General features: G+C 45.2%; 8 protein-coding genes, 1 non-coding gene and 1 pseudogene across 15 annotated transcripts in view; 5 read left to right on the forward strand and 5 right to left on the reverse strand.

Moving 5' to 3' along the window:
- The window catches only part of Syn3 (synapsin III), a 360,471-nt gene extending 303,653 nt beyond the window's left edge, over positions 1 to 56,818 (forward strand). For both annotated transcript variants that reach the window (XM_038314795.1, XM_038314794.1), the window contains 7 exons: positions 35,173 to 35,315; positions 41,763 to 41,837; positions 46,008 to 46,110; positions 50,404 to 50,538; positions 51,235 to 51,322; positions 55,184 to 55,457; positions 56,686 to 56,818. In XM_038314795.1, coding sequence (XP_038170723.1) covers positions 35,173 to 35,315; positions 41,763 to 41,837; positions 46,008 to 46,110; positions 50,404 to 50,538; positions 51,235 to 51,322; positions 55,184 to 55,457; positions 56,686 to 56,818 — 951 coding nt within the window. The remainder of the gene's footprint in view (positions 1 to 35,172; positions 35,316 to 41,762; positions 41,838 to 46,007; positions 46,111 to 50,403; positions 50,539 to 51,234; positions 51,323 to 55,183; positions 55,458 to 56,685) is intronic.
- A 7,681-nt stretch (positions 56,819 to 64,499) lies between these two features.
- Fbxo7 (F-box protein 7) lies at positions 64,500 to 82,679 on the reverse strand. 2 transcript variants are annotated; one of them, XM_038314824.2, is made up of 9 exons: positions 82,485 to 82,679; positions 79,902 to 80,196; positions 75,555 to 75,782; positions 73,890 to 74,031; positions 71,542 to 71,625; positions 68,988 to 69,083; positions 68,577 to 68,753; positions 65,982 to 66,019; positions 64,500 to 65,099 (listed from the first exon to the last, which is right to left on the reverse strand). In XM_038314824.2, exons 1-9 carry the CDS (start codon positions 82,604 to 82,606, stop codon positions 64,710 to 64,712), a joined length of 1,572 nt encoding a protein of 523 aa, XP_038170752.1. In that variant the 5' UTR covers positions 82,607 to 82,679; the 3' UTR covers positions 64,500 to 64,709. The 2 variants fall into 2 exon arrangements, with proteins under 2 accessions (XP_038170752.1, XP_038170753.1); XM_038314825.2 differs by lacking the exon at positions 82,485 to 82,679 and adding an exon at positions 82,281 to 82,399 and having other exon boundaries at positions 79,902 to 80,044.
- A 26,072-nt stretch (positions 82,680 to 108,751) lies between these two features.
- On the forward strand, positions 108,752 to 148,290 carry Bpifc (BPI fold containing family C). Its single transcript, XM_038315078.1, has 15 exons — positions 108,752 to 108,872; positions 113,787 to 113,907; positions 117,585 to 117,713; positions 119,429 to 119,584; positions 119,687 to 119,750; positions 121,546 to 121,606; positions 126,885 to 126,976; positions 128,918 to 129,094; positions 131,051 to 131,104; positions 132,334 to 132,504; positions 133,357 to 133,424; positions 142,948 to 142,990; positions 145,021 to 145,084; positions 146,254 to 146,330; positions 148,168 to 148,290. The coding sequence occupies exons 1-15, from the start codon at positions 108,752 to 108,754 to the stop codon at positions 148,288 to 148,290; spliced, it is 1,521 nt and encodes a 506-aa protein (XP_038171006.1).
- A 2,232-nt stretch (positions 148,291 to 150,522) lies between these two features.
- On the forward strand, positions 150,523 to 172,252 carry Rtcb (RNA 2',3'-cyclic phosphate and 5'-OH ligase). Its single transcript, XM_038315099.2, has 12 exons — positions 150,523 to 150,698; positions 151,922 to 152,000; positions 154,452 to 154,519; positions 155,435 to 155,534; positions 159,351 to 159,507; positions 161,565 to 161,721; positions 162,370 to 162,529; positions 164,454 to 164,629; positions 165,037 to 165,225; positions 165,802 to 165,912; positions 167,642 to 167,761; positions 171,801 to 172,252. Exons 1-12 carry the CDS (start codon positions 150,606 to 150,608, stop codon positions 171,906 to 171,908), a joined length of 1,518 nt encoding a protein of 505 aa, XP_038171027.1. The 5' UTR covers positions 150,523 to 150,605; the 3' UTR covers positions 171,909 to 172,252.
- LOC119803319 lies at positions 152,919 to 153,134 on the reverse strand (annotated as a pseudogene).
- Positions 157,022 to 157,132, forward strand: LOC119803749. The gene has a single exon (XR_005283709.1). It is a non-coding gene; the product is annotated as a U6 spliceosomal RNA (small nuclear RNA).
- Positions 172,253 to 176,898: 4,646 nt separating the features above from the next.
- On the reverse strand, positions 176,899 to 177,330 carry Ascl4 (achaete-scute family bHLH transcription factor 4). Its single transcript, XM_038315079.1, has one exon. The coding sequence runs from the start codon at positions 177,328 to 177,330 to the stop codon at positions 176,899 to 176,901; it is 432 nt and encodes a 143-aa protein (XP_038171007.1).
- Positions 177,331 to 187,029: 9,699 nt separating this feature from the next.
- On the forward strand, positions 187,030 to 212,446 carry Prdm4 (PR/SET domain 4). 3 transcript variants are annotated; one of them, XM_038314466.1, is made up of 12 exons: positions 187,030 to 187,151; positions 187,227 to 187,432; positions 191,453 to 191,586; positions 194,240 to 194,425; positions 197,409 to 198,203; positions 200,139 to 200,288; positions 200,934 to 201,052; positions 202,401 to 202,486; positions 203,737 to 203,864; positions 206,264 to 206,578; positions 208,258 to 208,426; positions 210,913 to 212,446. In XM_038314466.1, the coding sequence occupies exons 3-12, from the start codon at positions 191,454 to 191,456 to the stop codon at positions 211,220 to 211,222; spliced, it is 2,391 nt and encodes a 796-aa protein (XP_038170394.1). In that variant the 5' UTR covers positions 187,030 to 187,151; positions 187,227 to 187,432; position 191,453; the 3' UTR covers positions 211,223 to 212,446. The 3 variants fall into 3 exon arrangements, with proteins under 3 accessions (XP_038170394.1, XP_038170396.1, XP_038170395.1); XM_038314468.1 differs by lacking the exons at positions 187,030 to 187,151; positions 187,227 to 187,432; positions 191,453 to 191,586 and adding an exon at positions 195,790 to 195,885 and having other exon boundaries at positions 194,292 to 194,425; XM_038314467.1 differs by lacking the exons at positions 187,030 to 187,151; positions 187,227 to 187,432; positions 191,453 to 191,586 and adding an exon at positions 195,786 to 195,885 and having other exon boundaries at positions 194,295 to 194,425.
- A 2,168-nt stretch (positions 212,447 to 214,614) lies between these two features.
- Positions 214,615 to 234,828, reverse strand: Pwp1 (PWP1 homolog, endonuclein). The gene is made up of 15 exons (XM_038314469.2): positions 234,654 to 234,828; positions 232,347 to 232,405; positions 232,072 to 232,256; positions 230,395 to 230,480; positions 230,199 to 230,295; positions 226,964 to 227,074; positions 226,088 to 226,218; positions 225,579 to 225,640; positions 223,312 to 223,408; positions 222,517 to 222,578; positions 220,150 to 220,261; positions 217,118 to 217,208; positions 216,912 to 217,033; positions 215,904 to 216,009; positions 214,615 to 214,955 (listed from the first exon to the last, which is right to left on the reverse strand). Exons 1-15 carry the CDS (start codon positions 234,723 to 234,725, stop codon positions 214,846 to 214,848), a joined length of 1,503 nt encoding a protein of 500 aa, XP_038170397.1. The 5' UTR covers positions 234,726 to 234,828; the 3' UTR covers positions 214,615 to 214,845.
- Positions 234,829 to 257,690: 22,862 nt separating this feature from the next.
- Btbd11 (BTB domain containing 11) overlaps positions 257,691 to 287,414 on the reverse strand; it is a 251,838-nt gene continuing 222,114 nt past the window's right edge. For 2 of the 3 annotated variants that reach the window (XM_038314842.1, XM_038314844.1), the window contains 12 exons: positions 285,623 to 285,712; positions 283,624 to 283,725; positions 281,642 to 281,735; positions 281,386 to 281,521; positions 280,482 to 280,702; positions 278,940 to 279,118; positions 273,217 to 273,322; positions 268,402 to 268,504; positions 267,574 to 267,655; positions 264,043 to 264,111; positions 261,390 to 261,503; positions 257,691 to 258,206 (listed from right to left, as the gene is read on the reverse strand). In XM_038314842.1, the coding sequence (XP_038170770.1) occupies positions 257,997 to 258,206; positions 261,390 to 261,503; positions 264,043 to 264,111; positions 267,574 to 267,655; positions 268,402 to 268,504; positions 273,217 to 273,322; positions 278,940 to 279,118; positions 280,482 to 280,702; positions 281,386 to 281,521; positions 281,642 to 281,735; positions 283,624 to 283,725; positions 285,623 to 285,712 (1,506 nt within the window). In that variant the 3' untranslated portion in view covers positions 257,691 to 257,996. The remainder of the gene's footprint in view (positions 258,207 to 261,389; positions 261,504 to 264,042; positions 264,112 to 267,573; positions 267,656 to 268,401; positions 268,505 to 273,216; positions 273,323 to 278,939; positions 279,119 to 280,481; positions 280,703 to 281,385; positions 281,522 to 281,641; positions 281,736 to 283,623; positions 283,726 to 285,622; positions 285,713 to 287,414) is intronic. The other variant, XM_038314843.1, reaches the window with a different exon arrangement.

The raw sequence follows: 287,414 nt of genomic DNA on the forward strand, positions 1-287,414 counted from the left end.
GGTAGGTGGTCCTGGGTTGTAAAAGAAAATAAACTGAGCAAGCAGTGGAGAGAAAGACAGTAAGCCGCATTCCTTAGTGGGCTCTGCCTCCTGGTTCCAGCCCTGACTTCCCTCTGTGATGGACTGTGACTGGGACATGTATGCCAAAAATCCTTTTCCTCCCAAAGTTCCTATTGGGCATGGTGTTTATCACAGCAATAGAAAGGAAACTAGAATGGGGTGGGGGACACTGTGAGCTTTCCAGAAGTCAGGGTTAAGTAGCTTAGAGTCTGCTTCCCAAAGGACACTGGGCCACGTCTAGAAACAATGTTAGTTGTTACAGTTGGGAGAACATGGGGTCCTTCTGGATCCTACCAGGAGGAAGCCAGGGCACTGCTAAAAACCCCACAATGTACAGATAGCCTCCCACCTCAAAGAACTACACAGCCCTGAACATCAGCAGTGTCAAATAGAAGGAAAAATCGTTTCATTTGGGTAAAAATGATTTTGTTTCCCCTGTTGAAAATTTTACAAGCCTGGAAACCAGGTGGTGCCGTGGGGATTGTAGAGTTCGACATGTTTCAAAGTCTAGAGGGGATTCTGTGTCAGTGGATCCGAGGCTATGGAGTCAGCTAAGTACAGACATGAAATGAATGTAGACCAGGTCAGCCTGGTCCACAGAGCAAGTTTCAGGACAGCCAGGGCTACACAGAGAAACCCTGGGGCAGCCTGGTCTACAGAGCGAGTTTCAGGACAGCCAGGGCTACACAGAGAAACCCTAGGGCAGCCTGGTCTACAGAGTGAGTTTCAGGACAGCCAGGGCTACACAGAGAAACCCTGGGGCAGCCTGGTCTACAGAGCGAGTTTCAGGACAGCCAGGGCTACACAGAGAAACCCTGTCTTGAAAAAAAAAAAAAACCAAAAGTAAAAAAGAAAAAAATGCCTCTGTACTGAAAATGTCTATTTTTTGTCCCATTGTTTACTAAATGTGTGGCAAGTGTGTATAGGTGCTACATACACCTATGTATGTATGTAGACATACAGAAGTTGCAGATACTGTGTCATTTTATATAAAGGATGTGAGCATTCACAGATGCAGATTTTTATAGTCTTTACATTGTTACATTTTCAATGTTTTCCTCTTTGGAAGCAGCACATCATAGCAGCTAAGGATCTTTATTTGAATCTAGATTCCACTGCTTGTGAGTTGAGATGCTGCAAGTTACCTTCCCTAACCTCCCTCGCCATAGTTCCTTCCTTTGTAAAATGAAAATAATGTCTCATGCTGGGTGTAAGTATTAGGAGAAACTTTGAAGTTGTAGCTCAGTGCATGGACAAGGGGGCACTTGGTGGATAATAGCTGTCCATAGAATGAAGGATTCCTGACCTGTTCTGAGGACCCCAAACCCAACTGAAGTCAATAGGAGAGAGATGACTGAACAGCAGCAGAGACTACAAGTTCTTATCCCTTGTCTGCAAGTTCAGGATGAGTCAAACAAGTGCCAAGTTGCCAAAAACATCAGCAAATGCCAAATATGCATGGGTTCCACTCCATCATTTGCTGGGAAAATGAAATGTATAACCATCAGAGTAGCTAACAATGAAACAATTGATAACACCAAGTGTTGGCAAGGACACAGAACCTATTATGTACAAAGTTGAAGACAAAGGAGTTCTTTGGACATATCTATTTCTAAATGCATCATACACAAACCAAAGCAGTTGTTTATGGTAGCTTTGATATTAATTTTCCAAAACTCATCTCTCAGCAGTAGACAAAAATCACAATGTGTTCGTGCAAGCAGGATGTTTCGGCAATACCAGCAAGCTAAACTACATGTACAGCATGCATGAACCTCATGAACACACCACTGACAGAACTAAGTCAGAAACCAAGGGGTGCTGATTTAGATAATTTCACTCACGTGAAGGTGAAAGCCTTCAGGGAGCTGTAGGTTCCCTGGGATATTTTCAGGTGATAAAACGTCCAGGAAACCCAAGAAAGGCAGATCTGGAGATCAGTAGTTGAATCTTTACCCAACCTGCACAAGGCCCCAGTTCATCTCCAGCATTGTAAACAAAGAAGTCAGGGTAGAAGTTACCTTCAGGGTGGAAGACAAGCGCTGCCTAAACTGAGGTGGAAATCGGCACCATTCTTGACTTGGATGTTTGTTTTGTAACTACTCACAGAACTGCCCTTTGTGTTGTGTGTCCTTTTCCATTGTTATGTTACATTTTGAAATAAGGTCTTACAATGTAGCCAGCTCAGAGGATAGAGACATAAATGCATGATCTCCAGAGTAAAGGAAGAGTGCACAGCTAGAAGATTGACAGATTGGTAAGTAATGAACAACTAATGAAAGGGAGAGTTATCTTAGTCTAGGAGGACTAGGGGCACTGTAAGCAGCACTCTCGAAAGCATCGGGCATGGACAAGGACACTTAGACCTGGAGGACGCTATATTCATATAGAAGGCAAGGCAGAGAAGAGGGACGGTCAGACTTCAAGGAACAACTTTGTAGCAATCAGAAGGCTGAGGCAGAGACCAGGGATAGTCTGGCTTCAAGGAGCAACTTTGTAGCAATCAGAAGGCTGAGGCAGAGACCAGGGATAGTCTGGCTTCAAGGAGCAACTTTGTAGCAATCAGAAGGCTGAGGCAGAGACCAGGGATAGTCTGGCTTCAAGGAGCAACTTTGTAGCAATCAGAAGGCTGAGGCAGAGACCAGGGATAGTCTGGCTTCAAGGAGCAACTTTGTAGCAATCAGAAGACTGAGGCAGAGACCAGGGATAGTCTGGCTTCAAGGAGCAACTTTGTAGCAATCAGAAGGCTGAGGCAGAGACCAGGGATAGTCTGGCTTCAAGGAGCAACTTTGTAGCAATCAGAAGGCTGAGGCAGAGACCAGGGATAGTCTGGCTTCAAGGAGCAACTTTGTAGCAATCAGAAGGCTGAGGCAGAGACCAGGGATAGTCTGGCTTCAAGGAGCAACTTTGTAGCAATCAGAAGGCTGAGGCAGAGACCAGGGATAGTCTGGCTTCAAGGAGCAACTTTGTAGCAATCAGAAGACTGAGGCAGAGACCAGGGATAGTCTGGCTTCAAGGAGCAACTTTGTAGCAATCAGAAGGCTGAGGCAGAGACCAGGGATAGTCTGGCTTCAAGGAGCAACTTTGTAGCAATCAGAAGACTAGAGACTTCCCTCTTCAACAAAAGGTTCTTACTATTACCCAGGCAATGTCTTAACCTCAGACACTGGAGCCCTAAAATTGAGACAACTCTGTAGGTGCAAAGAGTTTGAAGATAGTTTCTGTCTCACAGGTAACTCCCAATGTACATACCATAATCCCAAATATGAGGGTTCAAGCCTATAATCCCCAAACCCAGGATACTGAAGCAGGAGAGTCGCTACAAGTTAGAGACTACATAGTTTAGCCTACTGCATACCTAGTTGGCCTATTTAGTGGGACATTTCTCAGAAACAAACAAAAAATGACCTTATGTTGTTGTTCATTGATGAATTTCTATACTTTTAATCAATTGAAAAGAATAGCACAATGTATCACCATCCATGATGGCTCATATTCCTTGTCAGCTTGGTGAGATTTAGAATTGTCATGGAAAATACAGCTCTGGATGTGTCTGTGAGGGGGGGTCTCCAGAAAGGTTTACCTAGAGACAGAGACTCGCCGCTGGGTGTGTGTGCACCTTCCCTTGGGCTGGGGTCCCACACTGAATAAAAAGCAGGAAGTCAATTAAACAGTCAATTAAGCAGCCATTTCTCTCTGCCTCCTGACTATGACCAGCTGTGTCAAGCTCCTGCAACCGTGACCTCCCTGCTGTGAGCCAGCATCAGCCCTTCCCTGCTGGTGTAGATTATGTCGGTCATTTTGCCACAGCAATAAGAACATTAGCTATTACACCATCAGCATAGGAAAACAAGTTCAAGGCATCAGTTGGAGAGGCTGAGGCAGATGGGTGGGTTGAGCTCAGGAATTAGAAGCTAGCCTAGGGAACATAGTGAGATCTTTTTTTTCCCCAACAAACCAAGAGTGGAGTCCCAAACGTGGCATGGGGGAATGCACGTAGTATAGGTTCTGGCCTGAATCTGGAGTTCCCATGCACTGGTTACATGTACTTCAATTACCACCTGTCTAACACAGAGACAGTAAAATCCCACCTAGGAGTGTAATGACACCAGAATAGATATATCAGTCTGTATTTATTTTATGTATTATTTATGAAGGGTGGCAGATAAAGCTGGTATACATTTACTGCAAGAGCTTCAACGTCCAGTAGCAAATATGAACTATTATTTTGATTAAGCACTTACTGAGCTGAAACAGGCAGTCGCTCATAACAAACAAAAAGGGAAGGAATTTAATTAAATTCTGGGTAAAATACAGGCAGCAGCTTCCAGCACAAGGAGCTGACCCCACCCTACAGTTGCCTTGAATTTTACTTTCCCAGTTTCTCCCTGTCTGAGCTTGAATTCTGGCACTCATCTCAGAAAATAAGAACCTGAGGCTCAGAGAGGAGCAGGACCTTGTTCAGGCCACACAGAAATAGAATTATCCTCCAAACTGAGAATAAATGAAAGTTGAGATATTTGGCCCCATTCATACTTTTGAGACAGATATGTAGTCATTGTGATAGCAATGCAATGCAGAAGTCTCCTTTATCCGGGAATGATATGTCCTACCACCCACAATGGAGACCTGAAATCACAAAAAGTGCCAACCCTATGTCTACAGTTTTTATGGCTTCCCTTTGACATATGCAAATTGATAACTCTTGTGTATTTCACAGTCATCATAAAGTAGAACAAGGTTCACTTGACCCCCAAGCATGGTAGTACCTAACCCAGTGGTTCTCAGCCTTCCTAATGCCACGACCCATGTTGTGGTGACTCCCAGCCATGAGGTTATTTTCATTGCTACTTCATCACAGTAACTTTGCGATTTTCCGGTGGTCTGAGGTAACCCCTGTGAAAGGATGGACTAACCCCAAAGGGGTCATAGTTCTCACAACTGAGAACTTCTGAGTGACTCACGGGAATGTAGCGTATACTGCGTGGAATGCCGCAGAGGGATGGCTCACACCAGGAGCGGCTGGGAGGAGGCTGGGACACCATTTCGTCATTCCGCTCGGAATGGCATGTGACAAAAACTTAGGAACTATTTATTCCTGAAATTTTCCATTTGATATTTTCAAATTTCACAAATAGCTGTGGGAAGCAAAACTATGGGTGAGGAGAGACTATCATAATCACAATAATGATAAAAAAATCTAATGTTATATTGATTTTATTCTGTCCAATAAGTGATAGATGACATTAGACAGACAGACAGATAGGTTTTGTATTCATTTATTGACTATATTCTGTAAGGAAGGTACTATTGAGACCTCCACTTTACAGATGGGGAAACTGAGGCATGGGCTATAAGTGGTGGAGTCTGGCTGAGCTCAGGAGTGGAGGGCGTGGCCACTGAGGTGGTAACAGACTATAGGGAACTAGAAGACCTAACTCTCTTCCCTTGCGTGCGCAGTGCTGCTGCTATGAAAGTAGCCCCAAGCAGTGAGTGACAGGCTATTCTGCAGCTGTTCTGTGTGTTCCGGACAGCCAGGTGTCTGTCCCCGTGTGCAGTGCCTGCAGCAACCCCAGCATCTCACATACTCCCACTTGCCCCAGTTCGCTGCCGTCATCAGCTCCAAGCAACCTGGACTCAGATCCCTTCCCTTCGGCTGACTCACGTAGCGAGCCTTCCCAGCATTGTCGCTCTAGAAGTGGGAGGAGGTGGCCTTAGAACTCCATGCTGGAGGGGGAGGAATAGGGTCCAGGGGAGCAGTTAAGGAATCCAAAGATTCTTCTCCCACTGGGAGTCTGCCAGAAAGGAGAACCATGACCTGTGGTCAGCAGAAGTCTATAAGGTGTGAGTGACGCCCCGTGCAGAAGAATGACCAGAGCCCTGCTTCCATGAATGAGGGGAATCCATGGAGGATTTTATACACATATGTATCTCATGCATGAACACGTGCACAACCTATAGACCCTTACTTTTATTTCTGCCTTTAGATACTAAAATACTACCCTTCTAAACTCTCAGACCCAGAGGGGACAGGGATGGGATTCTAAGGCTCTGTCAGCCTGGTATGTGTCATGTTGAAGACAAATTCATCCAGATCAGGAGGGAGCTCATTTTCCAAGCGAGGATTCAAGGCTTCGGTCTTCATCTGTGGCATCTTATCTTGCACTTCACACATTCTTGCGTCATCTTTGGTTCACTGGAAAGAGCTTCAACATAGTTTCAAGAAACCCTAATTGTCCTGCTGACCCCTACATCATCAGGGCCAGCACTGTTCCTGTGGACCAATTGTTTAAACATAAATGCCGTTTCCTCGTATGTGCATGAGCCTTGATTTCACTTACCCGTCACTTGGAGAGCTGATAAGGCCAAAAACATCAAAAGCAGAAAATGGCATGTGGAGAGAAAGGCTGAGGGGGAACATGGCTTCAGACTCCAGTTTTCCTGGTGGTGAGCTTGCCTCTGCCATTTGCTATATCTGGGAACTTAAGAAAATGTTTTAACTTCCCGGGACTTCAATCTCACCGAGACAGCGCGGAGCAGATTTTGGTGGTGAGTAAAAGAGGAGAGAGAGCGCGCATTAACTTATCCGTGTGCCAGGACACATTCTTTGAGCCTCCAAGCCTTCCTGGGAATTAGATCTAAGCCCTGATGTGTACAGGTTCCCAGGGTTCATCTTACCAAGGTTACACAGGTTAGCAGCAAAGAAGAGTTGGGACACTGGGGAAATAGCATGGTGGGTAAAGTGCTTGCCGTGTAAGCATGAAGAGCTGATTTCAGAACTGTAGCACCCATGGAAAATCCAGATGTGGCAGCACCTGTCTGTAATTGTGATGCTGTGAGAACAGACACAGGTGGATCCCAGGGCCTCCCTGGCCAGGCCAGTCTAGCCAAAACAGTGAGCTCCAGTTTCAGAGAGAGACCCTGTCTAAAATTTAAGAAGGAAAGTGAGATAGAGAGACATGTGACATTGGTATCTGGCCTCTGCACGTATACACACAGTTATACACACGCATACACACACATGAAAGAGGGTCAGGATCAAGTTCAACAGTCCCTACAGCTCCCTTTTCTTGCTGCCTGGTTAGGAGGTATCAGTGAGCTTGGTGTTTTGCAAAGCCCACTCAGGACCCAGTGGGTGCAACCAATGATCCACCCTCAAGCACATGTACTCATGTGGTACACCACAGACCTGTGCCTGTTCTACACTGGGAGTCAGACAACCAATAGGACCCAGTCCCTGCCCTTAAAACATTGTGGAGACCATCTCATATGTAAGTAAAGAATAAGCCAGGAGTGATAAAACCTAGTCCCAGTACTCATGAGGCTAAGGTAGTAGGGTCATGAGTTCAAGACTAACCTGAGCTGCCCAATGAGAGCCTATCTCAAAAGTAAATAAACAGAGAATATATATATATATGGGGCATGATGGAAGACTATGCAAAGAACGTGAAACTTAAAGGGGAGGAACTCAATCCCACCTAGGAGGTTGTGGAGTCTTTTATGGCAGTGAAATCTCTCAAGCAGGGGCTAGCTGAAATAATTCTATTTTATACAACATGGAAACACTTTTGAGTAGGGTACAACTTGGTCACAGCAATTCCATAAGGAACACCCTGGTGGCATCTTGTCTTCCCAAGATAAGGAAAAGAGCCAGCTACAGGGGGAAGTAGATGTATAAGGGACTTCACAGAGCCCCCTGAGGAGCATGTGGTACCTTTCAGGCAAGCACTGACCTTTCATGGAAGAATAGCCCTTGTTTTCTGGTCCACTGACCTCACACCAGGCCTGCAGCCAGGATCAATAAGATTCATCTCAAGAGAATGAAGAAAAGACTGATGGCTATCATCAAAAAAAAGTGTGTACCCTACCATCTTCAGGCCCCATTTGTCACAGAGATGGAAGTCTGTCAGCAGCCTCCTGTGGGCGTCGACATACATAGACCCTCCAGGGAGTGCATCATATCTAAAAATAACAAAATCATCTTGAAGCAGATAAGATTTCCCTCTTTCCTTTCTGTTCTCCTGACAGTGTCTGCCAGCATATCTGGACACTGTATATAATAAAAGTCAGCAGAAGCCTTTCTCTCTGGGGCCCTCAGAAAGAGGAGTTCCACATGATCGCTGGCTCCCACCTCTCCCCACCATTAGACAGTCATAGGCACTAGAGAGACTGTAGAATGCAGGGCTAGAGAGGTAGCTCGGTTGGCAAAGCATTGGCCTTACACACATGAGGATCGAGAATCTATGCTTTTGTTTTTAAATCCAGGTATGGTGGCATGCACTTGTCATTCCAGCTCAGGGAGACAAAGGCAGGCAGCTCCCTGACCTAAGTCTGGTTGAATCTTGGTTCCAGGCCATTGAGAGACCCTATCTCAGAAGACAAGGTAGAAGTTCCTGAGGTACAATACTCAAGGCTGACCTGTGGCTCCACACACATAAATGCATGTCCGTACCACACTTACACACAGAGAGACAGAGACAGAGAGACAGAAAACCTTTATTTACAGGTTTTGCTATCAAACCTATTTTTGCAGGTAAAATAAACTAAGACCAAGAAGTTACTCTCACGAGCCTGCACATGACACGCCCACACTGTTTCCTTGTGTTCTGGTGCCCATGCTCAAGGAGGCTAGCTTCCAGAAGTTCTACCAGCCATACAGAACACAGCCTGGTGTCTGTCAGGAAGAGCCTGGTTTTATGGTCAGCCCATAGGAGAAGCCACGTCCTCAGACGACAACCTGGCTTCCTGGCGTCTCAGCACAGACAGCTGCCCTGCAAGCTTCCTGGAGGGAAACCCGTCACATCTCTGGTTTCTTGGAAAGAGCTGGAGTTTGGGAACGCTGGTGGTTTTGTTTTTCCAGGAAGGCCAGGAAGATAGAATGTGGGCTTGTTATGTGTGGGAGTCCGCACGTATATGTTTGGGAGTAGGAGAAGCCTGTTCTCACTCTCAGACTCCACTAAGCCTCTGGACAATTGAGGCAGCAATGACAGAACCTATGTCTGTTGTCCTGACTTCTGGTCTCAGCCCCAAGAATTTATTCCACCAACACCCCTTCCAGGGTGAGGCCTGAAATGCTAAGGAAGATAATGCCGAGATAATGCTGCCCAGCCTTGTCCACATCGTGGTACTTGAACGTGGCAGTGTAGATACAAAGATGCCACTGGAAGCTGAAGTCTAGGATCTGGGGATTTCAGACACCTAGGAAACAAGGGTCAGCAGTGTTGGCATCTGTCAGGATGATATCATCGGCTGGGTAACAGCTCAAGTGTGTCTGATTCTGAAGTCAGGCAGGACCAAGCTCCTCCACAGCCCTGTCAATTAAGTGTGCCTCATTGGAGGACCACCAGCAGCAGCACCAACACTAGAGCTTCTCACAAATGTAGAATGCCCCCAGCCATGTTCCACCAGCATCATAGCCTAACAAGACGTCCAGGTGGCTAACGTGCATGACCACGGTTTTAGACCAGAGGATGCCATCTCAGACGACCCAGGGACCAGGAGTTCCACAGTGAATCAGGGACATTGGCAGCCTAGAGCCAAAGGCCATGCCATCAGATAGGACAGTTACAACTCAACTCTGGCCACTTAAGACTGGGAGACCAGGAAGTCTGGGGACATCAGATCCTTCTCATCCTCTTATCATGTCTGCTCCCCCCTTGTCATTAATCTTAAGCTGCCAGTTTGATGCCTCCAATTGTCTCACATTATAGACATGGAGTTTTAAATTAGTCTTCACTATGCTGAGGGCTGCAGAGCCCAAGGAGAAGCCCCAGCTCAGATACCTCTAAAGTGGATAACCTTGGGCAAGCACTGGACTTTGGGGTCTTTTGTTTCTCACTGTGAGTGACCCTAATAAGCCCCCTAACTGGATGAGGGGTTATCCCACAGGCACTCTTAGAAATATGTTGGCTTTCCTCCTCTAGATCGGAGCTGCTTCCCAAACTTTCCTGGGTAGGAAGATCACCAGGGGATCAGTTAAGATACAGAGCCTGTCAGCAGCCTGAGTGGGGTTGCAGGGTACTGCCTGGGCTTTCATGGTTCTAGCAAGCCCACAGGTGATATCAATGCTTCTAGTCCTTGATCTTGGTCAAAGGTCAGCCGCTTACATTTTCCTCTCCAGTGACCACGTATCTTCTGTTGCAGCTACTCACCCTGCCTTGTAGAATTAAGCAGCCATGGATGACACGTGGGTGAATAGTATAGCTGTCTCCCAATAGAACTTTGTGTGGACATTAACATTTCAATTTCAGGGCCAGGAGATGGTGCAATCCATATAGCGCTTGTTGCAGAAGCAAGGCCCTGGGTGTGATCCCCAGAACCCTGTAGGGTAGCACACATACTTGTAATCCCAACAACAACAAACAAACAAACAAAAATGGTGGACTGTGTCTGAGTAAGGACAACCAAGGACAACCAACACACACACATACTCACATACAGCACATGCATGCATACCCACCCAACCCCATACACACAGTGTGTGCACATATTCCACACACACACACACACACACGTACTCACATACAGCACATGCATGCATACCCACCCAACCCCATACACACAGTGTGTGCACATATTCCACACACACACACACACACACACACACACGTAAGAAATTTTATTTTATGTCAGTTTCATAAATCATGGAATATTGTTCATCTTTGTATTTATTTCAAGTATTTAAAAATGTAAATACCATCTCTGTTTTATTTTGTGGCAGAGTTATGATATATATGTATGTATCTGTGTGTGTGTGTGTGTGTGTGTGTTCATCTCAGGCCAGCATCAAACTTGTGATTCTCCTGTTCCAATCTTATACCACTGCTCTGGACTTATAAATACCATCTTTAACTCATGAATTGCATCAAAATAGGCCACAGGCCAGTCTTAGCACTCAGGTATAAGTTACCAAAACTCTGTCCAAGACCATCTTGAATTCTAAGACTGGTTGTCTTAGTCACCTGCCAGATAACAAGCCAAGGGTATATAAACTGCACCCCCTGACACACACACACACACACACACACACACACACACACACGCACACACACACACACACCCTATCCTACTACCCCTCTTCAGCTCTATCCCTGCCTACGCCAGGGCCCTGGGCAGTTGAAAACCAGTCCTTCATCCTGCACAATGGGCAGGAGCTGGGAGGAGGAGGTGTTAACCCTCGGGGCTGACACTTGTCCGGTGACTCCCTTCCCTTCCATTCAGTTTTACAGTCAGCAACTTGCAGTAAAAATGTGGCCCAAAGAATCGGTGACCCGGGCACTCATCACCAGCACACAGTTATCTGATTTATTAAGGAGAAAAGAGGAAAGGAGCCCAACCTGATAAGCAGGACAATTAGCTCCCACATGGTCCATTATCTTCCCATCATGGTGGTCTCCCACCTCTTCCCACCCCTGGTAGCATGAACACAGGCAGCAGGGTGTGACATACTCTGGCCCCTGGACTTCAGAAGGCTCAGAGTAGGGGCACAGGCTTTTGAGGATTTGAGACCAACGGCTTGTGATAGCCTGAAAGGCGGCATCCTTCCAACTGTTCTAAGTTGGGCCTTTATGCAATACCCAAAGCGATGCTGGAGAGGCAGGGCCTCTAGGAAGCGATTAGATCATGAAGGCGCCACCTTCATGAATAGAGTCATGAAAGAGGCAGGGGAAAGGCCCTTTCCTATCCTGCAGAGTGCAGACTCAGGAAAAGCCTCATCTATAAAACCCTTAGTGGACACTGAGTCTCCTCGTCTTGATCTTGGATGTTCCTGTCCCAGAATTATGAGTCATGGACTTCTGTTCATCAATTGTACAACCAAAGATATTTTGTTATAGCAATCCAAAAGGATAAGGTGTGCCTCTTGCACATATCCAATAAATATTGACAGATGTGACGTCCAACTTATTTTAAGCTGAGAAGCCAGTAAATGTTTAGTGACTATTTTTGCAAATATATTTGTTATTTTTCTTGCAGCTGTGACAAAAACCTGGCAAGCAGCTTAAGGGAAAGGTGGCTTGTGAGGGGAAATCCACCGTGTCAGAGGGTCTCAGTCCATCAAGACAGGGTGGGTCATTAGCTGTGGGAGCTGTAGGTCCTCCTAGTAACCCCATAGTATCATGCACCGTAGCAATGGATGTAGTCACGAGCTTTCATGCCCCACAGGCTACCTGCTCACTGGGGAAGCACTCCACCACCAAGATACATTTCAATGACGCCTTAGGGCTGGAGATATAGTTCCGTGTTAGAACAGGGTTTCACTATGTAGCCCTGGCTGCCCTAGATCTTGCTCTGTAGACCAGGCTAACCTTGAACTCACAAAGATCTCCACCTGCTTCTGCCTCCCAGTAGAAATTAAAGGCATATGCTACCACACTCAACAGTCATGACCAAGATCCTGTCAGTCATGGATGAGCCTCTGGGTTCCAACCTCAGCACCACTAAAACACAATACCATAGGTACTGGAGGGATTTTGTTTAGATTTTTTGAGACATGATCTCACAATGCTGTCTAGACTGATCTCAGATCATGGACTCAGGCCATCCTACCCGCTCAGCCTCCCACACAGCTGGATCTGGAGGTGTGCATCACTGTGAACAGATAGGTTATGTTTTCCAAACCAGATCCCATTTTCTAATGCACGCGGAAATGCATGCCAGGCTAATAGTCTGTCATACGTGGGTTTGTGTGGTCATCAGCACCATGCACTGAGGGCCACTGGCAGAAGAAAGCTGGTACCCAGGTCCTGAACACACGTGATGCCTGTCTTATTCTTGGCTTAAAGTGACACTGGATGGCACCTAGTCTGACCTGTGTGTCCATTGCCCCATCTACTAAAAGGGAGAGTTGTCCTGATGCCTTTGAAAGTTCCTCACACACCGGGCCTCTTCTCTACGTTGCCATTATAGGCAGCACACCCACGATTTCAGCTGCAACACTCCCCAGCTGGGAGAGAAACCTGTGCAGTTTCAACTCTAAGTTCAAACGAAGTTCTTAAATCAGAGAGGGAGGTGAAATGACTTTTTAGGCAAGTCCCTGTATTTTCACCAACTCCTCAAAAAGCAGGGAAACGTGTAGGGAAAGGTTAACTACCATGTTCAGTTGACCATAGACTCCCAATTTCCAAGCATTCTCACTACCTTAACTCTATGCAATGAATCACACACACACAGAGACTTGTATTGTTTTTCAAAAAATCTTTACATTGCTTTAATATCTCCATAGTTTCTCTCTCTCTCTCTCTCTCTCTCTCTCTCTCTCTCTCTCTCTCTCTCTCTCTCTCTCTCACACACACACACACACACACACACACACACTTGTATTGTTTTTCAAAAACATTTGCATGACTTTAATATCTCCATAGTTCAGCAGGGAATCAGTCAGGCAAGAAGAAACCCCACGCCTCTGTCTATCTTTGGCTGTAGACAAGCACTCCCATTTTTTAAAGCAAGTCAGTATCTTTTTAATAACTCCCTAAAAGGCAGGGAAACATGTAGGGAAGGCTAAAACTACCATATTCAATTGACAGTAGAAGCTTTCCTGTGAGATAGCTCTGGCTATTGCTATACCTAGCGCATCCTCAGCACAACCCACATTCAAAACAAAGGCACACAAGAGAGAAACTCATGCCAATAAAGACAGTGCAGAAAATAGCTTAGATGCTATTAGTGTGGATTGGACTTTACAAGAAATAAATAACTTCCAGAGAACCTTTATTATGGACGTGTTATATACAGCTGGCCTTTGTTGTTTTGTGGACGTATTTGGTTTTACTACATCTTCTTTGTCACTCTGGAGGCATGTTTATAATGATAAACTCCATCTACAGATGGGGAAAGTGAGGTGTGGATCAGTGAGGAAGTTCCCAGTGTCCCACACTGCACGGCGTACAGTTACCTGATGCCCAAACCAATGTTCATGTTGATGCCTCCAGTCTTGGAGAATCCATATTTTCTAAAACTTTCATACATATATAATGACCACCAATTTGGAGAAATATAGAGATTGTGTGTGTGAGGAGGGGGATGGAGAAGGAGGGAGGGGAAGCGCCTCATCCCAGGTTACAGCATTTAAATGGGAAAGCTAAGATCTGATCTAGGTCAGCATCACCTGGAGCCTGCAAATCTCACCTGATTTCTTTCTTACAACTGGATGGGAAGATGGTGTGATTTAGTAAAGCCCCGGTGTGCATTAAATGCAGTTTTCCCAATCTGGCCCGACTCATGGGTTTTGGAAGATCGCTAAGCATGCTAGCAGTGGGCAATGGAACAGCTCTCTCCTGGCCTGTCCTTTAGCAGGCTATCTGCCTGATATCTACCTACCTTACCATCTGCCGATGGTCTGGATGCTTATTTTGTGACCCCCCGCCCCCCATGTCACCTCCGAGGTACTGGGAAGTGAGAGCGTTTGAAAGGTGACTGGGTTCTCAGGGATCCTGAATGGGATTAGTGCTGCTATGGTTTGATTCTAGAATGTCCCCTACAGGCTTGTGTTTGCAATTCTCAGACTTCAGCTCCTGGGGCTCTGCTGAAAGTTGTGGAGCCCTTAGTTATAGCCTAGAGTCATTGTTTCCTGGAAATGCCATGTGAACAAAAAGAAGCCTTCGCCATGAGCCTATATGAATGTTACATTTTCTGCCAGGTATTTTGTCACAAAAAAAAATATGCTAACATAATGTCTTTATAAAATAGTTTCAAGGCCAGCCAGCCAGGTTGAATCGATGAGCACCAGGTAAATGAGGGAGCTTGTTTCAAAGGAGATAGAGGACATTACTAAGGATGACCCCAGATGGTAGCCTATAGCCTTCACACACACACACACACACACACACACACACACGCACGCACACACACACACACACACACACACACACGCACGCACGCATGCACGCACAACACAAATATGCACATGTATGAACACACATACAAATGAGCATACACACATGGGCACATGGGCAAAAATTTGTTTTAAATATCTTGTAAGATAGGAATACAGAAACAGGAACAATAGGACAGTTGCTGGTGTTTGACATCTGGTTAACTCGCATTACTTTTTTTTCTGCAAGGATTTATGCCAATTTAAATTGGCCCGTTTGGAAGAGTTGGTGGCTATCGTTGTAACCTGACTCTCCTTCCCTGCCTGGGTTTATTGGTTGCATTCTATGTACTAAATCCCGCCCTAAGGACTGCACAGGCTTGCTTCGCTAATCCCATGGCCTGCATTTCCCCTCAGGTAGACACTGGCAACCGTTCCACAAATGAAGGAGAAACCCACTCCCTCATTTCATGAAAGACAAGTGAGCTGGTTTTAGAGGCTACACTTGGCTAATTTCTTTTCTTTTTAGTGTTTGGAATTAAGTCAGGTCCTTGCAGATCTAGGTATTTGATAGTTCCCTTCTTGATTTACCTTTCTCACCTAAACTGCCATGATTAGCTTTAAGAGTCCAGGCTGTGAGAGACCCACACCTTCCAGAGGCCCTCTAGCTGTGTTTATTTTCTCATTCTGGGGGCGTTCTGTGACCTTTCCTGGAAAGCCCAAGTTGATGGCCCAGGGAAGCCACCTAGAGATGTAGCCTGAGGCAATGAAAAGTTCTAAATGAAACACAGAACAGTCTTTGCCACCTTCTGCTTGTTTCTGTTTTTACTGCAAACAAGCCGAATTCAGCCTAAGAGGTGCTGAGTCACCTTTGTTCTCCCACCCATCAGGAAAGACAGGGAGGGCTGTGAAACAGAGTGAATAAGGCTTGGAAAGGAGCAGAGTCCTTCCAGTGCCAGGCCCTCCCACGCCAGACCTGACAGACAGGCAAGGGCTAGAAAAGAACCTGGTCCATCCCAGAGGGTTTACTTTACAGGTGAATGATGCATCTCCAGTCTACACGTGATTCCTTGTCGAAGGTCAGATTCTCAGACTACAGGGGAGATTGAACCAGGATAGCTTTGAGGAAGGAACAACCCAGCCTGAGGAGTCATTCACGGAGCCCGCTGTCCTCCTGGCCTAAGAAGGCCAGTGGTCACAGGGGAGCAGTGGGAAAGGATAGGAAACAGATTCCAGTTAGGGTCAGAGAAACTGTACCAAGTCTAGGGTGTTGCCTATAAGTACACAGTCTTTTAGGAGGAGAAATGGAATTAGTAGCTAGACAGAAATGTCTTATCAATAGAAAAGGGCTATTTCTCTTTGCTAGGTAATAAGGCCAAGAGATCTCAAACTAGGAAAAGGCATTTAAAGGCAATTACATGGGCTAGCAAGATAACTCAGCTAGTATAGGCCCCAGTCACCATGCCTGAAAACCCAAGTTCAGTCCCTAGAACCCACACAGCAGAAGGAGGGATTCTTTCACGTCATCCTCTCCTTGTTGAGTTTGAATTAAATTCTGACAGTGCTGTTCCCATGACATTTTCATCTTGACTCTAACAAATATTAGGGTTAGAAAAGATTAAAAAGAACATAATATTTTAATTATAATGTTCATTTACTCACTTGTGTTGTATGTATGTACATACAAACTGCTTTTCATAGTGAATATACCAGTTTACGCTTCAAGGTTCACATCTGAATTCTACCAAACTTCCAAGAAAGGCCTAATATAAACATGCTCCAGCTGTCCCACAAAATGCAAAGAAGTAACTGGCCATCTAATCATGCCTTTTCATACTCTCTTGATCTGGAGGAAACGAAAACCTCTTACCGTCGGTGTCTTTATGAGCAGGCACTCATGGAATTTCTGTGCTAAAGTGGACAATGTTGTAATAAACAAGAGAAGGAAACAGGAAAAGGAATTTTAGGTGGCAAACGAAGATTCTGGTAAATGTTTGGAAACAAAAGGATATTCAGATAATAACAGCTACCCCCATAAACTCAAGGACCAGCAACCAAATAAAGGGAAGTACAGGACACAGAAAACAGCCACCAGCATCCATTGAGAGGGCATCATGTTCAGGAAACAAAATGAGCTTCTACTATTATCTGGCTTCGATCACAGAAACTCCTTTTATGTGCATGAATGTTATTGGGTTCTCGTGTTGGGTGCCCAATTTGTCTGACTTAAAGGGAGCATGTCATTCAAAGCAAATATAAAGGAGGATGACCCAAGAATGTGAATTCAGCTCACCCTGAGTGATGTGGTCCACTCTGGAAGGGGTTATATGAAATGTAGCCACAGAATAAAGAAAACCATAAATCAATTCATTCAACAAATGTGTCAGTAGAGATATTAAGTAGATGGGCTATATCAAGTAATAATTTGCCCTAGATGTCAAAGAGATCAGATCCTATCCATTATCCACAGGAAGGACTAGAGCACATTCCAACAAGAACGTAGTTGTGAGAATGTTAGGGTAGATACAAAGACTAAAAGTAAAAGCTACTTTTTATAGAAAAACCTAAATAGCCCATGACAGTGTTGTCTCTTTACCTGAAACTTTCCATTTTACCATAATTATGGTATTCTACCTGGCCAAAGTCAGCCTTCATCTTCCCAAGATCAATCTGAGGAAGAAAACAGATATCATGGTCTCTTTGGGAAAGACAGATACCAAAGGAAAGAGTAGAAGACTAGACTGAACTGTGCTCAGCTGTTTCTCCTTCCGCTCCTCCAATCAATAAAATAATGCTCCCCCTCTGGGTGTGTGTGGGATTAAGTAGCAGGCAAGTGAGTGTTTTCTCACAATGAATGAGGCTGCAAGAATTTGGAAATAAGATTATCTTGGCTATCTCTTCCCTCACTCAAAGGCTCCTCCCCAACCCAAAGGCACTGAGCTCCCAAAGAAAAGGACTTAGGGCACTCAAGTTCCCCCACAGTGAAACATTCTGCTGCAGACAGGAACTTCAACTAGAACGCTCTCAAGCCAGCACAGCTGGCCTGATAGCCAGTAACCAGTGAATTCACTCACCCTAGATCAATTATTTTGACTACAAGAAACAAGATACCTTGGGCTCTAAGAAATATCATCTCAGGCTGGGTATGTGGTGACTTCATGTCATTAATTCCAGCACAGTCTGAGGCAGGATGATTTCCATTAGTAGAAGCCAGCCTGGACTTACATAGTAAGTTCTAGGCCACTGTGGATAAGAAGAGATGAGAAAATAAAATAAAAAGGAAATTCCATTTGAAACTAGCTTGGAGCTCTCGGGCCTAGGGAAGGCACCTTCCCTGTGGAACACTTCCTCTATGCTGTGTTGGCTGATGTCAACATCGTAAGCTACGTGGGTTCCATTCATCCATATCTACCAGGACCAAAAAGACCTGGAAGAATATGGATTCTCCCACAGAGCTGGCCATACACACCTCAACAGTAAAAAAAAAAAAAAAAAAAAAAAAAACCAAGCACTTACTTGGCTTCTCCCCCAAACCTGTACTTCCCACGGCCTATCTATCTCACTGGAGTAGGGCCAAGGGAGGGAGAGGAAATCTGTCCTTCCGGTTGCCCCAGCTCCAAACTTAGCATCATCCTTCACACCTGCCTTTGTATCATGCCGTTCCTTCTGCCCCTCAGCAAAATCCCTTCTGGATCCCCTTCACGATAGTCCCAGGACCAGCCGTCCTTGCTCAAACCCCTGTCATCTCTCACTGCGTTATTAAGCTGGCTTTCTAACCTATCATCTCCCCCTTCTTTGGCACTTGATTTAGCCTTCTCACACCAAAGTCATCCTTTTCACCATAATGAAGAGCTTGTCAGTTTCCTGACCCAAAACCTCCATGGCTACGGATGGCCCTGTCTTTTCAAGGAAAACCTTCAATTCATGTAGGGGTTTTAAGACCCACTAGGACCTGCACCACCTATCCGATGGCCCTTCTGCCATTCTTCCCTGGATTCCCCTCCACTGACTCCACACCAGTGTCCACGCTGTCTGGCAAGTCTAGCCAACACCTTCAGCTTCAGCCCTCACCATTGTGCCGTCTGCTGGTATCTTCCAGAGAAGCGTGGGGCTCATGCTTCCTCTTCCTTTAGGTACCTTATCAATGTCCCATTCTTTTTATTTATTCTTCTCTCATACATTACATCCTGACTTCAGTTTCCCCACCCCATCCCTCCCAGTCCCTTCCCCAAATCCACTGCTCCTTTGTTTCCCTTCAGAAAAGAAGAAGCCTCCCAGGGACATCAACCAAAAATAGTAAACAAGTTACAATAAGACTGGGCACATGCCCCCACATCAAGACTGGGCAAGACAATCCAGTAGGAGGACAAGGTCCCAAGAGTAGGCAAAGAGTCAGAGACAACCCCCACTCCCACTGTTAGGAGTCCCACCAGAACACCAAACTACACAATGTTGTAAGGGAGGGATGCTTGTTGGTTCCCGGCTACTCAGACTCCCAAAATAATCACACAGAAACTATGTTATTTAAATCACTGCTTGGCCAATTACTTAAGCATATTGTTAGCTAGCTATTACATCTAGAATCAACCCATCTCCATTATTTTATATCTTACCACGAGGCTCATGGCCTACCAGCAAGGTTTCAACATGTCTGTCTCCAGCGGGACTACATGGCTTCTCCCCGACTCTGCCTTCTTCCTCCCAGAATTCAGTTGAGTTTTCTCTACCTCGCTAAGTTCTGCCCTATCAACAAGCCAAGGCAGTTTCTTTATTCACCAATGGTATTCAAAGCATACAGAGGGGAATCCCACATCAATAACATACGTGCAGAAGACCTAGCTCGGACCCATACAAGCTCCCTCATTGCCATTTCTGTGAACTCCGTGAGCCCTGCTAAGTTGATTCTGTGGGCCATGTTCTTTTAGGGTTCTCGACACCTCTGACTCATACAGTCCCTCCTTCCCCTCTTCTGCAGGGTTCCCTGAACTCTGCCTAATGTTTGGCTGTTAATCTCTGCATCTGCTCCCATCAGTTGCTGGATGAAGCCTCTCTGATAATGACTTGGCTAGGATGCAGTCTACGAGTATAGCAGAGTATCACTAAAAATTATTTCATTGACGTTTGTGGTGGAGGGCAGTTGTGTTTGGTTCAATCCTAGTCTCTGCACTATCCAATCTCTGGTTCCTGGCCATCCAGACAGTGTTAGGCCTGGGCTCCCTCTCGTGGCATGAGCCACCAGTTGGATCAGTCATTGGTTAGCCACTCCCACAGGTTCTGTGCCACCATTACCCCAGCACGTCTTGCAGGCAAGACAAATTGTAGGTTGAAGGTTTTGTGGCTGGGTTGATGTTTCAGTACTACCGCTGGAAGTCTTGCTTGGTTACACAAGTTATGAAAACACAGGAAATAAATAATCTCCCACCAGCACAACTAAAAGAAGGGAAGTACACACCACCGCCAACAGCAACAACAAAATGACAGGAATTAGCAATCATCAGCCATTAATATCTCTTATTAGCAATGGACTCAATTCCCCAATATAAAGACTCAATGTCTTTTTACTAGAGAGTGCTCTGACAAGTTCCGTATGAAATAGCCCCATTCTGACTCACCTCAACCCAATCCACACTCATCTCCACCTAACTACTATGTATTTATTTATGGATGATCATCCCATCCAGCCCCACTGCTGCACCCCCAGTTCCTATAATAATACCTGGCTCACAACTGGGGCTCCATAAATATTTGTTCAGTGAATAACTAGGCCTTTAGAGTCAGACAGACTTCAGTTGGAATGTCAGTGCTTCTGTGTGCCAACTCTGAGTCCTTTAGCTGGTAACGTCCTTGCTGGGACACAGTTTTTAATGTACGAAATGGGAATAATCGTAGTAATCGCATAGAGTTCTTAGGGAGACTAAATGAATTACTATAGGGCTTGTAGACTGTGCCTGGCACAAGAAAAGCACTCATCAAGCACATCATCCATCATTGGTGTTATTATGACCATTGTCATTATTATTATTTATACAGAGGCTGAGTCACATGCCCCAGCCCAGGGTCCCACCCCAGTTTCCCCATCCTTCCTCTCCAGCCAGAGGTGGAGTGGGTGATTTGGATGGTGGCAGCCTGCCCTATGAGTCAGCGGTGATCTCCAGCCATGCTGGGGTCCTCTGGCACAGGCTGCCTTGGCCAAGGGGCCCTTGAGTTGAGTCATCAGGGCTGCGATTCCAGCTGGAGGATGCTTTGGCAGTGGAGTTTGGCTGGCAGAGTTTGGCCTCCTAGGTTCTTCCAGGAAGAGACTGGGCACCTGCCCCATGAAGCTCTCGGATGCTAACACCGTGCTAGCATTAAACCTGTCTGCTAGTGCAGCATGCAAAAGAGCCAGAGGAGTAAATGGGGGAGAGCTATAAGGAGAAAAGTTGCCTTTGATAACCTGGCTCAAGCTAGAGTCCTACTATGGAAGACAGGTCACAGGGCTCTGAATTCAAGCTATATGACCTCAAATACGCCCTTTGCTTGTCTGGGCCTTGTCTGTGAAGTATGAAGGACAACATGACCCTTTCACAGTTCGACCAGGATTTTTTTCTGAGTGGAAATGGCCCTCGGTTACTTTTTCCCTTACTGTGACAAAATGTTTGACAGAAGCAACTTATAGGAAGAGGGCTTGTTTTAGCTCAGTTTAGTTGTCCCCAATCATTGTGGGAGGATGGGTTTGTCTTAGCTCGCTGTTAATTGCCCCACCACCCAGTCATGGTGGGTGTCTTCGTTACCATTCTATTGCTGTGAAGAGACACCATGACCAAGGCAGCTCTTATAAAAGAAAGCATTTCATCGAGAGCGGGCTGATGGTTCCAAAAGATTAATCCGTGATAATCATAGTGGGAAGCATGGTGGCAGGAATGCAAGAACAGGGCTGAGAGCTTATATCCCTTTGAGTCCTCAAATCCCATCCCCAGTGACTCCCATCCCCAGTGACACACCTCCTGCAACAAGGCCACACCTCCTACAACAAGGCCACACCTCCTAAACCTTTCAAACAGTTCTGCTCCCTGGGGACCAAGCATTCCAATAACATGAGCCTGTAGGAGCCATTCTCCTTCAAACCACACAGTGGGAAAGGCTTGGCAGCTGAGGCTCAGTCCCTAGCAGTGGAGCTTACCACACAGTTACATCTCAGTGGGTCAAGAAACAGAGAGAGTTCAGAGGAGGAGCCAGGCATTTCACATCCTCCATCTAGGCTCCATCTCCTAAAATTTCTAAGACTCCCCCCAAAACAGTGCCACCAGCTGAGGAATAAGTGTTCGAATAAACATGTGAGCTTGTGGGAGATGGTTTTCCATCACAGCATGAGAACATATACTATCTTCCAGTCCCAAGTCCTTTATGAAGCCTTCTCGGATCCACCCCACAAAGTCCCAGCCTTCAGTAACCTTTGTAGAAGGGGAGAAGAATTTCTCCTCTCTTATGTTCCTAACTCTCCCACCACCCAGAGAGGAAAGGCATCAATTTAGTCCTTCCTTCTTTCCTCCCTCCCTCCCTTCTTCCTTCTCTCCCCTCTTCCTTCCTTTCTTCCTTTACTTCAACAGTAACTATTTATTGGTGAATACTGTGTTGTGTCATGGATGTGCAGACCGTGGCCTAGTAGGAGAAAAAGTTAGTAATTGTAAGATCTTCAGTAATGAAATATAATGTTCATTGGGATTTCTTGGAATAGTTACCAAGTAGTCAAGATATAAGTAATTGTTAAACTAGTTAGCTTTAATCCCTTCATAAATGAAACTGGTATCTTTTGGTCAAAGAATGCTTTCTTAAGAATGCCTGAATTGGTTAAGACACACCCAGAAGTTTGGGGATCACTGGCTTAGGGTTTTTGTAACTCTTGAATGTCTCTCCCAGCTTTGGATCTTTGGGGTCTTCTTGGTCTCTAAGATTTGGGGTCTTCTAAGCTCAAGGACTGATTCTGGGCTAAAGTATGAGTATGCACTGACAGTAATGTTACACGGAACCCGTCCCTCTGTGCAGGAAGAAGGGAGAGTTTGTACATATTTATGTATGTGCAGGTGCACATACATGTGGAGGGCGGAGATCAACCTCTGGATCCATTTCTCAACTGCAGTACAAATATCTTTAGCTAAGTAATTTGTTTAAAATAAAAAGTCACTGCAAGTCTAAGGCTTCAAAAATCATACACTGAGCTGATGAATCCCGATGGGAGGAACTCATGGCTAGGGAGCAGGGAGCAGCCCCTGCCGATCTTTTTTTTTTTTTTTTTTTTTTCCGAGACAGGGTTTCCCTGTAGTTTCTAGAGCCTGTCCTGGAACTAGCTCTTGTAGACCAGGCTGGCCTCGAACTCACAGAGATCCGCCTGCCTCTGCCTCCCGAGTGCTGGGATTAAAGGCGTGCGCCGCCACCGCCCGGCCCTGCCAATCTTTTATAGCCACTTTCTTTCCAGAACCAAACAGAGTCACAAAGGAAGGGCATTAACTCCTGCCTACAGAATCTGAAGGAACCTCCTTCAGTGTCTCGTCTCCAGATGCTGACCGTTGGTCCACAGGTCACATAAGAACCACAGTAACACTTTCCAGGGCATCTCCTCTAGTGACCCAATCATCCCTTCCAAGGCTGCACAATCTCATATGCCTTCCTAGTAGCACAACGTGGACCAGGCTGCCCACCTATGAGCCGTGGGAGGACACCATTAGGATTCGTGAACTTTGCCTTTTGAGCCCAGATACACAGTGGTGCTGGCCACTTCCAGTGGCTCCGAAGCTCCTCTGCAGATGGCCTGGGAGGGATCCACACCAGTCCACCAAGCCCCATCCCACAGCACAGAGCTCCTTAGTTCTGCTGGGGTCCCGCTGAAGCGCTCAGCAGCCGTGGGGGTGGCCAAGCAGCACACCATAGTCTCTACTCTCCCACTTCCAGAGCCATCTTGTCTGTGTACCAGTTTGGTACACAGCCCTCTCTGTCCCAGCACACACTGGGAGATGATACCTTTGTCTCCTCTGCTCAGCTCCAAGATGGGAGGGACCCACTTTTCATCTCCTTGAGTGAGCATATTCATAGACTATTTCCAGTGAAGTGCAAAGAAGTCTTACCAGCAGGCGACCACTTAGGGCTCATAGAATGAAGACCTTTATCTTTTTCCAGATTTTCTTTTCTATTGTAGCCCTTGTTCGATCGGATATGTGTAATATATTTTCAACTACAGAAGTGCACCTTATGAAAGGTGGATCAAAGTGGTTACAAAATTGCATTCCCTTGATCATTTAAAAGCAGCTTCCCCTAAATGGTGCTTTAAGAAAAAGACAGGAAGATATGAGATGCTTTGGAACAAGCCGTGGAACAAGAAAGCTCACATTGAGCTGCAAGATAGCCCTGTCAGCAAAGGGCTTGCTTTGCAAGCTTGAGGATCTGAGTTCAATCCCCGGGACCCATATTAAAAAATAATAATAAATAAGTCAAGTATGTTAGTGCCTGTTTGTGACCTCAGCACTGGGAAGATCTAGAGACAGACAGATCCCTGGAACTCTGGCCAGCTCAACCTACTTGGTGAGTTCCAGACTAAGAGACTCCATCTCAAAATAACAAGGTTGAGGAAAGATATCTGTGACTGTCTTCTGACCTCTGAATGTGTACCTCCACATTCATGAACACATGCATGTACATACACACACGCACACACACACACACACACATGCACACATACATGCACAGACAGACTCACACTGAAACTGTAGCCTCCACATGATAATATTTTGGGGTTTTTTGTTTGTTTGTTTCTTCTTGTTGTTGCTGTTGTTTTTGTTTGTTTGTTTTTCGAAACAGGGTTTCTCTGTAGTTTTGGAGCCTGTCCTGGAACTAGCTCTTGTAGACCAGGCTGGCCTTGAACTCACAAGATCCACCTGCCTCTGTCTCCCGAGTGCTGGGATTAAAGGCGTGCGCCACCGTCGCCCGGCCACATGATAGTATTTGCAAGATGGGGCCTTTGAGAGGTTTGCTTGAGTGTGAAGGGTGGGACCCTCCTGCTGAGTTTAGTATTCCTTTAAGAGGAGCCCCTGGAGAGCCTGTTCCCACTCTCTTCACGTGAGGACCCAGCAAGAAGGCAAGGACCTGCAAGCCCTCACCAGAACCAGCCATGCCAGCCCTGTTTGGAGACCATAATATGCAACTGGAACAGAGGGGAACCAGAGGTGTCTGCAGTGTAAGACTGCAGTCACTGGAGAACACCTGGGTTGTAGGCACAGCTGCCCCTCCCCCAGGGAAAATGTGGAAGGTTGCCGTTTTGCTTGTGTTGCGGGAATGGCTGCAATTCCTCTAGATGTCCTAGATGAACTGGATCATGTTTGACCCAAGTTGCTTTTTTTACTGTTGTTTACCACACACAAAGAAGGGCCCACGCCCACTGCCAGACATGGCTATTTGCACTTTTAACCTCCTTCTGACTATAATTTTATATCCTCACCCCGTTTGTCTTTTTCTTTCCGTCCTACTTGTTTTTAAATCTTTATTATAGAAGTTCTCAAGCACACACAGAAGAGGAGAAAATGGTCAGTCTTCAGCTTCCACCAGTATTTCACGTTCAGTTTTGCCTCACAGACACACCCTCATTTCCTCTCAAACATCAGATACTTTTTCATTTTTAAAAACCAAGATCTGTTTCTCATACAACTCCTCCTTCTAAAGTATGTGATTCACTGGAGTTTCTTTGTTCTTGGCATTTGCTCAGCTGGGAGCCGTGAACACCCTGGAACTCTATCTTTGTGCTCCTTCCCCATCAGAAGTCACTACCAACCCCCCTCATCGCCTAGGTCCTGGCAGCCACCCTTCCTCTTTCTGTGTCTATGGCTCTCTGGATTGTTTCAAAGCAAATCCCAGAGAGCATGTCATTTTATCCAGAAATAGCTCAGAATGTATTTTTAACACATAAAGGCTCCTTTTTGCTGTAGCATAGCCGAATGCCACTATTACACCTAAAACCTAATAATCCACAATCTTAACATACAGTCAGTGTTCAAGATCTCCCCTTTTCATTTGGATCTTTTGTTTGGCCAATTTTGTTATTGTTGTTGTTGTTTTAAATAAGAGTCTTGCTATGTAACCCTAACTGACCTGGTACTCACTGTGCAGCTCAGTTTGACCTTAATTCTTCCTCAGCCTTCCAAGTATGGGGATGACAGGCATGCACCACCATGCTTGTAGCCCCCTTGTTCTGGCTGTAGCCAAACAAAGCCTGAATTCTCACAGCTAGTATGACTATAACAGCCCCTCTTCCTCTGTTCTTACTGGGTTTTTTTTTTTTTCTATGTCATTTAGTTATTGGATGGAAAACGGGTACTTTTTCTCTAGCATTTCCTACATTCCAAGTTTAGCTGGTAGCAACCCACGATGCTGTCACTGTCTTCCCTGGGAGCTGGGCAGGTAGATCCCGAGATGCCATGCAAGTCAGATTCTGAGATGAAAAGAGTACACTCCTTGAGTGGGTAAGGACATTATCCCGCATCTCACCTGAGACACAGCCCTGTCTGAAGAGTTCTCTCTCATGTTAAGCTGACCTGTGAGTTCAGGTTTTATCTTCATGCCCCACACCTTAGGACATTTCCAGAAATCCTTCCTGAACAGTCTGGGCGTTTACTACTGTTGCCTTGATGCACTGTTGCTAGGGTTTGCCAAAGGATGCTCTCCTTGGTCCTCAACCCTCCATGTAGTATCAGAAAAGAAGATTTCTTCGCCTTTTACTAGCCCAGTTTTCTGAATAATAATGTGCCTTAGTTAACTCCAAAGGTGACCATCACTTATTTTTAAGTCATGGATTTTTAATAATTCGATGTATTTAAATCTGTTGAGTTTGTTAAATTTTTTTTGTCACTCAAATGATCAATCTTTGGTTTCTAGAAATTGTTCAGAAAGACCCGTGATCTTGATTTGACTGTTCCTTCTGCTTGCCATGATGAGATGCCTTCCAGCTCATCACATATTTTCTACCTAAATCCTGGGGTCGGTCATGGCTCCTTTCAAGATAACAGCATTTTTCTAAGGACCATAATCAAAGTGCTAAGCATGTTTGTTGCTATTTTGCTGGCCACTTCTTCTAGGTCTTTTCGAGGGCATAGGAAAAAGTAGAACATAAATCTACACTGACATTTTCAATTCAAATTTTAGATAAGAGAGATTTAATTTAATTTCTATGATTTTCAAATTGTATTTCTTTTTCACTTAAGGCTAGGGATATAACTTGGTGGTGTAGCACTTGGCAAACATGGGAGCAGGAAAAGAAAGAGGAAGGAGGGGGGAGAGGAAAAGAGGGAGGGATAGGAGGAGATAGTGAGGGGAAGGGAGGATCTCGACTCCTAATAATTCTGACATTATTGTTATCTTGGAGCTTTTCAAATAACATTTCCATTATCATTCCCACAATGTAGTCCTTAAATAACAATCTATATACATACACAGATTCCTTATTCATTTTTTAAGAATTTTTTACATACTTTCCACCAAGGACATACAGTTTCTGCTGTGTTAAATTGCTGTTGTTCAAATTAAACAAATATTTATGAACCATGTCCTTGTGCCAATTATTGATTAGGCAGAAAGGCAGATGGCATTTTCTTCTTTAACGTCCTCCAAATGTAAACTGCCTCTAGATCCTTTTAGTGTCTTAAAATGTCTCAAACTCCATGGACCCCAGGATCACTCAGCATATTCTGGATATAGCTCTATGCCCCTCCCTCCATCAGGAATGCATCTGTACAAACAAGTGTTCAGTTCGTAGCCTGCATGGCTCACCACACACACACACATACATACACACACACACACACACACACACACACACACACACTTCACTCAGACCTCTGTTCAAACTTGACTTCATCCATCATCTGGGTGGTTCCTCTTCTCACCCAGCATCCCTCATCCGCCACACCCTGCTTTATCTTACTCCACAACATCCTCTCCCTGTTTTCTATCATGCCACTAACAGTTTATTGGCTTAAACAACTGCGTGTCAGCTTTCTGTTACTATCAAAAAAATTCCTGAGATAATCAACTTTAAAAGGTCGTTCTGCCTCACAATTGTGGATGTTTCAGCCCTTGGCTGTTTGGGCTTGTAGTGAAGCAGTGCATTGTGGTAGGAAGGTGCGAGAGAAAGCTACTCACCTGGTGGTGATCAGGAAGCTAACAAGGAAGTGAAGGAGCTGGAATTCCAATATCCTTTCCATGACATACCACAGTGACCTAAAGTCCTCCCACTAGGCTACATCATAAAGGTCCTACCACCTCCCAATAGCACTCTAGGCTGAGGAGGAAGCCTTTAATACAGGGGTCTTTGGTGGAATTTCAGAATCAATCGATGGCAATCATCTATAACAGTTCAGGGAGAACAATAGGGAATTAATTGATTGTTTAATGACTAAATGAACACACACACACACACACACACACACACACACACACATATATATATATATATATATATATATATATATATATATATATATATTTGCAAGAACCCATGAGGGATTGATTGGTTCTGTCGCGAAAGACACCAAATTCACAGTTTCTCATGTTCTTCATTGTGATGGTTAAAGCTGTCAACTTGACAGCGTCTAGGGTCGCAGGAAGATGATCTGGTCATGGCTTAGTGGGCTATCTCCATTAAGTTTATTGATGCGGGAAGCCCTATCTTAATGGTGGGTGGAGTTATTCCCTCTGCAGCGAACCCTGAACTGTAAGGAGAAAGCAAGCTAAGCACTAAGGCACCCATTGCTGTCTGGGTTTGAACATGATGTGAGCAGCTGCTTTCTCAGGACTGTGTACCTCGAACCGTGAGCCAGAGTTAATCCTTTCTCCCTTAAGTTGCCTCTGCCAGGGCATTTTATTAGTAGGAAAAAAGACCAAGATATTAGTAAAATATTTTCATGCTGGCACATAGCATACACATTTATACACCCCTGCATACTTTTAATCACTTCTACTTATCATATCTAAGATGATATATATTCTTGGTAAATTATTGTTGTTGAATAATGACAAAAAAGGTTTTATGTATTTAGTAGGAACAGAATTTTTGGCCAGATATTTTCAAGCTACAGTTGGGTAAAATTAGGACTCAAAACCCTTAGCTAAGAGGGGATAACAGTGTTTATGACAACAGGTACTGGGCTGGAGTATGGGTGTACAAGAGAGGCAGGAGCCTGGCTGTTCTTATCCATGGGACTTGGTACCTGTTAACTGCCTTGCTTCTACTAATGCAGCTTAACACAGTATTTGTCCTGCTAAGATGCATATGGAGCTACCTGCCTCTAGACAATTCTTTCAGGTCATTGTCGTACATGAAATCCTGAAAGTCCACATCTCTCCTTGAACTTGGATAACTGACTATTCCTGCTCCAGAGGGCACTTTTGCATTTTCCCATTTCCCATTGCATTTCCCATACACACATTTCAGTGTGTAGCTCCTGTGTTCTCATCCATCTTCCCAACTCATTCTGTTAACCGTTGCTCTCAGCTCTACATCACTTTTGATCTTGGTGGACCTTTCTCAGACCGGCTTTCAGCCGCTTCTTAAGTTACTTCTCTGAACTTTGCTTTCCTTAATTCTTACCTGAGATAGTAACTACGTTGTGTAGTGATGGAGCTGCGGGCAGGCCTGCTTTTCGTCCTGCCCCGCTCCCGGCCACCTGCTAGCTTATGCCCTGAAATAACAACATACAAACTATATTCATTTAAACACTGCCTGGCCCATTAGTTTCAGCCTCTTACTCACATCTTGCTTTAACCCATATCGAATAATCTGTGTAACACCACAAAGTGGTGTCTTACCAGGAAAGATTCAGCATGTCTGACCTGGTGGCTGGCTTCATGGCATCTGTCCCAGAGAGGAGAGGCAGGGCAATTGTCTGAGCCATCTACCTCACTTCCTTCTTCCTGTTCTGTCTACTCCACCCACCTATGTTCTAACCTATCAGGCCAAACAGTTTTCTTTATTAATTAACCAATGAAATCAACAGATTGATAGAAGACCCACCTCCATCAACGTTGTAAGAAGTTTATGACTTTTAATTAAATGATAATAATTGTCCAAGGACTTCCCTAGCATAATGCCTACCACATTCTAGGGGCTCAACAGAAGTTGGTTTATTTTAATCGGATAGTTGCTGAGGGGTTTTGCTGGCGTAGAACCACAGGTAAACACTCTGTTTTCTACCATCATTCCTCCAGTTGCAAGCTTACCTCCCCCACACTCATCCCATTTCACCTCTTTGCTGTGTAGGATCATGAAAGCTGAGGCTCATAGCAGAGGTCCAGGATCACAGTAAATGTTATTTAAATATGTATATGTATTTGTTGGTCTTTTCTTGTTGCTCTAGCTTCTCGGTAATGGACTAGGGAGTAGGGATCTCAGGTCACATGGGGACTGGCTATAAACTTTCTAGTCCCACCCCTACAAAAATATATTTACATATTTAAATAGCATCTACTATGTTCTCGGACCACTGTAGCCTCATGGCAGCCAGCTAAGTTGCCTATCTAGAAGGCTCTACAACCTCCTTAAGCTGGAGACCAAGGGTGCAAACACATGCGCTTGTGGGGAGGACACTTCCTATTCAAAACACTGCAGTACCCTAAGAAAATGGCCAAATGCAAACTCCTGAGGATTGGATGGCTATTAGACTTTACTCATTCATATGACCTCATAATTAAAGAGTAAATGAGTCAAATGGAGGAAGCATCTCTAAAAACTGTCAGTGAAGTGACTCAACAATATATCACATGGTGGCTTACACACAGAATTATTTCAAGTAACCATGGGAATCATTGCTTTTCTAGGGTTTTTTTTTTTTTTTTTTTTTGGTGAGTTAACTTTTTTTTTAGCCTGCAACCCTCAGCACCACAATCCGTTTCCATCATCATCCTCACGTAGATGAAGAGCAGATACAGGCAGAGGTCAAGACCACCCACGTGGACCATTCATTCATTCTTGGGTCAACATGTCATGAAACAAGGCAGAGGCTCTTGAAGAAGTAGCTGCCAGGACCCTCACAAGCCCCAAACTTGTTGGAGATATCTGAGCACATGATGAACAGTCCTTTGGGGATGGAGATCATCCTCCTGTCCCGTGTTGGAGTTTCAGGTCTTCACAGGAGACTTCCTGCTGGAAGAGTCTGACTGGAATCCTGGCCCTTCTGCAGTTCCTCTTGTTGTCTTTGGATGCTTTCCCTCCTAGTTTCTCCTCAAGAAGGAGCGTGTGTGCCCACACTCACACACGCACACACGTGTGCACATGTGTATACATATACACATGAGAGAAGAAAGGCACTTTTACAGGCAGTCAGGGTCAGGCAGGTGAAACCCTGAGCATCAATATGGTGGAGATAGTGTGCAGGAGAGACAAAGGGGTCATCGAAGACAGAGAGCAGGGGAAGCCTAGCCATGAGAGAGGGAAAGGCAAGCTGAAGATGAAAGAGAGAACAGGGTGAAAGGAGCAACCGTAAGGAACAAATTAGACAAGAAGATGGAAAGATGGAGCATGATAAAAGAGGGAGAGAAAGATGTTCAGAGGGGAGGAAAGATGGGGTGAGGAAGGAAGACATGGGAAGGCAGGGGGAGGCGGGGAGGGGAGACAAGAGCAGAGGTGCAGGCGAGAGGGGGTGGGGAGGCTGCGTCAGCACAGTTGTTCTCCGGCCCCGCACTCTGGGCAGCACATGGGTTCCCTTGCATCACAGTTCCTTTGGGCCTTCCTGTTTTTATCACACCTTTGGGAACCCTTGGAGGTGTTTCCAGCCAGTGAATCGTGCAGAGTACCAAGTTTCCCTGTTTGGGGCCCAGCTCTACCTCCCACAGCTGTGCTTCTCATGGCCCTCAACACCCTCTGTCCCTGACCCAAGGACCATCCCAGAGTCCTCTCCAGGATCCCTGATTCCATTTCATCCCCAGGAATGTCTAACAGAAGCTATAACCCTCTAACAGGGTCGATCTGGGTTAGACACCCGAAAAACTTCATTTTATAAAAAGGCATACTTGTACAGTGTGGGTCTGGAGAAATGGGTCCGTGGTTAAGCCCTCACCATGAGGACTAGAGTTCAGATCCCCAGAACCCCCGAAAGTGGTGGGTGAGCGTGGCAGCCTGCCTGTAATTCCATCAAGGAGCTCCTCCTTGAAGGCAGAGATGGGAGAGCCCTGAGAAAGTTGGCTAGCAGGACTAGCTGTGTGGGTGAGCTCTGGCTCCATTGAGAGACTTCTGTGAATAATGTGGACCATGACTGAGGATGCTTCATAGCACCAACTGTGGGCTTACACACACAGCCCTGATGGAAAAACTGTCCACCCCCAGAGCACACTTTCTTTCGTTCTCTGACTCGCTGATGTCTTCCACTGCCATGACACTCTCCCAACTCTAAGTTCTAGTCTCCCTCCAGCTTCTTACACTCATTCCAGAAAACACCTTTTAACATGTACACTGTGCCAGGCATGAATATTATGACTTTGAACAAAAATCATTGTCCATCCCCGAGAAGCTCAGCACCTAAAGGGAGACAGGCACAGAAGACCCAGGGCAGGGCCAGGATTTTTATTTTTGAAACCCAGCATTGTACAGTTTGGGGAACCCTCTGAGAAAGAAAGAAAGAAAGAAAGAAAGAAAGAAAGAAAGAAAGAAAGAAAGAAAGAAAGAAAGAAAGAAAGAAAGAAAGAAAGACAGAAAGACAGACAGAAAGAAAGAAAAAAAGAAAGAAAGAAAGAAAAAAGAAAAAGAAGAAAAAAGAAGAGAAAAGAAAGATCAGCTTGTTGCTAGGGACATTTGACTCTTTTGAAAGAACCCATGAGTTATGCCAGCTCTGAAGGGGGCAGAATGAGTGACACTCCCCCCCTCCCCAACTATTCAGACAGGAAGGTGGGCTGACACACTGGCTCACTGATTAAGCTATAATTATCGATACTTTCTCTTTTCGTTCTCTTTTGTCCCCACTATGAACAATATCCCAGGTGCACTTTAAGGTTTAGATTGTGATTGAGATAAAGTCTAATTGTCAAAACAAACTAGAAGTTTCTGTTTCCCCTAATGGAATTGGGTAAAAAGAAACCCAGGGTTGGTATGGAGCCTCCCTGGTTTCGAGGGGCCCATTTCCTTCCACCATGTGAATCATCAACTTGTTATCCATGAAGCCAATGGTGGGCCACATCCCAGCCAATAGGAAAAGACTAATGGCCAAGTGGTGTTTTAATTAATACAGTTTCTGGTTATTTCAAGTGTAAGCTAGCTGGGGGGCTGGGACAAACAAGGGGCCCTCTCCATACAACATTCAGGGACCACTAAGAGGTGACTCACACCACAGCTACTTGATTTTCATTGGCTAGAACTTAAAGAGTTCACCACATCCACTTGGAAAGGACACTAGAAGGAAAGCATCTGTATCTTGGAGACCAGATGCTCAGATTAAACTGAAGGGTCCTATTGCTAAAAGGAGTAGGGACAGCCAAACGTCAGAGCCTCTGGAGACCTAAGACAAAGGAACAAGGTACACTTCTGCCTCTGTTACAGCTATAAAGAGAAGGGGGATGCTGTGAGCTGGAAAGTGGGTTGTACATAGGGTCATCTTTCTGGCTGACCTTGTTTTCTCTGCAACATGTGCCTGAGCTTCATTCCTGGAAGGCTGTGCTCTTCAAAGGTGAAGAGGAAAGAAGGCTTGCCAAGGCTTACTTATTTAGAATCCCTCATGGAGAAAAGAAAGTCTGTACCTGCAAAGGCCTGAGCTGGTTAGTAACAGAGCTGGGCCTTGGGTCAGGATTTAATTGTAGGCACTGCGCTCAGATGCACTGACTTTGGATAAAGACAACTCAGTCTGCACATCTGTAGAAAGACCATATGTGTAGCTGGCGTGCCTTGCCCCTGCAGGTGCCTTTGTATACTTGGTACAAATGTGGATGGACGATACCATAGAAGGGATGGTGTTTTCAGAGCAGAGATGCAAAGAGCAGGGAGCATGGGAAAGAAGAATGTGCCCCTGGGGGTCAGTTCCACTCTGCCCCTGTTCCATCCAGGCTGCCATTGCGCACAGCGCTCTGGGGTTTCTGTCTGACTCTGGTCCAGTGTTAGGATGTTCCACTGACAATGTGAAGAAGCCAGGAAGAAGACCAGTCTAGACAAGAAGCATCCTTGTGGCCACCTGGAAGGGGCACTCCACACTGTTTTCCATGGACTCTAGGATTTAGCTTAGGCAGTGTCTTGAGGCCACTGCCACAGAGCCTTGACCTTGTACCCCACCCTTGGTCTGGGGAGCTCTCTTGAGACTTTTTCCTTACTGCAAGACACCACCCTGTGGTCCTGGCCTCAACCCAGTAAACAGGGCAAATGTCTCCCAAAGTTTCTGAACTACAAAGCCAACCTATCCACTGCATGCACATATCCAAACACACACTCGTACACACTACTGTATACACGCCAGGTATAAACACAGCAAGTACCAATGAGTGTACAAAAACATACCATACATGTAGCATCCACTAAATACGTGCAAACACCACACATACATGCTTGAGCATGCATGCACACAGGCACGAGTGCAAGCTCGCACACACGCACACACACACACACACACACACACACACACGCACACATACACACACCACTTTTTTCTAACTGCTTTCTCTGTTGCCCACCACACTCTCCCATTCAGCCCCTTACACAACTGAGTGCTTGTTCTGAAAACACAAATTAAAGCACTTGCTCCTTTAAATACCAATCTCTTTCTGTGGCATCTGTACCTTCTGCCTGAAACCTGAGAATCTGATCAAAGGTAGCAGGACCTGTTCCCTAGGATGCCATCCAGCCATTGTCCCCACTTTCCTATCCCCAGCTATTCTTCCCAAGAGGCCCTAATGTTCCCTATGACCCCACCCTCCACATCGCCAGCCAGCCACACATTTGGAATGTATATTCATGGTAGTGTATGCCTTTATTCCAGCATACCACTCGGGAGGCAGAGATAGGAGGATCTCCACAAATTTGAGGTCAATCTAATCAACATAGGGAACATTAGGACAACAATAAAGAGACCCTTTGTCCAAACAAAATAAAAGTATTAATCATTCTGAACCCCTTCAGAGCTCACCTGTTCTCTCAAGAGCCCCTGCCTTCCCAGCTGGAACTGGCCCCTTCCTTCTCTGTTCCTTGGGAAAGCAGGTAGTGGGATTGTTCACCTCCTGTGTCTTTGTCCCTGCAAGTCAGGTGACCTTCTCTTTAATGGAGTCCCTTGTCCTAGTCTGGGCAGCCACACTCACATGTATCCCTTACCCCACAGATCAAAGTAGAAAACCAGCATGACTACCAGGACATCACTAGTGTGGTGGCCATGGCCAAAACCTATGCCACCACTGAAGCCTTTATCGACTCCAAGTATGACATCCGCATACAGAAGATTGGATCCAACTACAAGGCATACATGTGAGTCAGTGGGCAGGGACTGGGAGGAAGGTGGAAGTGGCCTACTTCTACCATGATGCTTTGCTTGTCCTTTGCTTCTGTTGCAACTTAGCCCAATAGACCTCTCTATAAAGGTGTGTGTGTGTGTGTGTGTGTGTGTGTGTGTGTGTGTGTGTGTGTAGATTTGTGCAAATCAAGGAGTCCTTGCTGAAGGGTTGGAATTCTCTTCGGTATGAAGCTGCATGGCCTGGTGTGTGTGGAAAAGCAATCTGTTATTTTCTGGAACCAACAAGACTCATTAGGAAGTCACACCAAATTCTCTGGTTGCAAGCAACAAAAACTGCTTCTGAATACTACATGTTTTGTGTTTAAGGAAATTCACTAGAAAATCATGGGTGATTGGAAAGTTTAAGAAAACAAACCAAAATCCTGCTAAGTTACCAATTTCGGAAGCACTGGATTCAGGGCAGCCCTGTGTACATAGCAGTGTACGTGGTTGATGTTCACAGTGCCAAGGGGTGAAGAATCCACTGGAATCTTATGCACCAATCTCAGAGCGTGATCTGTCGCTTGCATTTTGGTTGGAGGCAGAAAACCACTATGGCAAATCCAAGCAGGGAGGTAGGCAAGTTGAACAAGATCAGGGCCCAGCAGAAGTGGAGGTGCTGCCTCTAAAGGAAGAGCTATGACTGCCAGGTGACAAAGGCAGCCCCCTGCATCGGTTTCAAGGTGAGTTGGCAAATGGAGAGCTAACCTGGGACTGAAGCCATCCGTTTCAGTGGGACTCTAGAGCAGGAGGAAAGGATGTCTCTTGAAGAGGTCTTACCTGTGTCTGGGTCTCTGTTCCCCTCACTTTGGAATGTTGTTCCTGGTTCTACTTCAGACGGGAAGACCTAACAGTCAGCTTTATGCAGCACTGACTGTGAGCACAGCTCCATGTTAGGAAACTGCAGTGATCACCCATGGACAGTTGGACAGTCTGTCTATCTATGTGCTTCTGTGCAGCATAGCTTTTGTCTGAGAATCCTGTGGGCAAGCCAAGCTGTCACCTGCTTCTGTTAAGATGTCAAGTCAATCAAAGCTGTGCCTATTCATGAATGCATTGTCTGCCATGACCTTTTGCCACCTGGATTGCCTAGGCCATTGGAAAAACATATCTTTGTGTAAAGGGCCAGGTAGAGACCAGGGAGATAGGTCATAAAGACCTGAGTACGATTCCCAGCATCTATCTAAAAAGATGTGATGGTGCGTGATTATAATCCCAGCCTTGGGGAGGATCCCTGGGGCTCACTACCCAGACAGTCTAACATAATTAGCAAGCCCCAGGTCACAGTGAGAGATTCTGTCTCCAAAACCAAGGTCAATGGTTCCTGATGAACAACACCAAGATTGACCTCTGGTTTCTATGCTCACTCACATACGTGTGTGTGTGTGTGTGTGTGTGTGTGTGTGTGTGTGTGTGTGTGTGTGATTTTAAATAGGTCTGGGGGAGGGGGAGGTTCAATGAGTAAAGCATTTTGTTTACAAGCACAAAACTCTGAGTTCAATCTCCAGATCCCACATAAAGTACCCGGTATGAGGCTGGGTGTGGTGGTGAACACCTTCAATTTCAGTATTTGGGAGGCAAGTGGATCTCTGTGAGTTGGAGGCCAGCCTAGTCTACATAGTAAATTCCAGGATACCAGAGTTGCATAGTGAGGCCCTTTCTCAAAACACAAAAGTAATAGGTATGGCCATAAGCTCTTGTAATCCAAACACTCTGGGGTTCCCTGACCAGCCAGTCTATTCTAATTGGTGATCTCCAGACCAATAAAAGACCTTGTTGCAAAGGAGATAGATTTCTGAGGATGACACCCAGGGTTCCCCCAGCCTCAAAAAGTACATATATATATAGTACATATATATGTGTGTGTGTATATACATATATATATGTATATATACATACACATAGAGAGAGAGAGTGCATGTGTGTGTGTGTGTGTGTGTGTGTGTGTGTGTGTGTGTATGTATAAGGGAGATTTTAGGCTTTGAGACCCATGCACTTGGTTGCAACTGTACCGTTTCCTGAGACACTGGAAAAGATACATGCAATTGACCAATAAGGACACAGTCCCAAAAAAGAGATAAAGCCAGTTTCCAAGGGATAGTTCTCTTCTATCCTATCAGTCAACCACCCAATTCTTTCCCCCAGGGCAGGCCAGCGCTGTTACAGCTTTCACATGTTCTCTCGGAGTGTCTCAGGAGATTAGATCTCACATGGAATTAGATCTTACATACAGACACACACGCACGCACGCACACATGCACGCACGCCGCCCCGAATCAGGTGCATTTCCTTCCTCCTTTCATTGTTAGCGTTTGCATATGTCATTGATGTCACCTTGCCCCAGTTTCTTTTCTGAGGATTACCTCATTGCTGCATTCTTTGAGCCCTTCTGGCCTGACAGCTCCAATTTGTCATTGGTTACAGAGATTCTTGGACCCTGGGTTGGTCCACAGCCAAGGGATGGATGGGGCTCATACCACACTTGAGCTGCGAATGTTCTCCTTGCCCATAACCGTTCACCCTCCTCTGGCCCACATCCTGCTCTGCACTTAGGCCTTTCTGCTTGCTACCATAGAGGTGTCACTGCTTGCAAATTCTCCTAATGCACAGCCAGGACATACATATGCATACTTGCCTGCTCAGATACTAGCATCCGTGATTATTTCTCTATACATCCATCTGCATGTATAATACTCTAATGAAGTCACACTGTTGTCTGGACTTTCATCCAGTACCATGTGGCTCAACTGTGCCTTCCTGATTGCTGTCTATTCTTCCTATGCCGGTTAAGAAAAAGCTGACTTCCCCCGTCCGTCACTCACTTGACCCCCATCCATGTGAACAGTTTCAGCCTGTGCCTGAAACAGTGGGAAACAACTCTACCAACCCCAGCACAGGCTTGTAGAAAGTATCATGACGTTCAGTCTTCACTCTTGTCCAGAGTTGCTCAGCCAGGAGCTTCTCCTCCACCTCCGAGGTTATACGTTTGATCTTATATACCCCCTCCCCAAATTCATGTTGAAAATCCACCCCTTCTCAAGTGATAATCTTAGGAAGATGGGTCAGAGAGGAGATTATGCCATCAGGGTAGAACCTTCCAGAAAGCAATCAGTGCTTGTTCTAGTTCCATTCTGCTACTATGTTAAAGCACTCTGAACAAAAGCAACTTTAGGGGAAAAAAAGAATTTATTTCAACTTCCCTTCCATCACTGAGGGAAGTCAGGGCAGGAACTCAAGTAGAAACTTGAAGCAGAGACCCCAGAAGAATGCTATTTTCAGACTGACTTATAGACCCCTGCTTGGTTAGCTTTCTTATACAGCCAAGGACCACCTCTCTAGGGAATAATGCCATCCACAGTGGGGTGGGCCCTCCTACATTAATTAACAATAAGGCAACCCCCACTGACATGCTCACAGGCTGGTCCGATCTGGTCAGTCTCTGAACTGAGATACCTTTTCTCAGGTGATTCTAGGCTGTATCAAGTTAACAATTAAGGCAATATTCTTAGAAAAAAAAGAACTCAGAAGGACCCCTTGCTTCATCTTGGTAAGAAGGCACAGACTAAAAAACGGGTCATCATCAAACATGAATCTTTAGGCAATTTGAACTTGGACTTCCATGCCTCCAGACTACAAGAAATGAGTCATTGTCTATAAATCACACAGCTAATGGTCCTCCCTTACATCAGCCCAAATAAATAAAGGTGATTATAGCCCAGGTAGATGCTTTAACAACAGTCTCCATTCCATCCCACATCCCGCTGGCTGCATCTCATTCAAGTCAAGGACGAGGGCCCTTCCATACATGTGTGGTGGGCTCCATGAGCTATGTAAGGAGTCAAGGGTTTATGGAGTGCAGTTTGGGGGCACCTGCCGTTAAGAGAAGGATAACTCTGGTGCCATCCCCTTCAGTGGGGCTGATACAAGCTGGTAGTTGTAAAGCCCTTGGATACACAGCTCGGATGTCCAAAGCTGTCCTTGGGTATCAGCTCTCCCAGTTATCTCCCTCTTGGAATGAGAGCAATCTGGCTTGAGTTCCTGCTGTTTCAGCCCTTGGAATGCCTTCTTCTTTATCTTTTCTTACTAAAAATAACAGCACAGCCATTTGTGCTGAGAGGTTGACGGGAATGTTTCCTCTCATTCACATAGGACCCCACTCAGGTCTACAGTTATTCCCATTTTACCAAGGAAGAAGTTAAAAGACTCGGAAATGCTGCCCGTGGCGTATTACTAGAAAATGCTAGCACCACAGTGTTCTTCAGTTCTTACCTTCACTATGCTAAATGCTGTTCACCTGCCAAGGCATAGCTCAGTGGGCAGGTTCGGGAGCCTCATCCGGTGATCTCAATGGGTAGGTTCTGGGGCCACATCCAGTGACTCTGGGGTTTCTTTTGCATCCCTGGAGCCATATCCATTGGCTAATTCACCGTGGCAGTCCTCTGGCTCAAACCCAGTAAAGGCAGGAAGTGAACAGCCTAAGCAGGGTGCAGTTTTACACTTTTCGACTGAGCCGTATCCAGGATGTAGGCTGACCCTGTGAGCATTGTTGTCGTAATTTTTGTCAGCTTGACACAAACCTAGGCATACCTAAGAAGAAGGACTCTGTTGAGAAATGGCCTCCATCAGATTGGCCATGTTAGTGTGTATGTGCAGAGTTTGTTTGATTACTAATTGATGGAGGAGGACCCTACCTACTGTAGGTGGCACCATCTCTGGGTGGATGGGCCAGGGCTGTATGAGAAAGGCAACTGAACTGAAAGAGCACACCAGTAATCAGCATCCCCAGTGATCTCTGCATCAGTTCCTCTTCCCAGCTTCCTGCTTGAGCTCCTGCCTGGGCTTTCCTCAGAGATGAGCTGTCTTGGTTACTGTTCTATTGCTGTGGAGAGACATCATGAAGACACCTATAAAACAATATTTAATTGGGGATCCTGCTTACAGGGATCCATAGGTGTCTGATGTTCTCTCCAGCATACATCATCCCTCTCCCAGTCAGTAACTATGGGGCACCTACTACATGCTGAGTCCCATTGGAACTGTGTACCCAGAGGACGGAGCAAAGCATGTACTGTTTTTAGGGCTTATCCCCCATCAGGACAGTTAGATGAGCACAGTGCCAGGGAGAGAAGAGGAGAGGGAAGCAGGGCAGGGCATGGACTGCCATATAAGGACTGGACAAGGAGGTTGTTACAAGGGAGTCACATTCAAATGAAGCCTGAATGATGAGCAAGGACTTAGGAAGGAAAGGTGGTAACAAAGGCCACCAGGGGCAAAGGGGAGAGTGAGTGTTTAGGACAGAAGCCATACATGGGCAAGCGCTAAGAAGGAAGACAGTTATGACTGAAGTAGAACAAAGTCCAAACAAGAAGTTGGGAAGAGCAGCACGGCAGGCAGAGGTCACAAAGGCTTCCCAACTCTTCACCATGGAAAAGTAATCACTTCCTCCCTAAGATCATCTTTTTCCCTACATTTAAAAACCTATATAAAGAAATCCCAGAATCGCTAGGTGGTACACTGCCCTCGTTCTCCTTAAAAGCAAGAGGTCATGCCTCTTACTCACTTTTCCATTACTGTAACAAAATATTTGAGACGATCAACTTAAAAGGAAGAAAGGTTTATTCGGACTCACAGTTTCAGAGGGTTTAGCTCATGGTTACTTGTCCCTATTGCTTTGCGCCTTTGGTAACACAGTCACGGAGTTATGGTGGTCAGAAAGCCAAGAGAGGCAAGAAGGACTTAGGTCCCTTCAAGGTTATGACCCCCACGACCTAACTTCCTGTTCCTAGGCATCACTTGCTAAAGGTTCCTACACCTCCCAATAGTACCACAAGATGCTAAAAGTCAAGCCTTAGCATGTGGGATCTGGATTGGGGACACTGAAGCACCAAAGTTTCTGCCATTTTATCTGAGCAGCCTTTTTAAAATTTTAATTTTAATCCTGGGGGCTGGAAAAATGGCTCAGTGGTTAAACACATTTTATTACTCTTACAGAGAGCCAGGATTTGCTTCCCAGCACCCACATGGCAGATAATAGACTTCTGTAACTCTAATTTCTGTGGGTCCTAATCTCTCTTCCAAGCTCTGTGGGCATTACACACACATGGAGCACAGCGTGCAAACAAAACACACACAGAAACATAAAATAAATAAACAAAAATATCAGTAAACACAAATTAATCTTTAAATTTCAAAAGCATTTGGCAAACAATACACAATATCCAGGAATAAATAAATCAGTCGGCATTAATGGAAATTACAGAAAGAAAAATCAAGTTGAGGATAGGCTACAGATCCAAAAATACATGCTGTGTATATTATGGACCAGAGGTTTGAAACATCTCCTAACCACCAAAGTGAAGAAGGGAAGCAGATTAGTGACAGAGATCCCTAATATCCTCACTGTGTGATCTGTTCTAACCCAGGAGAACCTCCATCTCTGGAAACTGGAAGGCCAACACAGGTTCTGCCATGCTGGAGCAGGTGGCCATGACAGAGAGGTAAGAGACAAAGGTTCTGTGGAGAGAGGTACCAGCATCCAACCTCTGACCAGTGTCCCACAGACAGCAGCAACAACAGGGCACCTGCCAAAATAACACTTACAGATGATAAGATTTCAGAGAAGGGAAGTGGTTTGCCCTGTGTCCCAGGAGTAAGAGAGGAACACTGAGATCCTGGCTTCAAGTCCAGAGATCTTCTGGGTCCTGCTCTGCTGCCTCGGTAAGAGACTGAAGCCTTCATCAGTCCCCAGTTGCTTGCAAATAACTGGGAGAAAACATTTGTATTAAAATGTCAAAAATGGATATGGGTCTTCCTCAGACCAACTGAAGAAGGAAAAGCCAGTTCCCCCTAAATTGTGTGTACTTTGGGGTGTACTTTAGCTGAAGGACCTACAGGTCTTCGTCCCGTTAGGCACTGCTGTGTGACCTTCTCAGCTGAGGGAGATCTGGGCATCTGCTCTCTGAACCAGTCACACTCCTTCCCTAGGAGATCACTGAACACTGCCTGCGAGCATGCAGCAGTAGTGGCCAGAACATGTGCTCTAGGGTCAGTAAACACTGAGAGCCTACTGCATGCCAGTGCGCTGAGCAGAAAAGCAGCTACGGCAAAGGGCGCTGACTCGATTCTCTCCTCTGAGAACCATGGGTCATCTGTAAGCATCAGAACATGGCACATTAGTTTGAGCTTTGGGGATGTACCAGCTTTTGTTGATGAAAACTCAAGATGCATGCTTTCAGGAGAGACTTGAGACCCCCATCTCCATTGAGATCATTTCTTTCACGGCTGTGCCGGATCAAACTTCTCCAACCATGGTTCACAGCATCACTAGGCTTAAAGTCTCGGTGTTAAGTCTGACAGAAAGAAACCATCTTTCCCCGTCATTTCAGCCAAAGCCTGAAGTGGAACCTTATTGACTGCTTAGCCAGGCTTTGGATCAAAGGATCATCCCTAAGCCAATTGCTGGCTGAGAAGGCTGTGGGATTGTGTTTGAGTAAACCTATGGCAAGTTACAACTCTAGAGGTTGGAGTGGGGCCTGCCTCTGTTTCAACAATGACTGAGTCTCAGGAAGGATGTAATGCCACAGACTGAGAAGTCTTTAGTAGGAAGGAAAGTAATTGCCCCACCTATGTTAATAATTACAGCCACCTTTCCCCACTTGTCTAAGGGATGACACAATTGCAAATGAACACAATAATGCTAGGGCAGCATGAGCCTTGAACACTTGTAGAAGAAAGAAGGAGAAGGGGCACCCAGTGAAATTTAGGGAAGGAGAGACCAGAGCGTGGTTCCTGAAGGAACAGGTACCCGCGTGAAGGAGTGGGACCCTGAAGGAGCTAGCTTTTGTTTCATCTCTACAACAATGTCACAAGCAATCACTGTGCACTAGTTTTAGAGCTCGGCCTTGGAGAAGGTGGTGGGAAAGAGAGACATTAGCCCTGCTCCTGTGGACCTTCCAGTTCAGGGTCTATAAGCTCAGGAATTAGGAGATGCTAGCAGTCATCCGGGAACCCCCTTGTACCAGCTAATCTTGTGAGGTTGTGCCAAGTACCTGGCACACCCCTCCCCCGGGCCGGGGCATTCATGGACAGCCAGTGCCTTCTTCTTCATGACTCTCGCAGTCAGTAAATCTTACCCTCTCCCTGGTCTCAGAAGTTTACGGTGGGGACCTCCAGCACATCACCATCCTGTGGCTCTGCTTTGTCTCGAGCCACAAGGATGACGCCAACAGAAACCTGGAAGACAGGGTCTGCTCAGCCTAACATTCACTGTCCCTCAGACAGTCGTGAGTTGTGCCCATGGCCTGAACAGAACTCTCTGGTCCCATTCCTACAGATCCAAAGTCTCTGGAGCCCCTTAAGCAGGCCCAGGCCCTCCGTGGTTCCTGAACAGTTCATTCCGTTTGATTAGTGCTAGTCTACCTGGTTGAAAGGAGGACCTTTCCCATATTTCCTGGCCCCTGGGGTTTCTGGCCCTGGGGTGATGCACACACGTAACTTAGATGTCCACTATTTGAAAAAAAGAACCTTTGGAAACTAGTTGCCTCCAGTCCTAAGTCTAGACTTCTATTTCTCTTGGGAAGAACCTGACTCATAAGTATGTCTCAGGCATAGTGTACCTTGAGCACGTTGTGTCCCATGAGTCAGCCACCAGCGCCAAATACAGTAACTCTAACACCTGGCTCCTGAAGCCTCTCAAAGCCCCAAGGATCAATGTTGTTGCCAAATGTGGCTGTGCATCGTCAGAGCATTGTATGCAGCACTGAAAATATGCAGGGTAGAGTCCAGAAGCTGCCCGTTTATCTGTACAGGGGTTGCATTATCTTTGGAGTCCCAGCACAAGACGCATCAAATAAAGGAAAGGAAGGAAAGGCTCATCCGAAATCACCGAGAAACTAATAAGAAACATTCAGAACACAGGCCAGGGAGACAGGTCCAGAGAGCACTTGCCACACAAGAATGAAGGCATGGGTTCCATCCCCAGATCACACATTTAAAAAACCAGGCGGGTATGGCAGAATGCAGCTGTGATCTCAGCACTGGGGAGAGAGAGAAACAAGAGGATCCTGGGACTCGCTGGCCAGCCAGCTACACTGTTCAGCGAGTTCCACATGGAGTAGGAGACCTTGTCTCAAAAATCAAGGTTGGGGGTTCCTGAGAAACAACACCCAAGGTTCACTTTGGGCCCTGCCACTCATATATGCAACTTGTGCATACATGTGCTCCTACCCAATATGTGTTCTCTCTCTCTCTCTACTCTTTGTCTGTCTCTCTCTGTCTCCCTCTCTCTCTGCCTCTCTCTCTGTCTCCCTGTCTCCCTCTCTCTGTCTTCCTCTGTCTCTCTCTCTGTCTCCCTCTCTGTCTCTCTCTCTGTCTCCCTCTCTGTCTCTCTCTGTGTCTCCCTCTCTGTCTCTCTCTCTCTCTTCTCTCTCTCTCTCTCTCTCTCTCTCTCCTCTCTCTCTCTCTCTCTCTCTCTCTCTCTCTCTCTCTCTCTCTCCAGTTCCTCCATGTCAAGTAAAAACAAACACACTGTGGCAGACTCCAAATGAAGGGAAGGAGGATTGCTTACAGCCTGGACACAGACACGATCTGGGACTGGAAGCCACACTGCTAATTATTATTCTCTCAGCCTCAGCATCTTCGCCTGAAAGCAATGAGTTCAACCCTCCCTCCTTGATCAGTTTGAGCTAGAATTAGAAAGAATGAGGAGTTAGCCTGCCAGGCATAGCAAGGGGTCTTTATCCTGCCTTTTACTCCCAGCACGCTCCTGGCTGCAGTTGGATCTCTCGAACTAGGGTTGGGTTCCAGTTGGAGGTCTAGATGACCATGTTACTGCCCTGCTGTAGAACTTCAGAAAGAGACCTTCTCTCTAGGCCTCAGTGGGCCCTGGTTGATACGATTAAAGAGTGAGTTCTTAGAAATTGTCAGCCATGCTCCCTCCTCATTCCAGGTCACGTGGCTCAAACGCACAAACAGATCTGAGAGCTGGAGTGTCCCGCATGACCTCAGAGAGTGTGGAGAGAAACAGGGACATTAACACAAAGTCCCCTGTGGCCACCAAATCTAGTACACAAGGAAAGCCAAGTGCATGCCCAGAAGATCTCCCCAGATACAACCAACCCCTTGTCATAGGGTCAAAGTTCACAGCCCAGATCTGTCCCCAGCAAAGCAAACTGGCCCTGAAGCCGTCAGTCACGGGAATAGGAACAAAAGCAATTGGTCCAGAAGGCCAGGCCCCCAGGAAAGTCAGGAGCTGTCTGAAGGAGCTCCCCTGCCCCCACATCCTCCCACCCCTAATCCAGGAGAATGAGGTCCTTTGTCTCCCACAGGCTCTTGTCTGGCTGGGGCTCTGAGCAGGGAGGGTAGCCTGGAGGGATTTTTAGAGTCCTTCAAGCCGCTTTCCCAAGGGAAAAGGACTGCAGGGGTGGCTGGGTGTCGGGATGGCCCTGGATGGGGGCAAGGCAAGCTTCCTATTGCTGCAGAGGTCGGGGACAACAGCAAAAGGGTGTCCATGGGTCTCCGAGATCTCCTGGTTCTTATTCCTTCTCTTCTTCATCCTCTGTCCCTGCTTCTTGAGTGCCCCCACTCCTTGGCCTTCCTTCTCTGTCTCCCTCTGACCTCTTGCCTTGCTTCTTACCCCATACTCACTGTCAGTCTGTCTGTCTTTGCAGGTACAGGCTATGGGTGGACAGCTGCTCAGAAATGTTCGGCGGCCTAGACATCTGTGCTGTCAAGGCTGTCCACAGCAAGGATGGGAGAGATTACATCATCGAGGTGAGGAATGGAGCTAGAGGGTCCAGCCTGGACCATCCCAGAAGGACACAGATGTAGCTCAGGGCATAGGGAGTCACCCAGAGTGCTTCATGTACTCACCTCAGCTTCAGCAACATTGGGAGCCTTCCTGCTCAGCACTCTGACCTCAGAGTCCAGAACTCGGGGCACAGTTTTCCCCAGCTTATCAGGCTAAGATTCCACACAATTCTGTGCCAGTGTCCAGTGTCCCCAGTGTTCAAGGACATGATATGAATGCAGTTCCCTTACCACCATACAAGGTTCTATCCTTAATTCTTTCAACAGACATGGGCTCCAGAGGATTCTTTAGGCCAGGCACTGGGTAATTCCGAGACACAGTCGTGAGCACAGCAGAATTAGCAAGCTGCAAGAGAAGATAACATAACAAAAATGGCAAAGCATTGTTAAGCAAAAGGTCACCCATTGTACAGAGTGTAGCTGGAGAGGCAGATGCAACTGCCGGAAATAGAACTGTAAGAGATGTTTAAAGGTGGGTACTGGGATGCAGAACGGCCCTAAGGACCCTTCTGCAGCCCGTGCATCTCTCCATCCCACAGTACCCTCTCCCCTCTACAGCCCCTTCCTACTCTCCTCAAGGGCTCCTTCTCCTCTCTCCTCCAGCTCCCAGCCTCCAGCACATCTGCAGCTTTAACCTGAAACACCCTGGTGGCCTCAAGGCTCCCCTCCAATCTCACCTACCAGCTCGACAGTCACATGCCGTCCTTTCCGCCCACTCCTTCTATGAGGCTCACTTCTCAACCCATAAGGCAAGGGAGGAATGGGCTGATACTAGGCCAAGACACGTGAGGGGAGCCCCATGGCCACCCTTCCCCTGCAGCTGTGTGGGCTGCTACTGAGAGGCACATGTCTGGGATGACCACAGTAGCCAGTCAGTCCTCCAGTCCCTCATGTCCACCCCGCTGCCCAAGGACCAACAGGCAAAGAGCATTGGGTAACTGAATGGGTAGGAGTTTGGAACCTTAGAAAGGCATACCAGCAGGGCAGGGAAGAGCTGCCTTGGCAGTGGGGGGTGGGGGAGCCGAGAGCCCAGGGCCAGCGACAGTCTCACTAGTTGGCTAGTTGGCTCACCGGAAAGGCTGGAAGCTACCACCGGTAAGTGGCATCTATATGTAGGATCCCATCCTTGCCTCAAGTCAGGGAATACCCTTCCTCTGACTATTCCCAGAACAGAAGTGAGTGGAGATCCTCTTCACCTGGGACATTAGCAACTCCTGGCAAACCACCCAGCATCACCTTTCCTCCCTAGGATGCTAGATATGACTCTGGTTCAGGCTCACACACACTCATTTCTTCCCTCTGGGCACCGGGCTTGAAGCCGAATGAACAGGGCTCAGATATGGCCGGAGAGTAGAAAAGAGCTGCTATCCCATTAGGAATGAGGGCCAAGGGCAGAAGAGATGACTTGTAGCCAAGATCTCTCATTGATCTTGCAGAGGAACCTAGGTTTGGTTCTCAGCATCCACATGGTGGCTCACAGCCATCTGGAATACGTATGTACATACATACATACATGCAAGCAAAACACTCATACAAACAAAATAAATAAATCTTTAAAAAGTGAGAAGAAAAATGTGAACTGTTTCCCTTCTCTCTCAGTTCAGCACCACACACATACCCACATACACACATACATAAATACATACACATGCACAAACATACACATATACAAATATATACACACATACACACAAACATGCACATGAACACACACACACATATACACGTATATGTATACATTCACACATGCACACACACATACACACAAACACATACACATGTACACATGCACATACACAAACATGCACACACACACACACACACGACCTCTAGCCTCTGACATCCCTCCACTTTCTCAAAAATCTATACCCAGAGGCCCCAGTTCCAGACACTTGGGGTCAGAGGTGAGGTCAAGGATGAAAGATGCTTCACATGTAAAAACAAACAAAAAGTCAGTTTGGGTCTTCTAAACATAAGAAAACAACTTTTCAAAAATGTTCCAGAAAAATCTCAATAAAACAAAGAAAAAAAGATGGCTTTCAGATTTGGGATTTTTTTTTCCCCCTCAGAAACATTAAAGAATTGTTTTCCTTTGAGGTTTAGGGTGGAATCAGGAAAAGAGGAAGTTTGTTCCTAGGAATAGAAAATGTATTTTTTTTTCCCAGTAAGGAGGAAAGAGGCAGCAGAAATCCACTGTCTCCCAGTCACCTCTGCGTGAGAGCACAGAGCTTGCATGGCACATTCAGTGAGGGCGCTTAGGGGAAACACCCTGAACCTCGTCCTCTTTGACCTGGCCCAGAGGATGACCTTGCTCACTGGGAAAAAATGTTTCCCTGGGGAGGGTGAGTGTCCATTTCCTCTGGCTGTGTCCACTGTGGGGACTCCAGTTCCTGACCTCTGGCTCCTTGTCATGTCTGTTTTCCACTGCAGAGAATGTGGGGGGACATCCAGGGCAGAAAGCTGTGGGCAGGGTGTGAGGGACGAGAGACAGGCCAGGCTGGGAGCCCAGGACCTTTGGAACCGGTGATGGAGACTACCTGTGACCCAGGCAGGACAGCCACCTCAGAGAGCTCCATTTAGGGACAGTTTACAGGACCTTCTGGGACCCATACCCAAGCCCTAGTTTGCTTTTCAGTCCCTGAGGCACACTGGGTGCTTGTACCCACCGTCCCCTGAAAGCCACAGCCGGGAGGTCTTAGCAGCTGCCGGAACCTTTAGTTTACAGTTGACAGACACTAGACGCAAGCAAACCCATAGCAGATCACAGACCTGGAACCCTGACTGCTGCGTCCAAAGTCTCACCACTGAACCATCCAATGCTTGGTGAGGACTTCCCTGTCTGACCCTCATCATTCTGGTGAGAATAATCAGAGTAACCATAAGCCTCAAAGACCTGCTGTTGTGAGACAGGGTCCCATTTATCCCAGGCTGCCCTCAAATTCGATATGTAGGAAGACATTGAATGTCTCGTACCCCAGCCTCCACCTTCTGAATGCTGGGATTATAGGTGCAGGGATGGAAGTGAAGGCCCCAAGCATGCCAGGTGAGCACCTTACCAAAAAAACCCAGCCCTACAGAGTGCTGCTCTGAGATAGAGCTGATGTCATCCATACCTGGTTCTTAGAATATATATCATCATATATCATCAGTGCTTAGTGAAATTGTACTATCGGGGCCTTCCATGGTGAACAGGCTTACCCCTTTCTCCGGGGCACAGGCCATTCTCCTGACTTCATGGGCTTACGGATGGCAAATGATAGTTCTGAGACTAATTTTTCTAAAGGGACAGCTACGTGAGCTCAGCAAAGACCCAGACACAGAGGGGCTCCTAGGAAGTCGTGTGGTCCCTGAGGGGCCTCTGGAAGGAGGGGCTGACTAGGTGTTTCATGACGGATAAGGAGTTAGCCAGGTGACTGGGGGGGAGGGGGTACAGAATGTTGGGTACGGAATCTGGAAATGAGACTGCATGATTACCCCAGAGCTGGCCAAAGAGGGTTTTACAGAGTGAGGCAGGTGACGGAGGAAGACTGGGCTCCTTCAGGTGGCCAACACAGCTCTGTCACAAGCCTACCAAGTCTTTATGTTCCCTTAAGACTGCCAAACTGCCTGCGCCTAGTGATCAGCTGGTCCACTGGCTCTCCTCTCTGAACCTCAGTTTCCCTTCTCTCACTAAAGTAGACTAGGTCAACGTGACCTCCCAGGGCTGCCATCCCTCTTCCCAAATAACAGCCTGGTTTCAAGGGAACGTGTTTCACTTCGAGCCTGCATTCTGCAGGGGCCCCGGAACAACCCTCTGTCCTCTTCTGTCTTCTCTATGAACCCTGGGTCACTTCCAGCCTATGTCAAAATTTTGGTGGTTGTTGTGATTGAGCCCCCACCATTGCTGTTTCCAGCTCTGAGGACATCTTTAACCTTAGGGGGCCAGTCCCAACCCTGGGAGGAAACTGGGGTGGGAAATGAGGGGGCGGAGACCAACCCCCAAAGAAAAATACAGAAAAGGTCAGGCATGCTACCCTGGCCATGGCCACATTGCTGGACTCCAGCATGTGGAGGCTGAATTGAACTGAATCCAGGAGTCTGTTGAGAAGGAAACGGAACTGGACAACAGGAGGGGTTCAGCTTGGCTGTTTGCATGGAGGACATTGCCACCTAGTGGTCATCCTGTCCTAAGCCCAGAGTCAACACTCCTAGAACAAGAAGCCAGAAGGCCAAGCCATCTTAACTCAGAGTCCTTCAGCCTCCTTTCCCTCCTCCTAGGTCATGGACAGTTCAATGCCTCTGATTGGAGAGCATGTCGAAGAGGACAAGCATTTAATAGCCGACCTTGTTGTCTCCAAGATGAGCCAACTCCTGGTGCCAGGGGGCACGGTGCCCTCACCCCTGAGACCTTGGGTAAGGTTCTCTTGTTAACAAAAGAGGTTATGGAATGAAAACCCCCAGGGTTTATTGGAGATAACCCCAGGCAGACATCATGGGGGAGAATGGGTTGGGGACAGAGGAGCGCAGGGTCACCTTTCCACCTCCTATGCCCTGGGAAGAAAACTCCTGTTCCATGAGCCTTTGCCCAGACTGTTGACAGTGTCCATCTCTGTGTCCCCATCTTGGGCCTGAGCTTGGATGTGTGCAACTGTGCATGTAAGAATGCATGTACACGTATACCCTATATTCCCAGGGCACAAGTCAATAAAGACTATTGTGTCTCTTCTCCATCCCCCAACCCAGCAAGCTCCTACCCCTCCCCTGCATAGCCCCACTGGGGACTACCAAACCACTCGTCAAAGAATTTACCAGCTTGCCAGCCTTCTGGAAAAGCTAGTTTCAAATCCTCCCCCAACCCCAATTCCTGTTTATCCCATAGAAACTCATCCCTTTATAAACACAGGAGTGGTAGTTAAATTCAAGGGGCTACTAGGAGCTCGGGGGTGTATACAGCATCCTCCATGGCTATGCTGAAAATCTATACACTGAAGAATCATACATCGTGTGTTTTACATCAGTGATATTTTGGGGGGGGGGGAATGTATAAGGCCTCGACTCCCACCCAGAAATTCTGTTGCCACAGGCTTCCTTTCTCTTCTCTTGCTCTAGGGTCCACAGACTAAACTTGCAAAATCTCCAGGGCAAGGCCAGCTGGGATCTCAGCTAGGACAGCCCCAGCCAAGGCCACCTCCCCAAGGTAAGACTCAGGAAGCCACTGAGAAACATTCTATCAGTGTGTATGTTGAAATGCCAGGCAGAGGACTAGAAAGGGGGCTCAGCAGGTAAGAGCACTTGCTTTGCAGATGTAAAGGCCTAAGTTCAAATCCCCAGCACTCGGGGAAATCAGCTAGGCACAGCCAAACATGTCTGTAGCTCCAGCACTAGGGGAAGGGAGGAACAGGCAGCCCTTGGTAGCATGTTCACCAGGTAGTCTGGCGGGAATAACAGATGCAGTGGTTCTCAGCCTGTGGGTCATGGCCCCCAAGGAGGACACATACCAGATATCCTGCATATCAGCCATTTACATTACAATGTGTAACAGTAGAAAAATACAGTTATGAAGCAGCAATGAAATAATTTTATGGTTGAGGGGGTCACCACGACATGAGGAACTATTGTATTAAGGGATCTCAGCATTAGGAAGGTTGAGAACCACTGGTCTACAGGGCGTAATCTAGGAAGCAATAGAGGAAGACACTCAAGGTCCTCTGACTCTGCTTGCACATCCAAGGGTGTGTGCTGACACACAGAGTAATTAAATAATAATTGAATCAATAAATGTTTTGCTGGAGACCGTCCAGAGCAGTGGCTCTCAGCCTTTCTAATGCTACAGATTTAATACCGTTCCTCATGTTGTCGTGACCCCCCAACCATAAAACTATTTTCGTTGCTACCTTATAATTGTAATTTTGCTACTGTTATGAATCATAATATAAATTATCTGTGGTTTTTGATGGTCTTAGGTGACCCTGGTGAAAGGGTTACTCATACCCCCAAAGGGTCACAGCTGGTCTAGACAATCCATCCTGACACTATCTTCTAGCTATGTACACTCCCTCCGTCTGCAGGATGAGGAAGCTAGGAGGGCTGCTGTCCCCTTAAGGATTTAGTCAGGGAAGGAGTTAGAAAGAGCGAACAGCAGGACTGTCGAGTACTTAATGTGCCGGGCCCTGTGCTAGGGCATCTCCATCCGCCCAGCCACTTTGCAGAGGAAGTGTCATTGTCTCCCTTTTCCCAAGTAGGAAATTGAAGCTTTGCCCAGGAAGGCACAGTAAGAAGATGGCAGCTTTACAAGCCTGGACTTTCAAACCTTCTGGGAAATGTTATTTGTAGCCACTAGTGGTGCGTGAGCATACATTTATGAGCCAACCAGCCGGAGTGAGAAAGAGAAAAGGAAGACACCCAGAAGATTATACCCGCAGCTGCTGACATTTTTCCTCAAAGTCTTCCCTGCACTGCTCCAAAAGAGCCGCGGCTTGTTAGAGGGTGAATCCCGGCTGGATAACAAGAGGAGGAAGGATTGTGAGAATAGCTAAAGATTTACTGGAGGGAGGTCAGGTGTAGGGGGTTTCCCACGCCCAGGCTCAAGTGGAGCACCTGCCAAGCGTGTCCCTTGTAGGAGATCCATGTGCTCAGCCTGGCTGCTCTGGGCCAGCTTGGGCTTCCGAACAGCTTGGCATGGAGATGCCCTCCTCGCAATCTCGACAGAAGGCATTCCCATCCTGTCCTGGACTTTCTAATCGTATCTATTAAAGATTCATTGCTGCTGGGAAGCAGTGGGCCTTGGGCAGCAGATGGTCTCCTCTTCCACAGCTCTAGATGAAAAAGGCCCCTCCTCTTCCCCTCCTGCCTCCCTTTCAGCCTTCTCTCTCCTTCCTTACTTTCCCCATTACTTCCTGTACTTAACATAACCCTCCAGATGAGTTTACTTTCTCATATAAATGCCTTTGAAATTGACTACCCTCCAATATACTCCAAATGCATATACAATAATCAAAATTATATTTAACTGTGGACTAAAAGTTACCGTATTTGTCAAAATACCAGTTAGGTGGCATTTTAATCATCAGTATCTGTGGTCAAATAGTCTTCTCAGAATATAACAAACAAGGCCTGATGTGATGAGTCCCAGCACAAAAGAAACTGAGGCAGGAGGATTGCTGTGAGTTTCAGGCTAGTCTGGACTATCAAGTGAGTTCAATGCCAGGCCAGCCTATAGTGTGAGATCCTGTCTCAAAAGAGACTGAGGAGACAGCTTAGTGGGTAAGTGCATGCCATTCGAGCATGAGGACCTGGCTCTGAACTCTGGTACCCACATAAAAAAATAAAATAAAATAAAACCTGGGTGTGGCAGAGTAATCCTAGAGCTGGACAGATGGAGATAGAGGGAATCTCAATGAAACTACTTGGAGAGTTTTACCAATGTCTAAAAATAACAATCAGAATCACATTATTAATTTGTTTTGAACTCATTTTCAAATTCAGTAAACACAAAAGTTTCCTTTTAATAAATTTTATCTTTTTAGGGTCAATTCTGTGCATAGGAAATTATATGTATGTATGTATGTATGTATGTATGTATGTATGTATACATATATATAATATATGCTCAAATAAAAAATACTAAGTTGTTTGCTTTGCCAAAAAGCTGTAAGAAACAACCAAGTATCTCCTCATGGATCCCAGTGGTAAAGTAGAAACACATGAAATACTCAAGGACACAAATTTCCCAAGATAGCATCAACTAGGGTTGGAGGGCTTAAGATAAAAGGAGAAATCAGATGTTTTGTTTGATCTGCACTGGGTGGAGAAAACAAAAAAAAAAGCATACAAAAATCATGACACTTTTACTTAAAGCCTGGATTTTATCTTAAGTCTCCCACCCCCTCTCCTGGTCAATCTTTAGCCTCTCTGGAAAGCACCCAGCTATGTTCCTACTCAGTATCCCCTGGTGATTAGTAAGGGCTGTTGCCATCTGCCTCAGGCCCTGCTCTTCCCTCCCTCACTTCCAGAGACAAGAATCCATTGGTATTTTCCTTATGTTTGCTCCCTTTAGAAAGAGAGCGAGATCTATGTCTTATACCAAGAGGGAATTAAGTCTTGGTGTCTCAGATAGTGTCCCACTCTAAACAGACTAGACTGAAACTCGCTGTATAGCCAACGCTAGCCTCAAACTTGACACAGTCCTCCTGCCAAAACCTCCCGAGTCACACTTGACTCTTCATGTTCCTGCTTACCTCTTCTTTTTCATAGAAGGACTCCATACCCACTGCATCAAAACCTCACCCTATGACCTTTAACCTGCATTACCTCGTTAAAGTCCCTCTCTCCAAATGAAGCCACATTGAGGGTTAGGGCATCAACATTTGCATTTAAGAAAGCCTATATCTGTCTATAACACCCCAAATCCCTAACCCGCTGCAGTTGCCCCACAAACCCATCCATACGTTGGCGTGTGAGACCCGCCTGTTCTAATGTGCAACTTTCCAGGGTTTCTTTATTACATTGCTCTATACATTAGTGCACAAATGAGAAACAAATACACATGACCTTATAAACGGCTTTTTCTCCTTCCGTGTAGTGGTGTGCACGTGACACATACTGTCAAGAGGTCGGTTAATGTTACCGTGACAGAACACGTGACAATCAGCCCATGCTCCGTCATCCTGATGCTTTCTTGTGGGTATTTTTGTTCTGGCACAGGGTCTTATGTAGTCCATGCTGGCCCTGAATTCTCTACATCATCAAGGATGACTTTGAACTCCTGATCTTCTTGCCTCTGCCTCCTGAATACTGGAATTACAGGCAGGCACCACCATGCCTAACCATGCTGGGAATCAGTTATAAGGGCTTCGAGTATGCTAGACCAGCGCGCTACCAAGTGAACTATGTCCCCTGCGTCTAGCTGTTTCTTGATGTACCTAACCATATCCCTCAGACCTAGCATCTATGTTATTTTCAGTTATGAAAAATTTGTCTATAAAAACATGTTTATTAAGCTCACAGCTACATTTATCCCCAAAACAAATTAAAATTTAACTCTTTCTTTGGCTTCTAGGGGGCCCTCGCCAAGCTCAGTCTCCCCAGCCTCCCAGATCTAGAAGTCCATCCCAACAGAGGCTTTCCCCACAAGGCCAGCAGCCTGTGAGCCCTCAGTCAGCATCTCCACAGCAGCAGAGGTCACCAGGCTCTCCACAGTTATCCAGGGCATCTGGTGGCACTTCTCCAAACCAGGCCTCCAAGCCATATCCCCGGCCACCCGTGCAGGGCCGAAGCACCTCCCAGCAGAGTGAAGAGCCCCAAAAGTCAGCACCACCTCACCCCCACCTCAAGTAAGTATCTGAGAGTCTGAATGGATATAGAGGAGAGCTAGAGTGTATCCAAAGATGAGCTGATTCAGGATCAGCAACAAAGAACCTACCAAAGCCTGGCCGAGAATCCAAGGTCCAAAAGTGGACCTACAGGGCAGCATTTGTGTAGCAGGGACCACAGTTTGAGAGTACAGATTAGGCTCCACCACATCCTCATGATCCCTGTATCGGACATCATTTGTTGTGTAACAAACGTCAATGTATGTAGCTGAAGAAAATCATTTTTCTGGTTATTCTAGTTTTCTGTTGCTGTGATAACACACTCTGACAAAAAAAAATTTAGAGGACCTGGACAAGTATCTCAGTCATTAAGAGCGCTCAATCAGAGGACCAGGGTTCAGTTCCCAGCACCTACATGGAGGCTAATAACCATCTGTAGCTATTTCCAGAAGATCCAACACCCTCTTCTGGCCTCTATGGGTTCTACATGCATGTAATGCACAGAGAAACATGTAGGCAAAGCACCCATGCACATAAAATACAAATAAAGATCTTGAATTTTTTTCTAAACTTAGGGGACAAAAGAATCTGTACATCTTCCAGGTCAGTTCATCACTGAGAGAAATCAGGAAATGAACTCAGACTGGAACTAGAAGTAGAAACCGTGGGAAAATGCTGTCATCTGACTTGCTCACTGACTCCTGCTTAGCTAGCTTTCTCACATAGCCCAAAGCCACCTGTCCAGGGAACGGTGCTACTTACGGTGGCTGGGTCTTCCTATATCAATTAACAATCAATGCAATGCTCACATTCAGGACCACAGGCCTCTCTGATCTGGAAAATCCCTCAGCTGAGACAAGGGATCTAGAACCAGGGATCTGCCTGGTTTCTAAGCTAATGCCGGGACCTCTGAGAATAACTAGAACCTGGTGTGGCCTACTATGGCTGACAAATTAGAGAACAGCCTGGGATGGGGGAAAGAATGGAAGCTGTGAGTGAGCTCTACTTCTTGCTGGAAGGTCTGTCCAAGCCAAATACTTGCCTCTGGAAACCCCGATTTCTAGACCTAAGAAAATGAACGCGATACCCCACACACACCTTGCAGATTCTAGGCTAGCATCCTATACACACTGTGATGCCTGATTTCAGGTCTCACCATCCTTTGATGACTTTACAGCTGGCCCCAGACTCATTCCCTTGAGAGTCCCAGCCATGACCATCCCGAAACTCTTCTTGCTTTCTGTTTCAGCAAATCTCAGTCCCTGACTAACAGCCTCAGTACGTCAGATGCCTCCCATCGAGGGAACCCAAGTGAAGACGAGGCCAAGGCTGAGACCATCCGCAACCTGAGGAAGTCTTTTGCCAGTCTCTTCTCTGACTAGCCTCCTACTCAGGCTGGAGAGCAGGAGGGCAGGAAGACTCGATGTCTGGAGCCTTTCTCTGGCTCCCTCCTTCTCAGCCTCGGTTCCTGGTGGAAACATGCTTCCTAGATGCCTCTGACCCAGGAACTGATGATCTACGTGCATTCCCAGCTCCTTGCCATGACATTCCAATGCCACCTGACTGAGCAGTAGCCTTGAGAGCCCCTGGGCTCCTCAGGGCAGGCGTTCTAGACAGATAAGGCATCACTACACCCACCATAATGCTTGCTTCCCTGCCGATGGTACCCAGTGAGATGTCTGTGTGGCTTGGTTTTGCATTCTTATTAGTGTTTTGCTTGCCTTTGGGCAGAGGCCCCCTTCGAAGCCTTGACTCACCTCCATCAAATGCAGACATTATAGTCAGACCTCAGCAACACAAGAGGCAATACTTTTTAATGGTGTTTTTGCAGACAAAAACAGGGAAGCCCAGCCTAGGAGCCTACTACACACCCAGAGCAAGCTAGTGCCATCCTTGCTGGGAGTAGGCTGACAAAGGCCCCATCGCAGCTGGACCTCCTAGGGATCTTGATGCTGAAAGAAGCTAGACCCTATGAACACAACAAGTGGGGCCTTTCAGAACAGAGTAGAGGGAACCCCACATAATGTTACCCAGGCTTAGAGCCAACAGCAGGAATCCAGAGAAGAGCCTGTGCCCCCTGTGGAGAGAGTCATAGGAGTGTGCCTCTTTGACCTCATACGGAATTTGCTTTTCCCTCCTTAAGGTTAGATGGGAACCCAGAGAGAGTGGGTAGCTCCCTGCTGCATCAGAAGACATAGTGATGGGTTCTATATGGCTCATTCTACCTGCTCTGAACAAGGTGTCAATAATATAAATAATGTAAATGCCACTGCATTTACAAAAGGTCTGGTGGGACAACCTTCAGAAACAGTGCGTGTGTTTCTCTTTGTGGAACACAGGACACAGGACACACATTGAAGCCTTTTGGAATTTCTTCCAGAAAAAGTTCCACTCCAACCTTGTCTCGGCCATTATGACTCAGATGGTTGGCTGCAGAGCTAGGCAAAGTGGTCCTGACTCCCCTTCCAGTGCTCGTATGCTCCTTCTCCTGCACCAGACTGCTCCCGGATCGCATCACCAAGCACCTGGTGCTAGAAACACTGTAGGTGCCAGAAGCAGCATCCTGATCCCCAGACGACCCAGGATATCAGAACACAGCCATGCGTATCTGCACAGTGCCCTCAGCCACCTGAGGTGTGTCTTCCTTGCACGCTGCAAGGGAGGGAAGGGTTATTAACTGAAGCCGTTTCTGGTTATGCTCAAGTTCTGCGTAACCTTGGTGATCATCTAAGGGTCTCCAGGAACACAGAAGCAGCCACTATGGTCTCTGGGGAGTTTTCTTGGAACAGAGTTTCATTCAGCAACTCGGGCTGAATGTAGCCCAAGCAAGTCTCAAAATCATGGTGATTCTCCTGCTTTACCAGCCTCCCAAGTGCTGAGATTTCCTGAATGAACCACCACACCCAGCAAGCGTTCATCATTTTTTTAGTCCTCCCAGCCCAGACTGGAGTAGCAAAGACAAGAGTAGAGACCCTCTCCTGCCTTGGCTCACTTAGAACCCTGCATTTCTGCAGAATTGCACCTTCGAGCTGGTTTCCAGAAGGGATCAGCTCAGCATCAAAAGTGGCAGCTTTGGCCCTGGCTGCAGAGATCCATTTGGCCTCCATTTGGCCTTCAGGGTCCTCCTCTTCCTCCTTGCCTTCTCCTCCGTCATGATCAAGTCAATATCAAGAGCAAGCACGCTGGTTATTTCAGAAGCTCTCCTTGGCCTCTTTCCACATCCTTGGTTTGGAGGAATAAATAGCTGATGTGATTTTACACCGTGAAGGTCCAGAGACCACTGAGACCTTGGACTTCACCTAGTTGGAACTGACTAGACTCGGGAGCAAATATACTATAGTGTGAAGAGAGGCACAGACGGCTGGAGGTCTGCACTTCCCAGTACCAACCAAGCCCAACCTCTTTTATTCCTAAGTTCCAGTGAGTTCAGTGTGTGCAGGACGATCCCTGGGGCTTGCCTACACCCACCCTGCCCACGTCGCCCTCATTTGCTCAACTGCTCTTCGATCACAGAATGAGGCTGGCAAAAGCTTCCAGAATGCTTCTCGAGGATAATGGCGATGACCCAGAACGTGGAAAGACACTTGGCACAACAGTCAGCAGATTCTCCTGTCCCTCACCCACTCCCTGATGAGGGAAGAGGAGGTCTTGAGGCCAGCACCCCCAGCCATGCTTTAGGTAGGTTATCCAAAGGAAGCAAAAAAGGTCAGTCAACAAATCCACAGAATATTGCTGCTGCTTCCCACTCCTCCTCTGTTCTGACTTAGCTCTAGCGCCTTTCTCTAGAACCTCTGAAAAAGCTAGGTGAGGTAGAAAGGAGGATGGGGCAGGGGTAAGACTAGGAATGTCAAAGATAGACAAAGTGAGTTCTAGAGAAGACGATGGATATTGGCTTTCTGATTGTCTACCCCAGGAGATGTGAGTGCCCTTTTCAGGTCCCCCAGCACCCTCCTCCCTCCTCCTTCACACACACACACACACACACACACATACACACACGTGCCTGGCTAATGACCAAAATGAACACATTAAGATGTAACATCTTGCCAGGCATGGTGGCACACACCTTTAATCCCAACACTCCGGAGGCAGAGGCAGGTGGATCTCGGAGTTCGAGGCCAGACTCTACAAGTTCCGGGAAAGCTAGGGCTACATAGAGAAACCCCTGTCTCCAGAAACAAAACAAAAAAAACAAAAAGAAAGGAAGGGAAGGAAAGGGAGAAAGGAAAGAGAGAAAGAATGGAAAAAAGACAGGTAACATCTTAAAACCCCATTACCTAATTTCAGAGCATTCCCTGATGGCTCGCTTCAGTAAGACTGCTGTTCTATATCAGACCTTGAGAAGCCAAGGCTCATTCATGAGGCCCATGTGGAGGGAATCTTAACAAGAGCCTCACAGAAGTAAGAGGCCTGGGCCCTTTGCTCCTGACAAAGATAGCTGAAGTGGCTCCTGTAGAAAGCTCTTCCCCATTTGGTAATAGTCTAACAGCCTCACACGTGTGTGAGTGTGTTGGCGGGTGACCTTGCATTCTGGAAAAGGGTAAGAGAGATGTACTGCAGGGATAACGTCCCAGAGAAGCCATGCTTTAGGCAGTTAAGAACACGGGGAACACCTGTGGCAGCCATCGTTCTACAGGAGCCTCACCCATGTCTCAATATAAAACACAGCCGCAGACATGGCGTGGTACCAGGCAGCAAGAAGTGTCTCAAAGTGTCGGCCATGGCCCTGGACAGAACTAGCTATAAAGGCAGAGGAACCTTTGCTTCAGACAACAGGAGTATGAACATGTGAGAACCCTCAGAACCTAGGGCTGGGTCAGCTGCTGGGTGTTCTGGAGGCCGCGCTGAGGCTGGGCTGCCATTCCTAAGCAGGGCAGGCATGGATATGCTTCAGTCGCCAGCCCTGCTAGGGACCAGCCCTTTTGCTAGACAGAACTAGCAGCTCCATAAATGACCATGTGGCCAAAATGTCCCCACTTTGATTCTGCCCCTAAAAACATCTCAGCATTCAATGGCATCCGTCCAGGTACCCAACTACAATAGCACAAATGTCTTTTCAAAATCTGCATCAGGCCGGACACTCTGATTCTTATCATCATGCCAGTATGTCTAGCTAGACCCATGATGTAACACTAGACTGCAGCCAGCACTTTAAAATAATTTCCAACTGGCCTGGGAATGGAAACAGAGAGCAAGGGTATATAGAGGCCCCATGTCGGCCACATCTCTCTCCAATGGATTGTTTTCACCCGTAAGCTAGTACATGTTGCTCCCAAAACTTCAACCTTCAATAATTATGACATTTAGAGGTGCATAAGGGCAAAAGGAAAGGGGGAGGAGTCACTTTAAATAGATTCTGAAAGGTTATATGAATTGGGTTTTGCTTTTACAACTTTGGCTCAAACAATAGCATTTTCCCTCCACACTGACCTTAAGGAAGCTGAAACACAACAAAGACCCATTCAGTTTGTGTACAGTGACCAGGGACTTCCAGACACAGCCCCAAAGGACACCTCAAAACAGCCACGGCACGCTTTCTCCAGGCCTGCCTGTCACCAGGACCAGATGACCTCGCCACCCAAGGCCTCCGGGCTGCTGTATTCACTTCTAAGATGCAGTTGACTCTATTCCTGGAGTATTGAGAGTGGCAGGTTCTTCACGCTCATAAAGAAAAAAAATAGCTAAAAACTCCATATCACGGAGTAGCCGCTGCTCCGGGAAGTTCTCTTGTGAGTATCTGTGACACGCCCCAAAGCAGCAAGCTGGCTGAGCACGGGGATCTGGCACAGGAGCTTGGTGCAGTTCAGTGACAAGTTAGGTGTTCAGGACTCTCAAGTGACTCTCCTATAAAGTTGGGAATCCAGTGACATGTACGTGACAGATTGATTGGAAATTCTCTCTCTCTCTCTCTCTCTCTCTCTCTCTCTCTCTCTCTCTCTCACACACACACACACACACACACACACACACACACGTTTAATTCCCAAAGACCTCCTCTGCACTGGATCTGGACAGGAAGGGGAACAGAATGAGAGGGAGACACTAGCCCCTAGGGAGCATATTCCTAGGGTACACAACTTCCTGGAGGCCAGAGAGTTGCCAAGGTCAGTGTGGGTCACAGGATGTGGCAGTGGGCATCCAGGACCATACGGCTGGCACTCATATAGCAAAAGCCAAAACCCAGGAAAGGAGGTGGCTCTCTACATGAGAGCCATGTGGACTGTACCAACCAAACATAGCTCAGCTTTGTAAACAAGTCCTCAAACACTGTGTAGCAGCTCCCAGCAACGAGCCAATCAATACCTTGTCCTTTGCTGTAGCTTAGTGGTTCATTTTGTGTCAACAGAAGTGGGAGTGGCTGCAGGTTAGTCATAGGTGCTGATTAAGCAAGTTTTGCACATACAAGTGGTAGCATTACTGTCACAGGGACCAGCCCATCCACTGTGAGAACCCTTGCACGTGTATCTCTAGTTTATCCCAGAGCCACGCTGGCTGATACAACTAAGCTGGTATCAGATGTGGTCCTGGACCTTAGCAGCTGATTAAACTGTTTTAATATTTAGAGTTTCATAAGAGGCAGCACTTTGGGCTGCAGTAAAGACAAAGGGGAAGGCTGGGCAACAAGCAAGGCTGATTGGCCCATTTGTCAAGCACAGAGCATAAAGGACACAGAAGCTCTCTTGTGTTCCCACAGAACACGAGCTTAGATTGAAGAAACATGCACACTCAAGCCTTCATATTCAGATCTAACTGGTAGACCCAGAGGGAAAAAAAACAAAAACGCCCACGGCTTTTCATTGAGTCTCAAGAAGACTCGAGTTAACACCTCAACACTTTACTTCAGAAACAAGTGTTATAACTCATTTGGGATTCCCAGGAAAGAAAACAAGAAGTCAGCTTGAATTAAGTCTTTAGGGGCTGGAGAGATATAGTTCAGTCAATCAAATGTTTGCAGTGCAAGCCCAACAACCTGCATTCGACCCATGCTGAAAAGCTGGGCAAGGTGGTGAGCACCTGTAATCTCAATCAACCCTGGGGAAGTGGGGACAAGTAGAGCCTTGAAGCTCAACAGCCAGTCGGTCTTACCTCATCAGAGTTCCGCAGGCCAAGAGAGACAAATGTGTACACACATCTTTCCATGACTTGCCTAGCACAATGCAATAACCTTATCCGTGCAAAGTATTGATAGAGCCTTGCCCGCACTAGGGCACAGCAGAGCACCTGCCCAGCTCTTCTCCAAGGCTCAAATCAGCAGAGTAGGAGGAAAACAGACCTGGGAACCAACTCTGAGCAAAAGAAGAAAAGGGATGAGTATCTGGCTCCACTGGTTAAGAATTAAGGAGACATCAAGTTAAACAGTGGCCTCGGAAACTGAGAAAGAAGGAAAGAGCTAGAGAGTTCAGGATTTTACACAGGGAATCACAAGATGGAAAAAATTCTTGCCCAGACTGAGTTACCAGCCATGCTCAATGGGCATTTTATGTTTATAGTGGTATGTGGAGGAGAAGCTCCTGTTACTAAAAGGTGACTATAGGAGAACTTAGGGGCCAAGAAAGATGGAAGGCTACTACGAGCCAATGCACTGGAGCTGCACCATTCTCAAGCACTTGTGAGAGGCTTCTAGGCTCTTCCTGCTTCCATTACAATGCATGGAGATGACATCACAAAGCCACGCAGTGAAGAAGCCGCTGCCAAGTCAGGATTCCACCCATTATGTTATCAGCAATACACAAAAGCTCAAAGTCTAAAGACAAGGATGCAAGATTTTCTAAGCTTCTAAATGCAAAATTAGCTGCTAGTCAAGAGAAAATGCTTTGAGGACTCTTTAATAAGAATTTTTGAGAGGTGCCTAAGTTTAGATTTAGAGCACTCTTTCGACATCTTAAACTCAAACTTGCAACATCTGCCAGTCAAGTTGAGTGAGGGTGGACCGGCACCATCAGGGGCTCCCAGGCCCATGTGGAAATGACTGTGTTCTGAAAACTTGTATTTGGTGCTCTGGTCTTCCGTTTCCCATGCCACATGTGCATACACACACACTACATGGGGCAACTTAACGTCCAGCCACAAAGACGTTTTGAAGTGGAATCTAGATCAATCAAAACTTCATGGTGACCCTTTCAACCACACCCAAATGAAGCCTATGGCATTCGGTGGGCATTAAGAAGACTGTCCTATAGAACACAGAAACCTAAGCAGCCCAGATCTCAACCACACCCAAATGAAGCCTATGGCATTCGGTGGGCATTAGGAAGACTGTCCTATAGAACACAGAAACCTAAGCAGCCCAGATCCTCTTCATTAAAGATCACGTAGCTTATAGAAATATCAGACTGAATTTTCTTCACTGTGATGCAAAGACTGGAAACACATGTGTAGCAAAGTCTCACTTGAACACACGACTAATATTCCTGCAGCATACATTCTAAGCCATTTCCTAATATGCAAAACAGGTTTTTAAAATCAGAAGACAGTGGCACTAGTCCTATTTCCTGCAGATGCTAACGGCATTTTATTCCTGTGCAGCAGTTCCGATTTAAATTTGTCACTACAGCATGTTCCTATAGTTATTTGTGAAAGTCATTTGTGTTTGGGCCTTTTCTTGTAGAATAAATAAATGTTGAATTTTGAGTATTTCAAGTCTTAAAAGGACAATATTCTTCTAGCAAACGGGGGTTATCCTTGAAAAACAAGTACCTAACAGTGCCTGAAGAACTCTCCTGTCAAGACCCAGGATCTCAGATACCAATCACAAAAGGGAAATCCTAGTTGGGAATAAGTCTGTACCAACCCAATGGCCTTCGGAGCTTTAGAGGTTTCTCACAGAATCCAGAAAAGCTGCTCAAAGGGAAATGGTAGTTCAAGCAAACTAGTCCAGCTTTTATTAGGATGTGTAAGCTCATCTTTCACCCGACTGGCACCTCTGCAAAACAAAGATACCACCTGTAATAAGTCACCTCCTCACACTTAGAAGCACCCCGATAATTTTCAAATATAAAAATTAGTAGTATGAATAAGGTTTGACTACTAAATGTATCTTTAACAAAAGTCAAGACCACCATATAATTTTTACTTTTATTAATCTAGCACAGAATATAATCAGTACCACAAGCTCCATCCCAGAGGTGATTCTAGAGCAGGGACCAGCAGTCAACTCTTCCCAAAGCCACCCGGCTGAGTAACCTTGTCCTTGGTGCCACAACCAGAAACTGACAGCCAAGGTCACCGTCCAAGGAAATAGCATCTGTGGTTTCAACAAAGCCTCCAAATCAGTCACATGAATGGTAGCTGGCTGTCAGCTGGTCGACCCCTGCTGGGTCTGAAGGGAAATCTGTTGTTGGGGCCACCTCTTCCTGGGAAGAGGGGGTCAGGTCCTGGAAGTGGGCCAAGAGGATCAAAACGTGGTCTGAGCGGCTGAAATGGGTTAGGTGTCTCCCCTGGCCTTGGAATGAGTGAGCCAGCTGGGTCCCCAACACTGGGCAGTATTGGTCTCGCGTCGTATTCACCACCAATGATGCCTGGAGGAAGCAGTGAGGTGGGAAAAGTGGCCCTGGGGTAGACAGGAATGGGACAGAATGGGACAGAATGGGACGACGATGGCAGGAACATCGCGAGCCGCATCCTCTGAGCCTCTTTTCTTTGTATGTGCCTCTTTCTGTACAGCTGTAGAAAAAAAGGGAGTGGTCAGCTACTACAGGCGACTTCATGTTTTTCATCCCTAGTGGATTTCAATTTAGAAGATGGATAAGTGGATCTGTTAAAGGGCAGGACACACGCTCAAGAACAGTTCTGTGTACTCTGCAAGCATCTGGGGACTTTCATTCAATATTTTCTTTAGTCCTTCATCCCAAATAGTTTTTATCAGGCCTATCAATGGTTTTTACAATTGAAATCTACAAATAAAACCTTGTCTCTTAACTGGGTGATGGTGGCGCACGCCTTTAATCCTAGAACTCGGGAGGCAGAGGCAGGCGGATCTATGTGAGTTGGAGGCCAGCCTGGTCTATAAGAGCTAACTCTAGGACAGGCTTCAAAGCTACAGAGAAACCCTGTCTTGAAAAACAAAAAGCAAAACAAAACAAAAAATGCCTTGTCTCTTATTGTTTTCACAGAGTACCATGCTATCTTCCTAAACACAACAATGACAGATTTTTTGTTTTGTTTTTCGAGACAGGCTTTTCTCTGTTCCTGGAACTCGCTTTGTAGACCAGGCTGGCCTCAAATTCACAAAGATCCACCGCCTGATTCCCATGTGCTGGGATTAAAGGCGTGTGCCTCCACTGCCCAGCCAGATTATTTTTGTGGAAAAAAAAAGTAAGCCTGTTTCCTATTTCAATGAAAAACTATTAAGACTTTTCTTTGTAGTTCCAAGAAAACAAGGACTAAGCCTAAAATTGAAAACATATTTCAGTAGCAATATTTAACAATAAATTTAAATTGATTTCATCACATCACATTAAAAGTGAAAAGTTTTTTAAAAAAAAAAAGTTCCCTATTGACTCATTTGAGTCATAAATGTTAGTCTTCATATTTAAAAATACCTACTTCTTTCCAATCTGTGTCTGGACCTCTGACAGTACCATCTGCAAAGTAAAACAAAAGAAAAAGAATTGAAACCACTTCATGCATCCAGTATTACAGTGAACCTGGACTTGCCCACCGAGTGAGGCAGAGCTGGAGGCGTCCAGACACGTGCACTGCACTCACTAGTGTGCGTCAGTCAGCTGCTCACCACTGCTTTGTGCACTACCTGATGAGTTCAGGCAGAGACAGCCACTCATTCGTCCATAAGTGTCTTCTGCTGCAGGCTGCAGACCCATGCAGCTGTGCCAGCTGCCCCTAAGCCATGTCTGGAGTACCGGACATGGTACTCCATTAGAGCCCCATTCATTACTGAAGTCTACCTGACCAGGCCTTCTTCTGTAGTGGGTATGTACTTCCTTCCCGCCAGTCTCCAAATGGCGTCACTATCAGGAGTGTGACAATAACACACAGAACTGTTTTAAATGTACTTAAAATATATGAAATGAGGGGGAAAAAAAATCAATCAACTTCAAGTCTAATGAGGAGTTCAGGAAAAACCTGCCCATGGCTTCTCTACAAGTTATTATCTAGCCTGGAAGTTTAGAAAAGCTCTCTAGCCCAGGAGTTTTCTACAAACGGCAGCCATGACCCCTTTGGGGGTTGAATGACCCTTTCACAGGGTTACCTAAGGCCACTGGAAAACACGGATATTTACATTATGATTCATAACAGTAGCCAATTACAGTTATGAAGTAGCAACGAAAATAACTTTATAGTTGGAGTCAACACAACACAGGCAACTGTGTTAAAGGGTCACAGTGTTAGGAAGGCTGAAAACTATTACTCTACTCCCATACAATTGCACACCAGTCAGGATTAAACGTGCAGGTGAGCGGGTGTCTGCTCCTCTCACGTGACTTTACACCGTGTTCAGCTTTCCTTGTCACCTGCTCCGTGTAGATCACTATGTCTTTTTTTTTTTTTTTTTTTTTATAAATGGCGATGGCACATGCCTTATTTATTTATTTATTTATTTATTTATTTATTTATTTATTATGTATACAGTGCTCTACCTTCATGCCAGAAGAGGGCACCAGATCTCATTACCGATGGTTGTGAGCCACCATGTGGTTGCTGGGAATTGAACTCAGGACCTCTGGAAGAGCAGCCAGTGCTCTTAACCTCTGAGCCATCTCTCCAGCCCGATCACTATGTCTTTTAACTACTTATTCGTCTAATTGTTTTTTTCTTTTTAAGATAAGGTTTTACTTGGTAACTCAGACCAACTTTGAATTACAGAAACCTTCTTGCCTTTAGCCTCCCACATGCTGGGATTACAGACATGCCCACCATTCCTGGATTATGCAATGCTGGGGATGGAACCCAGGGCCCAGTACATGCTAGGCAAGCACTCTACCTACTAAGTCACATCCCCGGCCCTATGCTTCCTATTAACTGTGATTTTCTTTGGTTACCACACTTGCTGCCTACTGTCACAAAGGAACACTTTAAGTTTTACTTGTAAGGGCTTTAAGCAAAGTAAAATGAAGACTTTAAGATCCAAAAAGAAAAGAAAGGATCTAGTTCACTCACTTCTTAAAGTTTAAGAATCTAAATGACTTTATGACATTCTATCAGGGGGAGTGGGGGGGGGGGGTCTACGCACCAGATTTCCATGGCTAAGGTAGTATATTAACAAGACATTCATTTTCATTAAAATGTTTTTGACAGAAACCACATAGCAAGTAAATATTTACTTGATGTAGCTCACTTCTGTTTTTCCACCTTGGTGGTGGTGTTCCTTGTGAACTGACCCATTAAGTCAACTTCATGACCACCCCTATATTCAAACAACAGCTTCAAACACACTAACAAGTCAGTGCTGGCAGAGGAGAAGCTCACAGTCAGGCTCTTTCTGGCCTTGACCTGGAAATCCTGGTGCACAAGATCTAAGGTCTCACCACTGTTGCAATGACCATTAGGTCACAAACGCAACAAAGCGCCAGAACGGCATTCCAAAGGCAAGCGGCTGTGAGCTGACCCTGTCCCCCAAAGGCGAGTGGCTGTGAGCTGACCCTGTCCCCCAAAAGTGAGCAGTTGTGAGCTGACCCTGTCCCCCAAAAGTGAGCAGCTGTGAGCTGACCCTGTCCCCCAAAGGCAAGCGGCTGTGAGCTGACCCTGTCCCCCAAAGGCGAGCGGCTGTGAGCTGACCCTGTCCCCCAAAGGCGAGCAGCTGTGAGCTGACACCGGTCCCCCAAAAGTGAGCAGCTCTGTTAGCTAACACTGATCCCATAAGGCAGTGTGTAGAAGTGCAGTTTATTCTAAGTCAGAGACTGAAAATGCTCTTTCAGATGGAATAAACCTGTCTTCTATTTTGTATCCTAACATAAATTTACTGGGGCTGCAGAAAATATGAAAAAGGAGCAGAGAGAGAGCCTGTGGCACAGAACAACATTAGGAAGCCAGAGCTGCTCCACTCAAAAGCCACTCCTTTAACAAGCTGTAGATAAACAGAACAGCAGGGGGAAACTCTACTTAAAAACGTTACCCAGTGATACCATGGCAACCACGGTGACAAAGAGCCTTTCTCCATCAACATATCATTATGTAAATCACCTCGAAAATCCCGCAGAAACAAACACCGCCACAGCAGGGGGTCGTTTGATGCAATCTGAAGGTCATGACAGACAGCAGACAAAGCCAGGACAGAATGAACATCCAAGAGTCGGAAGATGCGTAGTTTCAGCTCCAGCGGAAGGACGACCAGTCCAAATACATCTGGAAGGTTCAGTACTAGATGGGGAGCAGCAGCAACAGGAGTTACTGAGTACAGAACATCTAGGCTTCCCCACATCACATCAAAAGCTGTCACTGCCTCTCTCTGAGAAGGTGACAGGTCTTGATCACCAGCTTTCTCTGAAATTGTACTTTTTTTTGATTTTTATTGAGCTATACATTTTTCTCCAACCCCCTCCCTCCCTCCCACTCCCCTTCTACCCTCTCCCTCCTGTGACCCCCATCTCTCACCTTGTCGTGTGAAAGCCAGAAGAGGGTACACCAGCTGGTCTTTGAAGAGTCGAGAGAGCTTCTTAAGATCTTTGTACACTTTGGCTGCACTTTCCCCTGGAGTGTTTTTACAAAGTAGAAGTCAAAACACAAAAACCCGAAGTGGTGTCAAACAAGATCCAAGTATTAAACATTCAGGAGTAACTCCCCAAAGATGAAGGGAATCAGAATCCTTAGAAGACAAGGAACAGCACATGGCTGACCAGCCCATCTCAGGTGCAAACATTAATAGGTGACGTCACGCAGCTGACCAGCAAATCTCAGTAGAATTAACATAGTAAAAAACAATCTATAGATTCAATACAATACAAAATCCCAACACGATTATTTACAGACCTTGAAAGAACAATTCTCAACTTCATATGGAAAAACCAAAAACAAGCAAACAACAACAAAAAACCCAAGATAGCTAAAACGATCCTGAACCTTTAATCCCAACACTCAGGAGGCAGAGGCAGGTAGATCTCTCTGAGTACCAGGTCAGTACTAGCTCTGGCCTACAGAGCTAGTTCCAGGACAGCTAGAGCTGTGAGACAGAGAAAGACTGTCTCGAAAACAAACAAACAAAAAAACCAATCCTGAACAATAAAAGAAGTGGTAGAGGTCTCACTATTCCTTATTTCAAGTTATACTTCAGAGCTATAATAATAAAAACCTCATGGCACTGGCATAAAAACAGAAACACTCACCAAGAGAATCTAATTAAAGATCATAAGAAGCATACAAGTAGAATATACAGAAAGAAACATTAAAAACCCCAGGCAAAACATAAAGAGAAACAGATTAAAATAAGAGCTAACATGAGGCCAAGCATTCATAACAAATAATAAGTCTCTGTGTCATGATTTGGTAGCTGGTTGGTTGGAGGCTCAAAAGAAAAAGCCTGTGACCGGGTCTAAACTTAGGAGCTACAACAATGTAAAAATGACTTGCCAAGTGAACACACATGCCTACCTAACAAAAGTACTTCACCAAAGTCTATAAACTTTTCCAGAGAAACAAACTTTCTCCCTCCCTTTTGCTTCTTTGTTTCATATTTAACAGATCAAGAACAGGAATTTGAGCTAGACCCCTAGATAAGGTTAGATTTTAAAAAACTTAAAGGTCAGACAATCTACTCCAATCCTGATTTCCTCTACTACTTAGGTCTGGGCCACTGAAATGATTTAGCCCTCTCAGGAACTATTTCCTTATCTGTAATCTGAGCATAAAGCCTGTGCTGGGGTATGAAATACTCACAGCAAGGTCCTCCCTAGGGTGGGGATAAATGGGGTTGAGGAACGTTTAAGTTCTCTGATCATGATAGAACGCGCGTTTACACACTTGTGACTCTAGCGCACATTCTCAATTCATTCTCAGTAGCGACAAATCATCCCAATGGTAGCAAAAACTGGTTCTTGGAGAGTCCTAATTTGAACCCAAATGTAGAATTGGAAGGGCTACAGCATTTAAGGACGGAGTGTGTCTGTGGCACTAAAACGTCACAAGAAAGCGTGACTGTATGGGGGAGGACAAGGGGCGAGGAGCCCACAGAGGAGCGAGGGTAAGGAAGTGACAGGCTGACTACAGACTGGCCTGAAGCCACCATCTTGTGTGCATCCAGCCAGAGCTAAAGAACACGCTGTACTCCTCTTCCTCCCATCGGTCTCCCAGACCTGATCTCCCTCCAAATTCACAAGAACCAGTCTTCAGAGGAACAGCCTGGGTCGGCCGTGTCTAGGAGATGCTGCTGTAAATGCCATCTCCTCTCCTAGTGACACTCCCATTCGCCTATTGATATTTACTGTAGCTCACCCCAAGGACTACTGGGATGGTACATGCTCAGCACAAAACAGAAAGGAGGATTCTTTCCTCTCCACCCACCACTCCTGTTGACCACCTGGTCTCTCAGTGAAGGTTTAACCAGAAACAGTAAACAGAGAAATTGGACTTTTTTGCATCTATTAATAATTTTATGGAATATAGGCGAAGCCATACTTGGAACCCCAATTTTAGGAAAATTCTAATCTCATTAAAAAGTAGCATTTATATCAGTTTATAGTAAAAATATTCAAACAGGTTTTTTTCCATTAATATTCAATAACGAAGCCACACTGAATTACTTCCATGAAAAATAGATCTTCTCTGTATCAGTTACACAATAGTAGATCTCCAAGGGTTAACACAGTAACTAGAAGGGAACCTCTAACACTATAAATACAATTTTGTATTCAAAGACCGGAAGAATTATAATAAAGAAACAAATTCTTCAGATTGTAATAAACCTTCCGCTTTCTTTCCTTTGTATCTGTGGTGCAGAGTAGTGCCCAGGGCCTTGTATACGCTCGGCAACTGCTCTACCACTGAGCTACACCCCTAAGCCCTACCCATCTGAATTCTTAGAAGCAACATTGTTTTGGAATTTGCTCTAATCTCATTTAGAAATGGTCATCCTTTTCAACATAATCTTTTGGGCTCTGCGTTTTCAGTGTGCCTCCCAAAGCTTCCTTCCAAAGTTAAGTCGTGGTTACATCACCTGGTTCCACTCCACACACGTAGGATCTTGGCTGCAGCTGCACTGACTTTGCGTTTTTAATCCCACCACAGATTTTTACTGTAGCTGTAAATAAAAGAAAAGATGATAAAGCAATCTGTCCTTCCCTTTGTAGTGCAGGCCTTCCTTTCCTTGCCCCTGTAATAAAGATAGATTATCCCACACAGACTGTTCTGAGCACATTCTTCCTCTCTAACAAGGTCAGAGGTCTAAACCTGCCATGAAGAAATTAGCATTCCACACCACCTTCAGAGACTACAGTGAGCATCTTCCCACACAGTCTGCTCAGCACCATCAACAGTGGCTGACTAGTCATCGACAGGTCTGCAACAGGTCAACAGGAGGCAGGCCAGCACAGAAGGCCATTATTTCTAATGAAGTCACTAAAGCACCATTCATTTCTTCTTAACCCTTGGCAACGGTCAATCTTTGTTCATTAACAGGATCCTGCTAGTTTTCACAGCACCATCGCTGTCTAGACCCAAAGACCAATATTCTTGACATCACCAGAGGGTTCGAATTTCGTTTTATGTACAAAGGCGCACTTCATCTCAGCTTATGAAAGAGCTAGTGATGGCCTTGTGCACGTGTGCACCAAGTCGAGCCCTGGATGAAAGGTTCAGAGACACTGCCCCTTTTCAAAGACTTGAGCCTGGATGACCAGAGACCAGGAGAGCCTGCAAGTCACTGATCTGTAAAGAATTAAAGAGTACAACAGCAGAAATTAAGAAATCATCAAAATATTTGGTGACGAGAGGGGATGAGATGCATCTCATCAGTACCTCTCTACGAAAGTGAGGCAGACTCACCACCTCACATTTGCTGTTTATGTCTGGTAACCTCCCTCTTCCAATGGACCGCTCTGAGCACAGAAGGCACACTCTAGAAGCTAACAGTGAAGAGCTGACAGAGACGTCACTCGGCCTTCACGCCATCACACTTACACCCTGACAGATGTGCAGGATCACCAGCTGTTAAGGCTGAAATGCTGAGGTGCCGAAGCGAACTGGGTAATTAAAAGGAGATGGGAAAAACCTTACATGAGAAAACCAAAAAGAAAAAAACATCTAATTCTGAAATAAAAACTGCCATGTTAGCTTCCAAAACAAATTATAGTAGAAAGCTTTTTTCTAACACAGAACCTCAATAAACAAAATAGATAAGTTTGCTATGGGGCAAGGACTCTACCTTAAACCACCTCAGCGAAAGCAAGCAGCTGCAGGACACGGAATTCTGCTGACCTGGGGCAGCAGAGCAAGACAACCTGTTATACAAACATTACATTCTAAGTAGCCGAAAAGATAACTCAAAAGCTAAACAGTGTTTGCCCGATGGAGTGGTCCTCACACAATCCTTAAGGAACAGAAGTTGAAGGCCAATTTGGGCAACATAAGACCCAATTTCAAAAATATAAAAAATAAAACAAATCAAAATGTAATGTAAGAACCTGGTCACCCAAGTGGATCTCTGATATGTGAGACCTTCAGAACATTCCAGAGACCAGCGGTGGTTAGGAAGGGCCTGTGTGACATCTCAACTAAAATGAAATCCACCTCACTGAAGCTTCTTAATAGAAGAGGGGAAAGCAAAGAGGTTATTTATTCAGGGCACGTTCTGAGGAAGGGCAGCAAAGTTACGCATGTACTAAGGACTCAAATATCTCAGCAACATTTCTGTGTATTGACAGTCACAGAGATGCCAAACTGGATAAACAGGAACCTCAGTGTAATCTCATACACTCAGATCAAGAGTTAAATAAAAAGAACTCACAGATACGCACAAAAAGCCCTCCTTGTAGTTTATACACAGTAAAACTCATTTCATTATCATCACGGCTCTCACAGAATGAAGGATTCAAGACTGAGACATCAAAAGGAAGGGCTGGGACTGGGGAGGTGGCTCAGCATTAGGTACAGGCACTGACTGTTCTTCCAGAGGAGCCTGGTTCAATTCCCAGCACCCACACAGCAGCTAACAGCCATCTGTAAGTCCAGTTCCAGGGAATCTGATGCCGTCTTCTGGCTTCTGAAGGTACTGCCTGCATGTGGTGCAGACACATGCAGGTCAAACACACACACAAAATAAAAACACAACAAATAAATGTTTTAAAAGAAAGGGGGCTACCACAAGAGTAAAGGGTGATGTCCTAAACCAACATCAACCTCACATTGTTAATCCTTCCAGGCATGTCACCAGTGGTAGAGGAATTAAGTTGTGAATGACCCATAACTATTTCTTGGCAGTCAGTCACTAATGCGGTTATAAGACATCTAAAAGAAACTATTTACATAATTCATAAGCCAGCAACCACGACTGCAGGGCTGCATTACCATTTACAATGATGAGGTTTTCCAAAGGCACACAGGTGAGCACAGCAGCGCCCTCCTCACAGAGAGGGTGTGTGTACTGCAGCTTGTACACACCACTTGACTTCCACTTCTCAGGCATTGATGCTGCTTTGGCTTCAGTGCCCTGAGGAATGAAAAATGAAAGGAAAAATTATTTTTAAAAGGTGCTGTACTAAGAAACCTGGAAATCAGAAACACCCCTACCTTACCAAGCCTTAAAGCCCATGGACCACTGATGCAGCTCAGCAGGCACAGTGCTTGCACAGAAGCCTGGTACCCAGGTTTGAGCCGTGGAACCCACATAAAGGTGGAAGTGGAGAATCAGCTCCTCGGAACTACGCTCTCACACGCCACACATGCAGTATGGTATGTACAGGCCACACAGGTACACACCACAACATGCAGTATGATATGCACACGCCCCACAGGTACACACCACAACATGTAGTATGATATGCACACGCCCCACAGGCACATACCACACACATGCAGTATGGTATGCACACATCCCACATGCACACACCACACACATGCAGTATGATATGCACACGTCCCCCACATACACATATCATCACACACATTTTTAAAAAGATGCAGCCTCCTTAACAGAATGTGCACAACATTAATACTGCTACTAACGAAGAATAGTATGTTATAATATTTTTCTTTCAAAATTTTTGTTTTAATAGATAAAATATCATCACAGAAATAAGGATTAATTTTTCTGTTCTAAGGCTCATATTTCTGTCTAGCAAAGCCACGCCATTATTCACGATCCCGGGTTGAGTATCACTTCTTTCACACAGCCCACTTCGGAAAACACTGCTATTTACTAACACTCTGTTCACACGTCTGTCACTGCACACTGTTAGGCTTTTCATCAGTTTACACTGTTATTTAGTATGTCATATTTGTCTTGTCTTCCTTACCCATTTGAGAACTCTGAGGACAAGGACAGTACTTGGTGTGTTAGTTTCTGGCACGGGCATACAATGATCTTGAGTTGTCTTTATCTTTGTAGCCCATCACGTGGCCCCCAGGGAATGTGTACAGGCCAGCAGTACAGGGGCTACGCAGGAGTATGCAAGAGGCTCCGCTCCGTCCTAGTTTACCAGTGCAGAATCTTAGCACTAACTGTTCTCTGAGCGTCCCTGGGACTCTGGCTGTGCAGTGTCTCTCACATGATATACTATAATGGTCTATATTCTTGTCTATTCTCAAACTAAAGGTAACTTGAGAACAAAGACCTGAAACGGAGAAAAAAACCACTGACACTAGTAGATGCTTAACAAACACGTGCTGAATGAAAGAAGCAATCACGGCACAAAGCCATTAACATGAAACAGCCTCGTTAGGCAGCATGAGTCATACTCAGTCCACACCATCGCATTTTATCTGCATATTAGCATATGTAAACCTTTGTCTTTCTTTTTAAGCCAGTTACCATTACCTCTGCAATACTAAACGCTAACAAAGGAAATGAAGGCTGATAGGGAGAGGGCGTATTTACAGAGGACCTTTGACAACCTCCCTGTGTCTGGCATTTTACATTAAACAACCAACCACATTTAATAAAGGAAGGAGGACCTGCACAATACCGACTCAGGTGTCCAGGGAGACCTCACAAGGCACCTGGGTTGGGCTTACCTGAGGTATATAGCCCGACTCGAGCATGAGGAGATGCACCAGCACTATCAAGGCATCATTGATGCTGGAGCAGCCAGCTGACTGGTACAGAGTCTCCAGTGAATGTGGTACCTGGCCATCCTCCGTTTCACTGCACAGCATTGGTTCCAATGGATGGAAACCAGAATCCTCTTCCATACCCATGGCATCCTGAATTGACACAGCTTCAACAATTTGACTAGGCCCTTCCTAAAAAGGATGGCAATAATAAATTCATTAATTTTACGCAGGACATTCTATATCCTAAACTAAGCAAAGATTAGTGCTCAAAACCAAAGCACAACATGAGGTTCAGGAAAAAGCACCATCTTAAGAAAGCTCTCATAGACCCCATCCTGGATCCCTAACTCCCTCTGTGCTGACAGGCTAAAACCTGGAACTCATCTCTAAGGCTCCACACTTGTGAAACAGTACCTAAACGTGGTATCGTCACAGTTCCAACTACTATCATGCCTGAACACCTCTAAAGCTGTGCTTCCTATGCCACAAGGAACAGTACCCCCTGAAAGTGCCTGGCTCCCCCTCTTGTCTCATACACACCATACACTCCTGCCAGTTTCCCTGGAAATTAAGAATCCAATCACGTCTTATGCCCCAGTTTAAAACGTACCAGGACTTCCTCAAGACAGAGAACATTCCCACAGCTGCACCGTTAGACGGTGTCCCTGATGTGTCAGCGAGTGCAGTCTAGTGAGGAGGCACTGCATCCGTGTCTGCCTGACCGGACCTACATTCACAGGACCCGGCATTAACCTCAGAGGAGTTCCGAAACTTCTAACAACTGTGCAGTTAACCAAAACGCATTCTCCTTCTTCACTTAGCATCTCTGTTACACTTACTACAGATTCACAGAACAAGTTTTTCAGAAACAGACTGAGGAGTGCAGGCCTAGAACATTAAGTCCAAATGCCTAGGCATATAAGGCCCCCAGTACCTGTTCCCTGGCTCTCCATCTGTTCACTACCAACCCTTCCCTACCCACTGCAGCATTCCCACTTCAACAGACCCAAGGGATGCCATGGCCTTTATTACTGCACCTGCCACACTGTGCTGCTATTTTTCAATTCGCACATCTGCATCCCTCCATGACTGAAAGTTTGTGTAAAGTACAAAACTACCCAAAGCATCCATCTGGTACCTGACACATCCAGTAAAGTCTGTGGAACAACTGCGGAAAGATAACGTACTACAGTTTCATGTTTCTGTTGCCTTACAAGGGTCACATAAGCTGAGCAAGGGAGAGGACAATGCCTGTTTATAGATACTACAGTTGAAACTCAGAACAAACAGTAACTCGCTGAGATCACCAGTTGATAGAAGTCTGAAATGAACCCACGTCCTCAGATTCACCATCAAGGGCTTTTAGACGTGAAGCAGGCTTTAGTAAAGCTACGTTGCTACACTGATTTCATTCAGAAAGCTTATTTCCTAGTTTGTGCTCAACTCTTAATACAAAGCAAGTCTCTTCTTTTTAGGGCTGTACTTCCAGAAAAAGGAGTGGCAGGGGAATTCAAAGCTATACAGCATAAACCAAGGTTGAAGGACTGCAATCAAGCCAGAGCTGACACTTACTCTTTCAAAATCAGGAGAGCTGAAGCCTAATGGCTGCAAAAACATCAAATGCAAACTGTAGCCAGGCATGGTGGCACACACCTACAACTCCTGCACTTGGGAGGCCGAAGCAGGATAACTCAGAGTTCAAGGTCAGCCTGAGCTATATGACAAGATCCTGTCTCAAAAAAAGTTTTTAATTAAATTAAATTTTAAAGGCTATGATAACTCACACTATATAAAACAGAACAGAATAGAAATCACCATATTAAAATGAATCTATCATCTCTGAATAGAAATCACTATATTAGAAAGAATCTATCAAACTAAATTATGAAAACAATCTTTTGACTTCCCCCCCACCCCATTCCTACTTCAGCCAATAGCATGGAACAAAACAAAACAGATGTGGAGATCTTTAAGAAGCATTACCCTAAGTGGCTAACTCCACACCCACTGGGGGCTTATCTAACCTTACTCCTAAGTCCAAGAAGCACTGGCGTCCGCTGAGCTGTTCTGATATGAGTGTTTGTCATCTTCCATGTGTGAGAAGAGAACACCTGAGCAGTTCTCCAAACAGTCTTGCCACAGGCCACTTACAAAGCAAACAGCCGGCTAAACTGCAGTAGAACTTCTCCCGGGTCTGTACAGGTTAATCCTGTGCTGTCACTAAAGGTAATTCCCAAGTGCAAAGAAGGAAAACTAACTGACAGTTAGTCCCAAGCACAATCCCTCTCCTCTGGTTTCGAGTCTTGTCCTTCATCTATTTTTCTTTTCCACAGCTCCCTTCTATACTGAACTAGCACATTATGTAGAGTCAAGGACTCCAAGCTCAGAGTCCCTGCTAAGGTCTCATAGCCGCCCCATAAAAACCTTACAGACAAACAGTATGCTCTTAGAACTGGAATCACTACCTTGAGGCACAGTAACATCTCAAAATTTTCCAAAGAAAAATTAACAAAGTATTGCATACACTGTAAAACTCTATCTTAATGGAGGATTTTTAGAGCACATCAAGTTAAGGGAACAGGCTCTTCTCTCTAGGTTTTATCTCTAAAAGAGTCTGTTTTTTTTAAAAAGTATGCAGTCAGATATCTTTATTAATTCCACACACTGCCCTGTGAAGCAGAAACAAAAAAGAGACACAAGAATGATTTGAAAGACAAATTAAAATTCTTGTATCAGGAAATTATTTTCATAATTTATCAATCTATTAAATATTTTAACGACCATCTATTCAGAATATCTGCTTATTCTTAATATGATTCAGTGTTTAAGGCTTGCAAAAGAAATATATACATAAAAAGAATATATACATAAAAACAGTTAAGAATGGTATATGGGTTAGTATTAAAGAAGTGTTTTGTTCAAGGCCTACAAGTAAGTTCCAAGACTGTCAGGGCTGTTATACAGAAAAATCCTGTCGGGCTGGAGAGATGGCTCAGTGGTTAAGAGCACCGCCTGCTCTTCCAAAGGTCCTGAGTTCAATTTCCAGCAACCACATGGTGGCTCACAACCATCTGTAATGGGGTCTGGTGCCCTCTTCTGGCCTGCAGGCAGAGCACTGAGAATACTGTATACATAATAAATAAATAAAATCTTAAAAAAAAAGAAAAAAAAGAAAAATCCTGTCTCAAAAAAACATTAAAAATTTTAATTTAAAAAAGAATTACTTTATACAAAGTATTAAAAGGGAAAAAATGAGGAACTTACAAAGGTAAACAGATCATTGATAAATGTTTTAAAAATCACTGAAATATTGGAATACAAAAGTACAAACAGGAAAAGGAGGAGCAGCAAGGGCACCAGGCCACATCGCTGGTCACAAGGTCAGCAGGTTGTACACTTGATGCGAGCAAGCAAATGGAAGAATGGGAATTATCAGGACTCGGTACTAGCGAGAGACAATCACTGACAGGAAAGACAGAAACTAGCCGTGGATGGGCAGGGTAGGACAACTTTCGGAAAGCCTGGGTACAGGACGATAAGGGGCTTTCTCGTCTGTGAAATAGCATGACTGGACTAGAGATATTTTCATCTCAGACACAGAGCCACTGAAGAGCAAGAGAATGACATAATGAAGAAGTAAGAAGCAGAAGACCTTAAAAAGGAGAACACAGACTGGCAGCCTGTGTTATAAGAAGCCAAAAGTCAGCCTGTGGTAGTGCACGCCTTTAATCCCAACACTTGGGAAACAGAGGCAGATGGCTCTCTGTGAGTTCATGGCCAGCCTGGTCTATAAATTGAGTTCTAGGACAGCCAGGCTGTTATGCAGAGGAACCTTGTCTCGAAAAACCACAACAAACAAACAAAAAAAAAGTCAAAAGGCACAGGATATCAGGGGTCCCACTGAGGGACAGAGCAGGGCATTTCTATGTGGAGGACAGGCCTAACAGTGCATCTATTTCCAAAGCGGTATTAGACAGCGTCTGTGATAACCATTTAAAAGTTCAGCCATCGTTTGGAAATACCTGGGCTGTTTATAGGTACATTAGTGAGCGCCCAAACATGGTAAGTTAGGGATCATAAACACACAAACATCAGACACCACATGATACACGATCTAAAGGAACATCTGAGCAAAACTACAAAACCATGCGTGTTAGAATGTCAGCATAGTATCAGTCTAGACATTTAGCAGTTAAAAAGAAAATGTTCGGAAAGGACACAGCCTATAATCGACTGTGTAGGATTCCTCTGGAGTGTCAATGTGTCTGATCAATTACTCTGTCTCATGTCCTCATCTTTAATACCCACCGCACTGTCATCACTCCGGGCATCAAACTGGGTGGCCTGTGCTTGGGAAGAGCGGCTCCACCGTTCATCGGGGACACTAGCCTGACATGAGCTGGCAGCCTGAGAAGGTTGGTCAGTATTCTGGAGTGAGGAAGGTTCTAAATCTGTAGATGAAGGTAAGTTAGGTGCCGGCAAGTCATCTTCAAGAACCAAACATATCAAGTCCCCAGAAACAATCCCATATGAAGCCAAGGTTTCTTCATCTCCAGTGAGGGCATCCTTGTTGTTCAATGTAATTGCAAATCGGGTATCAGAACTGCCAAAAAAGATGGATGAGCACAGTAAGAGCTACCTACTCCGCTATTCCAAACAATACATTTGGAATACACTGAACTACATGCTATGTACCCAAAAGCACTAAGTAGTAGTAGTAGTAGTAGTGGTAATGGTAATAATAATAATAACAATAACAATAATAAGCAGGGGACTAAATTCCTTGTTCTTCTCATCCATTGCCCAGGTCATAGGTTTCTAATGATTAAAACAGTAAGTTTAGCCAGGGGTATGTAGTACTTATCATTACCCTACATTTTCATCAATTCTAAAGCATGCAATTTTCAGTATTTCAACAGCTTTGAAGTTGAAGTGCTTCCTAAACCTAACACATCAATTTGATCCGCAGCTTTACTTCCAGCTTCACATGAGCTGGGGATTCAAACTCAGGGTGTTAGGCTTGTGCAGCTGTGCGTTAGCAACTCCCCAGCCCGATTCTTTTTTCTTATACACACCTATTTCTTCCTCCCAATTCAAGAGACACTACTGGAGTCAAAACTATTCCCCCTCCTCTGACAATAAGCCGCTCCGCTGCTGCCTGCAAATGCTCTGATAAACAGAAAGTTGAAAATCTGCCAGCTGCCCATGAAAGCACCATTTTGGAAGAGAAAGGGAAAAACTTCCCAAACAAACAATTCATTTTGTAGGAAACATAAGAACAGTCTGCTTCACAGAAATGCCAGTTTTTCCTCCTGCTTTTCAAAGCGCTTCTAAGGTCTTATTTTCTGAAGTTATGGGGCTGACTGGGTGCATTTCACCAAAAAAGTACGACTGCAGAAATCCAAATTTACAAAGTCTATTTTATATCAATCTTTGGTCTGCTTAATTAGAAAATGCTCTATAGGAATACACCTGTGTCATATGGACACAAATGAAAGCTTCCCTTTTGTTCCCCAAGTAAACAAAATTTCAAAGGAATGAATTTACTTTCACAGTCTGCTGAGGCCTAAATTCCATCCAATTAATCAACCTGAACTTTGAAAACAAGCCTGAAAGAGAAACTAGCTGGGGCTCTTGGGTTTCACATCTTTTCACGATGACCCTGCTTAACTGAAGAGTAATACAATTTATAAATACCTTAAACATAGGAGTCTCAACATGTGTGGAGGGGTAACTGTTAGCAACACATAAAACACTCAGTTTTACACCGAGATGTAGTGTAAGTCATCATTATGTGGAAATACGACAATAGGTTGTTTAATTCTTTTAATGTGAAAGATGGCTTTTTAATGTTTGGGCTAACATTATTTTTATTTGATTTTATTTGATGGGGTCTCACTATGTAACCCTGGCTGGTCTGGAACGTGCTATGTAGACCAGGCTGGTGTTGAACTCGAAGAGATCCCCTTGCCTATGCCTTCTGAGTGCTAGGAATAGGCAGATCTCAGGCTCACTTCTAATCTAACAATACCTTAATCTGGGGTGGGGGGAGAGGTGAGAGGACAAGAAATCCGTCTAGGACCTCATTTTGCTCAAGTCCCTACAAATAAAGTTAAAGGCTATTAAAAATGTCAATTAACGGAAAGGGCACAGAGTTTATCTTTTTAAAATATTTTATTCGGGTTGAAATTTCTAACTCACCACTTGAAGTGACTCGTTCATATACTTGTCTATGACCTGAAAATAGCTTCAGAAACACAGAAGCTTCATAGGCAATACCAAAAATCAGAAACAGAACTTAATCCTTTTTCAACTTGCCACCAAACTGAAAGCTTTCTGGGGTCATGCCTCTATTTTAGAAGCACTCGTACTTCCTAAAATGTTGCATTGAGAAACTTACAGCCGTCTGGCACAGGCAAGCTCAGCAATGGCTTTTAGTTACTGTTGCCCTAAGCAGTGGCACTAAGGACAGCGGCCTAGGGTGCAAGTTCACCACTTCAGGCGCGATGCTTTTCCAATTTAACCCACTGAACTCAAGCTCCGTCGGTTCGCATCGGGAGGGTGTAACGCAAGCTCCCCACTCCCGACCGCAGCGAGCGCTTCCCGCCTTCCGGGTGACCGGGGGGTTTGGGGGGGGGGGAGAAGCGGGGGGGGGGGGCGGATCGCAAACCCGGAAGTGACACTCACCGGGGAGGACAGCGGCAGCCCGGAGAGGCTGGGCCATGGTCTCCCTGAGCTGGAACCCGGCGAGCACCCAGCCAGCAGCCGAGCGCCACAGTCACAGGTGACCCGGCAGGCGACCTCACGTGACCGCCGGGCGCGCCGCCCCCCCCCCCCCCCCCCCCCGCCCCTCCTCTGTCCCCGAGGCCCGCGATCGGGGACCCCGCTCACCTGAACCCCCACGTGGGCAGCAGACTCTGGCGGAGGTGCGCGCGCAGATGGCCGAGCGTCGGCTCCGGCTCCGGCACCTCCAGCGGCTGGGTCCGCTTCTGAAGCCGCACGCGCAGCTTCATGGCGACAGGACCGCCAGCCTCGGGCGGCGGCGGCGGCGGCGGCTACCGGAGCGGAGGAGAAACCGAAAGCGCTCGCCTCTCTCTCTCTCGCTCTCGACTACGCCCCCTGCTGCCCAGTAACGCGAGCGGAGCGCCGAGCGCCTTCGCTTCCTTCCCATCGGTGGCTCGGCGCACGACGGCGCCCCCTGGGGGCGAGATGCCCACAGCGCAGGCGCTGAGCCGCTTGGGCGCGTAACCTGTGCGCTTCCCTGCTTGCAGATCTCTGCAAGGACCGCTGCCCACTGTGCGAGGACCCGACTGCCGGTTCTAACCTGGTGGCGCTGTGATTTTGCAGGCCCCGAAATGAACTGCTCTATCCCAGTCTTTAGAGCGCTCAAACCTGACAGAGGTTTCCTGTGCTGGCATCCCTTAAGGGCCATTTGGGTCTGGAGTCCCTGGGCGACCTTAGTGGCCTTCAGGTGAGATAAGAATAGGATAATGGGCTGTGAGGTGTTATTAGCAGCTGCCTTTGCTTCTGTAAAACTTGCTTATCGCTGTGGTCTTTTTATTACTATATAGTGGGAAAGTAAGGCAAACTAGGGGAAGGAAAACAATTTTCCCTCCCAGCTGTAAGTTCCATGAATGATTGTAATGCACACCTTTCTGACGTCAGTTTTAAAATCCCACCTTTACCCCCTTTCCACACAGGCTGTTTTAGCTCTATGGCTGCCGTCCTACTAGCCCCAAGAACACATTCATTTAATATAAATTTGAACTGAGCCTACGTCTTCGGTTTCTCCCAGTGCATTCGAACGCCACGACAGTATAGCTCTTCACTTCCCAGGGCAAATCTTGGTAAACCAGCCTGCCTCCATCTTAGGTTTGAAAGCCATCTTATAGTAAAGGCAAACTAGGCTCGTTCTTGTTTATGGTTAAATCTCTGTTTCTCGAGGATTAGGCTATGTCCCTACCTGTAACCGTAACTATAACTGGTTCTGTGCTGCCTGTTCCAGGACTCGCAATCATGTCTTTGTTTCAGAGCGTTATTATGACCACTTGCAACCATTTTGTTGTTGTTGTTGTTGTTGTTGTTGAAGGTTGTTATGGCCAACATATTATGCCTGTGTTCTGTTCCTATAACCCCACCTGCTTGCCTGCCAGACCCCCATTTGGAAACCCCCTACTCCCTAACAACCTTTGTCCAACGTTGGTCTCTTGGACCTTACCCTTAGGGAGAGAGACCCATGTACAGGAACCAAAAAAAAGCTTGCTTTAATTAATTTGGCCATCATGAGTTGGACTAGTGGTCTTTCTCCTTTAATCTGTGGGATTAACATTTTTTCTGTGGAATTAACAATCCCTGCCCCATTTCGTCCTTGGCACTGCTCTTAGATACTTGAAGTTGAAGCCACCTTCTTTACTTCCCTCAAGCTTCAGCAAAATTTAAAGCAGCTTGTAGTTGCTGGCATTGTTGCACAGTGTCTTAGTAACCTCTTGATGCATAACAATCGCCCCCCCCCCCAAAGCTTACTAGCCTACATCAATAAAACATTTGTTTCTCCATAGGTTCTGTAGGTTGGGAACTTGGGGGTAGTGTGGATAGGTGGTTCTGTCTTAGGCTCTCCTGCCAGGTCTGCCTGAAGATTCAACTACAAGCATTATTCAATCTATTGCCTTGGTTTTTCGGAGATCTGCTTGCATGCCCACATAACGTAGCTAGATTCCCTCAGAGTAAGTGACCCAAGAATAACCAAGACAGAAGCTATAAATAAGTCTTTTATGACCCAGCCTCAAAACTTTTTTCTATCATTTTTTTGGCTACAAGCCAACATTTCAGTATAAGAATATCAAACCAGCCGGGCGGTGGTGGTGCACGCCTTTAATCCCAGCACTCGGGAGGCAGAGGCAGGCGGATCTCTGTGAGTTCGAGGCCAGCCTGGTCTACAAGAGCTAGTTCCAGACCAGGCTCTAAAAAAGCTGCAGAGAAACCCTGTCTCAAAAAACAAAAACAAAAACAAAACAAAACAAAAAAAAGAATATCAAACTAAAAGCATGAATATTGATAGATCAAATATATATATATGTATATATATCCATATACATATATGTATATATTGATCTTGATTTGAGACTGATTGTAATAGAAAACCAGTTTTTATGAAAGAGATAGTCTTGGCCTAGGCAAAGGGTTTAAGACAAATTCTAGAATACATGAGAAGCCATTGAAGAGTTGTAAGAGAGTCTTTAATATCAAGGTCTTCAATTCTAGGCAGTGGAAATTGACTCTGGGCAACTACCCAGGAAGGGATGAATTAAAAAGATACTCTATGGCCCAAGGGATGTAGGGAGAATTGGAGAAAACTCATAGCCACACCTAAGACCTTGCCTGAAAAGGAAGGTAGCAAAGTTGGAACTACTGGACAAAACTGTTGTCACCACTGCTAGAGAACACAGGGGTGTGGCTGACACTGTCTCTGCTATTAGACACCTTGTGATTTTTTGTTTTGTTTTTGTTTGTTTGTTTTGTGTGTTTGCTTTTTCCTGTACCAACAAAATGACACTTCTAAAAAAGATTCTGTTTTCTCACTTTTCTTTCCAATCAAGAGTTTATAGGAGTGTGCTCTAAGGAAGTTTGGGCCCCATCCCTGAATCCTGACCACAAAAGAGACTGAAAACCAGAATCTGACTTTCTTTGGGGAGACAGAGCTTATTAGAATTTCCCAGAAGCATAAGGAAGGCTGTCCAAATATTGATAGGAAGCCCCGAATTTGACAGGTGCACTCTAGGGCCTTGCTCTGACCTGAAATGTGTGATCTCCCATAAAAAGGTATTGGGGGGGGGGGGCTTGACACTCTGTAGGGCTGTAGAGATATCTCAGTGGTTAAGAGGACTGGCTGCTCTCCTGGCTGACTTGGATTTAATGTTCAGCATCCACATGGCAGCTCACAGCCATCTGTAACTCCAGTTCCAGAGGATCCAATGTGCCCTTCTGGCTTCTGTGGACACCAGAAAACTACATAGTCCACAGATATACAGACAAAACACTCATACACTTAAAATTTTTTAAAACTTTAAAATAGGGGCTGTCTTTCAACTCATTGCAGGTAGGGTATCTGTATAGATTGTTCAGACATAGGCTGGGGATATAGTTCAGTTGTTAAATGTTAGGTCCAAAGGAAAACCACAAGCACTCCAAAAGAGCAGGCCTATTGACTTGGTCCAAAATGATCATCTTGACTCATGAGGCTCATGCTGGCTTAGCAATCATAGGATTGCTGGCAGATACTTTCAGCATTCCTCAGGAACTTGTGAAACAGGTTTCTGTGTGCCAAAATGAGTCATTTCCATTATGGTCTCTTGACTCTGGCAAGGGGACAAATGACTCTCCATTTGTCCTGCCACATTAACTTGTGGTTGCATATCAAAGCCCACGCTGTCCTTCTGTCTCCTTGAGTCCCTGTTCACACATACTTGCTATGCATTTAAAAACCCACACTAGCATCCCGGAATGCTGTGGGCTAATGTTCTTGTACACTGTAAAGATTTGTCACTTGTATTGATTTAATAAAACGCTGATTGGCCAGTGGCCAGGCAGGAAGTATGGGTAGGGCAGCTGGACTAGTCCAATTCTGAAAAGATGAAAGGCAGAGATGCAGTCACCTGCCAGATGCAGAGGAAGCAAGATGAGAATGCCTCACTGATAAAAGGTACCAAGCCACGTGACTAAACATAGACAAGGATTATGGGTTAATTTAAGTTGTAAGAGCTAGTTAATAATAAGCCTGAGCTAATAGACCAAACAGTTTATAATTAATATAAGCCTCTGTGTGTTTCTTTGGGACTGAATGGCTGAGGGACCAGGCGGGACAGAAATTTCCATCTACACTAGCCCTTCTCACGTCCTCTATCCTAACATCCCAGGCTGTTCCAGTTCACAAGCTTCCCTCACCAAAACTATTCATCCTCCATGTAACCCACATGGATTTTCCATGCTCCACTTCCCTAGCCCTGGCCATGTCCCGTCTACTTCTTTTTCTTTCTGCTTTGGACTCTTCTAGATGTCTCTGGATATTCTCTCTCTCTTATTCACAATGAAAAGCCTTCCCCCAATCATGGAGCTGCCATTTCAGTTCTTTCCTGTGCCCTCACTTGCAGTAAAGTGCTTGCCACACATTCACAAAGCTCTGTGCTTGATCCATAGCATCATACAAGCTAAGTACAATGGTGCATGTCTGTAGTCTCAGCACTTGGGAGATGTAGGAAGATCAAAAGTTCAGGGTCATCCCTGGCTACCTAGCAATCCCCATCCATCTGGGTTGCATGATCCTGACGTAAATAATAGCCAGGCATAGTGGTGCACGCCTTCAATCCCAGCACTCAGGAAGCAGGATTATCTCTGTGAGTTCAAGGCCAGCCTGATCTACATTCCAGACCAGCAAAACTACATAGAAAGCTCCTATCTCAAAAATCAGTCAATCAATAATTAAATTTGTTCTGGTTTGGTCTACATTGCACATTTGTTTATTTTTTTCATCCAATCAATTATATTAGTGTGAATTAAATACTTACTTTACATTATTTATCATAATCTAAAACTAATTCTTCATTGCTGCTGCTGCCGCTGCTCAGCTCTGTCCACTGGAAGACGAGTCTTCCATTGGTTCTTGTATTCATTTTCCATCTCTGTATTTTTCCTTCATTTATTTTATTCAATTCCATTTTTTGAGTATTTTCTTACTTCCTGTAGCTATGAGATGCAATGGGAAATTTTTTGTATTTCCTGCCCCAGGACCAAAACCAGCAAATTGTTTTTCTAAGAATCCCTCCTACTTCCATTTTTTTTTTTTTTTTTTTTTTTTTTTGGTGAATGGTATTTGACAACAAGACCTGGGTAATAATTATAGTCGCTGTTAATGGAGTGGCTTTGCTTCTAAGCCTTTCTGGCTAAGTGAGCAAGGTTATATCTTATTTCCATAATAGAATATGTATTTCTATATGTAACCAGACATATTGTGATAGATCCAACTCTGATCCATTCACATGTCTCCTCCTACCGCAGCCAGTGTAGCACAGGTTAAAACTTGGGGTTCCTGGCAGAGCAGAGCAATGGCACATGCACAGGTCACACGGTCTCTGGGTTTCTTTTACTTGGAAGAGAAAACAGCTTTCTTTTCCAGTTTGGCGTATCTAAAGGGCGGAGTGGGGTTACTGCATTTCTGGGAGTATCAGGCTTTCTTCACTAGAGTTTTAACAATCATAGCTACCTGAGGCACTTTCCTTTTAGCTATCAGATGGCCCTGCAGTTTTCCACAGAGATGAACACCAAGGAGAGGATTAACTGAGTCACAGGATGCCCTTGAATTTAGGTTTACCCTTGAAAGCTGGACCAGCCTTCTGTATAGCAGCATCCTCCCTTGAGAGCTGGACCAGCCTTCTGTATAGCAGCATCCTCCCCTGCTTATCTCCAACTTCCCAGTCCAACTATAAGAGAATCAGCTACAATTATCTGCCATCTGTTTACTTTATTGCTTAATTGTTCTGCCGTACATGCATAGTGTCTTCAGAATTATTAGCCCATACCCTGTAGGTTAACTAGAATACCCTATTGCCCTACAATTCTCACTGCCTTTAGGCTTACAAGACCCCATATATTCCCACAGTTAAAGTCTGTACCTTCCCCCCCCAAAAAACCCTTCAGTCATGTTATTTCAAACATTTGTGACCTATAAAACAAAACATGGAAGAGAGGTGGAGATAATGCCAGGCGGCAAGATCATTCACCCAGACTGTAGACTCATTCATCTCTCTTAAAAGCCAAACAAATTCCAGGCAACTTCCTCTGGTAGTAATTTAAAACACAAATCTGTATTACTCACACAAATTCAATTAGTTGGTGAGGAAACAAGATGGGTTACCAAGTAACAGCATCCTCCTTTCTCCCCCGCCTTCCACATGCCCTGAACTGTGGGTTGCCCTTCAGTGACCTTCCTAAAATGCCAGCATAGTGTAACAGACACCTATGTCTTGAATGTAAGCACTGATGCCAAGCTTCAACACAGCCCTTTGTTGGAGGGAGGCCGCTTGTTGGTTCCCAACTGCTCTCTGCTTGTTCATCCTGGCTGCCCAGAACCTAAATAATCACATAGAAACTGAATTAATTAAATCACTGCTTGGCCCATTAGCTCTAGCTTCTTAATGGCTAACTCTTACATATTAATTTAACCCATTTCTATTAATCTGTGATTTACCAGATAAACTTCTGGTGTCTGTCTCTGGCAGGGCTACAAGACTTCTCTCTGACTCTGCCCTTCTTTTTTCCCAGCATTTAGTTTAGTTTTCCCTGCCTACCTCTGTTCCTCTATAGTTCTGCTGTAGGCCCAAAGCAGTTCCAACGGTAATCACAGCATACAGAGGGAAATCCCACATCAGCCCTTGACCTCAAGGCCTTCATTATAGCATGAAGATAGTCTTTGTTCCTCACACTGACAGAGGTTTAGGGAGCTCATATATGAGAAGTGTCCAAAGTATAACAAATACACAATAAATAAATGATAGGTCGCACTTCATATATCTCTTATGTCTCCTTTTGGGGTTCCCTTTTAATCAGACTTCATAAGCACAAGTGTGGGGGAACAGGGAGCAAAGCTGGAAATGTCTTTTGCCTCCAAACTGGCCCTTCTGGCTCACTCTTACCCCATATACATATAACCCTGTCCCGTCCCATAAAACAGTATGATTTGTCTTCAAGTTAAAAAAAAATCTAGGAAGTGTTGAGACACTGGGCCTCACCCATGCATCGCTGGGTGGGTGCCTCCAGGAAGCAAGCAAGGATGTGGTAAAGCGATGGAAGAGAGCCAGAACTGGAAACGCTACAACAGTGAGGAACAGCCTGATGTGAGCGGCCTGCCATCTGAGACCATGGTGATGCCCACCGAAAGCCTTGTCTGGGTCCGTGGTCCTGGGTCTGTGTTGATGTCCGTGGCTGGTGCTAGCACAAATGCTATGCAAGTGTCAGCAGGTCTGTACAGCGGCCTGAGGACCCCACTGAGCTGGCTCCTTTCCACTGAGCTGGCTCCTCCCCACTGAGCTGGCTTCTCCTCGCAGCCACCACGTGGTGGCACCCGTGGACCTGGGAGAGCTAGTCCTGCCCCTCACCTAGGCGGCCAGGCAGAGTGGGCCTTGGTGGTGAGGGCGGCAGAGTGATGGTCCCACTCCTGACCAGCTGCCGCCCTCCCCATAGTGTGGGTGGGAAGGCTGGCAGGCCCAGTTCCAGAGTTTTGAGCGGACACACCCTAACATCTTCCCCTGCCATCTATGAGTTACTGGAGCACTTGAAGAGGCTAGTCTGTAGATCCATAGCCACTGGATCGCCATGACTCAGGGAAACAGCAGGATATCCAAGAGTCTCTGTGAGGGTCTAGTATTAAAGATGTAGCAGAAGGCAGAGGCGGTGAACGTTAATGACTAATGACTCATTGCAACGAACATTCACAAGTAAAGCTGCTTGGACAAAGGGGTGTATTGCGCGATACACTGCAGCTTTCAATGCCACGATGACGATAGACTATGTGATGGAGAGGCAGAAAAGAATGAGGAGCAGAATGGTCCATAGACTGAAGGCTGTGGTCGCTAGAGCAGCAGGCCGGTGTCCAGAGGGGTCTGTGATATGGTGTTCATATGTTTTTTGCTTGTTTGTTTGGTTAGTTTTTTTTCTTCTTCTTTTCTAATTTTTATTTTTATTTTCTTTTATGGGGGGAGTTACAGGGTGGAGGAAAAATATGGAAAGATTGGGAAATGAGTGGGATTGGGGTACCTGATGTGAAATTCCAAAAGATCCAATAAAAATTATGCTAATAAACAATTTGCAGTGTTTCCTCCTAAACGGAAATATAATTCCTTAAAACAACACAAAACATGTCTACCGATCCTCAGAAGAAACCAACGTTCACCTTGGGCAAACAATGAGTTTATGAAGCTTTCTTACAGAGCATGGGTCTTGCCCAACCTATATATTCCATACCTCCTGAGAACCTAGGGCCACAGGTAAGCAGAACCTTCTGAGACCCTAAGGCTACAGATAAGCAGAACTTAGCTAGCTACATACAGATGTCCTGAAGGGTAGCTGGGACCTCAGGTGAAGGTCCAGTGACCTTCTCCAGCTCCCTTCTCTGAGGGAACAGTTAACAGATGTATTCTTTTTTTGTTGTTTTGTTTTGTTTTTGTTTTTCGAGACAGGGTTTCTCTGTAGCTTTGTTACCAGTCCTAGAACTAGCTCTTGTAGACCAGGCTGGCCTCAAACAGATGCAGTCTTACATGCATGCACAGCTGATCTGATAATGATGCTGGTTGCTTTGCTCAGAGCACCAAGTTCGACATGCTATATAACCTAGGAAAAAGGGGCGGGTATGCTTAATTCCTTCTAACTGGATCTTGGCATCTTTCTTTAATGAATAATTACTTCTACATAGTTAATTACTATCTTCCTTCTGGAGCTTCAAAGTCTCCTGTGATCAAAAAAGACCAAGGCCTGTCAGCAGTGGTATTTTAGATTACAAACATGAGTATTCTGAATAAGCAGGAATTACCAGCAATTTTTTTCATTTAAATGTGGGCGGGGGGGGGGGTTGAATGGGTACTGTTGGCTTTTACTGTTTTCCTCATGAATTTGGAAGCTTTGCCTTAAAATGATTCCTTGAAGAGAGTAGAAAACTGGTTGAGCCGATTTCAGATGTCCTTTCCGGAAGTGAGGGCAATCTGGCTGTGACATCTGTCACCCCCATTGATCGCCAGGGTTGATTCGGCTGATCTGGCTGGCTAGGCGGGTGCCCCCTTCCTCCCTCACTGCTCCATGTGCGTCCCTCCCAAAGCTGCGTGCTTGGTCAAAGAGGACAACCTTGCCCGAATATAGGAGGACCCGTCTTCAGTCAAGGGTATACAAGTAGCTGAGCTCCCCTGCTAGAACCTCCAAACAAGCTCTCAAATGTCCTTTCCAAAAGCAGTGAAACTAATTTCTTTCTTTCTTAGACCTTTTAAAACATATTATTTATAGCTTGGTGGTAGTGGCACATGACTTTAATCCCAACACTAGAGAAGTAGAGGCAGGTGGATGTGAGTTCAAGACCAACCTGGTCTACAGGGTGAGTTCCAGGACAGCCAGGGCTGTTGTTTGTAAAACGCAATGCCTGTTGTATGCTCTACGGTACACGAGCAGGGAACCAGTCTGGAAATTTCAACACATACACAGACAGGCAGAGACACGGGGACACGAATCATCCTTGATACAAGAAGGCCAAGAATGCCAACTTTATTGTGCTCAGAGGCAGCTTATATGGGGCTCTGGCCACTCGCAGCTCTCCTGATCTTTCAGCCAAAGGCCTCACCTGAACCCACTCCCCGGCCATCAGGGTCTCGTGCTCAGAGCAGCTGCAGACACAGGTAAACAAGTTGTTTTGCTCAGTTCACTCCAGCAGGCAAAGGGTCTGAGGCAGGCAAAGACAGTCAAGGGGCCAGGGGTCTGCAACCCCCAATAGTTGTTACTTAAGATGTTTCCAAATTTGCTTAAGAGGGAAATGTCACATAAAAAGAAAGCATCTGTTGATTTTCAAATAAAGGATAGCTATACAAATGGCTCATGGCCCTCCTTATCCGTGTTTCCACTTATATTCAAAAACATTTGGAAAAAAAAAATCACCTGCCCTGACTTTTGCTGCCACTGTCGCCATAGCGACACAGGAGAGCAACTATTTACGTTGCTCTTCTGCAGCCCATGGCACCCAGGGATAAATAAGGAACACGGGAGGATGCGGTTGGATTATGTGAAATGCTATCGTGCTGGATAGAAGGTATTTAAACATCTGCAGTTGCAGGGCATTTGGAGCCAATACCCCAGAGACATGGAGGGAATGACTGTAACCATGGAGACAAATTTGCATTCCTCTTCAAGAGGAAGAGGTAGAACAAGAAACTACTGGTGCCAGTCTAGGAAGATGCAGAAAAGAGAGCAGAAATACTTAAAGACATGTTATGAATTTTTCCTTATGATATGTGACATATTTCATCTTCCATGTCTGCTTCTGCACTTTTTATTGTTTTTATTGAGCTATACATTTTTCTCCACTCCCCTCCCTTTCTCCCCTCTATCCTCTCCTGTGACCCCATGCTACCAGTTTACTCAGGAGATCTTGTCTTTCTCTCCTTCCTATGTAGATCCATGTATGTCTCTCTTAGGGTCTTCTTTGTTGTATAGGTTCTCTGGGATTGTGGACTGTACGTTGGTTTTTTTCTTTGCTGTATGTGTAGAAGCCAAATGAGTGAGTACATATTATATTTGTCTTTCTGGGTCTGGGTTACCTCACTCAATATGCTTTTTTCCAGATCCATCCGTTTACATGCAAATTTCAAGATATTTTTTTTACTACTGTGTAATACTCCATTGTGTATATGTACCACATTTTCTTTATCCATTCTTTGGTGAGGGCCATCTAGGTTGTTTCCAGGTTCTGGCTATTACAAATAATGCTACGAACATAGCTGAGCACATGTCCTTGTGGTACGATTGAGCATCCTTTGGGTATATACGCAACAGCAGTTTCCCTTACCCCACAACCTCTCCAGCATAAATTGTCATCAGTGGTTTTGATCTTGGCCATTCTGACAGGTGTAAGATGGAATCTCAGAATTGTTTTGATTTGCATTTCTCTGATGGCTAAGGATGTTGAGCATCTTTTTAAGTGTCTTTCAGCCATTTGAGATTTGTCTATTGAGAATTCTCTGTTTAGGTCTGTACCCCATTTTTATTAGATTATTTGTTCTTTTGATGTTAAGTTTTTTGAGTTCTTTGTATATTTTAGAGATCAGACCTCTGTCTGCTGTGTAGTTGGTGAAGATCTTTTCCCATTCTGTAGGCTGCTGTTTTGTCTTGTTGACCGTGTCCTTTGCTTTACAGAAGCTTCTCAGCTTCAGGAGGTCCCATTTATTAATTGTTTCTCTCAGTGTCTGTGCTGCTGGGGTTATATTTAGGAAGTGATCTCCCTTGCCAATGCATTCAAGTGTGTATTTCCCATTTTTTCTTCTATGAGGTTCAGTGTGCTTAGTTTTGTGTTGAGGTCTTTGATCCATTTGGGCTTGAGTTTTGTGCTTGGCAATAGATATGGATCTATTTAGATTCTTCTACATGTTGATATACAGTTACTGCATTTTTTTTCTAATGCACTAAAAAAGGGCCATAGTACAATTTCATGTGCTTTTCTGTGTGGTGCCTGGCATTTTCTCCCATCATGCATCACAGGACCCTATGCCAAGATGATATCCTTCTCTTCTGGGTGATGACTCAAAGTTTATGCTTCCAAAGACCTCTCCCCTGAACTCAAGCTACACACATATCTCTCTTCACCATTACTACACCTACCGCTCTGTCCATCCTCACATCATTCCCCTGGCTCACTTTTTTGCCCCCCTCCCCTTTCACTGTTTCCCTTCAATGACTTCAATAGTCAGCTCAATTCACATATTACCTCCTCAGAGAAGCCAGCCTGGACCATCCCGACAAACTGGCCTCCTGCAGCTACATCACTCTACCAATTATAAGGTTACCTCACCGGCTACATGCCCTTATTTCCTTCACAGTGTACGTTAGTCAGCTTTCCATCACTATAAAAAATATTACCTGAAACAATTACGTTATAGAGAATACAGGTGTGTTTGACTCACCGTTTTACAGGTTCCAGTCTGTGACAGTTCGACACCGTTGACTTGGGCCTGTGACATGGTAGGAGTTTGTGGTAGAAGAAAATCCTCACCTAGTGTCAAGAAAACAAAAGCATAAGAGGGAGAATCCCAGGTCCCCCGTCCTCTCTAAGGGCAAACCTCCGGTAGCCTAAGAATTTCCTATGAGGTCCCAGTACTCATAAATTCCACCATTTCCCCTAACACCACCTGACAAGTCAGCCTTTGATACTCGGGCCTCAGAGGGGGCATTCAGCATGCAAACCATAAAATAGTACACATTATCGTCTGCACAGTTTTGCTTTTATTGGTCACTTAAATCATTTTGTTTCCTGTCTGCTAGAAGGTGTCTGCATCATAGTCAGGGCTCCTCTTGTCCTTTCTCCTAAGCAGATCTTTGCCTACAGTAAGTCCTTGATAAATGTTCTTTGACTGAATAAGTGGATTTGTCTATGATGACTGTCTCCAGGTTCATGTTGCCATTGACAAGGCCACTAAAATTTTACAGTTTTAACATCATATTCTTATGTTGCTAGTGTTCCCTATTGATATACAGAGTCAATTCAGGTAGATCCGTATTTTACCAGGGCTAAAAAAAAAAAAAAATCAAGTTAAGGAGGTAACTAGAACTCAAGGTAATTTTTATGATAAACTTGCAAACTCATCAGTGGTGGGGACATTGCTAAATGAACGTGCCTATTGTTCTCACTGGAGAAACCAAACATCCTGATTTGGCCCAAGCTGTCCTTACTTTAGTACTGAAAACACACATCCTGGAAAAACTGAGACGGTAACCCTATCTTACCCAAAAAACTTTTAATGTGAATAAATTATTACATATCATACAATCCAACCCCTCCCTAGTCATTCAAAACACACTAACTAGTAAAGTGTGGTGATGCACACCTGTAGTCCTCATGCTTGGGAAAGTATCTTAATTTGAGGCCAGCCTGGGCTACACAGAGATCTGTTACAAGAAAGAAAAAAGAAATACACTGGCTAAGTCACGTAAACCACAGTGATACAGCGGCTGATAAACACATACAGCTTGCGTCAAAGAAATGCTGGGGCAGGAAGTCGTTATGGCGTCCTGAAAGGGAGCAAACACTTGGAGATGCCATCTGTGGTCTTGCCTTGAATGATAAAGATGCTAACTACGCCAGACTGGTTATCAAGTTACATGCTTTCAGACTGAATCTCTTGATCACCTAAAGTCCACAAAATATCCTCTGTAATGGAGCCATTCCCTGCCGGCCCCCGACCTGGCTTATTGTCCCACTAAAGGAGACTCTTCCCCGTCTTCCACCTCAATATTTCCATGTTTTCCCCATGATACTGGGGGTAGAACCCAGGGCTTTGGACATACTCTATTACTGAGCTACATCCTGAGTCAATTCAACAAGTATAAACACCTTTTAAAAACAGATTAGAAGTCTTAATCTTTTTGGTTAAATAGCCCAATACTTTCATTAGTATGTTGTGTGTGTATTTGGCATGTGAACACACATGTGTTATAGGAAGGTAATGATTGCATGGGTGGCCTTGTCTATTCATCTAGATAGAGACTGTAGTATTCATTCATGCCATTGGGTAATCGTAGTGAAGCAATTACGTATCACATTTTGAAAGAGTCATCTGAAAGAAAAAAAAGTTCATGGCTGGGATGACTCAGACTTAATTATCTTGACGTTTCGGCAGCTGCGATCGAGGCGCAAGGTAGAGAACACTCCTGTTTCGAAGCCGAAGGGAATCGAAGGTACGCCCCAACTTTGGACACTTCTGGAGCTTGAGGTAAGAATCTCAAACAAAACTTCAGGTCTCTGCTAGCCCAGGAACTCGGGACGGGGACCTTCAATGCAGGCACGACTTGAGTAGTCAGCTGTCATGCTTTCTGAATTCTTACTGGTGTCTGCCTAGAGCTTCTCATGCTGTGTTTGTCATACCTGTTCTCCCGGATCCCTCGTAGGGAAGAGGTTTAGTGAAGACTGAAGGGCCCTAGGAAGAGGGCAGAGTCGATCTGGACTACAGATCTGACTTGATTTGGTTCATGGTGGCACGGAGTTTGGGTTTTTGGTTGTTTGCTTTATCCTCCATTTCAAAGAGGAATCTAGCAAGTGGCAGAAAATTCTCTTGTCCCTCGTCATTGTGGTTAGGACTAAGGAGCCATTCTGATTTTTGTGCTTTGGCGCGGTGTTTCAAACCACACTGGCGACCTGGATCCTGTTACCACAAACCTGCCCTCCCACTAGTCTGAACCCTAAAACTTGTCGGTGCGAAACTCCGTGTTTAGAAAGGAAGGACTTGGCAGAAAATTCCAGCGCCCCCTGTTCCTGGAAATCTTGCTATTCTGTGGATGTAAGGATAGAATCTCTTGAAAGATTCACCAATTCTGCCCATATTTCTTTTACACTTTTATAAACGGTCTTCCTTATATCGGGATACCCTAGTGGAGACATCTTCCAACCCATTGAACTCAAGTTTTCAACGTGTGCCTCTGTTGAGAATGTTGTGGTTGGCTCACTCCTCGCTCTCCTAATCAGGGTTTCCACATCTGTCATGGGTCCTGCCAATAATAGCAATGAGAAGCTGAGCTGTGAGCGTCCAGAATTTTTTTTAAGTATACTGGTGTTTTATTGCTCCCGGTGTTAGGGAATAACACCATTTAATCTAGGAGCATCTTTCTCTCTGGGTGTTGGCAAGGAAATATTGCTATGGAAATATGCTCTGAGTCTTAGAAAGGAACAGTTCCTGAGAAGCAAAATAGGCTACTGTCTGGGAGGGCTTGTGAGTGCTCTTGGGTCATTTTCTTGAGCAGGCAGCTCATCCTGCCCTTACTTGTCAGACAAATTACTTAGCCTCCCCAGAGTCATCGCCTTGCCTGACAGGGTTGCTATCCTCCTCTGCCCGTAAATCATCATCCCAGACAAACAAGTCAACTGAAAGTTACGGACAATCCAGCCCTTTCTACTTCGGTAATTTAATTGTCTCCTAAGATGTCTGGAGGGGAAATATGCTTTTCTACACACAATTTGAGTTCCTGAATCACCATCCAAGTACACCGAATCAGACACTTCCTTTAGCCAAGGGGGCAAAACAGCTTTTACCTCTGGAGGAGGACTTAAAACCCCATTTGTGCCCAAGGAAAAAACAAAAGAGAGTTGCTCAGAAACTCTTGAAAACCTCCTGGTGCTGGTTGAACTTCTCCACACTGAAGATGTCACCTAGGAATTCTCACCTAAAAAAAAAATCTCTGGATAAAAATGAAAATCTAGCATTTATCAGCTCACTTGATGAAAAAGAAATTTATAACACTAGAATGAGGAACCAGAAGAACAAGACTTGATTCTAAGATGCACATGGGGTGAATAAGTCATTTAAACTTTATAAATCTCCATCTCTATGCATTTAAATTGGAGATGAAACAGTACCTACCCTGTAAGTTCTGTGATTGGTTTTTAAAATACATCCATTTGTCACTATTTTTATACATGTTAGACACTGAGACATGTAGATGTTTTACACTGGTGTGACCCTGTGCTTTTTCTACTGCATACATAGAGATATCTACATAAGTGTACATACGTATGTTTTCTGTGTGTGAGTGTATATATATATGTGTGTGTGTGTGTGTGTATACATATATACATAGTTTGTTTATTCTTTTGTTCCAATCTTTTCTAGAGCCTCTCTTATCTAATTAGAATCTTACTGAGGTCCTGTTCCCTCCTTTTCATACAGTCAAGTTGGTTCAGGCTCTTATTGCTTCTCACCGCTATGAAAAATTATTTGCTCTTTGACAAAAATCCCTCTGGTGCCCATTTCAGACTGATATTTCCACTTTAGTCTTGGCCTCCAGTGATACTAATGTGATCACCAGCAGTATGACCTCTCCAACTGGTAAGACATGGAAATATCCTCTACCAGTTGGTAAATGGCTACCAACCTGAGGTCCTGAGACATCCTTTACACTCTCATTATCCCATCCCTCTGGGGCTAATCTCCACTCCAGAATCAATCAATCAATCAATCAATCAATCAATCAATTAATCAATCTCTCTCCCTCTCCATCCCCTCTTTCTCCCGTGTGTGTGTGTGTGTGTGTGTGTGTGCGCGCGCGTGTGCGCGTGCAAGCATGTGCATGCACTATGCTGTGTATATGTATCGGTGTGCTCTCTCACCCTTGTGTTCCTATCTTTTGGAGGCAACAGGTTGGGTATTTCCTATCTCTCTCCACCTAATTTTTTGGGTAGAGTCTCTTACTGATCTGGAGTTCACATTTCAGCTAGACTTGGATCCTCCTGCTTCTACTACACACCCAGCATCTCCCTGTAGGCACTGGGAGTACAGATGTACACTGCCACACTTGACTTTCCTGGGGGAGCTAAGGATCCAAGCTCAGGTCCTTGTGTTTGCATAGCAAGCTTTGTACCCAATGCTCCATGCTCCCAGTTCTCCAGGATCCCTTGGCCACCCAACCACCAGGACAATTGCAGGATCAGAAAGACCTGGAAGATCAGAAAGTCAACTGGATCTGCCTCCATCCTGAGTATAGGATGCTGTTAATGTTAATGCGCTTCTCCCCACTATATGAAAGTCTGACACCTGTTTATCCCTCCTCACATTCCCTCAGAGCATCAGATAACCCTTTGCTTGGCCAGAGGTCTTCCTCTCCTGCTGACGGCCTCCCCATCAGCTGGCTCTCCCTTTCATCCTTATGACCACCTCCTCTCGGTCTCAGCCCTGCTCCTCCTAAGGATTGCTCTGCAGAATCAAAACCAGCTATGTATGACTGCAGCATAGATTCACATAGACTGTACCGGTGTAAAACACCAAAAAGTCTCAGAGTCTAAAAGCAAAGAACCATCTGTGTCACTATTCCAAATTGTCCCATCCTCCCTGTGACCCAGTTGCAAGACTGCACCCAACATCTGATGGATGTCTGTACTCTACTGGTTTATAATGCTAGGCTACTCATCTCCGCCATGGACTGTTACAATCCAGAGTGAGATAAGAGCTATCACCTCCTTTATCCACTCATTAATCCACTCTCCCACACTTATCAATCAACCACTGCGTTCCAGGTCTGGAGTGTCTGAACTATGTGCTTGCATTCTGGTAGGAGAGGCAGAAGGTAAATATAGGCACATAAATAAATATGCCTTTTAGTCTATAGTTCACCAAGGAATGAGATTAGCTCAAGGAAGTCAGAAATGGCTTCAGAAAGGACATGTTTAACTTGGACCTTCAGGGGTTTGTGAAGATGGCTCAGTGAATAAAGCACAAGTGTGAGGGCCCGAGTTCGGATCCCTCAAGTCTATGAAAAGACTGGGTGGGGGATGGTAAGGTGGCTCAGTGGATAAAGGCACTTGCTCCCAAACCTGAGGACCTGAGTTCAATCCCCAGAACGCACACAGTGGAAGGAAAATCAACTCCAATAAGTTGTTCTCTCTCTCTCTTTCTCTCTCTCTCTCTCTCTCTCTCTCTCTCTCTCTCTCTCTCTCTCTTACACACACACACACACTAATGTTATTGAAAGAAAGAAAGAAAGAAAGAAAGAAAGAAAGAAAGAAAGAAAGAAAGAAAGAAAGAAAGAAAGAAAGCTGGGTAGGTGCAGGGGCTACCTGTAATCCTGACACTTGAGAGACAGGATTCTCTGTCTGGGCAAGCTGAACATGGTAAATAAATAAAGTAAATAAAGTGGAGAGGAACACACTTGATATCAGCTTCAGCCCTGCACATACAAGTGCACACATAGACACACCCACACCTGTGTCAATGCATACTCACCTTCATATACACTGCAAATACATATCCAAACAAGCAAAAATAATAAAACGGAGCGGACCTCCAGGGAACATACGGTTTCAGCAGCCTAGATAAAGAACAGCATGAGCAGTGGTGTTAGTTGGACATTATCCACATGTTTAGGTCCACTGTAGTTGTGTGTTAGATGCTCAGAGGGGGCCCCTGGGAGACTGGGTGAGAGATGCCAGCAAAATGGCCAAACTGGGTAGGTTTACACCTAAAAATGGATTTGGGCGATAAGTCAAGAGTCATTTTCCAACCCCCATGGCCCTCCAGTAAATTCCAATCCAAGCACAGATCTGCTATGTGGGTTTGGTGGTTTATACACTAAAGAAAATCACTAGCTCAAAGGAAAGATGAGGTAGCCCTCACTCCCCCAAAACCATATGTTATTATTCTGTTTTCCTAATATGCTCTCCACTAACACTACATTGTTCCAAGCAGGGACATCTTTTTCCATTTTGCCCAAAGGCCCAAAAAAGAGTCACAACAGCCTTGGGGGCCCCTTCTTCCCTATCACACTGTTCTTGGGGGCCCTCAGTCCCTAATCACACTCTTCTGTCCTGTACAAGCTATTCCCAGGATGACTTGCCTGCATCACCCCAGCTGCACAATCTCACCGGTGGCTAAACCTACAAACCACCAACCAGACTTTCAGCTCCATTAACCAAGCACCTCCACCTCTTTCTCTCCACTCAGAGTGCTCTCAAGGTCTCACCCTTATCTGGCCAGGTCCTTCCTTCTGTCTGAGCACAAGGCTCTCACAAATGCCTCCATCTTGACCACCTCCACAAGCTCACCTTGCTGGATTTTTTTTAAATTCGTGTGATTTTGTGAATTCAGATTGTAAGCACCCCAAACAAGAGTCAAAGTGTGTGTGATGTGTGTGTGTGTGTGTGTGTGTGTGTGTGTGTGTGTGTGTGTGTGTATTAATTTAGCTGTCATTGAAATAAGTCTACACCACTGCTGTGTTTGGCATCTGTGATTCATTCAGCCACGAGGAAAATGGGTTGGCATCAATTCAATAAGCAAACAATTAGTTACTTCTACATCCCAAACATAGGTGACATAGCAATGAGTACAATGTTTTCTTTCCTTGGAGAGTATGTTTGTCTCAACAAGGTATTTCTGGACATCTACATTGAGCTAAGCCTTGTGCTAAACTCTGAAGTTTCAGAAGTAAAACACTCCCTTGATGAAGGGACAGAGAAGCAAAGAGGCAATCACAGTGCAGGGCCAAGCATATCACATACCAAGGTCTCAGGACTGTCTGGAGTTAAGTAGGAACCTGTAAGGAGTATGTGACCCAATTCATAGCCTGTGAAGGAGACAGTGAATCACTCATCCAATCAATCATTTAATATTTACACACTGCCTACCCTGTGCCAGTTGCTATCAGAATGCTGGCATGACGAAGTCATTCCTTATGAAGCCGAAAAATGTCCAGTAAGAAGAAGACAAAAACAGTAAATCAGTAACTAAATACTGATTAGGTTATAGCTTCTTTTTTTTTTTTTTTTTTTGGTTTTTCGAGACAGGGTTTCCCTGTAGTTTCTAGAGCCTGTCCTGGAACTAGCTCTTGTAGACCAGGCTGGCCTCGAACTCAGAGATCTGCCTGCCTCTGCCTCCCGAGTGCTGGGATTAAAGGCGTGCGTCACCACCACCCGGCTTAGGTTATAGCTTCTTAAGCTAAGGGTTACAACTCCATATGAGGTCTTATAACTGATGTAGAAGTTAAGAAACATTTGCAACAGGAAAAGTTATCTAAATACACAATGAACAAAAATTAGTCCAAAAATCAAACCCATAATGAATCTAAGGTGTTTCTGGGAATGGTCACCAGTGTTCCACTGTGTGATGTCACTACAACCATCGTTCTGGCCAAATGACATAGTAACTGCATAAGCTACCCCACCATGCAACACCAACATTTGCTGCTGAAACCCCTCAGCTTAGACTAGAGACTATTTTGCATTATGAACTACAGTGTTTTTGCTATACATACCACATTTCATTCTCTCATGGAAACACAATGGTCCATTTACAGAAAACAAAGACTTCCATTTTTTATTGCATTTATTTTATTGTCTTGTGTGTGTTTGGGGACAGAGGCATTCATGCCACACCACGTGTGTGGAAGTCAGAAGACCACTTGCAAAGGTTGGTTCCCTCCTTCCACCATGTGAGTCCCAGAGAACAAACTCAGGCTATCAGATTTGGCTGCAAGCTCCTTGATGTGCGGAGGCATCTTGTAGGCCCAGAAAACAAACTTTTACTATTTTCCTAGTATCATCACTCAGTATTGTAAGTATCAAATTAATATATCCTTGGATTTTGTTGCATTAGAATGTTTGATTTTTAAAAACCATTATTTGTGTTGCTGATTTGAATTCCATAAAAATGATTAAATAAATTTTTATTAGACAGATTCCCAACAATTTCTAAAATGGCTCTCAATGTACTTCTGACTTTTTGTACTGAGATTATGCAAAATAGCAAGCATTCTCTGCAGTGACAGTTTTAAAATCAAAATACTAACCTATGCTGAAAAAAAATTGACGGTGTTCTACGTCCAACAGTACCAAATATGCCTTGATTTGAAATTGAACACACCCCTCTCATCGGTTTGCATTGATTTTGTCTTCAATAAATAGTAAAATTATACATAGTAAAAACTTTTTGCATTCCTAAGGATCAGTACCAAGGTATTATATATGTTAGCAAAAACTCAGCCTTTCAGCTACAACCTTGCCTCTCTCCATTGTTTTGAAATACATTTCTTTTTTGACTTATTATCAGTAAATATTGGCTTTGTATATGAATTTTATAAACTGGTGTAGCCAGAACTACCTAAAAATTTCTTGGGCAGAAGGGATTCCAGGTAGAAAAAATTTTAATAAGCCCTGGGGTAGATGATATCTGCTTTGGAAAAAAAATCACTTCTGGGAAAGAGCCATGGTGGAGCCATGTCCTTGTTGGGACAGAGTAGACAGGAAATGTTTGGTGAGGTGACACCAGGTACACCTAGAGAAAGAGAAAGGCCTGGGCCTGGGGCTGTCTAAGGAAGACTGCATGAGATACAGTCTGTAGTCATCTGAAAAGAGGGTACCTCACCTGAGGAAGTATCCACAACAGATTGGCCTGTAGGCAGACCTGTAAAGCAGTTCTTGATTAATGATTGATGTAGTCCAGGAGGATGTGGGTGCTGTCACTCATTGGCAGGTGGTATGGGATGTATAGGAAAGCAAACTGAGCAAGTCAGGGAGAGTAAGCCAGGGAGTGGCTCTCTTCCATGGTCTCTGGATCAGCTCCTCGCTCCAGGTTCCTGCCCTGCTTGAGTTCTGGTCCTAACTTCCCTCAGTGATGGACTTAGAGTTATAGAACTCTAAGCTATAATAAACCCTTTCCTTCCCAAGTTGCGTTTGGTCATGGTGTTGCTTTGTTTTTCAGCCAGGCAACTGTCCCTTAAATGCAAGGTGGAAGACATTTTATTTATCTTTTAATATAAGTTTATATTTCTTATCCAACATGAAAGATGAGGGGAAGGATGGGAAGACCACAGTGTTCTCCTCCCAAATCTTATCTTTCATGAGACAGCAACATATAAATGAAAAACAGCTGAAAAATTATACCTTTCAAACATTTTAAAGACTTGCATAATTCTTGTGAATTACATTATTTTTATGAAGAAATTCCAGTCTTTTGGAGAGGTCCTTTTTGATGAAATGTGATTTTGTTCGTTTTTATTGAAAATAAATTTTCTCTCATTCAATACATCCCCACCACAGTTTCCCCTTCCTCCACTTCTCCCACCTCCTCTCTTTCTTCTCCCCAAGATCCACTCTCCCTCTGGTTTCTCTTCAAAGAAGAGAAGGCCTCCAAGAGACGACAGCCAAACACGACAAGACAAGATACAAAAAAAAAAAAAAAAAAAAAAGCAAAAGTCCCCATATAGAGGTTGGACAAGGTAACTCAATAGGAGGAAAAGAGTCCTAAGAACAGGCAAAAGAGTCAGAGACACTCCAGCTTCCACTGTCAGGAGTCCCATAAAAACACCAAGCTAACAACCATAACATATATGCAAGGACCTGGTGCAGATCCACACAGGCCTCATGCTTGCTGCTCCAGTCTTTATGAATCTGTATGATCCCTGCTTAGTTGATTCAGTGGGCCACCTTCTCCTGGTGCCCTCCATCCCCTCTGACCCCTACAGTCTTTCCACCACATCTGTGGGTTTCCCTGAGCTCTGAGAGGAAGGACCCAATGGAGACCTCCAACTTAGACTCTTTCTACATAATGTCTGGCTGTGGGTCTCTGTGACTAGGCCAATCTGCTGCCAGAGGAAGCCTCTCTGAGGATGACTGGACAAGGCCCTGATCTATGAGTATAGCAGAATATCATTAGGAGTCATTTCGTTGGGTGTTTGTTTGTTTTGGCCAGTTGAGTTTGGTTCTATCTATGTCTCTGGGCTATCCAGTCTCTGGTTCTTGGTTACTCAAGCACTGTCAGGCATGGGCTCCCTTTCCTGGCATGGACCTCAAATTAAACCAAACATTGGTTAGCCAGCTTCACAAACTCTGTGTGCCCATTGTCCCAACACATCTTGCAGCCAGGACAGATTGTAGGTAAAAGGTTTTATGGTTGGGTCAGAGTCTTCTCTTTTGGTAGCCTACAGAGTACCTTCCTGCTCCAAAGAGACTAAAACATAGGGGTGCAGGCTTCATGCAGGCACTGGCTCCACCTCTCTACAATCAATGAGTTGTGTGGATGCTGTCCTCAGAAACTGGGGCCCTGTTTGCAGTTTTCAGAGAAGGATCGTCTGTTCAGGCATCAGCCTGGGTTGTTTGGGGGTCTCCGTGGGATCCCTTTGGCCAACAACTCAACCAAAACCAACCCAGTTCCACCACTGGAAGCCCTTTCATGACTGAAAATGATAGCCAGTCCGGACTTCTTATCATCCATTGCTAAGAGTCCTTACTAGGGTCACCCTCATAGATTCCAGGGAGTTTCCACTGCACTAGATTTCCACATCACCCCCAAATGCCCCCCAATTCCTGCTGTCTCCCAGAACTCTCTCCCTCCATCCCATCCCCCCACCTGATTCCTCCTGCTCCTATCTGCACCTATCTGCCCCCAGTCCACCCATAAATTCTATTCTATTTCCCCTTCCCAGGGAGATCCATGAATACTCCTTATAGCCATCCTCTTTACTTATTTTTTTTTCTGGGTTTGTGGATTATAACTTGACTATGATTTGTTTAATGGCTAATATCAAATTATAAGTGAGTACATACCATATTTATCTTTTGAGTGTGGGTTACCTCACTCAGGATCATTTTTTCTAGTTCTCTCTATTTGCCTAAAAATTTCATGATGTCATTCATTTTTTTTTTTAAATAGCTGAGTAATACTTCGTTGGGTAAATGTACCACATTTTCTTTATCCTTTCTTCTGTCGGGGGACTCCTAGGTTGTTTCCAGTTTATAACAATTATGAATAAAACTGTAATAAACATAGTTGAGCAAGTGTCCTTGTGGTAAGACTGGGCATCCTTTGGATATATACCCAAAAGTGATATAGCTGGATCTTGAAGTAGATTGATTCCAAATTTTCTGAAGAATTGTCATATTGCTTTCCATAGTGTCTGTACAAGTTTGCACTCCCACCAGCAATGCAGGAGTGTTCCCCTTGTTCCACATCCTCTCCAGCACAAGCTGTCACTTGGGTTATTGATCTTAGCCATTCTGACAGGTATAAGATGGAATCTCAAAGCAGTTTTGATTTGCATTTCCCTGGTGGCTAGGATGTTGACCACTTAAGTGTTATCAGCTGTTTGAGATTCCTCTATTGAAAATTCTCTTTTTAGCTCTGCATCCCATGTTTTGATTGGGTTATTTGGGTTTTTTTGATGTCTAATTTCTTGAGTTCTTTGTGTATTCTGAAAATCAGTCCTCTTTCAGATGTGGAGATAATAAAAATCTTTTCCCTTTTTGTAGGCTGTAATTTTGACCTATTGATGGTATCCTTTGCCTTACAGAAGGTTCTCAGTTTCATGAGGTTCCATTTATTAATTGTTGCTCTTAGTGCCTGAGCTATTGGTATTCTGTTCAGTAAGTTGTCTCTTGTGCTAATACATTCAAGGCTATTCCCTACTTTCTCTTCCATCAGGGTCAGGGTATCTGGTTTCATATTGAAGTCTTTGATCAACGAGGACTTAAGTTTTGTGTGGGGTGATAAATATGGATCATTTGCCTACTTTTACATGCAAACATCCAGCTTGACCAGCACCTTTTGTTAAAGATGCTGTCTTTTTTTCCCAGTGTGTATTTATGACTTCTTTATAAAAAATCTGATGTCCATATATGGATTTGTATCTGGGTCTTCGATTCACTTTTGTTGGTCAAAGGTTCTGTTTTTATACCAATACCATGCGGTTTTTATTACTATAGTTCAGTAGTAGAGCTTGAAATAAGGGATGGTGAGATCTCCAGCACTTCCTTTATTGTTCAGGATCATTTTGCTATTTTGGGTTTTTTGTTCTTCCATTTAAAGTTGAGCATTGTCCTTTTAAAGTCTGTAAAGAATTGTGCTGGGCACTGAATCTGTAGGTTGCTTTTGGTAGGGTTGCCATTTCTACAACGTTAATTCTGCTGATCCATGACCATGGGAGATCTTTTCATCTTCTGATATCCTCTTCAGTTTCCCTCATCGAAGACTTGAAGTTCTTGTCATACAGTTCTTTCACTTGTTTGGTTAGAGTTACCCCAAGATGATTTATAATATTTGAGGTTATTGTGAAAGGTATTGTTCCCATGATTTCTATCTTGGTCTGTTATTTGCATATATGAGGGCTACTGATATTTGTGAGTTAATCTTGTATCCATCCCCTTTGCTGAAAGTGTTTATCAGCTGAGGGAGTTCCTTGGTAGAATTTTGGGGGTCACTTATGTATTCTATCATATCATCTGCAAATAATGATACTTTGACTTCTTCCTTTCCAATTTGTAACCCCTTGATCTCAAGTGACCTGTGATTGAGAAGAGGGTATTGGGTGCTGGGATACAGCAACAATGGGGTGGGAGGAGGGAGGCTGGGAGGGTGTCTGTGGGATCCACAGAAAGTATGGGGATGGTGGAAGGGAGGTTTGCCACTGGTGTTGTGTTGCAGCGTTATGTTGACTAAGGTTTCTGTCTCACGCGGTCCCGCAGCCATTCAGTCCCAAAGAAACATACAGAGGTCTACATTAATAATAAACTGGTTGGCCTATTGGCTCAGGCTTCTTATTTACTCTTATAATTTATATTAGCCCATAATTCTTGTCTGTGTTAGCCATATGGCTTCGTACCTTTTTCAGTGAGGCATTCTCATGTTGCTTGCTCTGCATCTGGGTTACGACTGCAAACTGCATCCTTCCTCTTCACAGAATTCTCCTGTTCTCTTTGCCCTGCCTCTAATTCCTGCCTGGCTACTGGCCAATCAGCGTTTTATTAAAATACAAGTGGCAGGGTACAGACCATTGTCCCACAGCAGCACTAGGGATGACCCTGTGGATTGGGTCTGGAGGAACAGGGCTAATCATGACGTTTTGTCACAGCAAAAGAAACCTCGACTAAGACACATTCACTGTGAAAGTGTGGAGGGAGGTGTGATGAACCATGCATGCATGAAATGGCATAGTAGGGAATATTGTCACAGAGGAAAGAGGAGCTGACCCGGAAGAATGAATTCACCCAGTAGTCTATGGATGGGTGACCAGAGTGCAGGAATGGGAATATAGGAGATTGCACACACACACAAACACACACACACACACACACACACACACACAGGGAGAAGTGAACAAAGGCTCACAGATGTGTAAGGACTGATAAATCAATGAATAGAAAACCGATGGTTCTGAGTAGCCTATTTGGAACACCAACACTTAGAAGACAAAGTATAGCAGCTGAGAAATACAGAGACAATGAAAGAAGATTTTTGTTTGCTTATTTTGTCATTTTAATTTGTTTTGAGACAGAGTCTCAAGAGCTCATTAAGGTTCCAAGGCTGGCCTCGAACTCTTGATCTTCCAGCTTCAGCCTCCTAAATGCTGGGGTTGCAGGTGTGCGCCACCATGCCTGGCTTAAATGAGATCTTGACTGCCATGCTAAGTGCTTACATCCAGTCCTGCAGTTAAAGGGGAGCTACCAGTAGTCTTTGAGCAGGCGAAAGATTGTTTCATGGCCATAAAGCTACATGACTTATAAGTTAGTTTTAAATGTGTTTGTTCCGCACCTTATCCCACACAGGATCCCTTCCAGGGTCTATGCCTACCAAGGCCATTTTATTGCATTGTGTTATAAACATGTGTGTGTTCATACAAACATCCAGCTCACCCTCTAGTCTGTGAGAAACAGAGATGAGAGGTGATATGCAGGTCATTTCTACATCTACAACGTATTTTTGCTATGTTTAATACAGAACCCCTGAATTGAACCCCAACATGGGTTGGTCAATAAATGGGTGAAGGCATCAGTGGATAGGTACAATTGGAGAAGTTAAGCAACGAAAATAAGAAAGTCTAGAAACACTGGGTGTCACTGACCGATGGTGACGTAAAAGGAATTAAAGGAACTCTTAACTGTTGATTCACTGCAGATGAGAACAAAGCAGCTCCCAGTCCTCTGGGCATGCTTCCTCCTGTGGAATCTCGTCTCCTCCTCCCAGACTGCTAATCCTGGAATCAAGGCAAGGATCACCCAGCGTGCACTAGACTATGGTGAGTCGGATACATTCAGAAGCCAGGCCATAAGTGCTCTAGATGCAGCCTGTGTTCCAAACCAGCAGTTTGTGAACTGGGTCTGAGATGAAAATCTCAGTGGGGTTACCTAACCCCCTATGAAGATGTACCAGACTCCTGGGAAGAAAGTGTTACCCACAAAATAGATACCCTGGTGGAAGGTATATTCAAACACACAGCTGTTCTCTCTCTCTCTCTCTCTCTCTCTCTCTCTCTCTCTCTCTCTCTCTCTCTCTCTCTCTCTCTCTCCTCCCCACTCCCACAATATCAGGGCTCCAAATAAAAATACGTTAGAAAGAGTATCGTGACCCATGCCTTTAATCCTAGCACTGCAGATACAGAGGAAGGATCTCTGTGGCTCTGAGGACAGCCTGATCTACATAGTAACTTCTAGGCCAACCTGGGATACACAGTGAGACCCTGTCTCACAAAGGGAGGAAATCTACGATCCTCTAAATCATATACAAAATCCGTTGTGGGGTGTGGCAGTCAGCACTTTTAGAGGGTCTTTACAAGGCTAGAAACAGATAAGCGTTAGAATATGACTTTATTGAGCTAAAGATGCAGAGGATCTTTACAAAATCAAAATATATGTTGGGCGGTGATGGTACTTCCTTTAATCCCAGCACTAGAAGGCCGAGGCAGATGGAGCTCTTAAATTTGGGGCTAGCCTGGTCTACAGAGTGAGTTCTGGGACAGCCAGAGCTACACAATAAAACCCTGTCATGAACACTCCACCCCGAAAAAAAGAAAGAAGAAAGAAAGAAAGAAAAAAAGAAAGAAAGAAAGAAAGGAAGGAAGGAAGAAAGAAATCAAAATATATGAACCTATTTTTCTCCTGTCACATTTTGCTTCAGATTAGCTGAATATAGATTGCCTGATCTCTGCCAATTCTTTTAAACAAAAACAACCAGTCAAAGCACTGTTAGTCTCACCAAGATATTCCTAAATCTAACCAATAATGACTCTTTAAATTTATCAAAAAAGAAACAAATGAAATGAAGGGAGGAAGAGGAAAGGAAGAGACAGATAAGCTAATTTTGGGCAACTTCTCTTTTCCCCAGCAGCTTATCGGGCACAAAGAGTCCAAAATTAACCTGTTATGTGTAACTGTTGTGTGAACAAAATTATATATGTAAACAGGCACTAGAAATGTGAATGTGCATTTGTGTGAGTATCTAGTTCCTATGATCACGCAGGGTAAAGCAAAGTCGCTCATGCCATGACTGTTGATGAGCAGAAAGAGAGGATATGTCTACAGGCGCTACGTCTCCTTCCGGGGTACTTCCTCAACGACTTACTCCCTTCACACAGACCCTACTCCCTTCAATCCCACCACTTCCCAATAACCCATGAAGCTATGACTTTATCAATAAATTAACCCTTTGATGGAGGTAGAGTTTTATAATCCAGTCGTCTCTCATTGCTGACTAGGGGCATGCCTTCACCTCATGAGTGTTGAAGAAATATTTTTCTTTTTTATTTACATTTTTTTGTTTTATTGTTTCAGTACTAGAATTAGAACCCAGTACCTCATATATGCAAAGCAAGCACTCTGCAACCTGATCTGTATCTCTAGCCCCTGGATATACTTTTTAAAAATGTTTTATTAGTGTATGTTAGCTAAATGTAATTAATATGACATTTCACATTTTATTGTGACATTTTCATACATATATGTGATGTATCTTGATTGTATTCACCTCCTTGTTACCCTCCCTTCTTGCCCTTCTAATTCCACTAATCCCTTTCCTCTTCTTACCTAGCCCCCTTGTGTGTGTGTGTGTGTGTGTGTGTGTGTGTGTGTGTGTGTGTGTGTGTCCTAATTAGAACTGGTCACAGAAGCATAGGCACTTTATCAGTGACTACCCCACAGATGAAAATGTCTCACGCCCTCCTATCAAACACTAGCTGTATAAATCCTCAGGAAAGGATAGGGCTGTCCGAGCCCGAGGGTGCCAACAGGTCCAATAGGTGCATGTCGTATGTAGACAATCACAGGTGCTGTGAGTTCAAGAATATATCAGCTACTTCACGGCCAGAAGTCAGAGCTCCACACCACGTCTGGGGTCCTCCCTTAGCTCTTATATTCTTCCCTTCTTTTGTGATGTTCCCTGAGCGTTGGAGGAAGGTGATGCAGATATCTCATTTGAGGCTGGGCAATCAATAGTCTTACTCTTGGTTAGTTGAGTAGTTATGAGTCTGACGTCATTACTCATCACTTCACAATAGATTTTCTGACCAAGGCTGGCAGGAGCACTAATCTATGTGAATAAACATAGCTGTTTAGAAGGTCATTTGATGGGCGTGTCATGTCCATTTAGCAAAACAACTTTCCTACTAGAGCCTATGACCTTCCTACCCGTGGGGTTTTTGTTTGAGTTTACAGTATGATATGTGAACTTCCCTTGTGGGCCAACTAGGAAATCCAATCAGAAAGAGGTTAGTTAGCCCATAACAGAGTTGCCACAATGGCACTAGTAGTAATCAATCTTGCCTGGTTGATTAGTATTGTTTCACACAGCGTTCATAGTTGAGTAAGACTGTTGGACACTCACCCTAGCAGCCTGTAAAGCACCTCCTGGTACTAAACGTCTAGTCAAGTTCCAGCTTGGTTTCTCTAAGTCCTGACCAAAGCATGCAGTGTCTTCAGCAACAGGGTCTCACTGTCTAGTTCTCTGAGCACTTAGGAGCAGTAACAATAATCTGTATGGTTTTGGAAAACTTGGGGACCTCCCTGACCAAAAAAATGGAGAAACATTTCCAAGCAGATAAGTAATGTCTTGCCCTACAACATATGCTCATATTTCTGTTCCTTGCACGTCAAAGCCCTGCCTGATGATATTCCCTGGCTGTGGGGTCATGGGCAAGTCACTCATGTATGAAGTGGGGGCAAGGCCTATATCACTGAACTGTTTTGAGACTTGAAGGAGAGAACCTCTGTAGAGCAGACAGTCTTGGCACATACAGGCACACCATAAAAACTATTATTAGTTTAACCTCCCCAGTTATACACGTCCATATTTTTGCAGAACGTGATTTTTCTGGGCTCATTATGAGTAGCATCTGCTAGTATCTGCAGGGTATATATCAAAGAGGAGAAAGCAATAGTGGTACCCACCTCTCGGCCGTCGTAGGAACTGGGTGAATTAACATGTTATGAAGCACTGAGAACAGGGCCTAGTTAAAGATTAGTGACCGTCCTCTTCCTATGTGTGATCAGATCCCTTCATGGCCACTGTCATTCCCATGTCACAGACGAGGAAACGGAATGATGCCGAGGCTGAGTCACACAAGCTAGTGAGTGACAGTGTCAGGGCTCAAGTCTAAGCCTAATGTGGCCTTTGGTTGTTACCGTCAACCCCTTCATGCTCTGTCTAGATGACAACAGTATCTGCAGCATTTTGTAGGTTACGGTCTGCTCCTCCTCTCCAGAGGGGATAGAACTGCTGAAATGAACTTGAACACAAAATGAGGAAGAAAGGCAAGGTCGCATTCCTTTACTTCAAATTTTTTTACATTTATTATGTGTGTGTGTGTGTGTGTGTGTGTGTGTGTGTGTGTGTGTGTGTGCATGTTGGTACGTGTGCCATAGTGCACATGAGATAACCAGAGGACAACTTGTTCACTCCTTCTACTGTGCAGACTCTGGGAATCCAACTCATATCAACAGGTTTGGCAGCAAGCCTCTTTACCTCCTAAGCCATTTAGCCAGTCCTGGAAAGTTACCTTTATCAAGACCACATACACACAAGCTAAGAAAAATGTGTCTGGGAAGCTTCCAGACAAAGAAATGAGTTGTTCCTGGACAAATCAGAAGTAGTGATCAGTCACCTCTTCTGAGTTTGGGGTCCTGCGGAGAATCTAATGTGACTCCTTTCCAACTACAAATGGAACACTATACGCACACAACCGCTCACTGTCTCTTATTAGAATTTCAATGGTTCAGTAGTTCCCTAAGGCTCAGGAATCCTTCACAAAACATCTGAGTTCAAATAATCTGCAAAGAAAGAAGAATGGAAATAACTTTGTGAAATTGGTCATAACCTAGATTCTGGAGCCACACGGCTCAGAATTTGGTTCATAGATCTCCAGAACCCACACTTTCCTAGGCAAAAAATATTTCACAACTGAAAGACAAGCCTGGGACAACTTGTAGCGCAACACCTGCTCTACACGGAATCACTACGGTACGGTTCGTGGGTTGGGCAAGGGGAACTTGAGATTGAAACACACAGAGAGAGAGAGGGGGAAAGAAAGAGAGAGAGAGAGAGAGAGAGAGAGAGAGAGAGAGAGAGAGAAAGAGAAAGAAAGAGAGACAGAGAGAGAGAGAGACAGAGAGAGACACACACACAGAGAGAGAGACAGAGACAGAGAGAGCTCCAAGAATGCTCACTTTATTGTGTACCAGGGCAGCTTATATAGGATCTTCTTGGCTAATGGCCACACCCTAACTCTCAGCTTCAAGCCCACCAGAAACCACTCTCCTGCCATCAGGAACTCCTGAGGGTCTCGTGCTCAGAGCAGCTGCAAGCACAGGAAAACAAGTTGTTTACTGAGGCAGAGGGGGTCACAGAAAATTCAGGGTCCGGGGGTCCACAGTCCCCAACAACAACTGTAGCATCCTTTGAAGGATATCTTCTATGTGTCCATCCCAGCCCTGGCCATGTAATGAAAACTTCTCCTCAAGTTAGCCTCTAGTCTCAGGCAAGGTCCTCCACCTCTCTGAGGAGCAGAGTTTCCGTATGTGAAGCAGAGACAATACCCCCTTTGTTGGGAGGCTGTTCTCTTACCTCAGCATCAGGTCTTACTCAATGCTGGCGTCTGTAGAGTTAGATATTACATCACTGCCATCTTCCTTGTGTAAAGGAACACTTCCTGTTTTCCTCACAGGTGTTCAAGTTGGGATGAAGATAATGGAAGAAATGGCGAAGGAAATTGTCATCCCAGATTTGAAAGGCTCTGAATCTCTTGAGTTCCTGAAGATTGACTACGTAAAGTACAACTTTTCAAGGTAAGGGAGTAAGGGCTCAAAACCAGTGGAGAAAACTTTAGCAGCCCTAACTTCTTTATCTTTTTTTTTTTTTTTTTTTTTTTTTTTTTTTTTTTTTTTTTTGCTTCACCATCTAAGTTCTGACTTCTGTTCCCAAGTTTGCCTCAAGGCCCAAGATAGCTTCTATGGTTCCAACCATCTGGTGTATATTTCATGTAGCTAGAAGGGGAAAAGACACTGGGGAAAGACTCTTAGAAGCTCCGTTAATTTTCTCATTCTTGAGGTTTTGCTTGAGGCTTTAACATTTAACCACATTCCATCTACACAACAATGAACAGTACTTAGTCTCAGTCCAGGGAGATTTAGGGAAGAGGAAATGGATATTCAGACAGCAACTGGGATCCAGTAAGATCCCCAAAGGAGGGAGAGGATGTGTTTACCAAACTGGAGATCAACCTTAAAGGGGAGAGAAGAAGCCGCTTCCAAGGAGCTCTTACGTTTCATCATTTTCCCCATACTTTCCCAGTTGTCTCTTGCTCTAACCCTTTGCAGTAATAATCTCCCTGATTTAATGACAACCCCTTATAAAACCCACAGGTATCTTTGTTGCAAGGGAGTTGGCACAGGGAACGTTCCTCGCAAATCCCCTCACCTGCAGAAAGCCAGCTGTTCAGCATGTGTTTATTGAGCAGCTGCCTCACTCGGGGCTTTGTTCTAGACACAAGGAATGTTCCAGTGAATATAAGTCCTCTCCCTTGATAGTCTGTGGAAGAGACGGGCATTGCATATATATATATATATATTTGTAAAGATAATCGTTTACCTACAATGGTAATGATAGAGCAGAAAAGTACAGGGAGAGCTATATAATAAGTGCTGGAGAAGAAGGGGAGAAATGGGCGTTCTCACGTGTTGCTGGCGTGAGTAGATAGATCAATATAATTTTAATCCTGTGCTGGCCAAACCACAGACACTGATCATTCATGGCCACTGAGCATTTGAAATGTGACTTGTATAACAGAGAAACTACATTTTTATTTACTTTGTTTTACTTCGTTTTCATTCAAAACGCTGACTCTTAGCCAACCATTGTGCTGCATGCTTATAATTCCTGATCTGCATAAGCCGGGTGCGGTGGCACACGCCTGTACTTCTAGCACTTGGGAGGTGGAGGCAGGAGGATCAGGAGTTCAAGATCAACCTTAGCCGTGTGTCACATTCAAGGGCAAAACTGATACACAAAAGACCAACAAGGAAATGCAAACAAAAGTTCAGCATTGCTGATTGTCTGGAAGAAGACATATCAATCCACACTGAGAGTGGATTTTTCCCACCTCAGTTAGCCTAGTCTAGAAACTTTCTAAGAGACATATCCAGAGGTTTGCCTCCCAAGTGAGTCTAGATCATATCAAATTGAAAAGTCAACATTAACCATCATAGTATATTAGTCTTTGGCCCGGGATCCTCCCTGGGAAAGCACAGTCCACAAGGTCTGTGTACTAGGGCATTCACTGCGGCATTGTTTACATGATGGGAACAGCGTAGAGAAGAACTTTGGTGTATTCTGTAACGGTTATAAAACTGGATCAGTGAGGCATAGTGCCGTACACCTTTAATCCCGGCACATAGAAGGCTGGAGCAGGTCTACATAGTGAGTTCCAGAATAGCCACAGCTACATAGAGAGATCCTGGCTTGGGGGAAAGGAGGGGAGAGTAGGTTAGACTATAGGTGTCCAATGAGCATATTTCTAAAGCGCTGCTATTCTGAACCTCTGTTGATTCTCTTTTCACGGTGGAACTCGGGGTGCACGGTAGAGGACAGGTGGGAGACGGTGAATAGGAAAGGAAACAGCGGCTTCATTGGTCAGCTAGTGTGTGTACGTTCTTCTAGACATTTCCCAGTCTCGGTCCAGAGCAGTGCCTTTCTCCTGTGCAGCCATGAGGTGTGGATTACCTCATTTCCATGTCCTCTTCCCAACCTCCCTGTGAGTAGCACTCCTTTTTAAACCATTGATGGAAAGAGGGAAAGCACCCTGATCAAGGTTGTACAACTAGTACAAACCTTGGCTCCAGGTCAGATACTCATTGTTCAATACACGGAGTGGCATGACCCAGTGACTAGGAGTCCGAAGTAGGATTGCAGAGGGTTTCAGAACTGGTTCTACCGCTTATCTATGACTTATAGACTTTTCTTATCTTCTCATCTCTGGCTGGAGTTTGCACATACACCAGAATCCTACAGGGATGCTGGGAGGGCCAAACTGAGCTGCAATGTCGAGTGGTTGCCAAGAGGCTGGGCAGTTTGGAATCACCCAAATCACAATACTTTGTCATTGCACATCTATCTTCTATCCCCATGGATTACAAGCAAACCCACTGCTTTATGGGTTCCTGGGACAACCTGTTTGACCACTCAGGGATTCTTACAGAAGCTAACTCTTTTCAGCTCCATATAGGGGCACCTGGCAGCAGTAGGAGGAAGGCATGTTTGTTGTTCCAGTGAGTGGAAGTAGGGGATACAGCTGACACGTGTGTCAAATGCCTGGCAGTGTACTTTGGCCATCCCCTGAAAAGCAGCTGCTTCATCAGAATTACTGATGTCGTCCCCTTAAAGAAATGCTGAAACTGGTCTAAGACCCAAACAAACCATGATGGCAATATTGTGCCTATTTTTGTTTTTAAAGGAACCCAAAGGGCTGGAGAGATGGCTCAGTGAACAAGAGTACTTGCTACCAAAGCACAAGGGCCTGATTCAAATCTCAAACACCCATGTAAAACACAGGCTGGGCTTTATAGACCTGTAACCTGAGCCCTGTAGGCACCAGAGACAGGAGAATCACTTTGCTGGCCACCAATTACCTCCAAGTCTCCAGGAAACAAGATGGAAGTAGTAGGACGCAACACCTGAGTCCTCTTCTGGCCTCAGTGTGCGCACACACATAGGCCTGCATATACTGTGCACACACGCACACGTGCGCGCACACACACACACACACACACACACACACATAGGTATGCATATACCACACACACACACACATAGGCATGCATATAACACACACAGAGGTATGCATATACCACACACACACACACACACAGAGACAAGCATATACCACACATACGTAGGCATGCATATAATACACACATAGGCATGCATATAACATACACACACAGAGGCATGCCTATACTACACACACACACACACACACACACACACAGAGGCATGCATATACCACACACACACACACACACACACACACATATACACAGAGTCATGCATATACTACACACTCATATACATACACATACATACACACACAGAGGCATGCATATACCATACACACACAGAGAGGCATACATATACCACACACTCATACACACACATACATACACACACATAGGCATGCATATACCATACACACACAGAGAGGCATGCATGTACCACACACACACACCAAAAAGAAAAAAAATGAGAAGCAGATCATTTGATTATTTACAAATTTAGTTCTAAACTTGTTTCCTCCCTCAACTGCATCTTTCTAAGACTCACGAGGCCACACCCAGATACCCCACTAGGGAACTGGAAGACCCCTTCTTCTGTAGGAATTTGCAATCTCAGGGCAACTCCAGCCTCCAACCTTGCTCTCCTTAGGAAGTTCAGAAGTGTTGCCCTTACTTTCCTGCTTCTTCTTTTACAGCATAAAAATCAACGCCTTTTCGATGCCAAATACGTCACTGGCCTTTGTGCCTGGGGTGGGGATCAGAGCACTGAGCAACCACGGCACTGCCAACGTCAGCGCCAACTGGGAAGTCAGGGCTCCGCTTTTGTGAGTATCCTACGGACATCCACTCTGTTCTGGGGAAAATGCAGACAATGTGCTGCTGTTTTCAGTGTAGGCTTCTTTCTCTCTGTATCCATACCTTATCAAGAGTGCTACCAGGTAAGAGTTGATGCGGGAAACCCCTGCTTGGAAGGAAGGTGGAGGAAAGGCACCCTCTCATAGAAGCAGAGCAACCAAGCATTCCAGACTTCCTAAGATCCCAGCATGGTGACACATGCCTTTCATTCTAGCATTAGGGAGGCAGAATCAGGAAGATCTCTGTGAGTTTGAGGCCAGCCTGGTCTACAGAGGACAGCCAGAACTACACAGTGAGACTCTGTCTCAAAATCACCCTCCAAAAACAAAAATCCTAAGGACTAGAGGCCCAGCTATCTGGAGAGAAATTCCCCATATCTTCCACATTTTAGGTCCGCTAACCTAAACCAGATGTTTAGTGCATTTCCCCATCTGCAGGGTCAACTGATGGGAAACAGCTTCCTGTCTCACATGGAGGTTGGAGGATGGTAGTTTGAGCCTCACTCTTCCCCAGTCAAAAGGTCTCTGTGCCCTCAAACAGAAGGTTGAAGCCAGGTGTGGTGGTTCAACTTCTGTAATTTAGATCCTTTGAAAGGTTGAGGCAAGAAGACTGCTACTAGTTCAAGACCAGCTTGGGCTCCGCAGTGAGTTCTTGACCATCTGGGTTACAGAATGAGATCATGTATGAGAAAGTAGAAAAAGACAGTAAGGAAGCAGAGGAAGAAGGTAAGGAAGGAAAAAAGAATAGAAAGAAAGGAGCTGGGTTGGAGAGACAGCTCAGTGGTTAAGAACACTGACTGTTCTCGCAGGGGACCTGAGTTCAGTTCCCAGCACCCACACAGTGGCTCACAACAGCCTGTAACTCCTGTTCCAGAGGCTCTGGTGTCCTCTTCTTAGGCACCTCCATGCATATGGTTGGAATAAATAAATAAAAAGAGAAGGAAGGAAGGAAGGAAGGAAGGAAGGAAGGAAGGAAGGAAGGAAGGAAGGAAGGAAGAAAGGAAGGAGAAGGGAAGAGAGAGAAAGAAAAGTTGAACTCAAGGTATACCAACAAACCAACTTCTATGGACAAGTCTTTAATGTAGTATAATGGTTAGGTCTGTCCTGGTTGGCACCTCAGAACAATACATTTAATCCTTCATGAGGCTACACTACAACCATTTATTGTCTATGTATCATTTTTCCAAGCTAATAGATTGTAGATTGTTTCTCCATAAACAACATAGGTTCATATACTTCCTCACTTCCTTGATGATTTAGCAGCCATGTGTTGGGAATTATTCTGTGGAGGGCCCTTGCAAAGTCTTCAGCAACACATGTTCCACTGCCTCACGGCCATAGTCTAAACATCCCTTCCCCGTGTTCACCCATCCCAGATGCTTACCTGGTGTTCTCTCTCAAACTGAATCCTGTATGTAAATGGTGCTCTGCCATTGCTCAGCCACTTTCAGCACCAGAGCACTGGGGATGACCTAAGTATGGCATCCCCTAGCTGTCCATTTCCACGCTTACCACGTCATTTGTTCAGTAAGCATGCATTTGGCACAAGCAGTGCTCCTGAGTCTGTTGTCAGTCTTAGAGACTCTGATAGGAGCACAACAAAGTTCCTGTCCCCAAAGAACTTAGAAGACCCATCTCCATGTGTGGCTCAGATTTGGGTAACCTTTCCCTTTCTCTCCATACAGCCAAGATTCAGGAGCTGCTGACCTGTTTCTCTCTGGAATTTATTTTACTGGCATCATCGTCCTCGCCCGTAATAATGTTGGTCATCCAGTCCTGGAACTCCAAGACTGCTATGTCCAAGTGAGCCATGCCCGAGTCTCATTTTCTGGAGGCCTTAGGTGAGTGACAGCAGCCTGGTGGAGCCTCAGGCTACCACTCAGGGAAGTTCCCCACTGGTGTTTCCTGGCCCCTGATAAGCTCCCTTTTTTCGTTTTTCCTAGTGTCCTGTATAACTCCTTTGCTGAGCCCATGGAGAAACCCATTTTGAGGAATTTGAATGAAATGGTGAGTCTTCAGAAGTTAGACAACTAAGGTCAAATGACATCGGTGGGCCTATCATACTCTAATAATTTTTATCATAAACATTTATTGAGCACTAACTGTATGCTAAGCACCATCCAAGACACTTCATTTCACACTATTCTAATGGCCCAAGCATTGTGGCAGGACACACACACAGATGAATAAAACTACTACATACCCCCTCTCGAGTTTCCCACCATAGGATGGGCAAGCATTTTGTTCTTAATGCAGATCCGGCTAAAGTGGGAACTACTGAGAACAAAAGAAACAAATATTGGTTAATTTAAAAAAACAAAAAACAAAAACAAAACAAAAAGCCATTAGACTTGTAAAACAACAACGGAACCAGGCTTGAGTTTACTGTATGGTTACATGACAATGAGACTTAACTGAAGGGGTTCAGGGGATTGGAGAATTTCCTGGGATACATGTTTATCTAGGGAACTGAGCCTTGAAATATAGGTAAGATTTGGGAAGGTAAGGAAGGGGAGGGTGATAACAGGTATTCCCAAGAAATACATTAAGAATGCTCTTGGGGACAAGGGGCTGGAGAGATGGCTCAGCAGTTAAGAGCACTGGCTGCTCTTCCAGAGGACGCGGGTTCAATTCCCAGCACCCACATGGCAGCTCACAACTGTCTGTAATTCCTCTTTCACAGGATCTGAATCCCCCATATAGACATGCTTGCAGGCAAAACGCCCATGCAAATAAAATAAATAAATAATTTATTTAAAGAAAAAGAATGCTTTTAGGAGGTAGAGACAGGAGGATCAGAAGTTAGTTCAAGGCCATGTACAGTTCCAGTCTGAGCTAAGCAATCTTCTCTAGACTACTTCAGTTTCTCCTCACAACTTGGTGAGGTAGGTATAGCAATCATTCCCACGCCGCAGATAATGAAACCGGAGTCAGAGTGTGAACGCATGATGCTAATAGTTTCGACTCCAGGGGCCTGGCCTGGCTGCCTCTGCTAAAACCACCACGCTGTGTGAGCATCGACAAGCATGTGCCGACACACCAGTGTTTGTAACTTAGTCAGATTAGTTAGATTCTCTCCGGAATCTCTTTTCTGGCCTTCGCCCCCTCTAAAAAGGTAGAAACAGGACTGAGGATCTCTCAAGGTAAAGATCTTGCCTCTTATGCATGAAGTCCTGGTTTTGTTCCCTAGCACCACATAAACTTTACGGGGTGAGGCATCCCTATAATTGCAGCACCTGGAAGGTAGAGGCAGAAATATCATAATTTCAAGGTCATCTTAGGCGACATAAAAAAAAAAAATCCAAATGTCAACATGGGCTAAGTAAGACCACGTCTCAAGGAAAAGAGAGGGAGGTGGGGCAACAGAGTCCTAAATGGATCTCTAATCTAATGATCTCTCCAATTAGCCCCAGTGAAAGTGAAGGTTCCAACCAAAGCCCCTCCAGGCAGGACTTAGCGTTGCTGATGCAATGGGAGCAGTGGCACCCAGTCAGCAAAGACACAGCCGCTCTCGCAGCAGGTTTCTCAGGTGTGACGCCAACACCGTGGACAGAGCGCAGGCCTTGACATGTCCAGAGAGAAGAGCCAGGCTCTTTCAGCGGGCTAGCTGGGTGTGGCTTCAGTTGCTCTGCAGCTCAGCCAGCACTCAGTGACACACTGCCCACACCCACAGAGGCTGCAGGCCAAGAGCGTCAGCTAACTTAGAGGAGCCTTGTCATGGCCACAGGGATAATGTCTTCTCAGCAGAAGGCTCGCTTTTCAACATGGCAACATGATTTTTCAAAAAATTCTTTTGGTCCAGCTCTGTCCCATGGTCATCAATGAAGTGGAAGCCCTCAATGTCAACATCAGCGCCCTGGAGGGTGAGTCGTGGGACTGTCTTCTAGATAGTTCTCTCCAGCTTCAAACGGTACCCAGTCTTTTTTCTTCTACGCCATGAAGCACCTATTCGTCACTCTGTTTTTCTTCTTCAGTTAAAGCCCCAGGACTCCACATGGGACAATCCCTATGCATAACTAATGTAGTTCTTGACTATTAACCAGCTTTGCAGCAGAAGGAGGGTCTCAGGGATAAGTGGGCAGAGCTAGGAAGAAAAGCCCTCCAGGCTCTAACCCAAGGTTTGGCACTAAATCTGTCTTCTTGGCCAAGTTATCTGCCTAGCCTTCTCTGACCCCTTCAGGGGCTGCCTTCTGTATGTAGCAAGCCCACATGTCAGTCCGCGTTCTGTCTCCGCCCCTCTGCTTCACATCTTAGCTTCTCCTCCTCTAGCAATCAAGCTGCCTGTACTCCCAATCTGGATTGTCTGGGTCCTTTACTGTGGCTGGGATTGGATACCAGAAGTTGGGTGAATTATAAACAACAGAAGGGTATTTGTCTCATGGTCTTGGAAGCTGAAAAGTCCAAGATTAAGGACTTACATGTGGCGATGGTTTTCACGAGGAGTCACAACATGGCAGAAGGGCAAGTGGGTGCCCACGAGACAGAGACGAAATCAAGCCAAATGTGCAACAAACCCACTCCAATAACCATGGAGTATTCCAGAGTTGTCCCATGGTCCAGTCACCTATGAAAGCTCCACCTCCCAATACCAGTTATATTGGTAATTAAATTTAAGTGTGAGTTTTAGAGGGACGTTCAAATCATAGCATGTATGAAGAACAGTCAGGAACAATAGATCACGTGCTCAAAGGCCCTGAGGTAGGAGTGTGCTGAGTGCAACAGGGGCTGAAGACCATGCTAGGACTAGAGGGAGGGCCTGGTGAAGGGGAGTGTGAGAACTGAGTTTACAGGAGGGGGAGGGGTGGCTAGACTTCTCAGGGATCTGGAACACTGCAAAGCCTATCTCTTAGTCTGAGTCACTCTGGTGTCCCAGATAATAACAGACAGGATGGAGGTGGCAGCAGAGAGAAAATTTAGCAGAACAATGACCCGGACAAGCAAGGACTGCAACTAGCCTCAGGTGGGTGACAGAGAGGGAAGGCATGTCCCTATATTCCATGCATACCTTGTAAGCAGACAGCAGTAATTGCCAGCAGGTCAAATGTGGGTCATGGAAGTATTCAGGAGGGATCTCAGGGTTTTCACCCTGAGCCAGCGGAAAACTGTGTGGCCGGATCATCAGATCAGCTTGGGGGTGGGGGAGTTCTTCCTGTATTGGATTATGATTTCCAGGCCGTGTGTCTGTCCCCTCCTCCTCTGGACTCTAAGATCCTTGGGGGCAGGAGCTTTGCTCTAATGTCAGGCACAGGGCCTGGCTGCCAGGTTGGTAAATACTGAACCGATGAAAGGAAATGGACAGAGGATGGGTGAGTGGGTGAAGATAGAAAGGAACCGAGTGGATCGGAAGGAAGAGAAGGATGGGCCCCGTGTACTGTGTACCTTGGGCTACTGTCTTCATCCCCAAATCTCACTGCCTTCACTGTTAGGAATCCCCGTCCTGATCCCCTCACAGAGGGTGATGGGATCTATTTAGACTGGGCACTTTAAGAACATTTTAAAAGCTATAGTTAGGGCTGGAGACACAGCACAGCAACTAAGAGTGCCGGTTGTTCTTGCAGAGGCCTAGGTTTAATTCTCAGTATCTACATCTGGTGGCACATAGCCACCTCTCAGTCCACTTCTGGGAGTTATGACACCCTCTTCTGCCCCTCATGGGCACCTGCACACTGTGGTGCACGTACAGACAAGCAAGCGCACATAAGTAAAAATAAATTCTAAAACTGTGAAGGCCATGGTGACATAGGATGGCACTGTGTTCTTACTAACTCGTCAAGCTGCTTCTCCTCCTCCTGCTTCTAATCCCCATCATTGGCACAAACCAAACAGGATATGAAAGAAGGTATCCTTTCATGATATTTAGGTGATCCTGGGGTACCTTCCTCTAGAGCCTGAAAGAAGTTCTCAGATCACAGAGTAGCCAGCAAAGCAGCGTCCCACACCAACCAGAGCCCAAGTGCTGCTGACACCACCTCAGACACAGACATCTTTCCTCCCAGGAACTCTGCTCACTGGGGTCCCCAGCTCCCTTTTGCCTTTGACTTTGTTCTGAAAATGCAAACACAAACGTTTCATTCAGTTAATAGCACCGTGTGTAAGAATTTCATGGCCTCTCTAACTTGGTGAGTCTTTCCTTTCTCATAATATCTCTTTTTAAATAAATCCTCTCTGAGAACTCAGGGGGCTGATGAAGGAGAAATATGAGTCAGGCCAGTCTGGGCTACACAGGGACTCTCAGGCTATCTTGGGCTACAAGAGAAACAAAACTATTTTAACTACAATAGTGATGCATACTTATTGTCTCTATAAAAGATGACATTCTAACTACATAGAATCTTTAACATTGCAGTTGGAAGCCTCACAGTCTGATATTATGATTTAATATTGATAAGGATATTTGTGTTAGTTTTTTGTTTCATTTTCCCCTTTATTGGAAATAGATACTTCTCTCATATAATATATCCTGATTATGGTTTCTCCTCCTTCTACTCCTCCCAGTTCTTCCCCACCTCCCTTCCTTCCAGGTCTACTCCCTTTCTGTCTCTAGTAAGAACAGACTTCTAAGAGATAACAGCAAAACATAACAAGATATAATATAATAAGACGAAGCAAAAACCACCATATTGAAATTGAACAAAGAAACCCAATAGACGGGCAATAGTCCCAAGAGCAAGCACAAGAATCAGAGACCCACTCATTCTCGCACTCAGGAGACCCATTAAAATACTAAGATAAAAGTTAGAATATATATGCAGGGGACCTGGTGCAGACCTGTAGGCCCTATGCTTGTTGCTTTAGTCTCTGAGCTCATATGTGTCCTGCTTAGTTGGTTCAGAGGGCCTTGTTCTCCTGGTGTCCTTCATCCCCTCTGACTCTGACATTCTTTCTGCCTTCTCTTCTACAGGATTCCTGGAGCTCTGAACGGGGGGGGGGGGGGGGGAATTTGATGGAGACATGCCATTTAGAGCTGTGTGTGTGTGTGTGTGTGTGTGTGTGTGTGTGTGTAATGTCTGGTTGTGGGTCTCTGCATCTGCTCCCATCTGTGGCCTGAGGATGACTGGACAAGGTATTGATCTATGAGTATAGCAGAATATCATTAGGAGTCATTTTATTGATACTATTTTTTATACCAGTAGTGTTTGGTTTTACCCTAGGTCTCTGAGCTATCTAGTCTCTGGTTCTTGTTTCCTAAGCAATGTCAGGTATTGGTTCCAACTCCATGAGTAGGCCTTATTCAAATCAGACATTATTTGGCTACTCCCACAATTTCTACCCCACCATTGCCTTATTATATTTTGCAAGCAGGTCAAATTGTAGGTCAAAGGTTTTGTGGCTGGGCTAGTGCTTATGTTTCTCATTGGGTAGTGTGCAGGGTCCTTTCCTGCACCATAAACATTAGAATGGAGAGATGAAGGATCCATGTAGGCATCAACTCAATTTCTCCATGTTCGATGAGTTCTGTGGGTGTTGTCCTTGGCAATGCGGTCAGGATATCAGTTCTCAGAAAACAATCCATCATTGTCTTGGGAACAGCCTGGATTGTTTGAGGAGTTCTATGGGACCCTTTGGCCAGCAACTCAACTGAATGCAACCCAGTCCCTGTTGCGAGATATTTGATCAAACTGTGTGAAGATGTCTCTATTTCACTTCACCTGCCTAAGATACCTTCTGACTGATTTAATAAAGAGCTGAATGGTCAATAACTAGGTGGGAGAGGATAGATTGGGCTTCTCCGGGGAGAGAGGGGAACTCAGGGGAAGAATCAGAGAGGCAGAGATTTGCCAGCTGGAAAAAGAGGAAGTAGGACGATGTACTGTATGAGATAATGAGGCATGTGGCAGAATGTAGATTAATATAAACAGATTAATATAAGTGTTAAGAGCTAGTTGGGAACAAGCCAAAGCTAAGGCCAAACTTTCATAATTAATAAAAAGTCTCTGTGCCATTATTTGGGAGCTGCGTGTCCAAAGAAAAGACCTGTTATATTGACTACATTTGGCTAATTCCAGTCAACTACTTGCTGGCTCTGCCTTCTGACCCAAGGTTGATTTTGCTAACACAGTCTCGGGTTCCACGATCTGCCAGATGTAGTTAGAGTTGTGAGCAGGGCAAGGAAGGATGCAGCTGGCATCTATTGCAGCACTAGGGATAAACCGGGAAACTGGATTTGTAGGGGAGGAGGGACCAGTGAAAGTCTTGGTTTGGCTTACCTGTTTCCCTGGCCTGCTCAGCACGTGTGTTCATGTGTTCACAGTGTTGAAACCCAAGACTGTGTTGGAGGCTGGGATGAGCCGGGGGAAGGAAAAATGGGGGATGGGAAGATCTCTGTGATGACCCCTTGAGGATGGGGTTAGAGGGGAGAGGGGGACCACAGCAGGTGTTCTGCTACAGGGTTGTGGATGAGACTGGGGAAATTGGATCTAGGAGAACAAAAGGAGAGATATGCGTCTGCCTTCAGCCTAAGTGTTTGTTAATTTCTTCTTGAAAATAGAAGCCTGGGAGATGATTCAGGGGGTGTGGTTGCCTCCCACCACCCTGACAGCCTGAATTCAGTTCCTGGGACCCACATGGTAGAAATAGAGTCAACTCATACAACGTGTCCCTCTGAGCACCACACACATTTGTATGTACACATACATACAATAAATAAACAGACTGATTAAGTAATGTAAAAAATTTAAATAGAACCACATGGGCCAGTGAGGTGGCTCAGCGGGAAAAGTGCTAACCACACAAGCCTTACAACCTGAGTTCAATCCCCAAAACCCATGGGGCAGAAGGAGAGAACCAGCCCCAGAAGTTGTCCTCTGACCTCCACACATGCACTGTGATATGTGTGCACCCACAGTCACACACACATACACAATAATGATGAAGTCTTAAAAATTAAAAAAGAAGAATCATACTGCATTGTGGTGTGTGAATGTTTTACGGACACATGCATGAAAAGGCGTGCCAAAATTTTGCTAATGTTTCTCTAATAGTTGAGGAAAATATTTGCTTTTTTCTTTTTTCCTCTTCCTGAGTTTTCAAATGTATGCATGTTTCTTATGAGAAGGGGAAATTGATGTTTCAAACATTATTCATAGATTAATGTTTTAATGAACACAAAATTTCCTTTTTTTTTCTTTATTGGTCATTTAGTTTTAACCAAGATTGACAACTACACTGTGCTGGATTGCTCCCTGATCAGTCCTCCAGAAATCACGGAGAACCACCTTGACTTGAACTTGAAGGTAACTATCGTTCTAGAGCACCCTTCTGGCTATGGGGAATATTTGGAGGACAAAAATTATGTACAGAAGAAAATGTGTAAGTATGATTGTCAAGCAGTTTCATTTCCTGTAGTAGCTGCCTCATGCTTGCACCCTTTCAAAAGACTTCCAAACCTTTTCTTGGTGGGAAAATAACTGTTGTCCTTGTACTTACATCTGTCTTCTTAGTGAGGAGTATCAAGATATTTTACCTCTTCCCTCCTGGAAAACATTTGAGGCTAGGAGCCTACAAGAAGAATGACCACATTTATTAGGACTGAGCACATCAGGAGGAACTGAAAAGAGGCTCAGTGGGTACAGACCTTGCCACATAAGCATGAGGATCTGGGTTCAGTCTCCCAAAGCCCAGGTGGTAAAGGCCAGGCAGAGACAGAACAATCCCTGGGGTTCACTGGCCAGGCAGCTAGGTGAATCCTCAAGCTCCAGGTTCAATGAGAGACCCTGACTCAAAAAAAAAGGTGGAGAGTGATTAGAGAAGACATCCAACATCAACCTCTGGACTACACATACACACTTGCACGTACATGCACTCAAACGCGTGTGCATACACACGCACAGGCACCCACATGTGCATAAGAACACAGCACACATTCACGCATGCATGAGGAATTTAACACATCAATGGGTTGTACAGATTAGCAGATTTTACTGAGGCGGCTGACCTCTACTGAAATAAATATAGAGAAATGGTGGTTACTGATCCTGGAAAAACATCATTTTGCTTATGTTTAGTCTTATCCAAATTAATATCACAGTCTTTTTGTTCTGAGACAGGGTTCTCTGTATAGCTCCGACTGTCTTGGAACTCACTCTGTAGACCAGGCTGGCCTCAAACTCACAGAAATCCACCTGCCTCTCCCTCCTAAATGCTGGGATTAAAAACATGTACCACTATGCCCAAAATATTACAGTTTTTAGAATGAAAATTGGTTTATATTTCCTTCATTCACAGTCTTTCAGATCAGTTAAGTGCTGTTCAAAACAATACATTTAAATAATGCTTAATACCTAATAAGACCAGGATTGACCATGTCTCAAAAACTCTTAATTAAGCCATTTGGAGTCTGTGTCTCTCAATGTACTTCTGTGGCTCCCCAGTTATTCAGCAGTTGTGTATTACAATGGCACTGGGCTTTGATTCTTCTGCATGGACGGGCTCTGTGGGAGCCTTCTCAGCTTGGTTGATCACCTTCCTGGACCTGGGGGGAGTTGGGAGGACCTTGGTCTTAACATAGGGTAGGGAACCCCGATGGCTCCTTGGCCTGGAGAGGGAGGGAGGGGGGTATGGGTGGAGGGGAGGGAGGGAAAGGGAGGAGGAGGGGAGGAGATGGAAATTTTTAAATATAAAAAAATAAACCATATTTTAAAAAAGGTTCAGAGCTGGGCATCTTGAAGGCTAGCTCATGAATTATTCATAGATGTTCCTTGTATGACTGTATGTCCCTCCTAAGAGAAGTTCTAGCTCGAGCATCTCCAGGAGTGACACCTGATAGTGAACAGATACTCATAAAATGCCCAAGACTCTTCAGAGCTCTGGGCTGGGAGAATGGTTCCGCTGTTGAATACATACTGCTCTTTCAAAGAACCTGAACCGTGTTCCCAGCACCCATACCAAGTGTCTCAGAATTGTAACAGTTTCAGGAGACCCAATGCCTCAAACCTTTGAGGGCACCTGCACTCACGTGTATATATTCACACACATACATATCTTTTAAAATAATTTTTTAATCTCAGAGCTTCGAAACATAGCCTCTAGGCAAGGATCCTAAAGACTTTATGCTCTTGTCCTTATCAAGAAGCTTCTGGGATTTTCTTTATCCAGACTTGAGAGGTCCCAGCTTCTTTGTCCGATAGATTTGCATTTTCACCTGGTTAATTGGTCTTTGTTTCTGCTTCCCATAGGGTGCGTTCTACCCGGTGGAAAGCCTCGTTGACCCTCCCTTCCTACCAGCCCCCTTCGAGCTCCCACAGAGCAGGGACTCCATGCTATACATTGGCATCTCTGAGTATTTCTTTAAATCTGCATCCTTTGCACACTATGTATCTGGGGCTCTTGGTGTCACACTGTCCACCAAGGAGGTAAGTGAAGCCTTGAGGTGGGAGCTGTGGCCACCATCTTGAATCTTTTTTTAAATAAGTCTCTTTATAAACTTCTCTGTCATAGTTTTGATTCCTTGGTCTTTTTACACCATTACTCCTAACAAAGATAATGAATGAAGGTTTATAGAATGAGTGTTGTTCTTATTTTGGAGAGGGAATTGTTGGGTTTCCAATTCTTCTGATTTAGTCTTCTTCATGATGTCTAGCTACTATTCTAGAACACAAAGATATTTAGCTCTCCACCACTCATCATCCGTGACCTTTGGTCAATTCAGCCTACTTCTATGCATTGGTTTCTTCGTCTGAGAAAGGGGGCTGAGAGTCCCACATTCTTAGGGTCATTGCAGTCACTAAAGGGTTTAAACAGATATGGCTTCTAGAACAACCTCAGTACAGAGTAAGTGCTCTATAACTATTGCTTCTGGGTTGTTTCACCAACATCATCACCATCACCACCACCATCACCACCACCACCACCACCACCACCATTACCACCCTCATAACCACCACCATCACCACTACCACCACCCTCATAACCACCATCATCACCATCACCATCACCACTACCACCACCCTCATAATCACCATCACCACCACCACCATCACCACCATCATAACCACCAGCACCACCAACACCAGCACTACCACCAATAACAACAACAACAATAACAACAACAACAACAACCTAATACCACCACCACCTCCACCACCACCACCACCTCCACCTCCACCACCATCATAACCACCAGCACCACCAACACCAGAACTACCACCAATAGCAACAACAACAACCACCTAATACCACCACCACCACCATCACCACTACCACCATCTCCATCCTTGTCCTCATTATAGTGGTATTGTACCAGTATAGGTACAATAGGATTTCTCCTATTGGTAATTACAACTGATTTACACCAGCAAGCAGTGGTGGTACAGATATTTATTGATTCTCTCTTCCATGTTACCTCTCTTTTATCAATCACAAGAACACCTTTTCTGGCTAGTCAGCAAAAAGTGCCCAGTTTATTTATTTTTTAAATGATTTATCTTATTTCGTATACATTAGTGTTTTGCCTGCATGTGTGTCTGTGTGACGGTGTCCAGTCACCTGTAACTGGAGTTAGAGACAGTTGTGAGCTGTCACGTGAGTGCTGGGAATTGAACCTGGGTTCTCCAGAAATGTAGTCAGTGCTCCTAACCACCGAGCCATCTCTCCATTCCTCAAAAGCACTCGTTTTAAATCTTTGCTTTCTGTGCATTATAATTGTACACATTGCTGTCATGGTGAGGACAGCAGCACTCACTGCCTTAGACGTGAAAGAAATGCTCATCAGGTAAATTACTTAAGCAACTGATGCTCTGGAGAGCTCTGAAAATGAAAACAATAACTTGAGAGTTACTGCTAACAACCGTAGCATAAAGATCGTGCATCTATGAGACAGTGTTCTCCAGTGAAGAAGGGATTTCTCTAAAGGCATATGACCTTGGGCAAGTCTCTTGCCTTTTCTGGGCATCAGGTTCCCTAAGGTTGAGCTATAAAATGAGGCTACCTAAACATTTTGTGGCTCCACCTCTTCACAGTTCACATTAGAGAGAATTCTACATTTTACCCAAAAAGACAACCCAGAAGAAATGTTGCAGTAAGGGGCTGGAGAGATGGCTTAGTAGTTAAGGGCACTGGCTGTTCTTCCAGAGGACCTGGTTTCAATTCCCAGCACCCGCATGGTGGCTCATAACCATCTGTAACTATAGTCGCATGGGATTCGATGTCCTCTGCTGGTGTACAAATATACATGCAGATAAAACACCCAGATAGATAGATAGATAGATAGATAGATAGATAGATAGATAGATAGATAGATAGATAGTACATAAATGAATAAATCTTTTTTGAAAGTCTTGCAGTGATACAGTGCTCCTTTTCTATCTTAGATTTCCAACTATTTCAATCAAAATACCCAAGGAATTGGCAGTCTGCTCTCCAAGGTGAGTGCTCAAGTTTTGGTCCTCAGCGATGGGTGTCATTGAAGTCGCTTCCAGGAGACTCTTAGATTCTCTACGTTCTCTTTTCATCCAAGCATAAGTCAATCCATCTTTATATTATTTTTTTTTCTTTTCCTGCTTCTCTTTTCTTCCTTTTCCTCCCCACCCTCCTTCTTCTCTTTCATTTCTTGAAAATGTCTTAATATGTGACATGGGTACATTTGCAATCCTCCTGCTTCAGACTCCCATGTGCTGGGATTAAAGGTATATACCACCATACTTGGTTATCTTTCCATCCTACAAGATTTTTCTCTTCTAATCAAATATCCAGAAATATTTCCTAAATAAAGCCCATTAAAGTACAACTAAAAGTATTGTAAATTCATAAAATAATCAATCCATAAAATACTACCACTCTTAAAATAATTTACTTAAATATAAAAATTATTGGCTTGAATGGAATATTTAATCCTTAAATTCATTCATTCATTCATTCATTCATTCATTTACTTATAGGCAAGGCCTCACCATGTAGTTCAGGCTAGACTGGAACTCAGTATTTAACCCAGGCTAGTCTTTAATTTTTGATCCTCCTGAGTCTTTTTTCCAAGTGCTGGGATTACACATGACTTTAATAATAAGACAATTATTAATATCAGCCCTTCACAGCATTTTAGGTATCATACAGAAGGGACTTACAGGCTCAAGTTTGCCTTAGAAGAGCAGGCTGCTTCAGAGAAAGGCACTCAAGGTTGGCGGATCTTGGCTTAAATTTTATTCTACAGCTTATTCTGTGAGAACTGTGAGCCAAGCACTTAGCCTGTCCACAACTCAACCTCCATTGTAAAACAGCACTCCTGCTGGGCCGTGGCGCACGCCTTCAATCCCAGCACTTGGGAGGCAGAGGCAGGCGGATCTCTAAGTTCAAGGCCAGCCTGGACTATAGTGTGAGCTCCAGAACAGCCTGGGCTACATGGAAAAAGCCTGTCTTGAAAAACCAAGTAAATGAATAAATAATAAAAATAAAAATAAAATAGCACGGCTTATAGAACCTGCCTTGGAGTTTTATGGAGAGTAGATAAGAGATAATAAAGTCACCATTATTCCCAGTAAAGAGGTGTTTTCTATTCTAACTGCATGTTGCAAATTTTAGCACAAACCACTCCAGGCTTGTGCCTTCCCCTCATCAGCTCCTGACTCTCTATCTCTGTTTCTCTCCCCAAATGGGACAGATTGCAGAGATCTATGTCCTATCCCAGCCATTCATGCTGCAGATCATGGCCACGGGGCCTCCTGTGATCAACTTACACCCCAACAATTTCAGCCTGGAGTTCCCTGCTGCTGTCATCATGCTCACAGAACGGCAGAACTCCACCATCGAGCCCATTGTCTCCATGGACTTTGTGAGTCTGGGGATGCAGGAGGGCAGCCTCTGAGTACCAGTCCTGTTCCTGCTGGGAATCACTGGCCAGCAGCCTTTAGATGTTTGGTGTGAAGGTTGATTTCTAAATTAAGAGTAGATACTGGGGTTGCCTGAAACAGACCCACCTGCCCATATATAGAAGTGCCCCATATGGAGATAGAAGAACTCATGACCCTGTGTGTAAAATACCTCACTGACCTCTAACTTCCCAGGTTCCCTTCCATTTACATTAGAGAGCTGTAATCAAGTCAATTTTCCCTGACCAATGAAAAGTTAAAAACAGTACAATGAAGCCAAACAAAATTGCGCACATGAAGGAGAAGAGCGGTTAGGGAAAGCAACATTAAAGAGGGGGCTGAAGATATGGCTCAGTGGTAGAATACTTGCTTAGCATGCATAAGACCCTGGGTTTAATCCATAGCCCTGCCAAAAAATTAATTTTTTTCCCGATGGGCCACAAGAGGCTTCCGGGAATCAAACTTGGGATCTCTGAATACGCAGGCAGGGCTCTTAACCGCTGAGCCATCTTTCAACTCCAAAAAATTAATTTAAAAGAAATACTTGAACAAGAAATTCTTACATTCATCTTCCTTCTCTGCAAGATTGTATTTTCCCCCACATTTGGACCAAGCTGACCTTGAACCTCCTCCTTCTTCAATCACCCAAATGCTAGAATACACTCAGGCTGCCCTGCCCAGAGGTAGAGATACATCCTGCCAACATTTCCTGAATAAGAGGGAACGCTGGGCTTGGGATGTCTACACTATACACTATCATACCTGTAGTCCAGATCAGCCACTCACTTCAGTAACGAGGGCTTTCTCATCTTCAGATCGCTAGCACCAGTGTTGGCCTGGCTATTTTGGGACAAAAACTGATCTGCTCCTTGTCGCTGAACAGGTAAGATCAATTGATTTGACTGGTGGAAACCTCGGTAACAATTTAGTGAGCCTTTCCCAAAGACAAAGTGGCCACTGAGAAAACAAATGTTTTACCACTGTGGGACTGTGAGTCAGCGCAGCACTCAGCCCCTAACGGAACAGATTGTTTCAAAGGCTGAACTCAGTAAAAGAAAATTGCGCTTCTGTTTTTCTCTTCCTTCTGATGAGAATAATGGTAAGATAAAATATAAACAAGGTCATTGTAAAGATCATTCTATCAGCACCCATTCCGGTGATGGCTAAATTTCTCTTGGTGGCTCAAAGAGGAGTATATTGAATGGGGTTATGGCAAGAAAGGGGGCATGGGAATATATTCAGGTGCTGTGTACATCTTTAGAGATTAGGGATCAAGTTTCAAATCCTTTCTCATTGGCCTTATGGCCATGGTCAAGTTTTGTCTTAGTTAGGGTTACTATTGCTGTGATAAAGCAGCAATACCAAAAGCAACTCGGGGAAGAAAGGGTTTGTTTGGCTTACATATCCTAAGTTACAATCTGTTGAGGGAAGCCAAGGCAGGAATTCAAACTGGGCAGTAACCTAGTGTCCTAGTCAAATCTGGGTAGGAATCGCTATATTATTTAGAGCCACCGCTGCTAAAGGGAAAGGCAGCTCTTCTAGCTCAGGAACCATGAGGAAGGGCAGAGATGGTGTCTCGGTGGGAAAACTCCTTACGGAATACCTGTGAAGACCTGAGTTTGAATCTCTGACACCCTGGTGGGCGTGGTGGTGCACAGTTTAACCTCAGTGCTGCAGGGTAGACACAGGCAGATCCTGGGGACTTGCTGGCCAACCAGACTAGCCAAAACAGTGAACTCCAAGGTTAGTGGGAAACCTTGTCTCAGATAGATAGATAGATAGATAGATAGATAGATAGATAGATAGATAGATAGATAGATAGATAGAAAGATGATGGATGGATGGATGGATGGATGGATAGGTAGGTAGGTAGGTAGGTAGATGATAGATAGATAGATAGATAGATAGATAGATAGATAGATAGACAGACAGACAAATAAAATATTGAGGAGAACATCTGGCATGGACTTCAGGCCTTTACTGGTATACACACAGATAAGCACAACACACACACATACACACAAGGCTTTAAAAAAAATATGAAGAATGTCAGGGTAGAAACTGAAGGAGTCTGAAGGTGGTTCCTGCAGAAGATGCTGTATTAGATTCAGACATTGAGCCGGTTTGGGGCAAGGTTTGTGGGTCGGGTCTCACTTGGACAAAGAGCCAGAAAACAGCTTAGCAAGGCTGCCTAGGCTGGGCTGAGAGGCAGTCCTCAGCAGTGGGAGCAGCAGCCCCGCCTTCCGACCTCGCTGCCCCTCCTTCCTCTAGGACTCAGCTTGCAGCCTTTCAGGCCAAGCCAGTTTGGTTTTTGGCCTTGTCACCGAGAGTCATCACAAGGGAAGGGCACCATTGGGGAATCCAGGAGACAGACATCAAAGGAGAAGAGCCAGGCAATAGTGTCTCCAGATAAACTCCCAGCATGCCATGATCTTCTCACCCACTCTGGCTGAGCTGCTTAGCCTTGGCTGTGCAGATAAGAAATGCAGAAATCACAGGCAAACCCGAGGGGTGTCATTACGATGAATCAGAGAGCAGGCCTAGCTGGGTTGAGGTGCCAGCATTGCCGTTTATCGGTCGTGTAAGTCTCAGGCAGGCAAGTTAGCTAACCTCTCTGGATCTATTTCCTTCTCCATAAAAACGATGCTCTGATAAAACCTGCTTCAGGGGGTTGTGGCATTGCGAGTCCTTAAGTGTACCCTGTCTGTTTGCTGCCCAAAGAATGCTGGCTGTAACTATCACTTGACATTTCTGTCTAGTCCCAGCAATCCGAAAGGAAATGTTCAATTACACAAGCTCTCTCCTCTGTGTGTCCGTCTGTCTGTTTCTGCTCAGTCTCTCTGTCTCTGTCTCTCTCTGCTAGGGCTCAGACTCAAGTGTTCTCACTCTCAGCTAAGCCACGAGTGTCCCTATTGAGAGAACCCCTCACTCCTATGTGGGGGGCACCGTCCTCGCCTTCTCTTTATTGTTGAGTTTTAAAGCCTCCTAGGTCCTTCACCCAGCACGGCACCCCTTTTACCCCATTTAAATATTTCTCCTTTTATTCTCCTCTCATACATTACATCCCCGACAGCAGTTTCCTCTCCCTCCCTCCCTTCCAGTCCTTCTCACCCTCCTCTCCTTTCTCCCAGATACATTCCTCCTCCATCACCCCCCAACAAAGGAGCAGGCCTCCCAGGGGTATCCAGCAAACATGGCCTAATAAGTTACAATAAGATAAGGTGCAAACCCTCATATCAAGGTTCCACAAGGGGGCGCTCACACCTGACACTCCCTAGATGACCAGGAACCAGAGGCAGGACAGCACAGAGACCCAGTTGAGAACCAAATATAACTTCATTGAGCACCTGGAGGTGACTTGAGGTTCACAGAGCTTAGATAACTTACTCTCGAGGTCACAGAGCTGTCCAAAGGCCGGATTAGAACTTGAACCTATTTTCAAAGCCATGGGTGTTTACCTACAGTGTTACCTTGCCTTTGGCACAGAGATGAACTAAGACGTAGAAAATGGCACCTAGACCTGGAACTTAGGAAATAAATGTGGCTGTCTGGATCAGGACACCCATGAACCTGTTGTCATGCAGAACTGGAAAAGACAATAAATCATTTCTCAGTACTAAGCATTGAAAAGCAAAAGAGAAGACACAGAACAGAGTGTCCTGGATAGAAAAGGCACACAACCCTGTTCTCACTGCTGGCACCAAGTAGAGGAATGGAAAAAAGAAGTGGACAGTTAGGGATGCTGCTAATAAGCCTGACCTCCCTGGGAAAGTCTAGTCAGAAGGTCAGTGTATGCATGGAGTCAGGTGCATCTGGACTTGGATTCTGTCTGTTACCTGGTAGCTGTGCAAACCTGAAGCAAGCTATTCAAGCTTTAAGTATCAGTTTCCTCATCAGACAGACACCATACCTCTCACCTCTGCATAGATCTGGTGGACAAGTGGGTGGGGTGATGGATATGAAGCCCTTGGCACAAAGCCTAGCCATTGCTACCAGTCCTGGTAGTTAGTTCTCACTTCCCATTCCAATCCAAGTTTGACCACATAAGGTGGGGAAACTGGTCCCCTGAGACGTGACAAGTCAGAGCAGCCTTAAAAGCGATATAGCATTGGCCAGGTGATGGTGCATGCCTTTAATCCCAGTACACGGGAGGGAGAGACAGGCAGATCTCTGTCAGTTCCAGGCCAGCCTGGTCTACAGAGTGAACTCCAGGACAGGCTCCAAAGTTACACAGAAAAACCCTGTCTCAAAAAAACAAAACAAAACAAAATAAAAAAAGGTGAAAATCTGTATCACTGGCCCTCTACATCATAAAGCAGAGTCCACTGTTCTGTCCTGGAGCCTCCTCAGCTAAATAGAATTGAGTTTGGAGGCATCTCTAGCACATAGTAGGTGTTTTATAGTTTCATAGACCATGTTAAATGATACTCTCTCTTTCTTGGTCTTCATTCAGATAACTTAATTCTAACCCTCAATCTACAAAACTCAAGGCAGTCAGGGCCAGGGGAGATAGCTCAGTCAATGAAGTGCTTGCTGCACAAACAGGAGTATCTGAGTCTGGATCCCCAGAACAAGCTAGTGAGGTACTCAGACAGATGTCTGTAACCCCAGAGCAGAGGAGGCAGACAGGAGGATCCCCGGAGCTCCATGGTCACACAGGCCAACAAAATCATGGAGCTCAGGGGTTAGTGAGAAACCCTGCCTCGAAACATAAAGTGGAGAGTGATTGAGAGTGACCTCTGACCCTCACATGTAAGGACACATGCACAAATACATACACACCTGCACACACATATGGGAATGTGTACACACATACCCAAAACACCTTGAGGTAATCAAACATACATTATTGTTTCTCTACCCATCAACACACACACACACACACACACACACACACTCTCATGCACGCACACACTCTCATGCACGCACACACGCATGCACACACACCACAACCCCTCCCAAGCAATGTAGTCAGAAATTACATATGCAGCCAATTACTAACTCACCTCCTCGCAGGTGGGGCGGGTAAATATTTCCCAACATGTGCCATCAGGAACACATATCCAGAGAGAATGCATCTGTGGTTTTCATCATGAGGGTGCTTTTGGATTGTTGGCAAAGGAGGAAACTCTAAACAGATCCTTCTCAGGAGAATTTCCAGACTGCCGGAGGAGCTCCCATGAAAACACTGGGGAATCCTTACCCACTAAATGAGTAGTTCTTCCACGAAACTTTTAACTAAAGGTCAAACCCACAGGCTGCTGGGTGATTTGTGTTGTTCTGTTTTGGTTTGGTTTAGTTTACTTTTAGGTTCAAGGGCAATTCTATTAGAGTTTAAAAAGGAAGACCCTCGGACAGACAACCTGTAAATCTCAACAGTCACCCACAGGAGGAAAAGGAAAAGCCATGCTGTTTGATCTCTGCTAGGAGGTCAGCCCTGGAGAAGCAGAAGCAGGCAAAAAAAAGGGGGGGGGGAGAAGGGCTCAGACAAAGAGTGAGAGGCCCAAAGAGAAACCACCATCTCTGGCATCTTAAGGTCTTCAACTGCTGGTCCTGGCTTTCAAACCCCCAACCCTAGCTGCTCCTCCCCCTCCCCCACCTTCCTAAAACTTTCTTTAGAACGTCTTCAACCTCAAAAGGACCCCCACCCCCCCGGATTCCAGTTAGCACTTCCTACCCATCCCCTCTGTCTGCTCCTCTGTCTCTCTACATCCAGTCAGTAAGGATTTCTTGAGCACATATTCCGTGCCTTGTACTGCTCTTGGTCCAGAGAACAGAGAGAGGGACAATGGCCCCTGCCTGACCTGGGAGAGGAAAGGAGGAACAGGCAATTAGTGGATATGAAGGGTCACTCTTGAGGTGCGTATGGAATGCTTTCCTCAAAGGACAATTTGCTTTGCCCCACGACTGTCGTCCCCCACTCCGTGCTCTCCCACACACATACACCCTTGTAAACCCACAAAAGAACACCGGCGTCTGCACTACTTTGTATCGTCCTCTACAATTTTAAATTAAATTCTTCGCATGGCCAACGCATGGCTGAGCATTGGATGAGCCCCTGAGAAGCTCTTGGCTCGCAGTCGTCTCTCCACGCTGCAACCATCATTCTTCATCTTCAAAACCTCCCGTGGATTCTTTGCATCCAGACTCAAGATCATGGTGGGGTGGCCTTGTCTGGACAGCCTCATCTGCCTCTCCAGTGCCATTTTGCTGTGTACTCACTGTGGCTCTGTCCCCTCAAGGGGCCATTGCCAGGCCCCCTTCCTCCTTCTGCTTTTCCTTTTAAATGCTATCCATCCTCCCTGTTTCAGCTCAAGGAGACTTGCCTTGGGAGCCTTCATGCATCTACCAAGTCAGGTCAAGTGCCTCTGTCACATGACTCGATGACTCCTTTCTTCCCGCCAGAGCATTTACCTCAATTTGAAATTAAACTTTAATTGTCAGGATTCTTTGATAATGCCCCCACCTCCCACCAGGCTGTGAACTCCCTGAGAACTCTGAGTCTGATTGTGGCACAGTCATCTCCAGCATCTGCCCCTTAACTGGGCTAGGTGCTCATGAAACATCTTCTGGATGGACCAATAAAGTCATGCTTAGTGCTGGGATGTACTGAGATATGTACTCAGTGGCGAGATACAGTCGTTAAGACTGGATCTCACTCCTCGAGAAGCTCATGGTTACAGACTGAAAGAGAAACAAGACATAAGGCATTGGGTTGTAGGGCTGATTGTCCTTGTCTCTCTTGGCATGCACGGGGTTGGAGGGGTGACCTTGTTACGACCTTGCACTTGACTTTCCTTCTTGACTTTTGCCGCATCAATTTCACCATATTGACCCAGGTCACGTATGACCTTTCATCATGCTTAAGAGTTTTCAGTTTTACTCTGGTTTTCAATCTAGGAAATAAACTTTCTCTAAAATTTTTTGAATGGGCTGTATTCTCCATGTACCTGCAGGATGATAGAACTCAGTGCCACGGGCACACAAAGTGGGCTCTGCCACTATGCCTCACGCCCACAAGACACAATATTATTTGTCTTCAAGGAAGACAACCTTTTGATTTTACTTCCTTCCCAACAGCTCTGTGGCCCTGCAGTAAGAGTTTGTTCTTAGTAGCTGCACTTTAACTATCAGATGAGAGTCAAACAGAAGATAGTTCAAAAACCAAAGTCAGCCTCACCTCATGGTCCGAGCTGGGATTGTCTTTTTCAGAACCAGGCCAGTGGTTTTTGTCTTGCCAGTGTCTCTGCATCCAGAGACAAGAATCCACTTGTAAAAGAGGCTGTCTTGTTGACCATGTCCTTTGCTTTACGGAAGCTTCTCAGTTTCAGGAGGTTCCATTATTAATTGTTGCTCTTAGTGTCTGTTAAAGTGTTAAAGTGTACTTCCCATTTTCTCTTCTATGAGGTTCAGTGTGGTTGGGTTTTTTTGTTTGTTTGTTTGTTTTTTGGGGTTTTTTTGGTTTTGTTGTTTGTTTTTTGGGGGTTTTGGGGTTTTGGGGGGGTTTTTTTGGTGTTTTTCGAGACAGGATTTTTCTGTAGCTTTGGAGCCTGTCCTGGAACTAGATCTTGTAGACAAGGCTAGCCTTGAACTCACAGAGATCCACATGCCTCTGGCTCCCGAGTGCTGGGATTAAAGGTGTGCACCACCACCGCCGGGCCAGTGTGGTTGGTTTTATGTTGAAGTATTTGATCCATTTGGACTTGAGTTTTGTGCATGGCGACAGATATGGATCTATTTTCATTCTTATACATGTTGATATCCAGTTATGCCAGCACCATTTGTTGAATATGCTTTCTTTTATCCATTTTATATTTTTAGCTTCTTTGTCAAAAATCAGGTGTTCATAGGTGTGTGGGCTGATATCCAGGTCTTCGATTCACTTCCATTTGTCCTCCTGTCTGTTTTTATGACAATACCAGGCTGTTTTCAGTACTGTAGCTCTATAATAGAGTTTGAAGTCAGGGATGGTGATGCCTCCAGAAGTTCCTTTGTTGTACAGGATTGGTTTGGCTATCCTGGGTTTTTGTTTTTTCATTTGAAGTTGAGTATTGATCTTTCAAGGTCTGTGAAGAATTTTGCTGGGATTTTGATGGGCATTGCATTGAAGCTGTAGATTGCTTTTGGTAAGATTGCCATTTATACTACGTTTATTCTACCTAACCAAGAGCATGGAAGATCTTTCCATTTTCTGGTGTCTTCTTCAATTTCTTTCCTCAAAGACTTAAAGTTCTTGTCAAACAGGTCTTTCATTTGTTTGGCTAGAGTTACCCCAAGATATTTTATGCCAAACCTAATTTCTACTAATATGATATAACTTGATAATCAATTGATACTTCCTAGAGAATCTGCTTTTTAAAATCTAGTTACAGAAGGATTCTGAGAAGATGTAGCAGAAAAGATATTCAAAAGATCTCACCAGGCTGGCAATATGGTTCATCGGGTAAAGGTGCTTGCTTGCTCTGAAAACCTGAAGACCGGTGTTCAATCCCTGGAACCCACAGTGGAAGGAGAGAACAAACTCCTGAAAGTAGACTTCCAACCTTTAAATCCACACACAATAATAATAATAATAATAATAATAATAATAATAATAAATCATTAATATTGTAAGTTTTAAAAAGTAAAAGTTAATAAATCAAAAGGAAAGAAAAAGGGCCCAGTCCTAAAACAGAAGACACTTTGGGTGAAGACAGAGAAGGCAAAAACAACATGAAATGTGTAAGGAAAGGAAATAACCTCTCAGGTATAAATAAAATCTTCCTCGGCCCTGCTAAGGTTCAGAGACTGCAGCACATTACATATATTTATGCAGCCAAAATTAAATACATCTTGCTATGGATGGTGTTAAATTGCAGTGACCAGTGGCCATAATGTTGCTTTATGTGAATGTGTATTTTTTTTTTCAGGAGATTTGGGTATACATTTGCTACCGATACCTTTTAAACCTTAATTCTATCATTCTTAGTGAATGAAACAGAATCATATCCCACGGGTAGGGTTGATGAGGATAAAATCCAAGACTCAAAAGAATCAATAGTTATACTGAAGAGGCGACCGGGAGCCAAGGTAGAAGGAAGTCTCGTGTGCCAGGAAAGTGACTGGGACTATATTATAGCCATTAAAGAATTTCGCTCAGGGTAGTGTCCTATTCAGACATGTCTGTAACACAGCTTACCCTGGGTGAGGCACGGAAGACCGACTGCAGAAGATCAAATCTAGAGACAGACAGGCTCAGGAGAAAGCTGAAATAGAAACGAGGCTCAGATCTGGGCAAAGGTGAGGAAGCTGAGGAAGAGGCAAGGTGAGAAGGACGTCAGGAGAACTGTTCTAACCAGGAGTATCGGGACATGGCTGCAACCCTAGATGAGGCGGATGTCAGAACTGTTCTAACCAGGAGTATCGGGACATGGCTGCAACCCTAGATGAGGCGGATGTCAGAACTGTTCTAACCAGGAGTATCGGGACATGCTGCAACCCTAGCACTTGGGAGGCTGGGGAGTTCAGGACCAGCCTGGGCTTCATGAAAAGATTTTGTTTTGAGGTGTGTGTGTGTGTGCGTGCGTATGCGTGCGTACGTGTGTGTGTGTGTGTGTGTGTGTGTATGCGCATGTGCATGTATGTGTGTGCGTGTGTGTGGTGTGCATGTGCGTGTCTGTGCATGTGTGTGTGTGCGTGTGAGTGTGTGTGGTGTGGGGCTGGTCTGGGTATTTATCCCAAGCCTGCCATTTGCTCCATTTAGACTTCAGTCTTTCCATCTTCAAAATGGTGTCTTCCCCATGAATTCTTATTTATTCAAATTACCCTCACTATTGAATAAAAAAGGTGAAGCCTATATCTTGGGAAGAGCCCTTAGCAAAACGAGGATACCAGACTATCTGTTGTCTTGATATTTGGCAAGGAATAGCAAGAAAGTTGTGCACTGGCCTTGGGTATTTCTGCTCACCACTGAAAAAAGTCATGTTTGCGTAGTGCAATAAGAACATAGCAGGCAGAGTGTTGAGCCTTCTACTGCATTATCTCAGGCCATTTTCACTCACACACACCCAGTTCACAGTTGAGAAGATGAAGACCTATGGAAAGTCATAAGATCTGCAAAGTGTTTGACAATGTTTTGCACTTCAGATTGTCAAGTGTTAAGCCCTGCAGACTGGGGGAGCCACTGTAGAGATAGCCAAGCCTTCTGCTTGGTTCTGTTCTGCGTCCTAAGCATCAAATTACAAGGGCGGGAAATGCGTGCAGTAGACTCTATGACCTTCTGAGTTTGTTGTGTCTCTATGTGGGGAGACAGGACCTGAACCCTGGTCCTCTGCAAGAGCAAAAACTCCTCTTAACTCTTAACTGGTGAACCGTCTCTCCACTCCCATAAATCTGCCTCCCTTTAACCTCTCCCTGTTTCCTTTCAGGTTCCGCCTCTCTTTGCCAGAGAACAGACATAGAGATGTGAAGGTAGGGAATGCAAGCTCAGGGTACCCTGGAAAGGGCACGAGAAACAGAATTCTGTTGGGTTGTAACCTGCGTATGCACTTTTCTGTGTCTCTGAGTCCTGGATTTCTCCACAGTTTTAGCTTTGGATTTTTTTCTTGTCCATGTGTTTTGTTAATTTTGCAGCACAAGGGACTGAACCTGGGACCTTTGCGGTATTCATTTATGAAACCCGTTAGCTTAGCTTCGAAAAGAATTGGAAAGACTGTGTGTGATGCAAGAAAAATGGGCATTCTCGTGGGGCTGTTTGGTTCCTAGATGAAATGATCCTCTAGAGTTAAATTTAAGTGGTATTCAGGCCACACCCAGCTTGGGAGTAGACATGTTATTTTAGCTCTTTTTCTGTTGCTGTCATAAACACCATGGCCAAAAGCAACTTATAAAAGAAAGGTTTGTAGCCAGGCCGTGGTAGCACATGCCTTTAACCCCAGCACTCGGGAGGCAGAGACAGGCAGATCTCTGTGAGCTCGAGGCCAGCTTGGTCTACAAGAACTAGTTCCAGGACAGACTCCAAAGCTACAGAGAAACCCTGCCTCAAAAAGCCAAAAAAAGAAAAAAAAAGAGAAAAAGAAAGGTTTGTTTTGGCTTATGGCTCTGGAGGGGGAGTCCATAACAGAGATGTCACAGTCTGATAGCAGGCGCATTGAAGTGGGTACATCTCCACACACACAGGAAGTCGAGTGGATAAACAAGAGGCTGGGTGAAGCCATAGACTCTCAAGGCCCACCCCAGTGACATACATCCTCCAGCAAGGCTGAAAGGGTTAAAGGGTTCCATAACCTCCGAATGGCACCGCCAACTGGGGACCAAGTGTGCAGATACAGGAGCCTGTGAGAGACATTTCTCATTTAAATCCCTGCACTCCCCAACAAGTAACATGGAATGTCCGTACTCCTGGACGTCAAGAAGGTCAGCCAAGTCCATGACTTCCTTTGCTCACAAACGGTCCTATCATTGAATGTGGGCGCACGTTGTCAGACTTCCTGGGTAGAGTTCTGCCTAGCGCATGCTCAGCCGGTCGTGACCGGAAGTGAACTTTGACTCTTAACGTCAAGCTTTCATGTACAACTTCTTACCGAGCCTAGCAATGCTCGAGATGAAGGTTCCCCCTTGTGGCATTAACATTCTGTGTAGTGCTTCTCCACTAGGGTCCACTTAGTCCTTTAGGGACCTCTGCTATCGTGGCCTGGAATGGGGAGAAGAGCTATACAGGAACAGATGTTAGAGATGTTTCTGAGCTTCCCATAGCACGCCAGCCAGCCCCCAGACAAACAAATCCATCCCAAAATATCAATAGCACTACTATTTGGAACCTAGGTTTAGAATGTGTGAGGATAAGTATATGCTTTTGCAACCAGCTGAGGGTAGAAATGGTGAACAAATATACATTGCATGCACTGAGAATAATATAGAAGAAAAGAATAGGCCATTGGAGCAGGGATGGAGGTAGGGATCACTCCGGGCTGTTGAGAGAATCTGCTGAAGCCCAATTCACTCAACACATCTACAGCATGGTAGGTAACAGAAAGCAAATAGTGGCCATTCTTCCTGCACTTATGATAACTGATTTGTCTATGTAGATGGAGAATACACATAATGGTTTCATACCTAAACTCTGAGGTCAGGCTGCAAGAGTGAAGTCCCACTTACTGGCTGTGTGTTCTTAGACAGGTCACTTAGCCTCTCCTGAGGTAATGCATGGGAGATAGTAGGGACTTACTATGGTGGCCACATCCAACCAAAAGGTGGCAGTAAGACAGGACCAGATCTGGGAATGTTAGTCGGGTCAGCGAATTTAGCTCAGGCCCAAACAGATGTTTCGTTTCAGGGAGAATTCTAAGGTTAGGAGTCAGGAGCTAGCATGCATCTGCAGGGGAACTCTGTTCATGGCTTTCTACTCATCTGAGTTCTGGGGACCTGCACACCCAAACCAGGCTCGACGCTCTCAGGGAACCTTGATTTGGCAACTGATCAAGTCTCCTTTTTCACTTTAGGTCGTGAGGTTTGAGAATATCCTCTCTTCCATTCTTCACTTTGGAGTCCTCCCTCTGGCCAACAGTAAGGAATCCTTTAAAACATGATGTGACTCTGGGATTGGCCACACTCTCGGTTGCGTTTGGAACTTTCTACCATGATGCCTGTCTAGAGTATGATTGTGGATTTGGCTCAGAGCCAGAAGTTTGCAGTGTTCAGCAATAAGAGCTGAAGAAACCAGTTAGCGGGATTACAGTTGCTAACAACACTGTTTACACATTCAGCAAGCAAGGCTAAGTTGGCTTGAGTTAGAGAAATAGAACCCTGCCCTTAGACAGTTATGTCTCCTTCAGGTTAACTAGAAAGGATATTATGCTCCCTAGGGCTACTGTCTGGGAAGACACACTTTAATGAACGACAGTCCTGGTTCTCTCCCCCATCCAGAATGACTTACAAACCAAAGCATCTGGAGTTTGGCTCAGTTAAAATATTTTTTATATTAGACACAAAATGTTCCCAAGTCTATGAATCAGAAATTTTCAAAATAGGGGACTGGATTGATAGTTGGCAACTAACTTGAAAATACAAAGACCTGAATTCAATCCTCCAGGAAGCCCCCTCCCCCCCCTTTTTAAAATGCTGGCACAATGGTACCTGCTTACAGTCTCAGTGCTGATGGAGGCAGAGACAGGTGGATCTCTTGGATTCACTGGCCAGCCTAGCCTACTTGAGAGTTTCACGTCAATGAGAGACCCCCCCCCTCTCAAAAGCAACAATAAACCACGGTAGTGGATGGAAGTGAGGAATGACACAGAGGTTATCCTCTGTCCTCCACACACGTGCACACACTACACACACACACTACACCCCACTATTATAAATATATATACACGTGTAAATACGTGTGTACACATATACATATATACACACATATCTTTTATGACTATGTAGAAATGAAAAGCATAGTCAGGCATGGTTAGTACTTAAATGGGAGGAAATGGACAATGTTTTGTTTAGTTTAGTTTGGTATCCCAATACACATAATTACAGGTACATTTTTACTGAATATAAATTAATTACTAATCCGTCTAGCAAAATGCTAGGGACATATCACTGTGAGTTAAAACAAGACCAGGAACAATGATAAGATAAACTATTAAAAAGCTTCTAGTTCCATCTCTTTCTAAAATGCCAGCCAAAAAAAAAGTCATTGCCCACGCCTGATCACCTTACACCTTTTTTCTGCATTGTAGCAAAACTGCAGCAAGGGTTTCCTCTCCCCAACCCCTACAACATCTCATTCGTCAATTCAGACATTGAAGTTCTTGAGGTAAGGTTCCTAATCTCCTCTTCACTATTTATTTTCACAGTAGAACAAGCTTCCTGTTTTGTTCATTACTTATTTTTTAAAGATACATTTACTTTATTTCACGTGGATATGTGTTGTGCATGAGTGTGTGCATGCCATGTTCCTTCTGGTACCACATCAGATGCCCTGGAACTAGAGTAACAGCCAATCATGGCTCAAACAGTGTAGGCATTAGAAACCTAGCCCAGGTCCTCTGTAAGAACAAGGCGTTCTCCATCCACACAGACGTCGCTCCATCATTATGTTTTATTTTGCTTTCCTTAGACTTTTACCAGCCCGAGGAGTTTTATAAACAGAACATCCAGCTATTAAAGCTTATAATTAACAATGAAAAATTTAAAAGTCAGACCAAGTCTGATTTCACTTTGAAGTCACATTTAAATCACTCCATAGTATGAGAAAAAACACTTTTCAAAGTATTTTATTTCACCAGACAAGCTGTAAGGCTGAGATCGTCAATCTCATTTCCTGATGAAAGTAGCCCCAAAGAAGTTTAGTGTCTTGGGTAGAAAGGAAAAGGGCTGCTATGTTAGTTAGAAGTTAGCTTCTCTCTTTGCTGTGACTTAATGCCTGACAGGATACAATGTAAGAAAGGGTTTATTTTGGCTTACTGCTCAAAGGGATACAGTCTACCACAGCAAGGAAAGGTGTGGCAAATGTTAGGGTCTGAGAGAAGCCTCCAAGGAAAGACCAATAGCCACATATGCAAGAACGCTTTATTAATCCCAACATTGGGGTGGCACATGGCGACCCCCCAAGAAGGTCACAAGCTCCTTTTAAGTGGAGTTAGGGGAATTCCAGGGAGGAGGGATTAGTCTGAGGGCTGATTGATGGGAGATTCTAGTGGTTAGGGACCTTCCAGCAACAGGGAAGGGAAAGCCATCTTTAGTTATCAGGAGACTAGGTGGCAGAAGGTGGGGGGAGCCCTGCTGAGACAGCAAAGGGGCTTTGGGAGCCTGCTGAGCCAGAAGGGGCCTTGGGATGCTTGCTGAGCTAGCAGAAGGCTGTGGGGCGCCTGCTGATTGGCTGCTCCTAAACTGTGGTTTTCCTGAGGACTGTCTGTTTAGCTCTGTCCCATGCTAGTGAATCAGAACTAAGGCCTGGTCTCTGTGGGGATACTAGTAGAGTCTGATCTGCCCTGCCCCCCAAGCCCTCTCAGCAGCAGTTGGAAGGGATACAGTCCACCATAGCATGGAAAGATGGGGCAACAGAAACATGAGAGACCTGGTCAGGATACAGTGTCCAGGAAATCCACTAAGCCATAAGACCTCCAGACACTTCCTTCAGCAAGATCTCACCTCCTAGGTTCAACAACCTTCCAAAGCAGTGTCACTGGCTGGTGACCAAGTTTCTAAATATATGAGACTGAAGGATTAAAACCGTCACAACAAAGAACCGTATGGATCTTAGGATTTCAGCCATTTTCAGAATTGGGCCCTAGGGAACGCTGTTTCCTGGAAGATGGTTACTAAGTAACTTCACAAAACTGCCGCCCCTTCTTTTCTTGGTGTTGTTGTATTTTGGAAAGTAGAAACAGGTTTCAGAAAGCATCTCCCACTTACCCACTACTCCACGCTTACCCTTCCCCACCAGCTTTCCTCTTTTCCACTCCCCGTTACCTAAGTCACATCTAGCGACAGTGATCCAGAATAGCCTCTTCACATCAGGAGCCTTCACGTAGGGTATGGGGGCTGAGAAAGGCTCGATGCCTTGGGGCCCAGCAAGGAAACTTTTCTCCCCCAGGAAAACCCAAATACGCCTTTGGTTTATTATTGTCTTCATTCTGCATACTCTTCAGGGTTTCCTTCTGATTTCTACTGACCTGGCACATGAAACAGTCTCTAAACAACAGCCAAATCTCCACACCTGGGGAGGTCTGAACCTGCTAAACCGACCATGGAGAGAACAGCCAACCCGCTGATTGCCGGTTCACAATTCAACCCAGGAAGTAAACAACATTCCGTCCCGTGGGAACCTGGAAGATGAAGGCCCTGCACCCCGGGTATTAAAGCCCTTGTGAAACAGTTTCTCTCTGGAGTCCTCAGAGACCTAGAATAAGGCCGGCTGACTTAAAGGGCTAAACAGGGACAACAAGGCAGTGGGAGCAGGATACATGTATGTCCGTATATGTAGCATGTTGTGTGCCTATGTTTATAACCTGTGGAAAAGAGTGAGGTTTGTAGGTCTGACCAGGTGGCTAAGGAACTTGTCTGTATGTGCACTGGTAGGTGTGTGTGTGTGTGTGTGTGTGTGTGTGTGTGTCTAAATCATGTCTGCTCTTTAGAGACTGCCTTCTTTAGTTGGATTTTATGTTTTATGTTTACTGTGCTTAATTAAAATTGTTTTCTGTCAACGTCAGTCTCTGTGTGTGAAAACTCCCGTCCTGAATTTATTTTAATAAAATATGACAGAAAATGGCAAAGACTGATGTTCTACAAATATCAATATTAAAAGAAGGTGGTAGCCTCTTAAATCTTCCTATGGTCATCCTGTGTTGTTTGTTTAAGTCTGAGGCGTCCACTCAGGGATGGAACAGAAGTGGCAGAGCAGCCTACGAGAACCTAGACAGTTCACGGCTGCTGTCAGTGTTATTCATCGTCTGGGTGAGATGGAACAGGGGAACAGGATGGGACAGCCAGGATGGCTAAGTGAAAAATGCACAGAAACCACACCCTCTGTTTGTATGCTGCTTGGGTTCTTGGGTAATAGAAGAGTACTGTGAAGTGCTTAAAGCCCTGGCCTGTTGACTCCTCCAGCTTCATTCCTGTGATCTTCACAACCTCTCTGTGTAGAATCATTGTTGGGACCATTTGGAGTCCTAGCCTCCAGCTGCTCTTCCCTGCTAGAGATCTTTACTTTCCTTATGATTTGAGTTACTAAAGGCTGTGTCAAAGTTGTTTACCAGCTCTGCTTCACGTGTTGCCTTGGCCTTGAGGATCAGAGGATAAGGTTTCCCCATTTTGGCCCACCTGACTGTGTTGGGTATGTAAGCCTCTACGGTGCTATTGAATAAAGGGCTGCTTATCAGTGACTAGAGGTCCATGTCTCTGTCTGTCTGTCATTGTGTGTTTCAACCTCCAGCTCCTTGCCCAGCTCCGGAACTGTATGGTATAGCGCATAGAGTACAGACAAGCGTGGTGTGAAGCAATTATGATCCCATTACATCGATGAGAAAACAGAGGTTAAGAGGAATTTATCACACAAAGGTTGGTAACGGCATAGGTGGAAACCGAGCCTTCCTGATAACTACTGTGCTTTTTCTTCACAGGAAATAGGACTAGAAACAAATCAATCAAACCCTGTGTTTAAAGGCACATCACAGAGGGCTTACTCCAAACAAAGCCACCTGGTGGTGGTGGTGCATGCCTTTAATCCCAGCACTTGGGAGGCAGAGGCAGAGGCAGGTGGATCCTGGCCTACAAGAGTTAGTTCCAGGACAGGCTGCAAAGCTACAGAGAAACCCTGTCTCGAAAAACCAAAATGAATGAATGAATGAATGAATGAATGAATGGAAAAAGAAAAACAAAGTTAGCCTAAGAAACCCCAATGGTTCACAGCAACTCTAATGTATTCACCTTTGCAGGGCATTGCTGACTATACCAGATGCCTTCATAAGCGTTTGTAGAAATAAAAGATACGTTGTAGTCATATGCTTTTTTGGAATGCTCTTTTTGTAACACAAAATGTTTGTTGTACGTCCACAGTTCCATTCTGAAACATTACAATGGTCAAATGTGCTGTCCATTAGTATTTTATCTTGCTACTTCACTAACCGGGCTGTGAACTCCAAGCTATATATTCTCCAGAGCAGTTGACTTGATTCAGATCCAAGGGTTTTCGGGAGCGGCTTAAAAACATTTCCAAGCACAGCCTTTTATCCGCGGCATCAATAGGCAAGTGGATCTCACGGAGTTCGAGGCCAGCATGTTCCAGCGAGTCAGCGCGAGTTCCAGACTCACTAATAGCTAAATGGTGAGACCTAACCTTTAAAACAAAAGTCCAATAGAACGGTAGTTTAACCAGATCTTTGGTTTAGCTTTCCTTCGCGGAAGGCATCATACTCAGATGACGGCGACTTGCGCGAGGAGATTTGAGCCTCGGCGCTTGCCTTCCTCCCTCCTGCGGCAGAGTCGGTCGCGCCTGCGCCCTGAGTCCTCAGAGGCGGCTACGCGGAGCCGGCGGACTGCGCGGCGGTTTCTCTTCGAGTCGGGAGCTGCCGCCACCTTCGCCGCCACCATGAGTCGCAGCTACAACGATGAGCTGCAGTTCTTGGACAAGATCAATAAAAACTGCTGGAGGATCAAGAAGGGCTTTGTGCCCAACATGCAGGTGAGGCGGGGCGGGGGTAGCGGCCTCGGGGCTGCGGGGCGGGGGAAGCGGCCTCGGGGCTGCGGGGCGGGGGAAGCGGCCTCGGGGCTGCGGGCCGCGCTTCCGCCGCTAACCGGCCTCCTCCGCGCCGGCCGGGCCGACCCCCCCTACCCCGCAGGGTCCGGGTCTGCTCCCCAGCGAGGACAGACACAGCGGGGCGGTTCGCGCGTGTTTTCCCCACTCACGTATTGTTCCTGGTCTTCGAGATGCCCGAGACCCCTAGGACCGGTCCGTACCCATCCAGGAAGACTGCCCTGACTTCGTGTCCTGTCTACTTCATTTTCTCCGCCTGAGTGATGTGGGAGCAACCCCTGGGCCTCGCTGCCCTCTCAGTCTCCAGGCCGTTTGTGCTCATGGCTTCCGTTAAAGCCGGGGAAGAAAACACTTTGAGGTTTTGGCACGTGTGTTAAGTGACTCGGTCCCTTAAGTGCCAGGGGAATGCAATTAAGGTTTGCAGTCCTTGGTCTTAGTAAAGAAGTTTCTGATAGGCCTTGCATGGTAGGTAGCTCAGGCCTGTATTCTCAGCACTGAAGGCAGAGGGCAGAAGACCCTATTAACGGATACTGTTGGGTTAGAGGACCGCCTAGGATGCCTACGGGACTAGCCAGAGCAACCTATTTAAGACTCTGAAAAATCACAAAATTTCCTTTTAGCCGTTCCTTTCATTTGACGCTAAACAGAATGTCTTTAAGCTCCCATTACTTTGCAAGATGCTAGGAAGAAAAAAACCACAGAAATAAAACAATGGTATTTTCCCATTATTTTGTGGAAAGAGGGGCAGTTGGTTAGTAGATTTATCTGCTAGTTTTTTATTTGACACATGAAAATTATACATTATTTAGGACACCATGTGTTTTTTTTAAAAAACTGTATAAGTTGCAAAATCATAATAGACATACCTCAGAAATTCATGAGCACTGAAGTAGTAGTTTGAATGTGCCTGTCTTACATATTCGTAGCCAGAGGTGGTGTAGATTGTTAGTTTTTTCTGATTTGGAGATAGTTGCTGAGATTTCACCGGCTGAATATTCGTGATTTGAATCCAGATCTGAAATGCTCTAAAATCTTCTAGGTTCTGATTGGAAGTTTTTCCTCTTATGAGACAGTAGCGCATACATTCGGCCCACCGCGTCTGTGTGTGGTGAACTTTGGTTTAGACTATGTTTGCCTTTCTCTTGTATCAGGTTGAAGGAGTGTTTTACGTGAATGACGCTCTGGAAAAACTGATGTTTGAGGAATTAAGGAATGCCTGTCGAGGCGGAGGTGAGTACACTTTAGGCTCATGTATGGTACGGTAAAGCCTCCCCTGTACCCTGAATAAAGAACTCAGCCAGTGTAAAACACTTCCAAGGAATGATCAAGACCTGAATGAAAGCACCTATTTGTGATCTCCTGTTTAGCGTGCTGCTGTTTAAGGGTTTGGGGCCTGGGGCTAGTCTGTTCTTAGATAACCTCACACAGCGGTAGCCTAACCCTAACCCGTGCTCCTGTTCATCCTGCACCCGCTGTGTCTCAGGCACCTCATTAGGTCTTTTACAGTGATTGTCCATGCCGTGGTTTATTTGGTTGGTTGGTTGGGTGTTGTTGTTGCTGTTGGGTTTTTGAGACGGGGTTTCGCTGTAGTTTTAGAGCCTGTCCTGAAACTAGCTCTTGTAGACCAGGCTGGCCTTGAACTCACAGAGATCGGCCTACCCAAGTACCCAGCTTCTATGCCATGTTTGTAATAACGAAAAAGGACGGTATTATCTGTCTTTTGTAGATGGGCAAATTCAGTGTACTTAAGTGATTTTTTTTTTTATATTTTTATTTTATGTGCATTGGTGTTTTGCCTGCATGCATGTCTGTCTGTAAGGGTGTCGGAATCCTTGGAGTTACTGACAGGAGCCGCCATATGGGTGCTAGAAGTTGAACCCAGGTCGTCTGGAAGAGCAGCCAATGCTCTTAATCCTTGAACCATCTCTCCAACTCCAGCTTAAGTGATTTTTAACTTGTCCTTGGTCACAACTTTGTGGTGACAGAGCCAAAATTCAAATCTGAATTCCTGATTTAAAGACCAGTGTTCCCTTATGCGTGTTCATGTACCCGTGTGCTTCTTAGATACATTTATTAATGCCACATTGTAAATGATACTTAGATAAGTGTATAGAGTGATGTCCCGTGTTACCATCCGACACAGATTGCTTAAGCTGAGCCCACAGGATTCACCCTGAATGGACTCGGGGGTGAGTGATGATGGGCAGGTGCAGGACTGGAGCCTTTCAAAGCTTTACTTCATCAGCACTCCTGATTCTATTAAGGATAAAGGTCGTTAACCCACTCCTACCCAAATTTCCTAGTAAACCTGGGTATAGGGGGTTTCATGGGGACCCAAGCATTCTTAATAAGGATTTGAAGCATCTCAAGAGGACAAGGCCAGCTCCTAACTTGTATGCTAGTTAGGTGAACATCAGGGCTGACACCTGTATCACATGGCTACCCCTCTTCCCTCACTTGAGCGTGTCCCCTTGTGTTAAGTGGCACTGCTGCAGGCCTTGGCTGTGGCTCAGTGAGGAAAGTGCCAACTGTGTAAGCATGAAGACCTGAGTTGGGATCCCTAGTATCCACGTCAGAACCAGGTGCCAGAGACGGGCAGAGCTTGCTGCTCAGTCAGTCTAACCAGTAACTGGTTCAGTGAGAGACCCTGCCTCAAAACGTAAGGTAGAAGGTTAGAGGGATGACTCAAGGGAAAAGGTGCTTGCTACACGGCCCTCACCACCTGGGTTCACTCCTAGAGCCATGTAAAGATAAGACGATAGAACTGGCTCTGCCAAGCTGTCCCCTGGCCTCCCTGTGCATTCACACACATAAACACAGCGAGTAGATAAAAATTTTAAGTAAGGTGGAGAGACATTGAGGAAGATACTGATTGTGGACTTGTGGCCTCCACATACACACATACACACACAGAGAGACACACAGACACAGATACACGTTTAAAAAAAAGCAACTGCTAACATTTGACAAAGCTGGACTTGCCCTCCATCCCTCCTGACTCTCAAGCCTTGTTTTCTCAGCTCTTTCCCCATTGCCTTTTACCCTTTAGATCGACACCACAGCTGATTTGGGGTAGTTTTGTTTTGAGACAGTCTTGATCCCTTAAAACTGGAGTTACAGATGGTCAGAGATGGTTTTGAGCTGCCATGTGTGTGCTGAGACTCGAACCTGGATCCTCTGCAAAAGCAGCCAGTGCTTTTAACTATTGAGCATCTCTCCAGCCCCCACTGTTAATATTTTTTTTTTTGTTTTTGTTTTTGTTTTGTTTTTCAAGACAGGGTTTCTCTGCAGCTTTAGAGCCTGCCCTGGAACTAGCTCTTGTAGACCAGGCTGGTCTCGAACTCACAGAGATCCGCCTGCCTCTGCCTCCCGAGTGCTGGGATTAAAGGCGTGCACCACCACCGCCCGGCTCACTGTTAATATTTTTAATAACTACTATGAGCTATAGAGAGTACATTTTATACTGGCGGCATAAAGATTAATAGTTAATGTTTTCTATGCCTCGTGCACAGAACACTGACGAGCGTGTCTGGCGTCCTGCCCCTCCTGTGAACGGCCTCCCCACTTGCGTTTCCACCATCTTCTCTGCTCTGTAACCAGAACCTCTACCCCTTCATGTACTTAAGTCGTGCTAAAAATTAAATGTGTCATTTTTCTTAGACTGAGGTGTGTTTGTTTCAGGTGTCGGTGGCTTCCTGCCAGCCATGAAGCAGATTGGCAACGTGGCAGCCCTGCCCGGGATTGTTCATGTGAGTCAGCCAGAACCTTGATCATTCACATTGTGTGTGATTGTGTGTGAGTTTGTTGGATGAATGAAGGGCTCCACCTAACGGATGCTGGTGTCAGTTAGACGGTGACCTTTGCCTGTAGCAGTAACACTTAGACTTAGGACTGAGGCCGGGTAGCCCCTCCGTCTCTTAATCTAAGCGTTTGGAGCGGCTGTTATGGAGGGATTTAGATCTTGTCGTTGTGCATTGTTACTCCTTCAGCAGTGCACTGTTCTAGGTCTCACTGTGGTGGGAAAGGACTGCCCAGCTGGCTATGCTAGCAATGCTGGGGCAGTGGCAGTGAACAGGGTGGAGCTGGGTGGTGTGTGGGGGGGGGGGGCTCCCACTAGCCTAGCGTTCAGAGTTCACCTTCAGAGGGGGTGCTGACAAGTAGATCCGTTTACCAGACTTTTATGAGGCTGCTTAATGCTAGTTAACAGTGCGGTGCTTTGGGGAGGGGAGATGGGGGTGGAGATGAAACGATGGGGCTCCTGCATCTCTGAACTCTTATTTCTGGTTGTCTCCATGTCTCAGCATATCTGACGTCTGTTCTGTATGGCGTGCCGTCCTTTACTCGGCCCCCAGTGTAAGAAATGTGCTATATTGATGTTACCAAATAGATTTCGTTTGTGAAAATCCTCATGACCTGCGTACACCATGGCACAACTACAGTTTGCCAGTGTCTTGAGAGAATTTAAGAAGTAACAGCACTGGCACTTAGCGTGTTATTCTCTGGCAGCCTGTCACTCTGAGCCTTCCCTGTTGGCCATCAGACTAGGAAATGACATCCTTGGTAGTATTCAGCTTTGTGAAAGGGTTCATAGACAGATAGTTCACTGACAGGGCTCAGAGTGAACAGAGTGGAACAGCTGTGTTTCAGGTCTTGTTCTTTTCCAGCGGTCTATTGGGCTTCCTGATGTCCACTCAGGCTATGGCTTTGCCATAGGGAACATGGCTGCCTTTGATATGAATGACCCTGAAGCCGTGGTATCCCCAGGTAAGGTGCTGGTGCAGTGTGGCTTCTCTTCTGAGACAGAGTGGGTTAGTGTGCATTTCTCAGTCTCATTTAGTGATGTCTTGTTTTCTACATTAAAGCTGCTTATGGACAATTAGCTATTAAAATATCAATCAAATCACTTACTGAAAACTTTGGGGATTTTTATCAGATGCCAGGGAATATCAGACATTGGCTGCAAAAGAAACATTTCTCTGACAAAATTTCTCTTGGTGACTCAGCTACTGCATAGGTAAATGTGTCTAGTGTCAACACTGAGCGTTATTGGGAGGAGAGGATGAATTGAGCTAGACTCAGTACTTCCTCGCATCGTTTTTCTAACACTAGTACTTTTCATTAATTTCTAGGCTAGATATAGGAGTCAGGCTTCATCATGGCGTGTTCACACATGTGTCATTCTACATAGGAGCCAGGCCTTCATGGCGTGCTCACACATGTGCCATTCTACATTGTCCATCCTTTCTCCTCCCCAGCTACCCTGTCCCTCCTCCAGTTGCTTGCCTTTCTTCCCCAAGTTAAGTCCACGCACCTCAGGCTACTTGTCTACGGCTTGTGTTCTGTTCCCTAATTCCCACCTCCCTTCAGATCCCTTCCTCCCCTCTCATGATCCTTTCAGCTTCATGACCAGCAAATGTGTAATACTTTGATATACACAATTTTAAATTTAGGTTCCACATATGAAAGAAAACATTGGATATTTGTTTTTCTGAGTCTGGATTACTCTGTTTAACAGTAATTTCCAGTTGCATCTGTTTTCCTGCAAATATTATTTTCTATATGGCTGAATAAAATTATTGCACACGTACTCCATTTTCTCTGTGCATCAGTTTGTGGGTGGCCATCTAGGCCAGTTCCACTTCCTGGCTGTTGTGAGTAGTGACACCATTAACTGACATGCAAGTGTCACCCAGGAGTGTTGGAGCAGGGTCATAGAGAGGGTCCATCTTCAGGAGCCTTCATACCGATTTCCACAGTGGTGGCCCGGCTTATATCCTCACTGTAGAGTATAAGGATTCACCAGCATTTGCTGTTGTTTCCTTGATGGTAGTCACTAGATAAGGTAGAATCACTTCTAGTTGTATACACCGTCTGTATGTCCATCCATCTGTGGCTATCAAATAAGTTCATTGAAAACCTTCCTCAGCAGGAGGAACAGTTTTGCTTTCGAAGAGTCTAAATGACAAAGCTTCCATTCGTGTCTTCAGGTCCTATCGCTGGCAATGGTGGACCAGGCCTTCACTGTAAGAATGATTGGGTAGAGTTTCAAATAGAATTAAAGACATGTGGAAGGCATGGGATACCACTGGTTGTTGAGGTGGAGAGGAAGAAGAAACAAAGATCCAAATATGTGAGCCCCACAAGTTAAAGATGTCTTCCTGTCCAGCTTCAGTGCTTTGAAATTTGAATCAGGCTTTATGGTTCAGCATGTCATCAGTGTTGTAAATATGTACACTTGGAAAGTGTATTTTGTGCTTGCTTCAGCAGCGCATAGACCAGAATTATAACGATACAGAGAAGATTAATTAGCATGGTCCCTGCACAAGGATGACATGCAAATTTATGATGTGTTCTGTATTGAAGAAAGGAATAAGGAGAGTGTATATTTTATAACATGTGCACACACACTAAGTATCACATTTGTTAGTTGGATTGTTAAATCATTAGTATTCAGATTGACATTTGCCATTACCTCAAGAGATAAACATACTTCACACAAAAACCATTAAAAATTGAGAATGGGGGGGCACATGAAGATGACTCAGTGGGCAGAGAACTTGCTGCACAAATATAAGGACTTAAGTTCTGATCCCCAGCTAATAAAAATTGGGCATGGGGTGTACCTCTGTAGCCTCCATGCCTGGAGACAGATCTTGGGGTCTTGCTGGCTAGCTAGTCTTTCTGTCACAGTGAGCTCCAGATTCAGTGAGAGACCCTATTTCAGAAAATAAGGTAGAGAGCAATAGAGGCCTTTGGGCAGTGGCTTCCACGTGTGCAATCCTGGGTGAATGCACACCTGTGTATGTACCACAGACAGAAAAGGAGGGTGTTGAGGAAAGGACATGCACACTATTGGTGAGACTGGATTGTTGAAGCAATTATAGAGAACAGTCCGTGGAAATTCTTTTTAAAAAAATTTTTTTAAATTTTTTAAAAAATAGGGGCTGGAGAGATGGCTCAGTGGTTAAGAACACTTACTGCTCTTTCAGAGGACCTAGGTTTAATTCCAGCACCCACGTGACAGCTCACAACTATCTGTAGCTCTAGTTCTGGGAGATCCGACTTCCTTATACAGATATATATGCAGAACACTGATGCACATGAAATAAAAATGAATAAATATTTAGATAATTCAGCCATGCCACTTTTGAGTATGTATCTAAAGGAACCGAAATCATTATTTCAAAAAGGTATCTGCATTTGTGTATTTACTGTAGCATTAATTTACAATAGCCAAGCCAGGGAAACAACCCAAATGTCAGTTGAAAAAAGGATAGTGGCAACAAGAGTGAGATTGTGCCGTCCTGCCTGTACACCACAGGACGGTGTGCAAGTCTGGCCAGGGGCTGGAGAGTGAGATACACACAGAGAGTCACGGGTCATCTTTGAAACAAGAATGCCCTTTTTATTGTGTTCCAGGGCAGCTTATATAGGGCTTTCTTTGACTGATGGCCACGCCCTAGCTCTCTGGATTTTTTTCAGCTGCAAGCCCACTAGAAACTACTCCCCTGTCATCAAGAACTCATGAGGGTGTCGTGCTCAGAGCAGCTGCAAGCACAGGAAAACAAGTTGTTTACTCCGGCAGGCAAGGGGTCATAAAAAATTCAGGGTCTGAGGGTCTACAGTCCCCAACATGGAATATTGTTCAGTATGAAAAGAGGAGATCCTGCCCATTTGGTACAACATGGTCAAAGTATAGAAAGAGGACACATGCGAAGGCCACTCATAGAATAGTGGTTGCCAGAGTAGGGGGAGGGTGGAGACTGCTGGTTTGGGAGGTCCTGGTTAAAGGACTCAGATTATGGTGAATTACAGTCCTGGAGACTCAGTGTACAGAAACAGTGACGTGCTTGAAATCTGCTATGACATCAGGTCTTGAGTTTTCTTCCCAGGGAGAAGGGGAATAATTATGAGTGATATGTTAACTAACTTAATTGTAGTGGTTGATGGTGTATGCGCATATACTTCATATAAACGTTGTTCCTTGTCAGTCATCTCCATGAAGCTGGAAGGCATGGTTTTCAGAAACACTTAGCTCTAAAAATTTCCAACTAACTGGTATATAGGGTTTCTATTGCTGTGAAGAGACACATGACCATGACACCTCTTACAGAGGAAAGCATTTCATTGGGACTGGTTTACAGTTTCAGAGGTTTAGTCCATTGTCATGGCAGGAAGCATGCCAGCCTCCTGAGATATCTTTAAAAGTTGGAGAAAATACAATTTAGATGTACAAAAGACAAAACATTGGAATTTTTTTTAAGGAAAAAAAAGATGCACAGTAGGAACGGTTGGCTCTTTGAGAAGACTGGCAGTTATCAGCCTCTTGTGAGACAAACGGAGGCAGGTCACTACTCCTGTCCGTCTGTCTGCCATGTTCCCCACTGTGCATGTGTTGCTTGCATTGTTTCAGTGTTGACAGACTTGCCCAGCAGCGAATCACTTTGATGGCTACATTAAAACATGCTTGTCCTTGAAGGAATGTGCCTTCTTTTAACTCCGTATTAGTAGTAAGGAACTTCAAGTAATGCTCTGATTGATTATTTTGCTAAGATTTGACTTAACTTCTGTATGTTGTAGGTGGTGTCGGATTTGATATTAACTGTGGTGTCCGCTTGCTAAGAACCAATTTAGATGAGAGTGATGTGCAGCCTGTGAAGGAACAACTTGCCCAAGCTATGTTTGACCACATTCCCGTCGGTGTGGGATCAAAAGGTGTTATCCCAATGAATGCCAAGTAAGAGCACGGGATTCCGGTAAACGGAAAGGGGGGAAACCACGCGGCTTAGCTTTGCTTCCAGTTTAGACATTTACTCAGCCACTTGTTAGGAAGCGCAGGTTAGTGCTTGTAAAGCGTTAGCTCCAGCCCATGTTCATTAGAACAGCCCTTGAGCTGGGCTTGGTGGCATACATCTATAGTCCCAGCCTCTCTGGGGGCTGACATGGTGGGATCATTTTAACCCAGGAGTTCAAAGCCATCATGGATAACATATAAGACTCTGTGTCTACAATTTAAAAAGAGAAAGCATGTGGCCAGAAAGAGGACTCAAGACTGTTGGCTGCTCTCCCAGAGGCCCAGGGTTCGATTCCCAGCACCTACACAGCAGCTCACAACCGTCTGTAACTCCAGACACCTTGTTCCGACCTCTGTGGGTACTGTATGTACCTGGGGTACAGGATATGTTGGAGCGAAACTCCCATATACATAAAAGTTAAGAACAGTCCTTGACATAGAGTATTTTTAGAATAATGACACTGTGCCCAATACCTCACCAGATGATGACCACTGCTAGCAGAAAGCAAACTAACAAGAGGAAGTTAAGCTTGGTAAGTGGTGTCAGGGTTCAGACTGAAGAGCTTTGGCCTCTCAGACAGGCTGTGTTCTAAGTAGCTCTCAAGGAGCCCATTCATCTACCATTTTTTTTAATGATGGTACTGAATATGTGCTCTTTTTAGCTAAGTAGTGCAGTAATTCAAGGCTACAGTGCTTCTATCTCTTGGGTACCTAGTGAAGGTGCTGTACTGCTCATGCCAAATGGTATACCTTACACGTGGCAGGGTCTTGTCTACCCTAAACCTGCTGTGTAACCAGGCTGGCTTAAACTCATGGTCCCTGCCTCAGCCTCCCAAATACTAGGATTGCAGGTGTACACCACCATATCTAGATCAAATGTTGTGTTTATCAAGTATAAGTCAAAGATGTTTCGTTGACATGTGCATTGTAAGCACTTTGCATTTTAAGTTTGTATGCATACACTAATGCATAAATGCTCTTAACTGTTACCTGTTACACAGTCCTTTCCACAAAAAATTAAATAAAAAAACACGTGAAGGAAATTTAATTTAGATGCTTATCCTTTATTTTCATATGACCCCTGTGTCACCCCAATGTGAAAAACATACATGTAACAATGATTGGTTGAACATGAAGCATCTTTACAAATGTTTCAGGTAAAATTTCATCCTAATTCATTTTGTTTGTAAAGGGTTGTCATCTAGGGTAGTGGAGAAGGGAGTATTCTCTTCTGGTTGTGTGAGAAGACTGTCCTTTGGGTGATAGTGAAGCATCCGCTCTTTAAGCATTTAATGTTTGTGCCCTAAATCTTCAAGGTGTAGATGCAGTAAAGTCACACAATGCTTTGGTGAAAATAAACCTTAGATGTAACCTGTTACTTGAGGAAATTCAGATATCTTCATTTTTTGGCTATTTTTTTCATAAATTATTAATAAAGACATGTAAAATAGAGGTAGATGGTAATATCTGATTAAGATTACAGCTTTCTGTGCTGTTTAATTGTCCCCCTGAGAGGCAGATGCACTATAAAAGAAAATAATAATTGAAAAATACATCACATGGGCTGATGATACATACCTCAGTTGGTAGAGTACTTACTTAGTATACATGAAAACTGAGCACGATGATACGTGTTGTGTCCACACTTTGGAGATAGAGACAGGAGTTTTTGCCAAAGGTCATCTTTGGCTACATAGTGAGCTCAAGGCCAGCCTGAACTACATGAAAACCTGCTTTGTTTTGTTGTACAACAGACCATGTAAATGTCAAGTGAAACTGTAATCATGTTTATAACACTATCTCCATTTTACATAGTGATTATTTATGTGACTACTTTCCTCAAAAACAAACAAACCAGAAACCTAGAAAGCATGAACTCTTAACCAAGCCTGGTACACGGGAGGAGTAGCTGTCACTCATCCCTGTGGGTCTGTGGGAGGTGTTTCTCCTAACTGCAGTTGTCCTTTGCTATGAAATGACCGTTTCCTTGCTCACCCCAGAGACTTGGAGGAGGCGTTGGAGATGGGTGTGGACTGGTCTCTGAGGGAAGGCTACGCCTGGGCTGAAGACAAGGAGCACTGTGAGGAGTATGGGAGGATGCTGCAAGCTGACCCCAACAAGGTCTCACCCAGGGCAAAAAAGAGAGGCCTTCCTCAGGTAACTCACTTCGCAGGATCTACATGCTATTTTAGCTTTCATCATGGAGGAAATCCTTACCTTCTGTTTAACAAAAAGTATATCCTTAGAGTTTTTGTTTGTTTTTTACAGTACACCAAAAAACACAAATCTGTTTGCTTATGCATCATTTTTCTGAAAAGTTACCTAGAGCTTGCAGATATTCATAAAAGATTGTGAGTTCTAACATGGGGTACAATTATGAGACTTACAAAGTGTGCCAAAGTTTATCTAAGAATGTAGGGCACTGAGACAGTACAGTGCAGTGACGGAGACACAGGCCTCACCCCAGTTCTAATCTCTAGAGCGCCCGTAAAGGTGGAAGGGGAGGCTGACTCTCCTCTGCATAAGTGCTATGGCACATGCCCGACACCGTACAGACGCGACAGCCGTACACAACTTAAAGCTCATGCTACGCTAATGCTAATGCTCCTGTGCAGTCCACATTATTTTTGGAATATGCTGTAATAAGAATTTCTAAGACTTAGAATTTTTTTGTTACTTGAGACACTGTGTATAGTTACTTTGTTGGCTTGGTTTTACCTGTTTGCTTTTTAAATATATGTTTGTTTGTTTACTTGTTTTTAACTACAATAGAAACTATTTAATCAGACATTCTTACATTTCCAGCTGGGGACCCTGGGAGCAGGCAACCACTATGCAGAAATCCAGGTTGTAGATGAGATTTTCAATGACTATGCTGCTAAGAAGATGGGCATCGACCATAAGGGACAGGTGTGTGTGATGATCCACAGTGGAAGCAGAGGCTTGGGCCACCAGGTAGCCACAGGTATGTTCTAGCAAAGGTGTGGTTTGTGGGGAACAGGATGAGAGAGTTAAATTGAACCATGGAAGTACACTGTGTGGGTTTTTAACTTGTGACTTTCTTTACTTGTGACCCTGAACAAACTAACTTCATTGGATCTTTCTAGTCTGAAACAAGTGGGTAGCAAGGTTAGTGAAATAATATATGCAAAGCATTGAAATGCATGGGCACTGAGGAAGGCCTTGGTAATGCTAGTTCTGTTTAGCGCTGTGTTGTCTGTTGGGGGTTTGATGCGAGAGATTTGAAGTAACCAAAAATAGTCCTTTTGGAATAAATCAGTTTTAATAAAAGGAGAAAGAGGGACACTTACAAAGCCAAGGCTCCAGCGAAGCAGAGGGTGACACGGGAAAAAAAACAGGGCGTCTCTCTCCCACCCAGTTCTTTTATAAAGGTACCCCTCTGCCCTGGGGCAGCCACGCCCCTGAACGCAGGGATTGGGCCAGCTGCCCCAACAGGGGTTAGTGTTGACTAACCACCTTGATAGTACTTGGACTGTGGAGTTTAGGTACTCATTCAGTCAGCCTATAGTCCTCGGCAAGGTTAGTGATTTTGGTGGATTGGATTTTAAAATCGGTGCTTGGCCTCACTGTCTGATGGATAAGATCGTGTTCATCGAGAAAAAGGATTGGAGAGCTCAGTTAGTAAAGCGAGGGGCAAGCCCAGTGACCTAAGTTCAGTCCCTCAACCCACAGAAATGCTAGGATGGTGGTGCGTGCACACTTGTAATCAATCAGTGTTGGGGAAGCAGAAACAGACAAATGCGTGGGATTCACTGGAGCAACACAAGGTTGACTACTGGCATCCACATGGACTCTCATCCAGACCCTCACACCACCACCACCAAGGATAAAACGTAGTAGTTGGTAAAATATTGTAAGAAAGGAACATTAATATGTTTTTAAAATCTTGAGATCGCTTCATAGACAATTCTCAAGCTAGGCCTTGGGATTTGAATAGTTAACACATAGAAGACGTTCATGAAAATAAGCAGGAAGAACAAACCAAGGAACATGGAAGTCGGTGTCTGGATGGCTTACAGGCATCAGTGACTGTGGGAGACAGTGTACACACATGGAAATTATAATATCAAATTCCATGTTCCATCACCCGTACAGCTGTGTCTTAATCTGTAAAAATCAATCATTTGTGCCAGCCTGATCCTTGATCTAGCAGATATGAAGCACCGACTGTGGCTTTCATGCTGAGTAACGCTCTGCATTCATTTGTAAGACACTAAAAATTATGTTTAAGACATTTATTGTTCCACACACTATGATCTTCCAAGAGGTGAGCAGAGGGAGCACAGCTGTGAAGTAGCCCGAACAATGTAGTTAACTAGGAGACACATGAGTTATAAAGTGAGACCCTGTCTTATGATAATAACAAAATATATGCTGTTCTCATCTACTTACATGTTGGGAAGGGAGTCCATGTTGCTGTTAGTTATACACATCCCATTTCAGGTTTCTGGAGGCATATGCTATCTGTATGTCTCACAAATCTATGTCACCATACTCAGAAGAAGATTCTCAGTAAATATCTTTTTAAAAAAATTTGTTTTGTGTATGTGTCTGTCTGTCTGTCCTTGCTTGTCTGTATGTGCACAATGTGCACACAGTGCCCATGGAGTCCAGAAGAGGGTACATATCCCCTGGAACTGGAGTTTTAAGTCAGTTGTGAGCCACTATGTGGGTACTGGGGACGCAGTCAGTGCTCTTAGTTCCTGAGCCATCTTTTCAACCCCAAATAAATCTTGATTGAACAGATAGATGAACTTAGAAGCACACGTAGGGTTTTGTTTTGATTTTGAATGTTCTGTCTTTCTACAGTAAATCTGAATGATTTAAGAGAAACTTCCCTGGGCTTACCTAAGGCTCTGTTGTTTCAGATGCACTGGTAGCTATGGAGAAGGCCATGAAGAGAGACAAGATTATAGTCAATGACCGGCAGTTGGCTTGTGCTCGGATTGCATCCCCAGAAGGGCAGGACTATTTAAAGGGAATGGCTGCAGCTGGAAACTATGCCTGGGTTAACCGCTCTTCTATGACCTTCTTAACCCGCCAGGTAAAATAAAATTGCTCTCTTGAGTTAATCAGGAAGTTAAGCATGTTTGATTTTAGAAATTTGTATTCTGGATACTAGAGAAGTATCTTAAGTTTTGGTGTCTTTGGCCAGGAGAGTAATCAAGAGGGCCTGGAAAATAAGAAAAGACCCAGAATGGCCTCAGTTTGTCTTGAGCCACAGCAAGAATGCAGATGCTGTTCTCTGAGGTTGAGAAGGCTGTGAAAGAAGTGTCAGGCAAGATCCACAGAGGCAGACTGTGTGTTCTCCAGGGTGGTTTCTGTGTTCATGTGGAGATCAGTGACTGCTGTTTTTGAATTCTGAAGTCCCCACTCAGGAATTCACTAGCCAAAAGCAGTAAAGTACATTCTCAAGAGCTAGAGCTACTTGTAATGGAAACTTTCCCCTAGGCTTTTGCGAAAGTCTTCAACACAACCCCTGACGACTTGGACCTGCATGTGATTTATGATGTTTCTCACAATATTGCCAAAGTGGAGCAGCACGTGGTCGATGGGAAGGAGCGGACGCTGTTGGTGCACAGGAAGGGGTCCACCCGTGCTTTCCCCCCGCACCACCCACTCATTGCTGTTGATTACCAAGTATGTAACCCTGTCTGTGTTTGAGCCGTGAGGTCATGATGTAGAGAATGCTAGATACGGACTTAGTTAATCAGGGAAGCAGTAAGTGTGTAAAGAACAAAGCCTGTCCTCCATGACAGCAGTGGTTCCCAGTCTGCCCCAGTGATGCCCCGTCCCATAGTGAGTGCTGTCTTAGTTCTGTATTAGGAATGTTTTACTCCCTTGAGCTCAGTGGTAGCCCAAAAGTTATTGGAGGCAGGACAGAGGTTAAACTGCAGTTTTTCTTTCCCTTATGCTTAAGTTTTGTAGTTGAGGAAGTCCAGAGAGGGCAGTCCTTGTCATGGATGAGAAATCCTGCAATACTTCCCTCCAGTCTGAGAGTTTTCTGTGCTATGTACAGTCTGTTGTGGACCTCACATCTTCCTTCTTTTTCTTTTCCCCAAGAGCCAAAAAAAAAAAGTAATTCCTTAATATAGCTAGCTGTAAGAGCATTGAGTTTAGAGCGTTAGGTTTCTTCTACAATTCTGCAACACGAAGTTTCAGCATAAAAAGCATGTACCTTTCCAACACTTACCATTTGGTGTTGTGTATCCGCAGCTCACTGGACAACCAGTGCTTATTGGTGGCACCATGGGGACCTGTAGTTACGTTCTGACTGGCACTGAGCAAGGCATGACTGAGACCTTTGGAACAACCTGTCATGGAGCGGTAAGGAGATGAAAACTTGCTTAGAAATTTACTCTTCGGGGTTAAGTTTAGCAACATCAAAGTTTGAGTGTGTCATGACTACTGCAAATGATTCCCCACAATATACTGTTTAGTGAGCTGACTGAAATCACCTAGAAAATCCAGCTGGACAGTTACCAACGTAGCCGAGCTCAAGGCAACTGGCTTGTAGGTGACATAACTGTCGGAAGCCCCGCACTGGACCTGCTCAGTCCGCTCCAGATGTGGGCAGACGTACTCTCAGCACAGAGAGCCCGTCTGTTTGGTGATGCCTCACATCTTCTCAGCCACCTGTGGTGAACTGTGTACAGAGCTGGGAGCTCTACATTCTTCTACTCCAGTTCAGCTGTGGCCACAGGGCTGTGTAAACAGCCATTGCTTTGTTTCAGGAATTTTTGCTTACAAAAAGGTGGTTGACTGATGGATACTTAGTGATGTTTAGAATCATTCAAAATAAGTCTTTAAATATAAAATGTTTTATTTTCAAAAATGGTATGATGAGTCTTCTTGATAAAGGGCACAAATAAGTTTAAACTAGCAAAGGTAGGTAGGTGTGTGTGTGTGTGTGTGTGTGTGTGTGTGTGTGTGTGTGTGTGTTCCAGAGTCAACATTGGTTGTCTCCTCCAACACTCGGCACCTTGTTTTGTGAGGCAGGGTTTCTCCCTGAACCTGGGGCTCACTGATGGCTAGACTGACTGGCTAACCAGCCTTTGGGATCCTCCTGTCTTCTCCTCCCAGTGCTGATCTTACAGGCGTGTTCCTAGCTCTCATCTGGGAGCTCAAGAATCAAACTCATGTTTTCATGCTTGCCTAGCAAGAGCTTTACTGATCCATCTTCCACACCAGGTGGTCTCGTTTGCTTTAAATCTATTTATCCTTTATTTCTTTCTTCATGTGTGGGTATACCAGGAGGGGTATGATGTGACCTAGCATGCAGGTGAAGTCAGGACAGCTCTGTGTCGGTTGGAGCTCTCCTTCCATGGTATGGCTTCTGGGAATCAAACATGACAGCAAGCACCTTTTACCTGCCTCACCATCGCAATGGCATTTTGGGTTGTTTTTTTTTTTTGTTTGTTTTAAACTTTTTATCATTATTATAAGATAAAAGAAAAATGAAGCCTCATACAGTGATATGCTCCTGTAATCCTAGCTACTGATGAGGCTGATGTAGGAGGAGTACAAGTTCAAGGCCTGCCTGTGCATTGTAAGCAGCATAGCAAGGCTTAGCTCAGAAGTGAACACACAAGGCAGGTGCGATCATTCAGTGGGTAGGTACTTGCTGCAAGCCTAATGACCCTCATTCCCTGGAGCCCTCACACCTGCAGTTCCCGCACTCCAACAAGATGGGCAGCAGAGACTAGAACCTTAGAAGGAGCTGCACATCAGCTGCCCTGGAGTTTGCAGCAGCAGCAGAAACAAGAGCCTTACCTCAGCCAGGTGGAAGGAGAGAGCCCACTTCTGAAAGCTGTGTTCTGGCTCCACACACATGCCAGGGCTTTTATGCATATATGTGCTGATGTGCACACACACTAACGATAATGAGGGCAAATGAGTAAATACATAGGAGGATGTGATAATGGCAAGAATTTAAATAATCAAGGAAAAGGCATATAATCCCAAGGGCTTAAATAATTACTAGCGTCAAACAAAGTTTTAGTTCAAAATTCATAAATTGAAGTTCACTCCTGTCCCTGATCCTTTCTCATTCTAGGGTCGTGCGTTGTCCCGAGCAAAGTCTCGCCGTAATTTAGATTTCCAAGATGTCCTAGACAAACTGGCAGATATGGGAATTGCAATCCGTGTTGCTTCACCCAAGCTGGTTATGGAAGAGGTGAGTGAAGTCCTGATGGATGTTTTAATCAAAAGACCAGAGGGCAGGGACAGGGATCTGTGGGATTGCTTACAGAAACGACTTGGAGTTTTTGATGATTTCTTTTTGGATTTTGGCCTTTTTTTGGTTCACTTTTTCTGGTTTGAGAATTCCATCCACGAGTTTACAGTTTTTATCGTTGTCACCACCACCACCACTCAGTGTTCCCTTCCTGCACATCGGCCTTGGACTTGAAATAATCCTCAGCCTCCTAAGTGCTAGGATGACAGGTGTGAGCTGCTACTCCTGTCAATTTTTGTTTATCTCATTTTGATTTTATATTGCCCTTTGTTTGGAGACTAATTACAGGCTAAGTCTATTAGAATGATTTTTACCGTTCATATAGTTTCTTTCTACATTATAATGTTTAAAAACATGTTGAGAGGACCAGCAAGTTGGCTCAGTATGGTGATCTAAATTTAATCCCAAAATCCCATATGATTGAAGAAGAAAACGTGTTCCTTCAAATTGTCTTCAACCTGTTCATGTGCAGTGTGGCATGTGTGAACACACAGGCAATGAAATTTAATTGTACAAAATTTAAAATAATAAAGAACTTTTTATTTTTTATTTTTATTATGTGTACAGTGTTCTGCCTGCATGTATCCCTACATGCCTGAAGGGACACCAGATCTCATTATAGATGGTTGTGAGCCACCATGGGGTTGCTGGGAATTGAACTAAAGACCCCTGCAAGAGCAGCCAGTGCTCTTAACCTCTGAGCCGTCTCTCAAGCCCTAGAGGTAGTTTAAGATGACCCGTTGCTCATCTTGACTGTGCACAATTGTATACTTATATTTCAATTTAGAGTACATTTGAAAAAGGAGAGAGACATGTTTAAAGAGAGGTTTTGTTTAATTCACAGAGAGGAAGAATTGTGTATAAAGATCTGCACGAACTTAAAGAGAAAACCAGTTATCTAACCCTTCCCTTCATTTCTTTTTCTTTTTTACTGCCACATGTCCTTGATGCTGTTTTGAACCTAAAGTGAAACTTTATTTGTCCTTTTAAAAATGCAGCCTCTGATAAGTTCTTGGTGTCACTCTGTAGTCAGTGCTCCCAGATGTGTGTCTTACCTCTGGTCACAGTGGGTTTTTACATAGTTTCCCTCTTTTTGCTGCTGTAAATTAATTTATGGTAGGTATATTCATTCTTCAAGTTTTTAATGATTAGAAGTCTAAAGCAGAATTACCAGGTCAAACCTTACTTTTGTGATAATTTATACTTGTTTTTAAGAGTAACACATTTGGCAGGGCTTTGGGGGCTGGAGCCCTGACTTGGGAGTTAAGAGCACTTACTGCTTTTTCAGAGGACCTGGGTTCAATTCCCAGTGCCTATGTGGTTTCTCACATCTACTCATAACCCCAGTTCAATTAACTCTGCCCTCTTCTGGCTTCTGCATGTAACAGACAGACATAAAATGTACAAAACACTCCAACATATAAAATAAATAAACCTAAAATTATCATCACAACTTATAAAGTAATAACTTTAAAGGATATGGAAAACACTAAGAAAAAAAAACCAGCAGCATTCGTCCAGCCAGAGATGGCAACCACTTTCCTGTTTTACTTACCTCATGGCCTTTTTCATTCCTATGGTCTTATTTATTAGACATTTGTTCTGGTGCTAAGGAAGACATAGTGGAGAAAAATAATGTAATCCTTTCCTATGGAACATAAGAGACAGTAAAATTGTAGTGTATTAGTAACGATGTAAATGCTGTGAAGTCAGAGGAAACAAGGGAAGGTGTAAGGGATGGCTGGGCGCATGCAGCTCTTCGTAGGCTGAGCAGGGAAGGCTTTGATGTGGTGATGCTTGAGTGTGGGCCTGAAGGACACAGTGGCGTGAGCAGGAGATGCACAACTCCTGAGGGGTACAGAGCTCTAGGCAGGAACAGGCAAGGAAGGAGATGAAGTCATTAGAGAGGCACCAGACCCTTTGGGTTGTATCCCTACCCCAACCTCGCCTTTGATTTACAGAACTTTTGCTTTTGCTCAGAGTGATGGGAAGACGGGAGGATTTGAGTGAAGGGGCTTTGGTCTGCCTAGTGTGCCTGGTGCTGAGGAGAGAAAACCTGACAGTGCAGAAAAGATGAGGTGGGTCACCTGCTAGGGCTCGCGTCCGAGTGAGAGGAACGTCAGGATGGCGTGTTCCAGGGGAGCACCTGACTATCCTTAAAGTACGGCCCAGTGAGAGAGAGGCAAGTCGTGGTGATATTTTGTTTGTGCTCTGACAAATGACGCTTACCTGAAGATTAGAGGGCGGAGCTAGCCACTAGTTAACCATAGAGACCAGGCAGTGGTGGCGCACATCTTCAGTCCCAGCACTAACTAGGGAGTTGGAGACAGGAAGTGATATGGCTGGGCAGAGAGAAATACAAGGTGGGAGGAGACAGGAGCTCGGCCCTTTTCAGTCTGAGGATTTTGTAGAGGTAAGGACTCTAGTGGCTGGCTGCTCTGCTTCTCTGATCTTTCACCCCTAATACCTGATTCTGGGTTTTTATTATTAAGAACAATTAGAATTCGCTCTACAGCTGGGCAGCAGTGGCACATGCCTTTAATCCCAGCACTCGGGAGGCAGAGGCAGGTGGATCTCTGTGAGTTCGAGGCCAGCCTGCTCTACAAGAGCTAGTTCCAGGACAGGCAGCAAAGCTACAGAGAAACCCTGTCTCAAAAATCAGAAAAAAGAAAAAAGTAAAAAATTGGCTCTACAGGAAGTTATTTAGGAGGTTCACTAACAGGGATGGTAGGCCGTCTGGTTGGTTGAAGGAGTGTTGCCATGGAGAGAGGAAGGAACAGGAGCCCAAATGTGCACTTGTAGAAGAGTTGTAAACTCTGGGCCACAACCCCAGAGAGCGGTTGAGGTGTACAGAGCCACAGCCACCACACAGCCCGAGTGAAGGTGCTTGCAAGTGAAGAGGCCGCCCTGAGTAATGGCATCATTCAGATTGATGGCAAGAGGGCACCAGTGAGCCGGGGGCTAGCTGTCTGTCCCCCAGCTCATTTCATGTGGCTGATAACCGAGTTGAGAGCTTGTGGGTGGGTGGTCTAATGTGACTGGTAGTTTTGGGGGAGAAAAGAGAGAGTGGAAATACACATGAATATTATGGGGACTCGTGTTCCATTCTAGGCCCAGTCACATGACCCAGTTTGAGAGGGGGAAATCTGCTTCATAAGGTTGGAGGCAAAAACCGCATCAGGGGGGATGCAGGTTTAGTCACAGCAGGGTGAAGGAAGTGGACAGAGGAAGGCTTCTGCCCGAGAGTCACTGAAGTGGTCCCAGAGGTTCAGATATGGAAATGGAGCACACAGCCCAGTCAGGGTCTGGGCAGCCTGCCGTGTGTTAGCAGGTGCAAGGGATTGGCGGTGGTTGTAAGGAGTGGGTGTGTGGGGGGCAGGGGGTTGTGTACACACACAGCCACACACTTGCAGTTGTTTAGATAGACACAGATCTCTTGTGAAGAGGAAGGTACTAATCTACATTCATTTAGAAACTTTAATAGCTGCTGAAATAGAAATAATTTTGCTCATATTACTATTCTGTCATTTGGAGCATTTCCTTCCAAGCAGATTGGTGTGTGCACTTGAAATGTGAAACTGCTTCTCTTTTTAATTAGTGTATGTAGTGTGTGTGCACGAGTGTCTGGGCCAAAGCATGTGTGAGGACCAGAGACAGCAGTCAGTTCTCTCCTCCTCATACTGTGTGTTTCAGGGATAAAAGTCGGTCACCAGACTTGCACATTCCCCACTGGGCCATCTCACTGGCCCCTGCTTTTAATTATACAAATAATAGATGATTTTGAAGAAATTTTTAGAAAATTTAGGACCACTTGTTTATCTCACACCCCTTAACAGCATTGAGTTTGTTCATATTTTTAACTTTTGCTCAGTTAATGGGCAAAAATATCCCGAGTATTTCTTATAATTTCAAGTAAATCTTTGTGTTTTGAAAGATTTCTTGTTGGTGGACTTTAAAGTGTTCATTCCCTTCCCTGTAGGCTCCAGAGTCCTATAAGAATGTGACAGACGTCGTGAATACCTGCCATGATGCTGGGATCAGCAAGAAGGCTATTAAACTGAGACCAATTGCAGTTATTAAAGGATAGAGCCAAGCCCAGCAGAGCCTTGAAGTGCCCATGGACTGAAATGCTTAAGACATGAGTCTCAAGATCCAGAGTGCACACTGTGCACGCCACAGTGACTGGTGCAGAGGCTGCTGTTCCAGGAGCCAGGGTTGTAAAACAGCCTTCCAGGAGACACGTCTCCATTTGGAGCAGGCAAATGTGCCTCTTCCTTCTTTAGCCCAGATTTTTGGGAAAATCTACTAGGGTGTAGGGAAGGGTCAAAAAGTTGCCTTACTCGGTCATACAAGTCTGTAATCACCAGAGTGGACTTTTCTAGCCCAACAGGTATCATGACAATGTTCTATTAAATATGGTTTGTGAATGTTTCCTCTCTTCTACTGTGTCGGATTGTGTCCATCTGTGGCCCTCCTCTCCACCCAGCAAAAGCTTAGACTCCCTTCTCTCATAGGAGCACCAGGCACCCAAGGTGTTGTAATCAGATGGTAGATAAGTGCATAGTGGGGTGTGCTGAGGAGCAGGAGCCAGAGAAGAGGCAGAGTACCTTCAGCACGCTGTCAGCAGACTTCTGACCGCTTCAAGGAATGCTTTGCACGCTGACAGCAAAGAGCTCCCAGGTGACCCCACGTTTACATCTTTATTTAATTATGTAAAAACATTAAATGGGGCTGGAGAGATGGCTCAGAGGTTAAGAGCACTGGCTGTTCTTCCAGAGGCCCTGATTTCAATTCCTAGCAACCACATGGTGGCTCACAGCCATCTGTAATGAGATCCGTTGCCCTCTTCTGGCATAAGTTGCAGTGGAAATTCCCAAGATACTGGCGATGCCAGAAATGTGCAACATTCACCAATAAAAGCTGCAGGCTCTGAGTGGACCTGGGCTAAGAGAGACCAACTGTGTTGCAGGCAACAGCTGGAAGGCAGTACTTCTGTCTTAGTTTGAGTTACCAATGCTGTGAAGAGACACCACGACCACAGCAACTCATAAGGAAAACATTTAATTGGGGCGGCTCACAGTTGCAGGGGTTCAGTCCATTTATCATGGTAGGGAGCATGGCAGTGTGCAGGCAGACATGATGCTGTTGACGTGACCAGAAGGCAGAAGTAAGTCACTGGGTGGTATCCTGAGGATCGGAAACCTCAAAGTCCATCCTGACGGTGATGCACTTCCTCCAACAAAGCCGCACCTCCTAATAGTGCTAATGAGATTGTGGGGTCGGTCAATTACATTCAAACTACCAAGCTTGTTGGAGCTCAGATGGCGTCTTGATGCTACCCAGATATACCCACGTGGGGCTGAAGAGTTTGGTGTTTGCTGGGTTTCAGTCTTGCTTTGGTCTGGTTTGTCCCTGTTATGGTCCCATTCTTCTCTTTTAGAAAAGGAATACTTAACTCTTTGCCATTGCGTGCTAGAAGTGTATAGTTTTAAACAGTGCCTTGAGACCCAGAAGAGACTAACAACTTTTTAACAGTGGTTAAAAAGCCAAAAAACTATTAGACTGAAAACCCTTGAAATTGAATTTAATGTATTGTACATAAGATGTCCATGAACCTAAGTAGAATGTTATAGTTTGGATATAAAATGTACCCTACAGGGTCATGTTTTTTGGTTCTTTTTTGTTTGTTTTTCGAGACAGGGTTTCCCTGTAGTTTCTAGAGCCTGTCCTGGAACTCACTCTGTAGATCAGGCTGGCCTCGAACTCAGAGATCCACCTGCCTCTGCCTCCCCAGTGCTGGGACTGAAGGAGTGTGCCATCACCACCCAGCCCCGTTTTTGCTTTATTCACAGAAACATGAGCAATCAGGTGCAGCCAAACGCTCATCACCCTGGAGCCACAGGCCTCGGTGCCTAAGCCCTTCCAACTATGAGCTGAGATTAACCCTGTCTCTCTCACATTTCCTGTTAGTATTTTCTTGAAGCAGTGAGCAAAGTAATACAGTCATGTGATCTCTAAGTCTCAGGTTCCTCATCTTGAGAATGGAAGTGATAGATCCATCTTTTCACACAGTTGTGAGAATCAGCAGAGAATAGTATATAGAAGGGCTAGCCTGCTCTACAGTATAACCTCAGGAACTGCTAGCATATAGAATGATCTGCCTTTAGTGGTGTTTTGCAAAGGAGGAGGAGAGAGAGAGAGAGAGAGAGGGAGAGAAAAGAAGAAAGAAGCGAATACTCTTGGGCCCAGAAAGATCAGGTCATCTCACAAGACCCTGCCTATAGCTCATATATAGAATTCTTAGATTTATTTTTCAGCGTCAGGAGTGGCTGGCCCCCTCTAGGCCCTGCTCTGGAGTCAAAAAACCAGTTTGGAGAGTTGTGCTGTCTGGACGGACACCTTTCTGCAGCTCCCGTGGTTTCGTTCTGGCTGCAGTTAATGACAGTGAGTAACCCGACATGAAAGGGGGGCTGACAGGTCTTCAAGCAAAGGACAGGGCTAAATAGCTATGGGATTAAACACCAGCCTCACCACCCAGAGAGTCTACAAGGAAAACACATATGCAACTCAGCGATGATAATCAAAGGGCTCGAAACGGTTTAGTTGTCATGAGCCTGTAAAGGAACTAAAAAGCACCTTCAGGCCCTCCGCTCTACCCCAGCAGGCAGCCTGTCTGTCTACACGGGATGACAGGTGTGTGATGGCCCACAAAGAAGGGTCAAAAGGGGGCTCCCCAGTGGCATCCAGTCATCACTGCAGCGGGGGATTCTGGAGACCACATTTCTAACCAAAATCTCATTTCCGGGATGATGTGAGCTTCCTTTTCATTTTTTAAGACAGCAAAGATAACTTCAGGTCTCTGTCTGATAGAAACTGTTCAGAAAGCTTCTGGCAGGGGTTTTCTGTAGAGCCTGTGTGTGCTTGGTTAGGATGGGTCACGCTAACATTCCTACGTGGTTTCCCTAGCCAGATGGGACCTGGCTTTTCAAATTCAGGGTAGTCACAGGTGGCTTAAACAGCCAACAACTACTTCTCAACTCTAGAAGCCATGAAGTCAAGATCAGGGCTTCTTCTTGGCCCTCTAGCATGCATGTCACAGCAGCTAACAGAGTGAACCCTGAAGAACATCTGGAGATTTCCAGACAACCAATCAGGGAAGACCTCAAACGACATGGAGGCCTCTCTCCTTTCATAGTCCCTGTGTTCCCATAACACAACACTCCTCTCCATAAACATTAGGGCTTGGTTTTGTTCTTTTAGAAGAAGGTGCAATGTTCCATGGCTTAACGGAGTGCTCCACCGCAGGAAAAGGGGGGGAGTAAATCTTTTTGAAAGTCCGCATTCCTGCGGCCAGTGATAAGGCTCAGTGGATAAACTGGCCACGCAATCCTGACTACCCAGTTCAATCCTGGAGTCCACGCAAAGATGGAAGGACAGAACCGACTCCACAAGGCTTCCGTTAATCCCATCGGGTGAGAATAAGATCACTCCGCAATGCTGAGCCAAATCTGAAGCAAGCTTGATTTTTATTAGGATGTACCAGAGGCCACGGACTGCCTCCTAAGTTAGAACAACCCTGAGTATTTCTCCGGGCCATTTTAAGGAGTAAAATCATGAGCAGTTGCAAAGCAGGTTTACAAAAGACAATAGAGCAATATAGTAAGGAAATATAGAAAAACTTCAAAAGAAAATTCAACAGCGTCACTATGTGGTCAAAAGTCTACCAGTCTAATGGAACCGGAGTTATTGGTGGTTGTGAGCTACCATGGGGGTGCTGGGAAACAAACTCAGGTCCTCTACAAGAGTAGCAAGCACTCTTAACCACCGAACCATCTCTCTAGCCCCCCACTTCCTACAATAAAAAAGGTTTTGGTTGTTTTTATACAGGTTTTTGTTTGTTTGTTTGTTTTGTTTTTGTTTTTTTAGATGGGTCAGGCAGTAAAGGATTGCATGAGATGGTGCCTGGAGAGTGCTCACCAAGGTTAGTTCACCTCAGCTCCACCCTTCCTAGCCCAAGTTATCTCCAAAGAAAGGGTAATTCACAGTATGGTATCAGACAGAATGTAGGAGGATGGGTTGTGGACCAGCAGGAGGACACTTGCCTAGCATGTATGAAGCCCTAGGTTCAATTCCCAGCACCACAGAAGGGTGATGGGGGCAGAAACTTTAGAAAGCAGTTTGCCTTCAGATGTCAACAAGCGTCTAGCAATTTCTATAATTTATAACTGTTTGATGAGGCAGAGGGAATGACCATAATGAAATACTCAATACACCTGAAAACCTTCAATGACAAATGGCTTGGACATGTAGCAGGTTCAATTCATATCCATTATCCACATCCCTCTCCATTCAGCTCAAACATTGAAACAAAACATATTTGTTTTTTATATTTCAAGTCAGTGTCACTTTTCCAAACAAGTTAGATGGTTTGAAAATGATACAGGGGAACATGCAAAGAAAAGAGCAGAAGAAACAGTGGGCAGGAATTGGGCGGGAAGATGGCTGTCAACATCACCAAAAAGATCATTAACTTCGAGACTTTATTACCTGCTAAAGTTTCCAAACGAGCTCTTGCCGACAAAGCAGTATGTATCAAGCAAGAATGTCTATTTTAGCATGACCATTCATAGTCGGCAAGCCTATGTTCAGGTCTAGCCGATGCTCCCCAAATGTGTTATGGAGTGGCAGCTCTGCCACCTTCACCCATAGTGCGGTGCTGTTGATTTCCAGTAAATTTCCCAAAGGGAAGGAATGCGCGAGACTGTGCCTCTCACGTGTGTGTGTGTGTGTGTGTGTGTGTGTGTGTGTTTTCTCTGGCTAAGGTTTAATTGTTACAGCCTTTTGTGTTTTTAAAATCACCGCACAGATCTCGGACGGTCCTTCTGTGCTTCAGAAGAAACAAGTTTCCTCCAGCATTTGTAAGTTGCAGGTTAGGAACCAATGAAGGTGGAGGAGGAAAACACCCTCCAAACATTAAAATACCCCCGTCTCCACTCCAGAAGTACTTAATTCTTTTCTTAAGATTTGGGACCAGAGACGAACCCAGTTCCATAAAAACCTGGTGGGCGAGGGTGCTGCTAGACGCGCTCCTCCGGCTCGCTGCAGGGCGAAGCCCCAGAGGATGCTTTGGACTCGCCGTCGCTGTTGCAGTCCGGCCTGTGGCGCTCCAGCAGCTCCTGCAGGTGCTTGATGTAGCCGATGGCGGCGCGCAGCGTCTCCACCTTGCTGAGCCGCTGGCCGGCCAGCTCGCGCGGCAGGTGCTGGCGGAGGCGCGCGTAGCCCTCGTTCACGCAGCGCACGCGCTGCCGCTCGCGCTCGTTGCGCTGGCGCAGAAAGGCGGGCTCGCCGACGCCCCCCAGCGACAAGGACGGGCACGGCCGTCTCCGCGCGCCGTCCTCGGCGTCCTGGCGCGCGGAGGTCCTGCCCGGCTCCCTCCTGGGCTGCGCGCCCAGCGGCGTCCGCAGCGGAGACGGCAGAACCAGCAGTCCCGCCGGTTTGCGTTTCTCCATCCCTCCGGGGAAAAGCGTGCAGATCACCCGAGAGATGACTGTCTCAACAGGAAGACGACACTTGAAGCTTTCGTGGCCGAGACTCTGGTCCATCCAGACTTCCCGGTTTGTCTTTGGAGAAGTGTCTAGGTACAGAAGCTAGGTACCTGAACACACGTGGAGGGGACTTCGCATGATTTCCGAAGCTCGTTGCTTTCTTTGGGTCTTTATAAAACTTCTGAGCAGAAAGGACACGCTTCATCCACGCTTGTGTCCCCTCCGATCTTTATTCAAAAGTTAACAAAGGGTCCCCAGCCTGAGTGGACGATCGCACCCCGAACAGATTAATCTTTCAAAGCAGCCCAATTGCTGTAATTCGCTCCTGGGTCAGCCAGTGTGGCTCTCCGGGAGCCAGAAATTGAGCAGGGCCCTTTCCAGGCACTTGCAGAACGGCTGGCCGGCAGAGAGAAAGTTTATTCCTGCTTTCTCCTTGAAAATCCAAACTTGACTGCCCTTTGTGGCTTCCGGGGTTCAGGTCTGATGGAAAGAGCTTTCAGGGTGTTTGCAAACATACCCCTGCTCTTTCATTTCTGGGGAGGTGGAGAAGAAGCACTCATCAAAGGGAAGACTGCTCTCTTGCGGTTAGAAGATGTGTCAAGTTAAGGAGGACCTCCGGGGAAGCCCGAGGCTTTCTTCTGCGAAATCAAATCTTTCAAAAACCAAATTAGACACTTTTTGAAGGTAAGAACAAAATCTATATATTTTAGCATCAAATATAAGGATCCGTGATATTGTGTTGTAGCGTGTGTTTAACGCGAGGCCCTTTATGTTTTTGTTGCTCTGTAAAAACACATCAAAAGCCCAAACAGTAACATACACTTTTAGCTAGTTATTTCTCAGGGTGCTTACTGTAAACACAGCTTTAGTCCTGCCTCCCAACCTCTTCTAATCCCACTCAGGATATAAGGATACCTTCCCATAGCTCAAAGTATTTTCCCATTGTATTCATCTTTATTTCCTCCCTTGAGGACTGGGAAACATTTGAAACGTAGAGAGCCCCAATTCTGAGGAGAAAGGATATGGCTTTGAAGACTTGTCTTTTTAGCGCTGCCCCCCCCCCCATGAATAATTAATCCATCTGTGCTGGTAAAGAGCTTTGAAGATGAAAGTGTCATTAAAAATCCAACTACACTGGTTAATGTCAAAGATTGTTATCACATGGAAAAATCAGATTTCCTGTTCGGCAAACCAGCACATTAAAGGCACCTTCTACTTGAAAAGTCCAACTTAAAAACATGAGACGCAAAAACCCCCTAAGTTTACAACCAGGCCTCTTCCTCTTCTATGGGAGCTGGGTTGTGGCACTAACATGTTTGTTTTTTGTTTTTTAAAGGAGTCTTTCGCTTCCATGTTTACTCTAAAGTTTAGAGTTATAAACGATCAGCCTGAAGCAACTGGAAAAACACTTGCATCAAGGCAAATAAAATAGAAATAATTATTCCTTTTAGGCATAAGTTAGTCACGTTTAAAAAGGCGTGGTTCCCTGTAGTCTTATACTGGCAAACCACTCAGCATGGCATCATGAGTTCTTGCATCAACATTTTTTTCACGAATTGAGAAAGCCTTCCTCTTAGCAGATATGCCCCCTGCAGGGCATGTAGACTCCAAGACCACAAGCTACTTTGGGCCAGGTCAAAGATCTTGACCTTTCTGCTAAGAGCGACAAGAGATGATTGAAAACAGGGACGCGATTGAGATCTGCTTTTCTTTCTCAGGCTGACAGCAAATAAAAAAAAAAAAAAAACCACCTGCAAGCCAAGCGTGGTGGTGCACACCTTACCCAGTGGTGGTGGGGAGACAGAGGCAGGCAGGCTTGTGTGAGTTTACATAACACGTTCCAAGCCAGCCAGGGCTGTATGGTGAGACCTTGTCTTAAAAAATAAAATAATAGCCGGGCGGTGGTGGCACACGCCTTTAATCCCAGCACTCGGGAGGCAGAGGCAGGCGGATCTCTGTGAGTTTGAGGCCAGCCTGGTCTACAAGAGCTAGTTCCAGGACAGGCTCTAAAAAAGCTGCAGAGAAACCCTGTCACAAAAAACAAAAAAAAAAAAAAAAAAAAAAAAGAAAAGAAAAAAGAAAATAAAAACACATAAAGCTTGACTAAAAACTGGTGATGTTAAGGATTTGAGGGAGGGGTGGGGGCATAAATCCACTGAAGTGTTTGGGGAAGGAATGATTATAGTCAACAGAATATTATCCAGAAATGCTGACCAATTTTGTCCCACAGAAATAAATGTATCTCTATAGGTTTATGTGTGCATACAGATCAATACTGGGCCACAGCATTTGTTGTTACAGTGAGAGAGAGAGAGAGAGAGAGAGAGAGAGAGAGAGAGAAAGAGAGAGAGAGAGAGAGAGAGAGAGAGAATATGAGAACAGGGCGCTGTGCCTGGCGCTGCACACCTGAAATCCCAGCTACTTTGGGAGGCTTGGAAGGATGGTTGTTCAAGGCCTGTATAATGCTTCTCGTTGGTATGGTTTCAGGGCTGATCATGTGGTATTGGATAACCCACCAGTGTGCTTGTCTATTTCTCCTGCTACCAGCATCCTCATTGTTTCTAGTTCTCTGTATAGGACCAGGGCTTCCTGGGCTTTTCCCTGTCCATATTAACATATCTATTGCTGTTTGTCCGTGTTCAGCCCTTGCTTAGACAGTTGTGTTGGTGAGACATGTCTTTAGGAGTATATATGTTTATAATATACATATATGTGTGTAACAACAATTTAAAAAGAGTCCATGAATTTGAAAGAGAGCAAGGAACAGTATCTGGGAAGATTTGAAGGGAGGAAAGAGAAGGGGGGAAATGATACAAAAAATAAAAAATAATTAGAAATTTAAAAATAAAAGAAATCTTGAAAAGAAAGTTCAAGGCCTGCCTGAGCTGCAGAGTGAGTTCAGAGCCAATCTGGGCAACTTGTGAGACTGTGTCTCAAAAGAAAAAGTAAAAGGAGTTCTATGGTTAGCCATAGGTTGTCTCCCAAGGGAGTGGGGATGAGGAGGACACAAGACACAGCCTGAATACTCATTCATAAAGAAAAGAGTAATACTTACAGATCTTTATATTATTAAAAATAATGAGTAAGATATATGTAAATACTTACAGAAATATAAAAAAACGTGTTAAGCAAAACCCAAGGAAGAAAATTGCAGACGAATGTTTGCAATGGGAACAAAACAATTTTACATGATTTGCACATTTACACATGCCTGGATTTGAAACAAGATCTCACTGTATAGCCCAGGCTGGCCTCAAATTCAGGCTCCTCTTGCCACAGCCTTTTGAGTGCTGGAACAACAGGTGTGTGCCACCGTGACCAGCGACATGCATGTCTTTATGTGTTTGTGCAGACATGGAGAACAAAGCGGAAAGATGTATTCCATCACTGGTTGCTTAGAAAGTATGTCACTGGGTGTAGAAGAGTGATCATTGCCCTTCAGCTATCTGTTTACTTATTACAAACTGCACACGCTTTATATCTTCAATCTAATGAGTTTTAAAATAACAAAAGAAAGTGTCCAGAACACCCAGATGACACACTGACTCAAGCCAGACCTACAGATTTATTATGAGCCTTCCAGGTTATTGGACCATATTTCCTTATCAATTCTTTCTCTGAGGACTGTGGTATGGCTGTTCCCTGCGGGCTTGGCACGAGTGGCACCGCCATGAAGCACGGAGACCCCCGTGACCCTAGGAGACCTCGGCCACTGTCCCGGCAGTGAAACACGAAGAGCTTACATCACTTGGCACGGGCTGGTAGTGGGGCAAGCATCCCTTCCTGGAGAGGGAGAGAGTCACGGAACACTCCTTTTAGATCCCATTACTGCTGTGGAAACGTAGGCAGGCATGATAGCACACACCTGCAATCTCAGCACTTGGGCGGAAGATACAGGAGGATGAGGATTTCAAAGCCAGCCTTGGCTCTATAGCAAGAGTAAGGCTAGCCTGGGCTACAACATGGGATCCTGCCTCAAAGAAAAGAGGTAAAAAGCTGCCTGGGAGTCAGACTTTTCTATGGTACAGTTGCTCACAAGTTGCCCATGTTCCCATAAGTAACACCAATTAACTTACTTATTTTCTAGGTCGGGTTTCTTTGGTCTGTCCACTCCTTCCCCATTTGAAGAGAATAGATGTTTCTTTTATGTCACCTTAGAAAGCAGGGAGAAATATAAACCTGTAACAAGAGCCATCAGGTGCTAACTTTACCATCTGTTTGACCTGAAGTTTCTCTCCAACCTAAGAAGTCTCACCTAAGGCCGGCTAGACAGATTTGCTACAGCACCCAGAACACCTGGAACTGATTTGTGTCATCGGAATTGGATCTGTTTATCAAAGGGAGGGGGGAGCTCCCTAAAGTCCAACTCATTAGATTTTAAGGTATTCCTGGGGATGAGGGAAATTCTCACCCTCACGGTTCTCTTATCTACTCAAAACAAGAGAGGGGAAGAGGATTTGGGTGGCTCTTCCTGCAAAATAGTTCTATCTCATTACAGATTTTGGTTTCCTGGGACTGTGGCTTTTGGGGTATACATGTGCTTCCGGCCCTGGGCCTGGGATTTGCATCATGCATCACAAGGGGTAAGAAGGATTGATCCATGTATTATGATCTCTTGCCAGAATTATACTTGGATAATGAACTCAATCTCAAATTGATCATCTAACATGGGTCTATTCAATTAGCCCTTCTCTTATTTAATAACTTAAATATTAAGTGTCTGTATCACTAGGTGCTGCATCTACCAAGCACAACTGAACCTACGGTCTGGTAAGAGTACCGATAGCCGCATTTGTCATCATTAGATTCACTTAGAAGAAGCTGAAGCTGAGGCAGGAGGATCGTGAATTCCAGTCTACCCTGGAGTATAAACAAAGACTGTGTTTTTAAATACCAAATCATTTGTGAAGATGTAAGTCAGGAGTGATGGCCCGGAGCAGGGCATGGGGCCATCTCAGATTGTAGTAACAGGCTTGTCTTCTCTACCAATTAAAAAATTAAAAAGCAGGGAAGAAGGGTTATCTGAAACCTCAGGAAGTACCCACAAAGCCATCACATGATACTTGGAAATCAGGGTCCCCTCTCAGGGTTCTGATTTTGTTAATAGAAGAATTTAAGAATAGACTCAACCAGAAGCTTGAGGACAATTTTTTTCACAGTTTAAGAGGAAAACACCAAAGCATTCAAGCTGCAAATCTTCAGCTGCCTGGGGGAGAGAGAGAGAGAGAGAGAGAGAGAGGAGAAAAGGAACAGAAGTCATGATATGGTGGCAGAGAGGTCAGCCACATGGTGGCAGGGAGTCTATACCGTTAGGACAGGATATTTAGAAAGCAAGGAAGCCCAAAGCGTTAGTCAGGAAGTGTGAAGCATACTTAAAGATCTAGCCATCATCCGAAAGAAAGAGACAGAAGGGAGGAAAGATGAATGGCAAACATACCTGAACTCACAGCTCTGGTGGTAGGGGATGCCCTAAGGGACAGGAATTCTGGAGATAAAAGGCACATTATCTAAGGTGAACCAGCCTTTCTAGGGCTGGTCCTCTAGTCAGGTTCCTTCCCTGACTCATTAGATTAACTCTTAAGAGAGAAGACAAGGACCTGTCTCCACCTAGAAGTAGATTCTCTTCTTTACAGCACAGTTTGGTGTTCCATCTGGAATCACTGTAGCAACCCAGGGTGTTTTTCAAGACCCCTACACCCCCCAGTCCCACCCCCCTGCAGTCAAGTAACAGGTGCACAGAAGCCAGTTCCACATTATACAGCTGCTGCAGCTGCTGCAGGCACATCCATGTCTCCTAACCTTAGGAGCCAGGTGTGTGTATGTGTGTGTGTGTTTGCGCGCATGTGTGCACGTGCATGCGCGCGTGTGTGTGTGTGTGTGCAAGCACACATCCGTGGGTTGACCTCAGAGTGTCATGATTGCTAGGCGAGCACCCAACCATTGAGCTGAATCACAAGCCCAGAAACTAAAAAAAAAAGAGGGAGTATGTTTATTTATGCATATGTATGTCTGTCTGTGTGAGAATTTATGCCTGGGAGTGCAGGTGTCCTCTGAGACAGAAGTGCATGTTGGATCCTCTGGAGTAGGAGAAGGAGTTCCAAGAGGTTGTGAGTTGCCCAGTGTGTGTGCTTAGAGCTGAACCTGGGTCCTCTGCAAGAGTGGCAATTTCTTTGTTAAATAACCGAGCCATCTCTCCAATCCCCAGAAATGACAAGTTTTAATGCAATAAGATATATTAGTCGTTTTCTGCCAATTTTGTTTTTATTCTGTTATTTAGGGAAAGCCCCTACCACAAGTTTTATAAGGCCCCTGTATGTCTATATGGCACCTTGGCGTGAGGCAGAAAAGAGCATGCCTGGCGTGAACTCATAAATGGCCGATTCTAGGATTCATCAAAAAGAAGTCTTTGGGTGCTAAGTATGGTGGCACATATGTTATCCCAACTTTTGGCTTGGTGAGGCAGATAAAGATCAAGTTCAGGGCCGTCTAGGCTACTCGGTGAGACTGTCTCAGAAATCAAGAGCCAGCAATACAGCTCAGTGGTGGGGTACCCTCACACTTCCCTCACGTGCACAAAGCCGTGGTTGGACCCTCGGTGTGAAGAAGGAGAAGAGGAGGCGGAGGACAGAGCTCAGTTCTTCCCGAAAGAGCAAAGCGTGCACTTTGCTTTTCTTGTCACCATGACCAAACACATACCTGCAACAAAAAGTTTGCAGGAGGTTGTGAGCCACTGGACGCGGGTGCTGGGAACCTAATTGTCCTGTGCAAGAGCAGTCTATGTGCATGACCACTAAGCGGTCTCTCTAACCCCTGTTTGTAGTGGCATTTCATATGTATCTTAACAAATAAAGCATGCCTGAAGTTCAGAGAGGGAATAAAACAGGCACACTGATCAGCCTTACAGACCAGGCAGCAACAACACACACTTTTAATCCCAGTAGCCACACTAACTTGTCATAGAAACCAGGCAGTAGCGGCGCATGCCTTTAATCCCCAAACTAGAGGAGATTATAAAACGGGAGAGACAGCTCTCCGTCTCTGTCTCATTCTGAGATTCCTGGAGGCAGGATCGCCATTTCAGACTGAGGTAGAGGTAAGGGCTAGTGGCTGGGGCTGGAGAGATGGCTCAGTGGTTAAGAATACTGGCTGCTCTTCCAGAGGTCCTGAGTGCAATTCCCAGCAACCACATGGTGGCTCACTACCATCTATAGTAGGATCTGATGTCCTCTTCTGGCATAAAGTCAATAGAGCAGTCATATACATAAAATAAATAAGTAAATCTTTAAAAAAAAAAGAGACAGTGGCTGCCTGTTTTACATTTCTGACCTTCAGGTTGAACCCCAGTTTCTCTCGCAGAGTTTTTATCAACCGTGCATCACCTGTTAGTTTGCTTGTGTGTGTGTGTGTGTGTATGCATCAGCACACATGCATGTATATGCATCTGTCATGTTATGCATGTGAAGACCTGAGAACAACTTATGAGTTGGTTCTCCCCATCCATCATGAGAGGTCTGGAAAATGAAAATATGTTAATCAGACTTGGAAGCAAATGTCATTACCTGCTGAGCCATTATGGTGGTTCATATATATATCATTGTGTGGGTGTATGATATATGTGGGCACATGTACCATGATACACATGGTGGTTAGAGGACACCTTGTAGAGCTGACTCTTTTTCATCTTTGAGTGAGTTCCAGGAATTGAACTCAGTTCATTATGTCTAAAAAGGAAGTATCTTTACATGCTGGCCACAACTTGCTAGAATCTTCTGTGGCCCAGGCTTGCCTAGAACTTAGTGTATAAGCCAGAATGACCTTGAACTTCTGATCCTCCTGCCTCAGTAATCCTATGTATCGATATTACTAATGTGCACTACCATGCCCAACTTTTGAATTTTTAAGGTATTCTTGCTTATGACAAAACTCATCATTTTTTTCCCAAGACAGGGCTTCTTTGTGTAGCCTTGGCTATCCTGGAACTAGCTCTGTAGATGAGGTTGGCCTTGAACTCACAGAGATCTGCTTACCTCTGCCTCTCCAGTGCTAGGATAAAAGGCCATCACTACCCAGCTATATCTTCTGCTCTCCTTCCTTCCTTCCTTCCTTCCTTCCTTCCTTCCTTCCTTCCTCCCTCCCTCCCTCTCCCCTCTTTCTTCCTTCCTCCCTCCTTTCTTTCTTCCTTTTGTTCTTCCTTCCTTCTTCACTCCCTCCCTCCCTCCCTCTCTCTCTTTCTCTCTCTTTCTTTCTTTCTATTCATCTATTTTTGTTTTTTTTTGAGACAGAATCTCTCTCTCTCTCTCTCTCTATATATATATATATATATATATATATTTCTATATATATATTTCTATCTGCCCTGGAACTCACTATGTAGACCTGGCTGGCCTTGAACTCTTAGATCTGCTTGCCTTTGCCTCTCCAGTGTCGAGATTAAAGGCATGAACCGTCACTTGGCAAAACTCATCCATCTTAACATTATGATTTGATTAATTTTAATAAACAGATACAGGCATGAAAACAGCATTCTAAATGGCTCCTCTTTGTAGGCAATGCCATCCCTTCACCCATCACTACTCTGACAGCCGCTAGAGCTGTTAGTTTGGCCTTTTCTAGAATTTTATATAAACTTTTAGACTTTCATGCCTGACAGTTTTCACTTTGTGTAGAAAGCTTCTTGAGGTCCACCCATATGCTAATAGTTTGTTCCTTTTTTATCGCTGCCTAGAGGGCTCTACTACAGTAATTTAGTGTAACTCTCACTGGTTGATGCACATTGAGATGGTTATGATATCATTATTATTAACAAAGTTGAAAAAACATTTGTGCACATGCCTTTGTTCGTGTGTGTGTGTGTGTGTGTGTGTGTGTGTGTGTGTGTATTCTGTTGGGTAATAACTTAGTATGATTAGTGAATTGCGTGTGTTAAGAAATTGCCATATACAGACTGGCTCAGAGGGTAAGGCCCTTTGATCCCTGGAAGCCAGATGTGGGAAAGAGAGAGCCGATTCCTGCAAATGGTTCTCTAACCTCCACATGGACATTTGCTCCAGTGACAAACAGCACACACATCCACCCACCCACCCGCATGAATAAACGTGATGTACAAAGTTGGCTACCAAGCTGTTAGTGCCGTCTCAATGCAGCATTCTTAGCACTGCACCTGCAATGGGGACGGGAAGGCAAAGAGAGAAGGAAACCTGCACAAATCCTAGCATCATCATTTACGACATGGAAGCACGCAACCTTCACGGTCTGACTTAATTTCAAAACGTGCTGCGTGGATCCTTGCGTCGATGCCACTTAGGCCCGAAAAACAGTTTGGAGAACCTTGGAGTTCTAGCAATGAATGAACTCTCTCAAGTACATCAGTTTTGGTCTCCTAGCAACGGCGGGTCGACTAGTCGGCGCTCGATTGGATTGAGGTCCACCTGAGCCGCCACGCTCTGGGCGGAGCGTCTCGAAGCCAGCCTACTTCCGGGGTGGGCGGGGCGGACTCTCCGCGAGGCGCACGCGCAGCGAGTCGGCGGGGCGACTCTGCAGAACGGAAGGTCGCGGCGCAGGTAAGCCGGAAACGCGCCCCGAGTGGCTGAGAAACCGGAAAGCACCCCGGGAGGGGGTGTGGCCCTGAGGAGGCGGGACTGACTGGGCAGGGCGGGGCGGGCGGGAAACGTTTGGGGAGCCGCAAGCGGGGCGCGGGGTCCCGGGCGAGCAAAGGATCCCGGGCCGAGCTCCGGCCGGATGAAGAGTCGGGCGGGTGGGCCGGTGCTCGCCAGCGCGGGCCTCAGGTGGGCGAGGCGGCCGGGCGGGCTGGGCGGCCGGCCGGGGAAAGGCCGTGGCTCATCACTTTTCTCCCCTTCCAGGTCGGCCAGCCGGGCTGCCAGCGCTTCCGGAAAGATAGCCCCGGGCGCGGCCCAGCATGCTCGGCCCTCGGCACGGAGCGCGGCCGCCGGTCCTCGGAGACGTCGGGAGGTCCGGGGAGGCGTGGCCACCAGCGGGATGTGCTAGCACGTGACCCCGGCCCCGGCGCTCTCGTGTCGGACGCCGGTTCCCTGCACTGCCCGCGCAGGTGAGGCGGGCCGGGGAAGCCGGGGAGATAGCGCCGGAGGGGGAGTCTTTGTGTGTGTGTGTGTGTGTGTGTGTGTGTGCCTTAGCAATGCACGTGTGACAGGTTCGTGGGTTGGAGCACCCGAACCTACTATCCTTCCCCCCACAAAAAAGTCCAGAGTACTAGTTGGTTCCAGGTGTGAGTGATTGTTCAGAGTAACCACACGTTGTTAGCTGCTTGACACCTTTTTCCTGTCTTTGAGTTATTGTAGCGTTTGATGTTTTGAGTCGTCTGTTTTTGTAATATCGCCCACCTTTGGGTTTTCGGGGATGCAGCCAGGGATGAAGTGCGGAGATTTAAGTTATTAATTGTGCAAACTAGGTGAATTAGAAGGTACTGTGCCAAGACAGTATAGAAACAAACCAAAGATGGAGTTGTATTTAGCTGTTTTTTTTTTTTTTCCAGAATCCTTTAAAAAGTCTGTTTAGAATGTGGAAGATAAAATGCATTGAATGAAATTATTGGAGCTGGTTGATGTGTTTTGCAAAGTGGCCATACTTTTCCAGAAAGCAGTGTGAGGGCTGAACCTAACAAGTGATTGTGTAGGTTTCTTAAAAACATAAAAACAATGATTTGCTGACGGTGTGAGGAAGACGGAATTCAGTATCTCTAGGCCTTGATTTGATGTGGGACAGGTGGGTAGCGTGGAATTGCCAGTTTGATTGGGAAAGCCTGTTGAGGATCACAATGTTCCTTCTTGTTTCGTTTGGTTTATGGCTGTTGAAGTCATTACATTTTAAAGACTCACAACAAAGCAGAAATGTCCTGAGCCTGATTTGAACTGTTTTGAGAAGGCCTAGGGTTTCACACCGATGTTTATTCTGACATTATATACTTTAATGTTCAAAGCTTTCATTCAGAATAGGAAGTGAAGACACTTCACTCTGCTCTAAAATATTGCTGTAATCGGTATGCTGTAGGCTTTAATGGTGCCAGCGGTGATTTTGTCTTAGTTATGGTTGCAGCTGGGAGAAATTAGAGATGGCTCTTGTAAACCAGCTGAAGCCTAGAAACTTCTCAAGTTAAAGTAGCATGGCACCTTTAGGCTACAAGGAGTTTCCACTCTTGTGGGAGGATCTGTGGTCCTTCAGATAGTGTGCCTCATTTACTAGTGCTTCTCACGGTCTTTCTGGTCAGGGTGATGAGTGGGCTTTGCTTTCAGGTCTTTCATACTTAGTTGATATCCGAAAGCTAGTTTTATGATAACCCTATGGATATAATATAATTCAAGAAACAAGTTTATGTAGGACTTTATACCTCATATTTAGTCTGGTCCTAATACAAACAGGACTCTGTAAATGGCAAAAACTGTTTGTTTGTAATTTGTTACTAGGCTAAGAAAGAGGTTGGGCCTCTTAAATTAGTTCTGAGATCCAAACTCAGCTATACCTCTGACTAGTTATGTAAGTTTAGGTTATTTTTTAAACTCAAAATCTAGGCTTTCTTATCGTTAAAATGGAGTTAAGGTGCCAGTCCAGGACTGGAGAAATGGCTCAGTGAATAAAAGCACTGACTGTAAGGGGCCTACAATTCCAGTTGGGTCCCTGGAACCCACATAAAAAGCTGTGTGCAGTGGTGTGCATCTGTAATGGGAGGCCAGCACAGAGAATCACCTTGGAGCTGGCACATCACTGTAAAGACCCTGTCTCAACAACATGGAAGTTGAGAACTATCTCCAGACTTCCATATACATCCTCAGCCCTCTTCATCACACACATACATGTATGTTAATTAGAAAAAGAAGATTACAAACTAGCTAACACTGGTTGCTATGACAATACATGACAAGACGCGATTTAAGGAAGATGGTATATTTTGTTCAAGGGGACACAGTCCATCATGGTGGGAGGCTAGTCACATTGCAGCCTGTAATCTGGAAGCAAAGAGAAATGCTGGTGGTGGGTTTGTGTTCTCATTTTTATTTAGTACAGGATTCTACCCCATTGAATGTGGGTATCTTCTCTCCCCCCCCCCCCCCCCCCCCCGTGTGCATCTTATCTTGTCTCTTCTTTTTGTTTGGTTTTGGGTTTGTTTTTTGTTTGTTTGTTTTTGGTTTTTCGAGACAGGGTTTCTCTGGGTAGCTTCTTTGGAGCCTATCCTGGAACTCGCTCTGTAGACCAGGCTGGCTGGCCTCTAACTCAGCCTCCTGAGTGCTGTGATTAAAGGCGTGTGCCACCACTGCCCAATCTGCATCTTACCTTTTCAATTAAACCCCTCTGGAAACACCCTCATACAGTCAGAGCTGTGTGCCCATGTGGTTCTAAGTCCACTATAGTTGATAGTGAAGGTTTAGCATCATAGAGCCTTAAAGTATGCAGTGTAGGAGAGGCAGGAGTAAATTACTTAGCCCATTGTTTCTTATGTACAGAGTAGGGTGGGAGGTTGTTAGAGATCTCATTTGAATAGTGTTCTGTCCATCATCTGTAAATGATAATATGGTCTCTTAAGTCCTGATTAGAAACCAGTATGTATGGGCTGGAGAGATGGCTCAGAGGTTAAGAGCACTGACTACTCTTCCAGAGGTCCTGAGTTCAATTTCCAGCAACCACATGGTGGCTCACAACCATCTGCAATGAGATCTGGTGCCCTCTTCTGGTGTACAAGAATACACCCAGGCAAAACACTGTATACATAATAAATAAGTAAATTTAAAAAATAAATGATTTGATAACAGTCAATAGTGAGAAAAGAAAAAAAGAAATCAATATGTGTATATTTGAAAATACTTATTTTTAATTATATGTGTGTGTATGCATGCGTGTGCGTCTATGCTGTGTATGCAGGTGCCCTGGGAGGCCTTAGGAGGGTGTGGAACCCCCATGGAGCTGGAGTACAAAGTTTGAGAAGATGTGAATGCTGGGAACTGAACATGGTTCCTGCAGACTGAATTCAGGTCCTCTGGAAGAGCATCAGGGCTCTTAACCTGTGAGCCGTCTCTCCAGCCCTGTATGTTTTTCTTTTGAGACAAGCTATTGCTGTATAGTGTAGCCTAGCATTGAGTTTATGTTCACTACAGGGTAAGCTTGGAACTGTGGCAACCCTTCTGCCTCAGCCTCCCTAGTTCTGTGCATCCCAGCTAATTAAAACTAATGCCCTTACACAACAACTGCAGTTGATGGCCTTCTCGCTTGTTAGTACTCTCTTAAGACATGCTCCGTGGCATTGCCAGAAAGGCTGTGCAGAGAAGGTGATTTCTTGGTTCTTCAGCCTTCTGAAAATGATCTGTGTATTAATAGAGTCTGATGTGTTAGAACATCTTTGGCCGTCCTTTACAGGATGATGATGCCCTTTTATTGAGCTGCTTTGTGATTTGAGGCAAATATTTTATCTATGAGCCTTAATTCCTCATTTGCCTTACTTTGCAGAATTAGTTTTGAAGATTCAAAGTTGTTTTAGTAGAGTTTTAGCAAAGCTTGCTTGATGGCCCTCAGTGTGAGGGTATTAAGGCTGCTGGATACTGTTGACTGTCAGTGTGTGTGGGTATTAAGGCTATTGGTCAATAAGGTATGGATACTGTTGACTGTCAGTGTGTGAGATCCTTAGGTGAGCATTGTGCTTCTTTATGCCATTGACAATCTGAATCAGACCTAGGATTACCTTTACCTCACTATAAAGAGGGTTAGTAAAACTTCAAGTACTTTAAAATAGAATGCCTAAAAGCAACTGGTTTGAGCAGGTAAGCCAAATGAAAATAGTACCTACCACGAGAAGAAAAGCTTGGGTGGCTTAACAAACAAAATAAGCCACTATAGCCAGAGCTGTAGATTGTTGGCTTGTGTAGGTTTTGGAGCAAGGTAGGTTGAATTCAAGTCCTGTGAGTGGTATGTGACATTGACCTGCATAGTTAACTCGGAATCACAGTCCTTCTTGTGGTTTCCGAGTCATGTGCACACAGAGCAGTTGGTCAGGTTTCATTCCCCATCCCTAGAGTCTCGGCTCTTTTAACATGAGCTTACTGTTGTGGTGTATGCTTTTTCCTAGGATGAATGACATGAATTTGAGCCCAGTGGGGATGGAGCAGCTGTCTTCATCCTCTGTGAGCAATGCCCTGCCAGTCTCAGGAAGTCACCTGGGTTTGGCTGCCTCTCCCTCTCACAGCGCCATCCCTGCCCCAGGTGAGTGGGAGCCACTGCACTCAGACATCGTGTAGTCGCGCCATCCTACTGGGAGTAGCGATTTTCTGATGGTCCTTTTGGGCTACTCTCTTTCATTCAGAGCTGAAATTGACTTGGCTTTTTATCCGGGGCTTCGCATACTCATCTGATTGACACTGACATTGTGTCCCTAATTAATAGATGAGGATTAGGTTAAATTTTCTCTGAAGTTCCCAAAACATTTAATTGGCTTGTTTTAGGTTGGAGCATCTGTGGGAACGTGCAAGGCCTGGCTTTGTGGAAAAGTGGTGAGAGATGGAGCTGTGTGGGCCTCCCTGTGAGCATGGGCAGAAACAGGAGAGGAAGCTCATTTTTCCTCTCCTAGGCCTAAACACATAATTCCCTTTATTGTTGTTGGGAGATTTTGTTCTATTTGAGAAGTGGTCTTGAACCCAGTCCTTTTTTTTGTTTGCTTGTTTTTAAGATTTATTTATTCATTACGTATACAGTGTTCTGTCTGCACGCATGCCTGCAGGCCAGAAGAGGGCACCAGGTCTCATTACAGATAGTTAGCCACCATGTGGTTGCTGGGATTTGAACTCAGGACCCTTGGAAGATCAGCCAGTGCTCCTAACCTCTGAGCCATCCCTCCAGCCCCTTGGACACCAGTCTTAATATAACCAGGGTGACCCTTGCACTCTTAATCCTCTGGCTCCACCTCTCGAGTGCTGGGATTACAGGCCTGTGCCACCACACCTGGCTCTGAAACCCTTTGTCTACTTTCTTTCCTTCTCCTATTGAAATGAGAAATGAGTAAACTATTGATTGTTAAGGATATGTAGCCTCATAATGTTGTATTGGACTTATGCTTAGTATTTTAAGTAATGTGTAAAAGATGTTTAAGCAGTTATTTGTAGAGAATTTTATCCTGAATTAATAAAATGCAGCAGCCAAGTCAGATTAACTAAAATTAGCATTTCCTTCCTTAAAGTGTCAACACAAGTGATTTTTAAAAAATTAAAGTTTATTTGTGTGATGTGTGTGTGATTTGTTGGATTCTTGTTGAAAACATGGTGCTTCTTTACACACTGATAATATGAAGCAGACCCAGGATCACTTTTGTATATACCACATGTGTGCATGGTGCCCACAGAGACCAGCATAGGGGAGTCAGATCCCTTGGAATTGAAGTTTCAGATGGTTGTGAGCTACTATGTAGGTGCTAACACTCTGAACCTGGGCACTTTATAAGTGTAGCAAATGCTTAGCTGCTGGGCCATCTCTCCAACCCCACAGAGTAAGGTTATAAAAGCACAAGGGTGTATGCTATAACCTCAGCATTTAGGCGTATGGGCAGGAAGGAGGAGTTGAAGGCCAGCCTTGGCTTTGAAACTTTAAAAGAACGATTAACCTGTCTGTTTATCTCTTAGGCATTTCTTTAGAAGATAGTCTTATTAAGAAAAGGCTTATATTAAAAAATACTCCCTTTGACCAAAATATGCAAATCAGCACTAAGTTGGTGGGTTTTCATTTAACACTTAGGCACAGGAAAGGTCATTTAAGCATTTCGTACATGGGTATAACCCAGGGTGGGTAAAGTTCAAACTGTTTTGATTATAAAGTATAACATGTAGAAAAAGGGCTGAAAAGAAACACATATAGATCCATATCTAACTTTAATGTGGGTGGATTCCAAGTATAGACATACCTGGATTTTGTTTGTTACATTTTTAGACAGGGTCTCGCTATGTTGCCCAAGCTTGGCCTAAACTCAAAATCTTTCTGCCTCTGCCTTCTTGGTACTGGGATTACAGTAATGCACCACCATGCTAAGCATTTGAATGTTTTAAAAGTGAAACGTATAGTGATTAAAAAGGGAAAATAAAGCTTTAAAAAAGCTACCACTTGTCCGGTAGTGGTGGCACACACATTTAATCCCAGCACTTGGGAGGCAGAGGCAGGCGGATCTCTGTGAGGTCGAGGCCAGCCTGGTCTACAAGAGCTAGTTCCAGGACAGGCTCTAAAGCTACAGAGAAACCCTGTCTCGAAAAACCAAAAAAAAATTAACTGCAAGAGACCACACCTGTGAACAGTTGTTTTTAAATGTTTATTTACCTTAAGGAGTCATTTTTTATTGTTTGTGGTGATGTGTGAGAATATGCACATGAGGTTCTGGCCTGGAGCTAGAGTTACGGTGATGTGGCTGCTGGGAACTGAACTCTGGGCCTGCTGGAGCAGTACATGCTCTTAATCTCTAAGCCATCTTTCCAGCCCCTGGTTGTTGTTTTTGTTTTTAAAGTAATTTATTCTCTAAGTTGTTATTCAAACTAGATTGTTAATTGTTTTGGTGTTTAGGAGAAACAACTGGAGGATCAGTTTAACACTTTAAAAATGATGTGCACGCGTACACACTAATTTGAGGGCCAGGTTTGGCCATCACACTTGTAATCCCAGCATTCCACTGGGTCACAGGTCAGCCTGGGCTACATAGATCCTTTCTGAGAAGTAATCTGGGGCTGGGACTATTTGGTTATGGTATAGATGTTATCCAAAGTGTCTTGGGTTACAAAGGGCTACCAGGGAGATTCTTTTGTTTCTCTAAATTCTAAGTTTTGCCAGTGGTTTTTAGGTACTAATCTTTTAATTTCTTTAAGAAAATAAAATTCTTTTCAAGGTCTCCCAGTGGCAATTCCAAACCTGGGTCCCTCCCTGAGCTCTCTGCCTTCTGCCTTGTCACTGATGCTACCCATGGGCATTGGAGATCGAGGGGTGATGTGTGGGTTACCCGAAAGAAACTACACCCTACCTCCACCGCCTTACCCTCACCTAGAGAGCAGTTACTTCAGAACCCTTCTACCTGGTAAGTTTTATAGATATATTGTTGGGGGAAGATAGGGGGATGGAACCATTCTGACCTCATCTTTTGGAGTATAGGATTAAATATCTTTCTCTGTTGTTATTGGATAGCAGTCTCTGGATTTGTTGATAATTGTATGCTTTGCTTAGAACATGCATATGGTTCAATATGAAAGAAGCAGTTTGATAAAGAATTCTTTTTCTTTTTCATAGTGTTATTAGTGTAGTTTTAATTTTTTAAAATTGTATTGGTTTTTTGAAGTGGTTTTGGTTTTTTTGGGGGGGGGGGGTTCAAGATAGGGTTTCTCTAGCTTTTGAGCCTGTCCTGGAACTAGCTCTTGTAGACCAGGCTGGCCTCGAACTCACAGAGATCTGTCTACCTTTAAAGGCGTACACCACCACCACCTGGCAGGCATGGGGATTTTTGTTGTTGGTTTGAAACAGGGTCTTGCTTGTAGTCCTGGAATCTGCTGTGTAGGCAGGGCTGGCCTCAAACTCCGTGTCGGGATTATAGATGAGCTCCACCACGCCTGGTTTATGTTAGGTTTTTTCTTTGCATGTGCGTGAGTGTGCAGGTGTGCGGGTGCGTGTGGAGGCTGGAGGTTTTTTTTTTTTTTTTTTTTTTTTTTTTTTTTTTTAAGAATATTTATTTATTATGTATACAATACTCTTCTGCAGGCCAGAAGAGGGCACCAGACCCCATTACAGATGGTTGTGAGCCACCATGTGGTTGCTGGGAATTGAACTCAGGACCTTCGGAAGAGCAGGCAATGCTCTTAACCTCTGAGCCATCTCTCCAGCCCCCGAGGCTGGAGGTTTTTTCTTTGCATGTGCATGAGTGTGCAGGTGTGTGGGTGCGTGTGGAGGCTGGAGGTTTTTTCTTTGCATGTGCGTGAGTGTGGAGGTGTGTGGGTGCGTGTGGAGGATGGAGGTTTTTTCTTTGCATGTGTGTGAGTGTGCAGGTGTGCGGGTGCGTGTGGAGGCTGGAGGTTTTTTCTTTGCATGTGTGTGAGTGTGCAGGTGTGCGGGTGCGTGTGGAGGCTGGAGGTTTTTTCTTTGCATGTGTGTGAGTGTGCAGGTGTGTGGGTGCGTGTGCAGGCTGAAGGTCTTAGTTGTTTTCCACCTTAGAGTGAAGCTGGGTCTCAGTAGACCCAGAACATGCTGAGTCGATAGTTTGTGTTTCAGTGATCTGTGGGATTATAGGTGGGTCACCACACCCTCCTGGAATTTTACGTGGGCATTGGGGATACAAACTCAGGTCTTTAGAGTTACATAGCAGTGATTTGTCTGCTGAGTAATCTTTCAGTTCCCTATGGTATAATTTTGTTTTGTTTTATTTATGTATTTATTTTTGGTTTTTTGAGACAGGGATTCTCTGTGTAGTCCTGGCTGTCCTGGAACTCACTCTGTAGATTAGGCTGGTCTTGATCACCTGACTCTGCTGCCTGAGTACTGGGATTAAAGGTGTGCACCACCCCCAACCCCCCAATTTCGGCTAACCAGTTTTTTATATAAAGTGAATATTGATTCTTTATTTTTAATTCTAGTTTACCAGCTATCTGTACTGATTAAAGTTTATTGACTTTTTATTCTGTTATAAAAATATTATATATACTCTTTCAGACAGTTTAGCAAATGGAGAAAGGGAAGCCACATTTTCTTTCTGTTGGACTTGTGGTTTTTTGGGAGTACTGATGGTTATGGTTTTCATGATTTAAGACCATGATTCTCTACAGTTGTGTGTCTCTTTTACTTTGTGTTTGTCCTGCTACTGCAATGGTTTTCATAACCTCTCTCCATCCTCCTCTGAAATAGGCTTTCACTGTGTAGCCCTGGCTGGCCTAAGAACTCACTGTGTAGACCAGCCCTGCCTCTGTGCCAAGTGCTGGAATTAAAGGGGTGTGTCTTTGAGCCCAGCACCCATGATGGTCTTTTTAGATAGCATACTGGTAATTCCAGTGTTTGTGAGGCTGAAGCAAGGATATCAGGAATGTAGACTAGACTGTATCAGTCTCAGAACAGACTACTGAATGGGTATTTAATGGCTTATTACATCAGTCTTTATTGTTGGGCAGGCTTGGTTTTTCCAGGTTTTATTGTCATTATAGCTGATGTTCCTAGCTGTTCTGGTGTCTTTATGTACATTTACAAAATACACTTAGGCATTTAGGGAAGGTTCTTGTAAATGGAACATTTTATTCAAGACAGTGTGGTCATTTTTGGGTTCATAAATGTGCTGTGTTTTAATGTAGACTCTCCCACCAGAAGTACCTCAGATGACACCCGTAGCCTTAGAAGCATCGCTGTGGAATTGAGAAGTTGTTTAATAGTAACCTGGATCTGATCTTAACAGGCCCACTGCAGAAAAAGTTTCTGTAAAGTAGTTTTGTTTTGAATCATTTAATTTGCTTTGATAATTTTATATAAAAGTTCTTAAATCATTTTATTGCTTATTTACATATTTTTATTTTATTTATTTATTTATCTATTTATTTTGTTTTTTGAGACAAGTTTCTCTGTAACAGCCCTGGCTGTCCTGGAACTCGCTCCGTAGTCCAGGCTGGCCTTGAACTCACAGAGATCCTCCTGCCTCTGCCTTCTGAGCACTGGGATTAAAGGTGTGCACTACCACCGCCTGGCTGGCTATCTACCTATCTATCTTTTCTTTTCTTTCTTATTTATTTATTTACTTTTTGTGGGGCAGCTTTTAGCATTTTAGGACTGAAGAATTGCAACCATATAGAGATTAGAGATCCCATTTAGGGTGTGTCTAGTTGGCTTTGTCAGATGAGCTTCGTGTGTTTAGGATTTGAGTTTCATAGAGAAACTCAGAATAGTGTATGTACTACTTGTATAGATACTGATTAAAGAAGCAGGTTCTTTAACTCAGTTGTATTCGCAAGGAAAATGGTTCCTAGCACTTGAAATTTCTTATATATAATAACAGTGTGATAATATCTCTTCTCTGATATCTCTTCTTTTCTCAGGCATTTTATCTTACTTGGCTGACAGACCGCCTCCTCAGTACATCCACCCCAACTCTATAAATGTTGATGGTAATACTGCGTTGTCTATCACCAACAGCCCTTCAGCACTAGATCCTTATCAGGCCAATGGGAATGTTGGATTAGAATTAGGTGTTGTTTCAATAGACTCTCGTTCTGTGAACACACATGGTGCCCAAAGTCTTCATCCTAATGATGGCCATGAAGTGGCATTGGACACAACAATCACTATGGAGAATGTTTCTAGGGTTACCAGCCCAATCTCTACAGACGGAATGGCAGAGGAGCTTACAATGGATGGTGTTGCAGGAGACCATTCGCAAATCCCCAATGGCTCCAGAAGTCATGAACCTCTCTCTGTGGATTCTGTGGGCAACAACCTGACAGCAGACACTGTAGGACATGGTGGTGTGATACCCATTCATGGGAGTGGTCTAGAGCTTCCTGTGGTCATGGAGACAGACCACATTGCAAATCGGGTCAGTGGGATGTCTGACAACGCCCTCAGTGACTCCATCCACACTGTGGCCATGAGCACCAACGCTGTAAGCGTGGCACTCTCTACCTCACACAGCCTTGCCTCTCTAGAATCCGTTTCCCTCCATGAAGTTGGCCTTAGCCTGGAGCCTGTGGCTGTCTCTTCCATCACGCAGGAGGTTGCTATGGGGACAGGTCATGTAGATGTATCCTCAGACAGCTTGGCTTTCGTACCACCTTCGCTGCAAATGGAAGACTCCAATTCAAACAAGGAAAACATGGCAACCTTGTTTACAATTTGTGAGTGTGCTTCTCTGTTCTCTTCTGGAAATACTGGTTTTTGTTTTTTAAAATGACATGTGTTTGAGGGTTTTGCCTGCATGCATGTGCATGTACCACCTGCATGCCTAGTGCCTGCAGAAACTAGGACAGTGTTAGATCCCTTAGACCTAGAGTTACAGATAGTGTGAGCCATCGTGTGGGTTCTGGGAACCAAACCTGGACCCTCTGCTAGCGTAGTGAGTGCTCTTAATTGCTGAGTCCTCTCAATACTGGTTTTAGAATGCCATTGTTTTGACTAGTGTCTGGATAGTCTGATGCTAGTCAAGGGAGTATAGAAAGGAATTTCACTTTGGTATTTTTCTTTGCCCTCGTATTATCCTTTTATTAATCTGATGCCACTTTTTCAAGTCAGATAATATGTGTGCAGTTTATTGATTTTTTTTTTTTTTTTTTTTTTTTTTTTTTTTTTTTTTTGGTTTTTCGAGACAGGGTTTCCCTGTAGTTTCTAGAGCCTGTCCTGGAACTAGCTCTTGTAGACCAGGCTGGCCTCGAACTCAGAGATCCGCTTGCCTCTGCCTCCCGAGTGCTGGGATTAAAGGCGTGCGCCACCACCGCCTGGCTCTCAGTTTATTGATTCTTACATTGATTTCTTGGAGCAAACAGACAGAATAGTCATGTCTGTATCTTACCAGTTAGTTGTAGCCCTGTGATATAAATATCTACCAAACAGCCTTACAGGAGTGAAACTTGACACAAGTAATCTTGGTGATACACATTGTGCTCTTTTTCAGCATATGCCAGAAGATAAAAATGCTAGGTCACTTTTATAACTTTGGGAAATGTATATTGCTATGCAGTGGTTTGTCTTAGAGTGTATGAATTACAATAGTTAGGCATGTAAAGGTTCTTTTTAATTGGGCAGCAACAAAAAATCTATAAAAATGGTTGATCTGTTGGTTTTCACTTTGTTCTTAAGCCATGCAAGAAACTTTTCATCTGCGCACTGTCTGCTGTGCTTTGCCAGATGCAGGGGGCAGGGCACAGTTTCCAAGATAGTGCAGACCTTGAGGACTTGTGCCTGATGGGAAGCATGGACGAAACACAGCCCACTGTAGTACATAATAACAGTAAAAGTGTCATGATGGGATTCATGGTGCTTAAGAGTCTGAAGAACAAGTAACTAGGCTGTGGAAGGGTCAGCACGTGTTAGCATAGGCCTGAGGACATTGTAGGAAGACAGGCGTTGGCACCTGCACGTGCCTAGAATGGAAAGAATCATACGTGGTTCAGATGGCCGCAGTGGGAAATAGGGCTGAGGCAACAGTCACCTGGGGAGACAAGGAGGAACAGAACGTACAGGGCAGTTAAGACCCGTAAGGGTTTTAGGAGTAAGGACTGATGGGGTTCTCCTGCAGTGTGAGCTGTTAGATTTGTTGGAGGCAAGTATTGTAGGGAGATAATGCTGAAATTCAGTGAAAGGTGATTTTCTGTCTTCACAGAAGATGAAAAATGTAAACCTTTTGTGGAACTGTCATTTAGAGCATGTAGGTAGGATAAGGGGCAGTGTTAGAAAGAAAGCTCTGTCTCCATGAGACACTACATAAATGTTATGCTGGAAGGTGGGGCTGAATCCATTTAAGATGCTGATTCGGTGTGTAGGGTGTTCAGTAGGATGTCTAATGGAGCTCAGGGATTACCGAGAGGCATGGCCATGGCAGTGGAATGAAACCGTCTGGTAAGGGTACAGAAGAGCTTTCGCATAGAGTGAACAATCGGGTCCAAATTCACAAGCCAGTCGGTGAGAAGCCCCTCTGAATTGGTCTTTAAAGTCTATGATAAATGTAATTATGACCCTTCTTACTGGTTAATTTTGTAATTAGCATTTGATATCAAGTGGAAATTTAACTTACGTGTACTATGCCCATCTGTGTCTTTCACGCATGCTGTCTACAGGGTGCACTCTCTGTGACCGAGCCTACCCCTCAGACTGCCCTGATCACGGCCCAGTGACTTTTGTTCCTGACACACCAATAGAGAGCAGAGCAAGGCTGTCCCTCCCAAAGCAACTTGTTCTCCGCCCATCCATTGTGGGAACAGAAGTTGGTAAGAATGCTGGAAGAGACCACACAATGCCATCAAGTTTCCTTTCCTTATGGGATGGAGTTGTCAGTCTGTGTGTAATTAGTGATTTGTTGACCTCGATAGAAGTCCGTGATTTAAAATGTGTGCTGTAGGGAATAGCTCGCTTCTGATGGTGAGAACGATAAAGCCTGTGACAGCATAGGGTGAAGTCTCCCGAGTCAGAACTGAACAGAAGGACAAATCCTGGCCTGAGTCTGTGGAGACCTCTGTTCTCAGCTGCTCCGTCCGCTCACAACTACCGTGCCACCATGCTGTGCCAACCCTTTGAAAATATGAAATTAGGTTTATTAATTTTCAGCCATAGCTCAGGGATGAATCTTGAAAACACTAAACAGCTCAGATAATACATGCAATAAAATATTTCAGGAGCTTTATTTTATATAAATTGCTTTTTTTGATAAACTTTTCCCTGGTCTCTTGCTTATTCCAAAATAATATGGAGGGATGTAGGCTTTGTGTGTGTACAGAGGGATTTGATTTTGCTTTTTCTGCATTTTAGTTTAATGTATGTGTACACGTGTGTGTTAGTGATATGAGATTCTTTGTGCCTCAGTACCCTTGTTAGCTGCTCATGTCATTCTGTGGTTGGTGTCCTTCCATTGCTAGGTGTATGGACTGCAGAAACCATTCCTGTGCGGACTTGCTTTGGGCCTCTAGTTGGTCAGCAGAGTCACTCCATGGAAGTGGCAGAGTGGACAGACAAGGCAGTTGACCATGTCTGGAAGGTCAGTGTTGAAAGGACGCCTCTGACTGTCGGCTGCAGCTGTAGCCCACACTGGCCTCAATCTCTGAGTCCTCCTCTTCAGCTTCCCAGATGTTAGTTATCTATGCCACTGCCATGCTTGACATTTCGGGTTGTTTTCATTATCTTGTGATAGTTTAAAAAGGGACAAGTCAAAGTTATGCAAGACCTGTCCATTATTTATTTTGTATTACATTCCCTTATTTCTGGTGTAAAAGTGTTACAGCAGTGTACCAGCTGCAGAACAATAGGGGATAAGCCGATACAGTTTTCATTTTATGAATTATTGCAGTGATTTTGGTCTCTTTAAAAGATTTATCTTTATTTTTTATGTGTGCCTGAATGAATGTGTCCCACTTTGTGCAGTTCCTGTAGAGGCCAGAAGAGAGTGTCAGAGTCTCTGGAATTGGAGTTATACACACTTTGAGTCTCCATGTGGGAGCTGAGAACTGGACCCAGAGTCTCTGTAAGAGTAGCGACTGCTCTTAGCCATCAGGCTATCTTAGCTCTCATTTGAATCATTTTATGCATTTTGATTTCTTGTGGCTGCTGAAGCTATGAACTTTGTTTATAAAATAAATGTGTTGGGGTTTTTTTTGTTTGTTTTTGTTTTTTGGTTTGGTTTCAGTTTCGTTTTTTTGAGACAGGGTTTCTCTGTGTAGTCTTAACTATCTCTGGAACTCATTTCATAGATCACCCTGGCCTCAAACTCAGAGATCGCCTGCCTCTGCCTCCTGAGTGCTGGGATTAAAGGCATGCCTGACATAAAAGTTACTTTTAATTAACTAAACGTTCCTGTAATATTTGACATAAGGAATAGTTCTAGAATTAGTTACAATTATTTCTCTAGTTTCCTAATGGGAACATAAGGTTTTGACATCAGTAGCTATATTAGTAACATGCTAATCATAAGGTTGTGACATCAATAGCTATATTAGTAACATGCTAATGTAGAATCTTAAAGGATGCTGGGCACAAAAGTAAAACGGGGAGGCGGTGGTCGTGGGCTTCAGTGTGGACGTCTGACGGGAAATGGGTGGGGGGACCCTCTGCTCTGCTGAGGAGACAGTCATTCCCACTGTACCTGCCTGGTAGTGTTGGTAAAGACAGACAGGTAGACTGTATTTTACCTTCTTAGCCAAAAGGCATTCAAGAATGACTTCCTTCTGTACTCGGAGCAGCACCTAAAGACCGCTGATGCTCGCTCTTGTGTGTCTGGAAATGGGAAGAGGGGTGACATGAACATATAGAGAGGGCACTAGCTCATTACTAACCGAGTAAATGGAAGGCTTCCAGTTCTCTTGATGTGTGTGCTTGCCTTCTGTTGGCAGATCTACCACAATGGTGTCCTAGAATTCTGCATCATTACAACTGATGAGAATGAGTGTAACTGGATGATGTTCGTGCGCAAAGCCAGGTAAGGGGGGTTTAGATGGGGGCTGTTACCATTCAGATAGTTTTTCAGTAGGAAACTTAACCGAAATATGCAGAACACAAGTTACCACACTTGACATGCTTAAAGCCCAAGCCTTTTCAACATTCATTCTGTTGTAGCTGACTGGATGACTGTAAAACAGAATATGTCTTTTTTAAATAAACATTTTATTCAGCTTCTGGTGCAGTGAAGAATGATACACTCATCCATGAGTTTGCCAGTGAATGCCTCTTCATATCAGTGATAGTCTTTTTCAGGCTTTTATTGGAGTTAATTTTTGTTAGCTTTCTGTCTTTATATATTTGGCATAAAGAAAATTTTAAGACTTCGTGGGCATTGTGACTCAGGCCTATGTTACCCAGCACCCAATACTTGGGAGCCTGACGCAGGAGGATCTCTACAAGTTCTAGGCCAGTTAGCTTGAACACGATTGGGACCCTCAAAATTAACAAGAACACTTCATTTTATTTATCTTTTGTTTGTTTTGAGATAGGATCTTGTTATGTATATCAGGCTGGCCTGGAACTTGGAGCAATCCTGTCTCTACCTCTTGAGTACTGGGATTACAGGTGTGAATTACCCATGCCTAGGTACCTGTTTACTCATTGTGCATCTAGTAACAGTGTTTCTGACTGTAAAGGATAACCACTTATGTAACCCAGTAAGAATTGTGTTTCTTAGGCGGGTGGTGGTGGCGCACACCTTTAATCCCAGCACTGGGGAGGCAGAGGCAGGTGGATCTCTGTGAGTTCGAGGCCAGCCTGGTCTACAAAAATGCTAGTTCCAGGACAGGCTCCAAAGCTACAGAGAAACCCTGTCTCAAAAAAAAAACAAAAACAAAAAACAAAAAGAATTGTGTTTCTTCACAATCCCTAATAGGGTGGATAGAGAAAGAAATGATAGAATAGTTCCGTCTAAGCTTTTTTATATTGGGTTCTGCTATAGAGGACTTGACATGTCTAGTGTATATTCAGAATTAACTGTACTTAAGGGGTAGGAGATGTAGCTTAGTGGTAGGATTGATTGCCTAGTTTGTGTAAGGCTTTAGCTTGATGCACAGCACTGAATAAAAAGGACCCTTAAGCCAAGTATGGTGGTGTACACCTGTAGCCCTAGCTGATTGGCAGGCTGAATGAAAAGTTAATTGAGGCCAGGAGTTTACAACCAACCTGAGCAACATAATGAGATCTGTTCTTTTATACTTGATTGATCTTTTCCATGTGATTATGTAGGAACCGTGAAGAACAAAATTTGGTGGCTTATCCCCATGATGGAAAAATCTATTTCTGTACCTCACAAGACATCCCCCCTGAAAACGAACTGCTATTCTATTATAGCCGGGATTATGCTCAACAGATTGGTAAGTCTGTGACCAGTAAGAGAGTTTGCCACTACTTTTATGGTTCATAAATAAAGCTCGGGAGTCATGTATTAGGGAATAAACCTGATAGATCCATGGAGCGATGGAGCAAGGATCAGCTGGCTATCTTCCCCACCTTCCCAGATTGAAAAGATCTGTCAGTCTTTCCAAGTCCTTTCTTCCTCTATGTGGCTGTCTGTCTTCATCTGGGTTGGCCTGAAAACTCTATGGTTTATTATGGTTGGCTGAATTGGACTCCACCCTCTGAATCAAGGTTTAACTCCACTGGCAGTTTCAGAACAATACAAACAAATCTCCCATGATAGATTTCACAGTGGTAGCGTTATGAAAGCAAGTTGTTAGCTCTTTATTAGTGAGGTGACAGAAATCCGTAGTTCTTCACTAGGTTGTTACTGTTTCAAATAAATAATCTTTTGTGGTAGGACTTTGAATCAAGGCTTGCAAATCCCTGAAGTTGCTTTTTTGAACTTCTTGAAAGTTAGCAAAGTCCCTTGGGTTTGACTTAATGTTTTTTTTTTTTTTTTTTTGCCTCTTTCCACTGTGTTACATTGACAGGTTTAAGACTCTGTGCACTTCAAAATGTAAATGATTTCCCCAAGAAAAAGATCTTTTCTTTTGGCTTATTCTTTTTTATTGTTATTTATAAATCATTTTCTTTTCTTCTATGACTGTCTATATGCATTTTCTTTCTTAAGCCTGTTTTTTTCCACATAAATTTTTAATTTTTTAAAATTATTTTTATTGAACTATATATTTTTCTCTGCTCCCCTCCTTTCCTCCTCCCTCCCCTCTACCCTCTCCCATGATCCCCATGCTCCTAATTTATTCAGGAGATCTTGTCTTTTTCTACTTCCCATGTAGATTATATCCATGCATATCTCTCTTGGGTTCTCTTTGTTGAGGTTCTCTGGCATTGTGAATCATAGGCTGTTTTTTCTTTGCTTTATGTTTAAAAGACACTTATGAGTGAGTACATAATGTATTTGTCTTTCTAGGTCTGGGTTATCTCACTCAATATGATTTCTAGATCCATCCATTTGCCCACAAATTTCAAGATGTCATTTTTTTCTGCTGTGTAGTACTCCTTTGTGTAAATGTACCACATCATCTTTATCCATTCTTCGACCAAGGGGCATCTAGGTTGTTTCCAGGTTCTGGCTATGACAAATAATGCTGCTGTGAACATAGTTGAGCACATGTCCTTGTAGTATGATTGAGCATCCTTTGTGTATATACCCATAAGTGGCAATGCTGGGTCTTGAGGTAAGTTGTTTCCTAATTTTCTGAGAAATTGCCATACTGATTTCCAAAGTAGCTGTACAAGTTTGCACTCCCACCAGCAATGCAGGAGTGTTCCCTTTACTCTCCACAGCCTCTCAGCATACGTTGTCTTCAGTGTTTTTGATCTTGGCCATTCTTACAGGTGTAAGATAGAATCTCATAGTTTTGATTTGCATTTCTCTGATGGCTAAGGGTGTTGAACATTTCCTTAAGTGTTTTTTTCAGCCATTTTAGAGTCATTTGTAGAGAGTTCTCTGTTTAGGTCTGTACCCCATTTTTCTTCTTGGATTATTCTTTCGATGACCAGTTTCTTGAGTTCTTTGTATATTTTGGAGATCAACCCCCTGATCTGCTGTGGGGTTGGTGAAGATCTTTTCCCATTCTGTAGACTGCCATTTTATCTTGTTGACCATGTCCTTTGCTTTACAGAAGCTTCTCGGTTTCAGGAAGTTCCATTTATTGTTTTCTCAGTGTTTGTGCTGCTGGGGTTATATTTAGGAAGTGGTCTCCTGTGCCAATGCATTCAAATGTACTTCCCATTTTCTCTTCTATAAGGTTCAGTGTGGCTGGCTTTATGTTGAGGTCTTTGATCCATTTGAACTTGAGTTTTGTGCATGTTGATAGATATGGGTCTATTTTTCATTCTTCTACATGTTGAATATGCTTTCTGAAAAGATCTTAATAATCCCATGTTTACCAAGTACCTTTTGTGTGTTCTGGTGTACTACTTTAGATGACAGGAATTTGGCACTGAACAGGGAGTTTTGATTTGATGGGTAGTGAGTAAGTTAGACATTTAGGCAGAAGGGGAAATTCTTTGATTTCTTTTAATCATCAGTAATTAATGCCAAAAATAATTTTGAGGGGCTGGAGAGATAGCTCAGAGGTTAAGAGCAGTGACTGCTTTTCCACAGGTCCTGAGTTCAATTTCCAGCAACCTCATGGTGGCTCACAGCCATCTATAATGAGATCTGGTGCCCTCTTCTGGCATGTAAGCATACATGGAAGGAATGTTATATACATAATAAATAAATAAATCTTTTAAAAAATAATTTTGAAATTAAAGTAACAGGAGATATTGTTTTATTTTTTCAAAGGTGTTCCTGAACACCCAGATGTGCACCTCTGTAACTGTGGCAAGGAGTGCAATTCCTATTCTGAGTTCAAAGCTCATCTGACCAGCCACATCCATAGCCATCTCCCTGGCCAGGGCCACAGCAGCAGCCACGGGCCAAGCCACAGCAAGGAAAGGAAGTGGAAGTGTTCCATGTGCCCCCAGGCTTTTATCTCTCCTTCCAAACTCCACGTTCACTTTATGGGTCATATGGGCATGAAGCCCCACAAGTGTGATTTTTGTAGCAAGGCTTTTAGTGATCCGAGCAACCTGCGGACACACCTCAAAATTCATACAGGTAAGCTGTACTGAACCATCGACGTGGAGTTTTTATAGCAATTAGAAATTGTAGCCATAAAGACTTGTCAGAAGAAATTATTGGAGGTAAAGTTGTACTATATCATAGAAAGTATCCAGATGGTTATAGGCAGGATGTCATTGGGTGGTAAGCCTCGTGAGGCGGGAAACCTAAGGCTACTAAGAGTGTCACTTCCAGTTACAAAGGCATTTCATTTTAAAGAGTCCTACTGTGTAGCTTGAAGGAGTCAGAAGTTGATCCTAGTACTTCCATTTTAGCAGACGGAGTCCATCAGAGCACCCAAGCTTCCCTTTGTAGCTCTTCCTGACGTTATTCAGGAGTGCTCAGTAAACCTTGCCCAGTTCCCATGTTTGAGCTTCTGTTTTCTAAACTCTGTGTAAACCAGTTTCTGCAGCTCTTAAAAAAAGATTTCTTTGTATTTTGTGTTATGTGTATGAATATTTTGTCGGCATGTATGTAGTCCCTCAGCTCTTTTCCCCCATGCGTACTACAAAATAACCAGTGAGATTTTTTAAAAATATTTTATTTATTTATTATGTATACAATATTCTGTCTCTGTGTATGCCTGCAGGCCAGAAGAGGGCACCAGACCCCATTACAGTTGGTTGTGAGCCACCATGTGGTTGCTGGGAATTGAACTCAGGACCTTTGGAAGGACAGGCAATGCTCTTAACCACTGAGCGATCTCTCCAGCTCCAACCAGTGAGATTTTAACTTTCCTGGTTGACTGGTCTGTTCTACAAATCACTAAAAAGAGGTTTTTCTTCAGTCTCCATTTCATTAAGACTGGGTGGTTGGAGCAGAGACCATGTGTCCTTCAGAAACAAACTGTTGTATTTTTTCTTTTCTTCCTCCCTCCCTCCATATCATCTGCCAACCCCTGATCTAGAGTTTTCTTTTTTTTTTTTTTTTTTTGGTTTCTTAAAATATACTTGGAAGGATTTGATTTAATTTTTGCTTTGTGAGATCATACTGTGTTTTTTTAAAAACAGAAAAATATAAACTGTTCAGTGAAAATATTGTCTGTGCAAACACACCCACAGGCTCAGGATTTTCCTTAGTGTAAAGCTTCAAAAACTCTCTCTCTCTCTCTCTCTCTCTCTCTCTCTCTCTCTGTAATAGTCCTTACTGCCCTGGAAGTCACTCTGGCCTCAAACTCTGAGATCCGCCTGCCCCTGCCTGCTGAGTGCTGGGATTAAAGGTGCACGCCACTGCCTTGATTTTCTGACCCTCTTGTATCCACTTTCCAAATGCTGAGCTCTGAGGCATGCACCACCATGCCTGGCTAATGTGGTGCTGTTCGTTGTATCCAGAGCTTTAGGTGTGCTGGGTAGGCACTCTGTCAGTGGTTACATTGCTAACCCCACATTCTTATAAATTAGGTAGGCACTGATATACTTTTTTCCATCTTCAAAGTTTGTATCATGTGCCATATGTACGTTTAGATAAGAGGTCTTAGAGGTCATGTTTACTGGCTTTAATTTAGGTTATAAATAGAATGTCCTAGACTGTTTTTAGGTAGGTAACATAGGGGATGAAGTGCTAGGCACAAGTCAGTTCTGCTGGATCCTTACTTGGACTGTTCTCTAGACATGCCTGCTTGTCTGAGAATCTGTAGTCACTTCATTCTCAGTGTGATGTTTTGGGTTAATCTGCAGGTCAGAAGAATTACAGGTGTACTTTGTGTGACAAGTCTTTCACCCAGAAGGCCCACCTAGAGTCCCACATGGTCATCCACACGGGTGAGAAGAATCTCAAGTGTGATTACTGTGACAAGCTGTTTATGCGGAGGCAGGACCTCAAGCAGCATGTGCTCATCCACACACAGTAAGTACCCTGCAGTGAGATGCTGAGTGAGCATCTGGTTCTTGCCATGTGGTTAGGGATGACCTAATGCAATGTTGGTGCTGTGATCACAGGTATGCGTTGTTTGTTTGGGGATCCGGTGCAGGCTCTGGGTGCTAAGTAGGCATCTACTAACTGAGCTACTTCCCTGTTGAAGGTCTACCAAGGAAATTAAATTTCATTCTCAGGATGTTGGTGCGCTGTGACAGATAAAACTCCCTACTCACTGCCTGCTGGAGTAGTTCTGTGCTGAAATTGTGGTTAACAGAAAAAGAATTTAGCATTTTTTAAGAGTTTAGTTCACCAATATTGTATCTATGTAGCTGTGCAGACACCGAGGGGCTGTAAGGAAAGGGGTGTCTGTGAAGACTATGCTGTCTGTGTGAGGTGGACAGAGGGCAATCGGGGTTAGGGCGTGCCAGGCAGCAGATTGCCTAGCAGTGTTTTACTGAATCTGGGCCTAAGAAATGGTCTCTCTTGCAGTAGTCATAGTGGTGGTAGGCAGATGTAAATAGATTTTATTGTCGATTGTCCTTAGCTTTGAACAACTGTTAGAAGAGGGAGAATTCACTGTGTCTCTGTGTACCTCTGGAGCCTGTCCAAGAACTCTCTTGTAGACCAGGCTGGCCTTGAACTCACAGAAATCTGCCTGCCTCTGCTCCCGAGTGCTGGGATTAAAAGCATGCGCCACCACCGCCCGGCTTGAACTTTATATTCTAAAGAATCTCTTTGGTTTTAGCTATTTTGTCTGCTTTCTAATCACGGTATAACCAGAAACACTTCACAGCTGAGAGCCAGGATCTATATTTTAGTTAAGGAACTTTTAATGTGAGACAGACACTCTTGCTTAGCTCAGGTTGACCCCAGCCTCCTGATTAGCTGGGGTCACAGGGAGATACCACTGTATCTGCTACGATTATAAAGAATCTTTTAAGCTTATTTGTATTTGCTTATGTGTGTGATACATGCATGCCGTAGTTTTCATGGGGAGGTCAGAGGACAACCTGTGGATTCTTCCCTTCCTCCACGTGGGTCTTGGGGATTTAACTCAAGTTGTCAGACTTGCTGAGCCATCTTGCTGGCCCTATAAAGGATCTTTTACAAGTCATTAGTTTCATTTCTAGTGTGAAATTTTGGAAAACTGGACCCTGATTATTAAACAGAAGTTGTGTGAGAGCTTGAACGCTCTCTGGGGTCATGGAAGTTCTCTCATCAGTGCAGATGCATATAAGAACGCTGTAAAACAGCAGCATCCTAGTGGGAGAAAGTAGCTATGATCAAGTTGAACATTGTGCACTTTGCAAAATGAGCCAGCCATGGGATATACTAATTTTCAGAATGTCTCTGGCAGATAGGGGTGTTATTTCTTTCTGAATACTACACAATGTAATTTTGTGGGGAAGTTTTGTTCCTGTTGAATGTAGGCTGAGTTTTTCATCAGGACCACTGGCTCCCTGATACCCACACAAAGACTTACTATTAATTATAAATGCTCAGCTGATAGCTTAGGCTTGTTACTAACTAGCTTTTACATTTTAGATTAACCCATATTTCTTATCTATGCTCTATGGCATGTTCATCTCTCTCTGCATCTCCTGGTGACTCCCCATTTCTCTGTGTCCACAAGTCCCGCCTAGCTACTGACCAGTCAGCTCTCACATCTTCACAGTGTGCAAAATGACTGTTCCACAGCAGTTGAGCTTCTGTTAACTTGTCTTTCTATTCTAACATTTGTCCTGAGTTTTAAACATTGGTTAATACTTCTTCCTTTCGGGGCGTGTGCGCGCGTCCGTGATGAATCAAAACCAGACTCCTCCACATGCTAGGCAAGCACTCTACCACTGAGATACATCCCCAGGTCCTAACAGTTCTATAAAGTAACTGCTTTTTATGTAATTTGTGGTGGTCGTTCTTTTAATCAGGGCACAGGTCTCTATAGTTTCTGCAGCTAGTCCTGTTGGTTAGTTTCAAGTTTGGTCCCCCAGAGGTGACAGTATCATTGATATGATCTGTTTAGGGGTGAGAAATGTAGTTTTGTGGTAGAGTGCTTGGTTAGTTTAGTGTGCTGAAAACAGAATTATCTTTTTTTGACCTTGAAGACGGGTACAGTTTTCATCCAAGTGTTTTTCTCAGTATATATAAGAAAAACATACAAATAGAGAAATAAATGTTCATGGAGTCTTGCTTGTGAAAATATAAAATTGAAAGTCTCCAGAAAGCCAGTTATAGACTGTTTGTTCCTTTCCATTAATAAAGTATTTACATACAAACTATAGTTATGTAACTTGAGTGAATTTCACAGGTTTCATATTCAGTGAAAGAAATCTATACTGAATGGTCCTGTTTGCATAGTATTCTAGGAAGGTAAAAGCAGCCAGTTCTAAAAGTTCCTACAAAGGCCTAGTTGAGGGAGAGTGTGTGGCTTGTCATTTACACTCGCAAAGCAGATGTTCTTGTGTTCCTCGTAGGGAACGCCAGATCAAGTGTCCGAAGTGTGATAAACTGTTCTTGAGAACAAACCACTTGAAGAAGCATCTTAATTCTCATGAAGGAAAACGAGATTATGTCTGTGAGAAATGTACGAAGGCTTATCTAACCAAGTACCACCTCACTCGGCACCTGAAGACCTGCAAAGGGCCCGCCTCCAGTTCCTCGGCACAGGAGGAGGAGGAGGATGACTCTGAAGAAGATGACCTCACAGACTCCGTGAGAACAGACGACTGTAGGATTGGCAGTGCCGTTTACTCAGCAGATGAGCCTCTCCCCACACATAAATAGAAGGAAAGCTGCTCGGATGGACCACGCATCGGGAAATCACAGAACCAACGCACTCAGTGGTTTCTATAATGTGGAATGCTTTCTGATCCTTCCAACCCACTGTCAAAAGTGGACTGAGTGGGATAGTTAAGGCACTTAGCTAGGATTCTTTAGGGTGGACTGGAGACCAGGCATGTGTCTGCCCCATTTTTAAGCAATGGGTGGCGAGGAAAGGGTCAGCTTTTGGTATCTGTTCTTTATTTGCTTAATAATTTGGGAGATGCATTTATGCCTGAGTCAGCGTGGCCTTTTGTCCTTACCAATCAATTTATCTCATCGTTCCATTCTTTTTTCCTCCAGTCAACATGACTTGACCCCAGCCATCCCCACTGTTGACCACATATTATTCACTATTGTAAGGTATGCATCTCACAGCGAGAACTGCAGCACAGCAGATTGAGTGGTGACTGTAAACTATATAGAAATATTTTAATATATATATAATGAAAGAAAAGTAACACCTGCCTACCTTCTGGCCACTTGAGAGTTTAGATCCTGCTTCTCCATCTCAGCAGGTGTTGAGGGAACAGGTGGAGAAGCAGTCATGGGTCAGAGGACAGTGGCTGGTAGAGGAAAAGGCCCAGAAAACCACCTTCAATGGAAGCCAAGGTTAGCCACCTGGTTATGTGTAAATGCACGTCTTTATGTCTGGCCATGTCTCTGACTTCTGTCATTCAGAGAGTACCTGGAGGAATTAAGTGTCCAAATGTCTGCTGGGTAGTCTCCTGTCATGGACTCACCTGACAAGACTAGTTCTTCAGCCTACAAGAGGAAGAAGGGGAATGATGTTTTATGTAGGTTTACTTTATGAAAACCATTAAAATGTTGCTGCCTGAAAGCAACATGTAGTTCCAAATGCATTGGTGGGTTTCAGTTAGGCCTTCCCAGTTTTCTTCCTTGCTAAAGGTCCTCACCTGCTAAGCGTAGAGGATACCAAAGGATTTGGAAGATAGAGAAGGCTATTAGACATCATGTGGGTCTGTTTTCAGGTCCCCGTGAGCAGGCATAGTGCTTTTGGCAAGAAGCAGAAACATCCTGAGGGTGACAGGGTTGATGGAACAACCTTGAGTAGAGGAAGGACTCTGCTGGGAAGGTTTTGCTGCTAAAGTATTTATGGGATGAATGTATTTCATTCAAATCTGTATTCCTTTAGGAAGAATTAAAATCAAAAATTTTTAATGAAAATAAGGCATTTCTCATAATCTTTTGTAGAGGATGGACTCAAAGGTTAAAAAAAGCTTTTAGCTCTGAGATCGTATCCTAATTGTTCCTGTGTAATGGCGCTTAGACAAACTCAACTTCTAGGATTTCTAGGAAGGTCTACAGCTGAAGGCAAGTGCTGTTTGTGGCTCGGAGTGAGTGCTAACACCAAAGTAATTTTTTCTCAAGAGCATGCACTTGATTAAATTCCTTATTGCCCTGCACAGAGATGCTCTTCAAACTAGAGCTATTCAAGCTAAACACCAAAACAAACCAAGGTAAGAAGAGGAAGGGCGGAAGATTCCTGCTGAGGATGTACGATGTTGTTTCTACCTTTGACCTCTTGGGTTTAAGTGGGAATACCCTGTGACAGATTTACACTTCTCTGCCTAGTTGCAGGAGGGTCTTGTCCACGATTGCTGCTGGGTCAGTGGCCGCATCGACAGGATATGGTAAGTGTGGGCTCTGGATCCAGAGTTCTCTGGGATTTATTGGGGGGATGATAGCTTCGTGGTTTAAATCAAAATATTAAACAGAAAACAAAGAAGAAACCATGTAAAGAGCCAGCAGTTTGAGGCATTGTCATTAGCATACAGTTAAGGCCTTGTTTTGTTTGTGCACAGTATTTTACAGAACCTCCAACATCTGGCTTCATATTCAGGTTGCCTAAGGGCTATGAAGCCTCAGGTGACTCTGAAGCAGGCTGCAGTTGTGTAGGAGCCCTGCATTATGATCATGTTGCTTATAGAGTGGTTTTGCATAGGGTATAATTTACACAAACCTAGATGGCATAGACCTTGAGGTGGGAAGCTGGGATGTAGAATACTGGATGGTTTACAGTAACAAGTTACCAAGGATTACATACAATGTTAAATCGGGGTGGTTTATACTAGCATTCCCACAAAACCGAGCAGTGCTTTCTGCTAGAATGTCAGGATAGCCAGCTACATCATAACTTGCCCATCAGATTTTCATTACGGTCAAGAGCACTGTTGTTGACTGCATACTGTTTTGTTGCATGCTACTACAGGCGTGTTAGAGTCTAGGAGCAAGACTGATAAGGAGTAAAGTGCTTGGTAAGCCTGACTTGGTAAAGGCAACTAGATTTTGAGAAAGAACAGATCTGGAAAATCGAGTCATGTGAATTACAGAACATCTTGAACCAGGAAATTTAATTTCAAGCCCAGAGCCAAAGCAATTAACTAGCAAGGGGAAGTATATTACACCTTACTACGTGTTAATTTTTTCTTCACAGTAACAGCTTGTAGGTTCTTACTAAAGCCTGACAGGAGTGAGTGACAGGTAGTTTTTAAGACAGGACCTAGTTCTACATCCTGCGCTTTCCCCATTCTCTGCCACACGCAAATTCTGATGAGGCTTGAGAAATAGCCAGCATTCTGAAAATACTTAAAGCATAAGTGAGGTGTATTTTAATGACAAATAGAACGTACTACTGTATTACTTCAAAATGAGAGAACGTCCTATTCACTTTTAGTATTAACAACATAAGACTTTGAAATCGGTTTAGCAAGTGCCGAGGTTTGAAAGGAGAATGGATGTTCATGAAAGAACTGAGTGGAAAGTTGTCCCGTGAGGCTAAGTGAAGTAAAGGGAACAGTGTCCAGAGCGCTTTTGAAGGCAATTCAAGTCCATTTGAAAAGGAAGGCATAGGTTATAAAGTAACTAGAGGAAGAATTTACTGGAACCAAAACTTATTCAGAATACTTTTTGATTATAGAAAATTCATATGAACTCCCCTAAAATAGTTTAAGTACTGGGACAAAGAAAACAGTCCTGAAAAAAAAATGTTAAGTTTGTAACCAAAAACATTTTAACAATAATAGCACTGTCAAGAATATGATTAATATGCAAAAGGTGAAAGTACCTTTAGGAATCCCATTTTAAAACAAAATGGGCTAAGGAAACTATGCAGTCAGTAAATGCTTGCTCTGCAAACACACGGGCCTGAATCTAGTTCTAGAACCTACCATGCATATTGGTAATCCTAGCAAGATAAGGTGAAGACCAGCTAGGAATTTTCCTGTCTCCCTTCTCCCCAGTGCAGCCTGGCTGACACAGCAAGACCCAGTCTCCAGAACTCTTCAGTTACTATACATATAGTATAAGCCTACAGTTCTAGGTCAGATGGCATATTTAAGGAATCATTCTCTATAAACTTTTATTTTCAAGAAATGCAAGAACTGTACAATACCCAGCTGAAGGTAGACACATAGGCAGTGGACTGCCAAGGCTGCAGAGGACATGGCAACAGGAACTGAATTTTCCTTCCATCATTGTATGGCTGTAGGTACACATGGAACATCTTTAGGCCAGCTTCTCGAAACTCCAAGTTCATGTAAGCATCCCAGGAGATTGTGATCTTGTCAGGATTCCATTGGTGTCTGGGAGCTCCCACTCCCGCAAGGGCCACTAATAGACAAGCCCTTTGCATTGCCAATAACCAGTCTCTCCCGTCTTCCAAATGTTTCGTTCACTAAAAAGAACCATGAGATGAGGTAAGGACTACAGTATAAGACAGTAAATTTCTGTTGTGAGGTAAAAACTTAAAAAAATATATTTACGAGAAAGTGAGAAAATAGCCAAGTTGTAAGCCTGACCAAGTGAGTGAGTCTTTCCTTAAAAAAAAAAAAGAAAAAGATTATTTTTCGAGACAGGGTTTCTCTGTAGCTTTGGAACACGTCCAGGAACTACCTCTTGTAGACCAGGTTGGCCTTGAACTCAGATCTACCTGCCTCAACCTCCTGGGATTAAAGGCGTGGTATGCCACCACGGCCTGGCCCTTAATCTAATCATTGTTTTGTACTTTGCCCTAGAGCTTAAATCTGCCTTGGAACAGGGCTTTAGTACAGATTTTACCCCCTCTGTATGACCACACATATACAATCTCTACATATTTCATGTCTGAATTCAAATTAGCAACCCAGACAAATCTTAGGATCCTTATCATCTAGGGAGAATTTAGTGAAGACATACTGTCTACAGGACACAGTAAGTAGTCATGCAGTGGTGGCACACATCTGTAATCCCAGCACTCTGGTGACATAGGCAGGCAGACTGAGTTGGAAGCCAGCCTGGTCTACAGAATGAGTTCCAGGCAGCTACACAGAGAAACCCTGTCTCAGAAAGGGGGCAGCAACGACAGGACAGTAAGTTAACAGTACTTATCTTGTAGAAAGTAGTTGAGAAATGAACACATTCATGCACTGTGGCACCTGGGAAAGGAAGGAAGGTTGGTTCTTCCTTGAGACTGCTACATTTCTTCTAGCTTGTCCATTTTAAGTGTGAACAGACTTGCCATTTCTGCAGCAGGGACTACAGGATGCACACTGGGCAGGTGTTTCCCGCCCATGACATTCCCACCCATGCTTAGTTAGCCCTTACTCTTTCCTTTCACAAAAAGCAGGAGCGTGGAGGTTCTCACCTGAAGATACAGTGCTTATGTCCCAAACGCGAAGCCCCTCCTTCTGACCTCCAAAGGCATAGACAAATGGCAAATCAGGACAACAAGAAGAACAAAAGAGAACTCCCTGGGGAAGAGAACTAAAGTCAGTGATTTCCATCCTTCCAGATAGTTCTAACCTCAGCCCCCACTAGATAAGTACCACCATGAAGCTGGGCATGAGTCACTCGCCTAGGTTGCTGTGTACACCTAGAAACTATCCATCTTTTTAAACAACTGTTATCTTAGGTCACTATCCTTTTTTCTGAAATGATCCTTCTGCATATGTGCAGGTGCTCTACCACTGAGCTGTGTCCCTAGCCTCTTTTGTGTTGGGTGTGTGTGTGGTCAGAGGACAACTTGTGGGAGTTGGTTCTTTTTACAGTGCCATCTCTCCAGACCCCTTTAGATTAATAAACTTTCAACATTTCCACTCTTAATACTTGATATTAGAAATATGCATTACTGAAAGTATGAATGAGAAAAACAAACTCCTTTAATGCAATAGCATTTGTTATTTGGATAAGTACGAAATCACATAGTCATTGGATGGAATTAAGAACTTCGTGGCCCGAATGCACGTGGTATTTAACAAACAGCTGTGGTGCTCTTCTGTATTGCACATGTTGCTCATGTAACTCAGCGCTCCCATCTGTTGAAGAGCACTACCTGTTCCGCTCTGCGCGCGCACAATCAACCTCAATGTAGTAAATAAAGAGCCACCAATAACTCAAGTACATAGTTCTAAAATTTTAAACAGTGGCCACTTATGTCCTTCCCCCATTCTTGATCCTGTCAAGTGACGCTTAAGCTTGTGACCCTGAAAAGAGTTCAGATAGTAACTGAATTCTTTAAAATACTTAAGTTAGAAACTCCCACTGAACTCGACTAGCTCAATATTAACTTCAACATGCCCTTGACTGTAGTGAATCCCATGAAAAGACAAGCAAACAGGTGAGAGCCACAATAAAAGTGTCAGGAGATGCTCACCATTTTCATGTCTCTGGAATGAACGAGACTTGGCCTGTCTCCTAGGATGTCCCAGATCTTGACATACTTGTCTGCTGAAGCAGTCACAAGGCAGCCCTTGACCTGACTGCTCAGATCAAGACCTGGAAGATAAGATTAGTTCAGGAGCTACTGTCTGAAATTTATTTTGTCATAATGCATCGGAAAGAAACATCACTCTTGCTCACCAGAGATTTCATCATTGTGTGCATTAAGTGTAAAAATTGGCTTGTCTGAACGTGCATCCAGATTATACACAAAGCCGTCGTCTGTACTGGCCTGCAGAGTAAAGGATGGGCAAGACCATGTTATATGACAATAAAATTTGGCAGTGGAGAAGTGTGCAAATTACAGTAAATATCTATAGAATTTACTAAAAATTAAAAACAGACATGACAACTTTGCATGAGCTATATCTATGAAGGAAAGAGTGGGGTTAGAAACATGGGAACACAGCAGTGGCATTCCCTGTACAGGGCAGCAGCAATACCTGGAGTGGGGTGGGCTAGCACAGAGGCTGGCTGAGGGCAGCTGCTGCAGCAGGTGTGAGCTGAGGAGCGAATAGAATGAGGCAGAGGAGGAAGATGGATGTGGGCAGCCAAAAAAGAATTTAGAGGAATGATGTGATCAGATCATGTCTCAATCCTGCCACAGCAGGGGACTGACAGAGGAAAATAAGCTCTGAGGCTCAAGAACTAGGGAGCAAAGGTGGGAAAAGTGAGGCCTAAAATTGGACTTGGCTTCAATTCCCAGCACCCACATGGTGGTAGCTCAGCCATCTGTAACTGTAGCTCTAGGGGATTTGATGCCATCTTCTGGCCTCCACGAGCACTGCGTACACATGGTATACACAGGCAAAGCACTCATTAAAATGAAATAACATGACAAACCAGAAAAAAAATCCTTCACAATCCTCTATGCAAAAGCTGGGTTCAGGGGTGAACGTAAGTAGGGTGCGTTAATCTCATGCGCCCCAGGGTGAAATGACTAGGCATCGCTACCATCGGTGTCGTTCCTAAAGCAGGAACCTGCAGAGTAGGAGCTGTAGTGGCATTTCATCTGTATTTTAATAAATAAAACTTGCTTGGAGATTAGAGAGTGTAACAGTCCCACTGGTCAGAGCCTTACAGACCAGGCAATGGTTACTCTGACCTGTAATCCCAGCATTTTGGTGGAAGTTAGAAGGGTGTTATTACAGGTTAAGGTGTGGTAGCAGCCAGTAATCTCAGCACTCTGGAGACAGAGCCAGAATTGATGGGAACTGTGGGTCACCTTGGGCTACATATTCCTTTGGGGGGGGGGGGAGCTACAGTCTTTTTATTCATTGTTTTTCGAGACAGGGTTTCTCTGTGTAACAGTCCTAGCTGTCCTGGCACTCACTCTGTAGACCAAACTCAGAGATCTGCCTACCTCTGCCTCCCAAGTGCTGGGCTGGGATTAAAGGTGTGAGCTACTAAAGGCTGTCCGGTCTGTGACGCTGACCAGTGGGCTGTCCTACTCTCCGATCTTCAGGCAAACGCAAGCTTTATTTATAAACACAAGTGCAACGCCACCCAGCTGGCAGACCCAGTTCTGAACCACTGTATACTCCTGGAGGCCTCGTAGCTCACTCTGTCCTTCCTCAGTGGCATTGGTGTTGAATAACATTCTGGTACTGTAAAACTTCTCTGGGGAAACCACACTCAAATGTTTAGAATTCACAAAATGATCTTATGGTGAAAACACATGACATTCTCAGAAACACTGAAAGCTTAATTTCTTACAAAGTTGTCCTAAAACTAAAAAAATGTTCTTTTCTTGCTCAGTTTCCTAATTAGCTAGACTGGAACGTTTTACAGTTTGTACATATAGCAATGTATCACAGCTTCTTTAAGTTCTAAAGAGGCTGAGGCAGAAGAACTACTTTGAGGCCAGCCTGGGATACGGTTACACTGTGTCCCAGAGTAGACGTGAAGGGGGCAGAAAGCCAGTATAGGCTAAACACACTTGGAAATGGCAAGCCTATCTACCGACCAACTTTTCAGTTCTTTTGATTGGGGTGGTTATAAATTAGGAACATAGTTTTATGTTATACAGCTAAGAATACTTAAAAGCATTTAAATTTCATTATTTTCCCATAAACATGATTGCATACTACTGTTGTCTAAATATACTACAAGGCATAGCTTGTTTAAAATGCATGTGTGTAAGTTATATTTTCTTAGAAACATGGGCATTTAACATTACTGTGACTTCTGCTTTCGCGTGTTTTCATGATGGCTATTTTATATCAGGCTTCCTGTTACCAAAGAGAAAGCTAGTGAATGAACAAATACACATGAACTAAGTCTGCAAACTAAAAACAAATAAAACCAGTTTTTTTTTTAAGGGAGACAACAGAACACATGAAATATTAAAGCAAAAAGAGAAATACAGAGTGGGGAACACTGAGGGCAAAGGATGCATTAGGAAAAAAAAAGTAAGGGCATGGTGGGGAACAGAAAAGTCAACCAAAATGAAGCCTAAATGAAATGCCTCGAAGCAGTCACACCTTTAGTTCCAGCTCTCAGGAAGCAGAGAGCTTGAGGCCAGCCTGGTGTACAGAGTTAGTTGCAAGACAGCCAAGACTACACAGAGAAACCTTGTCTCAAAAACAACCAAACCATCCAAACTAAAAGGAAATGCCACAAAGGAACCTGTTAACTGTTTTGATGCTAATCAAAAGACAAACACCTCCTGTCTTTGAGTAGCATTACTTCTCAGAACGCACTCCTATGGATTGCGACACTAGGACTTTATTTTCCTTTGGTTGACGTTAGTGGAATCTTTGCTATTGATCATCTCTAGAGTTCCATTTATGCATAAGGATTTGAATAAGAATATCTTTTGGATTGATTTAATTATTGAAAAGCACCAAAATTGGTAGGAGCAGGAGGACTTGCAAGTCCAAGGCCAGCCTGGGCAACACAGATCCTACCTCAAAATCTTGAAACAGTATTATGATGGTTAATATCTCAAAAGAACTAGTATGTAGTAAAATGGCTTAAAATAGAAAAATATATAAAGCACACTGGAATAGGTGAAAATTAGCTAAGTCATTCACAAGCTACCAAATTTTTTTTGTAGTTAAGCCACAGTGTTTTCAATTCTAAGACCCAGCAGCTTCACACTTCTAAACAGAGAAAATGCTTTTCTGAGAATATCTCATAGGAATTAGAAAAAGCAATGTGCATATTCTTACCAAAAAATGACATGGTGAGAAGTGGTTCCAGGTCACTCTCTCGATCTGCCCACTGAACCGCCACAGACGATGGTTCTGGTTTGGATTTCGGCAGTCATACAGAGCCACTGACCTGCACACATCGCAGGCCATGATAGGGTCAATGTATTTTAGTGAAATGGTAACACAGCAACATTGTGCATTCAGAATTCAAATATTTAAAGCCCGTTTGAAGCTTCTAAACGTAAAACATTTCTATTGTACTTATGTTGTGTGTGCAGGTGCCCACGTAGTTCAGAAGACATCCAATCCCTTGGAGCAAGAATTACAGGTGGCTCTAAGCCATCAGATAGGTTCTCTGTAAGAGGAACAAGTTCTCCTAATGACTAGACCGTCTCTCTAGCCCACTAGACTCTTCATTTTCTATTTTAGATTTATGTATATGAATGTTTTGTCTGCATGAATGTATGTGTGTGTGCAGTGCCCATGGAGGCCAGAGGGGCATCAGATTCCCTGGAACTGGAGTTAGAGATGGCTGTGAGCTACCATGTGGGTGCTGGGAACTCAGAGAGGATTCTTTGAAATAACAAAATGGATCTAACCATAGCACTTCCCTGGTCAACTTCCTTGTTCTTGGGAAACTCAGGGATACGGTCTTATGTTGTGGCATTTCATTTGTATTTTAATAAAGTTTGCCTGAAGATCAAAATAAAAGAGCCCCCACTGGTCAGCCTTACAGACCAGGCAGTGGTGACACACACCTTTAATCCCAGTAGCCACACTAGCTGCCATAGAAACCAGGCAGTAGTGATGCATGTCTTTAATCCCAGCACTAGGGAGGACTATAAAAACAGGAAATAGCTCTCAGACACGGTTATTCTGAGGTTCTTGGAGGCAGGATTGCCATTTCAGACTGAGGTAAAGGTAAGTGTCAGTGACTGGCTGTTTTCCTTTTCTGGTCTTCAGGGTTGAACCCCAATTTCTGTCTGAGTTTTTATTAACTGAGCTTTGGTCTTATTTTTCACAAATCACAGTGCAGTAGGATCACTGTATCTATTGTTTTCTAGGAGTACTTAGACCCTAAAGAAGTAACTATGAAAACAGTGAACAGTGGTTGTTTTCTCTTATCTACAGAAGTAATTGTGAAAACAGTGAACAGAGTTGTTTTTCTTTCAGTTTTTTGAGACAGGGTTTCTCTGTAGCTTTGGAGCCTGTCCTGGAACTAGCTCTGTAGACCAGGCTGGCCTCGAACTCACAGAGATCTGCCTGCCTCTGCCTCCTGAGTGCTGGGATTTAAGGCGTGCACCACCACTGCCCGGCCAGAGTTATTTTTCCTGAAGAAGCTTTACAACCTTTCCCTGACTTTGTCCATAGGATGATCCCAGCACACCTGAGGCGTCTTGAATTACTGCCTACCGCAAACAGTACATAAGGACTAAAGTTCCAGGGATCCTTCAGAAAACATAAATTAGATCAGGGGCTTTGGTATGCGAACTTGTTTTACCCCCCCCCCCCCAAAAAACTTTTGTTTAATAATCAGTAAATAAGCCTCTGCATGGCTGTTTGAGGTTCTGTCCACAGAAACTGTTCCTGTTGACAGAGAGCCTATAATTATATTCTGGTGTGACCGTCTTTTGACCTGTGCAACACAGAATAGCCTGAAATTCTATCTTCAAAAAACTGGAAACAAACTCTTGTAAAGGAAAAGAAACCAAAGGCTGCTGACTGGTTGATTCTACTAGCTATCCTCCCTCCCCTCAGACACAGTCTGCGGAAAGGAGAACACGTGACCAGGGCTCCTGCAGTTGCCTGTTAGCTCCAATTAGATTAATTTCTCCTGAACTCATGGCTTCTGCCAAGTGATATATGAACGCTCCCCATGGAAGAAGAGCACATCCCCCAGTCCATGTGACATGTTTCATGGCAGGAGAAATACACTAATACCAAACCAAACCTCCAAAAGCCTTGGTTTCTCTGCCTTGGGAGAATCAAGTGTCTCTGTTTAGCTTAACCAAGCCATTGTGAGCAGTTACCAGCTGAATCAAGTCTACATGGGCAGAATCTGAAATGGCATTAAGAAATGTTTGCCTTAAATCATGAAGTATGGGATTGAGTACATCACAAAAATGGCTAACTCATACATCCTTTAAAAACCAGAGAAGTTGCTAGTAGTTAGATTAATATGACAAAACCATATTTCTTTTGAGAGGGAATGAAGGATCAAGGGCTGAAAACTAGCAGTAATAATTTAAACATGTAGCTACCTCAGTTGCACAGCTTGAAGATGGCTCCTGTCTTGTGCAAAGTGGGCGACAGCCCTTCTGAGTTACCCACCCCCATCCCAGACCAAGTACTTTAGTTTAAGCATAGTACAAAGTGCTTTCTTACTTATCATATGACCCAGAAATCAGAGTTTGTGCTTCAAATGGATGAAACTGCAGAGTCTGGACCTAAAGGGAAGAAGAATAAAAGAAGAGATCTATCTTTGCCCACTCTGAGTAATAACAGTGCCACTGTGTGGTGAGACAGACTATGTATTCCCCTCTTTGAAATTCCAATACTGCAATCTGCTGCAGGGTGTTGTTTTGTTTTGGGGGAAGGGTCTCACTATGTAGGCCTGGCTGGTGTGAAGCTTGCTACACCAGACTGGCCTAAAGGCCCTGAACTCAAGAGTTTCACCTGCCTCTCTCGACTGCTCATATTAAAGGTATGAGCCACCATGCTTGGTCAAGAAACCAGTTACTAAATACTCAAAAAGGAGAACCATATTCTCAAATAATGGCTTGCACTTACAGGAATACCACAGTGCTCCTCAAACCCTAGGATGCAATACTTGCATCCCTCAGGATAAAGGGGAGAAAAAGTAGATTGGATTGGGCAAGTGCACAAGCTTCAAAGTCCAACTGTTTTCGGGTCATCAGTACCCTCAGCAGATCTTGTAGTTATACATCTGCTACAACCTTTCTTTACTACTGCGTAACTGACAATCATACCTCCAGGATCCTCCATGAGCATATCACAGGGCATTAATATTCCTAGTTTCTGTTCCTGCTTTATCAACCTCAGTGGTTTAACTATTGAAAGCACTTTGTAAATCATAAATCCATATACAAATGTCCAGATTACATTAGCCAATAATCTGCCAGATTGTTTAGAAGCCCTTTATCCACTAAGTCACCATACCTTGTCTGTGTGTGCAGTAAGCCTGGCTGCTGGCTTCCCCACAGACATATCCCAGAGAATTACAGTGCTATCTGCTGATGCACTTGCCAGCACATTTCTGGAATGGGAAGAAACAAATTAGAGAAATTGTTCTTAAAAACAAAGCAGTAAATACAAGGAGTTCACTTATGATCACAGCAGTAAAATACTAGGAATTTAAAAAACAAAACTTACTACCAAAGACTATCAAAATAAACCAGACTGTCAAAGTGGAAAGACCCTCTCCATTTGTACTGGAAGACGTAATATTGTTGGGATGGAAACGGCACCTGCAGGCTGATTACAGATTTGGCCACACACAATGACAGAGTCAACCCACTCTGCTCAAAAGCTTACTTCAGTAGAAAGCAGTAAGCAGATTCTGAAGCTTCTGTGTCTGTATAAAGGACCCATAAACCTGAGAAGTGCACGCTTCTTAATTTTAAAATTAATGGAAAAGTTAACCAAACAGAAGTAACTTCGGAAAACACATTTTTGTTGTGAACTACTGAATGTGGGTGCTGAGAATCAAATTCAGGTCCTCTGTAAGCAGTGAGCGCTCTTAACCACTGAGCCACTTCTCAGGCTGGCCGGTGTCACGTCTGTCACCACCCCCTCCCCTCAAGGGTTTTCTATGTAGCCCTGGCAACCTCCCAAGTGCTGGGATTAAAGGTGTCCATTGCTTTTTTAAGATGTGCTCTCACTATGTTGCACAGGTTGTCTCAAATTCTGTGTTCATGCAGTATTCCTGTCTCAGCTTCCCAGTTAGTGTGGCTGTGTTTTTAATCTGCATTTCTCAGTGATTGGTATTTTTCATTTATAAAAGTGCCAGGACAATTAAACGTTCAAGTTGGATGAATGATGAGCATATTTTCAATTAATGATTCAAGGGCAATGGAATATCCTTGTGAAAAAGTTCTAACCCCAATCTCACTCAGCAACCACACACATCAAAACAGACAGCAGACTTAAATATGGGAGCTAACGGTAAAAAAATCTCAGAACAACATGCTAATATAAATTTTGATGATGGGTTAGGAAACAGTGTCTGGGATGCAACAGCAAACACACAATAAAAATAATCTGGACACCAGCAACATTAAAATGGTTTTCCAAAGAAAATGAAAAGACGATATGTCCATAGTACAAATACATTTCTAATTAGGTATTACTTTAGAATATATTAGAGACTTTTACAATTAGAAAGAAATTTCCCACCAAGAAGGTATACATAATGGTCAATGAGCACAGAGAGCTCAGCATTGCCAGTCACTGAGAAATGCACGTAAAGTTCAGCTGAATGGGAGGCTGAGGCAGGAAGACCGTTTGAGTGCAGGGTTTGAGAAAACTTGGGCAACACAGTGAGACTACACCTTAAAAAACCATGCCAGGTATAGTGGTACACGCCTTTGATTCTGGAACTTGGAAGGCAGTGGCAGGTGGATCTCTGGATTTGGGAGCAGCCTGTTCTACATAGTTCCAGGACAGCCAGAGCTATATAGTGAGACCCTGTTTCTGGAAAAAAAAAAAAAAAAAAAAAAAAAAAAAGAAACAGAACAAAACAAAACACACATTCCAAATACTTGACAGGAAGTGGAATGGGCTTGCCATGGCTGAGGGGTGAGGGATGCAGGGTTTTGTTATTACAAGGTACAGTTTCAGTCTGGAAGACAGAAGGTCTGATCTGAAGATGGGTGGGGTGGCAGCTGCACAGCTGTGAATGCACTGAATCACTCAACTTCAAAAGGGCTCATGTGGTGACTGTGCTGCAGATGGTGATGTGAGAAAATGAAATACTGTTTGGTGAGAAGCAGTACACCCTGTGGCATCACTGGTACTGCAGTACACATTTCCCAGTGATGGGGAAGATGGTACATGGCACCCAAGTTTTGTTTTGTTTCTTTTTTTCGAGACAGGGTTTCTCTGTGTAGTCCTGGCTGTTCTGGAACTCACTCTGTAGACCAGGTTGGCCTTGAACTCACAGATCTTCCGGCCCCTGCCTCTGGAGTGCTGGGATTAAAGGCCGTGCCATCACCGCCTGGCTGGTCCCTAGGTTTGTAAAGGGCACCTATGGCAAAGTCTGCTAGGGAACATGGGGCCGCAACTCAACAGCACAGCTGCTGCCCTGGAGTGGTGCATTCAGCAGGAAAGGGGAACCATGGGCCCAAAGGCCCTAGCACAGGAGGTGGGCAGTGTAGCTGTAGCCGAGATCGAGAACAATCTGCATCATATGAACGCCATCTTCCTACCTGACTGTCTTATTCCAGGAGAGGTCAAGGACAGCATCAGTGTGTCCTTCTGCTGAGGAACTCTGTAATAATTATTTTAATTATTTTTTGTATTAAATGTCACCCATCACAAACTGCCTGTTAACTTTATCATGGTAAATATTCTTTTCAGAAAGAAACTATAGCAATTTATGATCTATATCAACACTGCTTTTCACTTTCCAAACCTATTTTAAAAACTACAAGAATAATATAGATTTTTTTGAACACATCACAAAAGCACTTCAAAACAAGAGTCTGGTATAGAGCTACTCCAGGTGAACGTGCATCACCCAACTCATCTGTTCTATATTACATGCCAACAAATTTCATACAACAGAAAATACATGGGCTTTCTGAAATTAGAAAGTACGTTAACTTGTAGCTTTCTGTCTTGTTGTACCAAGACTATCTGATTGCAAAAACATATGTTCTTATACCCTCCTCTCTAGTAACTTAACCCAACTTGTCTTTTAACATCTATTTTTTACCTTCTTCCCTTTCTTTTTCTTCTTTTTTGAAGTCTTACTTCCCAAAGTGAAGACCGGCTCTAGAGAGTCCACTATATCCAGGTCCCACACCTCGATGACAGGGGTCATGTTTCCCACAGCAATGTAATTTCCTATGGGAAGAAACAATGCACTTTCTACTATAAACCAGAACCACACCTGCCACTCCAGCACGTCACCCTGGGAGTGGCTTGAGCAGCAACTATCAAACCCACTGTGTCATCTTGGAATCCTGCAGTTGTAGCAGCTCCCACTCCCTACCATCGCTGAGCTGCTTTTGAGAGCTGTATTCTAGCAATAAAGGCTCAATTCTTTGGTCTCAGTTATGAAATTTACTGTATTAAGCAACAACTCCTGCCCTATTTTCCATGGACGGCAGGACAAGGTCACTCGTTGCTCTCGCAGTACTGTACATTTACTGTTACTGAGAAGCACCAACAGGGCAACTACGGGTGTGAGGTGTGGCTGGAAATGCCACCATGAGAAGCCAGTTACCTGGGACAAGTGTCTCTGGTTTATCTGCTTTCCTTTTTCCTTTTCTTTCCTTTGTGAGACCAGGTCTCACTTATAGTCTAGGATGGCTCCAGCTCCCATTACCATTCTGTACCAGGCTCCTTTGAGTGTTTCCCTAAATTCCAGCTGGTAACAAAATACCACTTCACACTGGGCTTTCACGAGATCCAGTAATTCCATAATCAAAAATCTTTCAGGTAGTATCGTTCAGCCCACAGAGTAGCAGCTTATCCAAACCGTGGAGGCACACAGACCCCACGTGATTAAGTGACATTACACTAGTATCACTTCATAAACTATTGTCAACAACTCTGACTCATGCAGAACAAACAATTTTCCAATTACCAGTTGAAGCATCTGGGCTAGGATCAAAGTTCAGCCATTCTACACTCAGAGGGTATGCCGACAGGAGTATGTCGTGGTGCACATAGAAAGACTCCTCTTCTTGATTGTAAACTGAAAGGATGGGAAGAGAGACTTAATAAACCAGAGACTTCAGACGTCACACCCACCCCACAGGAACACTCTCCTATTGAAACGAGACAGGTCATGGTCACCACTGCCACAGAAAGTCTGTCTGTCCAGTGTAATACATTCTCACCCGCTTCATTTCCCATGAACATTGCCAGCCAGATAAATGGGTCTGTTATCTACTTCATTACAAAAGACACTCTACAGGGAGGATTGACATTACCTGCTAAAGGTCTAGCTGATTTTACATCCAAAAGAACAAACAAAAATAACCTTGGAGAAAAATAATTGTATTTAGAAATTTAAATGCCTACCAAAAATTACGTCAGTATTTCAAGAGTTTATGAAGACTAACAATCTAGACCAACACCCTTTCAACTACAGCGACTCACAGAAGCAGCTCGTTAACTACCACATACATCACGAAGATGCACGCGATGGCGTGGCAACAAGAGTACAGTGGGGAGGTCCTACTCGCCCTTGTCAGGCTCTTTATTGAGGAAGAAGTGAGAAAATAATATTATTTATTTACATTTTCAGATCTCTGATTATGGGACAGATTCTGGGACTGGGAAATGTCACACCAAGTTCTATCACATTAGCTCCTGCTGAGAAGGCACGTTCCTGAAAAAAACGTTAGCTGTCACCAATGTGCTCTGTGCACATTGTAAATTAAACTGGCAACTCAGAGGTGCACGCATAAAAACCAATCTGCCAATTTCAAAAAGACTAATAAAATTTATTTTTTTAAATTAGTTTTTGTTTGTTTTGAGACAGAATCTTGGTAACTGGCCAGGATGGCTTCTAAGTTGCATGGCTTCTCTTGTCTCAGCCTCCCAAATGCTGGATTATAAGCCTGCACCACCACTCCCAACTATAGAATAACTGGTCTTAAAAAGAACATTAACCTACGTTGTTCTCAGTTAACACATCTAAAACATCAGTTTAAAAACATCAGAATTAGAACATATATGCTGCTGAAAGCCTTATTTTTGAAAAATTTCTAATACTGATAGAACACAATCATCTGTGGGGTAAAATGGACCTAATTATAGGATTCCTATAGACCAGTGGTCCTCAACCTGTGGGTTGCAACCCCATTTTTGGGGGGGAGAGGGGTGTCAAACAACCCTTTTACAGGGGTCACTGAGACTATTGGAAAACAAAGATATTCACATTATGATTCACAATAGGAGCAAAACTACAGTTATGAAGTAGCAACAAAGTACTTTTATAGTTGAGAATGAGGGACTGCATTAAAAGGTTGCAGCTTTAGGAAGGTTGAGAACCACTGTTATAGACAGCCTTGAAGGTCCTTAGGAGCTACAGAAATCGAGGCTGAGGGGGCTGGCAAGATTGGTTACTAGGTATTTGCCTCCAAGTTTAAATTTAATCACCAGTACTCACATGGTGGAAGAAAAGAACTGATTCCTGCAAGTTGTCCTCTGCTACAACACACAGACACACAGACACACACACAGGGGTGGGGGGAGAAGCTGGAGGCAGCAATAGGGTCCAGCAAGTAAAAGTTCTTTGCTGTCTGCCATGAAAGCCTGAGTTCCACAAAGTAAGGAGGGAGTGAAACAGGGGCAGAAGTAGTAGGTCTGGGAATCTCAGCGTCCAGTGTAGCATGCTTGCTTAGCATGCTAATCCAAGACCCCTAGGCTTGACACGAAGCCCTGGGCAAAACAAAACAAAAAAACCCAAAACTAAAACATAAAAAGAAATGTAACTAGGCTGGAGAGATGGCTCAGCGGTTAAGAGCACTGACTGCCTTTCCAGAGGTCCTGAGTTCAATTCCCAGCAACCACATGGTGGCTCACAACCATCTGTAATGAAACCTCTTCTGGTCTGCAGGCAAAACACTGTATACATAATAAATAAGCTTAAAAAGAAAGAAATGTAGCTAACGAAGTCACTAGGATAGGCTGATGAGCACCAAGCCTAAAGGTTTTGTTTTTTTAAACTGTGACTGTCTCAACTGAGCCGTCTCCACAGCTTCAGTCTCAAGGCGGACAGCAGATGAGCTGAGACGGACTGAAGGATGCTCCGGAGATGGTGCTCAGAGGAATGACAGAACAAAGAACAAAGGAAAGCACAGGGCAAAGTATCCTACATACTCTGGAGATATGTTTTTGGTATATAAAATATAAACTATATTTCAAACTAAAAATACCAAAGTCCAGGCCGGGCGGCGATGGAGCACGCCTTTAATCCCAGCACTCGGGAGGCAGAGGCAGGCGGATCTCTGTAAGTTCGAGACCAGCCTGGTCTACAAGAGCTAGTTCCAGGACAGGCTCCAAAGCTACAGAGAAACCCTGTCTCGAAAAACCAAAAAAAAAAAAAAAAAAAAAAAAAACCAAAGTCCAGCAAGATATTTAGTGTTAACTAAAAATAAATAAATAAATAAATAAATAAATAAATAAATTGCTATAGGGCTGGTGATGGAGCTACATGCCTATCTGCTATGAGGTCATGAGTCATTCCCAGCACTGAAAAAAAAAATCTGATTTAAATTTTTCTAAGCAGATTCCTTTAAGGCTTTCGTCTGACTTAGGTGCAGGTGTTTCCTGAACTGAAAAGAGTGACCAAGATGTTTTGATCAAAAAAAGAGCATGGTGGTTGGAGAAGAGATGACTCAGTGGTTAAAGCAGCATTTGTTGAGGGCCCAGGTTCAGTTCCCAGCACCCACGTGGTGACTACAAACCATTTGTAAAGACTCTAGTTACAGGGTATTGGATGCCCTCTTCTGGCTTCTATGGGCACTGCACACATCTGGTACATACGTGCAGACACATTCATACATGTAAAATTCATTTGAGAAAAAAAAGGCAGCTCTGTGTTGAATTAGGAAGAAAACAATGTTCTATAAAGGGAACTATTACAAACAGCTTTAAGAAATGCAGGACACGGTCACTTAGTGCTCTTGCAGAGGACGATACTAATTCCCAGCATCCACATAGCTGCTCACCACTGCCTGTAACTCCAGTTCCAGGGATCTAACCACCTCTTCTGGTTTCCTTGGGCACCAATCATGTAGGACCTTGCCTCTAAAGCTACGCAAATGGCCACCTGGAAAGCTTTTTAGCAGGGCAGCCCCTTCACTCACCATGCACCTCCAGATTGCACTGCTCCTGCTCAGCTCGGCCACAGATGATGAAGTTGTCAGTGGGCTTAATCAAGAAATCTTCATGCTCGTATTGTTCCTAAGTGGGCAGGAAACAGTCACCGGCTAGAGGCAGAAATTCAATAAGGTTTCTTAACACCTAGGACCAATCTGAAAACTAATGTGACTAAACACTTACCGTATCTTTCAGGGTAACATATGGATCTTGATCATTACTGCCATAGACCGTAAGACCCAGCAGAGATTCACCAAGAGTCTCAGCATCTGTAATAAGAATTTACTCATCAAAAAGGAAAAATTAAAATCATCCCGACAAAACCTTTTTCTCAAGACAGCTAGTTCTGGGCTTGGGTCTATTTTATCATTAACTGTATCATATTTGGGAAAAGAAGCTGTACAAATTTCAAAGTCATTTTCTGTGTGACAGCTGGAATGCGTTCCTCCTAACTTTTAGAAGTCACAATCTTCCAATGAAATAATTAACTCAAAAATTTAATCCTTTTAGAAAATATTGCAACTCTGTTCCGATTCTCAAGCTTGTTGCATACAATTAAAATTCAAGGTGCTACAGGCAACTTTTAGAACTGGAAAGAAAGTGTCCTGGGAATGCTGAAATGAACCAACCAGATAAGGGTTGTTACGGAAAATCTAACACAGCTGGTGTCACAGTTGGCCAGGATGCTCTGCAGGCAGTGCTCTCAATGTAAAACACCCACTTCCTTCACACATCTGCAAAGGAACCTTTATTCCACCTTTGCAAGGGCAGCAGTGAGCAGACCTAGAGGAACTGCCATGGTCTGGACGAGAGATTTCCTTCTCTGAAGGCTCTTCTGTTAGGGAAGGGGGATGCCAGCTGACAAGCTTCTAGGGAGTGATAATCCTCAGAATTCTGACCTAATCAATGGACTAATCCCTGCTGAACTTAAAATAGAATGGCATCGTTTCCAGGTGGTGGAGGGCAGGTGGTAAGGCCAGCATGGAAGGCAAATCAAATCCAAGTTCCCATGAAAAGAAACAACACCTGACTCCACAGCTTCCTATAGCACAACACTCTGTCCACAGTACTGCAATCCTTCATCTCTTGGTGGGGGATCACGACAGCCCCAGCAACCAAAGACATAAAGTTTAAAGTAGAGGGCACATTAAATATAAAAAAGCACCATCTTTGGTGTTTGTGTTTTCTTCATTCATAATGAACAGCACGTATGTACAGATCATCACCCACTCACTAGCAATCCTGAGAACGACAGGCCGCAAACAACTTTTTAAACTGAGCCTATCATGAGTCTGAGCTGAGCTGTCAGGTCTCATTTGTTTCTCCAAAGTTGAGAGTTGTTGATTCTGAGATGCAGAGTAGTTGGGATTCACACATTACAGAGCTTATTAACCGACTCAGGGCGAGGGTGAGCAAGGGGCATCTATCTCTCACCCTTGAGATTTCAGGTTAATGTTACCCGGGATCATTCCAGAAGGCTACAATGCACACTCACACAGCTCCTGACAGTTCTTTATACTGCCTTTGCTAGACGAGCAGCTGGGCCAGCGTTCTTAGCTTGCATTTTTTTCCCCAGGCTCCCCTCTCCTCATTATCTCAACTGACAGTGCTGGAGATGCAGAGAACTCAGTTACAGGGTCACCCTGACACATGCAGGAAAACAGACTGTCTCCTCAGAGCTCAGATTCACTGTTAGGTCACAGAACTCCCTTCTAAACTAGTTCAGGAAACAAGTCTAATCTGGAGGCAAAGTATCTGACCCGACCCCAGGGACATAAAACAGACTGAAGCTCGGGGATAGCAGCGGGTCTAGACTGCTATGAGCAGACACAGTAGAGGTGAGGTAGAGGGACTTCTCACCTGGGTCGTCGTCCTCATCATAATTATCCAAGTCGTACTCGGCCAGTTCATCATCATCTAGGGTGTGGTCATCCTGTGGGTCACCATCCTCCAGGGACTCCCTAGGCCGTGCCTGGGTACGGGCACTCCGAATGCCATCTTCTGAAGGACTACCTGCCTCCTCTTCCTCACTGCCACCTTCTTCTCTGAGTGAAAACAAACAGGGAAGTCACCCAGGTGGCACCTCCCAACAGCAAGCAGGCGACACACCAGATGCAGCAACACTTGAAACTTACTGTAATTTTTCTTTTGCTTCAGCGATGAGACGCTTTACTTCCTCTTTACTTAGCTCTACCTACAAGGGAGTAAACGCTTCATTAGAGCAATTTACGGAAATCTATTGTGTGATGTTTTACTCTCTTGGCTTTTGGGGGGGGTGCCCACCACCCAGCACCCAAATAAATCACACACAGAGGCTTACTCTTAGTTATGAATGCCTGGCCTTAGCTTAAGCTTGTTTCTTGCCAGTTTTTCTTAAATTAACCTGTTTACCTTTTGCCTCTGGGCTTTTCTCTTCCTGTTTCTATATACTTTTGTGACTGGATGGGTGGCTGGCCCCTGATGTCCCCCCTCCCCTTGTTCTCTTCTTCTCAGAGTTCTCCTTCTATTGATACTCTCTGCCCGCTAGGCCCACCTATCCTTGCTCCTGCCTCTTTGTTGACCATACACTTCTTTATTAAGACCATCAGGTGTTTTAGACAGGCACAGTAGCAGCTTCAGAGTTAAACAAATGCAGGGTAACAAAAGTCACACACCTGAAAATAATATTCCCCAACAGAAAGTAGAAGCCTTGGAACTAGGTCTTCAGGCAAATGTAAACTATAACTTCAAGAGCCACCAAGACAATCTTGCACATTGGTCAAGGCTCGAAATTTAAGTAGGCAGAGCTTGTTGTATAGGTCCTTATGATTAAGATTTCCTTCCCCAATACTGTTCAGAAGTCATGTTCATTCTGCTCTGCCTTCCTCGGTATTCAAATAGGTTGATTTTTGCACAATGGATCTGTGGTATTTTTCTTCCAACCACCTCAACCTCCAGGGGCACCTCTCTCTCGTGCGCACACCTGTTTATTCATGTAACATTGGTCCTCCGCTTTTTCCCCCACCACCACTGCCAAATGCAAATTGATTCTTCCTGGGAACCAATTACACCCTTCAACTTCCCCCATCTCTTATCTTGAACTCCAGCTTAATTTTCCCAACTTCCAGTAAGATTTCCTGTTTGGGCATTTTTTGTTCGAACAGTTTAAAACTGAGGCCTTCAAAATCGCCATTCCCTCACATAAACAACGATTCAGTACCTTTAAAACACCTAACACTACTAAATTATGCGTATAAAAGCCAACGATAGTTTGGTATTGTTTACTTAAGTGTGGCGCTGGCCACAGTGGCAGTGCTCCACGACTGACGGTGAGTCAATTGCCGAGTTTCTACTCTAGGAGCCTCCAGTTCTTCGGTGGCTCCGACCGGTAACTCTTAGTACTTAGGAAACTGAAGCAGGAGGATTGCCATGCCTCAAGTCTGAGGCCACAGTGTGCTACAAAAGCAAAAATCTTGTAATACAAGGACGCTCCCAAGGACATCCTATTTTCGGTGAGACAGATTCAGAAATTAAAGGCTAGGAAACACTGGGGAGGCAGGGAGCTCAGACATTCAAGTTTTTGTTAAGCAAACATTAGGCCCTAAATTCCATCCCAGAACTCGCTTGAAAACGAGGCGCGGTGACAAGCACACCTGTAATCTCCGCACTGGAGATTACAGGCACAGGTGAATTTCTGGTGCCTGTTGGCCAGCCAGTCTATCTCAATTAGCTAGCTCTAGGTTCAGACAGCACACAAATACAAACATAAGAACCTGGGCATACACACAAAAAGGTATTTGTATTCTTTGGGGGTGGAGAATGAGAACTAGGGATTTTTAGGACTCCCCATCAAATACCTCAAAAGATGTATGTCCCTTTAACAATGAAAGCCATATCCTCTTGGATAAATCGAATGAGGTGACTGTTGTACCTATGCTATAAATATGCGTTGACGCCCGCTGTAGGCAAAACACCAAAGAAAACTATGACGAAACACTGTACTCTGGTGGAATTTACACCTGTAGGGAATACTTCCATCCCTCAACAGCTGTAAAATCAAGAGAAAAAAGACCTCTGCCCTATTTCGCTCAAGCATATCCCGGGACCCCGAACACCGACTGAGCAACCGCATCCTTTGCCACAGTCTCCAGCTTTTGCTCGATTTCTTTCCTTGTCCTCCCTGCCCCAGAACGTTCTACCCGAATCACCAGGAATTCCTAACCAGCAAGCACCCCGCCCCCTTCCCGGGCATAAACTCCACGTGCTCGCAAATTCGGGGGTGGGGCCGGGCTTCCGGCTCCGGGCCGAGAAGGGGTGAGGTCCCCGCTTTTCTGGGGACACCGAACCACACCGCAAGCGACTACAAGTCCGGCCAACCCAGACAGGGCGCCGCTGCGCGGCTCAGGCCCGGCGCGTGCGTCCCCACGCGAGGGCGACCCCGTGAGGGTCCCCGGGCGCCTCACCTTGTCCGGCGTCTCTTTGGCCACGCCGCGGCGGACCCAGGCCAGGCAGGTCACTTGGCGGCTGCGGTTCATGGTCGTCGGCGACAACGCGTCTCAGGCCGGCGGACCTTACTGCCGGGAGAGAGGACGCCAAGCTCCGCGAAGGGTTGGACGGCGCGCAGGCACGGGCGCCCGCTTGACGTCATTCGCAGGCGCCGTCGGGAAAGGGGCGGGGGATGTGCAGGAAGTGGGCGTGGCCGTAAGCAGATGGATGGGGACGGTGATCCGGGTGGTCCGTGCTCCTGCGAAAGTGTCCTGGAGCAGACAAAGGAGATCTTTGGAACTCTAAGCTTCCGCCCTTACGTTTCTTTGCTTTCTAACCCCCTACCGTACGGGGTCAAACCCAGAGCCCCGTGCTCTACCGCAAACTACATCCTCTTCCTCGCTCCACCACCTGCGGTCTTTGGAGACAGTTTCTCACGATGTAGCCCCAGGCTGATCTGGAACTCTGGATCCTTCTGCCTTAGCCTCCCGACTGCTAGAATTACAGGCGTTCACTGAGTCAACTCGCCCAGCACTTTCATTACTGAATGTTACTTTCTCATAGTAAAACATTTAGTACCTGAACCGCCACGGTGGTGTGTGTCTTTAATTCCAGCACTGGAGAGACTGAGGCAGGGTTGCTGCGAATGAAAAACAGAAATAAAAGGAGAACTTGGCTGCTCATATAGGGGTTGAGTTTTTTTTATTATAAATATAAGGAAGAATACAGGTAGAGACAGAGACCTCTGGAGGAATCCAGAGTGAACGTGGCCGGGACAAGAGACTAGCCAAGAAGTAAAAGGCAGAGGGGCCATTGTAGCCAAAATGACTGGATTACATAGAGAAGAGCCACTAGGGAAAGAGCAGTCCAGCCCTTGGGCTGGAGAGTTCAGAGTAAGGGTTGAGGTAAAACAGCCAGGAGGACCCTGCCACAGGTGGGATTGAGGGAAAAGGGAGGCTAGAGTCTGCTTTGATAGCTAATAAGCACCTTAGCTGTTTGTCCTGGGTTTGAGACCTAACAGTCCTCTGTTGGAGGCCAGCCAGGACTGTGAAGCAAGACTTGGCTAAAAATGACCAAGCCCACTGTCTTATTTTTTATTATTGTGATTGATGAAACACCATGACCAAAAGAACCTAGGGAGGGGAAAGTTTACTTACTCTCCATATCACTATGACAGTGGGCATCAAGGCAGGAACTCAAATAGGGCAGAAGCCATAGAGGAGTGCTACTTACTGGCTTGTACCACATGGCTTGCTCAGTCTACTTTCTTAGAAGAACCCAGAACTACCTGCCCAGGGTGGCACCACCCACAATTATCTGGGGCCCTTCTACATCAGTCACTAATTAGAAAAATGCTCTATAGGCTTGCCTACAGGCTGGTCTTTGGGGTGCTTCCTCCCAGATGGCTCTAGCTTGTTTCAAGTTGACATAAAACTAGCCAGCACACCCTACTCTCCCCAAAACACCACCCATAAGTTACCACAGTTACTAATAGTAACACATTAGGTTGAAGATACAATTTTAAGTGTCCCACATAAAATGGCCATCAAATTATGAAATTTTGCTTGTGCTAGGCAAGTTCTCTACCATGGAACCAGACCCCCCCAACTCCATAATTTTTATTATTGCAAAATATACATAACATAAAATTTATCTCAATCCATTTTGAGTGTGTAATTTATGTTTATAATTAAAAATATAACAATAATGAACAGGTGAGAAACCTTCCTGTGTTTAGAATAACACACATGCATTGACATCTTTCTTCTTACTGTGCTGGGTTAAACCCAGGGCCTTGAGCATGCTAGACAAGCACACTATCAAGAGCTACACTCTTCACTATGAACTGATTACTTTATAGAGGCTGCTTCTAAATATCTGGCTACGGTTGGCTAGATGGGATCACCTGGCATATGGGTAGGCGTGTGCTTGAGTAGTTGATGTTGGGGTTCCCTGTGGCAGTTGCCCTATGAGCTGCCACTCCTGTCTAGTTTGTACCCAACATAGTGCCCAGTGCAAGGCAAGTACTTGATAAATATTTTAATTTTTGTCAAACAAATGAACAAATTAAAGAATAGAAGGTAAGCTGGCTAGACGGCTACTTTTGGGCTGACACAAACTACCTTCCTTTTCTGGACTTATTTCAGCAGTATGCCATTTCAGCCCAAGTTGTGAATTTGCTTGAAAAATGAAAACCCAACTACAGCTGACATTATTGGTTTTTTTTTTATAACAAGAACTGACAAACTGAGCTTAAGCAGCTGTTTCTAAGTTTTGTTCTTAGGAAATGAGCTTATTTAACCCAGAAAACTCTCATTGCCAGAGGCAGGTTGGTAGCATATTGACTATTCTTGGAGTTAAGGGTCTCTGTGGATGAACCCAGGCTCATGCCAGCTCCTGTTCATCCTCTGGCTCAGTGCTCTGTGTAATTGGACTGATAAATATTAATAGCTGGCCTTGAATACTGTTGTGGTAGGTGAATGAAAATGGTCCCCATAGGCTTATAGAGAGTGGCACTGTTAAGAGGTGTGACCTTTTGGAGTAGGTGTGACCTTGGGTGGGCTTTGAGATTTCAGATGCTCAAGCCAGGTCTAGTGTTGCTCTTATTTCTTGCTGCTTTGGGTGCAGATATGGATCTCTCAGCTACGTCTCCAGTACCATGTCTGCCCGTATGTGGCCATGCTTACCTCTTTGTTGAGAATGGACTAAACCTTTGAACGTCCTTTGTTTTTGTTTTTAGAGACAGGGTTTCTCTGTGGCTTTGGAGCCTGTCCTGGAAATAGCTCTTGTAGACCAGACTGGCCTCGAACTCACAGAGATCCGCCTGCCTCTTCCTCTCAAGTGCTGGGATTAAAGGCGTGCGCCACCACCACCCGGCTAAGTGTCTTCCTTTGTAAGAGTTGTTGTGGTCAACTAGTCTCTTCACAGCAGTAAAACCCTAACTAAGACACCTAGGAAGGAAGGGAGACTATGACACCCATCTTCCTGATTCCACCAGTCTGTTTCTTGCCCCTCTAGCTTACCCTGCAATTTTAGCTGATTAAAAAGTTGAAGGGATAATAATGACTACCAGTTACCAAGTGCTAGAAACTATGAGCAGAGACAAAACCAGATATATGGAAACCCCTGCATGGTGGTTGGTTCATGCCTGTAATTCAACATTTGAGAGCTGAGGCAAGAAGATTATGGGTTGGTTAGTGTGTGCCACATACTAAGACCCTGTCCAAAAAAAAAGAAAGAAAGAAAGAGAGAGAGAGAGAGAGAGAGAGAGAGAGAGGGAGGGAGGGAGGGAGGGAGGGAGGGAGGAAGGAAGGAAGGAAGGAAGGAAGGAAGGAAGGAAGATTATCTTCTCAGTGTCAGGCCCAAAAGGAATGTGGGACAAAGACTCTGTGTGGTGCCCGCTAGCACAGCCAAGCACATGCTGGCCTTGGGGTTCCTCAGTGTCACAAAACCTCGTGGCTCTTCTCACCCTGCCCGTACCCCACATTTCTCCAACTCATGAGCTTCCCTCCCCCAGCTTCTCGTTTCTTTATAATGCTGCCATTTCAGCCAAGCTCTCTGATTTGTCTTCATCTCTTGCCCATTACCCCACTTGTGGGTGATGATATTCAGTTTACTTCTTTCTCAGCTCCAGGTTCTTCCAGAGGCCTCTGATTGTATCCTCCCTCACATCTACGACAAAATCGTCTCTCCTCAACCATACTTCAGTGTGGTCATGTCTTCAGTTCATACATCCGGTGCCGAAACCTAGCTTACTACTCCCAGAACCAAACAGAGCTTTGCACTTTCACAAGGGCAAGTCTGACAAGGGTCTTGCTACCACAGTTTTGCCCATACCTAGTAGAGTGCCCGACAGAACAAACAGCAATAAGGGGCTTATGTCAGAGATGAATGATCTGAGAGTCCTACGTGGATGTTTAGAGGCATTAGGAAGTTTGCACAGTATCAGAGTTCAGTGGTTCTCAACCATCCAGATGCTGTGACCCTTTAACACAGTTCCTCATGTTGTGGTGACCCCCCCTCCACCCCAACCATAAAATTATTTTCATTGCTACTTCAAAACTGTCATTTTGCTATAGTTATGAGTCGTAATATAAATATCTGTGTTTTCTGATAATCTTAGATTGACCTCTGTGGAAGAGTCCTTTGCCACCTAAAGGGCCACGACCCACTGGTTGAGAATGACCGACAGAACTATTAATGGCAGATGCCATCCAACTCCTTCGCTCCTGTCACACAAGTTTCCTGGTAAAGCTGACCATTGATTCATTCATCCTTTTAGTTTGTAAGTGACGGGTAACCCGTAACTCCAGTCCAACAACACAAGTGACATCATACTACCTGCTGCAGCTTCAGGCTTCCGGTGTCCTCACTCCAGCAGAACTAGAAGATAAGCACCTGTCTTTATCTTACTCCGTTCTGTGCTGGTTTGTGGATTGGGCTGGGATGGGGTGGAGGGAAGTGCGGAGAGATGCCATCTCCTGATCGGAAGGCCTGTTTAAAAACAACAATAAATCCTAGCCATAATTAACAACTACCACAGCTGAGAAGAAAACAACAATAAATCCTAGGCATAATTAACTACCACAGCTGAGAAGAGTAAAGCACAGAAAAAGGAGATGGCAAACCCAAGACCACACATCATTTGAGTGTCAGGAACTAGCTCCGCTCCTGGGTGTTTTCTGCCACACGCGGGCATCAACTTTGGGAGGGAAGACCGGAGGGAAAAGTCACAGGAATAATGAACTCAGTCACATCCTTGCCACCTGGAACCCAGCCTCTGGCAGTCACGGAAATGTCAGGAGGAACAGACACCGATCGTGCGCTTACAAGAAGCATAGGAAGAATGGTTGGGCAAAGATTTGATCTCCCTTTTATGAGGCCACAGCAGAAAGGTCTTGACTTTATTTCAGAGGATCTTGAGCAGGCTTTCTGGCATTCACAAACACCGATCACCATATAGATCAGGTCAAATCGATATCATACACGCGTTTCTTCTCTCTATAGGTGTCTTCCCTATTCTAGCATTCCTAGGGACTGACAGAGAGTTGAGGCAAAATAAATATCTGAAGACAAAAGGGAAGGATGACACTCCTGGGCTCTTGATATGGATGAATGAATGGAATGATATAGTCGTCACACAGATGTGAAATTCACACAGAAACTGGGAAGTGTCCATCCCACTGAAGAAAGGAGAAGAACCTCGGACCCAAACCATCATGGTGCTAGATAAGATAACGTGGTTTTTGATAGGCTCTATATTGTGGTAGCTCCCATACCTGTCGTGTGCATTTTCACACTCAGCAAAGATTTAGTGAATGGCTGGGTAAATGAATGAATAAAAGAAACTTCTCAAGCTGTGTTACTAGGCAGAGTTAGGCTCTTCACACTGAATGGGTACGGGTATGGCTCCACCTAGTGGACACTTTCAAGGTATGCTTGAACTTTGGACTACCGTACATTCAAGACTTGCTTTCTTCCGTGGCTTCTTCGAATGTTCCTGCTTCACACGCACTGAAGATGGCGGCACGGTCTTGCCGGTGATCTGGAGAGCCAAACCTGAGAAAAGATGCTTGTAGAGAACAGAGGAGAAAAGCTGGGATGGGTTGCCTTAGAGTTGCTGGTGATGGGCAAAAGACGCTGCAGCTGCTGTCCTGAAATGCATACCTAGCTGAGTGGTCTGGAACAAACCATCTCCTGTCTTATTTGGGGAAGCGGAGTCTGAAATCAGATATATAGACAATGATGCTCCATATCATACGTCTACGGCTACTTCCCGCCGTCTGTAGGGACCACCACGTTTACGTTATCGTAGAAGGTACCCGTTTTAGATCAAAGAAGGAACCCTCCTGCTAACAGGGCCAACTGGGACCAGTGTTCAAACACCTGAGCCTACGGGGGGGGGGGCAAGTCTTAGTTATTCCACCGCGTTAGCTAAGCAGTCTTCGTCAAGGTGTGGTCCCATCCGTCCTGACCCACCATTGCCTCTGCTCCAGTCTATCCCGCAAGGTGTCCTGACAGCCTGTTAGTTCTGTGTGACATTCACTGAGAGACAAGCATCCACCTCTGGCTGGCATCAAGGCTTCAGTCTTTTTCTTCCCCAGCACGGGACTTCCTGACAGACAAGGACAGGCGCTGGCATCTCTTCGCACATCTTCACCTTCATTTAGTAACCATCTTCTCCACTGTGGGTACAAGCAAACCTCCTACATGTGTTTGTAGCTTCATAAAAAGCCTCTCATCCTGGTGTCCTTTTCCCCAGGAATGGAATGGTTGCAATCTAATGCTTGCTAATTCACAAAGCTGTCATCAGAACAGGTGGCTGGCAAGGGTGATTGCCCATGCAGTGCACTAAAGCTTTCTGCAACATCCCCACCGGGAGAGACAGCAGGAAAAGAGTCATCAGTGAGAAAGTTAATTTAGCAAACATTCACCAAGGGCTTGAAAAGCACCCCATGCCCTCAGCCAAGGGGATCACTGGCAATAGAAGAATGCACACAGAACAGTAGGGAGATGCCTCAGTGGACGTGGATCTCTTCAATGTCTTACTCCAGATGAATGCAGAAAGCATTTTCAGTATCTTCTCCCCACTTCCCATTTCCATCCCTTCCCCCAGTCCTGGCCAAATATTTGCAGGCACAATTTGAAGTGCTCTCAGAGGAAAAGGAGCAGCTCATAGCAGCTCATAGTGACCTAGGAAAAGGATAATGCAGTGCCTCCTAGCCACCAAAATGCTCAGTCATTTCTGGACCTCTGATTGTAGGTGGCAGAGGACAACTTCAGGTGCTGTTCATCTTGTATTTGAGACATCGTCTCTCATTGGCTTAGAATTCAACAAGTAGGCTATCCTAGGGTACCCAGGTCCTCACGCTTGTGCAGGCACTATACTGTCTGAGCTTGTTTTTAGTGTAGTTTCAGCAAGGACAACAGAATGCTGCTCTTGTTGTACTCCTGTGCAAGTAAGAAATCTGCATGCAAGAACCACCGCAATGTTTCTTGTGCTAGTCAGAGTTCTCTAGAGGAACAGAACTGATAGAATGAATCTATCTACCATTTATCCATCATCTATCCATCTATCCATCTATCTATCTATCTATCTATCTATCTATCTATCTATCTATCTACTATCTGTCTGTCTGTCTGTCTGTCTGTCTGTCTGTCTATCTATCTATCGATTGATCTATCTATGGGATTTATTAGAATGACTCACAGGCTGTGGTCCAGCTAGTACAACAATGACTGTTTACCAAGAGAAGGTCCAAGAATCCAATACTTGTTCAGCCTATGAGGCTGGATGTCTCAGCTGACCTTCAATACACGCTAGAATCCTGGAGAAGCAGGCTCTAATGCCAACTGAAGGGAAGGGCTTGTCAAGTGAGTGCAAGAGCAAGCAAGCGAAGAGCAATCACTTCCTTCTCCCATGTCCTTTATATAGGCTGCCAGTCGAAGGTGTGGCTAATTAAAGGTGCGTCTTCCCACCTCAGATATCCAGATTAGAAGTGGGGCTTCCCACAAATAATTGAATTAAGAAAAAACCCTCATAGGTGTGTACCTAGCTTCTTGGGTTGTAGCTAATTCCAAATGTCATCAAGTTGACAATGAAGAATAACTATTATATTCTCCATCCTCAGAGCAGTAGAAGAAAGGCCACCTCCCTTCGTGGGCTCATCTTATTCTAAAAGTTTTAGAAGTGGGCCAGTATTTGGTGGTTTCTTTTGTTCTAACAAAAGACTAAAAGCCACACTTCCAAAACCTATATTGTTCTCTGGTCCTGGACTCTGCATGCTGCAATACTGGCCTGCCAGGCAAGATATGCCCACTGGTGCAATAGTGGAATGACTGTCTTTGGGCAACCAGCTACTCTCTGATTGGATTTGGGACCTGCTCTCCATAAACCTGGTCAAAGGCCCATGATTAGGAGGTCACAGTCCCTAAAGTGGAACCTGAGAGGAGAAGGAAAGAAGGACAAGGTGAGGAGAAACTCCACAATGTTCAGGTTTTTATTGGGGGGGGGGATAAACCTACGGAGGGAGCCTTTGCTAGAATCAGAACCCAGCACCCATGTCTTAGAGTTGCTGTGCTGTGCTGGACACCATGACCAAAGCAACTTGAAGAGGACAGGGTTTGTTTAACTTATGCTTCCACATCACAGTTAGTTCATCATCAAAGAAAGTCAGGACAGGAACTCAAACAGGAACCTAGAGACAGGAACTGATGCAGAAGTCATGGAGGGGTGCTGCTTACTGGCTTGTTCCTCGTGACTTGCTCAACCTGCTTTCTTATAGAACCCAGGACCACAAGCCCAGGGTAGCACCATCCATAATATGTCAGACCCTCCCCCATCAATCACTAATTAAGAAAATGTCCTACAGCCCAGTGTTATAGAGGCATTTTCTCAGTAGAGGCTCTCTCCTCTCTGTTTACTCTAGTTTGTGTCAAGCTGACATAGAACTAGCCAGTACAACCCACTTATAAGCCAGGGTAGTTACAGGACAGATAGGGAAGGGTGGGGAGGGAGGTTGAAAACTTTCCTTTTTGGTCTGTTGTTAGTCATTGTTCAGACTGACCACAGAGGAGTAGTCAGTTCAAGAATGTTATATGGTTGACAACATCTTTCCTAGTTGGACATTACCTGAAGTTCACAGAACAGGGAGTAGTTAAGAATCCAGAGAAGCTGGGCAGTGGTAGTGTATCCTTTAATCTCAGCACTTGGCAGGCAGAGGCAGGTGGATCTCTGCGAGTTTAAGGCCAGCCTGGTATACATAGTGAGATGTAGAGAGAGAGAGAGAGAGAGAGAGAGAGAGAGAGAGAGAGAGAGAGAGAGAGAGAGAGAAGGGAGGGATGGAGGGATGGAGAGAGGGAGGGAAGGAAGGAAGCAGGAAGACTGAGTGAACCTAGAAAAGCAAGTTAAGTTAACTTACTTCTGGAAACCAAATTACTATAGTTACTGGAATTGTCATAGTTCAATAAAAATGGAGGAGCTTACAAAATGGCAGAGCCCTGGCTAACAGAACCTGTTATCATTAGTTTGCTAAATGGTCATGTTGTCAAACTGCTTTCCCACTATTTGTGTTGAAACCCACAGGCCCAGCCTTGCTCAGCTCTCTCACAAAACTGTCTTTCTGCAGTGGGTAGCAGTCAGTGCAGATTCGTAACTGGTCAAAGTGCTGAGACTTGGGGGGAGTTGAAGGAGAGAAATAGAGGGTAGATATTATTGTATTTTGTTGTATACATGCATGACATTCTTAAATAATATATTTGAAAAAGAAAAAAACAACAAAAAGCATTCTAAATGAAGAGGCAAAGCTGAGCAGAAGGTGTGAGTAGTCAGACCAGCTCCATCTGCCATTCAGGTCTGCCACTTTCTTTGTGACTTTGCTTTAGTTTCCCTGCTTGGGAAGCAGAAATGAACATTCTTATGCAGAATTTACTACAAGGGTTGAGATGATGCGTATAAAGAAGAAAAAAGTGCACAGATGGAAAAACACACCAGCCCCCACACAAATGAAAATTGTAGCGCATGAGATTTCAGTGTCAGAAGCATCTCTAACACAGCTGACAGAGGCGTGGGATGCAGGCTGTGCTCCTGTGGCCTCTAAGATGAAATCTGACAATTGGCTGTCATTCACACAGTGAAATTCCCTTACCACAGTGATGACTCTGTGCAGAAGATGCTCCTCAGCTCCAGGGACCGAGGCTGTCAAAAGTGTCATAGATCAACCTGAAACTGAGTAGATACTTTCTCATACTCCAACAGGGCAGCGTGAGGTGGGAATGGTTGACTGCCCCTAACTAGAGGCCTTGCAGAGCCAGTGATGCTCTTTGGGGAGTCAATTTACCGGGGAAGTGGGTTTAAGTAATTAGCAATCAGACTAGAGGCTTTCAGACCCAGGGTCTGAGCAATGCACAGCTTCCTTCTTGCATAGCTTCTGTGAACACAACATTCTGAATTTAGACAGAAATACCCCTCCCACTGGTGCTTTCAAGAAGGCTTGAATCTCCTACTGTCCTGACGCAGTGACATTTCATTCTATGGGCAGGACTGAGGCTGACGAGGGAACTCATCCACTAGACACTGTGCCAAACTCATTCTATTGTTTTGGTTTTTTTTTTCTGTTGAACTTAGTTCAAGGACCACCTAAGAGGGTCTGGGGATGCAGGTGAGACTGTAGAGCTTTTAGCATGTGCAAAGCATTGGGTTTTATTCCCAGCAGATAACAGGGTCTGGGGATGCAGGTGAGACTGTAGAGCTTTTAGCATGTGCAAAGCATTGGGTTTTATTCCCAGCAGATGTAGTGGTGCATGATTGCAGTTCCAGCACTTGGAAAGTGGAGACAGGAGGACCACTTTCTTCAGGTTATCTTCAGGTCTATGGTCAGTTCCAGGTTAGCCTGGTATTCATGGGACCCTGTGTTAAAACAAAACCATAAGAAATGCACAACAGTTCCTGTGTGCCACCCACACTCTTGTGCTGCAATTTAATCTTAAAAAAATATCCCTCCCCAGGCACAGCACATGTCTATTATCCCTCCCCCTGGGAGGCAGGAGAGTCAGGAGTTCAAGTTCATCCTCAACTATACATTGAGTTTCAGGCCACCCTGGGCTATAGTACACCCTAGACCATCAGCTCTCAATGTATGGGCTTGGACCCATTGGGGATCGAACAACCCTTTCACAGGGGTTCCCTAAAACCACTGGAAAACACAGATATTTACATTACAACTCATTAACAGTAGCAAAATTACAGTTACAAAGTAGCGGTGAAAATAATTTTATGGTTGGGGAGTCACCCAACATGAGGAGTTGTATTAAAGTGTTGCAGCATTAGGAAGGTTGAAAACCACTACCACAGACCCTGTCTTAAAAGCTAATTAAGTTAATTAACCCCTTGAGTTTGTAGTAAGAGATTGCTTCATGACAGACATAAAGACAGAACATGTATATTACGTGGGACTGAGCTAGGGTATAGATCATGAGACTAGAAAGGGACCTATAAGAGGAGGAAAGAGGGTTGGGAGGGGGTGAGAGAATGTAAGAGACATGAAAGTGTAAAGGGATTACTGGGGGTGGAAGGGTGCAAGGGTGGGGGAGGGGCTGACTAAAATATATATGAAAATGCCATAATGAAACCAGCTACTCTGCATGCTAATTAAAATAATACATAAAAATAGAAGAATAGAATGCTCTAATTATAAAGAGGAAGGAATAAAGAGACTGTTCCCTAGCTTGATTGATGACCGGAAGAAGTCCCATATTTCAGTGATGGAGCTGCTTCTAGCTAGCTCCCTTTGCTCCCTCTAGCTGGTGGGGCTTTGTGGCCCATTTCTCTTCCTTCTGTACTAGATAAGTAAGACTCTAATGAATCTGCCTGCTGCCTCTCTAACTTGACAAGGACAGATAGATAGGAAGACAGGTTTTAATAAAATGCAGTCCCGGCAAAAAAAAAATGAATGGGTGCGGCGAGGTCATTATACATGCTACATGAGATCTATCAGGGCAGGCATCCATCTTCTGAGGACGTGTAAATGATTCCCTTCAGAAGGGAAGAATGAATAATGTTGTCCCAGGATGGCAAAGACCTTTAAACTCTGCGACCTTGTATGTCTTGAACCCCTGTCAAAAGGTTGATAAGTGTTTTCTCTAAGATTTCCTGTGATGGGGCATCGTTCCCCTCACTGTGTTCTGTTTTGATTTTTTTTCTTTCAATTTTTTTGAGACAAAGTCTCATGTAGCTCAGGTGTTGAACCCCTGATTCTCCTGTCTCTGCTTCTCAGTGCTGGGATTACAAGCATGTTTGCTCCTGGCTGAGTCCACGGTGGAACCGACCTGATTCCTGGTGCCTCCCTGACTCCTCTTGGCCTGTCCTTCCGCCTCTGCTTGCTTCTCCTGAGCCTGTGACATTTGTCACATCTTTTGTGCTCATGCCCCACCTTCTTTTCTATTTTGAATAACGTCACAGCCTTTTCTTGCCCTGAAATTGCAAATTGAAAATTGCAAAAGCAATTTAAGGAGAAAAGGGTTTCTGTTGATTCACGGTTTGAGGCCTTTGTTCCATGGTGGGGAATTATGGAGGCAGGAAGATGAGGTAGTTGGCTTTGCTGTATCCAGGGACAGGAAGCAAAGAATAATGAATATTGGTGCTCATAGTCCCCCCACCTCGACCTGTCTCTGTCTCCCTCCGTCCCTCCGTCCCTCCGTCCCTCCGTCCCTCCGTCCCTCCCTCCCTCCCTCCCTCCCTCCCTCCTTCCCTCCCTCTCTTAGTATGCGTGTATGTGAGTGGCGTGTGTGTGTGTGTGTGTGTGTGTGTGTGTGTGTGTGTCTGTGAGCCAGTGTTTGTATGGGTGTGTGTGTGTGTGTGTCTGTGAGCCAGTGTTTGTATGGGTATGTGCATGTGTCTGCATGTGAAGGTCAGCTTGGTGTCATGTGTCTACCTCAACCCCTCTTCATGTCATTTATATGTTTGTCTGTGCGATAGTGTCTCTTTATATAGTTCTGATGGTCTTAGTGCTCTCTATGTAGACCAGGCTGGCCTCCAACTCACAGAGATTCTCCTGCCTCTGCCTCCTGAGTGCTGGGATTAAAGGCGTGTGCCCCTGTACTTGGATCCATGCCATTTTTTTTTTTTTGTGGGTGACAGGGTCTCTTATTGAACCTGGTGCTCATCAGTTTGGCTAGGAAGGCTGGCCCATTGACCTTCAGGAATCCTTGTCTCAGCCCCCCCCCCCCCAAGTTCTGGTATTGCCAGCACTCAGCGTTTACTCAGGTGCTGGGGACCTGAACTCAGGTCTTGTTGCTTACACAGCAGGCATTTTATCAACTGCACAACCTCTGCAGCCTCTCTCTTTCTCCTTTTTATACATCCTCACATCCCATCTCATGGGATGGTGTGCTCACCTCAGGAACTCTCATCTAGAAACTCTCCTGTGATTTTGTTAAATATATTTTCTTTGTTTTTGAATTGTACCTCTTCTCCTTCTTCTATACCTATTATTCTTAGGTTTGGTCTTTTCATGGTGTCCCATATTTCCTGGATATTTTGGGTTAAGCTTTTGTTAGATTTAATTTTTTCTTTGACTGATGAGTCTATTTCCTCTATCGTAACTTCAGCGCTTGAGAGTCTGTCTACCATCTCTTGTATTCAGCTGTTCATGTTTGCATTTGTGGTACTTGATTGTTTTCTGTTTCTATAATTCCCTCAGCTTGTGTTTTCTTTCTTGTCTCTATTTCAGTTTTCAAGTCTTGAATAGTTTCTTTCACATGTTTGAATAGTTTGTTTCACATGCTTTTTCTTGGTTTCCTTTAGGGGATTTGCTGATGTTTTCCAATTTTTTTGTGAGCATTTCCTCCATTTCTTTGAGGGAATTTCCTCCATTTCTTTGAGGGAATTTCTCATTTCTTCTTTAAGAGTCTCAAACATTCTCCTGAAGTTATTTTTGAGGTCATTTTCTTCTGCTTCATCTATATTTGGTTGTTCAAGTCTTGTTGTTGTAGGGTCTCTAGATTTTACTGGTGTCATGTTGCTCTTTCTGGTGTCGTCTGCTCATCCTTTTCTCTAATTGGTGTGGTTGGGGCTGTCTGTGACTCTGGTGATTAATCTTCCAGGTGCCAGTGGATCCAAGGCTCAGATGGTTGTTCTTTGTGGTACAGCCAGTGCCACGGTTCTAGTAACCCCGTTGGTCGCTCTATGTTCCTGGAGGTTACTCAACACTTTCAGGGTTTGCTCTTTGCTCTGCTCCCATGGAGTTTGCTGTCTCAGACCTGATCTGGTCTAGGTTGCCAGTTCAGACCTGTTTCTGTAAATGTCCCTGATCAGGATCTGCTCCTGTGGAGGTCCCTGGCTTGGGGTTGATACTGCAAAAGTCTCTGGCTCTGATCTTCTCTCTTGGAGGTCCCAGACTCATGCCCAGACCCACAGGGGTCCTGGCTCAGGTCTACTCTCTTGAAGGTCCCAGATTCATATGCAGACCCACAGGAGTCTCTGCCTCTGGCCCACTCGCTCAGCTGTTTCAGGCCCTCTCTGGCCTAGGTTGTTAGCTCAGTCCTGCTCCCATAGTGCTCTCCTAGGACCTGTTCCAGCCTCTAGAAACGCTCTAATAGACATCCCAGATGATTCTAGATCAAGTTTAGTTTATAATTAATTGGAATCATCACAGTCTGTGCCCTGCATCTGTAATGCCACTACTCCCACCCCTGCTACTAATGTACAGCCTTGCTTGGGATGGGGTGCACCTAGACAGAGCAGCAGAAGGAAGTAGAGGCATTGAGCTTCCTGGGTGGGTGGAGTCCATGTTAGAGTGTAGCTTGTGGCAGGCAAGGGTCGTCACTGAAGACATGGTCCTGCTAAATTTAGAATGGTCCGTATTCATTCCTGCCTTTGTATATTTGGTGGCATCATTGACCAAAATGACCTCATCAGAGCAGTTCATAGTTTGTAATTTGTTCCTAAATGCTCTGCTTTTGGTGGCTGTATGGCTCCTGTCATGTCTTTGGATAAATCTCCTATCTTTCTAAATTGGCCAGAGTTGCTTGCTGCTGGAGTCCTTGATTCCTACGGGTACTAAGCTGAATGTATAACTCCTGTAGAGACCAGTCCAGGGCACAGAGAACCATCACCTCCCTCATCCTAGAAGCCATTTTTCTATTACTATAGCCCAGAGCTCAATTAGCTTTTTAATCCAACCACATAACAGTTGGCTTGTTTTTAAACTCACTGGCAGATATGGGATTCTCCTCTGAATGCTATGAATATGTTTTATTATTCTTGGTTAATAAAGAAGCTGCTTTGGCCTATAGCAGGGCAGAATATAGGTAGACGGAAAAACTTAACTGAATGCGGAGAGAAAGAAGACTGAGTCAGGCAGACGCCATGTAGCTGCTGAAGGAGAAGATGGTAAGGTACAGCCTCATGGCAATACATGAATTAAAAGAAATGGGTTTATTTAACTAAAAGAGCTAGCTAGGAATACGCCTGAGCCATTGGCCAAACAGTGTTGTAACTAATAATAGTTTTTGTGTGGTTCTTTGGGTCTGGGTGGCTGGGAAATGAAAAAACAGTCTTTACTGTCTCTGTTTACTGTTTATTGGCCAACTGAGACCCTCACTGCTTAGGGACAGAGATTCAATGGTTAACTAAAGGAATATTGAGAAAAGTGGATTGTATGTGATTCCTTCCTATCTGTGTAGCATAAAATAGTATTTTTGCTGTCCTTCAGACATGATCCTTGAGGGAGAGTCCTTTCAAGTGTTAAAGCTACAGGTGTTCATTCCCTTGACGAGGAGCAGACAACAGAGAAGAGCCTTCATCCCAGGCACTAGTTCCCCCAACACCCAGCAGCCATTTAGAACCGGATCTTTCCTTCACCCCTCCTTGTTATTCAAGGCACGTTGACACAAATGCAGAAGGGACAGCATCTTTGTTTCTTCCCATCTTCCCCCTCCCAAGTGTCCCTCCTACTCCATGGCTTCTGAACTCCAGCGAGTGTAGAAGCTGTCTCCTACCAAGTCAAAATAAATCAGGACCTTCTTTCCTTCCTCTTCAATCCTGAAGGGAAAAGATGAACAAAGCAACAGAGGTCCGGTGTTTAACGTTGTGGGGACAGCTGGGTGCCATATGTAGAAAGGACAGCACCTATGAAGTTGCAAATACGTCTTAGAACCAATGTCTGAGCAGGGAATGGGAAGGCAGGAGGAGCGTACGGGTGACTAACACCTTAGGCTTACCCTGACTGAAAGAGTATCAAAGGGCTTTCTCAGATGTATATCTAAGCTGTCCTCACTGCCTATGGCAGAAAGCAAGCTTCCAACAACACTCACACTGAGTCCCCAGAAAGTCCAGGTAACAGGATAAAAACTATAGGTTGGCCTGGCAGCAGAGATGACCCTCTGGCCTCTATATCCTAGGTGTAGAGTGTGAAAGCGTGGCCTTTGGTCCAGCCGCGTCAATGGGGCTGAATCACAGTTTGCAATGTGATTCAACTCCCAGGTCTTGGATGCATAACGAGCCCGTAAAGCCTTACCCGACATTGCCAGCTGAATTTACAGATTGGATAAATGTCTGGTTAGCCCAGGGGAGGCATCCTGGACCACAGGGATTTACCATAAATGTGGGATTGTTGGTGTTTTTTTGTGACACAGGCTGCAGTCACTGACCCAAGGTCACTGCTTAGGAGACAGAATTGATTTCTAAGAGTGAGGACCAATCAGCTGTGAGAGCTAAGTCATCTCATCACCATGCTTCCTGAGAATGTAGCTAGAAGGATGCAGCCTCATGGAGTTTGCCTGCTTGCCTGACATAGGGAGATTCTGGGTTTGCTCTCCAGCAGGCCCATGTGAACCCAATGAGCAAGGGATGGAGAGAGACTTCTTTAATACTAAAAAGGAACAAAGTATCTATGCTCTGGGGACAAAGTATCTATGCTTGGTATCAAGAGAGAATTCTTTAACACTAAAAAGGAACAAAGTATCTATGCTCTGGGGGACAAAGTATCTATGCTTGGTATCGAGAGAGAATTCTTTAACACTAAAAAGGAACAAAGTATCTATGCTCTGGGGACAAAGTATCTATGCTTGGTATCGAGAGAGAATTCTTTAACACTAAAAAGGAACAAAGTATCTATGCTCTGGGGACAAAGTATCTATGCTTGGTATCGAGAGAGAATTCTTTAACACTAAAAAGGAACAAAGTATCTATGCTCCTAAATATATCCGACCATCTCACCTCAAGAGGCTGAGTGTGTGTGTGTGTGTGTGGGGGGGGGTGTCACAAACTCAAACCCAGCCTGGGCTACTTAGTGAGGCCTTGTCTCAGAATAAGAAAGTTTAGAAAAGAAAACGAGGCTGTAGCACAACGGAGGATCCCTGTCATAATATGAATGAGGCCCTGGGTTCAAGTCTGGATTCCACAAACAAGAAAGAAGAGGAGAAGGAGGAGGGAGAGAAGAAGGAGGAGGAACACACACTTGGTACTATTGTATGACTCCATTTCTATAACATTCTTGAAATAATGGAGATACAGAAATGCTGATCAGGCATGTGCTTGTCGGGAATGAAGTGCCTGGTATGTGATATGTGGGACTGGCTGATGTGAGGAAAATATTTTTTTTTCTATCAGAGATAGCTAAGCCTGCCAAGAGGGAATATCCCATGAATCTTCACCCACCTAGTAAAACTTAAATTTATGCAAAAGGCCCTGAAGCATCCCCCAGAACTTGGTGTCCTGGAGTGCTGACTTCTTTCTATTTTTCTTAATTTCTTTTGTGCCAATTCCTTTAAAACTAGCTAAACTGAATGACTATAGGGGAAAAGACAAAAATCATCACCTGCTTTAGAATGAAAGCCAAGAGAGCTTCTTGTCCTAGTGTGCTTGCTAACCTGATTGGGGCTCAAACCCTTTTCTCAAAGAGACATTGCTTGGCTTGGCTACTTTATTTGCTTTATTTGTGTGCTTCTTTATGTGACACTGAGAATATTTGTCTTTAACACTAGAAGGGCAGCAGGAGGCAGATCTTTGTGGTGGTGGCATGGTGACTGTAGTGGTGTTTGCATGAATCTTCATACAATGTCACAGAACTAAGCACACACCATACCAATGCCAATTTCCAGGTTTTGTATATTAGACATACCTAATTTCTACCACTGGAGGAAGCTGTGGGAAAGGGACATGGGCCTTTTTGCCATTTCTTACAAATCTATAAATAAAACACGAAGTAAACCAGCAAGTTGAAAACAAGATGCTCACAGTGTGACTGATCTAGTGAAAGCAATCTTCAGAATTAAATATCTGGGGACCTTGTTCTGAGGCTTGTGTTTGGTTTCCTGCTGGGAGCCTGTTTGACAAAGACATCATGTTACCAATGCATTCCAGAATGTTCTCTCATGCTAAACAGGGCTACCAGGTTTTGAGATATACCAATGTATTAAGGGGAGAGTCTAGACCCACAGAACACCAGCTCCGATGCATCCTGTTTCAGAGCTGAGGAAGCAAGTCCAGGACATGGAAGAGGCCTGACCAAGGTCTCCCAAACAGCTGACAGCAGAAGCAGGACCTAGTGAGCCCTTTGGCCATACCCACCATCCTCCCTCCTTTCAGCTCTCCCTTCACCCCGAAGGTTTAAGACATTAAAATTCAGAACTCGTCGGAAGGTTGACTCTGAAGAGCCACAGCCAGAGGAGTAGATGAACATCAGGGCATCTTTTTTAATTGCCTATTCACACAGACAGATTGTCTTTTCTTATTCGGATCTAAACTTGGCCATGTGTCCCTTCTGCAGGGCATTCATTATCTGACGCCTCATCAGGAGCAGGAACGAAAGTGCAGTTTGATTGCTGAGTATAGGTTCTATTTTTTTCCTCCTAAGCAGGAAGTTCAAAATCTACTGCGTTATTTTTAAAGAGAGTGGGGGGGGAAAAAAGAAATCATAATAACTTCCTCAGAGGCTTAGTCCAAAGACACATACTGCTGGCCTCAGCGGAGTGGGGAGGACCAGAGGTGATGCAGATAGAGCAGAGTCTAAGCCATTTCTCAGTGGAGGGGTTGGGGCCATACAAAAGGCAGCAAGGGGCAGAAGATTGGGGCTGGGGCTGGTGCCCTGGTGACAGGGGTCCCAGGTTTTTCTGGGACTGATTTCTACTGGGATTCATTTGAGGAGCTATGTACCTTCTCCTTGTCTACAGAACCACGTTTCTCACTCTTGGCCAGGCGGGCGACTCTGGTGGGGTCAGGGCTCTTTTGAGTCTTTTGTGGAGCCTGGAACATTAGGCAAACATTACAGGGGTCATGGATGTAATCCTTAACTTCTTGAGTGGATTTGGAAAAATGAATCCCTGGAACATTAATATTCAAAAATGTCCTATTTACAGGGAAGAAAGTTAACTTGCTTATGTTGACATAACCATTCTTTGTTGACTGACCACGTGAGGCAATATGCTGGGAACAAGAATTACAAACAAGATACTTAAGTTTTCAGGGAGGTTCCCCACATCCATTAGAAAGAGCAGGAAAATTCTGGGAAACTGCAAGGCATCATGGGAATCATGTAGAAAGTTCTAGAAACAAAGGGCCGAGGCATTAAATGTTGTTTTTCTTGTCCAAATTGCCAATTCTTTCTTCCCTCTGCTTAGGAATGCCTTCTTTGTGCTGTTAACAGTGAGGGATCCATAGGGCACACCCCTTCCGACACCATCAGCTAATTGTAGAGAAACCTGAATTTTCTCTTTCACTTTCTTTCTTCTACCTTCCTTCTTCCCTTTATTCCTGAAGCCCACTTAGGTTGGCCTCACAGGTAACCATGGATGGCACTGACTTCCTGATCCTCCTGCCTCTACCTTCCCTATTGCTAGAATTATAGGTGTGGACCATTTCATCTGGTTTATATGGTGGCTGGGATTTGAACTTGGGGCTTAGTGCTTGTTAGGCAACCACTCTACTGACTGAGCTGCATCCCTCTGAACAAATTTTCCACAGACAACAATGTAAACTAGACACGTCGATAAGTTGTAGAGTTTCAGGGTTACTCAGGGGGCAGAACCAGGTTGGAAAGGGGAGACTCTAAGGCGTCTGTTGCTGAGAGGGACCTGGGAATGGACTGTCAGCCTTGCAGGGTCTCTGGAGGATGGAGCACTGGTCAGAAAGGGCATGAAAAGCAGCAGGAGGTAACAGTCACGACTCCACAGAGTCGTGGGCAGAGAGAGATGAGTGCTGGGTTCTGAAAGCAGTTCCTAGGCTGTTAGGAGTGCTTTTCTTAGACTTTTTGTCCACACATCCCAGGGCAATAAACACATCCTGAATGCAATAAAAGGTCTTCTTCATGGGACTCCCCACCCAAGCTGAAGTGACATTTCTGCCTGGGCATTTACGTGAAAACTCAATGTGCAACCCAGAAAGAATCAGAAAGAGGAGCAAACGGCGTCATAGAATCCCAGGTTTATCTAATCTACATGGGAAGTAGAAAGAGATAAGATCTCTTGAGTAAATTGGGAATGTGGTGATCGGGAGAGGGTAGAAGGGGAGTAGAGAGGGGAGCAGAGAAAAAATATATGGCTTAATAAAAACAATAACAAAAAAATCCCAGGGATTTTCATCCTTTTTCGCCCTTGCGTGTTTCCCATTTTAGCCAGTGGTTGGTGCCCACACCTGGTTTCCCAATGCGGTGAGGATTCTGTTTCAGAGAAGAGGAATGGTATTTAGGGATAGCACCAAATTACCGTGGGGGTGGGCCCAGAAGCCACAGTTGACGCTAATTGAGTTAATCTTGCAGAAGTAGGGATGCCCTGTCCCTCAGATGTGGAGAGTCCCTGCATAGGCTCTCACTAGTGGCAAAGCCACTTGCTACACAAAGAATTGGTGGTGGCTACAAAACTCATTTTATTTCGCTAAAAGGAACACACTGAAGAGCTCATTCATCTGATTCTGTGCAGGGGGAGAAACAGGTCAGAAATGGTGGGCTTCCTGTCCTGAGAGATTAGGGTCCTTCTCTCCCAACCGCTCTTTCCCAGACTGTGCCAAAGGCCCTTTTGAAGCAGGCTGGCTTCTCCTGCTATGGAGAACGCTGTGGTCCGAATGCGAACTGTCCTCTGTGAGAACTATGTCAACTAGTGTCCTCCAGCTGCTTGTATGGTGTGGGAAGGTTGAACCTGTAAGATGTGGAGCTATGCTGGGTCAAGTGGGAGTAGAGTGGGCCTTGAGGTTTCATAGCCTGGTCCTACTTCCTGTGGGCTATCTGCTTCCAGACTGCAGATGCAACGTGACCGGACGACTTCCCGTTGCCAAGCCTCCCTCCGCCCCACGATAATGAATGATCCCTCATATTGAGCCAAGATATACCTCTCCTCCACCAATTTCTTCTCGCCAGGAGATTCATCACAGTCACAAGAAAAGATTGAATACAGTGTGGCTCTGTGGATTATTGAGAGACACAACGCCATGGGAGTCTGACTTGGGCCAGGGCACTTGGTTTGACTTCAGTGATGATGGCACCCAAGAAAGAGATGTCATTTTTTTTTTATCCTCTATCCCCCAAAGTATCATCACAGTACATTGAGAACAGCCAGGACATGTCTCCTACAGGCAAGGTCTCCGCAGTAGACAAGAGGTACCAGCCTAGTTGGAATATATATATATCTCCTTTGACTGATGGAAGGGAAACCTGGAGAATCAGTCAGAGGTGCATGCAGACCCTTCCAGACCCCTCCCACTGCCATCCCCACATCCTGTCCTCTATGCTGTCTGGTTCCTATTCTCCACATGTTTTACAGAGCAGCATTTCAACCTCTCAGCTGAGGGAAGACCCCAGGTTTGAGCTAAGGGAGGAAGCACTCCTGTGTACCACACAGAGGATGCAGACTGTGGGAAATAATTTCTTTTAATGACAGAGAAAGCACACCAAATTGTAACAGAAGCCTGGGCGGGAGTTACCAATGTACAGATCAACACATGGAGGTCCAGAGAGCAGTAGACCTTCACAGAGAAACCAGCTAGGCTAGGGAGCAGCATCCCTGAAGATGAGTGACCGTATGCCACCCTGCGTGTGACCTGGTTGTCACCTCAAGCAGCGGTTCCCTTTCTCGTTTGATGGTAGGGATGGTTCACAATGACTACATGGAAGAGAGACCTCAAAGGCTTGCAAAGGGTGATGCTGCAGACGGACTCAGACTGGATACCGTGCACGCCACACCCGTGGAACAAGACTCAACGTGGGTCCTTGACAGGCATTGAGCGAGTAGGACAACAGGTAGAAGATACAAGGTTCCTTTAGACTCTAGGGTTTGGCGCAACTTCCGTAAAGCATGCTAGGTAATAGGTTTATCAACAAAACGTTGCCATCCTTAGAGATTAAAAACCACTCTCCCAGTTTTTAACAGTAATGTATCTAGGATTCAAAATAAGGAACGAGAAGCAAAAAGGCCGCAACTCAAGAACTATTTGGAGTATTGTGGCACTTTACCAATATCTTTTGCATATATATATATATATGTATATATATATACAAACACACACATATGTATATATATATATATTATAGGCAGAGCAAACATAACCCTGTCAATATAAATTTTCATCATAGATAATTGTAGACTGTACACTCTCAGAATGCAGAAAGTGGTGAGCCTATCTATCATACACTTTTCATCTTTAAAAATAATCTAACATAGTCATACTCTCTGGCTAGTAACAAACTATGAACATCTTCTGAGAATACAGATAAAGCTCTGAGATTAATAGCAAATTCTCTGACGTGCTCCCCCACCCCCTACTCGGTATCAGAAATGAACATATTTCTGTAAAAGCATCCCCAGAACCATTCATAACCAGAAAAGAAACGAATATGTTTGTTTCACCAAATGGGCTTTTAGCAGGAAGTCGGGAAATATTATCTACTTTGGCAAAAGGAAACGAAGCACGGCATGATGCCTTATAGGTTCGGGTCCCATGCAAATGCATGTTTTGTTATATGGGGTGTCTCAGTCTCACCCTAAATCCACGGTCAGCATGCAGAGTATCGTTAACTACGGGATTCGAGATAATTAGAGATAGTTGGCAGTTGGCAGTGCACCTCTTTTGTGTAACCATGATAGAATCACTAAGGCAGGAGTATGTGACCTTGTATAGATAATATCAGCAGGAATTTGTCGGATGCAAGTTTACATGGCACGGACCTGCAACTTACTTACTGTCTAAAAAAAAAAAAAAGAACAAAAGAACCCCTAAACACAACTCAGTTGAAAATGAACCGTTAAGCTTTTAGAAATATATTTGAAACTACGAGACTGCTCTGTGTTTGCTACACATGAACGTTTTTTAAAAAGTTCCCACCCCTAAAAATTGGCCGTGTGATTTCCTCATGCTGTGCAACAGCATCCATAACTAGCCACCATGACTGTTGCCCGAGCAAGAACAGCCTCCAAAGTCGTTTGTCTGTCACGTGATGCTCTTCAAGGTCGTGCGGTTGAGTTCTTCGGCAGTCAACCAGGAAGCAGAGGGCCTTTTAAGCCTTGGTCCATCTGTTAGACCGTGGTCCTCAGCAGAAGGTGTCCATGGCTCTTGGGCACTTTCCGTTGGAGGTGGCTTGGCTGCTGCATCGGCTTGCAGGTTCTGGTCGTAGCTACAATCTAACCTGCAGACTCACGGAAGGTTCTTCACTCAGGAGCACACAGAAGCCAAGATCACTGACTGGAGAGAAGCTGAGGCAGTGGAGGCAGCTCCTTGGCCCAGCAGAAATAGACGCCAGGGACAATTTTTGTGTATGTGTGTTTTGTGGAGCCAGTGCAGGAGGGAACCAGAAATCTTGCTCCGGGGAAGCATTTGCCACACGGAGGCATCTCTCTCACACCACGGAACCCTTGGAGGAAGATAGGTGGATAGACTGAATCCTAATGGCCAACGTCCTCTGTAAGTCCTGAAGCACATCCTGGCCCGCCCCTTCACCGTTCTTGTCATACAGGAGCTGCTTGAACGCTTCGTTTTCGATGAGGACCATCATATTTTTAAGAAAGTAGCCTTCGCAGTATGCCGAGAGCTCTGTGACCCCGAGGAACTGTGGGGAGAGGAAAGGAAGCAGGTAGTTACCGTGAAGGAGGCCACTTACTCAGGTGCATCAGCCTGAGGCTTCACCAAACCATCTTCCTATCCCCCAGGCTGCGGTTTTGGAAATCGTACACAAAGACACAAAGACCTGATGTTCATTCTTCTATTCTTCTGCCTCTTGCCTTGTGCAAGTCCAGTTTTTTTTTTTTTTTTTTTTTTTTTTTTTTTTTTTTTTTTTTTTTTTTTTTTTTGCCTAAGTTTCCCAGGTTTCAGGATGGGTGGGATAGCCTAGGAGTACTGTCAGGACATGGATGTACATAGAGACTCTATGGTCTTCAAGAGATCTCAGCAGTTGAAGCGTCAGTCAGAGCTGAGGTCCTATCCCATATAGTCACCATACAGGCACCGAATTCTTCAGCCGGGAGAGCTCCTAGCACAGAGGTCACTCCTGCCATGTGAGTCCTGCTCTTGGGTATCAGAGGGCAAGGCCTCATTCTGTATAGGAAGGGAAACTGAGGCTGAGTGGTCTAGCTCTTGGAGACTGCTTTGTAGGTGAGTGTCACTCCACACAAGTTAGCACAAGTGGAAGGTAACACAACATACTTTTAGGTGTGGTATCTGTTAATACTAATGGAATGGACACCATATACCACACTTTATCATCTCCACACAACTATCTACAGCTTCACCTGGGACTGAAGCTCTCATCTCTCATCTTCTAGGTGGAGGTTTGTAGGCTACAGCCCTCTGGGCTAGATTTGGCTCACAATTTGTTTTATAAACAAAGTTTTGGTAGAACACAGTCATGTTATTTTCTACCTATCTTCGATTGTTTCTGCACTAGAGGTGGACTCAAGGAGGAACAAACAAAATAAAACATCAAAGTTGAAAATAATTATCTGCTCTTTTACAGAACACATTTGCCGATCCTAGTCCTCTGTTATGTTTTTCAAATGAAGAGACCATGTCTTGTTAATTTCTTTTCCCTTCTAAGATGGGGTCTCATATACCCAGCCGACCTCAAACTCTGTGGAGCTGAGGATTTTTTTGAACTCCTTATCCTCCTGCCTCTGCCTCCAGAGTGCTGGAATCACAGGTGTAAGCCACTAGGCCTAGTGGCTTACAAATTTCTTTGTTATATTCTGATAAGTAAAGTACTAGCAATGAACACGTGGGTCAATCAACACCAGAAAGACTCCTGTGGTTTCCAGACCCTTGTTCTTTCCTCCACAATACTAGTCCTGGATCGAGTTTTTCTATAATTGATGAAGCAGCTCGTCTTTGTTTTCAAACAGAGATAACCTGAGAGGACCGTCAGAAGCTCAGGACTAAGCTGCTGGGACAGCTTCTAGAAAGAAGAGATGCTAACCCACACACGGATGGGCTGGCTTTCTCATCCATCTAAATCCCACAGCTGGGACTCAAGCACTTCCCTGAAGTACAGAGCTGATGCTGTGGGGGTCTTTACTAACATCTGGACCTTGGCCGTTAGCCTCTGAATGCCTGCGATTCCTCTGGTTCAGGGCAAGCTCTCCGGCTTCTCCACTTCTGAAGCACAGACAGTCAGAGAGGAATCCCAGTGGCTGGGAGCATCTGTCGAGGCTGCATCGCCTGTAGCTGAGGGAAGTAGTGTACACACCGGGCAGGAGGCAGCTGGCCCTGCCCTTCCCTCATGTAAATATCACTCATGGCCTATGTTGATGTTGGCACTATTCCAGGTTGGGATCTTGGAGGTAAAGCTGATGTCTGTCAAAGCAGAGGCCCTGGTCACATGGGTGTCCTGTGGGAGAGTCTGCTCCCCCGCCACAGACGTCCTTGGCCTGCATTCCCTGTTGAAACTCGTATGGCATCAGCTGGCGTTATTAAACCATGGTATGTGAAGCTGATGCTGCCAGCTAAGGAGCCTTAGGGGACTGGGCCAGGACTTGCCGATGTGAAAAGTCACGGAAAGTCTACCCGTGGAGGTTGGGTTTCTGGGGCAATTCAAATGACCATGGTTAAGGGAGGAAAGGAGAAAGATACTGGCTCTCTTCCTGAACACAGAGGGCCTCTCTGGGTGGTGCCATTATGCAAGGCAACCCATTCAGACAAAGACAAATGCTGCTTAGCTGGCGTACAGGTAGAGTATGTCAGCCTCAGGGTCAAAGCAAGGATGGAGAGTTCTAATCCACACTAACCAGAACACTGTGTGTGTGTGTGTGTGTGTGCATGTGCGTGTGTGCATGCATGCATGCATGTGTGTGTATGTGTCTCAGAGACACGAAGGAGAATGGTGTTCTCACCCTTTGTGGTAGAATGTACAAAAAGTGTCTGTCTCCCATAGTTTTGTGCATCTGAACATGTGACCCCTAGTTGGTGGTGCTGTTTTAGGTTTAGGTGGTGCAGCCTTGCTGGAGGAAGTGCGATGCTGGAAGCGGGCTTTGAGAGTAAAATCTTCACACTAGTTCAAATTCATTTTCTTTGCTTCACGCTTGCTTTTTGAAGACGCGAGCTTTCCGCTTTCTGCTTCTGCCATCACGCCTGCCTCTTGCTGCTATGCCTCCCTGCCACAGTGGACTCTTATCCAGCTGGGACCGAAAGCCCAGATAAGCCCTTTCTTCTAGAAGCTGCCTTGGTAGTGGTGTTTTTATCACAGCACAGAAAAAAAAAAAAAAAAAAACCCTGACACACACTTGAGCTTGCACGGGAATCAGGAACACGCCACCACCCTCCAGAGTTTCTAATTTGATAGGTTTGGGGTGTGACCTAAAATACTTCTTGCCGCCCCCCGCCGCTGCTGCTGGAGACCACTTTTTGAGACCCACCGTTCTAGACTCTTCTATTCAAGACCACTTAATAGCAGAGACATTAACTTGGCCCTGATTAGGGAAGCAGAATCGAGAGCCCAGTCCAGGCCTGAAGAATCAGTCTGTGATGATTCTTGTGAGAGCAGAGTGAGTGACATTCCTGGAGACACCATTGCCTGGCTTACTTTCCAGTGTTCAAGGAGGAAAGGGAGGACAAGGAGATGTCAGATCTGGAGCAGAAAAGAAAGGCCTAGGGTCTGGGGGACGTAAGTCAGCGGTGGAGCAACTGGCTGACGTGTGCTGAAGCCCAGAGCAGAGCCCCAGAACAGTCTCGGGAGCACAGGGCCGGCTTTGGTGTCAGGGGAGAGGCTTACCTTGGCGGGAGCACAGGGCCGGCTTTGGCTTACCTTGGCGTGGCTGTAGATGTCCACGCAGTTGTCGGTATTGATGCTTTTCGCACAGATAATCTCACAGTGTCGCTGCAGAGCCTCCAGCTGGAAAAATTTAGCGGCAGACAGAAGCTGGAATCCATAAAAAGAGACTGTTAGCGGTAGAGATGGGGAAGGGTGGTCAGCAAACCATAGGAGTGGGCCAGTGTGACAGTTTGCGTGAGGAATGGTTCCTCCACTCCCCCCCCCCCCCCCGTAGTCCCAGGCATTTGGGCATTGGTGGCACTGTCTGGGGGACAGTTTAGGAGGTGTGGCTTTGTTGGAGGATGTATCACAGGAAGCAGGCTTTGAGAACGTAAGGCCTTCCCCTACTCCAGTTGGCTCTTCTCTGCTTTGTGTCTGTGGTTCAAGGTGAGAGCCCTGAGTTCTCAGCTGCGGCTTCAGCCACCGGCTGGCCATCTGCCTCCCTCACTTGGCTATCACGAGCTCTCATCTCTCTGGAACTGTAAGCCCAAATAAATCTTTTCTTCTTCAAGTTGTCCCAGTCATAGTCTTTTGGCACAGCAATAGGAAAGCAGCTAATCGACTCCACAGGGTACCTGACTGAGGGTCAGGAAGCAGAGATGCTGGAGTTTACAGCAGGCACAAGGTGAGACCAGGGGAGCAGGCCCTAGTTACGCAAGTTTCCTGTGGGCGGAGGGCAGGGTGCAGTGGATCACAGACACACCTCTCATAGCAGGTCAGTCCCAAATATCCCAAATCGGATCCAGCAGGGAGGGGGGGCTAGGACACCCATTAGCAAGGTGGGTACGACTGTGGCGTCCCCCCTGCCTTTCCACTCCAGTGTTGCTCCTCGCCCCGGCTCAGGGACCGTCCTTCACCCTGTCTTCTTCTTTATGGGACTTCCTACCCAGATGCTATGGCACTCCCACTTTCTACAACAGAGTCCAGAGTTCATCCCATTGCCACACCCAGTCAAAGGTCAGCCCTGGGCCGCGGAGGCTCCCAGAAGTATGCTGGAAGTGGCAGGCTCTGAGAGAGGAAGTTATACTTCCCCCAAGGTGGGGGGAGTGGGGTTTATCATGAGCCTTCTTGTGATTTTTTTTTTCCTTTTGAGACACAGTCTCGGTTTGTAGCCATGACTGGCCTGGAGCCTGCTGTCTGTCTCAGGTGATCATCAGATCCCTCTCAGGTGCTGGAATTACCGGCACGAGCCATCATGGCTGGCTGAGACTTGAATGTGAATCCATTTACCTCCATCGTATCTTACAAAGAGCTCTGAGGGATGCTGGGGGGGAGGGGTGAACATGCCCCTGTCCTGTGAAGGCAGCACACTCCAACTCCACAGAACTTGAGATTTGAACTTGTCATGTGGGACACCCCCCTGCCTGTCCATTCAGCCCCTCTATCACACAGTCTCCAGTAAGCAAATGAGTCAATGCAGGAAAGATGCTTACAAAAGGCCACACCTGTCCCTGTGGTGGCATATAGGATGGGAGGAGGGATCCAGAAAGTCCAGGGTCTCTGGAGTATCATAGGGGTGGGAGTAAAGAAGGGTAAGGACGCAGGACAAATTGGGCCCTTAGTGACCACGAGCCCTACAGCACTCACTGTGGCCAAAGGTGACTAAGAATCTTCTAAAAACATATTTTTCTTAAAACCATCTCAAGCCGGGCGGTGGTGGCGCACGCCTTTAATCCCAGCACTCGGGAGGCAGAGGCAGGCGGATCTCTGAGTTCGAGGCCAGCCTGGTCTACAAGAGCTAGTTCCAGGACAGGCTCTAGAAACTACAGGGAAACCCTGTCTCGAAAAACCAAAAAAAAAAAAAAAAAAAAAAAAAAAAAAAAAAAAAAAAAAAAAAAAAAAAAAAAAAAACCATCTCAGATCGAGTATGCCTATTTTACAGGACAGGAAACAAGTTCAGCTAGGTCAGATAAACTACCAATGTGACTGGGCTGAAGGACTTTAGGTACTAAACTGCCCACTTTAAAAAAAAAAATTATTTAACTAATTAACTAGTTTTAAAAGATAGGGTCTCAAACTGTAGCCCTGGATGGTCTGAAACTCTTATGCAGACCTTGCTGGCCTCCAGCTCACAGAGCTTTGCCTGCCTCTGCCCCCTGAGTACTGGAATTAAAGGTGTGTGCAACCATGCCCGGTCAGCCCCCATCTTTAATTAGGAAAATGGATTGGAACTCTGGCTTTGGGTGGGGGAATAGAATGGGAAGTCAGGCGCAGTGGGAGCCACAGGCAGGGGTGGGAGAGGGTGGCGGTGGAAGTGAAGAGCACCGGGCATGGCGAGATATGGCTCCCAGCTCTCAGCTTCTGGGTTCCAGAAGGCACCACGCCTCTCACGGATGTAATTCCCTTAGCAACCACGAGGGGGAGCAGGTCACCTAGGATACTCCCTGGTCGTGCTGTAGAGGTCCAACTGTCCCTGTGAAGGTGGTACCCAGATTCCTCCGTGAACTTGCCCCTCACAAGCCAGGTAAGACTGGCTTCCACCCAGGGCCCCTGGTGCAGACAGTCTCTCAGGGAAGGCTTCCCTGAGAAGTGCTTTGCTTGGGAGGGCCACAGAGTTAGGGAGGATCACGGAGCCAGGAAGGGCCCTCAATTATGAAGCCAGGCAGAAGGGATGCCGAGGCAGCTAAGCCCGCAGCGTTCTCCTTACCTCCATGACCTCGTTGTTTTTAATGAGAAGTGACTCTGGGCCACCGTAGTAGAGATACTGCATGACCAGCTGGAGGGAAGAGGACACAGAGAGTGACACCTCAGCATACACAATATCACACCACTGTAGAACATCCCTCTACCGGATGGGGGACGTCTGGGCAGGTTTTCCTGATGACACCCCGAAATCACGACCCTATAGATTCCAGGCTCTGTCTCCGTGCTCTTTGCACAGAACCAAATCAAACCCGAGCTTGTCTCCTCATGATGGATGATAACCAAGGGTGGCCACCCACCATCTCATCCAGTCAAGCTGTACAGGTGATACCACTTAGAGAGCGCGGCACAGAACCTCCTGAGGTCCCAGAGAGCCACTCTGGGCAGCAAGCTCCTTATAACGAGTTGACAAAACTCCAGAGGAAGCCGAGAGGGGACCAGGGCTTTGATATTCACTGAGGGTTGTGAAGGAGCCACGTAAGGCTCTCCCCTGTCATGTGACTTCCAATGTCTGGACTGTGCCCTGAACTACATAGTTTTGCAAATGGGTGTCCCAGAATGACTGAAGACCATGGATGTATCTGAACTAGTGTAACTGTCTCACATGGCAACCATTCCTTTGCATATGCATGTGTGTGTGTGTGTGTGTGTGTGTGTGTGCGCACACACAAACACAAACAAAACACCACTTTTGGAAAATATGTAACACTCTTAAAGAAACTAACAATTAACAGATACTTCTATGCCACCTACAGCAAATCTTGATACACCATGGAATTACGTGGAATGTTTGCAAAATTCATTAAAACAGATTCCTAACAAAAACTGTTTTTTGCTTGCTTATTTTGAGACAGATCTCACTATGTCACAAACAAACTTGCTATGTAGACCAGGCTGGCCTCTCTTATTGCCTTGCCTCCACTTTCCCAAGTGCTGGGATTACAAGGGGCCCGTCACTGTATCTAGCATGGTATCTGTCTTTTATCTTGGCCATGTCTTCCAGCTCCCTCAGCCTGAATGAGCTCTCTTCTGTAACAGTGGAGGCTGGCCTTCCTTTGGGTCAAGTTCTGCTCACCATACTAAGAAACTTGGGTCATCTGAGAGTAAAGATGTTTCACCAATTACATTATTTCTGTGCCTAGCATAGTACCTAGCACAAAGACAGCACAGGGACACTTTATGTTATCATTATTACTTGGAATCTCAGGCTGACGAACTCACGGCAATCCTCCTGGCAAGAGCAATCAGTCTTCCAAGAGCTGGGACTGCAGGCACCTGTCGCCATGCCTGCCTCATGTGACCATATTAGACATCACGTGACTCCTGTGTCTCAGTCTTCTCTTACATTGGCTTGGGGTCTCTGTGTCCTGCCCACTACAGAGGTGGTGACATTGTCTAGGCCTTGGAAAATAGCACTACGTTGATCCCCTCCACCTCCTACCTTAGAGAGTAGGGCTTATATGTATGTGAAATACTGTTAGTCAACACGGGGCTGTGGGCTTTATTAAAACCAATTGATTCCTCTAGCAAGTTTGTTATGTAGGCCAAACCACTGATAATAAGAAGCACCTCTGTAATGTGCACCCCCACCCCTGTTTACAAAGCACTTTCTGTCTGTCACAGACATTGTCTCATTTATTCAAGGTTGAGCCATGGGTTGAAATTGCTGCATTGGTGGAAGGAGACTCTGGACTAATGGAACTTAAATCAGGCCATTCCAGGCCCCTTCCAGACTCTGTCAGGGCAAGCATTTTCTCTAAGTGGGTACAACAAGCCCTTATTAGGCCAAAGGCCCCGAGTACAGAACTGTTTTTCTTGGCGGCTGCCAACCTACACGATGCAGGGACTTTTGCAGTCTGAAGGAGGCCTAGCTCCAGGTGTGGCTCCTGCACGCATATGATGTTAAACAGTCTCAAGGGAGGAAACACAGTGCAGTATCAATTACTAAAAATTCTTCTGTCCAAATTCACACGCCAGAAGCACATAAAGTGCGCAGGATTTTGGGAGGCTCCTTGTGGGTCGGACTCAGCCTTCCTCGGCCTATTTCAAGCCACAAATGAGGCTCTTCTTTTATGGGGAATGGGCAGGGACACAGGCAAATCCCCAGGGCCCGATCAATCTTCCCTTCTCATTACAGGAGCTTAAAGCTAATGTGGCCAGCAAACCTTTCCCATCGGAAGCAATTACAGGCCAGGGGATCCCTCTGAGGCCAGCCTTTCCCATGCAGGACTCTGACAAGTCCGCTGGGCAAACATTTACTGAACACCTGCTCTGAACCAGGCTCTTATTATTGGAGCCTCCCCAGTGAGAGCCAGGCTTAATAGTCATGGGGTACTTCTTGGTGTGTGAGTGTGCATGCATGTGTGCGTGTGCATGTGTGTGTGCGCGTGTGCATACAGGTGCTCTGTTTCCTGCCTTCAGCTCACTCTAACAGGGCCACAGGATTCATAGGGTCAGGTGACTTTAGAGCAGACTCTTTCATCCAAGGATATGAGAAAACAACAGGATTGGGTTTGGTTTTAACCTTGGCTCTCCTACGGGCAGCCGTGGGAACTTGGGCCACAACCTTCCAAGAGCTTGTGGCAGGGCAGTTGAAAGGATCACAGACAGAAGGGCAGTATTAGCTTTCAGGTTTGAACCCTGAGCCTGGGAGCATCAGAGGCTCTTGCCAGAAGTGAGACTGCCCATGACTGAAAGCCAGGTGAAGAGGTGGGCCCTAGGGGCTCACACTGAGTATGTTTTCTGTTTTCACAGTCTGCTGATGTTCCGAAGATGCTATAAGGAAGAAGTCCTGGCTCCACGTTGGCAGGAGAGGAAGGGGAGGCCTCAGCGCACCCAAGATAGGGACCTGTCCTGAGATTCTGCTTTTATGGGTCTGATGTACAGACAGGACATCCAGGGGATATTTTCAAAGTTCCCCCAGGTGATAACTGTGTAGTGGAAGTTGGGGGAACAGGATTTCTGTTTTGGTATGGTTTCTACTTAGAAAGACCATCTCAGTATCGAGTCCTGGAGGTGAGCCATCAGAGGGGCTAGGCACAGATCCTGTTGGTTCCAACATGGCTGGGATAGACACATCATATAAGTCTTTTTGTGTGCTCTTCCCTTTGTCTGGGTCCCTCTAGCCTTCTTCTTGAGCCCAAAGCCTCATTCTGAGTCCTATAGCTTTGACTTGGCCTTGGTTCTCCATTCCTAGCTGTGCCCCAATGTCCCGGGTCTGAACTATTAGAGTACATGGCTCCAAAAAGGACATCCTCTTTGGCAAACACCCCTCGTATCCTGTTTGATGGGAGACTTGGGGATACTCCCTCTAGATGTATAAATCTTTGGGAGAGGATGTCTCTTACCTTTGGGCCCCCTCCCCAAGTCCAAGCCTGGGGCTAACAGACACAGGGCTCCAGTGATTGCTGCGGGGGTTGGGATGGAGTGGGAGGGGTGAAGTAAGTGAGTCTGAAGAGCAGGTGCTAACAGCTTAGTTAGGGATGTCCCAAGGTGCTAGGGACATCTGAGGTCCCAAGGCTACCCCAGAGCTCACCTGGAAGATGGGGTACTTCACGTAGCCAATCTCTATGCAGGTGCTGTCGTTTGTTGGCTTGCTGGAGAGGAGGGCCTTGAACCTGAACAACACACAGAAAGACCAAAAACTCATCCACAGCCCTATGGCTTGCCCAAATGACAAATCTCTGGATTCTAAAATACAACTGGATTACAGCTGTTAGTGTCTATTCAAAGCTAAAGACCGTGCTTGAAACTTACATCTTCTCCCACACTGGCCACTGGGAAGGAATGGATGCTCTTTAAAAGCCCACCACTTCCCAGCACCAACCAGGGTCTCCTCTGCAGGCCTTAGTCGGTTCTGAGTGCTTGCCCTGTCTTCCCTCTGGTCCCCAGGAAACATCTCCTGCCCTCATTTCTGTTGTCTGAGCTTTGCTCCAGGGAGACAGGAGCTTCTTCTGTCTTTTTGGGACATAAAGCTGCAAGGGCATTTAACCCATCCTTGCTGACTGATCATTTGTCTTGGAGTTTGAATGCAAAGCCTCTGGCCGGTAGGGACCTTATCAGTGGGACTGAACTTCAAAAAGCAGGGATAGCAGCTAGGGTTGTAGCTCAGTCATACAGAGGTGCCTGGCATTCCTGAGGCCTTGGGAGCAATCCCCAGCACCAAATAAATTGATGGTGCACGCCTGTAATTCCAGTACTAGGGACATGAGGGCAGGAGGGTCAGACATTCAAGGTCAACCTTGCTACACCGTGAATTCCAGGATATCCAGAATTACAAGATTTTTGTCTCCAAAAAGAAAAAGAGCAGCAATAGGAACAGTCACAGACAAATTCCAGTCGCAGCAAAGCCGAGGGTCCGTACCTGGGAGAGGCCGTGAACAACAGCACTTTGTGAGCATAGAAGGGTCTTCCCTCTACCAGGAAGGTCACGTCAGACATTTCTTTATTGTTAAGAAAATGAGGATCTAGAACAGAAAGGGGGGGGCAGTGTGTTAGCGAAGGAAGGGTGAAATTGGGGCCCTCTGGCGAATGCACAGGAGAGGACCGAGAACCGCATTGACCTCTTCATTCCTCGTAGGTGATCCAAGAGTCACACCAGAGACAGCACCCATAGACGACGGATGCATCCCTGCCACCCGGCTCAGCATAGGAGATGTGCAAAGCTGACCTGTGGCTAGAAGCAGCTCTTGGACTGGCTCAGTGCCTTAGTGGGGGTAATAGCACTTGCTGAGCATGTGGGATGACCTGAGTTCTGATCCCTAGAATCCACTTACAAGCTGGATGTGGCCAGGAGGGGATGGCTCACGCCTTTAATCCCAGCACTTGGGAGGCAAAGGCAGGTGGATCTCTGTGACTTTGAAGGCCAGCCTGGTCTACAGAGCGAGTTCCAGGACAGGCTCCAAAGCTAAAAAAAAAAAAGTTGGATGTAGTAGCACCAGCATCTAGGGTCCTACGGTGAGACCGGTGGTGGAGTCTGAGAATCCTTGGAAGTCAGCTAGACTGGTGTACACAGCAGCAAACAAGAGACCCTGCCTCAGACAAACGGGAAGTCAGACCTGACCCTGACTGTTGTAACTGTGCTATGGCCTCCTGCACATCCACGATCTCACACCCACAAAGAAGAAGGAGGAGGAGGAGCAGCAGCCATATACTCCATAGCACATACACCTCTAGGCAGAGCTTAGGGGCTTCAGGGTGTGAAAGGCTTTGTCTATAAAGGGAGTTCACCCACCCCTGTGCCTCTGTCTTAGGCTTAGGGTCTCCCTGCCTAGGGAAAATAGGTGTAGAAGGGCAGCCATGCCCTTGCCACTGGACTCCAGGCTGTTCTCTCCCCAAATCAGTGACATAGGAAGCAGCCCCCTATCTCATCTCTTCTAACGAGACCGTGTAGCAAACACTCGCTTACCTAGTCTAACACATAGCACGGCAGGCCTTGTGCAGGGGGAGACCTGAGACACGCAGACATGACAGTGGCCACGCAAGCCAGGGTTTGAACCCAGGCGTTCTGATTCTATGGCGTGACTCACCAAATACAAGATCCCTAGGGTTACCTTTAACATAGCCATGCAGACTGAAGGTCTTTCTTGATGGCCCTTGGAGTCGGTCCAGCACTTCTGCCTTGCTGGGAATAGTCTCGACTCCCTGCCTCCTGTCCTACCCATCACAAACAAGGTGTTTCTAGCTGCCAGGGTCTTGCGGTAGGCTACCTGCAGGCCAGTTGTCTAAAACTGCAGCACTCAGGGCTGGCCTTCCACAGTGCTTCCTTGGGGAGCAGCACTCATGTTTGAGTTTGAGGAGCCACAGCATCTTCACCATCTATATGATTATCCTGGCCTCATGCTCTGTGCAGGGTGTGCCTCATCCCTATGAGAGGTGCTCCAAACCAGGACCAACGGCAGAAGAGCTTTCTTCCCTATGGTCATCCCCAAACTCCTGACCATTCTTCCCGGTTCCCCTTCATTCTGTTACTACCCTTGTTCAGGTTACATCATCGTTCTAGACAGTTCTGGAGCTTCTGTGGGTCTCGTTGCCTTCACTCACCACAGGAGGCATCCTTCCTAACGTCAGATTTCATGCTGATGGGGGCAGGGAGGCACTGTAAGATATGTTTGTGTTTCACACCACAGGGTCCTTGCACTCCATAGTTCAGGAAGGAATCTGTACACACAGGCTATGAACAGCTTGGCAGGGCAACTGTTGATGGCTCGCTGCTTCTGAATTAAATCTCCAGCCCAGGAGGTGCTAAGAGGGGCCTGAGCCCAGATATCCAGAGAACGATGACCATCTGAAGAGATTGTTTTGGGAGAAGGACTTTGACCACATGACAGAAGGGTAAGACTGAGCTCTGGAATGGTTAACTCTTTGTTTCCACCCTCCCTATAAAGCTTGGGGGCTGGAGAGGAGAGAGGAGGTTTGTTTTTTAGGGTGTTAGCCCACTGCTGCCTCAGAGCCTGGGTTCCCTGAATACAGCACAGTGTAGTGATTCAGTTCCTGTCTCCGATGACTGTTTTTTGTGGTGACAGGCAGTGTGGGATCTGATTACAATCCATCCCTCCCATTCTACAAACCTTCCAATAGCTCCCCAGGGCTCCAGAGAGGCCACACTTCTTTGCTTTTAAAAGAAGATTTATTTTTATTACTTTATTTATTTTATTACTTTTAGTGGCATGTTTATGTATGTGAACGTGAGAGCAGGTGCCTGCCGGTTCTAACTTCCCTGGTCTACCATTACAGGTAGTTGTGAGCTACTTGATATGGGTCCTGGTACAGAACTCAAGTTCTCAGGAAGGGCAGTAGCAGTGCACACTCTTAACTGCTGAGCCATTTCTCTAGCCCGAGTCCTTTTACCAGACCACTGTGACTGAGTTCCTTCACCTCTCTCTCATCAAGACCCTTGTCTTCTTAAAAAAAAAATACTTTATCTTATGCATGTGTGTCTGAGTGTGTACTATGTGTGTGCAGGAGCCCAAGGAGGTCAGGAAAGACAACAGGCATGCTGGAACTGGAATCGCAGGCAGCCGTGAGTCACCATGTAGGTGGTGGGAACACCTGAGTCCTCTGCAACAGCAGTAAGGGCACTTAGCCATGAAGCCACTTCTCCAGTCCCACCCACCTCTGCCTTCTCTTGGTGCTAAGCTTGGAATTCTGACCTGAAGACCAAGTACCTTTCACTGCTAGTGAGAAAAACTGCACCAAATTCAAGAATTCTCCTCCTTCTCTGGTTATGAGAAACAGAACTTAGGCTGTGTCCTGGACCCAGCCTTCAAAAATGTTTGTGCTAACAAGGAACCTCACAAGGCACTCAGGTGGTGTATACTGCTGATTGATAGTCAGGGAAGGTCACTCTCCACAACTACCACCTTCTCATTTGGTTGACCTTTTCAGTCCGTTGCCCTGACGACCAATGTTTCCTGCAGGGCAGAAACACTTGTGACTTAGATACAACCCAGATTTGTCACAGGCATGGTCATAAAGGTAACATAGACCCTTTGACACTACTGCCAAGTTTCCTATCTTAGCAGAAAGCTGCATCATATTTAAATGTCCACGTTACTCATAACAGTGATGAGTGTACATTGACTCAGCTCCATGCACTCAATCTTTCAACTGATAAAGGCAGAGGAATAGTTTGGCTGCAGTATAGAATTTTCAGATGCTTTCATTTCTCCAGCATTTCATATTCACAGGGAAAGGATAAAGGAAGCAGGAAGATCCCAGCCCTTAGAGGAAAAGGAATCCTTCATTGTTAATTTTTTATTACTCTCCAGGCAACAAGGGATGTGGGCTTCTGCATGACCAGGCTCAGGTTTCCAGTCTCAAAACTGCCAGGCATTTCTCTGTCTTTTCAATTCTACTCTGCCTAGAGCTTCTGGCTGAAGTCAGTGTCTGCCTGGGGGAATCTCAGGAGCAGGCCCCACACAGTGAGGAATTCTGGCATTGGCAGGGCTGGTCTTCAAGTTCCAGCTCCACCCTGTTTCCAGACTGCAGTCAAAGCACAGGATGGGTCACGCCTGCGCCTGGGAAGCACTACTGAGAGGTGGAAGTTGGGTATATGGCTGGAGTCATGTGCAAGTATTCAAGGATCATATAAAGTGTTCAGCTATCCTTACTGGATTTCAGAGCACTTAACCCCACTGCTCAGGTATGCCCTGCTTTTTGAATTAAAAATGTTTATTTTATTTTTAATAAGCTATGTATGTGTGTGTCTGTGGGTGGGTGCCCGCAGAGGCTAGAAGTGTTGAAACTCTGTGGATCTATAGTTATAAGGTTGTAAGCCACTTGACACAGGCACTAGGAAATGAACTTGGCTACTCTGGAAGAGTAGAGTTCATTTGTAACCTCCGAGGCATCTCTCTAGCTCTAACCTGCCCTTGTTTTTATGGTCACGTGTGTGTTCCCTTCTTTTCATCATCTCCTAAAGCAGGACTTTCATTACAGATAGTGCTGGCTCCTTGGTGTCCCCTGCTTACTCCTCTGCCGTGGAGATGAGGGACTTCATAGACGGGAGAGTAGCTGTTTAATCCTGCCGCTTTGATAAAACACCACGACAAAGGGAACTTAGGGGAGAAAGGGTTTAGTTTAGTTCACAGTTCCTGTCCATCATTGCTGGCAGTCAGCACAGTAGGAAGCAGCTGCTCACACCCACAGCCGGGAGCAGAGAGGCTGAATCTGCACGGATGTTCTCAGTTTTCTTGTTCCTTTTCATACCAGTCCAGGCAATGGTGCCTGCCCACATCAATAATCCAATGAAGACAATCTCCACAGGCCAACCAAATCTAGACAGTTCCTCATTAAGATTCTCTTCCTTGATGATTCTAATTAGACCATATCAAGTTGACTATCAAAACCATCACAGCTGGCATGGACAGTGGGCCATCTACCATAATCTTCTGTGCATGGGACATCAGGACTCCTCAGCAGTGCCCAGCGGCAGTGAATGAGGGAAAAGGTCTCATAGGTGAGGCACCACAGTCTTATGCATGTCCTCTGTTGTATTCTCCAAAGAGATTCACCTCCTACTAAGGGAGATCTCAGCTCTTGGGCTTGATTCCTCCTCTGTCTGCCTCTTGTCTGCCCTCTGAAGTCCCCACCCTAGACTTGTTACGTGTGTGTACTTCCTTCTCCTCCCTATGCTCCATGGCTATAGCCTGAATACACCTGGGCCACCGTGACTCACCCAGGCGTGAGGTCTGCTTCCTCTTGATCTCCGTGAGCTTGGGAATGGGGTAGGGACCATAGCAGTGTGTGAAGATGACACACAGCTGCTGGCTGATGACTTCATTCTGCAAAGGAAGAAGAGGAGTCGTGCTATGGGAATGCTAGGGTGGTACAAGCTAGGCTGTCACTACAGACACCTGTCCCCCTAGGCAAGAGGAGCCCAGACATCAGTTTGCACCGACCTGCTCTATGAGACCATTGTTGAGTGCTTATGAAATTTATAAAATAACATTTTCTCATCACACCTTGATCACTTCCTAGCCAAGGGAAAGCAGGGTTTTGTAGCTTCTGAAGAGAAAGCTTTCACCTTCAATCCACCTTTATCCGTATTCTCAAACTCTGGAAGCAGCCAGCGGTCCTGAGCAAGCAGCAGAAAGCCCTTTTGGCCCCGTGACTGTGCCCCACAAGGACAGGACGGAAGCTTCTGCTTCAGCTCTGTAATAAGTCGGATTCTAGGGCTCAGACGTTTTGGAGCTGGGAGTCATCAGTTGAATCACTTCTCAATAAAAATAAAAATAAGGCGGAAGGCAGTTCTGTGCCTCCAAACTCCAGCTGCCCAAGACGCAGGGAGGAAGGAGACTGCCGAGCGAGTGACCTTCACCCCGGTGTTTGGTCCTTCTCCATCAGTCCTTCCCAGCTACTGCCCTCCACCAGCAGGTGAGTAGGTGGGGGGTGGGGTGGGGTGTGACCCACAGCATCCTGCTTTTTATTGGGTAAGTGGCTAAACCAGGGGCTGGGCAAATATTTACACCAGCTGTGCTTTGACTGTCTCCGAGGGCTCATGTGTTAAGGGTGTGGTTCCTTGTTCATGGGGAGATGGTTAAATAAACCTTCATGAGACTCTGCAGGAAATTTGAGGTCCTTAGGTGTGTCTCTGACAGGGGATTATGGGATGCTGGTCTGCTCAGCCCTTTCTCTCTTTGCTTCCCAGCTGCTCTTCCCACATGCTTCTGTCTCTACCCCAGAAGCAATGGACCAGCTGACCACCAACCTCCAAAACTGTGAGCAAACCGAACCCTCCCACTTTTAAGCTGAATATATCAGGTGTTCTGTTTTAGCAACACCAGACAGACTAACACAACAACGTATAAAAAAAAAGAAGGTTAAAACATGCTTTGAACCATTTCTTTGAAAATAAAAGACTGAAGAGTTTTTAGCAGAGTAGAGTGAGATCATTATTTTTTCTTTACATTTCCCGCTAGTGAGTATTGTTGTTTTTTTAAATGATGGCTTGGGACCATAATGACGCCAGTGATCCAAGATAGTCTCAAATTTAATCCCCGAGGCAGGACATAGCTCTTCCGTGTGTGAAAAGAAAATTTAAACCCTTCTATCAAAGTGGACAGATTGCAGAAGGCAGTGTCACCTGGGACATGATTAAGAGAGGGGTCATCAGAGCGGAAGGAAGAAGGCATGGTGGCTATTCTCAAGGATGGCACGGACAATATAGATGAGCACAGGGTGGCAGGCGCTCCTCCACCTTGGCAACCACACCCAGTGGCTAACACCCCACCCCTGCTTTCGCGGGCGAGCCAAGTGTTTCTCCCCACGAGCAGCATTAGAATTCCCGGAGAGCCGGTGTGGAACATAAATCCTTTGCTTTTTTTCACCGTCTCTCATTTTTGTTTGAGACAGGACCTAGATATGTAGCTCAAGCTTGTCTCGAACACAGAATCTTCCTGCTTCACCTTGCCATGTGTTGTTATAACAGGCAAATACTTCCAGTCCGGATCCCCGGCTTTGAAAAAATAGCCTTTGTTTTCTGGAGCTGAGCAAAGCCTGGTAGCAGCATGTGCATGAGTGGCAGAAATTACTGGGTAGGTGACAGTCATGGCTCCTTTCAAGGCAGCCTCCCCTGGCCATGACATCAGCAGATGTGGGGTGACCTTCCCATTGGCAGAAGGCTCTATGGTTGCATACCAATGTCTGGTTTCTGTCATCCAAGAAGACAAAATGACATTTCACAGGGAAAGGCACTGCAGGCAAAGCCAAGGGGAAGCTGAGGGAGGGGCAGGGTGACTTCACCATTGAGAACGTGAGGTTTGCAGCAGCCAGGTTGCCTGGATCAGGATCCTGGCTCTTCTGGATCCCCCTCCAAATGGGATCTCAAGTCTATCATTTCAAATGGAGATGTCGCTAACACAACCCCCTCCCTCTGGGGGTCCTTGGGAGGAGTACATGAGTACGGAGGGTCTAGAATGGTCCCTGGCACACAGAATGTGGGTGGTTATTATCATTAAGGCATGTCCTGCCCTAACTGCCCAGAGCCGTCACTCACAGAAGAGAGAATCTGGGAGAAGTGTGAGGGCTGAATGGGGACACACCAGAAGAAAGGAAATGGGGGAAAGGCAGACCTAACCAGGTCCTGATGGATGGACGTAACGAGAGGGGAGATTGCTCACACATGCTTGCCCTGCTCTGGTGTTTTCTCCGGTGCTGATAAATTAAGCAGTTTTAGTGAACTGTGTTCACACTAAGTTCTATTTTTTTGAGAGCTCCGCTATGAGGACCTGGGAAAGTCTCTGGTGACTTCTGGATGCTTTTAAGATTTGATCCAAAATTCGCTTGGAGGCTGTTTTTCCTTGGCAGTCCATTGACAGGCAGAAGCTTAGACTGCAGCATTGCTCAGAGGCTTCCTGAGCCAGCATGTTAGCTGATTTTCCTGTTTCGATTGATATATAATTTTTAAACTTTTGGTGGTACTGCTAGTTATTGTTTAGTGAGGGGCTTTAGACACACATACCTGCTTCATTGGGGTGCCTGAGATCCCTGATATGGGTACATAGCAGTCAGAATGATTGTTTTTAAATCAATGTAAGTCTTATGACAGTAAATCTTATGATAAAGATACTAGACTTTTTTTTTAAAAAATTTAAACAATTGTATTTTTCATTCTGTTGATGGGGAGACGGAAGAGGCACACATTTTCCTATTCCTCATAACAAGCTGCTATGGGTTAATATACATTGTCCCTCTGTCATACATGTTACAGTCTGGTTCCCAATCTGATGAAAGTGAGGACAGTCAATAAATGATAGCTAGCACTTTGATAACAGGATGAAGGACAGAATACAGAGGGGAGAAAATATATGCAAACCATTCTGTTGACAAAGGACTAGTACTTACCGTGAATAAGGAACTCAGAATCCAACAACTCAAACGGAACAAACAATTCAACTAGAATGCAAGAAAATGATACAAAGAGAAATTCCAGTGGACAGAATCCACGGATGGTGGACCAGTGCATGCTTGGGGGAATGTCTGACTGCACGCTGAAGCCGTGTTAATCTGCCTGTTTCCCTGTGGGCCAGTCTATATGATGTTATTCCATACAGGTAAGGGTTTCCATGAAACCACCTATGGAAGCAAATTAACCCTCTCTCCCCCTTCCTCCTGGCTGTATCATCCTTCTTGTGCCTGCTCCTTCCAGAGAATGGAGCTGCCTGCTTTGTCTCTGGACGGCCTCTCCTAGATGCTTGTGGAAGGGTGCTTGTGGAAGGCTCCTCTCCCCTGAGTTATGCTCGTTAAATGAGCCACCAGGCGAGATGAAACCCTGTGGTGTCAGCAGTCAGGAAGGGATGGCTTTTTGGTGGCCTGAGAGCCAGGGGGAACTTGGGGTACTAGGCGTGCTGTGTTTTGTGGTCTAGTGATGATTGTTTGATTTCAGCTGATAGAAATTCACTGGGCTCTGCAGTTACAATCTGGGGAATTTTCTACACATATGCCTTACTTCTAAGTGATATTTGCTTAAACAACAAACAAAAACCAAAAGGCAAAATTCTTCCATGGCAGGGTTAGGGGGGAGTTAAAACCAGAGAGGCCAGAGAACACTCAATTATAGACACTGGGAATGCCTCCAGCAGTCCCTTTCACTCAGGTGGTTCTGGGTAATTTCAGTTGAAAGCCTTTTATCCACTTATTTTAAGTTGGAGGGGGATAGGGGAGGAGCTTGCTTTTGAAATGTTCCCAGCAGAGTCCGCTCTTCTTGAACTCACTGAGGCCCACTATACTCCGGCTGCACGGCACAGACACCAATCACAGCCAGCAGGAGCCACAAGGGCTGGCTCGAGGCTGGCACTACCCAGAACAGCTGCTGAGATGAGCTCTGGCCTCAAGGCTCCAAGACATTCTGAAAGCAGACAGATTGTGTGGCTGGTGGGCTGACTCCATCATCAGGGAAAGGCAGTTCTAAGTGCCCCTCACTCTCACAGCGAGCAGCCCATCAGCCTAGCCCAGGACGGTACCCACACAGTGTGGCTTATAGACCAGTTTCTCCTGAGGCTTCACAGACTCCTTGTGGACGGACCCAGGAGTTCCACAAAGCCTGCCCCGGGGCAGGCTGATCACTCCAGTGTGGTCCCTTAGCTGCTTAGCAGTGGGTGAGCCTGGGCGAGTCAGTACCCATCTCTCTGCCTCCACTATCCCTTGTTTGTTATATGTTAAGTGTTTGTTACATGGAGATGAATTTAGGGTTCCTCCAGAAGTGCTTGTGAAGACTGTGAGAGTTAAGTCTTCAATATGCTTGAGTGAGTGACTGGCTTGTATTTAAATTATATATATATTATAAATTATATATATATATATATATCATGTATAAGCTTTGGAAAAAATCTTCATTTATGTCTTGAGGCATAATGAAGTCCATTATGAAAGGATTCTACAGACAAATGAGTCTGGGAAACACCTTAATTCCCTTTGTGAATTTCAGGGCACCGAAGACAGAAGTGTTCATAAGGCATTGGTCCCCCTGAGGAGAGCAGATGACATGGTGACACGGGTATTCGCAGCTGGCTGTGCCTGCCGCTGTCCTGAGCTGGTGTTTACAGAAGATCCTTGGGGAAGCACAGAAGGCCTTGCATCTTCTATGATGCTTTTCAAAGCCACTAAGAAAGCTTCTCTGTGGTGTCAGGCAGGAGTGGAAGGGCACTGGGGTTTCCTGTCACTTTGCACCCACAAACACTTAGAGGCCTGTATGATTACTGACTCATTTACAGACAGGGAAATTGAGGCAGAAAGAGGTTTAAAAAGCTTGACTAGGGCTCCATGGCTAATGAGTGGGAGAGTCAGGATTTGAACCCTTGTAATTTGGCTCCAGAGTATATATGCTCAACCACTGTGTTACATGAGCCCAAGCATTTGCGTGATGCAGTGGCTTAGGGTAGGAACTCTCTAGAACCTTTAAGGGAGGTTGGTGCTCCCTAGTGCTTCTCATGATCACAGTGTTGGGGGATTTTCTACAGTGGTCCCTGGCCTTTGGCTGTTGACCCCAATGGGTGTCAGGGATCCAGTTCCTCAAGGTTGCCCAAAGTTAGTACTTCCCATCAACACACAGGAGGGGGCCACACACCCCTGGCAGGGACCCGAATGTCTTTATGATATTCCCAAATGGATGACTATACAGAGCTTTCGTGGAATGATTTTCATAATTCCCCAAGAGCAAGACAGATATTTAGAAAGAGATGTAGAGATGTGGCCTTCCTTTGCTGGGAATGGAGACCTTGGTAGGGGTGAACCCCAAGGAATCAGATGAAGCTCCTCTGACAGGCTGTTTAAGGACCATCAGTTTCCAGCGAGGGACCGTCCAGCTCTGTGAGTCCCCACCCCCACTCCCCACTGCAACCACAATGGCCTCACTGCTCCCCACTGCAACCACAATGGCCTCACTGCGCCCCCCCCTTGTACCTTGCTTGCTTTTAATATTTCAAACATCAGGGGCAGGCCTTGGGTGACGAGCTCCTCTGTGTATTCCTCCTCTTGAATGGTCTTGAACTCCTTGAGCAAACACTGAATGAGAGGCCGGCGGTGCTGCTGGAAGGCGACCCTCAGTGACTCCAGCCACGTGTGAAGAGTCCATGGGACACCTGAAGGGGGCAGGGCGGGGGAGGCATCGGGCCAGGCGGGAGGGGAGGGCAGGAGAGGAGAGGGTAGAAAACAACCAAGGAACAGGAATATTTTCATTTGGAAGTTGGCCTTTGTCTAGAATATTATCAAGCTATGAATCCGAGGGACTGGTCTTCAGTGAACACAGGCGAGACGTGCATAAATTGAAACTCTTCTGCGAGACGCATGCGCATGCGCCTCATACTATTGGAGCGTGCATTTTACAATACCAGTCATTGCGCGGAATCTTTCAGTTACTCATTCTTACGTCTCCCTGCCTCTGAGTTCACTGCCTTCTTCTACTGGGGAGGGGAGACCTCAGGGGAGGAGAGAGTTGCTTCAGGATTAGATGACATAACCGTGCTCAGATGAGGGCTGAGAACCGTGGGATCAACCATTGAAATGAATGGGAGGAGACCATTGCCGGGGCCCGTGTGAGACATTTCCACCTGCAGCCCCTCATCGTGTCTTCTTCCTTTAACAAGGTCTCCTCAGCGGATGACCGCTGTGTAATGTGCAGTGAGGTGGCGAGGAGGGAGGGAGAGCATGCCCTGCCTGCTTCAGAACGAACAGGTGGATGGTTCTGAGCCCCCGAGCTTAATCATGCAAAACAGACTCTCAGGGCAACAGCATAAATTTCCCACGTATTGAACAGTCCACCTGACAGAGACCCTTTCCAGAGTAGCGATCCAGCAGCTCTATTTGATTTTCATGGGCCTCCCTTGACCCATTTTCATGTCTTACGGTTGTCTTCCCTTGCCAGGCAAAAGTCAGTAGATGGGTACTAGGCTAGCCTGGATCACCAGAAACACCAATGAGCCAGCTCTGGGCTATCTCACTGAAGAAAGAAAGAGCCACTGCTCCCCTGAATGGCTCCTGTTGACTCAGAGGAAAAGTCCTGCTGAGGAGGCATTTGTCCTTGCCTCGAGGGTCGCTCTGTGTTAGTAGAGTTGGGTGTTCCACACAGCAAAGTCCTCAAGCCCTGGGAACCACCTGGAGTGATTGTTAAATATACAGATTCCAGCCTTTATCCATCCAGACCCTCAACAGCAGAGCCTCTGGGTGCAGGGCCTGGCAATCTGTATTCAGACAAGCTCCCCAGGTGATTTAGGTACCTGGCTCAAGGTCCAGGGTTTGGGAACCAGGACAGGATGATCTAAGGGTGGGGGTCTCAGGGCAGGCAGAGTGTAGTTGTCTGTGGGGATAGTGTGATGTCTTGGCCTGGAAATGTTCTGACAAGTGAAGGAAAAGCTCCCTGGGACCCCTTGATGTGAGCGTGTGTGTGTGTGTGTGTGTGTGTGTGTGTGCATGCTGTGTCTCGTGGTGAATGGTGCCCAGACTGACCTATACTCCTGATATCAATTGTCACATCCACGTAGCCATGCTCAGCGCTGTGATACATGGCCTCCCTCAGGGCCCTCAGTTTGGCCTTGCTGTTGCGGCTGGCGCACAAGGGGGGCGGGGCTGTTTCTGGCAGGTCAGTCCCCTCAGCCAGAATCTCCTCCAGGGACAGGATATCGTTCTTCTCCTTCTCTGGCTGAGCGAGCAGCTTGCGGAACACATTCCTGTCAATCATAAACCCAGAGAGGAAGACACTGAGAGATGGAAGGAGCCGTGCTGGGAGCAGGGGCACAGTAGGGGGCTAGGAAGCTGCTCACTCAGAACCAGGAATGAGAGGATAATTCCTAGGTGGTGGCTTTATGGATGGCGGGCTTTGGGGATGAAGGAGATGGTGGGGTATGACTGGCCATGTTTCCCGGAGGACATCTTGAGACTGAGTAATATCCAGAAAGTTCGGGAACTCTGCCCTTTTGAGCATTAGTCTGGCGAATTTGCTCTCTTTGGCAGGGGGGGGGGGGTAGTGTGTAATAAAACCTGACGGGGCATCTGGAAGAAACCTAGAAAGGACATGAGCAAATACAAAGAACTCTGTCATTCCTCTGTGAGTTCTCACATCATGGCAACTGACATGATGCCCTCTGACCCTTGCTGGCCAAGAGTGACAGATCTCTGTGATTAAAGCCGGCTGAGAGTGGACATGGCAGTCTGTAGGCACGCACGGTGCAGGGAACTGGCTCTCGGCAGAAAACTGTGGGTGAGGGCTCCTGTCAGGGCCAGAGCCTGGGCCAGCTCACTTCCACTGGGCCCCACAACCAGAGAGAGGATGGGTCTGGGGGGTAGGCCTGGGAATCTGCATTTTTAACAAGCACCACTTGGGACCTGGTGGCCTTGGCCCATCCTAGCCTACCTGTGTCCATGGGCTGCGGCCTGGCTGAAAGAGTTCATGTCACCCTGGGGGGTTGTAGAAATTCCATTCCTGTACATGGTTCCTATCAGGGGGTCCGCACCACGTTCCAACAGCAAACTAACCAGCTCAAAATTCCCTGCAAGCCCAGAGAAGGGGGTTTTGTAAAAGGAACAAAAAAAGAAAACAAAAGCCAGTCACAGGTACATCAAAGGCCACAGTGGGAGACGCCAGGGCTGGGGTGGAACTGGTAACTTACCAACAGCGGCTGCGAGTTGTAGGGGAGTTTCTGAGTAGTTCTCCTCACCGTGCTCCACCGAGCCTTCCACCTTGGCCCCAGCATCCAGGAGGAGCTGTGGGGAAGAGTGGCCACTGAGACACATGGAGGGCGTAATTTGGGGGGGGGGGGCGTCAGTGTCCTGGTAGAAACGGGTCAGATTCTAGTGTCCCCCTCCCCCTGGTCAGTGACCCTGTGCACTGGGCTGGAGGCAACTTCACCTCAGAAAAGAAGCCTCTCTCGCCTTCTAGAACCCAAGCTACCCACAGTGTGGTCCATGCAGAAGAACACGTTAGACAGTTTGTTAGAAGGGCTGCCTCTCTGGCCCCAGCCTGGATATACTGAGCTAGTCTGTATTTTAACAGGCTCTCCAGGGCATCCTTAGGTATAGTAAGGGTTCCGGAAGCCCTGAGAGAGAAGAAGCATCCAAATGCTGGAAGTCTCTATTGTTGGGTCTGTGTCACAAGCCTCAGAGGGCAACTGACGTGGTCCCTTTCAGCAACAGGTGCTCAAGAGTTATGACTGACCCCCGGATCGTGCTCAACCAGCCAGGGGGAGAATCCTTTCCAGAAGACCCTGGATGACTCTAAGGACAGGTGAAGTGTTAGTTCTCTGGCCAGCAAGATCCAAGGAGGTGGCAAAAGCTGCAGAAGCTTTGCCTCTCCCGCCTGCATTCAGTGCATTTGCTGCGATATGTGAGCTTATTAAAGGAGGCGGAGGCTCTGTCCATACCCGTTCACCACTCTCGGTGACGGTGACGGTGGCGGTGTGCTGTTGGCATGTAGCACATAACATGGGGGAGAACCCACCATCTTTACCACCTACCTACTGCTACCTGAGGTCGTGTCCCCACGGCTGCTTTGCCTCGGGGATGCAGCCTCACTATCAGGAGACTCTGCCGGCCTTTCAGCTGTCCCCTATCCTGAATGAATGACTGAGGATGCCGTTGTCCATCAAGGGGTTCTGTCTGTGCTTTCGAGATGCTATCAACTCCCTTCTTTTTTAGGTTCCCCTCTGCCCCCAAAGGGCTGAGTTTGATGTCCTATAAGCAGAAGTCAGCACCAAGGGTACTACATCACACCCAACCTCCTGAAGTGCCACTATGGGTCTGTCATGAGGATTCCCATAGCCAGGAAACATCAAAGGCTCTTGTGAGATACCAGCGCTGCTGAGCTGTCCCTGCCACTCTGATCCCTGCTGCACAGAATTCAGAAATGTGGGCCACATCAAAGAGGTGTGTTCTCGTTGTATCTGCACTCACTGTGGGCCTGGGGAGGTCCCGGACTTAGATGCCAAGCTCCCTCTTCTGACGAAGTAAAGACCAAGTTAAGACCGAGGCGATTCACTGACAATCAAGTCGACCACGGTGATAAAAAGTGACAGTACTCTCGGGATGGCAGATGCGGGCAAGTTACCGCATTTGGAGCTGTTTCAGAAGACGTGGGGAATGTACCGTAGACCCCCGCAGGAGCCGATTCTCAAGAGTCAATGCTCACACCAGAGCACTTTTCAAACATGCCCTTGTTGATCTGGATGCTTCTTCCCCACTGATTGGAAACCACTGGCATCTACAGAACACTAGGGGCCGCACCTAAGGGAAGAGCCCCTCCAGGTACTGACCCTGGCCAAGTCTCGTGGTCACGTTAAGAATGTAAAAGGAGCAAGTCCACAAAATACCAGCTGAAGTCCCACCTCAGAGCAACCAGGAAGAACTCCACAGGTCGGTCGCTCTGGATGTGAGGCTGCGTGTGGGTACGCAATGCTGCTTTCATATTGGTTAATGCTTGGCCAAATGGATGCTTAAGTATAATAATTTCATTATAAAATAAGGATATGCTTCATTGAATTGCAATTAACCAATATGAATCACTCGGGGAGATATGCATGCTGGGAGAGATTTAGATTTGCGTCATGGAGTAATGTCACAGTTAATGGTCAGATGTGGATAGGGAAATACTTAATACCTGAACTACAGGAATATGTCCATGCAACACAGCAAAAGTCAGAGCCGTCCAATGGCGGGTCTCGGGGTGGACGGATGGATATTTATGAGGAGTACTGACAACCTATAAACAAATTGAAGTTATTTTTAAAAAGGTGACCTTCACAAATATTTAGGCTTGCAGATTCTAGCCTATCTGTGGCCAGGCACACAGATTAGGGAAGTATCAAAAAGACATCCTGGCAGGTGCCTGGGCAAATGGCGGTGACTTCCCCTGTTGGAGGCCCCAAGCAACCTCTCACCAGAATTGGGCGCTGGTCCTGCTTGAGTTTCTTAGGAGAGATGCTGACGCAGCCTTCTGGAAGCAGGCCACTGGAGGACTGTATTTGGGGGGGGGTGTTATCAATGGGGGCAGGAAAAGGTTTTTGAGCCTATGCTGACTGTGCCTTCACTTTCCCCCTAAAAAGCATTAGTGTGATGCTTTGGAAACCAGCTTCTCTGCCGGTCTCTTTCCCTCTTTCTGCTTAAGGAGGGTGGTGGTTCTGAGAGCTGCAGGAAGTGAGGCATCCTGAGACATCTCTATCTACATTTAAGATCCTCAAAGGGGCTGGGTGAGGGGTAGGTCTGTCTCACGCTTCCACAGTAGAGAAGACAGTCACTCATCTGAGAGAGGATGTTCCTGCCATTCTGCTCACAGGTCACCTGGGTTTCTTAGTTGAAAAGGGCCCACATATAACTGGAAACACAGGCACAAACTTGCCCTGAACATGTCAAGAAGAAAGAATGAGAGACTGGCTTTCAGGATGGAGAAAGGGCCTTGGCTACGCCAAGCTGGGACGCAGTAGGGAAGCCGATGGCTGGAGGCTTGCGATATTAACACCAGCACATGGTGATCTGCTCAGCATTCCTGGGACATGTAACCTTGGCCTGAGTGTCCTTACAGTAGACAACGCACTGAGCAAAACCCACGGGAGAGGAGGATCAAAGAACACCTCTAGCTGAGGACCTTGACGGGGCTTGTGATGCTTAGAGACCCACAGTACAATGGGTCCCGTTATTACTTGACCTCCCTATCACTTAAAACTCATTAAGATCCAAAAGGGGTTTGGATTCAGAGCTATGTTTACTGTCTGCTTTCCTCAGATGAACATAAAACTCACCAACATATATTTTTTTAAGTACAGGACAACTCTGAAGGGCATCTAATTTTGAAGCAAAAAAGGTTTCCCAGAGTTGCTGGTTCATGGCTGCAGCGTGCCAATCTCCTTGACATCTGCAGCTGCCGAGTGCTGGCTGAGCGGGCCTTCAGGCCGCAAAGAACACAAAAAGCGAGGATCCACTTATTTTGAATCTCGGGGTGGTTTGGAGCAACTACTATTAACAGAGTCCCAAACGTGGCAAGGTGCCTCTGCTTGGTGCAGATCACAGCTGGGCACCTCTACTGGGCATCAATTCCTCCCGACAACGTGTGCATAGTTCATCTCATAAGCCACACCACTTCTTGAGCATCAAAGCAAGTGGTAGTTTGAGAACTTGAACCTAAGCCTGTCAGATGCTAAAGCCTTCAGGGAGGGGAGCTTCAGTTTCCAGTCTACTGCACTGCATCCCAGCAGCTTTGAGATAATTCAGCCAACAAAGTGAGTCAGTGGGGCTGGGGATGAGAGGAAGACAGAGAGTATCAGGAGGGGAACCTCAGCCCAGGGAGCCAGGACAGCTTGTGCCAGGCGTCAGGAAAAGGCTGGGATGCAGGAGTTTTCTGTCCCATCCCAGGAGGTGCTCAGTCAACATAAGCCAGAGCTCCCTGTAGCTACAATTATTGTTTCAAATGATGCACACAGAGGGGCTGCTACTTGGGGTTTTGGTTGTGACCTCAGTCTGTGACAAGGTCTGCCAGGTGATTTCACCACGGCTGCAGTCACTGGAAGGGTTGAGGAGTGTGTGAGGGTGTGAGGTGTGTGAGGGAGACTGGGAAGGGAAAGTCTGTGTTGGCAGGGCCTGCCTGCAGCCCTCTACACCCTCACCTCCACGTTCAGGTCAGCTCCGGCATCCAGCAGCATCTGCACCATTGCCTCGTCCCCGCGGACGCAGGCGTACATCAAGGGGGTCATGCCCTGTGGTGGTTAAAACCAGAGATGGAGACATTTACAAGGTGACCATGGTTGGTCGACAAACACCTGGGAGGTCTTACTGGTGTGTGTGCTGCTCAGACTGTGTCGGGACAAAAGAGTAAATGTGGGGACCTGTGACTCACAGGGTCACAACCTTCCACATTCTGGAAACTGCGGTGGAGGAGTGAAGGGAGGTGACATCACCCTTTGTTTTTAAGACAAGTGGCTGATTGCGATGGGGGTAGGGATGGTTCACAAGAACTTTCTGGATTCTGCTACAGCAACCCTAAACCATTTAATTATAATGAATACAGTTTCTTTGACAGTTGTATCCTTCCCAGTGTGACAAAGTGTCCTTGTTGCTCTATATGGGCCTTGGGTCAGGCAGAGTCAAGGGTAACTGGACATCCTTGAGCACGTGGCCACCTGCATTGACATCTGTCCTCCCAACACCCTTTACAAGCACAAGGCAACTGAAGCAGGGTGGCCTTCAAGAAAACCTTTCCTGCTCTGCCTCCTTGCTCATCACAAACCGAGCCCCACAGCCAACAGGAGGGATGGAGCTCTCCATCAACAGGGTTGTGAAGGCAGCTATCTGGGAAAATGTCCATGCTCCAGCCTTATCTCACATGACATACCAATATAACCTTTAGTTTTTACTAGAGATAGCTTGCAAAATTAAAATGATAAGAGATACCAAGTTGATTTCAGGATTCATTTCTAGGCATAAAGCCAATGAAAAATGTCATGTGTGACAATTACTCTAGCATTGGTACCATGCAATTGAAAACATTATAAGCAAAAATTCCAAAGTCAATGACAAGCTGAGACGTACTTGTTACATTACAGGACTTTGTTCCTCATATAGAAAGAATTCCTCTAAGTAAACAAGAAAACAGTAATAATGCCAATAAAAAGCAAAGGAAAGCAGATTAACAGGAATACCTATGTAATCAGTGGATGCACAAAGACTAGCCAGGCTCCTGGGTGCAGGGAATGAACCTGGGAAAGCCTGGTGCATTTAAGACACTACTTCCATTTTAAAGAAACATTTCCCCAAGTAAGTAGAGATTGGAACAAATATTTGTCTAAGTATGTTTCAGTCAACGTTGTTCATAAGCACTTTAAATATCTGACATTGGGAAGATGGTTAATGAATAAACACTGCAATCATTTTACACAGATACTAAAAGCAATTTACAAAAGAATATTCAAAGCCGGGCGGTGGTGGCGCACGCCTTTAATCCCAGCACTCAGGAGGCAGAGGCAGGCGGATCTCTGAATTCGAGGCCAGCCTGGTCTATAAGAGCTAGTTCCAGGACAGGCTCTAGAAACTACAGGGAAACCCTGTCTCGAAAAACAAAAACAAAAACAAACAAAAAAAAAGAATATTCAATAGCACTACAAGGTATCTGAAATAAAAAAAACACTGAAAAAAGATTTAATAAATCCCTGATTTTAAACATACAAGATATATATGATTGTGTACTAGGGATCCTTGATGTTGCTCAAGAAAAGTAGTGCCTTCTACCCTCTTCATGGATCTCTTGCAAAGAGTTGCCTGGGGGAGAAACGGTCCCACCTGTCCCTCGTAACTCTGCACCAGGGGGAACAGCTGTCTGTTTTCTGTCTGTGACACCACCACCTCCCTAGGGTACCTCTGTGCCTTGTGGATGCCTCTAATCTACCACCAGTTTCAGGATCT

This window comes from Arvicola amphibius, chromosome 17, assembly GCF_903992535.2.
Source record: "Arvicola amphibius chromosome 17, mArvAmp1.2, whole genome shotgun sequence".
In the NCBI taxonomy this organism is placed as follows: Eukaryota; Metazoa; Chordata; class Mammalia; order Rodentia; family Cricetidae; genus Arvicola; species Arvicola amphibius.

Coding starts and splice junctions, on each gene's coding strand:
- Rtcb (XM_038315099.2), top strand. CDS start 150,606: ATGAGTCGCAGCTACAACGATGAGCTGCAGTTCTTGGACAAGATCAAT. Junction 162,530..164,453: donor GGGCCACCAGGTAGCCACAG/GTATGTTCTAGC, acceptor CTGTTGTTTCAG/ATGCACTGGTAGCTATGGAG. Junction 167,762..171,800: donor CCAAGCTGGTTATGGAAGAG/GTGAGTGAAGTC, acceptor CCTTCCCTGTAG/GCTCCAGAGTCCTATAAGAA.
- Pwp1 (XM_038314469.2), bottom strand. CDS start 234,725: ATGAACCGCAGCCGCCAAGTGACCTGCCTGGCCTGGGTCCGCCGCGGC. Junction 217,209..220,149: donor TCTCACCATGTCATTTTTTG/GTAAGAATATGC, acceptor TTTACTCTGCAG/GCCAGTACAGACGACGGCTT. Junction 216,010..216,911: donor ATTCCAGAGACATGAAAATG/GTGAGCATCTCC, acceptor TCTCTTCCCCAG/GGAGTTCTCTTTTGTTCTTC.
- Ascl4 (XM_038315079.1), bottom strand. CDS start 177,330: ATGGAGAAACGCAAACCGGCGGGACTGCTGGTTCTGCCGTCTCCGCTG.
- Prdm4 (XM_038314466.1), top strand. CDS start 191,454: ATGAATGACATGAATTTGAGCCCAGTGGGGATGGAGCAGCTGTCTTCA. Junction 194,426..197,408: donor CTTCAGAACCCTTCTACCTG/GTAAGTTTTATA, acceptor TTCTTTTCTCAG/GCATTTTATCTTACTTGGCT. Junction 198,204..200,138: donor GGCAACCTTGTTTACAATTT/GTGAGTGTGCTT, acceptor TGCTGTCTACAG/GGTGCACTCTCTGTGACCGA.
- Bpifc (XM_038315078.1), top strand. CDS start 108,752: ATGAGAACAAAGCAGCTCCCAGTCCTCTGGGCATGCTTCCTCCTGTGG. Junction 142,991..145,020: donor ACAGACATAGAGATGTGAAG/GTAGGGAATGCA, acceptor TTTTCACTTTAG/GTCGTGAGGTTTGAGAATAT. Junction 146,331..148,167: donor CAGACATTGAAGTTCTTGAG/GTAAGGTTCCTA, acceptor CATACTCTTCAG/GGTTTCCTTCTGATTTCTAC.
- Fbxo7 (XM_038314824.2), bottom strand. CDS start 82,606: ATGAAGCTGCGCGTGCGGCTTCAGAAGCGGACCCAGCCGCTGGAGGTG. Junction 71,626..73,889: donor AAACCTCATCATTGTAAATG/GTAATGCAGCCC, acceptor TTTTATTTACAG/CTACAGTAAAAATCTGTGGT. Junction 69,084..71,541: donor CGTGTGTGGAGTGGAACCAG/GTGATGTAACCA, acceptor AAAACACTCCAG/GGGAAAGTGCAGCCAAAGTG.